Source organism: Eubalaena glacialis, chromosome 2 (genome assembly GCF_028564815.1).
Source record: "Eubalaena glacialis isolate mEubGla1 chromosome 2, mEubGla1.1.hap2.+ XY, whole genome shotgun sequence".
NCBI classification, from domain to species: domain Eukaryota; kingdom Metazoa; phylum Chordata; class Mammalia; order Artiodactyla; family Balaenidae; genus Eubalaena; species Eubalaena glacialis.
In genome coordinates, this window is record NC_083717.1 from 17,239,333 (window position 1) to 17,527,690 (window position 288,358).

The following is a 288,358-nucleotide window of genomic DNA, read 5'->3' on the forward strand; positions in this document are numbered from 1 at the left end:
ACAAGAGTCACAAAGGAGCTGTTTTCTCCTCTGCTCTCTGCCAGGTGAGGACTTAACGAGAAGTCAGCATTCTCACCAGAACCTGATCATCCAGGCACCCTGATCTCAGATGTCCAGCCTCCAGAACCATGAGAAATTTCTGTTGTTTATAAGCCACTCGGTCTATGCTATCCTGTTTTAGCAGCCTGAGCAGACTGAGAAAGGTGCTAAAATAGGAAAGCAGGTAGAACATCTATGTAAAGAAAGGTTACATCCCCAGGCACATTCCCTTCTCTCATGCCCCGCTCCCACTGAGAACTAGATGTTCATTCTTCTTTGGGGAAATTGAAGCTGAGAGGCTCTGAACTCCAAGACATCAGACAAAGAGGTAGAGGGTGGGCAATGGAGAAGGACACACCTGAAAACAAGGAGATTAAGTAAATGCATTTATAATGTATGATGGCCTCAAATATCCCCTTCCCCCACCCTACTTCTATAGGACTGCTAGCCAGATGTCCCCAAAGCAGGAGGTCAGATGATAAAAAATTCCTCCATGGAGGAATTTGAGGGCCCCAGAGAAATGCCTGCATGTATTGACATTTGGGAATTCTTCCTGTAAAAAGGCTGGATTGCTGTTTCATCATCTTAGAGTAAATCCCACTATTTTGTTCTGGCCATCGTCACTCATGCCAAGTGAGGCCCCATCAAGCTTTTAGTACCTCACCTTTAAATCTGAAAAACTGCTAAAGCTTAGCGAGCATTTAAGGAAAATCTCCATCATGAAGGACAAAATAAACAAAAACAAAAAAGCCCAGAAATAGTGACACTGATGAAAACAGAGATAATGTAGAGAACAGAAGAAAATGTAAAAATCAAACAAACAAACTTGCCATCAATATACTTGCAAGATAAGAGATGCTTTTGCATCCATGAAACTAGAATACATTACTATAAAAAAGAGAATGAGACTCACACACTCACAAAGCACAGGCAGCAAAAGGGAGAAATATAGATAAATTGGACTTAATCGAAAGTTTTGTGTATCAAAGGACACTATCAGTGAAAAGACAACCCACAGAACAGGGGAAATATTTGCAAATCACATACCTGATAAGGATTAATATCCAGAATATGTAAAGAACTCTTAAAACTCAACAAGAAAAAAACCAAACAACCCAGTTTAAAAATGGGCAAAGTTCTTCAACAGGCATTTCTCCAAAGAAGATATACAAATGGCCAATGAACACATGAAAAGTTATCTAACATTGCAAATCAAAACCACAATGTGGGGACTTCCCTGGTGGTCCAGTGGGTAAGACTCTGCTCCCCCAATGCAGGGGGCCCAGGTTTGATCCCTGGTCGGGGAACTAGATCCCACATGCATGCCATAACTATGAGTTCACATGCCACAACTAAGTCCACATGCTGCAACTAAAGATCCCGAGTGCTGCAACTAAAGATCCCGAGTGCTGCAACTAAGACCTGGCACAGCCAAAATAAAGAAATAAATAAATATTTTTAAAAAAAACCACAACGTGATACTATTTCACACCTGTTAGGAGGGCTCTTATTTTTTTAAAAATCAGAAAATAACGAGTGTTGGTGAGGATGTGGAGAAACTGGACATCTTGTGCATTTAGAAAGATAAAATGGTGCTGCCACTATGGAGAATATTATGGCAGTTCCCCAAATTAAACAGAATTATCATATGATCCAGCATTCACTTTGGGATATAGACTCCTGATAACTGAAAGCAGAGACCTGAACATGTTTGTACAACAATGTGTACAAAGATATTTGTACACCAATGTTCATAGCAGCATTACTCACAATAGCCAAAGGCGGAAACAACCCAAATGTTCATTGACAGACGAATGGATAAACAAAATGTGGATATACGTACAATGGAACATTACTCAGCCTTAAAAAGGAATGACATTCTGATACATGCTACAACATGGAAACTATTATGCTAGGTGATGTAAGCCAGGCACAAAGGAATAAATATTGTATGATTCCACTTATATGAGGCACCAGAAAGTAGAATGGTGGTTGCCCAGGGCTGTTGGGTGGCGGGGTGGGGGTATGAATGTGGAGTTATTGTTTAATGGGGACAGAGCTTTAGTGTGGGATGATATAAAAGTTCCGGAAATGGAGAGTGGTGGTGGTTGTACAATATTGTGAATGTACTTGATGCCACTGAATTGCACATTTTAAAATGGCTAAAATGGAAAATGTTTGTTACATGTATTTTACCATAATTTTAAAAAAAACAAAAAGGGAAAAAATAAGGACAAGAAAGAGATCATGGAAATTAAAACTAACTAATGTTCTTCTAACATTTTATTAGAAAAATTAGAAGACAGGAAATATCCCAGAAAAAAAAATAAAAGGACAAATGGAGAAAAGGAAATGAAGAACTAGAAAATTATAGATTGAATCAGGAAGTTCTGCATCTACTTCACAGGAGTTCCAGAAACAGAAAATGGAGTGAATGGAATGCATAGGATTACGAAAGGATTACTACAAGAAAATTTCCCAGAACTAAAGGGCATGATGTTGTCTAGATCAATAGGGCCCATGATGTGCTCAGAGCAACATACTGAAGGCTGAAGAAAGACCCACACAGAGCACAGCATCATGAAACCTGGGTAATAAAATGACCCTAAAAGATTCCAGAAAACACGTCACACACAAAGGACTGGAATGGGGGATGGGGACAGCACTGGTGTCTCCACAGTGACACGGAGAGCCTGGAGACATGGATCAGTGCCTTCCATGCGCCGGGGAAAATGATTTCCAGCCTAAAATTCTAGGCTCAGCCAAGTTCGACAAGAATGTGCGGATAACATTTTTGCAGGCTGAACTGAATTCTTGTGAGATTATTTGTTCCCTAAGGCCCTGCTCTGTAGGCCTGTCAGACTAAGAAATGGTCTTTGCCATCAAACACTTTATAAAAAACGTTTTCAGTTCCTCTGTTCCCTTTTCTTAAATTTCAGCTTTATGGAGGTATAACTGGCATATAGAATTGTAAGATATTTAAGTGTACATCATGGGGATTTGACGTGTGGGTACCTGGTGTCATCTGCTCCTAGGACAGCATGAGAGTCTGTCACAGCAGGGGAGGAGTCCAGAGAAGTGACAAGTGACTCAGCTTCCTTTCTTTATTCTCCTGGTTTTGAGACCCTGTGTCCTTGGCCTCTGACTTCCTGTTTCTTGGTTTACTCTCTCCTTTGGCAGGAGTACATCCTCCAATAGCTTCCTAGGGAAATGGAAAATTTGAGGCCCTACGTACTAGCAAAGTCTTTGTTCTACACTGAAACTTACTGGACAGTAAATAATCTAAGAAACAGAGGACCCCAAAGTGGAGCAGTCCCAGGAGGACAGGTGCTCAGTTAGGCATCTCCCAGGAAGCCCAGGCCATGTCCTAACAGAACTGTGGTTGGGGGGAGAGATGGATAAGTGTATGACAAGAGCACATATACACATGTGACAGAATTACTGGAATATCTGGAGAGAAACTGGGATCCATACAAAGAAAACCGGGCAAATGAACTGAATGGAATAATGATTAACAACAGGAAAAGAATTGTGTAGGAAAGGAGTATTGACCTGTGTGCTAATGGGCTCAGTAGTGAATGGTAATTGTATACCGATACCCAATTGACTACTGATATAATTCAATACTGTGATAAACCTGCACTGCGAGGGTGGGGGAAGGCAGCAGGGATATGGGGCATGAGAGGTAAGTTCTTATATAGCATGGTGGGATTTAAAGTTAATGTCCAAACTGACAAATCAAGAATTAGAAATAGCAATATATTATTTAGAAATATAACTGTAAATACTTGAGGGAAATCAAAAGAGTTGATTATAGTTAACTGTGGGGACCATGCCTAGATCATTTGACTGGATTTTTGCAAATATCTGTTTGATATAAATTAACCAGAGTATTCTCAATTTATGAAAATTTACGAAATAGAAAAGTCCTTTGAAAGATAAGGTTGTGATGATTTGCATATTAAAATCCGAGATACGCTTGTGTGGGTTGAGCCTCCTAAAGACTTCAACTGACTGCTCTTGTATGGAGGTGATTCACGGGGGCCCGTGGTGCACAGGTGACTGTCACAGCCTGGGAAAATCACAGTGCCCTCAGCAGTTCATTTTGGAAATTTGAAATTTATAATTGATAAGCTCTGTTATTCTCTTCTCACCCACTTTTTACCTCTAATGTTGCATGATGACATAGGGTAGCTCAGGTACCTGACGGTTAAGGGGATCAAGCCCATTTCAAAGATAGCACAAGGTACCTGGTAATTCTGACTGCAAGCCTCCTAATTATTCAATTAAATGCATGCTTACTGAATTCCTATTCTATTGAAGGCATGATCAATACAAGCAAAGTACCATCCCTGATGTCAAGGGAGAGATGGACATGGTTACTCATAAAACCAAAGCTAGACATTTAAAATATTTTAATAGGGCTTCCCTGGTGGCGCAGTGGTTGAGAATCTGCCTGCCAATGCAGGGGACACGGGTTCGAGCCCTGGTCTGGGAAGATCCCACATGCCACGGAGCAGCTGGGCCCGTGAGCCACAATTACTGAGCCTGCGCGTCTGGAGCCTGTGCTCCGCAACAAGAGAGGCCGCGATAGTGAGAGGCCCGCGCAACGCGATGAAGAGTGGTCCCCGCTTGCCACAACTAGAGAAAGCCCTCGCACAGAAACGAAGACCCAACACAGCAATCAATCAATCAATAAATCAATCAATAAATAAGAACATGAATTTCTAAAAAAAAAAAAAAAAAAAATATTTTAATAGACAATTTGGGGAGAAAGTTAATTTTTAGAAAGTGCTATAGGGACAATGTCTTAGCCTGGGTTCTTTGCAAAACAGACCCTGAGGCAAAGCTTATGTGCCAGTACCTAGGGGTGCTCTCCCAGGGAGGCCCTTGCCTGGAACAGTCCATGGGTGTGTGTGTTTGGAGTGGGTTGGCAAGATATTTCTCTGATGGCTCTTGCTTGTCTTGCTTCTCATTAGTCAAAGTTTGCTCTAGGTGGGACACCACCTGCCCTGCCAGCCTTTGAGCAGGTGAGATCCAACCCTGTACAGGGAGCAGCCTCAGAGTCTGGAAGGGATGGGAGAAGCAGGCCCTCCATGGGGGGCTGCTCAGGTGGGGCCAACGACTGGGTGCCAGACTCTGCATTGAGCTATCAGCTGAGGGTCGGGTCATGGAGGGTGGACTGGGGTGCAGGAGGAAAGAAAACCTGGGTCAGTGCAATAAAGTATATTTCTTTTCCCAATCCCAAACAATCCCATCCTCTGAGAAGTAACTACATTAAACAGCTTAGCTTGTAAATATTAGCAATTCTGATTGTTGGTCAGGAAGCATGATGTCTTTTTTTTCTTTCTGGTCTAAATAAAGGAAAACAAAATCTCTCTCAGATCAGGGCAAATAGTCTTGGCCCTGAGTTTACTGGAAGACTGTAAGATCCCTGAGTGTCTTTTTCCTGTAGTCATGGCACTCAGGAAATGTTGGTTGAATGGACAAGTGAATCCATACATTCCTGTTGACTTATTAGATGAACAGAACTTACGGGAAAAAAAAAAATCATACCACCTGGATCACCTGTTCTCAAACCTTAGTGCCCCCAAGATGGAAATTTGCATTTTTTAAAGCAAGTTCTCAAGGTGATCCAGCTGCAGGTGGTTTGTGGACCAAAATAAGAGCAACACTGCTGAAACCTTCTGGGGATTTGTGGCTGTGTGGATGAGAAAAAGATCACACTTCATGTTTACTTGCAGCAAGGGCCACACCTAGAGGGCACACCTGCAGACACCACATTTTCCTTCCTATCCGTGAGAGGTTGGAGTGGCATTTTCTACAGAAAAAGGAACTTGATTGTGATGGTAACAAACAACTTGTAAACCTGCAGAGTGTAGAACTGTCTAAACAGTGTGGCTCAAGCAGTGCCGACTTAGAGAAATAGGACTTAGAGAGTCCTATTTCTCTCCCTAATAACCGCATTCCCTAGGATTGAATTTCATAAGCATTCATTAGGCACTGACGTTGTATCAGGCCCTGTGCTCGGTTCTGGAGACAAAAGGTGTTTAAGACATAAAACTGTTCAAGTCTTAAAAGCTTCCCCTGCGTCTGCACTTCCTTTGGGTAAAAGTGCAACCATGTTCCTTGAGAATTTAGTGGCCAGACCGGTGAAAAAAGCAACGGTGAGCAGGTAAAGGCTGCTAACGTGTGAACCTTGGCAAAACACTTTTGTTCACTGATGACAGTTTTTCACATCCTAGACGGTGAGAAGCTTTGCTGTTCGATTCACTTCAGTGGGAATGCACGGCCGCTCTTGCCTGGAGGCTCCGAGTCTGTGGGTCACTTTGACACAGGGAAGCAGCCTTGGTGCTGCTTCCATTTGAAGACAACATTCCACAGTTATCTCAACTTGGCAGTTTCCAAGGAAACAGGACCCTGAGTCTACTTCTTAGCACTGCTGGTAATCAGACTGTGATGTTCCAACACAACCTAAATAAAACAAGTTTCTGATGGCATCTGGCTGAGGCTACACAGGGTGCCTCCCAGGGCAAAACCACAGCTGGGAAATGATGGGGACCTCCCTCCTTGGAGCCATCACTGCTTTTCTTACCTAATGACAATGTTCCCAATGACTCCCTCAGCCTCACTTCATCCTTCCTCCCCCTGAGTAATGACTACTGCTCTCCCGGTTTCTAAACTGCCTGCAGCATGGCAGCCTCCAGTGCAAAGAGGCTCCCTCTTTCCCACGCCCTCTTAAAAATCATCCTACATCAGCCCCAACTCCTTCTTGATGAGCTGCCCCACTTCTCCTGTGGTGTTCAATCACCCTTGGTGTAGCAAGTTATAAACCTAAATTTGTTTGGTTGCAGGTGTGTCCCTGGTGGTCTTTATCTGATGGGCTTTATCAAAGGGCAAGGATTGGCAAAAATGAGATTCTTTCCCTCTCCATGGTGCACTGGTAAATGTTTTACAGGATCTCAGTAAAAGAAAGGAAAAGGAAAAAGCACTGATTTGTAGTGTTTGCTCATTTTTGTGATGTAAATATTCCCACTCTGGTCAATTTCAAGCTACTAGTATGACTTCACTGAACACTTAGTTGGGAAGAGGCGTATATAATCAGCTTTCCGGGGTCTGTACCAGTGGGCTCCAGCACGTCTCTGCCACCTTCTCAGCCGTCTTCCTCAGGCAACAACCTTTTTTTCGCTCATTGAGTTTTGCAGAACTTGTTTCTCCGTGGAGTAGCTTACGATTTTTTCTTTCCCTGCATTTGTGTGAGGAATCTGGCACCTGGCTGATTTGTAAGCAAGTCCTGAGGAATGTCATGACTGAAATAGAAAATCATTGACAGAGAACTTGCATATAAAAGTGGGCAAATAGCAAAGAACCCAGAGTTTCAGAGACCAGTAAATATACAATCGTTTGTCATGGTCAGTTGCTTCACTGAAGGTGATTTCCTGGTGAAGGCAGAGGGCAAATGATTTCATCCTGGAGGAGAGAAACACCCCCTCTTAGACAGCAACACTAGTTCATCTTTCTTTGGTCTGGGCTTAATCGACCAGACCTATAGTGAGACCTGCCTTTTTTTTTTTTTAAATCCTACAAAGAAAACGATCTCTGTGGAATACCCGTGAAGTAATTATAGATAATGGTCCACGATCTGGCAGTTTACAAGTTCAGCCACTTGCCTGAGAAATGAATTCCCTATCTGCTACTATAAGACCTCATTATGTGCTGTACTGGTGAATTGATAATGAAAAGACTTAAAAAGTGTCTGATCCAAAAGAAGCTCCTTTCTTAGCCTGACTGGCCTCCAGAGAAGGGCCCTAGGGAACTCAATGCAAATTTCAAACAAGAGTACCAGCAGCTTCTTATCATCCCCTTGTAATGCTGGGAATGTGGGAACTGTGAAAAGCCTGCAAAAGATGGAAATACCATAGTTAAAGGGAAAAAAAAGAGAACTTTTCAATTTGATGAAGAGAAAGAAAATGGTTTAAGGCAGGTTGAGAAGATTGATATTATTTTTCTAAAAAGGCATTAGTCCTTTTGACAAGACTACAAAGAAAATAGGTCTCACTTTAAGTCAGTACTTTGCTCAGTAGATCTATGTAGTATCTTGTGCTGAGGATACCAAAATGAAGTTCACTGTCAACTGAAGGAGAAAAGTATTTGAGCTAGCCACTTGCTTCTTTGCTCTCAGATCCAATCTTAGACCTTTCCCTGAAAGCTTCAGGTCACATTCAAGGTAGTAGGAGCACCAGCAGGAGAGTGGAGGATGGGTGTTAAGGAGATGCCAGGATAGCCATCTCCCTCTCTCTCTGCTTTGGGTGGTGACCCAGGGGTGCCAGCTCCCATGAACCAGATCTGGCCAGGTAGCCTTGGCTTCTGGGCTCTGATAGCAGCTCTTTTTCCCTTTGTTCTTCCAGCCCCAGGAGGTAGCTAGCAGCTGTCCAGTGTAATTAAAATCTGCATTGCCTCACTGTCCCCTCTAGGGCTTGTCAACTTTCTCAGCACCTTTGTCACTAGTTTATTGCATTGAATTCCTCCTGTTGAACTTCCTGGAATGACCTTGATTTTCTTGTCTGCAGGTTGACCAATAAAGAAAGTAAACAAATAGTTATAAAGTTCATGTGATGTTCCTAGAAACGGTCTGTGCACAGTGCTATGGGGACCTAGATGGTGGCTCTCTCTCACTTGTGGGGACCAGGAAGGCTTATACTAAGTGAGAAATTTGAGTTACAGCTCCAAAAATGAGTTGGAAGTTCCAAGGCAATCAATGGAAGAGGAGGAAGCAGGAGGAAAGAGAGTATTCCAATTGTTTGCAGAAAGCATGGCAGGGTGACAGAAGATGGAGTTTTAGAGGGATGTCAAATAATCAAAAACCACCGATGAATGGGTCAAGCACAAAACGAGTAGCCTACTTGAAGGGTGGCTATTTGGATTCTAGTTTCTATGACTGGAGGTGTCACTCCAGCCACAGAAGCCTTCAATTCCCCAGGACTCGGGATGGGAGAAACCGCCTGGAAAATAGCTGGAAACATCAATACTCTATTCATTCTACCAACACAAAGCACCATTTGCCTAGTCAGCACCCACTGGGGGAACTTTAAACTGTGTGCTTAATGTGATACCTATGTTACCTAAAGTCTCTAAGCTGCAAAGCACTCTCACTGAAAATCAGACAGTGACCTTCTGGAAGATTCACTTGCTTGCCTCCGTTCTATTGGGGGGTGGAGAGGCAGAAAGAAAATTCCCAAGTCACTGCTTGCAAACAGCCCAGAGCACATCTGTTAAGCCTTTTTCTTTTGATAACAACACAAATATGTCTAAAATTTAGTTTTTACTCCCTCCCCAAATATGCACATGCCAAAGGCAACCGTGGCCTTTCTGCTGGGGGCAGTCACAGCTTCCAGTTTGGGAAACAAATGTTGAAGTCTGCCACTGACACCATCTGGATTAAAGCAGAAGGATCCGCTTGCCTTCAAGGATGATATTTACACTTCTATGCCATAATGAATCTTTCGTTCCCAGCACAGCAAATTTTCAAAGATGTTTCCCGTTCACTTATGACTAAATCCTTCCATACGACTCGGTGAGGCAAATGGAGAGAGTGCAGTTACTTGCTCAAGAGCTTTTAATAGACTCCTGTCAAGAGCAGAGATGGCATCCAGGTCTCTGTTTTTGGCAGGAACACTTTCCCCAGTCCTTGTGCGGATGGGGTGCCTGCTGTCATAGCAAGTTTCCATGCTGTAGGAGGTCCAGGGCCAACATTCCATAAAAAACACAGAAGCTACCTGCTTGGCCCTGGTTTTCCCTTAGGCTACATTTAGGAGGCAACGTTCAAAGAGAGATGTTCAAGCCCTCAAGGAAAGGGCTTTCCTTTCTCACTACCAACCACCTGACCCCAAGAGAAATGCCCTTCTGACCCCTACTGGCTGTGGTGGCACACACATCGAGCAAGCATAGAGAATCATTTCAGAGCTGATGTCAGAATACTCTCCTAAACACTCTCCTGCTATGACGGGACGAGAAGGTTAAACATAGGGAAGGTTGACTCAGTCCTGATTATACAGGCTGGGAAGACAGAAACAAATAATCACCCTGTACGTAGCAATAATGGAGCAACAAAGTAAATATTAAGGCAGAGCCTTGCTATCAATATTTAACTAGCAAATTAAGGTACAGAGGATGCACTTTGGAGAATACAAGGGTGACCAGGGATGCAGAAATGGCTCAATTATAATACACTGTCATAGTCAGGGAAGAGGAAGGGGCTGTCTGCATTGTTTAACCCAAGGTTATGGACGCACACCAGAGGTAATCAAAGGTGATTAAGCAGGGGGATGATGATGTGAGATAATTCTAGGCTCATCAGCATAAAGAATTTGTTGAGAGAAAGGAATAGAGAACATGCTGTAAATTCTGGTCTAGAGTTCTTCCCTACGATTCCTATATGTTTGTGTCTCCCTCATCAATAATTCTCTTAGGTTTTCTTGGTCCTTTATTTACTCAACTAGGATAAAGGATCTTAAGGAACACTTCACATCTTGGGGCAATGCTTCCAACCATAACTTAGCCTAATGTGCCTGTCTTGTGTTCATGCAACCAAATCTATTTCTTAGTTTATTACTCTCTAACCACTTCTCAGAATAAGGATATTGTCAAAGTATTGTACACAAAATATTTTTCATGGGTAAATAAGTGTGGGGTCTTCTGAATTAAAGATTAAAGTGTGCATTAGCATATCAAAGCAGCCGTGATTCTTAAAGAGGGATGTAGTTGTATATAGAATTTCCAGGAAACATTAGTCCTGCAGAATCCTTTTTTGGAAGTATCTTAAACACCCAAGATTCCGTGGAAGACTTTCGGTGAAGGACTTTTCTCTCCTGTTTGTCTTCCTCAATCAGCCCACCAATTTCAGTTACCCTGTTCCCTCTACAACCTTCGTTCCTCCTTCCTTCGTGTTTGGGGTGAGATGGCCACCAGCCGATTTTCTGAGGATCTTTGTACCAGGAGTGAAAATGCCTGAGGCATCATCTGGAGACCCCACTCTCCAGTGTGCAAGGTGACTGCACACTCCAGAGCCTTCCCCAGAGCAGTGAGCCCGTGAATGTACTTTATCCTTAGAAGTTAGAATAACATGCAGACACTTCGGCACCTAATAAATAAAAAAACATTTTTCCTCAATAGGAAATGACAAATTTCAATCCCACTGGGACAGCATCATATTCTGATATCATTTCTCTAAGAACTAATGAAATGTGAACCTCTAGGATGCCAGGAACTCAGATGATCACATCTCCATGATTTAATATTACAAGATCCCTGAATTTTCTCTTAGCTCCCTCTGAGATTTTGTTCTCTTCTCCATTCTGAGTCTCACTAACAACTTCTCCAGGAGCTGCACAGAAACAGGGAAGCATGGTCCTTGAGACAGGGATTCATGCACCAAGAGATTAAAACAAATGGGAGAGAATTTCTGGGGTCGGTTTTCTCTAGAAGGAGCTGTGTTCCATTCCTACCTTGGCCACTACGGATCTGGATGAATTCTGCCAGTAATTCTATTTTCAAAAGTATTTTCCTCTTTATTAAGTTATTTATTAAACCTGTAATGATGCTAGTTTGTTCAGCAATTTGGCTTAAGTTTGAAAGCCCTATTTCTGTCATATCCTGTTATTTTATTTTCTAATTATATGTTTTTGTTTATTCACATTCTATATATAACATCAAGTAATTGTGAGTACATCTCTTTTGTTTCTTGATTTATGTTTTTTTCTAGATTGTGTTACTTTTTTTTTTTTTTTTTTTTCTGTGCTGTTTTTGTGTTTTCTGTTATTTGTTTGCCTGGTGCCAAGATGCTTCTTTTTATCTTGTTTATGCTTAGATCACTCAGCCTGGACCTGCTCTTTGCTCTGATACAGAATGGCTAATTCTTGACTTTCTTCCCACTATATCGGACCTATAGTGTGAGAAAATGAGAAAGGAAAGAGGCAAGATCATCTTGGTTGGTGTGCAGTCTTTGTTAGCATATCTGGGCTCAGTTTTAAGATTTTGTTAAACATCCTAAGTTAGATATCTAATCAGGTACTAGATGTGATACTGGTTCAGCTACAAAGGCCAAAACAGCAGTGATTTAAATAACATAACATTTGTATTTCTCTTACGTAACTAATTGAATGTAAGCCATCTGGTTTGGGGGCACAGACACATCAAGGATCCTGAATTCTTCTATTTTGTTGTCAAGCTTTCTATGCATTACAGTGGCACTCGGCTCTTACTGGCACATCCACATGCAGTCAGTTGAAGGGAAAAAGAGCAAGGAAAGGGCATAATTACTTTTTAAAAGACAGGAACCTGAGGTTTCAAGCATCACTTTCTCTCCCATATGATTGGCAAGAACATAGTCACATGGCCACAGAGTAGTAAGAGGGGCTGGGAAATGCAGTCTTTCTCCTGGGAAGTCAGATGGGCAGGTGAAATTTGGGGATTCTATCACTAAAGGAAGAAACTGGTGAATGAGTTGGCTTTGCCACACCAGATATCCCATCACCTAATGGGGGGATGTAGCTCCTTCCCAGGATGGGGGTGCCCTTAGGCTTCAGATGGCCCCCCAATTCAAAGAGCTTCATGGAAACCTCCTCTCCCCATCCCACCAATTTCCCCTTTATTTTGGGAAACAAAATAGTTTTCAATAGTTTCCACTTCTCACTCAAAAAAAGAAAAAGATGGGAACATCCTCTCAGTTTGAATAACTCAAGGTTTGGTGTTGTTAGTGAGCATCCTTGGGATTCCTTTGAGCCACCCATGTGTGTCCTCCTGGGTGGGGGTGAGGGGCAGAATCAGGTGAGAAGCCAGGCTGTGCTGTACCTCCTTGTTGCTTCTGGCTGCTCTAGAGTTTTCTGTTAGTTTGGTTTTAGGTTTTGAAGTTTAGTGAAGTAGGTTGTAGTCATTACCATGTTTAGTTGATTTTTTTGCTGTTTTTTTGCTATATTAATCTCATTTTCACAGTTATCAGAAGAGGGAAAGTTAGTGACATAAGGGGCTTTTTTTTAATTACTGTTTTCTCTATTTCCTCTTTTACTATTTATAAATCTCCTCCCAGCATTCCCTATCTCTGTCTTTGCTTAATTTTCTTCATTGCACTTATGTAATGCAGATAAAGCACTATTCACTATTTTAGCTAAAGCCCCATAGTCTATCTCATTCATTTTCTATGTTCCTGTATTTCCTCAGCTTTTGCATTTTGCTATTGTACTTGTTTTTCTAGCCATACTCCAATTTTATTACTTTAAAAGTATCATGTTTTTATATAAAATGAAATTTTAGGAGAAGAGAAAACATTTATACTTTATCTTTTTGAACAGAAGAAAAGTCAAAGCTAGGTTTTTGGCGAACCTTCAGTCATCCTCAAGCAATACCACTCAGGAAGAGGTCTGCTTTGCTAACTAATCCTGTGGTAGCCCAGCTGTGTTGCAAAAATTTATCACTGTTGTTGGCATCCCACAGGCTAAACATATATGCCATTTTCAACCAGGTATCTAGAAAGTTTGTCTTCCCACAATTGCTGGGAGATAGGCTTCTATGAGACCACAGATGATTTATCACTTAATAAATCCTATAAGGTGAGGATAAGTTCTAAGCTTAGCATCGATATTTCATATTATGAAAACATTACCTCTCTCTTTGATTGCTTTGTCATACCACCTGGACAAACATTTGAAAATTAGTAGACATATTACAATGAGGATAATAATCAAAATGCATCTTTGTATTATTCTCTGAATTTTTTTTTTTTCCTTAGTGGTTAAAGCAGACATACAATGTATGTCTAATAGGCCACAAACAGACTGTTTTGGCTAGCCTAAAGTTCAAATTAAGTCATGTATAAGCCAGAATGACTTCCCCATACCTCAATATGTGAAAATTTCTTCCATCATTTTCCCCTTTTAATTGCAAATCTTTCCATAGAAAGCATTGATAATCAATATTTTTTCCAGCATTGCCAGAGTGGCTCAGTGGCCTGCTCTGGGTCCATTCATGTCCCCTTGTTGCTAGGCCTACTTTTTGTTTATATATTGGCCTAGTTGTCCATTTTGGGGGGAAACTAATCAGACATAACAAACAAGTACAGAGGTTTGCTAAAGGGGAAACATTTTATAGGCTATACATTTTAGCACTTATACCCAATTGTCACACAAGCATTGTACATGTGCTTTTAGCAGTAAACTTAAAGCCAGCAGTGATACACATCATAAGTAATTATGCTCTGTGATGACTTCATAAGACAATTTTTTTCAATCCTGAACACCGGGGTCGAAAATATGGTTTGAAGCAAAACAATAACTTTCCATTAGAATTCTTTAAATTTCTTACCCAGTTCAGCAGTATGATCTGAAAGTTACCAAATGTTTTCCATATACTATAGTAACAAATAATCCTAGTTACTTTAATATTCTTTTCTTTCTTTTTTGGCCACGTGGCATGGCTTGCAGGATCCTAGCTCCCTGACCAGGGACCGAACATGTGCCCTTGGCAGTGAAAGTGATAAGTCCCAACCCTGGACCACCAGGGAATTCTCAAGTTTAATATTTCTTCTGAGATGCCTAGGGGCCCTTTGGAACACTCAAAGTTAGCTAGAGAAAGAAACTTACAATCTGTTATCAAAAGCAGTCCAATATTCCAGGAAAACTTTGTTCTCTCAACAGAGAGAGAAAACCAAATTCCTGTCTTATGCTAGCTTACTATATACAACAAAATTCGTTTATCTAATTAAATTCAATCTAAATCAAACTTGACAATGTACAAAATTCTTTTCTCAAAGTTCCTTTTTCACAAACCTTTTATCACTTTCTGGACCCATATTAATTTTTCACTTATTTTCCCCATATATAAGCAAACAGCTCTAGGACAAAATACTTCTTCTTTTTTTCTTCAAAAAAATATCTCCATTCTTTATACCTTCTCCTGCTGACAACATATATCTTACTTGCTTCACACACTGAAATGCTTCCCTTACCATTTTAGTAGCTTTAATTACATATTACAATTTTTAACCCTTAAAATCTTAACAAAACCAAGAAACAAGTAATTGAACTGTTTGTTATACCAGCATCTGTAAAAACTATTTTTAAGTAAACATCCCTGAAACATAATTACTCTGAAAGTGTTTATCCAAAAGCTTTTATCCAATTTCTCTATTTTATTATTTATGACAATATCACACATAGACATATGTGCCTCCAGACAGGCAGAGACCTCATAGCTTTATCTTAAAACTTATTCATGAATCAAATATTTTAATACAGAGCTCATTAGTCTATTAATAACAGTTGGAGTAAGTTAAGTTTACAAACTTCAGTTTAAAATATCTTTCCTCCTTTTTTTTTCCTGGCTTGAAGTTCTACTAATTAACCCAAGGCTTAAGTCTCAGGCAAAGTGGGCTGTTTTTGTATTTCAAGGACATGACATAAGTTAACTTCAAGTTTTATACTAGGAACTTTTGTTCTCTTGGATTCAGAATTCTGAAATTTAAAAAAAAAATTTTTTTTTTAATCAAGCCAGCTTTCTCTAACTGCATACATGAGAAGAACCAGTTCTGAAATTTCAAAAGAGTTTCATCTTAACCAATTTTCTCCAGAGTCTAAAGAACACTGTTGCCATACATTGTTAAAAAATTTATCTTTCTTTTTCTTTAGTCATAATCTCATAGCTAAAATTTTTCTAATAAATTGAACCTGAATTTCTCATTTTACAAAAGACAACAAAGATACCAATCACACAAATGGAATATACATTCACACACCAGAAGGCAGAACTGTCACAATCCTCCAAGACGACCGATACGGTGTCCCAAACAAACACTTCCCCAACACAAGTGGTCCTCAACGTCAGACACACGTCAGAACCAATGGGCAAAACGCCCAACAGCGCTTCGTGCTCACAAATGGTCCTCGACGTCAGACACACGTCAGAACCGACTGGCAAAACGCCCAACAGCGCTTCGTGCTCACAAATGGTCCTCGACGTCAGACACACGTCAGAACCAACTGGCAAAACGCCCAACAGCGCTTCGTGCTCACAAATGGTCCTCGACGTCAGACACACGTCAGAACCAACTGGCAAAATGCCCAACAGCGCTTCGGGCTCACAAATGGTCCTCGACGTCAGACATACGTCAGAACCAACTGGCAAAATGCCCAACAGCTTCGTGCTCACAAATGGTCCTCGACGTCAGACACACGTCAGAACCAACTGGCAAAATGCCCAATAGAGCTTCGTGCTCAAAAGACAAGTTTGCCCGGGAAACACCGGTGGACTTACTCGGTCTTGGAGCTCCTCAGCTTGTCCAGATGCATGTTTCCGTTCCACCAAGGAAAAGCGTACGTTGACAGGCAGTGCCGGGCAGGGGAGAAACAGGGAGGATCCCCCAAACACATGGTTTCGGCAGCTGCTAGGAGCGTCCCCCCAAACCCCCCTCTCGGGGGCCAGCGAGCCTCGAGCAGCAACTCCTCACAGCCATCCCGGCGCGTCGTCATGACGGCTCTGCTCGGGAAAACCCCGGGAGCCAGATGTCGCGAGAGTACAGCAGCCCCAGGTTGAGAGCCGGAAACTAACCGAAAGTGGGATCGCGCTGCTCGCCGCTCTAAAGCCAATAAAGAGGCCAGGTTGGTGGGAAGGAAAGTTTGCTTTATTTCAGAGGCAGGCAGCCTGGCGGGGGAGGGGGCAGAGGCCTGTGCAAAGGCCGACTCCCCCCACTGACAATCAGTGGGCAAGAGCTTTTATAGATGCGGGGAGGGGGCTACATGCAGAAGCAGCACAGTCAGCTCTGACAATCATCCTGACGTTGGTCATCGGTGGTCTGATCAGCGTCATCTTGATTGTTTTAAGTACAGTTCATCTTCAGTTCCATGGTCAATTTGTTCCCATTTCTTTGAGTCCAGTTCTTAGAACTGTGGAAGCTTATGTCATGGCTACAGTCTGGACATCATGCAGTTAACTTCTCCCACCCGGTGGAGCTTTCAGCATCTATAAGACAGCTCACGGGATATGGCTCAGAATATTATCTATAGCCTTTGAGGAGAAACCAAAGGTTCCTAACTTTGCTTAATGACTACACTACTATTATTTGGTATCTTTTGGCTGTTTTCTCTTGTTTCTGTAATTTCTCACTTCTCTGATTAAACTTATTGTTTGGCTAAAATTTTTCCACAGACATAAGGCAGTCTGAGGACATGGTGGGCAAGGACCATAGGGTCCTGGTCCGTTTCAGTAGGGTGTGAAAGAAATGTCTTTTAAGAAAAAAATCTTGATATGTGAACCCTCCAAGTTCTTGCTCCATAACGAACTCCTGGTAGGTTAAACCTGCCCCTAAATTTTCCCCTCATTTCCCATTTCCATGAAAGTTCTCTTATTCCAGCCAATCACCATGGCTCCTTTATTCAGCAAATATTTATTTAGCACTTACCTTGTGCCAGACACATTCTATATGCTGTGGAAACTGCAGTGAACTAAACAGACGAAAGTCACTGCCCTCGTGGAATTTGCATTCTATTAGTGTAGATGGATAATAAAATAAATGAGTAAAGTATATAGTAAACAAAAAGGTGATAATTTCTATGGAAAGAAATAAAATAGGGAACGGAAATGGGATAGGACTCTGGATATAATTTGACCTCCTTTCTTATGTTTTGGACACAAACTTTTCCCCGTCTCCCATCTGGATAGCTGAGATGCACAAGGACTTTACAAATGACTAAATAGTACTAAAATGACTAAATACTAAGTGGCTAGTTATTAAGGGAGATTCAAGTAGAAATACACAGAACATACATGAAGTATAAAAAAGTGTGCTCCCAGGACTCACGGAGCCTGTCTCCTTTTACACACTGCCTCCTGACCTCCCTAGTCTCTGGACAGAAGGGCTGCAATAATTCCACAGGCCCTTAGCCCAGGTTCTGCACATCTTCTCTGCTGACCTGTCCCTACATGTAGGAGGCCCCTCGCAAGCCAACATTCAGGAGTCTCATCTTTGACACGAGACGTCTCGTTTTATTTGCCCGCTCCCCCTAAGTTACTCCTCTCCCTGAGCTGTGATTGGTTTCCAGCCTGAGAGGCACCTCACTGCCCCAGGTGGTGGGGGTCATGGATGATCTCGTCCGCCTTCTACAGCAGGACTGCCCTTGTGGGTTGTGGCAACGACACCCACTCCTTACGGGATATACAGGAGCTCCCCACTTTGCTCAGAGCCTTCACAGTTTGGTGGGGCCATGGGTCGGTCTCAGGCAGCATTGAAGAAACAGTGAACAAACTTTCTCGTCTTCTCTGGCACAGAGGCTAGAAGCCCATGCTCTGACTGGCATTACAGCAAGAGGTGGAAACAGCCCAGATCCTTGAACAGAGCTGCATGCAGAGCTACCAGACCCATAGTAGACTCTGTGTGGGTAAAACATACACCTTGATGTGTTGAGCCACTAAAACTGGAAGTTTCTTTCCTACCACAGCATAGTTAAACTGACTAATACCCAGCCTAATAGTCAAGTGAGATCACAGAGCTGGGCATTCCAAAGCATTCCGATAACACTTGACATTTGGCAACAAGGAGACCATTCCTTCACACGGAGGAGGCCGTGTGGGGCAGCATCTCAGATTACAAACTTTGGGTTAGACCAAACTGGGTTTGAATCTTGCAGATGCTACTTACTAACTGGTTGTGAGACATGAGTCATATTGCTCAGCCTTTCTGAACCTCAGTTTTTGTAACCTCAATTCATCAGGTTGTTTTAAGGGTTGATGGAAACATCTAGTAAGGTTTGGTACACAGTAAACACACAGAAAATTGTAGCAGTCATGATGATAAGGAGTTCAGAAGTTTACGTAGAGTAGATTCAATAATGTGCTCACCGATTAGCCGAAGCACACACATCTAATGTCCGAGCTGTGGGTGCTTAGGGAACAGGGAACAAAACCAAGCTGGTGTCACTGCCTGGACCTCTCCAACCACCCAAACTTTCTAATAAATACATGAAAATAAATCAAAGGGATGATTTGTTATTTGGATGACCGAAAGAGTATTTCTTCTTACAACTCATAGGAACTTAGGTAACTTAAATATATATAAAATTAGAAGTTGACCCAAGAAAAATTATGTTTAAGACTCCAGATATAAGGTCTTTTTAGACAGAGGACATGAATCACAGCAGAAATTTTGAAAATGATCTGAGGGTAATGATTGAATCTGCTTTAAATACATCGCGAGGAGGAGCTTCAAGATGGTGGAAGAGTAAGACGCGGAGATCACCTTCCTCCCCACAAATACATCAGAAATACATCTACATGTGGAACAGCTCCTACAGAACACCTACTGAACGCTGGCATAAGACCTCAGACCGCCCAAAAGGCAAGAAACTCCCCATGTACCTGGGTAGGACAAAAGAAAAAAGGAAAAACAGAGACAAAAGAATAGGGATGGGACCTGCACCAGTGGGAGGGAGCTGTGAAGGAGGAAAGGTTTCCACACACTAGGAAGCCCCTTCGCAGGCCGAGACTGTGGGTGGTGGAGGGGGGAAGCTTCGGAGCCGCGGAGGAGAGCGCAGCCACAGGGGTGCGGAGGGCAAAGCGGAAAGATTCCCGCACAGAGGATCGGCGCCGAGCAGCACTCACCAGCCCGAGAGGCTTGTCTGCTCACCCGTCGGGGCGGGCGGGGGCTGGGAGCTGAGGCTCGGGCTTCGGAGGTAGGATCGCAGGGAGAGAACTGGGGTTGGCGGCGTGAACACAGCCTGAAGGGGCTAGTGCACCACGGCTAGCCGGGAGGGAGTCCGGGAAAAGGTCTGGACCTGACGAAGGGGCAAGAGACTTTTTCTTGCCTCTTTGTTTCCTGGTGCGCGAGGAGAGGGGATTCAGAGCGCCGCTTAAAGGAGCTCCAGAGACGGGCGCGAGCCGCGGCTATCAGCGCGGACCCCAGAGACGGGCATGAGACGCTAAGGCTGCTGCTGCCGCCACCAAGAAGCCTGTGTGCGAGCACAGGTCACTCTCCACACCGCCCCTCCCGGGAGCCTGTGCAGCCCGCCACTGCCAGGGTCTCGTGATCCAGGGACAACTTCCCCGGGAGAACGCACAGCGCGCCTCGGGCTGGTGCAACGTCACGCCGGCCTCTGCCGCCGCAGGCTCGCCCCGCATCCGTGCCCCTCCCTTCCCCCGGCCTGAGTGAGCCAGAGCCCCCAAAGCAGCTGCTCCTTTAACCCCGTCCTGTCTGAGCGAATAAGAGATGCCCTCAGGCGACCTACACGCAGAGGCGGGTCCAAATCCAAAGCTGAACCCCGGGAGCTGTACGAACAAAGAAGAGAAAGGGAAATCTCTCCCAGCAGCCTCAGAAGCAGCGGATTAAAGCTCCACAGTAAACTTGATGTACCCTGCATCTGTGGAATACCTGAAGAGACAACGAATCATCCCAAATTGAGGAAGTGGATTTTGGGAGCAAATATATATATATATTTTTTCCCTTTTCCTCTTTTTGTGAGTGTGTACGTGTATGCTTCTGTGTGTGATTTTGTCTGTATAGCTTTGCTTTTACCATTTGTCCTAGGGTTCTGTCTGTCCGTTTTTGTTTTTTTTTTTTACTTTTTAAAAATTTTTTCTTAATAATTATTTTTTATTTTAATAACTTTATTTTATTTTATTTTACTTTATTTTATTTTATCTTCTTCTTTCTTTCTTTCTTTCTTTTCTCCCTTTTATTCTGAGCCGTGTGGATGAAAGGCTCTTGGTGCTCCAGCCAGGCGTCAGGGCTGTGCCTCTGAGGGGGGAGAGCCAAGTTCAGGACACTGGTCCACAAGAGACCTCCCAGCTCCATGTAATATCAAATGGCAAAAATCTCCCAGAGATCTCCATCTCAACGCCAAGACCCAGCTCCACTCAACGACCAGCAAGCTACAGTGTTGGACACCCTATGCCAAACAACTAGCAAGACAGGAACACAACCCATCCATTAGCAGAGAGGCTGCCTAAAATCATAATAAGGCCACAGACACCCCAAAACACACCACCAGACGTGGACCTGCCCACCAGAAAGACAAGATCCAGCCTCATCCACCAGAACACAGGCACTAGTCCCCTCCACCAGGAAGCCTACACAGCCCACTGAACCTTAGCCACTGGGGACAGACACCAAAACAATGGGAACGACGAACCTGCAGCCTGTGAAAAGGAGACCCCAAACACAGTAAGTTAAGCAAAATGAGAAGACAGAAAAACACACAGCAGATGAAGGAGCAAGGCAAAAACCCACGAGACCTAACAAATGAAGACGAAATAGGCAGTCGACCTGAAAATGAATTCAGAATAATGGTAGTAAAGATGATCCAAAATCTTGGAAATAGAATGGAGAAAATACAAGAAACGTTTAACAAGGACCTAGAAGAAGTAAAGAGCAAACAAACAATGATGAACAACACAATAAATGAAATTAAAAATTCTCTAGAAGGGAGCAATAGCAGAATAACTGAGGCAGAAGAACAGATAAGTGACCTGGAAGATAAAATAGTGGAAATAACTACTGCAGAGCAGAATAAAGAAAAAAGAATGGAAAGAATTGAAGACAGTGTCAGAGACTTCTGGGACAATATTAAACGCACCAACATTCGAATTATAGGGGTCCCAGAAGAAGAAGAGAAAAAGAAAGGGACTGAGAAAATATTTGAAGGGATTATAGTTGAAAACTTCCTTAATCTGGGAAAGGAAATAGTTAATCAAGTCCAGGAAGCACGGAGAGTCCCATACAGGAAAAATCCAAGGAGGAACACGTCAAGGCACATATTAATCAAACTATCAAAAATTAAATACAAACAGAAAATATTAAAAGCAGCAAGGGAAAAACAACAAATAACACACAAGGGAATCCCCATAAGGTTAACAGCTGATCCTTCAGCAGAAACTCTGCAAGCCAGAAGGGAGTGGCAGGACATATTTAAAGTGATGAAGGAGAAAAACCTACAACCAATATTGGTCTACCCAGCAAGGATCTCATTCAGATTTGATGGAGAAATTAAAACCTTTACAGACAAACAAAAGCTAAGAGAATTCAGCACCACCAAACCAGCTTTACAACAAATGCTAAAGGAACTTCTCTAGGCAGGAAACACAAAAGAAGGAAAAGACCTACAATAACAAACACAAAACAATTAAGAAAATGGTCATAGGAACATACATATTGATAATTACCTTAAATGTAAATGGATTAAATGCTCCAACCAAAAGACACAGCCTGGCTGAATGGATACAAAAACAAGACCCGTACATATGCTGTCTACAAGAGACCCACTTCAGACCTAGGGACACATACAGACTGAAAGTGAGGGGATGGAAAAAGATATTCCATGCAAATGGAAATCAAAAGAAAGCTGGAGTAGCAATTCTCATATCAGACAAAATAGACTTTAAAATAAAGACTATTACAAGAGACAAAGAAGGACACTAAATAATGATCAAGGGATCGATCCAAGAAGAAGATATAACAATTGTAAATATTTATGCACCCAACATAGGAGCACCTCAATACATAAGGCAAATGCTAACAGCCATAAAAGGGGAAATCAACAGTAACACAATCATAGTAGGGGACTCTAACACCCCACTTTCACCAATGGACAGATCATCCAAAATGAAAATAAATAAGGAAACACAAGCTTTAAATGATACATTAAACAAGATGGACTTAATTGATATTTATAGGACATTCCATCGAAAAACAACAGAATACACATTCTTCTCAAGTGCTCATGGAACATTCTCCAGGATAGATCATATCCTGGGTCACAAATCAAGCCTTGGTAAATTTAAGAAAATTGAAATCGTATCAAGTATCTTTTCCAACCACAGTGCTATGAGACTAGATATCAATTACAGGAAAAAATCTGTAAAAAGTACAAACACATGGAGGCTAAACCATACACTACTTAATAACCAAGAGATCCCTGAAGAAATCAAAAAATACCTAGAAACAAATGACAATGAAAACACGACCACCCGAAACCTATGGGATGCAGCAAAAGCAGTTCTAAGAGGGAAGTTTATAGCAATACAATCCTACCTCAAGAAACAAGAAACATCTCAAATAAACAACCTAACCTTACACCTAAAGCAATTAGAGAAAGAAGAACAAAAAAAACCCAAAGTTAGCAGAAGGAAAGAAATCATAAAGATCAGATCAGAAATAAATGAAAAGGAAATGAAGGAAACGGTAGCAATGATCAATAAAACTAAAAGCTGGTTCTTCGAGAAGATAAACAAAATTGATAAACCATTAGCCAAACTGATCAAGAAAAAAATGGAGAAGACTTAAATCAATAGAATTAGAAATGAAAAAGAAGTAACGACTGACACTGCAGAAATACAAAGGATCATGAGAGATTACTACAAGAAGCTCTATGCCAATAAAATGGACAACCTGGAAGAAATGGAAAAATTCTTAGAAATGCACAACCTTCCAAGACTGAACCAGGAAGAAATAGAAAATATGAAGAGATCAATCACAAGCACTGAAATTGGAACTGTGATTAAAAATCTTCCAACAAACAATAGCCCAGGACCAGATGGCTTCACAGGCGAATTCTATCGAACATTTAGAGAAGAGCTAACACCTATCCTTCTCAAACTCTTCCAAAATACAGCAGAGGGAAGAACACTCCCAAACTCATTCTATGAGGCCACCATCACTGTGATACCAAAACCAGACAAAGATGTCACAAAGAAAGAAAACTACAGGCCAATATCACTGATGAACATAGATGCAAAAATCCTCAACAAAATACTAGCAAACAGAATCCAACAGCACATTAAAAGGATCATACACCATGATCAAGTGGGATTTATCCCAGGAATGCAAGGATTCTTCAATATATGCAAATCAATCAATGTGATACACCATATTAACAGATTGAAGGAGAAAAACCATATGATCATCTCAATAGGTGCAGAGAAAGCGTCTGACAAAATTCAACACACATTTATGATTAAAACCCTCCAGAAAGTAGGCATAGAGGGTACTTTCCTCAACATAATAAAGGCCATATGTGACAAACCCACAGCCAACATCATCCTCAATGGTGAAAAACTGAAACCATTTCCACTAAGATCAGGAACAAGACAAGGTTGCCTACTCTCACCACTATTATTCAACATTGTTTTGGAAGTTTTAGCCACAGCAATCAGAGAAGAAAAAGAAATAAAAGGAATCCAAATTCGAAAAGAAGAAGTAAAGCTGTCACTGTTTGCAGATGACATGATACTATACATAGAGGATCCTAAAGATGGTACCAGAAAACTACTAGAGCTAATCAGTGAATTTGGTAAAGGAGCAGGATACAAAATTAATGCACAGAAATCTCTTGCATTCCTATACACTAATGATGAAAAATCTGAAAGTGAAATTAAGAAAACACTCCCTTTTACCACTGCAACAAAAAGAATAAAATACCTAGGAATAAACCTACCTAAGGAGACAAAAGACCTGTATGCAGAAAATTATAAGACACTGATGAAAGAAATTAAAGATGATACAAATAGATGGAGAGATATACCATGTTCTTGGATTGGAAGCATCAACATTGTGAAAATAACTCTACTACCCAAAGCAATCTACAGATTCAGTGCAATCCCTATCAAACTACCAATGGCATTTTTCACAGAACTAGAACAAAAAGTTTCACAATTTGTATGGAAACACAAAAGACCCCGAATAGCCAAAGCAATCTTGAGAAAGAAAAACGGAGCTGGAGGAATCAGGCTGCCTGACTTCAGACTATACTACAAAGCTGCAGTAATCAAGACAGTGTGGTACTGGCACAAAAACAGAAATATAGATCAATGGAACAGGATAGAAAGCCCAGAGATAAACCGACGCACGTATGGTCACCCTATCTTTGATAAAGGAGGCAAGAATATACAATGGAGAAAAGACAGCCTCTTCAATAAGTAGTGCTGGGAAAACTGGACAGGTAATGTAGAAGTATGAAATTAGAACACTCCCTAACACCATACACAAAAATAAACTCAAAATGGATTAAAGACCTAAGTGTAAGGTCAGACACTCTCAAACTCTTAGAGGAAAATATAGGCAGAACACTCTATGACATACATCACAGCAAGATCCTTTTTGACACACCTCCTAGAGAAATGCAAATAAAAACAAAAATAAACAAATGGGACCTAATGAAACTTAAAAGCTTTTGCACAGCAAAGGAAACCATAAACAAGACCAAAAGACAACCCTCAGAATGGGAGAAAATATTTGCAAACGGAGCAACTGACAAAGGATTAATCTCCAAAATTTACAAGCAGCTCATGCAACTCAATATCAAAAAAACAAACAACCCAATCCAAAAATGGGCAGAAGACCTAAATAGACATTTCTCCGAAGAAGATATACAGATTGCCAACAAACACATGAAAGAATGCTCAACATCATTAATCATTAGAGAAATGCAAATCGAAACTACAATGAGATATCATCTCACACCGGTCAGAATGGCCATCATCAAAAAATCTACAAACAATAAATGCTGGAGAGGGTATGGAGAAAAGGGAACCCTCTTGCACTGTTGGTGGGAATGTAAATTGATACAGCCGCTATGGAGAACAGTATGGAGGTTCCTTAAAAAACTAAAAGTAGAACTACCATACGACCCAGCAATCCCACTACTGGGCAAATACCCTGAGAAAGCCATAATTCAAAAAGAGTCATGTACCACAGCGTTCACTGCAGCTCTATTTACAATAGCCAGGACATGGAAGCAACCTAAGTGTCCATTGACAGATGAATGGATAAAGAAGATGTGGCACATACATACAATGGAATATTACTCAGCCATAAAAAGAAATGAAATTGAGTTATTTGTAGTGAGGTGGGTGGACCTAGAGTCTGTCCTACAGAGTGAAGTAAGTCAGAAAGAGAAAAACAAATACTGTATGCTAACACATATATATGGAATCTAAAAAAACAAAAGCAAAAAGGTCATGAAACACCTAGGGGCAAGACGGGAATAAAGACACAGACCTACTAAAGAATGTAGTTGAGGATATGGGGAGGGGGAAGGGTAAACTGTGACAAAGTGAGAGAGTGGCATGGACATATACACACTACCAAACGTAAAATAGATAGCTAGTGGGAAGCAGCTGCATAGCACAGGGAGATCAACTCGGTGCTTTGTGACCACCTAGAGGGGTGGGATAGGGAGGGTGGGAGGGAGGGAGATGCAAGAAGGAAGACATATGGGAACATATGTATATGTATAACTGATTCACTTTGTTATAAAGCAGAAACTAACACACCATTGTAAAGCAATTATACACCAATAAAGATGATAAAAAAAAATACATCGCATATTCAAAGTCAAGAAGCATTTTATAGCCAGTCCCTCTGTGGGCACCTGTCGAGATCATGCAGGGCTATGGCGTGGTAGGAGGAATGGAGGGGGAGATGAGACCAGATACGTGCTGGACTCATTCCTCAACCTGCCTAAACTTCGGAGTCCTCATTTATCAAGTGGAATAATGACAAAGCTTAGCTCCCAGAGCTGCTGTGAAAATAGAATGCGCTCAATATAAAGAAGTATAGTGTTATCACCATACAAGATTCCCATAGAGTTTACTTCTTCTCTCCTAAAATGATAGAATTGGTTCATGGGAACTTTACTGCTACTAAGAAGTGACATACGTATGATAATATGATGCTCTTATCTGTATCGTCTTGCAATGTTTCTTTGGAATATTAAAAAAAAATGCCAGCGATCATCCTGGTCTCACTTGCTTCTTGGTGCGAAGTTGTACTCAGTTTGAAGATCCCTTCCCTCTGGCTTCTCAATCCCTGAGCTGAAAAGCTGCTTAAGACCCCTTCGTGGATAGAGTTTAGGGAAATAGAGCTAATTCTTGGCAGAACTGCTTTTTAATGCAACACAACAGCTCTATCACTGGGAAGCAGAAACATTATGGAATGTTACAAAATCCATCTGATTTGCAAAAAGGTAAAGTGCAATCCAGCCCAAGCGGTGATTATTATGTTAGCAGGGAAGACAGGAGATGGAACAATAAATAATTTTCATGTTTGAAGTTAAATGTTTCAATCCTCGTGACCTATTTAATTCTTGACTTTGGGAAGAATTCTACAGTGATTTAGCTCATTAAACCCAGGAAGAAAATCCTAGCTTAGCAGCTAACTAGGGACAAGAAATGGGTGAAAAGCATCTATGTTTAAGGTTTCTCAAACAATGAAACAGAAAACATTCATCTATGGCCCTTAGCGTTCTTCAGAAAGTATCTCTGGATTAATTCTGATAGACTCCTTGTAAGTCATCATGTTTTCTGGAAACACCCATGAAGCATAAATAGAATTTAAGTTCAGTAAAGTGATTACCCAACTCTGGCTCTTTTCTCTAAGCAGAGAGACCTAAAACTCCACTGAATAGGGAAAATGTTCCTCTTCTTAGTTAAATCCTGGAAGATGCCAAAGGTGTCAGTGTCCAGAGAGAAGTAGGAATATTGATTCACTGGGAAGAGCTGGGCAGAGCAATCCACCCTCATGGAGTTCCTGTGTTTCAGAATTTAGTTTTCCTATAATCAGAGGAAGGTGAAGAAAGAACCATTGGCACATGGATGGTGGGGAGGAGGGGAGGCCAGTTGTGTTGCAACAAGCTTTCTTAAGGGTTTACTCTACTCTACCCTCCCCTCTTGTCTTTGTTTATTATTATTATTATTACCACTACTATTATTTTAGTCCCAGATGGAAAAGAAATTTTCCCAAGAATTACCAAGTAGCTCAACTTTGCCCTTTCTCAAAATTTAGCATAGCTGCATGCCTAAACACTGTCAGATTTATTATCTATTTACTACAAGAACAAAACTTACCAACAGATATTTGGGAATTTCATTAAAAAAAAGAAAAAACTTTACAAAATGGAATATAGAAACATTTGACACAAGATTTTGAGTTGAAAATTTTCCATTTATAATGCCAAATTCTTTATGCCTTATCTTGACAAGTATCCAGTTTGGGTTGATATTCTTTCAGGAAATGTCTTCTTAATCTTCTCTCCTTATTAGGATATTATTTTTAAAAGAGAACTTTAAAAAATCTTGAAAGATTTAAAAAATCTTATTTGATGCTGGAATAATACCAATTTCTTTAACAATAACAAAGCTAATATAATAAAAGCCATCAGGTTTGGGATATTTTAGGAAAATGTTTAATTCAACTGTTTCTTTGGAATGTAGTAGTCATAGTTTGGAATTTAAGTTACAGTTCAGTTCTATGTGGTTTTTTATGCAACTCAGTGTCTGAGAATACAAATGTCATTTCAAGTTAAGGCTTCGCTGTTCATTTCGAATCAACAATTTACAAGTGTCATATTGTCATAGAAAATAAAAATTTCTGTAAAAAAAATTTGCACAAAATTTTATGATGGTACAAAACATGAAGCAATAATATACCAGTAAAATGAAAACATTTTACTACAGAAAGTTTTATAGATCTCAATAAAGAAAAAAATATGTTATTTTACACCTTTTAAAATTACGAAACAATCTAAAACAATATAAACTGAACATTTTGTAACACTGCCTTTACAAATTAATAACTTTATAAACATATAATTTTTAAATATATTTATCAGTGCAAGATACTTTCAAATTTAAAGTTGCAGTATCATTTTTCCTTGGCTGAAGACAACTGTAAGTCTGTTGCCTTAAAGATAAATCAAGTCTTAATGCTTTCATCCTGGTACGATTATAACGGCTGAATGGATGCCTCTGGGGATAAGAATCTATTCTTCTTTCATAGTGATCAATACTTTCCTGGAAACAAAAGGCATTCTCAATTCAATTATACCAGGATGAATGGACTTTCCCCTCCATGATGCAAATGTTACTCCCACAAATATATTCGAGTGAGACCTACAGCAGTGCCGGAAGGGAGGAAGTTCTTACGGTACAACATGGCATGGCACAAATACACGGAAAACAACCAAAGCTTCTTTGGGTTAATTCAATGCTGCCTGATAAGATATTTACCTCTCCGTGCCATTGGAGGCTTAGGTCTTGCCAGCCCCAAGGCAGGCTTTTTGTTTGTGAGGCACTGGAAGTTTCTAGAAGCATTCATTCAATTTTCTGTTTTTTCAGGGTTGCTGCTGACTGAATTTTTAAAAACATTTGTTTTGACTTTATTCATTTTCTTCCCCTCTGTCATCTTAAAATACTTCATCCCCAGGCACCAGGATTTATTGTCACTTTCTTAAATTAACTGTTCTTTCTTCCACTTCCCTTGTCTGACTCAATACCAAAACAAGAAGGCTCTCATGGGTCATTTTTGTGTATTTGGGTGTAAAAATCTCCTGTTTTTGGATACGGGGAGAACTCTATTCCTTTGGGTCTCACTTGAAAGCCAATTAGTATTATGTCTTCTCTCAACTTATCACTATTTCTATTAAATGCAAACATTTCTATCGAAGATCATTTCGATTGGAATAGACAGACAAACGGCTTTAGGAAAAAAGATACTGTCACTTTAACCAGTTAACAAGGAAACCAAAGTTAGACTTTGGAGGGCAAAGTTAGGAATTTCCCTTATTTATTTATTTTCCAACATAAAGTCTAGTAAAAGTGTTTGCCATTACCAGCAGGTTAAAGCTGCAAGTTTCTTTTCTGGATAATGGCAAATGCTTAAATCCTAAGAGAGAAAAAAGACAGAGAGATAGGAGAGAAAGAGTTTACATTTGAAAATACATTCCATATGAAAGAACAGTAAGAGAGAATATTGCAGCTTTTTACAAAAGGGTCAAGAGACATGAAATTGAACTACGGAAAAAGCAGAACAATTAAGCCACGTTGCCAAATCTTCGGAGCCCTTGCCTACCCGGAGGCTGACATCTCACACTAAAATATACTTTCTTCTTAGTCAGTGGGCCACCAGGGTTTGATTCAAGAGGAGGGCTTTCACCAGCGAGAAACAGGGCGGGTTAATGTAACACAATGAGAACCAGTACAAACAAAAAGGCACTTGAGAGGACGTAGACCAGCCAGTGCCAAGGATTCTTCGTTGTGGTTGTCGGCATCACACCCAGTTGCCAGCAGTGTTTGGTGATGGCACAGTTTTCTGTATGGAGTTCACAGCACAAGGTTGAGTACAACACTGGAAAACATCGAGGAAATCTGACGGTATTGCTTCGTAAACAGAGCTGACACACTAGACTGGTACTGAGGCTACGGTACTTTAACAGAAAACATCCTACTCCTTCTTTGCCTATGCACGACGCGGGCGATGATACACAAGGCCAGCTTCAGGAGTCCACTGAAATGTGGTTACTCGAATATATTCTGGGCACTGGGCTGCAGGTAGCATGTCCGTCAAAAGGGCCCCACTGAATACACTTGGTGCCAGCATCTTGGATTTTGCAGTTTCCGAAAAGAATCCAGAAGAGGAAGAGAGAGAAGGGAAAGGGGAGTCCAAATGAATTATTAAGTCAATCATACTTGGTCTCAACACCAGCATTTGATTATTCAAAAGAAACCAACAGAAAGAAACTGACTGTACAGGATTCCGATTGTTAACACAGCTAAGTCGTTCATGTCTGTCGGCCGAACTCATCGAAGCTCCTGAGAAAACCTGGCTTGGCATCATTAACGCACTTCCCAGCCTGAACAGTGAAAGATCAGCCGGTCCCCAGCTCAAGCTCTGTCCTCCGCTCCACTCTCCTGCTCGCCTGGTCACCTCTGTCTGCCTTCATGCCTCTGAGTAAGTACTCTGTGGATTCAGTTTGTCTTTTTTCAACTTCACGCCATCCACAAGTTCGAAGTTATAGTTCTCCAGGGCAGATAAGTTTCTTTCCGACATCCCGTTGTGCCAGCAGGCACAGTACAGCACGACCCCGCAGACGGCGCCCAGGAGGACGCCCAGGGCGCTCATGGCGATGATGGTGATGAGGATAGGGTCCAGGGTCTTCAACACGTTGCCCGGCTTCCTGGAGATGTTCTCATCACCTTCTCCCGTGCCTTGGTATCCTGGGGTGCTCCCTGGGAAGAAAAAGGAAATTGGCTCCGTGAGCTGCCAACGTACCAGATGACAGTAGACAGAGAAATGGAGAAGAAGGAAAGAGAAAGGAGTGAAGCACACGTCCGGACTGGGCTGTCCTCCCCAAGAGCCTGTGGGGGGTTTCTGCAGCGGGGGTTTGGCTCCCCCATCGCCAAGAAACACCAAGGTTTAGGTTTGACTCATTGCTGGGAATTGAAGGTGGGAGGGAAGGGTATTGGGTGTTGGTGCTGTGATTCTGACCGGAAGCTTAGCGCATGGAAACCACTGACTCTGGGTAAACAATGAGGGTTCGGTTCTAATCTAATTCCGATTTCATGCAGCCCGCCACCTGTGAGATTGTAATCTGTATTTATCGTCCTTGGCCAGATATGAGGTCTGTAAACTTTGCAAAATGCTTCGTCACACATTTGTCTAGAGGGGAATTTAACCATTCCTGGTGCATTTGCCTGATCCCAAAACCGGGCACGAGGAAGCCGCCCAAGCTGTCCTTCTGTGTGTTAGTGCTACCACATATCAAATCTTCAAGTTTCCCCCTTGAGTCAATGGTGGTTTCACTCAACAAGGAGAGGGCTTTCAGAAAGAAGGAGGGCATGCCTGCTGCTGACATTTAAAGTGGCTTATGGCTCCAATCTAGAAGCTGGGTCAGTGCTGTGCTGAATAGAACACATTTAATAATCAACATCTTTGCTGCCCTGGTGGTTTCGCTGGAGATGGTCACACAGTTCTGCACTCAGGCACTGGGGAAATGTTTTCTTTAGAGTGGAACATGAGAAATTACTAACATGGGAGCTCTGAGTCTCATTACCTGGGACTAGAAATGAGACTAAAATGTCAATGTGCAACAGGCCTGGTGTTTACTTAATGGTGTTCTCATCAACAAGGATTCCAATCAAAGAAAACTAAAAATATGAGATGCAAGTCCCTAAATAGGGGGAAACAAGCCACGGGGACATATTAATATTCTCTCCCTTGATGCAACATTGTTTTGAAACAACCTCTAATAAAGTTTACAACCCAGCGTGGACTACATAACTAAGCTAAACGAGTCACGTGTTAATATGACCAACCACAGACATGGTGCCATCTTTATTTGTCTCCATCAAGTCCAAGTCTGGCTATAGTAGGTCCACATTTCTAATGACAACAGGTGCTGCTGTTGATGGATAGGGCACAGAACTGCTGGCAGCAGCTGTGAGTGACGCTGGGGCAAGTGTCCAACACCACCATTGCTGGCAGGAGGCGCAGAGACTTCTGGGAATAAAATAATATCAGGCAAGGCCTAACTCCGACCAAATGTCTTGCATTGGATCACAAAGCAGTGTTCAACGAAAACACACATTTTTGAGTTAATCAGTCTGAAGTACGAGGCTACCATCTAATTTGCTGTGTTACTTAAGGCCAAGTCACTGCTCTGAGTTTCAATCTCCTCATCTGTAAAATGGGGATAAATACACTCAGAGAGCAGCTGTGAGGATTAAATAAGACAACTTATGTAAAGCGATTGGAACATACTAGCTACTCAGTAAACCCCCATCATCATCAGCATCATTATCATCAATACTGTGATCATTATCGCAAAACGAGGGTTTCAGTAGAGGAGGCTGGGAACAGATGGCCCAAACAAAACAGATTATCACAGAAATTGGGCTCCCGTTCTCTAAAGATTATATCTGGATATCAACCAGGAACAAGAATTTGGGTTGGTTTCAAATTATTATATGAAAATTATTGCAGATCTTTGGGTAAGAAACCATCTTCACTAGTTTCCTGTGTCCATAGTTATAAAATGAGAGTGTTTCACGTCATTGTCCTCTGAGCCCCCTCTTCCAGCTCAGGCAGGGAAGGGCCAGGGTAGCACACGTTCCCCAGGGCTCACCCCCTTACACAGGCTGAGGCTCTTACTGTGTGCGGCTCCCAAGTCTGCAGAGCAGGCAGGAGAGGGCACTCTGATGACAGCCCAGGCACAGTACCACGGATGCGGGTGTTTATTTCATGTGAGCTGCTTTGATACACCAGGGCACCAAAGTTCCAGAAAGCTTCTTCATAAATATACTGAAAGCCACAGTAAAATATTTTAAAAATCGGTCAGCAAGACAAATTTACCTGTTTCGTCGATTTTACTTTCTGGGTTCTTTTTATCCAGGTCTGCTGGTTCTGACAAGTCAAACAAAATTGAAAGGGATATTTGAACTGCCAACCAAATACAATACACACAAACTACATAAACCTTTACACATACACACACACACACACACACACACACCACTAATGGCTCTGTTGGGTTTCCTTTGGAGTTTTTAGTACAATCTGACCCCACCAAGTAACTGGAGAGCTATAGAGAGGCAGTGATCAATGACTAGGGAATTGGTGTCAGATCTAAATCCAGGAAGCACTGCTGGAGCAGAGTGTGTTGTCTTAGGAGAAGAGCAGGGTGGAGGGAAATGGTTTTGGCATTTGGAGTGTGGGGAAATCTGGTGAAAATAGAAAACAGAAGTGGAGTTGCACATATGGCTACCATCCTGTGCTTTTGTAGATAACTGCTTCGTAAGTGTTAGTCAGTTTCTCATATGGTATGTCGGCTCATTAAGGCCAGAGATTGTGTCCTGTGTCTTACCAAAAAAAAGAAAGAATCTGGAGGGAGTGGAGTCCTGGTATCCCTTATCGTTCTGAGTAGAGCACAGGGACCTGGTTCACTGCTATGTCCCCAGCATTTAGAACAGTGTTCAGAACATACTCGGTGCCTCAATAAATATTTGTTATATTAATGCATGAATAATTAACAAAGAGCTGATAATCTCCCAGCATCCATGGCTAAATATTCGAGGAAACATATTTGTCGAATAATTGTAGAATTATCTTAGACGCCTTTTCATTGTTACAGCAACACAAAGTTTTAATGGTGCTTTAGCTGTGACTTTCTGAGTATAATGCCCAGCAGTAAGCACAGCTAAGTAGATGAGGCACACGAAAACAGAAAGGCTCACGGACTTGTCTTAGCTTCTATACATTCACTGTAGCACTCGGATGCTGCTTTGCACATAGAAGGTGGTCAGTGAAAACCTGTTGGGCCAGATTGAATGTACTTCTTGGTTTCAGCTGGTAGAGCTTTCTCTCCCATTCCAAAAAACATCACCATCAACCTTCTCATCTTGGAAAAGGAAAGCAAGTAGTACGTGCCCTGTGTAACTGTATGAAACATACATTTTAACAACTGTGTAGACCTGGATGTGGGGAATTTGTAAAGTAGTTGCAACGTAAATATTAAGCCTTATTTTCTGTGAAGGTCTGCAAAGTACTGTGGCAGGAAGCAGACCTTTATTCACTGCCCTCTTTTTCCCCCAGTTTCTTCAATCGACCCTATCAAATTATTGCCACTTTAGGGATTACGTATATCCAATACATTGTATAATAAAAGCTTTGTAAACTGCTGAAATGACCAAAAACCCATTATAGCCAACAGGCCTCCTTTGTCTTAAATTTGCCCAATAGGGTTATTCCATTTTGTTATAATTAACATCCTATTATATAATGATATATAACAAAAGTTTAAGTGTAGCAAATGGAGCTTAAGACTAATTACTGTGCTATTACATTGCCATTAGTGGTTCTATGTATAATTATATATCAAGAACTGGGAGAATGAATTGGTTTTCTACGTCAGACTCTTACTCATATACACCAGATCGATGAAATCCATGAACTCTGAAACACTAGGCAAAGTTTCTAAATTTCCTTTATTCTTTTGAGTCAATTCAACTGTTTTTAGAGTCAGAAACATCTACTTATTTGTAATAAAGCAAAGAATAATGGTGTCTATGATTCATTCACAATGTAATCTTTATTAAATCCACTGTGATAAAAAATTTCAAAGGCCTGCTGCTTGTTGACACACTCAGATATTTGGAATTATCCAGATGTCTGAGTTTTCCACTTCTCATCACAATGTTTAGGCATGGCATACACAGCCTGGAAACTGTAAGTCTCTTCTTTGCTATGATCTTTGGATTGCATATTATTTGCGTAGTTTTGTGGGTACCAGCCAGACATTGTAAGTGAACCAGGTTAGATAATGGGGCAGCTAAAGGTAGACTGACATGGCCTTATGCCCTGTTGCACCAGACCACGCGTTCTATAGGATGCGCTTATAGCCCACATTAAAATTCGAGCTCCAAATGAGCACGACAAAGACCATTCAGTGGAAAGACACGTGCCCTGAGCAAGCGCTGCTTTGGTTTCTACAGCAACCCGTACTTACTTGTGCAGTCCTCTTGAGGGATGTGGTTATTGATGCTAATGTCATCCACTGCAATCCCGCCAAGGTTGCCTTTTCCGATTTCACCCTCAAAAATCACCTAACAAAATGAGAGCATTTTCACAGTATTTAAATGTTGGGTCCCAAATAACAGTGCTTACAAATGCCTGTTCAGCTCAAGTCACAGCATGTAAATGAAATTCGTGAGATTTCGAAAGAGCACACGATTCGCTCTTCAATCCATATTAACTGCTTGGGGATGGCATAAAACTTCTCCTCACTGTATCTTTGTATGATACAGAATTTAAAACTGGAAAAAAGCAGCAAATTAAAGGAACGTTCATTGTGACAGCCCCAAATAATTATTGAGTAGCATTTTCCCTTCTTTCTCAGCAGTCGGTCCTACGTCTGTAATCTAGGAGACTGCGAAATATGCTACTGAGATTATCATCATTGCAGCAGTATCTCAGGTTCATGAAACACCTGAAATAAAATTTGGAATGATTTCCACATCTCATTTGCATAACTTTCAAATATTACCCCAGAGACCCCAAAACAGCTACCCGCCCCATCCTAGAGAAGGGGGCCCACCTGGTAAAGTTTCAGAGATTTGTGCAGCAGGACACGCCCCTCTTTCCAGTGGTCCCCTTGGTGTCCGATGGCCATCCAGACCAACTGGTCATATTCCTCTGGCTTCTGGTAGCGCAGTTTGACCCTCAGCGTGCCCACGTGTGAACCAGACATGTGATACCAGAAGGTCATGCAGTGGGCAGAGTTCTGGGAATAAACCACAGGGCTCACCAGGCGAGCCACTTTGCCTTTCTGGTTTTCGTCAGCTTGGGAGTAGATGAAGTTGCCATCTCCTGCTGTGACAAAAAGCTGTGTTAAAGAGAGTGGCCAAATGGATGAAACTTTGTCTCTTTTCTATCAAGTTCTGCTACTCAAACCTCCTCTCCTGGGCTGAGTACCAGAACCCAATCGTGAAGGGGAAGGGAAAGTGGGCAATGGATGGAAACCTCATTGACACTGGAGGCTCTGCTCTCAGCTTCTGTGAAAGCACGTTTGTGACAGAGGCTGTAAACAGCGTTCGTCTGATACCACGTATCTGGAACGCACTGTCACACGGACACGGGCTATGACTTGTGTTGGTCTCTGCACCATTGCAAGCAGATCGGATGTACAGGAAGACCTATTTTCATGCAACTTTAAGATTGCTTCAGCAGCACGCATGTGAACACAGACACTAAATGGAAACATTTAGATGTATTCTTATTTATTTACCATTGGAGCAGGTAGACTTCTGGTTGATGATGCTTTGGTCACTGTAACTGCTTGATAATAAAGCTGCAGTTTGTCCAAATAATCTGGCAATCTTTTTTTTTCCGCCAAACTTTGATTCTTTTCTCCTAGTTTGTTTTAATGGCTTATAAATTCCTTAAATACACCTGAGAGCTTGAAACTCAGCTGTGAGCCCCACTCCTGTTTGATGTGGGCTTCTGGTTCCAGGAGAGGTGAGGCTGTATTTCTGACGCTTATTAGAACCTGCCATTTTGGCAACGGAGATGCTTGCCGAGCTTGGAGGACTAACTCCTGGCCCTGTTGTTAATGAACCCCTGTGGGAGCATTGCCTTCTGCCACCACCTGGTCTAAACACACAACTCGTGTTTCACTGTTTGCTCTGCAAATAGCAATGCTACTATAACACCGTACCTGCTGAAAATATGGATCTGATGCTGAGCCTCAGTGGGCAGCAGGATGTTTGGTGTGCTGCCCCAGAGGCTGGTGTGCTTGGGAGATACTCTTTCACTGCGCGTATGGGCACATCCTGAGTCAGCAGCGTCCAGGTGAAGTGGATGTGTCCTCAGCCGCTTTCCTCCCTCACCTGGCTGCTTGTCTGAGATGGGTCCCAAGCCCTCTTAATAAAACCGGTGGGCGGGGAAAATGAAAGGAGGGTGGAAATAAAAACCATGGCCCCGGCAGTATGTGTGATGCTCTGGACCACACAGACTCAAGTCACCCCTGGGGTCTGTTTCCTCCCAGTGATTTACCAAATGATGCTCACCTGTCTGTGTATGGTGCCACTTCACTCAGCCCACCAAGACGGGCAGGTAAGACATGCCCCCATCTTGCTGCTGCCCCCCGTCCCCGATCTTACGGAGAAGAATGAAGTTGAGGATGCTTAGCTTAGATGGTCCCTGAGTCAGGCCGCTTCTCTGCCCCCTCCTGTGTTGTCTTCTGCCACTACTGCTCCCCCGGCCATTGGACACCCTCATCCCACTGCGCTGGAGCCGTTTCCCACCCGGAACCAGACTGTGAGCACCTCCAGGGTTGGGTTCCCTCCTTTACAACTGAATCTCCAGCGCCCCTCACTGCATCTGCCATGTATGTGGGCGGCTTGATAGCAATGTGCAATGAAGCAGAGGAAGATGCGGGTTTCGGGAATCCTCTGAAAGGAGGGACATAGCTTCATTGTTAGAGGTCAAATGCAGAAAAGCATGTGGGATTCCTTTGATAAATCCAAAATTGGGCCGCAGGCTATAGTACCTAGATAGTGTTCATTTTCAGAAATCTCCACGTTTGATTTGCAAAGTGCCGCACATGATCTGTGGCAGGCTGTGTGCGTGTGTCCTGTGTGGGGGGCTCTTTTCATCCAGACCTTTTCATGTTAACAAGTCCCTGCCTTTCAGATGTCGGGCTCACCCATCTCTCTTGGCAAATGATTGTGTGTACGCTGCAGGGGTTCCTCCTGGTTTGGGCAGACCTGGCACCACTGCCAAGTAAATCAGGGCGTCTGGGAGGACAAAAGAGACCAATCCTTCTGAAGGAATCGCACTTCTCAGCTGCTAATCTAAGACAAGCCTGCCTTTTCTGACACTTCAACACATAAAGTGCTGATGTTTTTCCTTTCAGGGATTTTATCACAGTTCTGGGTCGGGAACGCTCTCTCCGTTTTCTCAATTAGCACTGTACTTCTGCAAGCCTTTTAGCTTTTGTCTCTGGCTAACATAGCTTTTAACCTCCTTTGAATGTCAGATCCTACTGAGACATTTTGCTTCACTTTGCATCAATTTTTCCACCATTACTGCCTTCATTTCAGCTAATTGCATTTGGTTAATTTGATGCCATTTCTATGTACAGTGCCATTTACAGTCAAAGTATTTTAAGTTTTCTAAAACTGCTTGTCTTAAGATTCAATTGAAAGTGTCTCAGAATTGAAGGAGTCCAATTTTATCCAATTTCCTTGTCATTCTTATTAGGAAAGGAAGTAGCTGTGATGGAAAGAGGCCTATTCAACCTACTTAATGGTTGTATTCACAGGGGAAAAAGTGAACAACAAAGTGGGAAAGGCATGAAGTACCCTTTGCCTGTCCATCGGCCCACTGGCCCACTCATCCCAAGCACAGGCATGGGGAAACTTGGCTTAATGAGATTTCTCAGCATCAGCAAATGCCCCTCTGGGGTCTCTTTTGGGAAACATGACTTGAGGAAGCAGTCCTGTCGGTATCACTGATTAGGGCAGAAGTTTGTGGGTTGGGTGTTTGTGTGTATGTGTGTGTGTGTGTGAGGGTATGCGTGTGCGTTTTTTTGCAGGACACTGATGGTTCTTTATTCCATATTTCAAGTTGGGTGATAAAATGACTAGGAGGAAAACAGGATGGCGGCGGGTAATGAGTTCCCCAAAGTGGCTGACGGCTCCCTATGTACCCCAACCCTAATTAATCTTAGAAGGAAAGTAAGACAGGAGGTGAGGTGGGTTGTGAGCTGCGGTGTGGTGAGGTTTCTATCTGCTCAGAGGGAATGGGCTAGATTTACAATCTTCCTCAAAAGAACAAGATTTCTACCCCTACCCCAATCCATTTCCACTTCATGGGTCAAGAGAGTAAGCGTTAAGCTCACTTATTGTTTCTTTAGCTGTAAAATAAATGAGATGACACCATCTATGGTGGTGTTTGGACTTGCTTCCAAACAATCCAGAGTCAGGGTGCTAGAGATAAAATAAGACTCCTAGGATTTGATGGTTGTTGAAGTTGGGTTATGTACAGAGAGGGTTCATTTTACTTTTTCTTTTCTACTTTTGAATACATTTGAAATTTCCCATGAAAAATGTTCAGAAAAAGTAGAAAACAGGTATTAATTCACACACACTGATTTGCCAAGTTTGCTATTTTTCAGAGGGGCCAATCAGTTGCCACATTTAATCAGCATTCTCTACAAAGTGGCCTCAGGGACTCTCTACTAGGGAAGGACATGATGTTAATTCCAGAAAAGAAAAGCAAAAGTGAATGCTCTGTAGTATTTTCTAAACTCCCTAAACTCAGAGACCCATCAACCCTCCGCAGTAACACTTTCTCTAATTCAAAGAAATGAGGCCACAGTGAACCCTCCGTTACCTGTGTGATCCTGAATCGGTCCCGTCTTGCTGGTCAACACACTCCATTTGAGCTGCACGTGACTGTCATGCTCCCAGTGACAGAACGTCTTATGAGAACCCCAGCCAAACTCACAGTTAAAACCATATGTTGGAAACTCTTCAGTGGGTGGAAAGGAAAAAAACAGAGACAAGCAGAGAAAGACACATTTAATCATTTAGGTCAGAGAGGTCCTTAATTCGTTCATGGAAAGCATGATTTACATAACTTCATGTCTGTTTGAAAATTCCAGGAAAGCCACAAAATCCAGGATTACCAGGAAACTCAAAAGATGCATGGAGAAGTCCAAATGCTTACAACATCATATTTAGTAACATTTAAAACAAATTTTTTTTTTTTTTTTATCCAGCTCAAAAAGATTGTCAAATTGCTACATAAAATTTCCAGGAAGGTTACTTTCCAAAGCATGTATATTACATGTATATTCTATTAGCATTCTCCCTATTTCCGCAATACTTAATATGAAAGATACTCTGCTCTTGAGGATGAGTCATATAAATTGATATCCACCAATGAAAAGAATCTTAATTAGAGATTGACCCATGAACCTCAAAAGTCTAGAAACGTGACTTGGCTGAATATCTCACCCTGGAGGTTATTTGTATTCTCACCACACCAGCTTATGCTTCAGGTTTTTACTGGCAGATCTCTGAAGCATTTCATAAGATTATTTTTTACTTCTGTGCTTTATATCAGGTCAGTTAATTTTAACTGGAAGCCTCTGCTTTTTTAGTGAATTTTCAGATTTGTCTATAAATTGTTTGCCCCACTTAAAACCTCAATGTAAGGTCAAGTAAAGCCAAAGCATACTTGAATAGGTACCCACTTGTATATTTTTTAACATTCAAAATGCTGCCTTTGGAATCTAAAAGGAAAGTATGAAGGGATTCTCAGGAATGATTTGTGTGTTCTACAAGGTGCTATTTGGCTATGGGGTTTTTTAAACCTCTATAGCCTTATTTTTTTACTCAACCCTTTTTTTGGGGAAATTGGTTAACTTGTTAAGGATGGGGAAAATGAAGTCTTTGATGCTTGGAATTTTGGGGGGATGAACTTGAGCTAACAATAAAAAATAATCCTAAAGATAAAATTCTCTTGTTTCTGCCAGTCCCACTCCTCCCCCGAATATACAATAAAATTAAACACACAATAGGGGCTGGTTTCTCTAATGAGGGTCACTGCTTCTCACTGAGTTCAGGTGTCCACAAGATGGCAGCATTGAGACGACGAGGAAGGTGCGTAGGGCAGCTAGCCAACTGATCTAAAAAATAAAGCCTCAAAACAACATCTCTGTACAATAAGGGAAGTATGGTATTATATGCTGTGTTAGGGTCAGGCTGAGAGCCTATCTCATTTGGATCTTTTCTTTAACTTTGTCTAAGCATTTAACACAAATATCTTGCTTTCTTCTCCTGAGTCTGGGCTCCCTTACCCCTCCCCCACTTCAACAATGGCAGGAGGGATTGTAATAGAAAGGTTTATTGAATAGATAAGAATGAGTTACTTTGCATTTTGAGTTTCCAAGGAACTCTTTTCAAATGCTAATGTGAAATTTGGAAGGAAGGCACCACACGCATTGTCAAAACTGAGCAGGATGGATATTCCCATCCGATGACAGTGTGACCTGCCAAAGGATTCACAGGGACAGCTGGGAAAGTAAACCTAGTAAGTCACGTGATGTGTATAACGTGAGCACTTTCAGTTAGGGCAAAGGGCTATATTTCACAGCGGTAGTGTCATTGGAGAGAGAGATTTCATGCCTAGTCCATCATAACCATGAAATAGGGCTTCTTAAAGCATGCGAAACCCTCTCCAAAATCTGCCCTGCTTCTGTGCAGCAAGATTGAATTTTGCAGAAGTAGTGGTCAGCTGAACAGTGACAGAATGGTTGAACAACCTTGGATGTCAACGCCCACAGCCCCGGAAGGTACTGTTGTGTAATCTCGTGTTAGAAAATGTTAATATGGGAAAATGTTAATATGTGTGTGGTTCTGGGGTCTCTACTTAAATGTTATTTATAAGACATGCACAAAGAGGAGGGCAGTAAGCCATTACAGCATACACATTTCTGGTTATATTTGCCTTGTTAATACATTAAATTTATTGTATAATTTACGGAAAACCATACTATCCGTAATTTGGCTATTACTATTCTGGCGATGTCATAAAATATAGGAAGAACTCGGGTATTTTTGTCATGGCCAGGACAAGAGGATGGCTTTGCCTGAAAGAGTAACTCAGGCACTTCTCCCGCTCCAGTGAATGGAAGTCAGCCTTTATCTTCCACTGTTCTTCCCAATCTACGAATTTAACATGGTGATCTGCTCTAACTACTCTTTTATCTCCTTGTCCCGATCATATAATTTATGGCAATCTTGTTAAATTAAAATAAATTTTTTTTTTTTTTTAAATCAGTACCTTTTGTGGGGGATGGGTATGGAGTCAGAATAGTTCAATGTTGAAGATTCAAGCCTGGCTAGAAACGCTATTAAACACACAAAATACACAAAAACATTTCCAGAAAGGGGGGAAAAAAAAAAGAGGAAGAGAGAAGGACAGAAGCAGAGGAGAAAAGGGCAGAGAAAGAAAGAGAAAAAAAGCAAATGGACGAATGAAATGTGTATATAGGACTAAGTACATGTGACCTTTTAATCTTCAAAATATTACCCAGGCCCTGTGGCTGCACAATTCTCATTAAATTCATTGGGAATAATCTGGCTAAATCCCTTCTTGACTCTTCAAAATAGCAGGAAACAATATTCTGAACTTAAAACAAATTTATAGCCTCTGTGAGCCAGCACCAGCTGCGCCTGGTGAACCTAGTTTGCCCGGAGTTAGATCATTAGCACCATATATGTACAAGGATTTAATTTTTAAATCTGGTCTTCAAAACTTCTATTGGGTATGCAAGCTTGCTTACTCATAGGCTGGTCCTGCAGTGGAAATAAGTGGAGGTGCCTGGGTCAACGCAACCATGGGTCATGAACATACTCTGAACTGCTCTAGTGGATGTTTGGGGATCCCTGGAGGGTAAGAGGCTTCACCAGGGGGAGCTGGATTTAAAATGCAGGGTTTCTCATCAGTTCCTGGCAGAGCATTAATAGGCTTTTATGCATCTGATTACAACCCAGACAGTATATGAATATTATATGCCCACTGAATGTATTATATTGAGAAGAATCCTCAACATGAAGGCTTCAGACTCTGCTTGAATCTCTAGTGGCTTCAGCAAAATCAGATGATGATGCAAGTTTAGGGTCTGACTTGCTGCTGCTTGTCAAGGTGCCTGCAGGACAGTGGGGATCCAGGTATCAGTCGGTTCATCTGACCAGGGGGTGAACACCACAGAGTTAGACCTGATCTCTGAGCATTGGCTTAGCCAGGAGGTGACAATGAACGGAACTCCTCAGAGAAGCTCAGACAGTTCACTATCCATAAACGAAGATCTAGAGAGCCAGATTCATGACTCAGACAATGGAAAAACAGGAAACCAAGGCAAGTTGTAAAGGACTCTGGGCTGACTGTAGAACAGACCACCCCATCAATAAGCCCTGTGGTCCTGTAATAGAAAAGAACAAACCTTGGGGACTTCCCTGGTGGCGCAGTGGTTAAGAATCCACCTGCCAATGCAGGGGACATGGGTTCGAGCCCTGGTCTGGGAAGATCCCACATGCCGTGGAGCAACTAAGCCCGTGCGCCACAACTACTGAGCCCGCGTGGCACAACTACTGAAAGCCCGAGTGCCTAGATCCTGTGCTCTGCAACAGAAGCCACCGCAATGAGAAGCCTGCACACCGCAATGAAGTGTAGCCCCTGCTCACCGCAACTAGAGAAAGCCCGCGCACAATAACGAAGACCCAATATAGCCAAAAATAAACAAACAAATAAATACATTAAAAAAAAAAACACAACCATATTATAAAAAAAAAAAAAGAAGAACAAACCTGACTGCATATTGGATCTATTCCTTTAGCTCTAACCCTGTGCTCTCTTGCCGATGCTTAGTCTTGTTGGCTCTGCACTTTTGTAAAAGAATGTTGCCTATAGCCTGAAATATACAGGAAAGCCCATTCTCAAGGCTGACCTTTAAAGGTATAACACTTTTCCATTCATAAAGAAATAAAAAGTTGCAGAATATAAAATAACAATTGTCTTGTTGGAGGTTTATAGGAACATTGTGACCACACATCCATGCACAGCTGCAAGAACAAAGGATTCCAGCACTAAGAAGTTTACAACAACTAGCCACACCCCCTCCCCTTGTAGTCTAAAAGAAGCTTGAATCCTAACTCGGGTGAGATGGTTCTTTGGGACACTAGTCCACCATCTTCTCGGTCTGCAGGCTTTCTGAATAAAGTTGCTATTCCTTGTCCCAATGCTTCGTCTCTCGATTTATTGACCTGCCGTGGGGTAAGCAGTAGGAACGTGAACTCGGTAACAGTTTGACGTGAACTTGTTCAGGTGGTGGTAGCAAGGGGTCTTACTGGTTCACGATTTGTACATCTGCCCTCTGACCACAGTAGACCCTATGAGATGACTGTCTGCTCTGGATCTCCTCTGCGAAGCTATCAAGACAAAGGCCTTGAGCTCATGCACAAATCAAAAGTTCACAGAGCCATTCCTGGTCTGATAACAAAGACTTCCAGCACTGAGGGAGAGTCATCCCATTTTGGGATCTGATGTACCTTTCCATTTTCTCCAAGGTTGCTGTTCATGTTTGCTTTTTTGATGACCCCTAGTTCTTTGGACAGACAGGAAAAGAGATGCGATCTAACAAGCTAGCTGGCAACTTCCTAGTGATTGTAATTAACTCTCTGGCAAGAGGAAAAACTAGAGCGACAGTTAAAATGTTTGTTACATTATTAGAACATCACTTATTCACCTTACCCCTCTTCCCTGTGACAGAGGGTCATAAAGAACCTGCAAGGAAGTTACCCCATAAAAACCACTCTGATGGGGCTGAGTGGGAAACCAGGAATTTCCTATCAGGGAAGATGGGAAGAGAGCAAGAGCCCCATCCAGGAGGCAGGGGCAGCCAGCCAATCCCCCAAGGCTATGTTTTATAACCTGAAAAGGTGTGGATGGGACTCCCGGCTGGCTGTTGGAATTTAGCTGAACACTATTCTTCAGTTTCATCTTCGGTATTTGGGGGTGTCTGAGCTGAGTGGTAGCAGGGAGTCTGTCACCCTGAGCCCACCATGGGGAAACCTGGGGTTAAGTTCAGCTAAAGGGAAGTTTGTTTTGCTGGTTAATCAGGTCAAGAGTGACAGCACCCTTTAAGGAAGCATGCTAATCAGAGCAGTCCTTTCTGCTTTCTGCTGGCTGCGGAGGGTCTGCTGTTGAGGAAACAGTGATGTACACCACATGCCCCATTAAGAAGTGACCGTGGAGGCCAAGGCTGCGGGCTTCAGTAGAGGAAATGGGAGAAGCTGGTGAGCTGACCTGTTCACCCCACTCTGATGATTAACTTTAAAGTATGTAAAACTTCTGATTGCTTATACGGACTGTTTCCCCTGGTGTGTGTCTGTGGGGAAGATTTTCAAAAAATACTAACAGAATACAAAAGAGAGTGAGGGGGAGGCCACCTTATCCCTGTGGCTGGGCCCTGATCAACAGCAAGCCAGAGGCTCTAAAAGTCATCACAGGGCTTCTATTAATAAAAGGATGCAGAGGTGCCCTTCCCGAGGGCGCTCCTCTCCGGGTGCACTGCTAGCCCTGGTTTCCTGCACCGCATCTCGTGGCGCACCCACTGGAAATGCGGCTATAAAACTGCCAACTCTGTGGCAGACAAAACTGACAAACTTCGCCTGTCTCCGATTTGCTGAGTGGTGATGAAAATAAATAGTCAGGCTGCTGCCTGGGAGACTTCCTTCTCCTGAGTTTGCAAACACAGTCCGTGTCCTAGATGTGCTGCGTTTAAACAAAGTATGTTCCTCGGTTCCTTCCGCTGAGAGCGGGGATTGTCACCATTTGGCAATGACTGATGGGGAAGGAAATGTTGCTCCCTGCTGCATATACATGTGGATGAAAGGAAAGCAGTGTTTATGGCTCATGCTTGGGGACCAGATGCTGGTGGCATCTCTGCTAGGACTTTGAGGGAAACGGAAATTGAGAACCGTAGCGATGTGCTATTTTGTGGGAAAGGACAGGCATATGTGAAATCTACCACATTTTCTCTTTGCTATTTGATACCTGATTGTATAGTGCTGTCTATCACGGTTGGCTTTTCTGTGGTCAGCACAGTGGTACCACCTGAAACACAGAAACAGTAACATATGAGATGAGAAAAAGGCAGCATTGTAGGTAATATTTAGTAGAGAATGCTGTAGGCTTACATACATCTGTTAGAGGCTAGCAGTTCCCTCAGATAATTCTTCCTTTAATTCCAGCTATAGCAAATGTCTTAAATTTTGTTCACCACAATATCAAATTCAAATAAACCACTATTTTTTACCTGATACATTTATTCATAAAGCATCTAGGCAGTATGGAGAGTTCCAGACTTCCTTCCAAGGGCATTCCTTGACTCCCAGACTAATCGACGACGCTCACAATTGCAAGAGTGAAAAGCAAAGGCCTCCCAAGGTCCTTAGTGACTTAAGTATTAAACTTGACCTAGACCTCTAAGCTTCAAATAGTTTCCCAAGGTTTCAGATGTGTGTCTTGGGGGGAGTTGCAAGGCTGGTCCCCACAATCTATTTTAAAAACTGAAGTTTTAAAGCGGATGGCAGTAATTCCTCCTTTCTTTTGCTGCTGTGGTTGTTTGTTTTTCCCAAGGACAAATAATTCCGCCCAGTATGCAGTTCGGAGAAGCTGCAGGAAAAGGGGAACGGGCGGAGGGACACATTTCTTCACAGTCCCGAGGAGCTGGAAGACTGCACAAACAACACCCTGAATGCTGTCAACTTCAATCAGCCTGGGTCAACTTGGAATTCGTGGTCTGGGGACCAGTGGAAACTTAGATTTACCCTCTTAGCTTAGGTATCTTAGCTCAGCCATTTTCTGCCCTTCGTCATGAGACTTCTGTTTTAAAGTCCTGTTCTTCAAGTTGCCCAACCCACAAGCATCACCTGAACGCTTCTTGAAAAACTGGTTTGCTGTTTATTACTTTGGTGCTTGAGAAAGCCATTTCTCCATATGTGTGTCTGCCTTGCAGATCATGGTCGAGAGCATCTATTTGCTTTCCCAAGAGACAAAGTCCTGGGCAGACTCAGGGTAAGGGCATGGAGGGCTCATGCCCATCATGGAAAGTTTGGAGGTGGCTACGAGGTGCCATCGTACACCTTCCAGTAGTGTCATTCAATAAAGACTGTAGGGCTTCCCTGGTGGTGCAGTGGTTGAGAATCTGCCTGCCAATGCAGGGGACTTGGGTTTGAGCCCTGGTCTGGGAAGATCCAACGTGACGCGGAGTAGCTGGGCCCGTGAGCCACAATTGCTGAGCCTGCGCGTCTGGAGCCTGTGCTCCGCAACAAGAGAGGCCGCGACAGTGAGAGGCCCGCGCACCGCGATGAAGAGTGGCCCCCGCTTGCCACAACTAGAGAAAGCCCTCGCACAGAAACAAAGACCCAACACAGCCATAAATAAATAAATAAAGACTGTAATCATCTCTATTCTGGCCGAGCCCTAGTCCTATCCTGCAGCTCCCACGGGTGAGAAATCACCCGGATCATGAATCAGAGAGCCGTAAAACTGAGCTCTTGAAATGGCCTGAAGATTTCTGAGCTAGTCCACTGTAGCACCAAGTCGTGTTACCCCTGCTCGCCCAGTAAATATGCTGGATAAGTGGTCTCACGTGTGCCTGGCTTCAATGAGGCAGGCGCTAGGAGAAGCCATTACATATATTATGGGTTAAGAAGGTGAATCTATAATGGCAGAATTGGAGGGAGTCCAGACGCATTAGCATTCTGTTCCCAGTGGTCTTACAGGAGAAAGACTCAAGGTGAAAATTCACTTTTAAAAACAGATATGCACTGTCAGTTTTGTTAGAGGTTGGGAGCCAAATTCCGCTGTTGGGTACACACAGAGCCAATGTGAAATTTGGCCTCCTGGTGCCTTTGAAGCCAATTGTATTATCTAATGACATCAAAGGCATTTGCGAATGAGTAACTTCAAGGGTGAATTTTCACCTTGACAAGCAAGCAAAGGAGAGCAAAACCTCTCCTCATTTCCATCCATCTGGTACAGTTCACCTGGAAATCAGTGTTGTTTATAGATAACGAGCATTTTGCTAAATACTTATTTCCCCCTATATTCAAATAGGTCACCCCCAGGAGAAGACATTAAAGTGACATCATCTCTGTTAAGGAACTGAACCTTCAGAGAGCATTGATCCCAATTTCCATGCTGCCAACCATCAGGGTGAAAGGGAGAATACTTTTCGTTTGGTTTTAAGACACTGAACGTTCAAAGTTTGCAGCTGTGACAGAAAGAGCAAGGAGAGTACAGACTTGTGTGTGAGCCCAGGAGGTGAGATGCTCACCTGTGAAAAGACAGTGGGTTAGGGGCAGGCTGGGCTGCTTGCAAACACGGGCAAATGTCAGCCCGCCCTTCTTCAGAAAAGACTAACACAGAGCTTCATAGAGCAAAATAAGCTTTTAAAAAAGGACAAATGGGCTGTCATGCAGTAAATGAATACAAAGCATGAGAATGTCTTCTTAGATCACCTCTTCTTGTTGGGGGAATAGAGTGAGCCTTATCAACACCCCCAGAAGTTCTTAATATATACACGTATAGATCAAATTATTGAAACAAACCTGCTGGCCTGAGAAAATGACTTTTTTTGCCAGGGTAATATGTAAAAAAAAAAAAAAAAAAAAAATTGAATGCATTGTTTTCTATCTACCCAATAAATGATTTTAAATGCTGTAGATAAACTATCGCCTTGTACTTTTAAAGGATTGTCAGTGTTTCCAGGCAAAATGACCCATTTTCTGTGGTTTGCAACTCGTGGCCATACACAATTTGCTCCAGGCTAACAGACTCACCCTGTTTCATTCAAAGGCTTGGGTTTCAATTGATTCAGTCATGAGCCGATGCACAAATGAGAAGGTTGGTTGTTCTGACACGAGGAATAAATCTGAGGCTTTGTCTCTAATCAATATTAACTGACCACTTTAGGGTTTATAAAGGAAAGAACCTCTCCTCAAGAGGGTAATTGAACAGGGGGGTCTCTGATGACTGCAGACATTCCTTTTTATGAGGATTTTCACTACGGATGGGACGTGTGACAGGGTTTGCAAAAAGCCTGAGGTTTGCAGAGAGTGTTCACAGGCAACCTTGGGAAGGTTCTGTAGGACCTGCTTCACCAGACTGGTACTCTGTTTTAACATCAGCTGTATAAGCTTTTTAGCTGGAGCTTGACATCTTACAAAGAAAAGCCCTCTGCATTAATTAGAGTAATTTTTGTGGCTTGCAACTACTTATATACAAGATTTGTTTTCAAAAGCCCATAACCACGTGACATTTATTGGCCATTCGACTGTAAGCAATTATCCTGGAAATTTGGAGGTAGAGAACCTTAGGAGGTAGGATTTAAATGTAAACTCAGTTCATGGTACTAAACTTCTGAGCTAGATTTTACCCCTTATTCCATCTCAGGGTGCAGAGCAGTCTTGCTCCTTCAGAAGAGAGCTTTTGAAGTAATTGGAAATGTGGGACATTTCCTTCCACATTTTACATTAATGCGTTAGGTACTAACATGGCACTATTGTGAAGTTACATGGTAACGCCTTCAGTTTTGCCCATGAAAATGAATTACGTGGGTTCTCCTGAATCCCTTTTGGGTAAAAATACAGACCTGCATCCACGGGCTCGTGTTTAATGTAAAATGAGAGTCAGATGCTGTAAGAAACTGTTTTGATCTGGGTAGCAGTAAAGGCCCCACGGTACCTTTGGCAGCAATAGGGTGATAATTCTAGTGCTTTGGCCAGTTTCCAAATGGTGGCATTCCATTTCCCCACTTGCTTAATGTTTCCTCTGTCAGTCCAAGTAGAAGAAAAGGTCACTTTCTAGCTTTTAGGGTTTTAGAATATCATGGAGTAATCCTCTAAATAAGTCGATGAGGCACGTGGCACACACCATCCCTGATATATTTGCTAGTGGTGATGTCAAATAACAACAAATTCTGCCTTTGTAAATTTTAATGTAAAATGATTCACAAAATCCTAGCTTAAAAGCTGCATTTCAAATATAAGCTTGATTTCATTAATTAGTTGTATAAAGGATCCACTCAAAAAATTTGATCCCTGTTAGAAAATGAAAATAAACGTTCTCCAGCGTGTGGTTATGTACGGGTGGTGCATATGTTATCTCGGAAGGGGGTGGAGGTCGAAGATGAGAATCAGTTTATGTTACATTTAGCCATGGAGGAATTCTTATCCAATGAAGACAATCCTAGCCTTTGGCTCTGAAAATGGCTAAAATTATCGTTCGAATGGCTGTGGCTGTGAAGGACAATTTGTTTACATGACGACATGAGGAAATGAAGATGCACGTGTTTTGGCAAGGCTTCCTCCCGCCTGCCGCCGTGAGGATTTCCGCAAACACAAACAGACGTTAATTAGCGGGTCTCGACTACAACATGAACTGAGATGGCACAGCAATGGGATGAAGATGGTTTCTGCACCTGTGAGCTGGAAGTCATCACCTGTTCCGCTGTGGCAGTTGGCCTGGTCGTCATCACATTCATCCACCAGGTTCCCATTGGGAGTGGTCGGTCCAGCTGTAGGTGCTGAAACAAGATCCAAAGATTATTTTCTCACACCTCTGAAATGTATTCTCCAGCCCCCGGCTGTTGATTCTGCTAATGCTTTTGCAGAAAACTGTAATCTGTGGTTAGAAGACCGGGAGCGTGGTTTGCCTCTCTCTCAGGAGCGAAATATACTCGGATTTTGCAGAATGCATTGGGGACTGCTTTGTTTTGGTATTTGATCCGTATCTCCTTCATACAATTGGCTGCCTTAGCATTTTATACATTGTTATCTACATACACATCCTTTTTCTGAAAAGTTCTTGTATTCTCACTGGTTATTTATTCATGACCCTGAAGTTGGGAACTTTGATGATAGAGATTTGGCTTGAATTGTTTTTCCTTTCATTTTCAAGGTGCTAGAGGACTCACTTGTCATGAATTCTTTTATATTCTTGGTATTTACTAAGTTTGCTAAGTTTATCTTGTAATATTTTCCCCAAAAGGGAGTCTCAGCATTCACTTTTAGTACAATATTGTTCTTTACTTCTTTATTTTTTTAAAGAGCGACTCCATTTCCCTCTAAGTAAGCCTCTCAGCTTGTGAGCCACGGCAGGTGTCTGGGAGTTCCCTGGGGTCATTTTACCTTAACTCCCAGAGGACTACATTCCACTGCTGGCAGGTATTCCCATAGCTTTGAGTTTGTAGTTGAAAAGTAGCCAACATTAATCAAAGACTGCTTTTGAAGTTCTTTAAATTTAGTTCCGTCTATTTTTTTTTCCCAGCCTGTTACTCATTTTTGCAATCTGTTTAATATCTTACAGTTTTCGGCATTACATTTCACTTTACATGACTTGAGATAATGGACAGTTCTCTTGATGTTTGAAAACCAGACAAGATGCTGGGAGTGGGGGCCTGTTCTCTAATAGCTTCTGGCCAATTGGAATGTGCTGGTAACTGTTGCTTTCTCAATAAAAATTTGACCCTGTTTGTTATTGTGCTAAAGAACTGAGCAGAGTTATAATAAATGTAGAAACATAGCTAGTTTCAACTTCCTCAACTGCCCCAAACACACACCAATAATAATTAGGAAATCACCACGTACAGGTAATGTTCACACCGTTTAGGCGTACAAACTAGACTTTGTAAAATGCATACACACATATTCTGGGTTCTGCTTATTGCTAACACTGAATCAATAGAATCCTCTTTGGCAATCCAGATGCTTGCCTTTGCTAAGCTGCCTTCACTCTTGGTAACGTGCCACTTTCAAACTCTCTATTCATCTTGCTGGTTTTTCCACATTCCTTATGGTATTTAAAAAGGAGGAGTTTTGCACTGGAAGTGGCCCAGAGTAGTACGGGGATTAAATTGAAAAAAGTAAAAAGTGATGTCCCAATTTTACTACTTGAAAATATTTTATCTTCTGTGGTTCTCTAACTGTTTCTTAAACATAAGTGCTAGTCCCAAATAAGATGGAGACTCAGAGATGGCTGGGTTGTACCTCACCCTCTTTCTCGATCTTTGGGTATCTCCTGTAGCACAAGGTACAAAGTCAGTATTTAATAAGGGCCTGTTAATCGTTTTAAGGGAGAAGAAAAACACTGCCTTTCACCAACTGTGTTGAACAGCTTTGACAATACTTTCCCTGGATGCTGGCTCCTCGTGTGGCTCGGGGCAACTTCCCCACCTCGGTGAGTGCCTGCAAACATCTGCAGCAAATCCCTTCACCACCATTGTTACCTCACCACTGAGTTGACACTGGCAAACTGCCACCAGGCTCAGTCTTTTCAACCATCCGTTCATTCCACCTTCTAAATCAATGTCGCTTCCCAGAATCGAGGCTAAAGTCCTGCATCGGAGCAGCAGACGCCCTTTTCCAGGCAACCACACTGCTCAGCACACTGAACGAATGTGTCTACAGGTGGTTCAGTCTGCCCATCCCTTCTTTTTCTTGGCATCTTTGTCAAATTCCTGGCACATGGTCATTCTTGGTCTGTGTTGACAGTGACTAGATGATTCAGAGGTCCTGCGACATAACTACAGATATGGAAACAACTACCTAATAAAGAATCCGAGATAATGGCCTGCTTTTAAATAAACACATGGGAAAGCAGCTATGAATTATTCACTAGGATGGTGATTTATAGCTTAAGATTCTTTAGTGTGTAAGAAATGTTTTATGATATTTAATGTGCTCAGGAATGTAATTATATTTGGGTAGCTCAAAACACAAATAATTTTGAAATCCCAAGAAGGTGATATTTAAGAGGCATCCTTCCAAACAACTCTGAGCATATGCTCAATGGATTAACATCTGGGTACCAACAATAGCCATTCTTTGCACTAACCTAGAGAAAGACCTTTATAGGGATGAAAAAGTTGGTATAAGGTTACTCATTCATGCCCAAATTGAAGGCAGATGGGAATTCCAATGCACAAAAGCATTAAAATAGTACCCTAAGCAACCATCATATCATTTTTTCAAACATTCATCTCATTTATTATGTGAAAAAATGAAGAGGAGAGTGCAGTTCTGAGGTCAGTGTGAGAAGTGAATTTGTCCTTGATATGACCTTCCTATGATAACCTAAGTCTATCTTTAAACAGACCTCACTGTACATTACATGTATTATCTCATGTAAAGTTTTGTTTCTCTGCAGCAGCCTAAGAAATTCATGCAAGGGACTTCCCTGGTGGTTTAATGGTTAGGGCTCTGTGCTTCCACTGCAGGGGGTGCGGGTTCAATCCCTGGTCGGGGAACTAAGATCCCTCAAGCCTCACAGCGCAGGCAAAAAAACCCCAAAACGAAGCCAAACCAAACCAAAACAAAAAACAAACAAAAAAACCAACAAAAATTCATCCCAGATAATGTCTTGATGTTTCAGCCTGTCAAATGCTGCTTCCTGCTAGTATGTGATGGTAGTCAACACTGCAGATGCCAACTTGGACCAGACACGGACCTCTGAACAACACTAAGAAGGTCATGGAATCTGTGGTCGCCAGGAGTTGGGGGGGGGGGAACTGCTTAATGGGTAGGGGGTTTCACTTTGGAGCGATGGAAACGTTTTGGAACTAGATAGAGGTGTTGGTTGCATAAATAATTGTCAATGTACTAAATGCCACTGAATTGTTTACTTTAAAATGGTGGATTTTAGGGAATTCCCTGATGGCCTAGTGGTTAGGATTCGGAGCTTTCACTGCGGGGGCCCGGGTTTGATCCCTGGTCAGGGACCATCCTACATGCCACGAGGTACGGCCAAAATGCAACAACAGCAACAAAATAAAATAAAATAATAAAAAAAAACAAAATGAAGGATTTTATGTTATGTGAATTTCACAATACATCATTTTAAAAAAAAGTCAAAGAAGACAACCCCACAGAATCTGAGGAGCGTTATGGAAACAACCCATAAAAAATTAGGATGTGAAGGCACTGTTATGGAAGAGAGGGCATGGGGCCAAGTCCTGAAGGATGGGCACGGTTTCTAGGGGCAAAGCCCAGGGGCAGCAAGTGCTGGTGTGTTGGTCTACCACCTCCATCCATGCTGAACTACTTGAGTGTAAGGTCCACGTCCTATAGACCTTTGTGTTCCTGGTGCCTCTTTTGTGTCTGGGAAAGAACTTGTGCTCAGTAAACATTGTCAAATGAGAAGATAAACGAATCCCAAGGGGGTAGACAAAGGACTAGGGGAAAGATCTGGGAATGATGCAGTGTGCACTTAGGGACAGGAGGAGGCTGCTTGTCTACAAGTCTTCCTGTTGAAACGGGGAGAAATGAGGCTCGGTAGCGTATTTGCTGAATAAGTCGTGCAGGGCACTGGGTGATGAGCCTTACGGACCCGCAGGCACAAGAGACACAGGATCACCCAGGAGAAATGGGGCGATTTGCAGCAGCACCGTCAGGGGCATAAGTGCATGATGAAGGAAATAAAACATCTGGGGAACCAGGGGGGGCTCTGGAAATCGTGCTTACCTTCCACCTCACAGCCCAGCAGCTCCAGCCGTAGCCCTAGTCCGCCGTGAGTGGCTCTCTCGGGGTAGATCCTGACGAACCGCGTGGAAAGGGGTGGAAATGTCCGTAGCTCAGGTGTATCATAGTTGTTGTTGCCTTCAAAAGACTGTGAAGTATGAAGAACACCAGGTATTAACAAAACCTCCCTTTCAGCAGAAAAGTCCTTCCTTTAGGACTCTTAGCAGGCCAGAGAAATGGGCCTCATTCTACTACTTCGTAAACGGCTGACATTCCTTTCCTAAATGAGAAGGGAAAAAACAATTAAACCTTCTCTAAGAAGTGACAGATGTCGTTTCTTAGAAACTCTGGAGGATACACTGAGGCTAGACCAGAAGCCGAGGATTTAATGAGACACATTTTTAAATGACAGTCTGATGTGCCTGGGAGAAGTGACACTTTTACCACTTCCTTGAAGTGGAGGAAGAAAACTCAGGGAGGGAGCCTGCCATTTTTCAAAGCTTGTAACAGTCACCACATTTCCAATAACGACTCCTGTCACATTCTCCTCAATGAATGGGTCCTGGTTTTGCTAAAACTCCGTCCTCTAGAAGAGCAAGGAATTCCATTCCTGGAGGAGGAGATAGTAAATTTCACATACTTCAAGTGCTCTGTAAACAAGAACTTGGGTCATTCCAATCCATTGGAACTGCTGTTGACTTAAGCAGTACCACCAGCTGGAGGCATTTGTGGATAAAAGACTTTCTCATCTCAGGAAAGTGACAGGGTCCCGACCGCTAAGTGATGTTCTGATGCCTGGTTGCACTGCAGTGAGTTGGCACCTCTTGGTGAAGAGCATTCCTATCTTGACATCACTGTGACATGTTCAGGATCCCGGCTGTTATTGCCCTGCTGCCACTGGATTATTCTGTTTTCCTTTTTACAGTGACAGGAAAGTCAAAATCCTTGAGTGGAGTCATAAGAAAATAGAGCAATGACTAGGCTTGTTTTCTTTTTTAAGAAATGGATAAGCCTCTCTGTATCCTCTTCTCCCAACATCATTCCTAACTCTGTCCAGAATGGGAAGAGGGGAGGGGATTAGAAAAATCAAACTGCCTTATCACTGGGAGTGTGCTTTTATATATCAAGCATCATGTGATGTTTACTCGTGCAAGGCATTGTTCCATGTGCTTAAAATGTATTCACTCAATTAATCCTCAAGACAACTCCAAGAGGTAGGTTCTATTATTGCCCTCCTTTTACAGGCAAGGCACAGAGAGGTCAAGTAATTTGCCCATGACCTTGGGATTCAGACCTACCAGTCTTATCTGGCGCCCTTCACCACGCTGCCCTTAGAAAGAATCCAGTCTGATTTCCTCATTTTAATAGATGACAACACTGAAGTCTAGGACACTGAGGTCTATTCCCATGGCCACACATTCAGTTTCATTGCTTTTTGTTTAAATGGATTGTGATTTGGGCTTCCAAATCTGGTAGATCATATTGGGTGGGTGGCCATATCCGTCAGGAGTGGGAACCCTGCCCAATACCTGGGTCAAGACATCACAAACCAGCCAAAGATGCCATCATTCGGTGGTGGAAATATCTTGGCCAAATGGGTGACACAAGTAAGAGAAGATAGATTGGGAAGGTTGTGACATAACTAGAGGTTTTTTCTGAGTTCTGGAAGTAAATTAATTGACCTCTTCCAACTCAGAAAATCCTCCAGGAATCTAGAAGTACAGGGCTAATACAGACCCACCTCTCTCAATTAAAGTTTCCTTTTATCATTTTCAAGAGTAAATTCACTACCGGGGGCCTCTGCATTCTTGATAGAACTGCAGTTGCTGCCATTAATTGAGAATCTGACGTATAACGTCAGGCCCAATTAAGTGTTCTCAGTAAGATACTAATTATAGTAAAAATAGTATTACTACACATGCAAGTTCTGTGTACGTTAACATAGCTCCAACATTCTTAGGAGAAAAGCTCTTATATCTACGGAGTCCCAGGCTTTTCTCCTACTTTTACCTTGAGCAAAGAATTAGCACAATGTAAATACATTATAAACATTGTCAGTGATGAACTGGGCAGAATATTAGCAAGGAAGGGCCATATGGAATTGGGCTAAGTTTGCTAACATAGGATTGTTTACAAAATGTCTTTGTGTCCTTTCACTAATCATGCTTTAGAAGAAGAGGGCTTGGAGTATTTAGATCTATTTGCCCCTGAAAAGTCTAGTCGATTCAAAGACTCTGAGGTACCTTGTCTGTCATGCACTATCAAAGGGTAGGAAGTAAGGCGAGGGCATAGAGGATTTTAAATCCATCAAAGTGCTGTTTTAGATCACAAAACTGTGTGCTCCCTTTACCGTATATAAAAGGTCCTTGGCATCCAAAGCAGGTAATCTTCATTTGCAAGTTTAAATATAGTATGTTTTAACTATCTTTGTGCAATTTAGAAATAAATACTGCTCCTAAATGGAAGGTTTAACCAGTTTCCTTTTTCATCTTGAAGATTTTATTCCAGGGGAAGGACATGTTAGGAATCAGAGATTAGATGCCATGTAAACAATTTAGAAACTTTTATGGTTTAAATACATAAGAACATGATAATGATGGATGAAATATTTTAGGAAAAAATCTAACACATTCAACCAATCTTGAATGGAGTTTTTTGTTAAAATTGAAAGCTGTGTGCTGGCTTCTTGTGAATGCTATATGTGATGTCCTACAAAGGGAGTGATAGCTTTAGACTTGATTGCAGACGACTGGATTAGATACTAACGGCCAGGAAGCATAAGACGCATCCCATCCAAAGCCTATGGCAATTTGTTTTCTTTCCCTCTTAGAACCCGAATGTTGAAGAACGTGTCACAACAGCTCACACTGCCATGCGACAGCGGCTCTGGGAAGTTGTTGATTTGCAGCATATTCACACTTGGTGCTAAAGCCACAGGGCTCACAACTCCTCAGAAAAGATCGGCTCTTATGGGAACTCCAGTTTCTGATGTTTATTTTACTTTTTCTTCTACCAAAACAAGAGGGGTAGACATAAAAGGGGAAAATGAAACGGACACAAGCAAGAAAGTAGCTGCACATAGATTAAAAAAAAAAAAACACTGGAAATGTTTTAGAAACCACAAGTTAACTGGGGATGAAATGGGAGAGGAATTCTTACATTTCCGACAGCATCATCCCTCTTGGTGGTCTGCCCACTGGTGCGGAGCGCAGCCGTAGGGACAGTCTCTGCAGAGCCTCCACATCTGGGCCGAGTGGGAGCTGGCTGCGTGGCCCGGCTTTGTTTACTGCCTGCAAAGCCTTTGGCCCCAGTGACTGTATGAAGCCGTATTCCCACACTCCCATTCCCTCCAATGAGCTAAAATCTTTTCATAAAAGGAGTAGGTCCTTGGCAAAGCAGGGACGGAAAGACTGAGACCGAAAGGCCAATTGTGCTAGGGGTGAGAAGTATCCTCAGTTGAATACAGAACCCACATATAGTTCTGCATGCAGAACTGAACTTCTGGGGGCTCTTCCTTATTTTAATCTGAAATCAGTTTCCAGGCCATGCAGCATACTCGGGGCGTCCTTTCCTAGTTGGTGTTCTGTGCTCAGGAAATGCACATATATTTAACCAAGAGCCTTAGAAAAACATAATCACTAAAGAATACCTGTTTCGTTAAAAAAAAAAAAATTATGCCACGTGTTCTGGTGAAGGTTGGAATATTTCATTTTCACTAGATCCTCAAGGGCCAACTGCTTTTTGAAAGGTTCCAATGTATAAGAAATAGACATATGCATTATTCATGATAGCCAAGAGTTAGAAGCAATGAAAGTGTCCGTCAGTGGATGGATAGATACCCAACATGTGGTCTGTACATACTGAATATTATTCAGCTTTAAAAAGGAATGAAATTCGGGCCCAGGTTACGACATGGATGAACCTTGAGGACATCATCCCAAGTAAAATAAGGCTAAATATTGTCTGATTCCACTTACATGAGGCTCCCGGAGTAGACAAATGCATAGAAACAGAAAGTGGAATGGTGGTTGTCAGGGGCTGGGGGAGAGGGGGTGAAAATTATTATTTAATGGGGGCGGAGTTTGTTTTGCAAGATGAGGAAGTCCTGGAGATGGGCTTGCACACCAGCGTGAATGTACTTAACCCTACTGAACTGTATACACTTAAAAAGGTTAAGATGGCAAATCTTCTGTTATGTGTATTTCAGCACAATTATGAAACTTTTGAAAATTGTAAAGCACTATAGAATTTAAAGACTCTTTCATTCAATAAAAAAAATAAAAATTTAAAAAAGTTTAAAAATACACTTAAGGGATGCGTGAGAGAAGGGGGCTGGGGGCGGGTGCTCACGGAGAGATTAGAGTCTGCAGAGAGATTCTGAATGCGTACCGCAGTGGTCCCCTGGACCCACCCTCACGACCTCCCGGTCCCCTGAGCCACCTGCTATTCCCTACGGGAGAGAAAGGTGACCGGCGACGCGATTCTCAGCCGTGGAATTCCTGTCTCCCCTGGAATCTGAACTGTCTCCATCACTCGCCCCCGCAGATCCCACGGCTTTCAGGAAATGAGAAGCAGCGCTTCCGCAGGAAGAGGCCGGGGTCCTTGATTCCAGTCAAGGCCGTGAGGGAGGGCCCCCTCCCGGCGCCGCCCCCACCTCCCGGCGCCGCCCCCGCCCGGGCCTCACCTTGGCCTTGCGCTTGCTGTCATCCATGACCATCTTCCAGTCCGAGCCGTTGTTGCTGTACCCGATCTTGAATTTCCTCATGAACACCTTGTTCTCCCGGTGCTTGCCCCCCTGAATGATGACGCCCCGCACGATCTTCTCCTCCGCCAGGTCCACCTGCAGCCACTCGTTCACGTACGGGTGCGGGGCGGGCGGCAGTGCCCAGCCCGAGCGGCTGGTCACCAGGCGGATATTTTCAGGCATCCAGTTCCTGTCCCCTTGGTTGGATGCTGTGATCTGGGAGTCGGAAATAAGTCCAGACACCATACCCAACATTCCAGAGCAAGGATAATCTAGAGAGGGGAAAGGAATAGGCGATGTAAAATGATTTTCTAGAAGTCTCCATGCTTAGAAAGAGAATCCAACATATTGAATAAAAACATGGTCTGTATGCATTCATGTACATTTGCAAATGTCTGGATCATCTGACATTAAACCAGAGCTTCCCCGCTCCTCTTTCTGCACTCCCTGCCCTGCACTCACAGTCCGGTAAAGAAAATCTTCGATAAGAACATTCATTTCTTCCCTTTTTGAGTTCTTCCAAGTTTAAGGTCAAAGTATTGACATTCGGTCCCTTTGGTATCCGGAAGTTATCCCTAGATCAAGTACAGGTCCTGCCCAATAGAGGTTCAGTTTATGCGGGGCTGGAGATGTGTAAACCAATAATTCCAACAGCAGGAAAGTTGCCAAAACAAAAGCAAAAAGAAGATGATGAGGAGGTGAAGAGAAAGAAAGTGCTGGGCTCAGCTTGAAGAGGTAGGAGGGCCCCCTGCTGGGGGTGGGGGAACCTTTGGACTGAGCGTTGAAGGAGGGGCCCATCCTCCCCCCAGTTGTCCTCCCCACCCCCGTTTCTAACTGCACGAGAACTCTGCACGATCCCACTGTCAACTCAGATGTCCCAAGTCCAAACAGAAACAGTCCTTTCCCCTCGACACCAAATCCCTTTATCCAACTCTGCACTTTAATGGGTGGAATCACCACCAATCAGCTAGCTCCTGCCTAGTCATCTTGTCTTTCCGTTTTCCATTTTCCATTCCTGTTCTGCTACCAAATCCTGTCATATTTTTGTTAAAAAAAAAAAGTCTTGCGATCTTCATTTCTTCTGGCATCGTCTTGATGCCATGGCTACATGCCAAGTGGTCTCCTGACTACCCTCTCAAACCCCAGTTTTGAATCAACAATACCCACGTCGCTTTTCATAATTTTTTTTTTTTTGCGATGTCACTCTTATGTTCAAAAATCTTCCATTGCTAAGGAAAATAAGCCAGACACAAAAGGACAAATACTGCATGATTCCACTGATATGAGGTACCTAGAAGAGTCAAATTCATAAGGACATAAAGTAGAATGGTGGGTTCCAGAAGCTTGGGGGAGGGGAGTGCAGAGTTAGTGTTTCATGGGTATAGAGTTTCAGTTTGGGATAATGAAAAGTTCTGAAGATGGATTGTGGTGATGGTTACACAATAATGTGATTACTGAAGCAACTAAATTGTATCCTTAAAAATGGTTAGAATGGTAAACTATGTTATGTACATTTGACCACAATAAAAAAAAGAGAGATCTTTGAAAAATTTCCATGGCTCTCCATTATTTATGGGACACTATAAAAAGTCTTGATCTGGTTTTTCAACACCCTCATTTTGGCTTCATCCTAGATATCTAATTTTATTTCCTATTACTGACAGTAATCCAGTTTCTTCCCACATACCATAGAGAGAATTCTCATCATTGCCTTTGTTCAAAATGTTCCTGCTGCCCCCTCGTCCTCCTGTTGACAGAGGTGAGTTCTGCCCAGACTTTCAAACCCATCTTAAGGCTCTTCCTGAAAACTTCTCAAATGACTCTATCCTTTATCCTGAACCCTCCCTTCTCAGAAATATGACTACCATACAGGAAGCAGCACAGAGTTTAGCATTAAGCCGTTCTCTCCATGTTTTAAGATTGGGAGTCCTGTGTCTAGAACCAGACTAGAAATTCCTCAAAGGCAATGAATGGCATCATAGATCTTTCTATATCTTCTACAGCAGCCCAAGGAGCTTCTGAGCAGGAGAGTACCCATCACTGATTAATTGATTGGTGGGTTAATAACAAAATGTTCAACATTTCAATTATTCTCTTTTCAAAATTGTACATCTCCATTGAGGACATGCCAGGAAGGAGAATCTGTTTTTCTCTGAAACAACTCCATTCTGCATAAATCAAAATTCAGCCTAAAATGTAACCATCGTGAGAGGCATGTTTCTAATGCAGTTAGGCTGTGTCCGTGTTACCAGCTGACCCTTAAGAATGAATTACTCAGATACTTTCCACCTGAGTTGTGCAGTTCAGCTCATGCCATTTCTTTACTCAAAAATTCGGTGCCTGCTCACCTACAAATTATGCACGTACTTTCAACCCAGTGCGCCAGGTCTTCCATACCATGGCCTTGCAAGGCCCCTCCTCAATGAAGGCTCCCTCACCTCGGTGGTGGTAGTAGTTGGGGGCTTTCTCTCATTCTGTTCCCTCCACTAAAGAATTCCCCATCATTTTGTCCTTCCCACTATCTTAAAATCTTGACCTGTTTTCAAATTTTACCTTATATATTCAATTTTTCTGACCTCTCCAACTAGACATGGTTTTCCTTTTCTGGGACTCTTCCTAGCTCTCCACCTGCATGTCTCATATTTACTGGCCATATTCAGTTCTTTGGGTTGCTACTTGCCTCCCCAGGTTTTAAGTTCTTTGAGGGAGTGAACCAAGTCATATTAAAAACTTTTCTATGACTCCTTGTGCCCTTTATTCTTGGTATTTACTCTGCAAATATTTGTTGAATGAATCAGCTTATTAACACAATAAAAGGCAGTTGTCATTTTCCCCAAGCACCCTTTCCTGTAATTCAGCCGCAGTATTTGCTCCAGGCTGGGATCTAGAAACCAAGAATAAATTCAATGGGGATTATAAAAAGATTGACAAAAACGATTTTACTGAGGGTCTCGGAAATTATAGTGTTAAAAATAGAAGTCACATTTTTGGTCACTGTGGTCACACCTGTCTGATTCAAAACCAGCTTTGCAAAGAAAATGTTTAGCTGGTAATATGTACCAGATGTTACCATTTGGAGAAAAACACAATTAACTTGAATATTGTAAGGAGGGCGGAACCTTTACCGGAAGAAGGTCCCTTCTCTAGTGCAGAGCTGGCTAGGGCACAGTCCTCGCATCCACAAGCCTCGTGATGCCAGCCCGCATCCTGCCAATACAGCCCTCGTGCAGTCAGAAGGGCATTCCTTCTGCAAGTCGGCCTCATCCAAGATCAAGGAAGAGGCACCTTGATTTGCCTTTGACTGAAAACCAGTGACTCACTTTTAGCCACGATTAGGAGAAAGTTTCCACTAACAATTCAAGGTTTGCATAAGCTGCTAGGATCTAGCTCTGTTCGTCCACGGTAGGCTGGCTCAGGTGTGCCCTGATTAGCCTGGCTCCATCTCAAATCCTTTGGAAATAGTGTTGCCAGATTTAACGAACAAATAATCTAACAAAAAAAACAACACAAGAAACAGGCTGCCAAACTAAATCAGAATTTCAATCAAATAAACAGCAAATAATTTTTTAGTATAAATTTGTCCCCAATATTGCATGGGACCTAACTTATACTAAAAAGTTATGCATTTACCTGCATCGAATTGAACTAGACATTCTGTATTTCACTTGGCAACCCTGTTTAGAAACCTTAAAACCAATCCTAGATGGGAGGGAGAAATGAGTTCTGTGATGGGGGATTAGGTGGTTCTTTCCTTTTTTTATTGAAATATAGTTGATGTACAACATTACATTAATTTCAGGTATACTACATAGTGATTTGACATCTGCATATATTATGAAACGATCACCATGATAAGTCTAGTAACCATCTGTCCCTGTACAAATTTTTTACCATATTATTAGCCATATTCCTTATACTGTACATTACATCACTGTGGCTTATTCATTTTACACCTGGAGGTTTGTACCTCTTAATTTCCTTCACCCTTTTCAACCCCCTACCCCCCCAACTCCTTTCCCCTCTGGCAGTGGTTATTTTCATTGATGTTATTTTCCAGTAAAATCTCTGAACTGAGCTTTAACGTGAAAACAGATATACTGGTAAATCAAATACTCAGTTAACCAGTTTTCAAGGAATGAGGAGGTAATAACTGCATTTGATGGGTGAAGCTGAATGAGCATAATTTAATCTTCCCTCGATGACTCAGAAGGTACCTCTGGATGTTGTAGGGCCTGAGATCATCCTTGCAAACTCTGATCAACACAGGAACACGCTGACCTGTGCAGAAGCCGCAGTTAATTAACTTCTGGTTAACGAAAAAGCCAACAGCGTTTGCGGCGTGTTCTCAGACAGCGAGGGCATTTTCACCAATTTCCAGCTTTGCCAAAATGATGAAGCCTGCCTTGTCAAAATAATGAAAATGCTCCTTTGTCAATTACCTACAAAGTAGAATGGTTTGCTCCAATTTTGTTTTCCTTATCTCTCTATATGGTGACCCACCATTGTATACTCTGGTTATTCCAGGATTGCTGTATTTCTAAAAAATAATTTCTGAATGGAAAAATTGGGTTAAAACTTGGGGGCTCTGGAGACTTTGGATTCAAGTGATGTATTCTCATGGTAACTTTTAATTCCACAGTTTCTTTAAAAAAAATCCAGATTGAGTTGGGGCTTGCCCACTCAAGCGGAAAGGGTAAAATTTTGCAGTCCAGTCACTTGTTTATCATAAGAAATGGATAAAACTGCAGTTCACTCATTCATTAAAAAAATAAGTGTATTGGGCACGTATTTTGTTCCAGGCACACAGGACGCAATGGAAAAGAAGATAAACATGGCTCCTACTTTCATGCATCTTCCAGACCCCCAGTGAACCTGCAGTCTTATATTTCTTTCATTGGTCTCCACCGAGGGGACCATGGCCTCTAAAAGATGAAAATTATCTACTCTGGTAATTAAGAAGAAAACACTGATATTGTTGTCTCATTAGGGGCTCTGTTTGCTGGGGCCTATTCTAGGTTCAATTTATTGAGTACCATGAACTGTTTAATTTATTGGGTACCGTTTAGTGAGCACTTACTCTAAGCCAAGCGTTATAAAATCCTTTCACTTAAATCTTCATTACAGCTGAATCAAGGAGATGGAGATCTACTGACTGACAAGGAGATGCAGATAAGAGGGACTGAGGGTCTTGTCCATGGTCACTCATTCACTAAATGGATAGCCCAGAGCAAAGCCTGGATATGTCTGCACACCTTCTTTTTGTGTGACCATCGTTATGACACACTGGCCTCTCCAAAAACCTGCTTTGATCAGTTATTTGGCGGTTGTAGCGATCTTACTAGAAATATCTTACTAGAAAGTGTCTAAAATATATTAGGGGTCATGATTAAGATAGTAGCAGTATGCAATTTGAAAAAAATAGCTACTTAAAGTAACTGTAAAATAGAATATGTGTGAAAATATCAAAACATGGTATTTTAGACATCTGTTTAAATAACTAGGTCATTTAACTATTTTTAAAAATCCAGTAAATTATTTGCCTTGTTTACCTGTGAAGACTCATACTCCTAGAATTACCTTTCAGGAAAATCCCGGTGAAAATGAGAAAGAGCAGTTCAGGCTTAAACAAGGATTTTGTTTAATTAAAAGGAGAGCCAGAAATTCACAATTCACACTAATGCATTTGGAGTCTTTAAGAAGTTTACTTCTTTTTTTCTGGTACAGTGACGTGAAATTAGGTGGGAGGAATGGACCAGAAATTTCCACCCTGCCCTCAGATGGCCTTGTTTCTATGAATTTATGGATAGTCTCTCACATTTGTAATGCTCTGAAAATGACCTAGAACTTTCATGCAACTGCTGATCAAGAATAAAGCCAAGGTGGGACTCCCCTGGTGGCGCAGTGGTTAAGAATCCGCCTGCCAACGCAGGGGACACCTGGTCCACGAAGATCCCACATGCCACGGAGCAACTAAGCCCGTGTGCTACAACTACTGAGCCTGCGTGCCGCAACTACTGAAGCCCGTGCACCTAGAGCCTGTGCTCCGCAACAAGAGAAGCCACAGCAATGAGAATCCTGCGCACCGCAACGAAGAGTAGCCCCCGCTCGCCGCAGCTAGAGAAAGCCGGCGCACAGCAACGAAGACCCAACGCAGCCAAAAATAAATAAATAAATAATAAATTTTAAAAAAAGAATAAAGCCAAGATTATAGCTAACCTTCACTGCCCCTTTTCTCTCTCCAAGCCCCTCTCCACCCAATTCCTGCCTCCAAGGACTTGAACTTTCTAAATGCTTAGATCCTAAAACAATAAACAAGTCTGTCTCTAGGATGGAAATAAATAAAATTTGGGGAAGAAATCAAAAGTCAGTTTTCACTTTCCAAAACGAACTGTACTGTAAACAAATGTTTTTTTTTTTTTCTCCTTCATTAGCTCTTCTTCAAATTGCTTGTAATTTCATGGAAAACTGCCCAGGTGATTTTTTTTTCCTTCAAAAGTCAATAGTTTCCTTCTCTAAAAATAATTATACTTAAGAGGATAAAAATAAAAACAGTAGTGTTGGCATTCATGCAATGAGAAGTTAAATGCCCTTAATATGTATACTAACATTATATGAAAGATAGTTAGCAGATTTTTTTAAAAATAAATTTATTTATTTATTTATTTTTGGCTGCGTTGGGTCTTCGTTGCTGTGCGCGGGCTTTCTCTAGCTGCGGGATGTGGGATATTCCCGGACCAGGGCTCGAACCCCTGTCCCCTGCATTGGCAGGCGGATTCTTAACCACTGCGCCACCAGGGAAGTCCCAGTTCCCAAATTTTTAAACGTTGTTCACTTTTAATTACTTTTTGGTGAATCAGTTACCAATTCTGTCTTTGAAGTTTTAAGCTTACTATGGAGGTTACATTGTACTTTTTTTTTTAATGAAAAATTTGCAGTGTATTTACTTAAATGGAAAGGAATTCTAACGTGACTGCTACTTACTTCAGAATACAGAGTGGTTGTACAGGAAGATCAATGGACAAGTAAGAGCAGTACTGGTCGCCATAGAAACACAGTGAGAATAACAGGACCTTCTTTTACTCCCCGCTCGGTACCTGCCTATCTTTTTAGCCACTTAATCGCCCAGTACCTCATCTTCACCTCTCAAGTGGATGTAATCCACCTACTTGTTCCAAATTTAACAGAGACTTTTAAAGTCCTTTTAATGTCAGAAGAAACAAACTCAAAAACGAGAAATACTGACAAATTGATTTCTAATATTAGCATATTCATTCAAAAAAAGATAGACATATATTGAGCCAAAACCTAGGAGAAAGTTGTCAGGGCAGTTAAGTGAGTAAAAGGAGAAATTCTGGTAAATTAAACTCCTCCTGAACAGCTACAGCTGATAAGGCCACCTCTAGACTTCAAAATTAAAAAGACAGGTAAGTCAGACAGAGAAAGAGAAATATTGTATGATATCGCTTATATGCAGGATCTAAAAAGAAATGATACAAATGAACGTATTTACAAAACAGAAATGGACTCACAGACTTAGAGAATGAACTTATGGTTACGGGGGGGAAGGGTGGAGGGAAGGGAAAGTTAGGGAGTTTGGAATTGACATGTACACGCTGCTATATTTAAAAAGGATAACCAACAAGGACCTACTGTATAGCACAGGGAACTCTCCTCACTGTTAAGTGGCAGGCTGGATGGGAGGGGAGTCTGGGGGAGAATGGATACATGTATATGTATGGCTGAGTTGCTTTGGCTGAAACTATCACAACATTGTTAATTGGATATACTCCAATATAAAATAAAAAGTTAAAAAACAAAACAAAAACAAAAACAAATAAGATACAGGGATATAATATACAGCACAGGAATATAACCAATCTTTTGTAATAACTTTAAATGGAGTATAATCTACAAAAATATCAAATCACTATGCTGTACACCTCAAACTAATATAACATTGTAAATCAACTATGTTTCAATTAAAAAATATATATGTAAATTAGAAGAAAAAGTAAAAAGACAAAGCAGGTGAAGAACATTTCACGCAACAGTTATTTACTGTAAATCTACCATGTAGCAGTCAGTGTGCCGAGTACCGAGGAGACAAAGGATGACGGAGAAGGTACCTGCCTTCTTGGAGCTTTACCTGCCTTCCTGGAGCTTGCCGTCTAGTGGAAAAGCACCACTTAGTAAATACCCACCACACGCCAGGCTGTGTAAATGCTTTGTATCCACTGGCTGATCCATTATCACAACAACCCTGTTTTCCAGGTGAGATAACTAAGGCTTTGAAAGGTCATAAACTGCCCAAAGAAATAAGCCAGTGAGTAGTACAAGTAGGATTTGAACTCACTTTTGTCTAAATCCTAAGTGTATGCTCTTAACTATCAAATGAAAATGACCGACCCCATTTATACCAAATGACTCTCCCTATATTTAAAAGTTTACATAAATCAAACCCAGGTGATCTTCAATCTTACCTGTTATCTTGCAGCCATAGACTTCAAATCTCATAGATATGCCAGTTTCCCAAGTCACAGGTTTGATTCGGACAAATCGAGTTATCAGGGGTTTGGGGAAAACTCCAATCACAACATCTGTGGGGTTGGTGTTTCCCTGAAAGATCTAGATGGAAAAAGGAAGGGCCCTTTAATAGCAGACATTTTGGATTGTCTGAAAACAAATCCAGAAATATGTTTTCACCAGTGCTTGTCAAATTATTTACAATTTCCTCACTGTTTACCGTGGTTGAGGTAGTGTTAATAATTTGTCATGTTATTTTTCCAAATAATGGCAATCAGAAAGAATTGCGTCTAATATAGAATGTTGTCCTAATCATCTATTCAATTTTCTGAGAGGATAGAGCCTCCAAAGGTACTATTATAAGGATAGCATTTGTTATAGAATACTATGCTATTATCTAAAAAAGTGGGAAAATTATTAACATTATCAGAAGGACTTACAGAATACTGTAGACAATTCTTGGGAACTCTCACTACTATACTTTCCCAGGAACCCCCCCAAAGGAGTGCTTTTTGAGTTCAATGTAGGGTCTGGCTTTTTGAAAATTCTAGGTTATATTCAGCACTAGGTCAAGGAGCTTCCTCCCTTTTAACTTCATTTCTTGATGGAAGGTCTTATCCCTGACGTTAATGAAAGACTTTAAACTTTTCCAGTTATTGGTAAAATTATGTGTTAGTGGTCAAAATCAAAACTGAGTTATAAATGATATGTAACAGAGAATCAGTTTTCCCAGGGCTTCTGTTTCTAGTTTTAAAAATGAGTCATTTTATTCTAAGAAAGATGAGGCATGTAACTGCAGATGTAATGAGTGCCAGTCACGAACCGGTTTCCCACAAGTGTCTGTCGGAGACACTCAGCCTGGGCATGGCGCCACGGCAGTGTCCTCCAGTGAGATCTCTGAGGAATGGGGACTGTCTGCCACATGGAACCCTCTGGCACTCGACCAGTCTCAGGTGGGACTGAAAGCCTCCACTCCCCTGGATTTTACTCCAGCTCTGGGTGGGGACAGCCGTGTAAAAGCACCATGTCTCAGTCACAGGTCTTGTATAGCTAGAGCATCCCTGGGCCATCAGAGGTGCAGAGACTCCCACCCACCTTCCCAGATGAGTCCTAGGAGGAGGACCACCGTTCCCCTGGGAGAAGGGGCTTAGGAGAGTCAGCCTGGAGTTCTTACTCCATTTAACCCATGAGGACTGCTCCATGGGAGGTGGTCAAATGCTTTAATAAGTCGGCTGTTAGCCGGATCCCTCTCCTGAGACGATTTAATATCGGAATTTATCCCAGCCTGTGACGGCCTTTAGATTTCTGTCTTACTTCAGCAAATCTCTCTCGGAAACAATCTGTGTGGAAGCATTTTTGTGTGACGATGAATAATGGGGACCTGCGTGAAGGAGCAGAGCTTCCCAAACCAGTGTTTCAAGGGCCAGCAGATCCACCTCAGGGAGGGACCACAGTCTGGTTCACCCTGAAGGCATTTTATGTTTGCTGAAAACCAGGTAAGGACACGCATGCCACCAACAGAAAGAGGGCTGCTGGAATGCTGGTGGTCGAAGGCCGCTGTTGCTGAGGTACATAGGCCAACTCTCTCTGAGGAAAGCAGGGCAGGGGGTGGTGCCTGAAAGGTCCCAAAGTAGTGAAAGGCAGGTGGGCAACGAGAGCTGGACTCTGGGTGGATGTGGGGATTTCATTCGGGTTCAGTGAAAGGGTGCAGACACATGCCAGGTCTTTGCTGACCCTTTATTCTTTCTGCCTCCTACTCTGGAAGGCCCTCTGTGTGCCACGGTGACCCAGATCATGGACCGGGAGTGAGCTGTGTGCACATCAGATGCCCCTACTGCCCTCGTGTGCTTCCCACACCCACATCCGGGCCACGCGGACAACCGCGGACCATGGCTGAGAAGCGTGTCTTGGAGAGACAGCGCTCATTGATTAAAGAGATGGCCTGAAAGCTGGGGTCAGCCCTCCCTGCTCTCTCCGGGTTCTTCTGTATGTTGGTGTGTCCTTGGCATTAGTGTTTTTTCGTTTGTTTGAAACTAAAGCATGGCTTCAAAAAACGACTCCAAAACAAGAATAAGTCATGACACTCAGGGTCAAAATTTACTCACTAGATCTCCACCAATGATGACTATGAGGGTTTTTCTTCCCCAGATGGAGGATCTGTTTCACATCCTCTAGGGCTAGACAGCGGCCTTGAGCTGGTCTGTTCACAGAGCAGCTGCATCCCTATGTCTTCGGCCTTCCTGCCTGCCCTAAGGGACAGTGAGGGCTTTGCAGCTAATCAGAGGGTATTTATAGGCCTCTCACTTCACACCCAGGAGGCTTTTCTCAGTTTCAGACCCAGAAGGAGAAAATCAAGGCCAGGGATGCCCCAAATGGAGACAAGGACATGTTAATTGGTCTCTTCCCGAACCCAGGATTCCAGGTTACCTGGATCTTTGCTACTATCCTCACCAATTCTGTGCATTTCACTTGGCCTCCAGGGCAAGTTTTTAATTTTGGGGAAACAGCAAGCACGAGTTCTCCAAAATCTTTTGATTAGTAAATCAGAGCAAGCATAACTTCAAATAAACAGCAGGCTGAGAAAAACATCTCAGTTCCAAATAATTCAGAGCAGAGTGCCCGGGGGGCAGGGCATGGTGTGGCCTCCTCGACAAAAAAGTAGTGAGGAGGTGGCGTGTGGTTCATGGGATCTGAGGGAACACCTTTAGTTCTGCTCATTTGCACAGAAGCAGCCAAACACACTTGTAAATTAGTTTGTGAGCCACAGAGGGTAGATGAAAAGGAGTCTTCTAAAACCAGCCTATTACAGAGAGGAAGAAAGGATCAATCTAGGAAAGAGAATGAGGAAACACAGGCAGAAAGACAAAACAAAACAACTGCAGAGGTTCTAAGAGGACGGTGTTTATCCTGCATAGTCCGTGTCCCCGTGGGAGGTTTAAAGTGATTCTTGAGTTTGACTTAATTTGGCCGGTATTGACTTTTCTTGGAAACATCCATATAATTTCCTTTTGGCTTCTGGATCTGGGAACATGAGACCCCTTGGTCAGATTTAAACCTCTAATTGCACTTTTCATTTTAAATCAATTCGAAAATAAACCAGGCCAGACAGCAAGCTCCCAAACAAGTGAAAATTGATCATCCACTTCAAAGACCAGATTGCTGGAGGAGGTGGAAGGGAAACTTACAACAGGTTTATTTCCTTCTTTTATGGTGATCCAGTCTTCCCCGTTGGAGCTAATGTCTATTCTGTAAGTCTTGACGTAGTATTTCTTCTTGGTTTCTTTTGAAATAGCTCCCTGTGTCCCGACAGCAGTGACAAAGCGCAGAAGGCCCAGGTCTACCTACAAGACAATACCAGCCTTGTCAGTTGCCCATCCTTGTACCTCCGGAATGTGGAGCATCTTTTCCTGTGGGTACCATGGTGTAGTTTTCATCTACCTGGGATCAACAAACCCTAATTCCATCGGCATCAACAACCCCAAGAAAGCCTCCAATATGATAAGACAGCAGCTGCCCTAGGTTGGCAATGGCCAAAAAAGAGACCTTTCTCGTCGTTGCCACCAAGATTGCTTGATCCTTGGTACAAAAGAGAAAACTGGGTTCAATATCATGTTACTATATTTTCTAAGAGATTCACAATACTTTCTAAACAGCACGTTAATAGATGTCATTTTACAAATAGAAAATCAAGACAAACAAGATAAGCTCACATACTGGACTAGAACTTGGGTCCAACGTGATCCCACCTCCCATCACTCTGCAGCATCCTACCTCCTTCCGAACAGAATGTGGATCAGAGCGATCCTGACTCTGAAAGCACTTGTGTGTACTGCGGGTTGAGAAATGGGCCACAGATTTATAATCTGGAATGGAGTCGAGAGAAGGAGGGCAAAGTTAGGATTTTTGATCCATCTAAATTTCTTCTTTTTCCATATCTCTCCTTGTAGTTCAGCTTGAGAGGCAGGAGGATTCCCAGGCATCAATCTGGGAAGGAACGATGCCTCTGTGGGACAACAGCTAGGACTTAACAAGCTTCCACTAGTGAGTTTCCAGGGGGAGATGTTCCTCAGCACAATGGCCTTACCTTCATCCCTCACTGGACTTTCTCACACCCCTGACGGCTGGGCCACCTGGAGGGCACCACAGTAGTGATGCCCAGAGGGTGACCAAAGCCCGAGGTCCCTGATTGCATCCCAGAGGTCTGCAGTGGCTTGAGTTGTTCCCATGGCCCTGTGATGTGAATGGGAAGGGCAGAGATCAGGCCCTCAAGGTTCCAGTACCGGCTCTGCCTTGAGCTTGCTCTATAGGGCCTCAGACAAGTCACTTCAGTTTTAGGCTTCTAGTTCTTCATTTGTAAAATGAACGAGTTGCACCAGATAACCCGGAAGACCCCCTTCCCTCTCTGACTTCCTAGGACTCCATGCTTTCAGAAAAGTAAAATAGGTATTTTTTCTTTAACTTTCCTTATTTCCATTGTTAATAACCAAGAATCATCTTAAACCAAAAATCATGACCAGTTTCTCTATATTAGAAATATTTTCCTTTTATGAATACATTTGATTATTCCTATAAAATTGTTTTCCTCTACTATGCCCTCTATTTATTGGATTTCTGTATAATACAGAGATTTTAAAGAAATGAAGCACAAATATTTGGCAAATATTTTGTAAAGGACACAAAAAGAAATTGCACGTTACAACTGATTAACAGTAACAAGATATTTCAACCGTATATTATATTCACTAGTGAGAGGCTGTTTTCCCTGAAAACGGTGACAAAAGCCAAAAAACAAAACCCCCCAAAACCCCTAAGCACACCACCGCCCCCCCCAACCACAACTGAATCCTGCTTTCCAGTTGCTACATGACAACCCAATTTTCTGAAAACTATATTTCAATTAACCCTCTAGTGCCCATGGGTCATGAACAGCTAAAGAATTTCCATTTTATGTACAGCCTGCCTTGTGAAGAACGGCTATTGTCTTCCACGAATTGCTTTTTCCTGAAGGCCCTTGGGGTAGTTAAATCAACACGTTGCCAGTTCCTTCAAAACTGAACCAAGACTTACATCCAGGAAAAACAGCAATGTCCCTGCCACAGAGAAGCCGACTTGAACTTAACACAATTCAACAATAGGAGATTTCATCTAGAAAGGAAGGGGATACCATTCAATGTAAAACAATCTTTATTTCATTTTCCTGATTTTTAAGATGTAAAGTCCAGGCTCTAAATGCTTTCACCAGATTTAAAAGAAAAAGGAGCAAGCCTTTAATAGCAATAAATATTTTAACATAATAACGGTGGATGTTCTAAATCTTAATTTAACAACTAAGTATTTATCCAACATATTTTATCAAGTGCCTATACTTGTTAACTGGAATTTGCATTTTTTCCAAAAGTGAATACTAGTACTTTGTATGAATTTGTGTACAAATTTCAAAAAACGGAGGCAGTCCACGTTTACCAGATTTAGCCAACAAAAATGCAAGATATTCAGTTAAATATGAATTTCAGATAAACAACAAACGTTTTTAGTATAAATATGCCCCACGCAATATTTGGGACATACTAACAACAGGTTCATTGCTTACTTGAAATTCAAATTTAACTGGGTGTTCTTTTCTGGATGTTATCTGGCAAGCCCAAACCTAACTCTATTCTGGACAAATAACCAGATGATTTCAGGTTGCTGCAAAAACTCTCTGATTTCCTAATGCTGCAACTTGAAAGTTAATGGGTACTCTAGACATGGCTGCATGGAACTTTTTCAACTGTTTTCAGATGCTCTCAGACACTTAGTGCTTTGCTGACTGTCCACTGAGTCATGCCCTCATGCCTAATACTGAATCCACTTTCAACCTGAAGGGCCCTTAAAACCTTGACATCCAAGGGAGCATGAAGTAGAGCTGTGCAAATAAACTCTTCCTGTCAAACCTACAAATGGCTCTTCAGTTTGGAAATGCTTAAATTCCCATGAGTGTATATGCAGCTTAGGCTGATTGGAAATAACTCTAGAACTTCATTCCCTGGCTGTCCTTTTCCTATTTTTAAAATTTTGTTCTCAGGGTAAGATTTAGTTACTAGGTAAGAAAGATGTTAACTGGTGGTCAACTAGAAGAATCTTAGGCACTAGAAACAACTGACTTGAAAGGAAGGAGCCATTGACTGAAATTAACCGGGTGCCCAACACATGAAACGACCAAAGTCCCAGACTGAAAGTGCCCAAAGCATACGTATGAATCACTCGTAAAGAAGAAAAGATATTTTCTTTTCTCAACAGCAATGAAATGCATTCACAACCTCCCCTTGTAATTGCATCAGGTTTCCTGTTGTGCTTGAAAACTCTGCAGATTCTCTTGCTCACTGTGCTGGGATACTTGAAATTTCATTTCATTTTTCCTCCTAACATTACTACCACTGTGTTTAGAAAGGACGAATGACAACCTCACCAAATGATTAGGACTGGGACTTGAACGATTGCAATTAAAACTGAATGGTACCCAGAACTCTACCAAGACACAGACCAGCACTGTGGAGACGCTCAATGGCAATACCACGGAGGTTCTTTTAAGTCCTTTCTCCCTGGGGACTTTTGTGGAATGCCCTAACAGAGACCCTCAGTGCCTGAGAGAGTTTGGGAGGAGATAGACAACTCTCAGCCTCAGAAGAACAACTGCTCACACCACAGGTATCTGTCAGGAGACCCAGAGGGACTTAACACCTGGGTGTTTATACCTTTCTCAGGGCTGAAGCCATCTCTGCTAATCATGACACTGGCCTCGATCTACCTGCTGTTTTAGTCTCACCTGCTGCATCTACCTCCCTCCAACCATATCTTCCAGCCACATAAAGTATTTATTCTTCCTAACACAAGATATGCCTTTTCTGTCTTTGTGCCTTCACATGTAAAGTTTTGTCAACTTAAAAGAACATTTTCCTCTTTTTTTTGCCTGCAAATGACTTTTCCTCTTTTTGGTCTGATGGGCAGAATAAGGCACTTCTAACTCCAAGATGTTTAGTGCAAAGCTCAGGTCTCCATCTGTCAATTCATCATATTGTGTTTTTCCTCTACTTCCATCCAGACTTTTATGATTTCTTTTAAGGAATATCTGCTTTTCTATATAGAAAAGTGATAGATGTCTATTGAAAATTCATAAGATGCAGAAGAGATTAAAGGAGAAATTAAAATCTTCATAAGACCACCAATAGGAAATAACAGCTGATAATAGCCTTCCAGAGTTTTATTTCCTTATGCAAAATATATGTAACCATCGTGTGTATATTTTGTTATTGTAAAAATGAGGTCGTATTACCTCTATGTTTGATAACCTGCTTTTTGTTTAGTTTTATGGATGTATTTCCATGCCAAAAGTATTTTTCTACATCAATTTCAATGGCTGCATGGTATTCTATGGCCTGACTGTAGCATCATCTATTTAATCAGTCGGCCGCCTGTGAACACTTCTACTCACCTTGATTGACATTCATCCAGTGGACACTTAGTACTGCGTTTCCACTAAGTTCTGTATTAAGTGGTGAGGATACAAAGGGCAGCAAGAATGGGAGACACAAACACAAGATTACAGGATGGGGCAATGCACAGAGGAAGGAGAAGTAGGGGGATTGGACACATCTCACAGCTGATGTTGATGTCTAAGACACCTACTGAAAGATGCACAGTAGGAGCTCACAAGTGGATAAAAAGGGAAAGGATGTTTTAGGGAGAAGGAGGAACAGGAAGGGCAGAGGCAATGGGGAGGAAATGAATGGATGAAATAACATCACTAGACAACCTACCATGTTTCCCTCACCGCTATAGACACTATTTGTCAAGAAATGGATTGATCTCTAAAGAGTACTGTGTTCTGCTCATTCGGAAGCAAAATAATCAGTTGTCATGAACACCATTCAAAATCTGGCCATCCTCTTGGTGGGTTAGCTCTTTGAATTCTGATGAGCTCTCACCAACCTCACATCCAGTAGACAAGATTGGCGACCCAAGACAGGCAGCTGGAGAGACAAAGACGCAACCCCGAGCAGTTCTACATAATGGCAGCCCTCTGTGTTTTGGAGGGTTCATCATCCTAAACAATATTTCCCTTCTTCTCTTAAAAATTCAGACACACAGTAACCGTAATTAAGTAACCTGCTTTCCCTAAATCCAATCAGCTCTGCTCCCATCGCTATTTTCTTATTTTGAAAGAATGTCATTCATTACTTCACAGCTGCTTTATTTTTAATTGGAAGATGGGTGTGATTTCACATCTGAGTTTGATGTACTTTCTGTTTAACATTAAGGGTGATGGTGAGGGGGTGGGAGGATGGGAGGGGGAAGCACAGAGCTGAACGTCAATTGCATTCACTGAAACTGTGGAACGTTTCACTCCATGTGTGTGACAAACATAAACATCTGGTACTTATCCGATGGTCTGTAGGCAATTTGACGGAAGTTTACCAAACTCCTTTTGAGTTCAAGTGGCCACTCTGAGTTAGCTTATCACTGTTAGCAGAAGTGACCCCATACGACATCCTGTTTCCAATATAAATATAAAAGCCTAACACTGCTGGTAGAATGTCTACCTACATCTTATCTTCACTGTGCTCCCCACACAAAGAGAAGACATAGCTAGACATCAGGCACAGAGGAGGAAAGTGCAACTTTCATCCCGGGTGGGGAGAGGCACACCAGTAGAAGAAAACAGCTGTCCTCATCCCCTTCTGGGGGGCAGGGGATGGTGTCGTACAGCTCCTGTGGGGTGAACCGTCCACCTCCAACTCCCTCTTCATTGTAAGATGTCTACAGGTATTAACCCACATGCACTTTATGGCCATGGCATTGTCTTAGTAATGACAGGAAACACAATCCCCAGATAAACAGAAGCCAGGAGAGATACACATTTTACTGGCAATCACTTGAGGACAAAGGGCACGTTTTAGCATCGTGCAGTAAATCATGAAGCAAACCTCTGCAAACTGCTGGTTAAATACCAGCATGCAGCCTCCCAGCCATGAAATAGATATCATCGCTTCCTATAATAATACATAACCAGCTATTGGTAACGTCGTAATGTGGAAAGCCTCATTTCTAAAATGAAAAATCTGTCTTGCTCAATAAAATACTGTCCATTGAGCGAGCATTGGCAAGGGAGTGTTTCCCGGCTTTTAACATTCCCAAGACAGGTCAGTACAAGAGCCTGAAAAAATAAAGGACAAAGAACTGGAGTCTGATTAAAAACAGGAAAAATACTTTCTTGGGGGGGAGGTGGAGTGTGTCGGATTCTTTTTAGAGCATCTCTGATGACTCAAAGAGCTGTTTAATTCATCACTAGACACTACAAGCTAAAGAAAATATTTTTAAGCAATTGTCTCATTTCCTTAGATAACACACGTGCTTTCTGATAATGCCTAAGCATCTGAACATCAGTGCTGTTCCAGGATCTGGGGGCTTAATTCACAGCACCTGATCATCATGTTCCTTGACTTAGGATCTTGGACTTTTTATAGTTGCCAGTAGGAATACAACCATTTTATAGTTGGTGACATAATTATCTCTTTATGTATTTTTCATGATTACTGTATTACATAGAAAAAACACTGATGGCTAAAATTACTATTATATATAGAAAATTCATAAGGCAACCCCTATGTGTCAGGCATTTTATTAAGGGCTAAATGTATATACATTATCTCTTCAACTCTTAACAATCATACAAGGAAGGTTTTGTGGACAAAGCAACTGAGGAACAAAGTGATGTGTGAACCTTGCTCAGAGTCACGTAACTTGTCAGTGATTAAGCCAGGACTTACCCCAGATCAGACTGGTGGCCCAAGTACACGCCACTACACTATTCCTATCTTAAAAAGCACAATTATCAAAAGGTAATTTAGAATTTCTTAGTGAACAAAAATTAAATATTATAGTTATTCTTTCTGGAAATTACATATTTGTATAATTATCGAGAATATGAGACCATTTATGATTACTTTGACTCCGTTTAACGTTTACATTGACTACTGGAAAGCCAAATTTTGCAAATGACTCATTCATGCTGTTGAAAAACAAGACAGTGGTGACAGATCATTTTTAGCAAAAGATGATGAGAAAACATTTTAAAATTCTGGTAAAAAATACAAATATCCAAGAGCAAGAAAAGTGCAGTGCAGGAAGAACCTCACCAATTTTCTTTTCTCATCTTAATTGCTTGAATTAATTTTTTTTTTTTCCATAAAGGAAAGCATTTTCTTGGGTGGAAGCAAACTACTGGTTGCACCAAAGCCTGTGCTGATAGTAAAACAATCCCAAGTGAATGAACAGATGAATTTTCCTTTCCGAAGACTTGAGTCAACCAGCTAGAATAACACTAGATAAGGCTGTGCAGCCCAGATGCAGCGCAAAACCTGGCTTCCCTGATGCCACTGTACTTCGCGCAAAAGAACAACAAGGAAAGCACAAGACAAATGAAGTCCTCAAACAAGGGCTGACCTCTGTCTCCTTTGGCTGATAAAGGAGATTATGCTGTGGGGCTCCACTGCCTTTGGATGTTGGCATATCCTTTCATTCTCACATTAATTTTTTTGGCATAAACCAGAAGCAACAAATTAAAGAAGAAATATTTAATTCTGATATGTTCTTGGAACTGGAGTGCCATGTGGTTCTTTCTGAAGTGTAAGATCTCTTGTAGTTGTCAGAACGGGCAAGTGGCATCGGCAGGAGGAAAGGAAAGGGACTCCGTACTGCAGGTTAACACCAGCATCTCAACTAGAGACATTTCCAGAAGCCAGCTACCCAAATCACTCCCACGTGGAAACCACGAAGATGGAGCGTGAAGAGGAGGACGCCGCTCTGGGAGGAGAGCGTGGCGGGTCCACATCTCCTGAGGGTGTCTGATGCAGCATTTCAAAGACCTTTGAGAGCAGGGCAACAGGACTGTGACACCCACCGGAAAATGCTCAGCTTCACTGATGACATTAATTTAAGACAAATATGGGAGGAGTCTTCACATAGTCCATGCAAAATCTGAGGGTTTCTTTTTCCCTTCTGTATTTTCTAGAACAGATATAATTGTGTTCAGAGAAAACAAGTATTCCATTTGAATTCCTCTCTTACTCAATAAGCCTGTAAAATCTGGACATCAGGACACAATGTATTCTGATAATAAAGGAGGAGAAAATGAGATCGTATGGGGGTTCCTATAGACTCTGGGATACAAGTAATCAGCATCAAAGACAACTGGAAACTTCTATGTAGAGTTAAAGAGAAAGGCTGACCGAATGCCTAGGCTTTGGCAAAGATTGTTGTACATTTTTAAGGCATACGCCAACCTGAAAACTCTGTTTTTCTTTAAAATGAAGAAGCTTCATTACTTCAACACCATGTTCACTTGCAGATGGGGACCTCAGAAATTTTAATAGCTCAGTCAGGAGGATGACACTTAGATGGTCCCCTCTTCCAACTTAGATACTTAGGAGTCCTTACTGGGCGGTAAAAGATTCAGGGACTTAATAGTTTTATTAACATTTTTGGAATACTTATTTGTAAGTTACATTAAATTGAAAACCTGAGCCTAATACTTTGATCTGGAAAGAGGATAAGTACTCAGAACAGAACAAATGTAATCCCTAGAAACTTGGTTAAGAATTTAACCTACAAGCTCTGTAGTAAAAATCGCATAATGGAAATGTCTTAAGAAAGAAATATAAATATGCTACAGTTTAAAAAAAATTGTAACCAGCCTCAGATATGCATAAACATGATGTAGATCTAGTCAAATGCCTATAGGACCATTGTACCATGGGCTCTTGCTAGAAGATTCAGTCAGCAAAGATTTAGCAAGCATCCGTGCATGGAGGACACAGGCTGGCTTAGGCTCTCCTGCTATAACTCTTGGTTCCATCCATTAATTGTTTATTGTAATACTCATGAAAACTAGGGAAGCATTCTCCTAGTTAGAAGCCTTAATGGGTAGGAATTGCTTGGGGTCGGTATGCACGAGCAGGTCAAGTGGAATGGATCCGGTTGACCGCATTGATCAACATCCTGTGAGATCAAGCAGACTGTGTGAACGGATCTCTGCTTCTGATGTCTGTCTCTGCTAAAACAAAGGGGGTGCAGTAATGGAAGAATGACTAAAGGGTGGTCTGGATGACAACCATCTTAAAACGTAATAGAAGAATTTATGACCTCTGCACATAATTTTAGTAGGACTGTATTATGCAGATAAAGCATTTATTATTCTTGTTTTTATGATTAAAAACATTTCGGGCAAACTATAAACTGATGCATGGAGGCAGGGTGCATGCCCACACGGATGTGTCTTAAAGCCCAATAATGGTGCTTCACGCAATGTAGACGCTTAAACTGAAAGTGTGAAATTAAAGTAAACCAAAGGACGCCAAGGGTCCAGATAAAACCATTTAATCCATTAAATTCAATAGATATATACGGTATGCCAGGCTTGGGAAGGAAGTAGGCCTATGCAGAAAAAAATGATAATACAAGACTGAAAATAAGAAGTGCCACCATGCCCACAGATGAGGCATTGTGAGGTTCAGAAGACGATTACGTGCACAAGGGGAAAGTTCAGGCTTTATGGAAAAGAGGTCATTTGAATCATTTAAACTGGACCTCATAGGATAGGATAAGATTTTGGCTGTGGAAGCGGTCAGGGTTGATGAGTTAAAGGCAGAAGGAACAGGAAAAGAAATCCCAGCCAATTTCCTGCATTTCAAAATATCTGATATGATGAACATTCTCCTTCTGTCTAGTATCTCTTGGCAAAAGTCCTTTAGAGAGCAGGGAAAAGTGTCCTCCCCACCCCTAGCCCCCAACACACACCCTCCTTTGCAGAGGCCTTCATGGGGTCCACGGGTCCAGGCCAGGAAGTGCTGGGCTGGTGACAGAGAGACCATGCAATCTTATTTGTAATTAAACTTTCAGCTCATGACCATGCACTTCACTGCTGAGTTAATTCTGCTAAAATGTGTGCTTTCACTGCCTCTGGGAATCCAAGCATTCCTGGGAATAAGACCTAACTCTCAGTCTGCATGAGCCAGATACCTCTCTCCTGAGTCTCATGGCACACTGTCCAGCCCTACCCTCCGTTTATATCTACGTTTGAAAGAGAACATCTCAATGAAATGGCATCAAAACTGCATGTTTTCTTGAAGAGTCCACACTGCTGTCGAAATCACACCGTTTGCTCCTCAAACAATTAAAGAGAGGGCCAAGTGTTGAGATCATGAGCTTCCGGTGGTGGCTATTTCCGTGTCTAACATCCCTTGCACTGTGGAGGGAAGCTGGTGGCTGGAGATTCTTCTTTTATCACACAAATAAGTGCTAGATACTTGGGTGCAAGAGAGGGAAGGTTACCAGCTTCCTGCCCTCTCGTCAGTGAGGGAAAAAGTCGAGTAAACAATAAATCTCAATACAGAGGGAACTGGCTGCATTAAATATCCTCAATGAACTCTAGGACTACAGGGAAAAATATTTGGGTGATGCAGGCAGCACATAGTGGCAAAAAAGCACAGGCCCCAGGAGCACCTCTGTGGCTTTGATATTAAAGAACGACCTGGAATATGTTAAGCAAGTTAATTAGCCATTCCAAGCCGTGGTCTCCTCTTCTCTCCAACACAAATACCAATGCATAGCCCATTTAGTTATTTTTCCTGGTTTTATGAGAGTCATAATGATGCATTGGTACACACATTAACCATAAGAATGTGACCCTAATATTTTTTCCCTTAGTCATTTGGGTAATTGGAGTGTGTGTGTGTGTGTGTGTGTGTGGTTTTGCCTGTAGTAGCTAGACTGTTGTAACTTGTTTGAAAGAGGGACAGAGCCTTCTTTAACTTTAAATTCACCTAGCCTGACCTGCAGCGTCTCATCCTTAGCAAACGCTCAACACACATTTGCCGAGTTTAAATTCAACGCTCTGTCAGTTCAGCGTTGCTGGCAAGATCTGAAACTCCTTTTTTCCAGATAAACCCAGCTACCCATCGTTAAGCCAATGTTAGCATCTGAGCAACAAACTTGTACTCTTAATTGAGGAATATGACTATTCTTACCTTGGTGTTTAAACCGCAAATATTAAAACTACTAAAAATTTCCAGTCCTTTGAAAAGTTCACCACTTACAGGGAAGGTCTGCTGGATGATGAGTTTTGTTGGCCAGGTCCATGCCACGTGAAGGATTCTTTTTTATTTATTTCTCAAAAGACCTCTCACTAACTTACGAAGCGTCCCTCCTCCCAGAAGTTACCCCAAAGGGCAGCAAGGCTTAAATCATTTTTTCGCCATATCTATCATGCTCTCCAACCTCTTCTCAATCTTTTTGTTTTACAGCCAACTTATTTGGGATCATGACGTCCACAGGATATTTATGGATTGGCTGTATCTGGTATCTTAGACTTTTCTCAGACCACTTCTGTATTTTTGAAAAATTAGCGACATCAATATTTCACTGTCTAACTATAGGTCTCCAAGTTTTCACCTAATTAACATATGATCCTCATACGATGTTGGAATTGTAGCTTTGTGTGGCTGGGAAATGAGTGCAGGTTTCAGGCCTTTTGTGATCTTTGTGTTTGTCTCATGGTCTCTGAGAAGCAGCCCAGTAGAAGAAGCAGTGATACTAATTCTGCATTGAAGCCAGGGAACAGAACACCTTTCCAAGGTGCAATAATCTCAGTTATGGACACATACATCGTTCCATTTATCAGCAGTTCAAAGAGATTTTTAAACCTGAAAGACCAAGAAAATATTAAACAGGTACAGGTAAGGTCTATTTCTGTTTCAAAAGCTGTTGTTCTATGCTCCCCATAAAGTTTTATTATCTGCAGTATTGGGGAGATTTCTAAATGACTCAAGATCAACGCACATCTGTACTCAGACAGCGTCTGTCTATTTCAGCACCAACAAAATGGCTTGTTTATTATTAGTTGTGCAGTAAGTCATGCCTTTAATTTTTCTCCCTCCTTCTAAAAGCTTGATTTCAAAGACAAACACAAGGATGAGTTTCTGGAAACTAAAGACTTGCAGATGGGGGCAATGGTCTAAATCAGGCTCTTGGCCTATAAACTTTGACAGCATCCTTTTACACTGACTTTCCATGTATTTCTCAGGGATCTACGTGGGCGTCTCAGGTTAATGAGAGTTTCATGTGTTGATGGGGAATCTGGACGTGCAGGTGTCCAAGAAAACCCCTCTACTTGGTGTTAAAAATCCTGCAAAGAGCTGACGGGATTACTGAGATTAAAGTCGGTCACCCGCCAAAAGTTATAACAAACGCTGCCCCGGAGACAAGGGAGAAGACGAAGAACAGGCGGCCTAGGTACAGTTGGTTGTCAGAAATTGTGTGTAAACAGTGGGTCTCTGAAGGGATGCCAATCATTCCTGAGAACAGATGAGATGAACTTCACAATTTAATATATTTGGTCAACTGCATTTTCCCTGTTTGGAAGCTTACCATTCAGTCAGGAAGTGTATACTGATTTTTTTTTTGAAGATGACTTATAAAGGAGGTGGAAAAGCGCTTGAAATAATACATTTTCAAAGACTTACTCTCTAAAAGAATCATCTGTAATTACCATTCACAATGGATGTTCTATAGTTTCGGACTGAGCAGAGGTCAGCCCGTGGCAGGAAAAGAGCTGGAAAGTTGGAAACTGCATGGATGGAGGTGGGTAACCAAGGTGAGGAAGGGGAAACATTTTGTGCTCTGAAGACATACTGTTTTGCCATCCAAATGCAGTCAGGGAACAGAACTGCAAATTCTTTTAATGTTCTGAAAGAAAAAATCTGTCTATAGTAATTTCATGCATTTCAGTCCAGGTCACACAATGGGAAAAATGCATCTGCACATCTAATTTCAAAGCACAGGAGAACAAGCACAGATGTTCCACGAAACATGTCATGCTCTTCCTCCCCTATCCCTGCCCGGAGTCCTTAACATAATGGAAGAAGCTGTGATTCGCATTTATCCACCGGAACCATTCTTAACACATGGACAGACACGTCTATTTCACCACATCCTTGGCGGTGACACAAGGTGAAATGTTTTCTTGGTGAACATGGCCATGCTGTGGTGTGTGTGGTGTTGGGGGTAGCGGGGTGGGCTTCTTGGCAGAAAAAATAGAGCTAAGGCCCGTATTTGGAAATGTGGAAAAAGGCATTTCTTTACGCTACCTTGCAGGTTTCCAGGACAGTAAGAATCCTATCATTTTGTCACTACACTTTAAGATGCAAAGTCAGGCCTGAGAACACATTACTCTGCGTGGTTTTAATAAAGCTGCTGGTATATAAGAAGAAATGGAATAAATAAATTTTAAATGGAATTAAAATCTTTTGATAAAAAGATTTTAATTGAGATGAAATTTATATGAGACACATGAATATTCTAAATCTAGACACTTTAAAAAAAGATAGGTAGATAAACAGATGTTCCCATAAACTCTTCTGGAAAACAGCAAAGTTCTTAGACTAAGGGAACTAAATTATTATATTACTGAAGTTGATAAGAGTTCAGTTTCACCATATTACAGATTGAACCCCAAATTACCTATTCCTGTCTGCTTTTCCTTTTTGTCCTACTCTCCAGAAGAGACAGGAATGTCCAGATGTAGATCATGTAAGAGGCCTTCTACATTTGTCTTAGTAAATGAGATTCTTTTATTTACGAGTGGTTGATTTAGAGGAAATATGTTAAATGAACAAATGTATTGACTGATTTTTCTTCACATGGTACATGATTGTTAAATAAATGAATTCTTACCATCTTGGTATTAGAGCTTTGTAAATAAAAGTATCCTTATAAACGAATGCAGTATTTGGAAACATAAGTTAAAACTACAGAAATAGGATAATATGTGTGCTACAAAATGTTGCTGGTTGACAACAGCAGTGACTAGTCTGGATTTTCAGAATAATGTTTAAAAAACTAGGCCAGGAAAATTCTGCATACTCTGTCTTCATTTTTTAAGACTAGGAACTTTAAAAAAAAAAGTTCTTTTCTCTTTTCCCCATGAACTCTGTGTGCCTCCTGAAATATCAAAAACAATTTGTTCAGTGTTTCATATTTCATTTAATTTGCTAACTTCTTTTATTATCATGAGTATTTCCCACTGGAAATTTTATCTTTAATTTCCGGATCTTCAAACTTAAGGCTCTGTCAAATTTCTTGCACCTGTAGCCATCAGCCTGTGCATCTACCTGGGTCTCGGTCTTTCTCTTCGGAGATGGGGTCTGTCTTTGTCAGCTTTAGCCCTAAGTAAACACATTGAGTCTTAGACGCATGCAGATCACCATGATGACTTTCTTCTTAAGCTGTATCCCTGGTGCTGCATTTTTTCCCTCCACTTTTCTGCATTAGTATGATGGCCTATAACATGCTCCAAATTGCATGTGGTATTTGTCTTCTTAAGGAGAGAAAAAAGACTGAGTATTGGCCAGACATTAAGGTGTGAACAGCCTGGAATGGTGGGTAAGCCTTTGCCTTTCAGATACTTCCGTCAAAGATTAGAGAGACATGAAAGATGAACTGCCCAGACTTCATCTTATCTCCCCTAGTGAGCTGCACTTCCCCCTGAACTAGCACAAAAGAATCAAGCAAAACAGCCCCACTAGTGAGGTTTCTATGTGGAATCCTCAGATAAGCTTCAGGGTGAAGCCAACCTAAACAATTACTTGATCTAAGGAAAGAAAATCTTTTTAATTAAAAAAAAAATTTTTTTTTTGCTATGTGTTGCCTGATATGATTATCAGTACTATTTGAAACGAATTCGAGCTATGCTTCATATATTTATATTTTCTTTTAAGCAAGCCCATGGTACCAGCTGATAGAGTAAATTTATTTTTAATAGAATCACAGAATCTTAAATGCTTGAAAGGATTTCAGAAGCTGTCAGGTCCAATCACCCATCCCCTGAAGAATTCTATCTATTGCTGTCTCAGGCTTGCTAGAAGAATAAAGAAGCTTATTTATTTTTCTGTTAAATCCAGAAAATGTAGTTAGATGTTTAAAGCACTGGGATTGTAAGAAAAATAAAACTTTGGTAAAATTAAGACTTCATTCTTCTGAAGGAAGGCAATTAAAGGAAGGCCATGAATGTGTTTTTAACCCGTGGAGGCAAAAAGAGCTGGAAAAAAAATGTACAAGTCACTTGTACAAGTTCATATGTGATTATTCTAATTGCACATTAGTCATAACATGTGCAATTAGTCTCAACCGCTTACTCTGTTCGATAGTTGGAAATATAAAAGCGTAATGCATTTTATTACTATTGGGATTTATAGAGCATTTTTAATTTAATCTACTTTCCTCTCTTTATTTGAACGTAGAATTGAATGAAATGTGAAGGCTGGGGGCTTGCAGTGCAGAAAGGAAATACGTATGCGTGTTTGTGTGTGTCTCTGTTTCAGGTCAGCATCCAAAATTGCTATTTTGATGTGGATCAGAATTGCCATTTGGATGTGGAGCTTTCAAATGGTGCATTAAATGAGAAATATATGAGGGCACAGAATACCCATTCGCATCCTGGCTTTGGAATTTCCAGGGTGGGCCTTTTGCACCTTTGGAGAAGTTTGCTGTGGAGGTGCTTGAAAAGTTTCCAACTGTGGGTTCTGCCACTTTTGAAGAACATACATTGTTTTGCTCTTGGGCTTTCAAATTCTGATATGAAAGTTATCTAAAGCTTAGGAGTTTGTGTGCTACATTACATGCTGCATAAACGTAGCCATCGCTCTTAGACGTGAACATTAACGCGCTCTGTAAAATGTAGTTATTACCACCAGGGCAGAAATCAACAAACCCCACCAAAGGCATTTCTTAAAACTGCTATCATAAAGTCTGTGCATGTTATGGATTTCATTAACATTTTACTCCCCAAGGATTCCCAATTGTATAATAACAGAAGTTCTTTAAATTTTAAATACCACAGACAGGAACAGCCTTTCACCTAAAACAGATGTGAAACCATCAACCTTGCCTTCCTATTGGTCCACAGATATGAAACTGGATGGTAATTGATGGCTTCTAATGTGTTGTTGTTTAGGTTACAGAATTGGAAACTTAATAGTATGTTTCCCATGAAAAGATAAGTTAATAAAGCAATAGACAGGTTTTCAAACACAGTTCCTTACTCTTGATTACATTTGAAGTTCAAAAAAAAAAAAAAGAACTGTTTATTTACATACTGCAGAAAAACTAAAACAGGTAAGTCAAGGTCAGGGACACACAACATCCAGTCGTGGAAGGGCTCATTTCAGTCTTATTTTTCCTAAATCTTGTCAGTGATGACTGGTGATTTTATCCTTGTATTTCCTTTTCTTAATCCCATTCTTATCAGTGCATTTTGAGACCCAATCGTGCAGTACTCTAAAATAACATCTGTATTTATTTAGCTAAAAACAGCCCACTTTTAAAAGCTAAAAATAGTGATGCGTAAGATAAATAAGCAGGCAGGTTTATGATGCTATTTTCCTGCATAAGGTAAACAGATGCATCTGTATTTTTGGAAAACAAAAGAACTACGATTCTGTTCAAATATCTACAATAAGCGGTTGAAAAGTGACAAAAACCAGCCAAGCAACCAGCTACTTTTTCTTTCAAAATTCTGATCAGTCTGATTATTTTAAAAATGACTTGATTAGGATTTTGCGCATCTTCTATACCAGTGGTTTACAACTGGGGATGATTTTGCCCCCAAACAGGACATTTGGCAACTCCTGGAGACGTTGTTTTTGGTTGTCATGATTGAGGGTGTGTGTGTGTGTGTGTGTGTGTGTGTGTGTGTGTGTATGTTACTGGCTTCTAGTAGCTGGAGGTCAAGAATGCTGCTAAACATCCTACAACACACAAGACAGCCCCACAACAAAGAATTATCCAATCTAAAATGTCAGGAGTGTCCAGACGCAGAACCCCTGCTCCAGACAAAGTCCAATCATTTGTTTAAATGAAAGCTTCTGCAGTGACTGTTCAATTTACTAGACATCATTTACCAATCAGCAGCTAAGCAGGATATACTGGGATTTAAACGTGCCTGCTTGGTCTTCAGACACAATCTTCAGAGAGGATCCAAACTCATGTCCTCATACTGTTACAACTGAGTGAGAGCAAAGAAGTGGTGGCCAGGATACTGAGATTCCAGCCCAGGTCTGTCAGTAACGTGCCCTGTGGTCTTGCAAATAACTTAATCCCTCTGAACACATGAACAATAAGGAATTTAGACAAAAGGATGTTTGTACCTATGTTTAATCTTACTCCTAAAGTCAAGATATTCTGGAAAGAAATATAAAAACCTCTCCTCTAGAATTTAACTATGAATGTTGGTTCCAAATAGACACTGCCATAAAACAATAAGAAACCAAAACAGCAAGCAAAAAGAAATGTTCATGCTCTACAAACTAACTTATTTTAAGTGTAATTCTACCCAAACAGTTGTCGTTCTTTCAACACTCTCTTCCCAGTGATGCTTCATCATAAAAATCAAAGAGGCTTCTTTAAATGTCATACATTTTCTTTAAAGTGTGTTGACATGAAATACTAACTAGTAAAATCCTTTGACTGATTTTTAAAATTGAATTAAGTGGTCAACTTGACCAAAATGGTTAAAATCGTCTTGCTATGTTCTATCTGACAAAACAACAGCTAAAAATGTCTAAATAATTATGTCACATGTGCATTCTGTTTCCCCCAATCATATCTTCCTTCAAAAACAACAAAAAGCTCTGAATTTCATCTGTCCCTATAAACACATATTTCCTTCAAATGACTTCCTATAATGTGAAACACCAAGGTACCAGAGAAAGCATTAGGAAAAGTTCCTCAGGAGACAGTGACTTTTGGAATATGGGCTTCCTGGGTGGAAACCTAGTTAGAGATAACAGGCCTGTGATACATGAAGAGTCAGAGGTAAAGCATTTATTTTGTGCATGAAGTATAAGTCAATGCAGAACTAGGGTAAGATAACCAAAGTCTCACCTGGGCTACTTTTTTAAAAAGCAAATTGTCGGGACTTCCCTGGTGGCGCAGTGGTTGGGAATCTGCCTGCCATTGCAGGGGACACGGGTTCGAGCCCTGGTCCAGGAAGATCCCACATGTCACGGAGCAACTAAGCCCGTATGCCACAACTACAGAGCCTGCGCTCTAGAGCCCGTGTGCCACAACTACTGAGCCCGTGTGCCACAACTACTGAAGCCGGCGCACCTAAAGCCCGTGCTCCACAAGAAGAGAAGCCACTGCAATGAGAAGCCCGCGCACCGCAATGAAGAGTAGCCCCCACTCGCCGCAACTAGAGAAAGCCCGCGTGCAGCAACGAAGACCCAACGCGGCCAAAAATAAATAAATAATAAAATTTTTTTAAAAAGCAAATTGTCTCCCTTCCAGATCAATGTTTCAGCTAAAATAGCAAGTCAATATTAATTGCAAAACATACACAGAGCACACCTGGGAAATAAACATTCAGTTGAACAGCTATATTTTCCCTAAATTTGCCAACATTATATTTTACATGCATCATTCCACATTTGGGTAACCCAGTGAGCTATTTTCGTCAGTTCTCTAGTCACACATTTATAAAGCATTTTATTGCAATTTCAGCAATTTACTAATGATCTGAATGAGAAAATGCCCCCCCGATCCTCGAAGTGTCTGGTCTGTAAGCACAGAGTGTTTACAGTCAGGATAACTTGCCTCCATACATGTTCTGGATTAGTTCAATTCAGCAGATAGAACCGATTTTGAACACAGATTATAAACCTACTAGAAACTAGCAACTGTATGAAAAATCACAAACTATTTCATAGGAGATCCCTGTTCCACACTCAACACGTTCACAGAAGAGAATGAAAGATGTGTCCAAGAGAGCTGAGAAGGAAAGAAAATGAAATATGAAATTTGTGAAAATAAATGACATTTAAGAGTTTTAAGATAAATTACTTCAGCTGCTACTTTCAATTTGGGGAAACCCTCACTTTGAAGAAAAAAAGAAGGGTTTCAGATAACAAATTCTTCTAATCGAGTAAGAAACACTCACTTCTCCCCCCTAAAATGCGATAAAAATGTGTAACAATACTGTGTGTCAGAGGGAACATTTCCAAGAATTCATGAGTTATTTCATCCCATTTGGCACGCAAAGGATGTCCAGCTAGCCCCTTCTTAGCTCTTGAAATCAGGTCCATGCCTTTACATGATCTTTTGTCTCCATTCTCAGCAAGCTGCAAGTGAGATTCGGAGGTTGCTGGTAGCAACAACTCACACCCCTGGGTGGATGTGGAGGCACCTGTGGGTAGTAAACCTTGAAGGACCCCCTGGACTACAGCGAAGACCTTGGGGCCGGGGGCTGGGAACCTGGCGAGAGGAAGGACAGTTTCCTCTGTGACTCATGAGGTCTTAAGACCTCACCAGGATTTTCGCTTTGCCCAGTTTAGCTGGAGTGAGAGTATCTGCACGGCTTACTGCATTTGACAGAGCAGGAGGTGAAAAACTCACAATTCCAACGGCCAAAGAGCTCTGCAAAGGCCAGCTGCACCCAGGCCTGGTTCAGATCTGACCCCGAGCTGTGACTCGCCTCCCGCCCTCCGGCTCTCCCAGTGCCCAGTGACTCAGGTCCCAAGTCTGAGGAAAGAAGTCCCCTTTGGCCCTGTGAGGCTGACTGTCCCCACAAGTTGCCGCTTTTCCCCAAATCAGGACTTGATGAACTATTTAACCTCTCTGGGCTTCAGCCTTCTCATAGGAAGATGCAGATAAAGAACCTCTGGTCCACTTAACCTACACTCTAAGACTAAAGTGGGATGCGTATGAAAAGGGGCTTTTATAAAGGGAAAATGCTATAGAAACACAAGGTTTTGTTGTTAGAACATGTCTTAAAATGAATTTTAAAATCCTTAAAGCAACCCAGGGCCGCTTGGATTTGAACAGTTTGAATGAGGGCACCTACTTTCTTCGACCCTGCAGCTGTGGCTGTGAGTAAGTGAACCCTGAGAGAGAGAGAGAGAAAGTGTGTGTGTGGGGGGGGGTGTGGGGTGTGTGTGTGTGTGTGGGCGTGTTTTGACTCAGTTCAGCCCAACTCCTTACACCAAGGCCTTTGGTTACTGGTGTCTGCTTTCAAAGTTCCTTCAGTTAGGAAATGTGGAATATTATCAAAGGGAAATGCATGTAAAGCAAAAGGAAAACACTGAAACAAGCCTAGGCAGAAGGTTAGTGTGAGCTCCTCTCTTCTGGAACTTTCCTTCTCCTCATCCCTCAGAATGAACATTTCTACCAGAAAATGCAGTGAACAGAGAAGGGGCTTGCTGATGTATTCTTACAGCTACAGAGGGTCTTCTTGGAGATTACTCTCTTCTGTGGGATTAATCCATCACAGGGCTGATGGACCAAACCAAACAGGATGTGGTTTAGAAGCCAACTGCTTCCTGCTCCTCTGGAATAAGAGAAGGCATGAATAATCTAGCACCAATCTTTAATTTTTCCCACAAAAGACAATGCTACCAAATTTGGAGATGAGCAGAGTTTCAGCCTGAGTTGGTTTGTCAAGTAATTCTGTTTCTAAAGTCACTGGAGGGTGTAGTAATCAATTAGTCCCTAGTGCCATTTTTATTTCTTTGGATCAACAAAGTTCATATCCCATCCAGGCATTATGTCTCTTGACTTTTTTTTTTCTCTTGTCTCCTGGCATTTTAATCAGGGCAAAGTCACAGTTGTTTTGAGGAAAGCACTCCCAAGAGCTTTAATTAAAGCTAGAAGGATAAATCTGTTTATAGTGCAGTGAACACTATCATTAATAAAACATTGAAATAATTAACGAATTAAATTCTGCTTTGTGTGTGAATGGCTACACCAGGATTTAGGAGAACATGTTTTCTCATCAGACACATTCTACACCCTTAGTTTGCAGATCTGAAAAGAAAAATCCGAGCCTGCTTTTTTCTGAGATCCATAGTCTTGTAGACTGCCAGAGCTTGAATGGAGAAGGCTACGTTACCTTTATTTTATAGGAAAAGAAATTCAGTGTCAATGAGGTTAATGGCTTGGGCTCTAATAATGTGCTTGAAAATTAAGAATTTTTATAGCGCCACCGATACACTGAGTCTTTCCTTAGAATCCTTGATTATTTAACCAGAAACAAAAATAAGGTAAAGATGAAATGAGTAATAAGATCAGCAGTTCTAGGACACGGACCAGAATGGAATACTCTGAAAAACACGGGCAAATCTCACAGGGTGATTAACTCTGCAACTGACAAGTAGGAGGTTTTCGCTTCTCAGGATATGAAGTGGCCTTTGGAGCAGGATGTGACCACGTGGAAATGTCCAAGCCGGGACTTCCCTTCATGCTCCTCCTCACTAAAGGGCTTCTTGCCCTGGTTCTTAAGCTTTTTGCCAGACAACAGATCCCACAGGAAGCACCAAGGAGGACATCCACACCAGCGGTTAACGATGCATTGTTTTTTTATGTCACTCGGTAATTTCCTAGAGAAAACAATTGAACCAAAGACTGTTCCTGTCTTGAGGGAGAGTCAGTTTCCAGGGCTGCCTTATTAATTTAACACATGCAAGTGTTTGTCCTTGTTGCTACAGCACCATGTTTTGTGGGGTATATTTCACACAGAATGTGACAAAGCCGAAAAAGAAAACAAATTTCATTCTCATTCTGATGTGCATACAAATAGGACTGTCAAGTACAAATGGTCCTGTGATGGGAGGTATGTGCCTCCTGCCCTCAGCCTCCCTTATGCTGTGCTTGTGGGTTAATTTATAAAACATTTATCCAATGAAAACAAGCCCGCCCCTTCCAAGGAGTTTCAGAAAAGCTGGAAACACATGAAATTATTCGTAATTAGGTGATGGGTGGATGTTAAGACCTCCCACCAAGTACGCAGACGCAACTAGCGTGGGAATGAGCCCGCTGAGCTCCCGCAGAAGAAAAAGATCATTTTCCCTCAAGGTGAACTGACGCTGAGCTCCTCTGACATTCACCTCCCGGAGGGGCTGAGGAGCCAGGGCTCCCCATTCTTGGTTTAGAAACGGGAAGCCCCCGCTCATCCTGGTGTGAGGCTTCTCAGCACGAGGAAAAGTATAAAGGGTTGGGGAACGGATGCTTCACAAGATACACCTGAATATATAGGAATTAGTGATAAAGATAAAGCACATGGAAGAGTAAAGAAGCAGGTGTTGGAGTCCAGCAGACCTTGCTTCTAAGCCCGTGACCTTGGGCATTTACTCATCTCTCCGAACCTCAGGGTCCTCATTTTAAAAATAAGGATAAGTGAACCTCTGGCACAGGACCGCTCTGAGGATTGAATAAACATGAGGCAAGTACTCAGCAGAAGTTGGGGCACATAGGAAATACTCGATACATGGCGACTATCCCATGAATGGCACACGTGTCATTTGTGCTGTCACCAAATATATCTAGCTGTCTTCCCTCCAGCACGTGTGGAATTGCTGCCCCTTGGAAGTTAAGCGTGGCCGGCCGTGGGATGTGCTTTGGCAATGAACTTGGTGTCGTGCTCCTCAACGGAGCCTCATGAGTCAGCGTGCTTGGCCACACGCCCTTCCTCCCTCTGCCTTGGTGACAGGTTTCGGATGACGGCCGCTCCCTCCAACTAGGTCCTGGTGTGAGAAGATGTGGGGCAGACCCCCTGCCGGCCAGAGATGGGGGGTGGCATGAGCAAAAAGGAAACCTTCTTGTCTGGGGGGTTTGGGTTACTTAGCTTATCCCGACCATACTTTGATAGAAAGAGTTGGACCATTTGAGATTTTTCTTCTGGGGCCACCTCAAACGGTGCCCAACTCCTGAGAGTGGTGTAAACACTGTCCCGCTGACAAATGCTTTGTGAGAGCCCGTTCTGTCTCCACACATCTACTGACACAGATTCCCTTGCCCAGAAGAATTGCTACCGTTGCATTTTCAGAACTCTTGCAAGACTGACATCCCTAAATTATTGAGTGTTCTCCACCCTGCCGAGAATACAACTACATTACCATGCAAACATGCTTAGCACTGCAAAACGTAAGCTTCTCTCCAGAGGCACATCTGTCAATCACACGGAACTGCTGGTTGGTGTGGGGATGTGGAAACACAAGTCTCCAAGAGCTATTCTGACGTAGGCAAGTTCATTTCATTTCTGACTTAACCTAGAGCTGGATTCAGCAATCCCACCCAAGGTAAAAGCCTCTTCTTTTCTCACCCTCTACACATTTCTCAGTGTTATCATTTCGAGGTTAGTGTGAGTTCAGCCTTCTGAAATAGGCCATTTCACTTTAAGTGTATGTTAAACTAATATTGACCTTTCCAAAGTAAAACAAAATCTGGTATTTGTGCTCAACAGACTGAAACAGCCATAGATGTAGAAAGTAGGGGATTAATCATCCTGGTATATTTTCTTGCTTAGAAACTCTCCCTGGGAATTAGTCATTTTTATATATCTCGCAATTAGTGCAGGACAGGCTCTGCCTACTCTCTTGAAAAGGAAATCTGGATCCTTCAGCAAATAACATTGGATAATTTGCCCACCGTTCAACCCACACAGCCAGATATGATGTTTCATTTGACAGTGGGTGAAAAAGTCAAGAACATGAACATCAGGCCTTGGGCGGGAGTATCCAGACATCAAGGTTGGGCAAGTTTAGGCTTTGGGAGTGGTGCCAGGGACGAGCTGGAGATGAGTCCGGGTGGAGGTGCAGAGGAGGGGAGCCTGTGGGGAGTGGAAGGGTGAAGGCAGGGAGGGGAATATTAGAGCAAAGTGGGGAAAGCAGAACCGACATCACTATTAGGGACAGAGACATGTACATTTCATACGTCTGTGCCTGTACGTAATCCACAGAGACCAATGCCTTCAACTAAACCACTTCTTGGGCATGTGCTGCTTGGACCAGTGTGGGAAAGTAAACCTCAACCCCGTTCTGTTCTTCTCCTACTCTGAGCAAACAAACAAACAAAACACCTTACAAAACAATGACTTCAGGCACACCTCCAAGTACAGGTAATATATTTCATTAAGGAAATAAAAATCTGTTGAAGTAGGAAGCACATCCATAGAAAATGTATGGCTGCTGTGGAAAAAAACCCTCAGATCTTTTAGTTGTTACCCAAGTGAGACACCTGTGCTCAGATTCTGTAAGAGTCATATGTAAGTATCTGAGAAGATAAGGGGTTTTCAGGGATGTCATCTAGGCCTGCTTTTCTCTGATCCTGTGAATTCTGCAAAGTGATTACACTCGGCGGTGGTCCCTGTCCTTCTCGTTGGAAGGCATTAGTCACGGCGTTGCTTTTTTTCAACAACCGTTTTAGATGACCCAGATCTTCCACCCTGAGTGTGCCAAGTATAAGCCACATACCTGGATCCACTCTTTGTAGGAATCCTCTCCAGGGGTCCACCCATTCTCAGGATAGTGGAGGCGGGAGCGTTCGGCAGACCAGTTGGTGCTGTACTGGGAAGAAGCTGTGATCTGGTCAGAGTGAATCTCTCCGGATTCCATGCCCAGAGCTTCCATACACTTGAAGTCTGAAGGGAAAAAAAAATGGCCCTAAGTCATCAAAGCGAAGGGGACCTAGGATGCATATTTCCTTTTTAGATCTGGAAAACTAAAACGGTCTTTTCGATGTTCACACAGTCTTACAAAAGATGACAATGAGGGACTTATTGGATTGTAGCACCGATCCGTGCATTTTCATGGCAAGAATTCTGAAAAGCGAGGCTATGAAGATCTCACAGTTGATTATTTTTCCAACAGGGCTTAGGTTGATATAAATACTATAAATACTATTAGAAAGTTTTTAGGAAATGATGGAAATTCGGATTTATTTTCAAAGTTGAATGTATGCAGATATGTCATATGCATACACATCAAGAGTTACATTTAAATAAAATTTTACTATTTCCTCTAAGATCTAATAAAAGTGAAAAAGACTCTGTCCATTTATAGCCCATATTTGGTAGGCTAAGTAGACTTTAACTCTCCATCTTTCAGAGTCCTTGCAATTGGCACCCAGGCCTCCCCTTTGTTATGCCCCTGCCCTGGACTGGCCACGGTTATTAACACCATCGGTTTATTTTATTAAAACACAACAGTATCCATCAGGGTAAAGTGCAGTATCATAGGGTCCCAAAGAGCACCACAGTTTTACAGCATAAATAGTAATATTCACAACGATGACCATGAATCATGAAAATATACATTCCATTAGGCCTCATATACTCAGCAAACAATGAAGTATGAACTATGATACTGGGAAGTGAATAATCAATTTTAGGAAAATGTAAAGTACCAAAGTGCAAAAAAAACTTTAGAGATTAAAAAGAAGATTCTCAACCATCCAGAAAAACATCAACTAACCAAATTTCCACATTTTCTGAATTTTCTATCATAATTAATAAGGTTTTATGGCATAAAAGGTTTTCTTTCACTGGTTTTCTACTTTTAAGCTTAGGTTTGTTATTTGGAATATAAAATGGCACAAAAATACATGAGTGGATTAACCAAATAAACTAAGTAAAAATAAGATTTTGAAGTTTAATCGGCCTTTTTGTTTTCCAATAAGATCTGGTAGAAAACATACAAGCATATCTGTAGAACAGGTCTCCTAACTCCCCTGCCTTTTCCCTGTGCTACGTTACAACCTGGCAGCTAAAACTCATGAAACACAAATTATTCATTGTTTTTTCAGGTTTTTTTTCCTCGGGCTCTTAAAAGAGCTGGAGACCACATCAACTTAGTCGTGTATTTTAAGAAGATACAAAAAACATATTACTTATTTTTCTTTTATGGAAAGTTATAGCAGAAGTTAAAAGATGCTTCTTTTACATGAATCCACTTTCATTCACATAAGAAAAACAAAAACAGCTTCCACCAGGGTCTCCCCAAATCAAACCACCACGCACCATCCATTCTACCTGCCTGCCTGTCGATGAACTCCGCTGATGCTGATTGGTTCTTCTCATCCAGGATCGACGCCTGTCCTTTCCTGGCTCTCAGCCCAATACACACTGGAGGGTACCAGGTAGGTGGTCTGGCCATATTTCATTGTTTCAAGGCACAGTTTTGCCGTTTCCCACTTTTTCTCCCATAATTTCAGAGGCTTACATGCAGCCTGCTCACACATAGTTTTAAGAAAGCACCCCAAAGAGTTCTTCCTATTGATATTCATATAAACCATTTAAAAGAGAAAAAGAAACACTTGGCACTCCAACTCACAAAACACATCTGTAGTGTTCACAGGGCCGCAGGTGTGTGAGGAATAACAGTGACTATTTACCGCAGGGCTTTGCAAAAGGCATAAATACTGACCTTCTGAAACACTGCTTTGCAAGACACTATAGTTTGCAGAGAAGCCTTCTTTGGCTATGGCGCTGTCCGTGTAGAAAACCATGGACAGAATGCCGGATGAGGAGCGGATTCGACCTGGCGTTTTCTGCCCACAGTAACGCCCAATGTGGGGACCAACTGCAGAGGGAGAAATGCAGAGATCGTGAAAATACCTTTCCTTCTGCAGCAGATGCCAGCAGAACCATTTGTGAACATGGCTCCCAGTGGAACCCGGAAGTGTTTTCTTACCCCAAGCAAGTCTTCACTAGCTAATTGTTTTGCAGTGAACATATTGGATCGGGTTTGCGGAGGGGATTTTCAAGTGTGCTCTGAAGGGCAATAACAGGCATAACCACACTCCCCAGTGAGCAGGACTGTTTTCAGGAACAAAATCGAAATGCTTGCTTCGATTGCAAAGGAGATTTGGGCTGTCAAGTGCACCCTGGCATTCATCTCCAGGACCGCACGGTGCACACGGTCCAGCGCCCAGGAACTCTAGCCAGCTTGTGATCACCCACCGGGGGCTCTTGGAGTCACCTGTCCTCAATGCCCCCGCCCTAGGAGGGGATCCTGGGGAATGTTCTGGAAACCAGTCCTGGCACCAGAGCAGTACCAAGGTCTGATCCAGCCCTGGGTGACCCCCACTTCCTTCCTCTTTCCATCTTTTAGTCCTGGAGCCTTGTTATGATGAACGTCACAGACTTGGACAAAGGACAGTAGATTATGTCCTAATCAGGGCTGTATCTGAAGACTAACTCATAATTGTAACAATTAAAAAATTTAGAAATTATAGATACCAATAATTTACACATAATAGCAAATTGTAATCAAAACAAAAGAAAATGTGTCTTTCTGACTTTTGTCTCAGTTTTTTATCTCCCAAACCTTAGAGAGGTGACTGCATTGCCCTTGTGTCCAGTGACGAAGAGATGATGCAAAGCAGCCATCTGACTGCACACCAGGAACCAGGTAGTAACTGAGGCAGAAAAAGATTGGGGACACTGACTGATTGGCGATCAAGTTGTTATTTGGCTTATACTGGCCATCCCTTTGTTGAAGTGCTTTTAGACCAACCGTGGCAATTAGCAACTGTAAGTTGCCTTATAGACAGTGTGGAAGCCCCTGGGCTTGGAAAATCTTTCCATTTCCCTGTCCAGATCAGCAGCAAGACAAAAAAAAAAAAAAAAATCCCCTTTTCTCTAGATTTTTTTTTATTACACATATGGTAAAAACATACCAGATGGTTTGGGCTTTGAAGGACAATCTGGTGTGGACCATTTTCCCCTCCAAGAAATCCGTGGTTCTGTGCATTTCAACTAAGAGTTATTGCTTTGTTCAAGGAGGCACAGTAGGTGGACCTTTCTCTGGAGGGATGGGCCATCGGCAGGGAGGTGGGGTTCCCAGGCCGGTGTGTGCTGCTTGGATGCAGAAGGCGGCTGGTGAGAGCTGGGTGTAGCTTCACGTGTGATCGAGAAAGTGAACCCCACGCGAACTGGCCTCCCTGGAGCCCCACATGCTAGCTGAGTTCCTGGCAGGTGGCTATCTGAGAGCCCTGCTTTTTAGAGTGTTTGGATCCTGGGCTAACAGGTTTTCAGTTCTTGGCCAACCCTCTTTAAAAAATAAAAGGAAAGAAAAGAAAGAAACTAAGCTAAAGTGGTTTACTATCTGAGTTAGCGCAAAATGATAAGTTTGAATAGCTGGTAACTTCTCCATCGCTCAAAGTAATGGATGTGACCGATTTCTCTCTCTACTGTCACCCCTCACTCTCTAGCACCCAAATGTTTGTGTGTGTCAACTGCTTTATTATGCAGAGCACAAGCAGTCTGCCCATTTAGAGGATGGATACAGACGATCCATCGGGCACCACGTGGTCGTGGACAGCGGTTCTGCAGAATGAGGGGAAAGGTCATGATATCAGGTTTCCCAGTTGGCAGAAGACAGCATCTCAGATGAAACTCTCACGGCTTTTTGTTTCTCTCTGGCTTTAATCCTGGCCTCCCACAACAAGTACTAGCTCTTCGCCAAGTTTTCTTCATTCTGAATGTGGCCCTATCACCAATTCAACACTTTCCCCTTCCCCTAAGAGCGCAAAGTTGCCAGCAACATATGCATGAAAATATCTTGCTGGAGTCATAAACTCAGGTCTCTCCTTTCCTCAAAAAGAATCCCATTTCTGGTCTGTAATCTTAATGGGAGGCTTAGAGTCTATTCATCCTCCCTCAGTCTTTTCCCTCATTTAAATTCCATTATTGTGGTTTCATAACTTTCTTTTTCTTGAGTTTGTGGGCAAACTTTTACAGCCTTACTCCTGGGGGTCTTTCTCAGATCGCCACATCCACTGACCTTACCAAGAATACAAGCACACGAGGAAAGCTGCAGTCACGCCCTCACCACCCCTGAGCTCCGGCTGCCTCCCCTCCCCTCCCCTCTGCTGTCACCCAGTTCCTCTGGGGAGGGCGGGAGGTGGAGTCTCTTTGAAAGAGCAAACAGAAGAGAACTTGTCTAGTGCAGACTCATAATTCAGAGAGTCTCCATGACTCACTGGTTTATAATGTTGAAGACATGCCGGGTAAATCTGCCTTCTGTCCTTTTGAATATTGCCCCGGGACAGCATGCAGCATGCAAGTCTCTTTAGGAGCCCTCAAGATAGGAGAGTGAAAGGCTTTTTCGACTATAATACAAAGAAGTATTGAATTTTCCTGAACAACAGGGAGACCTTAGCCTAGCAAGCTAATGCAATATTGATCTGAGCCAGAGCGGCTGCAAGACCCTCATCTGTCTTGTGTATGCGCTCATTTGTGGATTTACATGACCACAGCTCTTGGGTTCCCTACTTCCGGTTATTGTGGAGCCAAAGGCCTAGGAGATGAATTCAAACTGTCACAAAAACAGAAGTATAATTCAAAAATAGAATGATTGGAGAATTTAAGCAACAGGTACTAAGCTCTCCCTTGGGGGAGAGCAGGCCTGCGATGATCATAGCTTCTCAGGTGTGAAGGCAGCACAGGATTTGTGCTGTTTGAAAGATACACCTGCAACAGGAAATGGCAAAACCCCATTCTTTGTATTTTCCCACTAATCCCTCCATTAATTATAACCCTACCTCAGAATCAGACAATTTGGCTTTCTGCCACCTTTTTATGAGAAAAAAAGGCAACAATCTACTATAAGGAGGTACTTTTAAAATGAGGTATTTTGAATAAATAAACAAGAAAGGGGATCATTTTGAAAAGGCACAAGATAGGCTACATCTACTTTTCTTAGCATAAACCTTTCGGTGGAGAATATCTGAATTTTGCAACTTTTCCCCAGAGAAAAGAATTTGCAACATTTATGTCATTTATATTTTGGAAGGTTTATATCATTGATATTTTATATTTATATCATTGATATTTTATATTATATTTTAGAAGGTTAATTTTAATATGAAAGTAAATAAAAACCAAACAGAACTCAATCCAGCTTTCATGATGCTTAGTCCTAAAATCATTGATAATTTGGGGAGCGTAGGTCACAGCCTCAGTTCCAACTCTTTCCCCAGCCTGGATGGACAGCTGGCTTCATCTGCGCCCAGGTGGTGTGAGCTAGGCATTGATGTATGGTTCCATAATTCAGCACAAGCATTTGCAGGCATGCTTAGCTCATGGCTCTCAAACCATATGTAAACTTCCACCAATGACTCCAGAGCCGCTACTTGGGAATCTATGGAGCTTCAAAGAGAGTGCTAGCTGGAGGAGTGGGGTTTGCCACGTGCATGCCTTGGATCTCAAGTTTTGGAGTAAACTGCTTCTCTTCAAAGTCAATCTGAATCAATGGGTCACTTTCAATTACTCAGTCGTCTAATTCAATGCTTATGATAAAATGCAACATAAAATCACTTGATGGTTACAAGCCTTCAGCACCTTCCAGTTGTTGTTTTTGGAAAGGATATCAAAGACTAAAAGCGATTTTGCTGGCAAGGAACTCTACGTGTTGAACTACATGACAAAAACGTTCCTAGTGCCACTGATAAAAAACCCAGGAGGACACAGTCTTTCATGCTGCCTAAAAAAGAGTGAGCTGTGACGCTGGTATACGCTGGACGAGACCAGATAAATACTAACAAATACACGATCACATTTTTCATATTCCAAAGCCAGTTTTCTCTGGGAATAAGTCAAACACAGCATAGTTTAAAACATGGGTGAACTGCAAGGCTGACAACCTGTATTGTTAATTGTTCTTCGCTTCAACTCAGTGATTTTCTAGAGCCAGAAAATTACTACTTTGGAAAACCCTTGACACTAATAACAATGTGCTCCTTTCTACAGAAGTTGGTTGATTGGACCTTCTTTTCAGATGTCAATTTAAATATAAGTTCTAGAAAGGAAGGCTGCAAATTTGGACTGTGAACAAATAAACCCATTATTAAATGTTCCAACTCTTACTACAATACTATTATAATGCTGTTTTCCTAATTATCGGATTGAATACTTGGAAATCAATCAGTGCTCTGTTTGGGCAAATCTCATTACTTAATGAAGGAGTTCCGATAAGATCATCATAACCCTATTTATATGGTAAAAAAGCGAAGAAGAGGCTAAAGAAATGATAACTCAGCCACGTGCTCCAATGACAACATAACCTTTCTCTAAACCCAGATTTTCTCCAGTGTTTTTTTACTATTGAGGAACATACCTAAACTGAATTACACTGATCATTTTCGTCTCATTTCAAAGACAAAGGCAGTGTCTTTCACGTTATACTAGCGCTTCGTTTACAGTTTACTTAAATATTCTTTCCTCCATCTTGATAATAATATCTGACTATTTCATAGATGGCTCCAAAGCTCTAATTGCATGATTCGTAAGAACTTCCAAGCCACCCTTTCTGATCTGTGCAGTGTGTGTTCTCCAGAGAAATCTTACTATTAAACCAGACTAAACACAAGACAAGCAATGCAGCTGCAACAGATTATTTGATATTATCTCCCTCTGTTCGGAACTTGGGTGTGTATTTTTGCCATTCACCTTCTAGTTCACAAGGGTTGAAATGGAGAACTTTCACTTAGCTGGCCACATGGCTACCTCCCCCGCCTCCTTCAAATCTTTCTCACTTTCTTAATAAGGTCTGACCTGACTGCCCTATTTAAAAATTCCCCCCCATCCCTCTCCCCTAACCTTAGTTCTTCTCATGCCTTTACTCTACTTTTTCTTCTTTTCTTTTTCTTTTTGTTTGTTTATAGCACTTCTCATCTTCTAACATTCCATACACATACTTCATTTGTCTGTAATGTGCCCTGTTTATTACCTCATTCCCCCTGGTAGAATCTAAACAGGGCAGCCAGCTTTGCTTTGTTTGCCAAGAGGCTAGAACAGTGCCTGGTCCATGGCAGGTGCTCAATAAATATATTTTTTGAATGGACGATGAATTCAGATGATAGGAACAAGGTGTACCAAAGATGTACTGAGGCGATTTGAATCCCCAAAGATAAAAATTCCCTAGAGAGCAGACAAGGAATCCATCTAAATGAGGAATGTCCAAATGTTCTCCTCCTTCCTTTCCTAAATTTCTAAATGTTTTGGTAGCATAATAGATGTGTATTTCACTGTTACAATTTTAGCAGGTACTTAACCTCTCTGGCCCTTAGTCTCTGCATTTACAAAATGAATGGTTTGATTTAACTGATGTCTTAAGAGCTCACCCGCTGATGAGTTTATGAATTAATGACCTATAGGCAAGTCATTGAAATGAGCAAAATACTTAAGTCAGGAAAACCATGGATTGGTCCCAGTTTTGTCACCAAAATAGTTATGAGGCCTTGCATAGACTTTTATGGCCTCCGTTTCCTCACCTATAAAATGAAGGCATTAGATTAGAAAGTTATCAAGTCTTTTTGGGCTCAAATATTTCGCCACGGCTCTGCATAAAGAAAGTTACTGTTTTGCTTTGTTTTGCTTCCTCCTTTTGAGCTACTTTTTAAAGTGATGCATGTGTCATGATGCTTGTAAAAGGATCCCAGGACTCTTCCCCCAGATCCTTCCCTTTTGGGGGTGCTTCCTGCCATTCTTACCATCAGGGAATCCATCCCAGATTTCTAGCCGGTCATAGCGGCAAAACATCCCCCCAGGAGGATTTGAGTCAGCCTCCAGGTCAAAGCTTTCAAATTCCAGGATAATCTCCGACATCTTTGGTGCAAAGATAATATAGGTGCATTCTAGGCTGTTGGGATATTTTTCAGGGAATCCTGGGGACTTTATCACCCCACTAGGTGTTGTGTAGTTCTGGGAACATTCAGGACCTATAAGTAAAAGAAAAAAGGAGCAAAGTGAAAATTCCACTTAAACGACCTTACCAAGAAATAACATGGGCAAAGACGGTTTATCTTTCTAATAAAAGCCCACCATTATAATCACGGTCCTAATCACTCCTTACTCAGCCTTTTCTCAGTGGTGATAGGTATGGAAAGTCAAGTTCAGATTTATTGTGTTCACCTTAGTTTTCCATTTGTGTGGAGCAATTTAAAAACTTCTGCTGTTGCAGAGAAAAAAAAATGACAAATACAAAATCATGTGGGAACATTGAAAGAGTAAGCTACAGAAATCTCGACAGAGCCCTAGAGAAATAATTACAGCCCCTTCAAGCTTAAATCTTTAAATCTTGAGGCTGACAGCCCTTTACTGGTGAAATAGAACATTTACAAAGGCGAGGGAAGAGAATTCAGTGGAGGGAGTTTGGGTTTCAGATTCCTACACCAGTGACTCAGTAACTCTACCAGATGTGACCTCTGCCTCTTTGACAAACCAAATGTGAAAGGTAATTCGTACATGTACGCAGGGTGAGTGACTCATTTGGAACGGTGTTGACACAGGTGTGCCAGTAAACTGTGGGTGTTAGTGGGGGCATGGTAAACTGGGATGCAGGTCCTGTGGCTACAAGTCACCTGATACCAATGTTGACATCCTAACCTTCTCCAAAGTATCAGATACAGTACAGGAGGCCATTCTAAAATGTTAATATGTATGTGTATGTGTTAATGTATATATTTATAACATGTAATTTAAATGACGGTTCAGTGTTATCATGACAACAAATTACAGTGATCTGTAATTTAAATTACATATATTTAAATTATGTCATCCTTATGACTACATGAATAACCACAATTTCAGTTCATGGAATGAGCACTGAATAGGGTGTTATTCACCACACAGTTGAAAACTGCCCATCTCCATGGACAGGGACATCAGCCTATCAGCTTCTGCCCCTTATCACCACCACTGCTGCCCTGATTGTCAAAGAGCTCTTAGGGCTCCCTGGGAAACAGAGATGACCTGACCCTTTTGAATCCCAGGATCCAATCTGGGGATGTTCAGTTCAACAATTCTTTTCCTGGACCGTTGCCTCACTGATGGGGACCCTGCGAGGAAGTGTAAGGATTCAACTCTAAATAAGGAGGCTTGTTGAGCTTTTTCTTAAGTAAATATTCTTCCAAAGTGCCAAGTACTAAAGGCAACATATTAGGCATTAATACACATTAAATTTAACTAGCAGATCTCTATTTTTAGTGGCGAGGGCTAGTAAGCTGAATCTCCTCCTCAGCGCATCTGGCAGCCTGTTGAAAAAACAAATCAAATCGCTTTCTCCCCATGCACGTATTAGATACCCATGGCCCTGGAGATGAAGAAGAAGACTACTTCGTAGATGGCACAATAAACCTGGTTGGTAGAGTTCTGACTTGAATACCTTCCCAAGCCTTCTATGATGGGGCTCACCCTTTAGCAGGATGGCCTCGAATGCTTATCTATTTGATTCTGGTTAAAAAGTTATTACCATGTGGCATTTTGCCATGTCAATTTCAGGTAAAGAGATTGTGAAATGTGCGTCTAATTTATAATATGCTTCTAAGCTCTTTGGTGGCTTCTGAGATGCCTATGCCAATTTGTCATTAATTGACAAAGTCATTTATTTGTAGGTAATTGGGAGCCCTTTAGAATTTGATTTCCAAGATGTAGGAACAGTGACTCTGGAGACCTCCAACCTCTTCCCTGGGGATTTGGCTGGCAAAGTGAACAAGAGAGTTTAATGCAGGTTCCAATATTTTCTCCTTCTTAAAAAAATAAAATTACCCAGGTTAGGTTAAGATTTAATGAGAGAAAAACAATGACAGGAATTAAGGGCATAATTTCAAAATCAAATAAATTCCCATGCTTTCACTGTATATCCTTGTCGTGTCAGATCCCTTTAGAAGCTAGCCCAGGTTTTCTAACGTATTTTGACAAAGGCTGGGGACCTTCCATGGGGAAGTGGAAGAGAGCTGGATGGGGCACCAGGAGCTCTGAGCTCTAGTCCTGCCTTTATCACTGACCTGCTGTGTAGCCTCCGTGGCCTCTGAACCTTCCTGGTCCTCAGATTCTGTGCATCACAAATGGGAGGTGGGCTTTAGGATTTGAAAAAAATTCCTTTCAAACTCAAAGCTTCTGTAATTTCCTACTTCCTCCATTATACATCAAAATTTGTTTTACTCGGTTCCTTAATCCCTGTTGTATAAGTTTGCCACAGTTGAGTGAGCACTTCCCCAAAAACGATGAGGGCGGGAGTGGGTTGAGGGATCCCATGGTGAATACACAAGCCGTAAACAGGACTAAGGGCGAGCAGCTGGTGTGCCCAGGAGTGAGTGAGCTACTGCGGTGAGGGGTGCACACACAGCATTGGCAGCCAGTGACACCATGCTTTCCCCGCTATTTGTAAGACTGAGAGCATCCTGTGTAGCCATAGGCATCCCACATTTCGCTGTTAAGGACCATAAGGATGGATAATGATAAGAGCTAAAATATTCTCTTTGGAATTATTATTAAATGTACAGACTTTTAGTCAAATAATGTATGAAGTGACCAATCCCGCTCTCAATAAATGCTGCCCTCTCCCTCACTGAGACCCACGGGAAATGGATACGGCTTCTTCCAGCATCTGGGCCTGGATGGCCCAAACCCAGGGAAGGACAGGGGCAGAGTGGGAGGTGTGCAGGCTGGGGTTTCCTAGAGAAATTTCTTTCAGTGAATGGAAATCATTTTAGGGCTGGTAGCCCAAGGTTTTAGCATCTGGGAAGAGACCTGCAGAAGGGGAATGCGGTACCCGAGGAGAGAACTAGGGTGTCCAGGGGGCTCCAGGAGGCATGGGGAAGAGGTGAGGACTGGCCACCACTGTCAGGCAAAGGTGGTCCTCTAGAAATGCAGCCCTAGGGATGCAGAAATGGCCCTGTAATCTACTGTCAGAAAACCTCAAGGTCAACAAGTGAAAAATTAATGTATTGGTTCAACTATGATTAGTCTAATTTATGTGTTTTGAGGAAACCTGAAATTGCTGCAGCCTGGAAGAAGTGCTATGTTTTCAAAAGAATGGAGATTCTATAACATCATTAAATGGCTTTAGAGGAAAGAACGCTCGTGAACCTGTCTATGTGTTCGTGAATGTATTCTCCTAGTTCATGATTTTATGGAGTATCTATAAGGACTACAATATGTGCAATGAGTGAGAAAGAAAGATGTTTTCTTTGCATTTTTTAGGTGGTACCAATTTAGTTGGGAAATGATACATGCACACATGAAGAAATTTGGAAATAATCAGGAAAAACATTTGGTTAGTGAAACATAGTTGTGTGTGTGTGTATATATATACATACAGTTTGTATATGTGTATATTTGTGTGTGTATCTATAAGGGACAAGCTGGGTACAAGTGTAGGAAAATAAAAAGTACATTAATTAAGAGGAATAAGCTTAGAGCCTGGTTTCCATGGAGGTTCAAAGGCTTAAACCAGAAGAGAGGGAGGGCTGTGAAATCTGGATAAAGCACCCCCTTTATCTATAATCATTGTAACAGCTAGTGTGCACTGGATGCATCTTCTGGAACAGACACTGGTTACATGTTTTCATTTCAACTGATCTTCACAAAGAGCCTGTGCTATATACCGTCATCCACTTTTCAGATGAGGAATCCAAAGCTCTGAACACTCACACAGATGGTCAGTAGCCGAATCAAAATTCACATGCAGGTCTGTGGGACCTCACTCAGCACACCAACCTGGGGCAGGAAGCCAGGCTGTGGGTTTGTGAGAGTGAAGTCGGGAAGCTTGGGAGCAACTGATGTCAAGGCTTGAGCTTGACCTTGGAGGACTTGACCCGACAGGTGACAGACACCTGCCATAGGTGTTTTGGGGACAGTATTTTGATGACTATTTGAGAAGCTGTGTTAGGATACGATAACATGGGGATAACCACAAGGCAGGCTTGTCTGGTCAATGGCAGTGGACGTGGAAAGGAAGCTGTGACTCTATCTCTTTTTAATTGAGGTATAGTTGATTTACAAGATTATAACAGGTTCAGGTGTACAGCACAGTGATTCAAGATTTCTGAAGTCATGACTCTTTGAGACTTTTGGACGAAAATCCAAAAGAACTGGCAGCCATATTGGATGTAGGAAGGCAAGAAGAGAAAGAAGAAAATAAGGCTTTGAGTCTCAAGGACGGCATTGAGGGGAAAAAAGGTGGGAAATCACGGTGCATCTGAGACGAACAGAAGTGTGGGGATGAGTTCATCTGGAAGGAAGCTGAAGAATTGTTAATGACTTAGGAAGGATCTCGCTCTTTCTCCTTCCACCATCTTCAGATCTTTGAGAAACACTGACAATGAAAAGTTATTCTTGCCTCCTTTTCTGACACTTTCTTTCCTTGATGCTGTCACATGCAGGTCAGCAAGCAAATGCGTGTGTTTGTGCATGTGTGTACATACACATACATGGATTTATATAGGTCCAACAGCTTTCAACACAAGGAAATATGTCCATATGTAATCATGCGAACACACTGAGGTCCTATGTCTGCTGTTATTTATACTAAAGGTTTTCTAAGCATGTGCCCAGATGAATTTCTGAAGAAAGTTCTCTCCATCTATCCATATTTATATGGGACAGTACCAGATTTCTTTGAAATTTAAAGAAGTTGTGCCAATGCTCCCAGAAACACTTAAAACTCTCTTTTTTGTTATTCTCGGTGGCCACCGACCCAGAGGATCTTAGGCTTTTGCATTTGGTGTGGCTGGATTTTTTTCTTTTAAATAAAGCTCTTTTTCCTATATTCCAGGACAATACATTTAAATCTTGAGCCTCTGTCCCTGGAAGGTCTCCCACACATTAATGTCCACTTAAAAGGGAAGGCTGAATTGAGCACACAGCAGGAACCTACAGGCTGTTGTGAAAAACAGTGACATCCAGATAAAGCTACAATTTTTATCAATTGATATGTGTGTTTAATTCCTCAAAGCTGGGAGACTATACATTCTCAGATTCTATCCCATCCCAATACATACCATTGTGACAGAAGATTAGTAAGTGATTATTCCGGAGAGGGCAACTGATAATTAATTTGGAAGGGGAATGCCATTTAAAGCATTACTATTTTGCTTCCTCCAGGAAGTTCTTTCCCCAACCATGCCTCCATCAATAGAAAGCCTCTTCTTCTTCCAATAGCTTTAGAAACTCTAAGGCTAGCGGACTACTGCTTTGTTTTTCCTGGGAAATACCAGTTTTGAATTTTGCAATAAAATAAAGTGAAGAGGCAAGAGGGAGGGGATATGGGGATATATGTATACATATAACTGATTCACTTTGTTTTACAGCAGAAACTAACACAACATTGTAAAGCAATTATACCCCAATAAAGATGTTAAAAAAAAGAATAAACTTAAATGAGATGTTAAAAAAAAAAAAGGGAAGAAGATGTGCATGACTTTAAGGTAAGACGGACTCATGCATTTTTAACTAAAGAAATGAAACTTCAAGAGTAGATCAAACTTATTTTTGAATAGGAAAGATAAGAATAAATGTTCTTAAAGGAGTTTTACAGAGTATATACCTTATAAACACTGGTCAGCATATTAGAATGATGAAATTGTGATGCTTAAAATACATTTTAAAAGTTTTTTTAAACATGCTTCCTCCATACCCTGGATAATTTTCTTTTGTTTAAAGTATTTTCCAACATTTTTGTAATGGGAATATATGACTTTTTACCAAAAGTTTAAAAACGTTACTCCTTGTCTCTCTTTTCACTTTGTCTCTCACGAGCTCAAGCAATGTTAATGACCACTTCGTCACACTTGTTCTCCTGTAAGTTACTCACCTCTCTTGAAAATTTCATAACGTATGGAAAATCCTGCCCCGTGTGTCTCATAATCAGAGACAAATTTGATAAAGAGAAATGGCCCCGAAGACACGACAGGAGAAGGGGCAATCTTTCCACAGAACTTTCCCCATAAACGCCCATTTTCATTTTCTCCATCGATGACCTCCACGTAATCATACCTAAGACATAAAGATGGAAGAAAACATCAGGTTAATGAGAAAAGTCCTTTTAATTTCAGTAATTTAGAAACCAGCATTCTCCACCACCATCTGTCAGGAGCAAAACTGCTATCTGCATTCACTGCTGGATTTCATGGAGGGGGAAAAAAGTCTAGCAAAATGAAATAATTAAAATGGACTACATCATGTCCATATACATCATCTGGCAACACAGAACTATTAAGAATAATGGTGTCCATTATACTTGCAGACAATGTCAGTTAAAGTAACCAATTAACAAGAAAAAGGAAAATCTCATGAGCACAATTCTCTTTTATTAAATTGTGTTCCTTTGTCTGGGGTTGGGGGGTTGTCAATACATAATGCTATGCATTCTTTTCAAACTGTGAAGTTCTTTTAGGAATTCAAAATGTCTCCTTGGCTGGAGCTCTCCATAAATAATACTTTGATTTCTGTGAGCGACCCTCTAAACATATGGCCACAGAATAATAAACAGATTCTTTACTATTTAACTCAATTCCACTAAGCTCCAGGCTTCTTAGAAAAAAAAAAACTCTCTCAGTATCCACTGTGGTCAAAACACAGATCATTTTCTCCCCAAACTACAACTTGAATTGCAGAACATAATCTCTGCAAAGAAGAAAGTTTATTTAAAAATGGAAAGTAACTTTATTTACTACCAGCCTTATTACCTTTAAAGGAATATTGTCATTTGAAATGGAAATATGACACACTTGAAATCATCAAAGTGATATGATTTTTAAAAATTCAGGCTTAATAATACACTAAGCAGACAAATGATGAAGGAAGTAGCAATAAAATATTACCCTAAAGATTGCACTGAGATAATGCATGTGTTTGGACCATTTTTTTCTCTAAAAGGTGGAAATCCATCTCCAGTAAACTAGCATTCCCCCAGGAAAACAGGAAGATTTTTTTTTGCTCGGCATCATGTATTTCTTAGTGTCTTGCTCTTTCTTTTCGTTTTATTTGCCAAGTCACCTAGGAGCCAGATAATCTGATTTGTCTTCCATACTTCTTCTAGAACTGACATGAAGACATTACAATCCATTCATTGCAAAACATTATTTCTGTGTTTAACTTGGTTCAAAAGTCCTGGGATATATTAATTTCAGGAATGGCTAAAATATGGCAGTAACATAAACTGTATCTGGCAATTTAAAAGAGATCAAAGTGTGGGAAATCTTCATGATGACCAATGTCATCCTTAGCAATCCTTTTCAAACTGTCCAGGACACATGACTTATGTTTACGTAAAGTCTCACGAGACAACTGCAAAGATGCTATCATGAGTTAAAGTGGACAGCTTAAGGCTCTCTAAATTAAAAATGACATTACCTCATCAGTTAAAATTGTGCCAGCTTTGTGTATATCAAGAAGAAAATAGAGCTGACACTGAATGAATGAAGCACTAGTGTATGTGAATTATTGTAGTAACTGAATTTCCTCTGCTGCATCTGCTGATTCCAGGAGTAAAATCACTGGCCGGCTAGCATCGCTGTCCCTTTGCAAAACTATGGAGCTACACAGAGGAATTGTTTGTTTCTCTAGACACCGGGAGATGCTTTGCATGTTAAGACAAGACAAAGGAGGAGGAGAAGGAGGATGAAGACAGCATTACCTTCAAAATCCTCAGTGACTTTTTATAGTCAACTGAGGGCAGCTGGAAAGAACCCCATCTCTGTACTCATGAAAGCCTCACCAGTTGGCATTTATGCAGTAATTCCTTTTATCTCTGCTGCTTCATTGACTAGACAGGTCTGCGTGGTTTGCCCCAAGCTTGCTTATAATTTAACTGTGATTTGAGCTGTTGACTGCGTTTGGCCTGGCGACTATGCGTCCGGCTCTGCTCTATAGGCTTTTTACTTGCATCTCGACATGGTCTGAATACTAAGTGGCCACATCCTAGTGCATTTTGCCTTCCAGACACAAATAAGAGAGGTGGGTCAGGCATTCTGAAGAACTAAGGGCATTTCTGTGAGGAGACCTTTCTCCCAGGTATGACAGAACTCAGCTATTAGACTGCTGGGGAATTACAACAGTGGATGAAGCCAGTCTTTTAATTCACATTATCTTCTAGCAGTAAATACTAGGCTCTCCTCTTGGCAACAGTAAAAGCTATTTTGAAAAGGGGCAGCGGGACTGGATGCTCTACCCAGCAAGAGATAAATCATCGCATCTTAAGTGCCAATTTTAGGCAATGGGATTCTTCAGGGATACAATAGTTACATTTATAAACTGGGATGCTGCTATCATTTTAGCACTTTCTACCATCCAACAGGGCCCCCAAATGTATCACAGATAGCAGTTCATGTAAATATTCAAGAGGGTGTATGCGTAAAAATTGCAAAGGGTGATGCTGCCAAGGAAGTTAAGAAAGCAGCTTGCTTCTCCCTCTGGAGTTGAGACCAGTTCCACCCCGTAAGTTTCTCGTTGGCAAACGTGGTGCCAGGAATGCAGCTGGTGTGCCAGCATCCCTCCCCAGAGACTAAATGTGTCGCCACAGCGACGCACCCAGCCTGCATTGGCCTGAGGCCCAGGATTCTGAGTTTGCAAATTTCGATCCCCCAGACGGCTGCACTGCTCTGTTACTGCTGCCGGCGCGGCAAGCACCACGTTCCTTGGGATGTTAAGATCCTCAGTCCTGGAACCAAAGACCTGTGCAGGTGAGCCTGGAGGTACCTATCCGACTCGCATCCCGAACCGACAAGCTCAGGCTGCGGGAGGAGATCTGGGGAATCTTGGGAATCGAATTCATAAAAGCTAGAGGAGGGATCACAAAGTTAACCCATCTGTCCCTTTGGAGCCCGGCTCTGGAAAAAGAATGTTCCAGGTGACCAAAAGGCTGCGTCTGGGTCCAAAGAGCACCGCCCACCTGTACAGGAAAGCCTCCCTCAGACCTCACCTCCCCACGTTTCATCACAGGAACACCAACATCAAGTGGATTTAGCCATCTTCTCATCCCTCTCTTTTTTTAAATTAAAAAAAAATTTTGTTTTTGGCCGTGCCGCGCAGCCTGTGAGATCTTAGTTCCCCGACCAGGGATCGAACCCGGGCCCACTGCATTGGAAGCACGGAGTCCTACCCACTGGACCGCCAGGGAATTCGCTCCCCCCCACCCCCAATCTCTCTTCATCAATCTTCTACCTTAAACCTTTCCCTTCCTGCACTAATAATGGTAAAGCAGCCGACGTTTACTGGGAATAAGGCCTAGATCTCTCTACCTAACCTTCTTACAATTAAAGACACTTTCCCAAGGTTTCAGTTTTCGGGTGGGAGGCCCTGGGTGGCTCTTCCATGAGTATCCCTGGCTTTAAGCTCATGCTTCTCAAGCCCCACGCCCTCTTGCTTACATAACCCCCGCTCTCACACTACCCAGGTATATGCGGGTGGTGAAAACATTTTGAATCCTAATAGTAATCACGAGTTTGGTTTCCCATAAGAGTGATAAAAGAATAAAGATTTCTTTCTAAGAATTCTTGAAAGGATTACTCAGAGATTTTTTTTTTTTTTCTTCTGGAAAGTTTGAATTATGGTTTTAGGAAAATGGCCAAGGAAAGGGAAAAGTGATGGGAAAATGAGAAATGTCTTCAGTCACTAAAGAGTGGTTTGGGAGGCTTTCTAGGTATGCGGTGCTGAATAGACGAATAGCACACTTTACTTAAGTCGGGTTTTCTCCTGTGAGTACAAATGACCCCTGACTCTATGGTGGGGCCTGTTAATGGGAAAAAAACCCAAATCCTCTGCAGGGTGTTGTCTGTACGGGGAGCTACTGTACCAACCCCCTCACAGCTTCTGGACATTCTCGAGGTGTTAGGAAGGGGGATTTTAGGTAATGGTGTCTTTTTAATCTCCTTCCAAGAGGCTCTCCCCTCACACGCATACGTACGTTAATAATGGAGAAATTCGATACCTGACATCATAAACCAGAGTGAGAAATGATGTTGGCTAACATAATTTTCACTTACAAAAATGTGTTTCTTTGGATCTTTGGTTTATTTTCCACAAGGCATTAATAGCTATCCCAACTGAACAAGCTGTAAACGATTACTGTATTGTTGTCCAAGAATTACCTTCCCTCTTCCCCAGAAGAGAAGAAATTTTTTTTCCCCTCAGAGTATTAGAAAGAGGAGTTGGATATAAAAGTATACGATGATGGAGTTTGGAGGGGCCAATTAGTTTGCATTTGTGTTTCTGAGCAGTTTTACGTGATCCACCCCCTAACCGTTCTGGCTTCCTTGCAAGGTTCTAATCAAGATAAATACATGAGAAGTCTTTTATAAGGTTCATAGACTCATGTAGTAAAAGCATTTTTAGAAATCTATTCAAAAGAAATAATCTGGAATAATGTCAAATATGTATGCAAAGAGTATTGCCTGAAGCTTTATAATAATGGGAAAAAATGGAAATAAGGCAGACAGGAAGAAGATAAGAAGGAATTTACGTACATTCATATTGAGAAATATTATTCAGCCATTAAAAAGCATGTTCAACAAAAGATTTTTTATAACAAAGGAAAAATGCTTATGATAAGTAAGTGAAAAAAACTTTACATAGTATATCCTCAATTTTCATTCATATGAAGTAAAAGAACAGGAGGGAAATATGCAAGCTATTAACAAGTGCTTATCTCTGGGTAGTGAGATTATTTCTGTATTATTATTATTATTTCTATGTTTTTCAAGATTTTTACAATGGACAAGTATACTTTTTTAATCAAATTTATTTTGAAAAGCATTAACTACTTATATATGAAGTAGCAAATCAATACCTTATTGACCAGCTAAGAATTTTATATTTCTTGGTCAGAAAACACTATCTTTTTTTGATGTTTTATTTGGAAATAAATCAAAGGCTTTGCCTTTTGTTTTTAAAACAATGGGATCAATGAGGCTCCTTGTGTGATACATTTTTGGGGGGTACTAGAAAGTTAAAGTGAATCTGACTTGATCTCATACTTTCTGAAATGCTGGCAGTAATACTTGCCATTTGTACAGTAACTTCCCTGTTACAATATACTCGCAGATTATTGTCTAACATGGCCTTTACAGTAATCCCAGGAGGGAGATTATTAGGTAGCACCATCCCAGAAGGAGCCCAGAGCAGTAGAAGCACCGGGTAGGAGACACATGAATGAAAGAACTAGTATCTTTCCCACACTGCCCAGCGTGGGACAAGTTTGATTCCAGTATCTGCTCTTGTTACTCCCTTTCATACATACTTTTTGAGGGTGGGAGATGGGTATGGCTTATTATTTTAGAATTAGTCATGAACAACTGGTCAACTGGTCACTGTGGCTAGAAAATGCCACATCAATGAACACTTCATCGGTTGTTTTCTTAACAGTGTGCTTAGAGCTGTACAAACAAGCATCCTGGTGTGTGCAAAGGTATATGTGCAGGTGTGCATGTGCGAGATAGAGACAGAGACAGAGACAGCGAGAGCCCTTGCCTTTCAGGAGTCACATGAGTTGAAAGTTTCAGTGGAGTTGATGGTGGCCACTGAATGGGATTCCTCCTGGAGCTATCCTGGTCCTCCCGCTCAGGCTAACGTTCAGGGACCACGTGGCTAGAACCCAAGCCCAGTCTGGACAATAGAAATAGGAGTGGGGCTGAAAGGTAGCTGTAATTTCGTTCTCTCCCTAGTGCCAGCGCCCTGGGCCTGAACACAGATGGCTCCACTGAAGACGGGGCGGAGGTAGAGCCTGCATCCCCAGGATGGGTAGGTGGGAAGGGCAGGACCTTCTGACGACCCCCAAGGCTGGAGCCAGCCTGGTGCAGCACCCCCAGGATGGAGCTGGCAAAGCCTAGATTCACAGCGGGGAGAGGGCCTGAGCTGGCGGCACGGCGGAGAATCCCGCAGCACCTTCAGAGGGACAGAGAGGCTGGGCTGTGACCTGCTCCTGTCCCTCCAGCCCCCGGGCCTGGGGTCAAATACCAATTTCTATGAAAGTCATTCTCAATCCCGCAGGTTAGCATCTGAGTGGCATTTCCACTGCCCCACCGTCAAGTTCCTTCACTGATCTTATCGCCCAAACTCAGGCTCCAGCTATGAGGAGACCGAGGGTCTAGTGTCTACTGAACTTCAAGAGTACAAGTGCCAGGGTGCTGTGCGGCCGCGGGCTGGCCTGGTCCACGCCACAGGGCCCAGGAGAGCCTGGTGCTAAACGATCAGGCAGCTTTGCTCCGTGGCTGCTGGATGTACTTCAGCCAAACCATCTCTCCAGCAACCTACTCCACCAATGGTAAATGGGACGTCAAACATCTCACCTTTCTTGGAACAAAAAGTTGCTGCAAACACTGTCTTTTGTTTAATGCCATTGGCCTCCTCAAAGGCCCACATGGTGTTACTCTTGTTACTCGTGCACAGGCTTCCAGATCGTTCTCCTCCAGGAAGTTCCAACGCCATAGACTCCACCTGACACCTCTGCTGTGTGGCTTCTCTGATTAAAGCTCAGTAAAGATTTCTATATGAATGATAGTCAGATAACCCCTTCTCAAATAATCAGAGTACAGTAAAACTCATAAAGCTGATCTCACACATTAAAATTTTCATTTTTAAGCTTCTGTAATGCCTCAGGGCCATAATAATGAATATCAATAATTTTATTGCAGCCATAGAAAAATGGATCATTAATAGGTTAGATAATAACATAGTATGTATAAGAGCGAACAGTCTCGGGAAATGAGGTATTACAAAAGTAAAGAAAGAAATAAGGAAAAACTTTCACTGGAGTAAAAAGAAATATTAAATGGTTTTCACTGTAGTAATACAAAGGGATAATCAAAGGCAGTGGGTCACAGCTGGTCAAGACCAACTGGAAAGAAAGAAACTGAGATAATAAACATTCAGCAGGTAGCATACAGCTTCCAGCTGCTGCATAACAAGTCACCCCAAACGTAGGGGCTTAAAACAGCACACACTTATTAGCTCAGAGTCTGTAGGTCAGAAGTCTGGTCTGGCCTGGCTGGGGTCTCTGCTCAACGTATCACAAGATGGAAATCAAGTGTCTGCAGGGCCGCGTTCTTATCTGAGTTCCGTGTCCTTGTCACAGCTCACACTGCTGTGCCGGAATTCAGTTTCCTGCAGCTGTGGGACTGCAGCCCCCGTTTCCTTGCTGGCTGCCAACTGGGGGCTGCTCTCAGATCCCAGGGGCCACCCACCTTCCTTGCCACACAAGGGAGCTGGCCCTCTCCAGCTTCAAAGCCAGCAACAGAGACTTTCCCTCACATTGGATTCTTCCTATGCTTCAAAACTCCTCAGGAAAAGCTGAGTCCCTAGTGAGGGTTCACCTGATTAGGCCAGGCTCGCCCAGGATAACCTCCCTTTCTTGAGGCCAACTGATTTGGCAACTTAATTAAATCTGCAAAATCCCTGTACAGCAGCACCTAGATTAATAGGTGATTGAGTAACTGGGAGAAGATGTGTGTAACCAGAGGCCGAGGATCTTGGGATTCTGCCTATCACTCAGACCCAGCTCTGGATGGACGCATGGAGCTTGGAAGCGGCAGTACAAACCCAAGCAGCAGGGATTGTCCACTTACATCCCCTGGCAGGGCAAAGGCTAGAAGGATCCAGGGTAAGATGAAGGGCAGGGGTGGGAAACTGCACAAGGCTGGAAGCTATTTCAATGTTCTCAGGTCCCATCGGCTGTTGGTTTGAAAGCCCTCAGCCGACCACGGTCCTCGCTTGCAGAAAGGAAAGCAGGGTTCTGGAGAGAGTCACGCTCTCCTGATTGAAGCAAAACAGACACTCTGAGATTGTCCAACACATATGTCTAGAGATAGAAGAGTGATAATAGCTTAATTCAAAAATAAATATATAAAAGAACTCAAGATATGTGGTGTAAAATAATGGTCAAAAAATATATAATTTTCACGGAAAGTGCTTCGAGTTTGAATTTCTCATTTCTGAGGAATCTCACTTTATATTTAAGATTTACTGGCATGGAAGATAAAAAATCCTTCACATGGGGAAATATCTTTATGGTTTAACTCCGATTATGAAATCCAAAGATGCATTTCAAACAGAAGACCAGGGACGCCTCCTTTAAAACAACTACGCTCCGAGGTAATGGAGTCTTCCAATGTCAAACTTGCAAAGTTCAGTATTTATAGAAAAATTCACATGCCTTTAATTACAATAAATTTGGTTCCCAAGTAAAACGGTGCCATCTGGAAGATATTAACATCATTTACAACTTGTTCGCCTCCCTATTTCATAGAAAATTTTTACTTCTTGCCAATTTTCCACTGTTCTCAGGGGAAAAAAAAAGAATTACTTTCATGGATTGTCTCAAGATGAGTTTATATAGCTAGTCAAACCATCAAAAAGTGACAGAGGGGGCGTCTTGGACACGTTTACTTCCTTCTTATTTACTTTAAATACTTATATCTTTAAGTTTTGGCTTTTGTTTTAAATAAAGGCTGTTCTCTCCTCTCTGTTCCTCTTCTCTCAGGCTTCTCAGGGGGATAAAGTGGAGAGAGAGCTCAGGTGTTAAAAACTGGGCTCTGATGTGGGCTCTGAGCTTCAGGACTCACTCCTGCACCTTTAATCTGTCAAGAAGCCCCACCATTTTTGACCTCCCACAAAGTCTCAAAGGGAATAGTGGGGCAGGAGGTGCCACCTGCCTGGCCAGCCGTCAAATTCGCCAAACTGGGACAGCTGCGATTAAGTCCTCACACTCAGTCACTGACTAGCTGAGTGTCACTAACGGACGTCTGTGAGCCTCAGTTGCTCACCTGCAAGATGGACAAAATGATAATTAAACTTACAAGATGATAGGGAGGACTCAGTGAAATACTACATGGTGATGTCCCCTTCCAAGTAAGGCTGGAATGCAGGAGAAGCAAAGAGACAAATGCACAGAGAACCCAATGGAGCACAGCTTTATTTTCCAAAAGGTATATATTACACAGCTCAAGACAGACTGTAGTTTAGGTAGTACAGGAAGTTTGGCTATTGTTATCTCCCCGGGGGATCTATCAGTCAGAAGATGACTAACTCTCAGAAGATGACATAACCTGATATTCTGAAAAATACTATTTGGAATGACAGTAGGTCTTGTCCTAGTACTACCACCAAAAATCAGTCAATTAAAGCCATAGTAATGACAGTAGGTCTTGTCCTAGTACTACCACCAAAAATCAGTCAATTAAAGCCATAGTAATGACAGTAGGTCTTGTCCTAGTACTACCACCAAAAATTAGTCAATTAAAGCCATAGTCAGAAATGGAGTTAAAGAAATCAATTTATATATACTACAATACTTTTTTTTTTTAAAAAGAAATCACTAAATCCGTTAAGTGTTTCCACCGATGTACCCAACTGATTTAATGATCTGCAATTGGATTAGTGCTATCAGCATGCAGTGCTGAATTTGCTTAAAAAGCCCCCTCAGTTGGTACAGTGGACGCACCAGGGGACAACTTCCAGTTCTGGAAAAGCAGTGACTCTGCCTTAAGGCATAGCAAGATCATAATCTGCAAGTTCCCTTTTCAATTCTTTGGAAAAAGAAATAAAGGCATAATTCTGTTTTAGACTATAGGACCTAACGTGCTAATTTTAAGAGTTAAAAAAAATCCTCCTGATTAATTAGTAATTATTCAGTGGGGCTCTAGGTAGTTTGCTAACCAGAGCTGCAGGAACTGAAGTTGGCAAATACTCATTTTTTTTAAAGGCTTTTTTTCCCCTTTCTTTGCAGTAATTACAGTAGAACCTTTTCAGCATCAGGTAGGTGAGATTATTCATTCTGCAGTGGGGAAGTCCCTTAGTCTGTAATGACAACCCATTTTTTTCTGAAAAAGTGGAAAGCAAAAAATGCTGAAGAAAAGTGGGTCTAGTGACAGACAGATGTCTCTTCCTTTTAGTGACACCGATGGCGAAAGAAAGGTTGAGCTGACTTTTAGGATGGCCAGTTGGCACCAATCCAAGTCAAAATGGTGCTATTCTGTTCAGTAGACCCTTAAGGTTTACGTAGAGTACAAACCCCTGAGCTAACCACAGCCAAGAAATACGAAGCTTTTAGATACGGGCCTGATTCATGTATGATGCTAGAAAGAAATTCACAGGAGAAAAACAGATCATGTCATAGAGAGAGTTTCGTAATCCCTCATGTTTATTGAAAGCAGCGTTCTGTAAGTCATGTTTAGAGTCCGAAGCATTCATGCTTAGGGTATTTGTTCTTTTCTAAATTTTTCACTATTTAAAATTCTATTAAGTCAAAAAGCAGGTGTTTCAACTGCAGATGACTGGGTTACTAGTAGTCTTACTAACTAACCTAGGATATATTCTGTAAACCCAAGTCAATTTGTGATACAGGGAATAATTTAAATAATGAGAACTATATCATGGACATAAAATACTTCAAGTGTCAACCGGGGCTTTTCTCTATGTTACAACATGCAAATTAGTTAAAAAACAAAATATGCAGAGAATCATTGGTTATTGGCCTAACCATTAGTTTGCATGATTTTTTTCTTATCGCTGACTTGCTTTACAGACTGAGTAATTAATTGGTATAAAGCAAGCCTTCAATTATCTCTGTGTTAGGAACAAGCTCATGGAGACAAGAAAGGATTTTAATGACCTAGGTGGCCTCATGATTTATATGGACCTTGAAGAGTAATTGTGTGTTTAGAAGAAAGGAAAGCAGTGACCATAAACTTTACCGGTAGCCTAAGACCGGAAGCACCCTCTTGCTAATAAGTTTAACCATCTGACCACGTAAAGGGTCAGCTTGCAGAAATGGCTTTGTGCTTGGAGCATGGATTTAACCCAACCAGGAGATCATATAGCCCTCATCCTACCATCTAAAGCACTCCCCAGCCCTAAAACATCTTTATGGTAAGCTTAACAGAAAGGAAAAGGGAATAGGGTCAAGTTAGCTAAAATAAAACGTTGCATAAAGGGAGTATTTTCAAACACACGCTTCTCCTAAGCACAGCACAAGCTAGAGAAAGGTATAAAAAGTTCCCCTTGATAATACTAAAGACTCAGCTGTAAAAACAAGACAGGTAGGCATAGGACAGAGAAAGCTGTACTCCACCTTCCTTACTTTGATTAATTATTTCATAAGGAAAGGAGATTTTTTTTTTCACCGAAAACCAGAATACATAAAACAATTTAACATTTCACTCTTTAAACAGCCTAAGTTCTTTGAACGGTCTTAATGTAGAGGGCTAAAGTTCACTGCACTTTATCTATAAAGTTTATTAAAAGAATTGACAGTGTACAGTCACAGGGAGAGATAAGAATAAGGCAGTTTTCCAGCATTTTGGTTCTTGATTTGGGGGCAGATAAGTGCTCATTTACAAATATATGATAAAACAGATCCTTTGAGAATCTTTTTAGGGGAAACATTTAAAACATTGCAGCTCTTGAGGTTGTATTACTTTAAAAATACCCCATATTTCAGATATTTCATTAATTCTGATTGCATTTCCCTCTTATAATGGCAAATTACCTAGATCATATTATTATTGTTTTCATCACTTTCCGATCTCTTGTTTGCTGGGTTTTTGGTTTTTTTTTTAAAGTAGGAAGCAGAAGTCGTAGGAAATTGGTCCTAAAATGTGTCCCTCAGAATACCAGTCTTATGAAATGCTTCTGAAAAGAATGTTTTTTCCCCAAAATCATTTGGGAACGCTGCATGTCATAATGTTCCTTTTGTGAATATCCATAATTTGTGTCAGTATAAGGCTCTGAGAAGGCCCATGGGTATGAAACCTTGATTTAACTTGGTTTAACCCAACATATACCAATTTCATTGATCATAAGACCCTTTTATTACGCAATAGAGGTGGAACTCGTGTTGGTCAGGAAGTATTTTCTACGTGCTATTTTGAAAAGTCACTTACTTTGCACTAGCCACAGGTCAGAAATAATAAAAAATCCAGGGAGGAAGGGAATCAACTTTGTAAATGATGATGTAAATTTGGGAAGATGGAGATAAATTTGGCAACCTAATTCCTTCTCCTATTCTGCCTTACATGTTAGAAATTTAATTTGAATCAGTGCTTTGAAAAACTGTTTTAGCGACTGTTTCTGACTAAACAAATAACGGTGCCGATATATAAGACTGTGCCTATACTCAGTAAAAGGGACTCAACTGACGCTGACAAATGCACTGGGCATGGCTGAATCCAGAGTCTCTCTGAGCACAGGAATCAGGAACACACTGGTTTTACTACCTAGTTAATGTTAAGGTGAACACGATGAATAGAACTAGCAAAAGTTTACCTTGGGAAGAGATCTAAGGGATACATTTTATAGATGAGAAAACTGAAGCCCAGAACACTGAAGGACCTGCATATTCCAAATCCAGTTAACAGAATAATCAGAACTTTCTACAGTATTATGATGAAAGATGAACCATTGCATCTCACTTTTTAGGAGATGATGAAAAGGGTCTCTGTGATCATCAGGGTCTACTTCTAATTTGAGATTTCCACCAAGGGATTTCTGAGCCTTCTTCAAAAACCTCCAGGAAGAGGAAACACACTGAATCCAGGCAGGGAGTTCAGCCCATCTTCATTGCCTGGCAACGATCCCAAGTCTTCCTGACTTTGCCTCAGATCTGTTCCCTCAATAAATGTTTCTTCAATATTTAATGCAGTTTCCACCCATTGATCCTAAGACCACATTTAGTTCCTCTTGCACACGAGAGCCTTGCAGCTCTTTGAGCATAGCCATCACGCCCCTCATCTCTCCCTTTGTTAGTACTGTAAGAAGAGAAAAATTCAAAGAATTCATTTATTAGATTGACACACAAAAAAACAGGCAAAACACAGGTAAGTATAGAAACTTCTCTAATTGCTCGAAGGCTGATGTGACATCATTATTTTAGCAACCCAGGGATGCTGAGCGCTTTGAAAGCATGTGTCGATTTCAAAGGCTCTATAACTGAGCTTTGGGGACTTGGGGTGGTATCTGTGCCACGAAGGGCAGGGTGGAGGACCAGACTTCTATTCTCCTCTCTTTCCAGAACCTTCTCTGCCTTCCTTCTTCTCCATTCCACATGCTCCAGACTCTGCCCTTCTTACTGATTTGGGGCTAGGTGATCTAGAGTTAGGGTCTTGTCCTGGGAATGAAAAACCAGCTCTGGGGAGCCAGGATCCAAGAAGGTGTGGAGCAGAGGGAAGGGCTGATCCAGGAGCCCCCGTGGATGGAGCCAGAGGTCAAAGGGGTGCCTGGGTGACAATTTAACACAAACAATTTCCACATCGACTTTGAGTGTTGGCTTTCTGATCCTAAAGAAAAAATTTAATTTATCCTGATGATTTTTCTTTTACAAACTAAGTATGCCAGCCAAAATCTCCAAATTCTGGACAGAGAACATTCCTCTTTTTGTAACTGTTAACTTTCGATGTTGAATTTTCTCTTACTGCTTCCCTCTTCACACTACTATGTAATTTCATACCAACCGATAGTCCCTTTAACATCTTTTTGTGTGTGTAATATAGTAAGATTATTGCTGCAGTGTAAAAATGTCACTGATCTAGGACACTTCCCTGAATGACTCAGATTGTAATTATTCTCTTTCCCAGACAGAGACAAAATACCCATTTTCACTAGTTAAACACACACATAGCCTCCATAATTTTTTAAACCTTTAAATAGGCTTTTGTAAATTTGGAAGTCAAATGGCCTTTCTATCAATGACTTACTACTGAATTCCTCCCTAATTATTCACTGATGAATGTACACTCAGAAACACAGGTTAACAACAGTTCAAATACTACTGAAGCAGAAGTAATGTTGGGTTTGGCAGTCTTTAAATATAATAACTTCAACTGGAAGTTTCTCTAATTTTTCTTCGTTAAAATCCAATGTCTTCAAACATACTTTCCCCTTAATGTGTGACAGACATGTCAAACACTAGCTGGGTAAATGTTTGAACAGTAATAATATTGATCTCTTCAATGGAAATCTTCCATACAAATGGTAGAAGACCATTAGCAAAAGCTTTTATTTTTACTCCCATTATGCTTTGCAATTAATGAAGAGAGTATTCTTAGCATGTGTGAAATACATACACACACACACACACACACACACATATATATATATATATATATATAAAATTTGTGGTAAAAAAGTAGTAATAGCTTATATTTATATACAAGCTTATAATTGCTTATAATTATATATACAGAATTTTTGGTGAAAAAATAGCAATAGCTTATAATTATATATATAAAATTTTTGGTGAAAAAAGTAGTAATAGCTTATATATATGTAGCACTCTTTTCTGAATAGCTGAGAAGGCTTTTGTGCTTGTCCTTGTGGTACAGGCTTGAAAAGAGAGAGTGAACCGGTAGCATCCTGTGACATGTGAAGATGTCTTTTCTGCAGTTGCGTCCACATCACTCCTAGACCAGCTGGTCAATTTTGTCAAACCACTGGCTTCACAGGCAACTCATTACTGAATTCACTAGTGAATCAACTGAATTAACTCCTGAATGGTTTGCCCAGAGTCATCCAGAGCACCTGGAATGGAGTCCAGGGTCTGAGTGGTGGTCCAGACAGAGAGCTGACTCCTCGCCCCTGGGTCTGGACCTCGCTGTCAGGGACTAGAGATGAACCAATAGCATTGGTGCTGGGGGCTGGGGGGAGGTAAAAGAAACAGAAGCGTGCCAGGGGAGGATAATCCAAGGACATTTCTATAGCAGCGCATCTTCCGTGCCCTCCAGGCCGTGCTCTCCTATTTCACAGCTGCAGGGCTGTCTCAGGGAGGCTGTAAGCCCAGGCTTTGCGAGGGCTGCAAACAAAACGCTGCATTTTCTTCTTGCTCTGAACTGAACTTTCAAAAACAGTGTTTAAACCTGGTTAATATGACTTTTGATAATGGTCTTAAAAAAAGTCAAAAGATAAAATATGAATCCTAGAAGATAAATGGCAGAGTAAAAAGGAAATTAGAAAGGGTGATTTGGAGGTCAAATGCATGTCCAGGTACTAGCTGCAGGGTTTTCATTTTAAAGCACAAACTGAAGGAGCCATGCCCTGGCTAGTCCTGGGGACTCTGTGACGTCTCTGACCAGTTACCACCCTGGGACAGTGTTAGCTCTTCTGAAGGTCAGGGACAACTGCCCTGATGTCCCCCATCTAAGGATAACTGCACAGAATTATTCTGGCATCTCTCCCCTAGGAGTTTCTCTTTTCCTTTTTCTGCCGATCCAAATTCCATACTTTCAAAGCCCAACTCGAGGTTCACTTGTTCTATGAAGATTTTCTTAGACTCAATCGCCTGTAAATGTTTCCTCCACTTGAATTTATGGATCCCTGAGCCAGTATGGACTGAGTAATTATACATTTGCCCAATGTTGACCTGGAATTATTTTCTTAGGTGTTACCATGACTTATTCATTTCCCTGATAAGATTATACTTCTTGTGGATAGAAAATACGTCTCTCTATTTATCTTGGATTTTTCTGAAAGTCAGAAACAAAAACAGTTTCCTGGGAAACAAGTTCATGCTTGTTGAGAAAATAAATAAACAAGAAAAATGAGAACAAACATGGCATAACTATGTATTCATATTTTAACATCATTTAATCGGGATCTTGTAAACTGTTTAGTAAATAGTTCTGAAAGAAAACATCTTACACTTTCAAAAATTTTTTCTATGAATCACGTAAATTGCTTTTGGGAAAAACAGTGTTCTGCTTTTGTTCCAATTACATTAAACCTTATGAAAATAGCCATCATGACAACAACGTCTCTTTGGAAGAGAACACCAAATACTTAGGGGCATAGCCTCATCTAGATGTTCTGGGATTCAAGAGCCCAATTCCTATTAGTGATAATAAGCTCTATGTCTATAAATCCCTAGACACTTATGTCAAGCCTACCTGTTTCAGTTTCCACAGGTGGAATGATGGTTCTAATGAGGTCCCTGTCCTCAAGATTTCTATTTAGAAAAATACAATGTTTAGACTTCAACTTTTCAGCCATCCCTGGTTGTGTTACAGGTAAGGGTGACATTTACGCATTTTGAATCGTATGTTAAGAAGCTGTAATTCATGACCTTTTAAAGTAATTTGCTCCACATAAAGTCTCAATCCAATGGACATTAGTGTGTGTTCGAAACACATACAAATGGTGAGTTTTGCCTAATGAAGCTGTTCATTATTTTCTCCCCGTTATGTGCCCGCCTGCATTATCACTGTCCTCTGCTTCCTTCAGTCAGGTGACAAGCATCATAAGGTTTCACAGGCTTTATTTTTATGCTGATCTTTCTTTAGTGCCTGAACACATAAATTCACCACCGTTTGTATTTAAGGTCAGTATCTGTAGAAGCCAACATTTTCGACTATTTTTTTCATCATTTGAATTTCAAATTCTTATCCTCAAATGCTTTTCACCCCTCTTGAAATCCAGAGTCTAAGGAGAATTGCACGCCCTGCTCTAATAATTTGTCTGTTGTATGGCTTAGAGATGTAAATGACAGGTTTTGTTCTTTTATTTCTCCTTTTTAGTATTGAACTTACATTGAAACGAATATAAGTCCAGCAGGCACTTTGTAAGTGAGGATATATGTAATGCCTATATGGGATATGCCTGTATGCACATATATTGCTGTATGCATGAGCATAAATACAGAAGATTACAATCTTATCTAAGGAAGATTAATTTATAAATAAAAAGATTCCAAATCTATGCTAGTCTACACAAAACATTGCCATTTGAAGTTAATTTTGTGGGCCTCCCTTACCAAGAGATTTTCTTATCCATGGGAGCCACTGAGGCAGGTGGAGATGACAGATGACGGACAGGTTAACCCAAACTCCAGGACTGAGAAACGATTAACTCTAGTCGTCAGGTGATTAGCCCAAGTCCTAGGGTCACAACCTTGCCTGTCAGTAAGTTGCACCCAAACTCCTTCAGGAAAGGTAAGGAAATTTGAACATGCCATTTTTAAAGCCAAACTTGGTGGATTTGCAACAGACTCTGTATTCTGTGCATACCTTCTCGGTGGAGTCCGATTTCCAGTTTTTGTTAAATTAGTTTCATATCAGTCAATACTTGTTTAAAAACATGTCATAAGTCTGTGGCTTGTGCATGCTTCAATTACCTCTGATTATTACATCAAGATTCACAAACGAGATACCACAGGCACTCTTATTTACTGCAAAATGCTATCGAAACAAACTGAAATTCAATTTCGGAACAGATTGCAATAACCCATCAAAACAGAGCACGTGGGGAGGTCAGGCCCCGAGGTGTGCCCGGCCATTGTTAAACCAAGACGGCGTCTCACCTAATCATTTAAACATGGTCTTGTGGCCTGACATTTTTAATGCTTTCTTGATCTCTTTCTTCTGGCTCTGTGTGTGCTTTGCCACTGTGGGGTGCAGTGCATAGCAGGTTATGGATTAAACACCAAGTCCTTTTCTGCCAATAGCACTTTTAGGAGGGGACAAACGATTGGGTACCTTTTATAAATAGTCACACCATAGGTGTCCGCAGAAAGCAACCTTTATTCAGGGTTCTTAAAAGCTGCCTGCTTTTTAGATACAAACCAATCCATAAAACTGCCAAGTTCAAATTTTCAGCTATTATCTGGGCAATAACTCTCAGGTACCTTGGTAGGCTGATGGGACATTTTTGTCGGCACACATTAAGATCCCAGGCTTAACTAATGCAATCTGGTTTTAAAAATTAATTTCACTTACATAATCCCCCTGGGATATGCAGCCCATGGTTTGCATTTACTTTGTGATTCATTGCATTTGGATTAAACTGGAGGGTTAAGAATTTTACTTTCCAGCCAGCTCTGACCCTGAAGAACAGAAACATACACATATCTCTCCCATCATCTGTTGCTTCAGGGCAAGAGAAAAGAAAGCCACTGTAATTTGGAGACAAGACTTTTCCAGACAACTGCGAACGACAGCAACCATAGCAAGTCACTGAACAGAAGGGTGTTGTGGAGGCCTGGGGCGCGGTGAGAAATTAATGGGAGCACAGAAAGTGGACCAAATATGCAGTTTTCCAAAGAGAAAATGTTGGCAAGAATTCTAGAAAAAACTCAAAAAAGAGGCTGCAGATTTGTTGACCATAACCATTCAAAACATGGGTTACAAAGTTTTTCCTGGAAGCAGAGAATTAATGAAATGGGGATACAATTTAGAAGAGGTGAATATTATAATTATATACACCGTATAGAGAGGGTTATCTACATCAATCCTCAAGCTGAAATGAAGTGAACTGGTTCCATCTCTTTATGTTAAATACGGAAACAGAGACGCAGGGAGGCTGAATCGCCCAAGATCACAGAGTTAGTTTTAGTGTCAAAAGACTCAGGACTTCTGACTGCCTAGCTAGTACTTTTCCACAGACGTTTCAAATATGTTTTTCCACTTCTGTTGGTTAAGAATGCAAATCTTGGGCTTCCCTGGTGGCGCAGTGGTTGAGAATCTGCCTGCCAATGCAGGGGACACGGGTTCGAGCCCTGGTCTGGGAAGATCCCACATGCCGCGGAGCAACTAGGCCCGTGAGCCACAACTACTGAGCCTGCGCGTCTGGAGCCTGTGCTCCGCAATAAGAGAGGCCGTGGTAGTGAGAGGCCCGCGCACCGCGATGAAGAGTGGCCCCCGCTCGCCGCAACTAGAGAAAGCCCTCGCACAGAAACGAAGACCCAACACAGCCATAAATAAATAAATAAATAAATAAAATTTAAAAATAATAATAATAATAATTAAAAAAAAAAAGAATGCAAATCTTCTCTACGGATTTACTTCTTTCCTAATTTTTCATGAAGAACAGAATTCTACCAACGCTTGATTATGGATTCTTTTGTCTCTCTAGCATATTTTTGAACAATAAGCAAAGTGATTTTAAATATCTTCACTCAAAAAATATACATTTTCAAGGGTTCTGATAGACTTAGTTAATGCTTAACTACAAATAAGGTCAAGAGGAAAGTAAGCTTTTTATGTCTGTGCCACTATGCTGACATTCACACTGAACCTCCAGAGGCCAAGTGTCTGAACATTTTGGTGGGAATCATAACATCAAAGGGCTTGAAAAGGCTTTGGGTTCATTTGGATAACCTAATCCCACTCAGGCAAGTGAGCAGATTTGTGCCTGTCCAAAGGAAGAAAGTCCACAGCTTCCCTGGTAACTTTTTCCTATATTCCATAACCCTGACTTTAAAACAAATTTTACCAGACTGTTCCAATCTGTCTTGTTTTATTTTCATACCGTTTCTTCTTTTTCCCAATTTATTTAAATGCACATAGGCACATATACTTAAATAACAAGCTATTTTTATCCCACTATACTCAAATTCTCTATTTCTTTTCAGACGAGATAAGAAATGTTTATAAAATATTAACTTCAACACACTAATCTGGACAGGGACTTTTTCCAGGCTTTTCCTTCCCTGGAATGTTTTTAGCCCAGTAAACTTTAATTGTAACATCTTTAGTAGATATCTTGGCATCCAGTGCAGAGGAAAACAGAAACACAGTGCTTCCTTAGAATTTTACAACCTGTTTGCACTATTATGTCTTTACAATGGTGATGGCGTATTTAACCACATACAATTCATTTCATTGTGCTAGAAACAAAGAAAACTATCATGAACCAGAATTACAGAAGGGAATTTGGAGGGCATCTTCTCTGACCCCTAAATGTAACAAATAAGGAAGCAGAGACCCTAGTAAGTGATGTGGACCACAGGTCATACGACCAACAGTCTGCAGCAGAGTTAGTGTTGAATTCTGGATTCTCTCTTGAAAATCCAGTGCTTCTCCTATTAAAACACACTCACGTCAGCATTCAGCAAAGGGGAGAAAACAGAAAACATATTCATTATCTTTGAAAGAAGAATGCTTGACATCTATTAATAGCGCGCGCACACACACACACACTCAAAATCCACAAAAATCCCTTAAAACACAGCTGATTTGCATAATAGGGAGGTGGCACTATTGCTATACCGTGGACTTATCAATTTTTGCATGCCCATGTGAATGAATGAATTTCACTCATCCACATCCAATGTGTATTCTTTCATCCGTCACAGGTGTAATGTGGATAATGTTCTTTAATCAGGCAACCTGAAGAAATCCCTAATACCAATTAAATATATTCTTTATTTCATGTTACCATTGAACAATGCCAGGTAGGTGTGAGCAAATTCAACTAAGCAGGACTTGTTTATATAAAATCAGAGTAGGGGTTACAGCCTCAAGTTAAAATCAGTGCATTTCTATCAATATAAGGCATTGATCACATACTGATTTTTATGTATACGTGACGTTTTATGTAGTGGCAAGATTCCTGCATCTCTCAGATGCAGGAGTTGAATTTGGGAGTAAGCTCTCAGAATGTGACAATGTAGCAGAAGTCTAATTCCACATCTGACTTCTTCCTCATGGGCATCACTCCTCTTTGGGGGGCTTAGTCTCTTTGCAGAATAATGCTTCAGCAAAACCCATTTCTAGTAACTATGCTGAGAGATGCAACGGGCCAGAAGAGTAAGTGTTTGAAAGTTAATGAGGAAGAAAAGAATATGCCCTTCTTGTAAAATCCTGAAGGGTTCACCCTATATACGTGAACCTGGGAGAGAACCAACATCTGTATTACACCTGAGCAATAATAATAACATTAAACAAGGACTATTTCCTCAGCGTCATAGCTACCCATCCACTAAGCTGCCTGAGTTACAGCAGGCAGCTGTGATGGGGATGGCCTTGGCCAAGAAACCAGGAGGGCAGAATTGGAAGTCAAACTCTGCTGCTGAACAGTTGGGTGATGCTGGGTGACTCACCTTACCTCTCTGGGCCTTTGTTTCCTCATCTGCACCCTAAGGGGTTTGCTCTAGAAGATCTCCAAGGCCCTTTGCATAAAACACACTGGGATTCAAAATAGTCACGTTGTGCTCTGGTTCCATCATAGCCTCTGGTCACAGCCCAGAGCCTCTGACTTGCCCTGATACCATCTCTAATATGTCAGATGTGGGCGGTGGATCTCAAGCTGGTCATTCTTCAAGTGTCAGACAGTTATAAAAGAATTTAGAAACTGTAGGTTTTCATTTTGAAGATTATCTTTTAAAAAGCTCAACCCAAACACAACCTCGGTCACCACCATATAAGGAATACTGCCGTGTGTTTTTGCAGGCACATGAGTATTTGTGTTTATGATTAAATGCATGTCACGTGCAGGCCACAAGAAAGCTCCCCGTGTGGACAAACACACAGTGGAGGGAGAATGACTCATCTCTTGGGAACCCAGAAGTCACAGAGAACTGAACTCTAAGAAAACCAGCATCCTGGCTGCTGGCACCATGGTCTACTCACTGGGAAATCAATAAGCCGTAGCTCACCCATAGCAACTCTAGACATAAGTGGGCAGTGTAGAACTTCTCATTAAAAGGGTTTCATCCAGCATGATATTTTGGGGTACACCATTAAATTAATCCACCATTAACAGACTATTAATTTAAGCCATCAGTGGCTAAAACAAATTAAACCAAAAAAAAAAATTGAAAACAAGCAAAGACCATGAAAATGGCTAAAAGGGTTGTCCATCATGCTGAAACTCAAGGAAAATAAGTTGATAACAAGTAAAGCATAAAATTGCAAACACATCCTACCATTATTACGTTACCCAATAAAAAGGATTTTGTTTCTACCAAATGCCATCATTCATTACATCAAATTGAGGTTGTTATCTGAGTGTTTGGGTTTTGCAGGTTTGTTGGGATGAATGTGTAAACTTGCATTGCTTTATTTATTCCAGGGGGAATTTAAGCATAAATAAAAGATGAATAAATTTTTGGGATATGTATAATAAGTAAGATTATAATAAAAAATAGTTTTCAATGTGAAAGGTCTATGGACAAGGGGGTCAGTATATTCTTAAGTTTGAGAAACACTTTTCTTTCAGCCATATCCTCAGGCAGGAGCCCGCAGCCAGACAGGAAGGTCTGTTTGAAGCCAGGCTGCCTCCTGGTCCACTGACCTCTCGAAGTTTGATTGTTCTGGAAGTCTCAGTCTCCTTTTCCTTTTAGTGACTCTAAGTAGACTCATGAAAAAAGGTTCTTTTCATCTTAATCCTACTCCTTATACACAAGCCAGCCGGAAATCTCCAAACCAGCTTGAAGGAGGAGGACAAGATATCTCTGGACCCTCAGGGAAGGCCTGGATGTAGACAGGAGAGCTGGGGAGGGTTGATCTCGGGCAGTAACTGCCCCCTGACCCAGGGGAGGCACAAGGGGCCGTCCTTACTCTAGAGCTTGGGGGTGGGATGGGAGCAGGCCCAAGGCTGCACACCAAGGCTGGTTCAGGCCAGGCAGTGGGTTCCCTGGAAGAGACAGGGCCACCAGAGCCCAGGTGGGATTAGCATCTCAGTTCTAATAATCCAATTTAAACAAAGAAAAGTCATTCAGCACAACTTCAAATACTCTACGTATTGATTACAAATCACAAACTGGAGGTCAACACAAACTGTAATACAAAACAAACACTAAACACTGTTGTCTATAGTGATGCCATATAATTTATGGCAAATTTAGTTAAAGCCACGGGGCTGTGTCTTACTATAAGCAGCAGCGTACTTTTAAGGGGAGACTAGTTCATCTGTAATCTGAGTTAACAGTTTTTTCCAAGGATGTTTTTAGAAGCTGTTTGTTATGAATTTCTGTTTCTTTAGATTTAGATTGAATATAAATAAGGATTCTGGAATACTGTTGGGGCCTCTGCATATTTTATTTCCTACCTTACATCTCATGTAGTCAAAGTACATCTTGTTCTAAGGAAACTACTTTTCCTTCAAACACTTTGGGGCTTAAAAGCAGGATTAACTGTCCTAAATGAGACAGTCCCCAAGGGTACAGGGAGGGGAAGGGAAAACAGAGATTGACTCTCTTGGTGACTGACTGCAATCCTACAGTCAGATGAGGTATGGCTCGGCCTCATGGTCCTAGAAAATGAGACTCTGGGAGAAAATCAGCTGCTCTAAGAAAAAATTCCTAAGCGTTACATTATCCTTGAAAACAAGTACCAGATTTTCCTGTTAATAATATACTTATCAACTTCAGTTCACAGTTGAAATTCATTTTCCTGTTAATCTCACTCATTTTGGCAGGCATAAAATATACATATTTTTATGGAGACAAGCGAGGTTTTCAAGATCTTGGGATCCCCGGAAACATTTTTTCATTTGGTGAAAGGGATCTTGCCAGAGAGCCTGTTTTCAGCACAGGTGCCAGGAGTAGCATGTAAAAGTCACGGTCAGTTTATGTCTAACCTGGGTGACCAGGACTCACCTGCTGGGCACTTAGAGATGCAGGTGGGCCCTGCCCGCCCAGGCTGAGAGACTCACGGATCTGAAAGAGCTGCTTCTGTGTGTACACAGCCATTCTTAACCCCAAGAAATGCCTCGTGAATTTTCAACCTTGAAGTAGAAGGGCCCACTTCATGTTCTAACCCTAGCTCCCAAGATCCCAAGTGCTTTTCACTTACTGCTCAGGAAATAACCACACTTGTAACTAGTCAGGCTGACGGGGACTCTATAATCTCTGTTTCGTTGGTTGGGGAACACAAGGTCCCCTAGCCAAGCATCTGGCTGGGCATCATACAGGCCGTGGTTTCGGCATCAGAAGGATCTGGCTTCAAACCCTCATTTGCCACCTCAAGTTCTGTACTCTTAGGCAGATCTTTTTTTTTTTCAGCTACTTATTTATTTATTTTAAAATCTTTATTTTATTTTTTATAAGCAGGTTCTTAGTAGTTATCTATTTTATACATATTAGTGTATATATGTCAATCCCAATCTCCCCCCCGCTTTCCCCCTTTGGTGTCCATACGTTTGTTCTCTACATCTGTGTCTCTATTTCTGCCTTACAAACCAGTTCATCTGTACCATTTTTCTAGATTCCACATATATATGTTAATATACGATATTTGTTTTTCTCTTTCTGGCTTACTTCACTCTGTATGACAGTCTCTAGGTCCACCCACGTCTCTACAAATGACCCAGTTTCGTTCCTTTTTATAGCTGAGTAATATTCCATTGTATATATGTACCACATCTTCTTTATCCATTCGTCTGTTAATGGGCATTTAGGTTGCTTCCATGACCTAGCTATTGTAAAGAGTGCTGCAATGAACATTGGGGTGCATGTGTCTTTTTGAATTATGGTTTTCTCTGGATATATGCCCAGTAGTGGGATGGCTGGGTCATACGGTAATTCTATTTTTAGTTTGTTAAGGAACTTCCATACTGCTCTCCACAGTGGCTGTATCAGTTTACATTCCCACCAACAGTGCAAGAGAGTTCCCTTTTCTCCACACCCTCTCCAGCATTTGTTGTTTGTAGATTTTCTGATGATGGCCATTCTAACTGGTGTGAGGTGATACCTCATTGTAGTTTTGATTTGCATTTCTCTAATAATTAGGGATGTTGAGCAGCTTTTCATGTGCCTCTTGGCCATCTGTGTGTCTTCTTTGGAGAAATTTCAATTTAGGTCCTCTTCTTAGGCAGATCTTATAACCTTTTTATACTTGGCTTCCTCTTTAGTAAAATGAGAATGAGAATGTCTTGCAGGGTGCTTGTGAGGATTAAACATCGTCCCCACCCACCACCAGGCACACAGAGACGCAATATGAATTGCAGCTGTCACCATGATGGGTCTAGGCTGGCACGTTGCTAGAATGTAAACTCCATATTCTTCCCACTAATCAATATATTCCTCCACCACCACCACGACTATAACTTTTACTACCTACTCTTCATGAACACTGACTTGTGACAGGGCCTTAACTAGGTACTTTCCCTGCATAATCTCATTTTATACCCAATAACCCCACAAGGTACTGTTTTTAAGTCCACTTTGTAGTTGAGAGCAAGGAGGTTTAATAAGGTTCCATTGAGTAAGCCCAAGGTCACAGAGTAAGCGGCTGACCCTGGGTTAGGGCTGAGGAAGCCACGCCTTTTTCCTTCTACAGGATAAGCCAACTCTGCCCCCCTCACCACCACAGAAACCCGCCTTTCCCCCCTCGGACTGCTCTTCCTTCTGTCCACTAGCTCTCCAAGCAGGGGTCCACCAGGCCCACAGGCTTGCCCAGCACAGCAGCCTTTGGGTCAGAGGCCTGAGTGCTGAGATGGGGCCTCATTCTGTTCTTTTATTTATTTATTTATTTATTTTAAAATAAATTTATTTATTTTATTTATTTATTTTTGGCTGTGTTGGGTCTTTGTTGCTGCGCGTGGGCTTTCTCTAGTTGCAGTGAGCGGGGGCTACTCTTCGTTGCGGTGCGTGGGCTTCTCATTGCGGTGGCTTCTCTTGTTGCAGAGCAGGGGCTCTAGGCACATGGGCTTCAGTAGTTGTGGCACGCGGGCTCAGTAGTTGTGGCTCGTGGGATCTAGAGTGCAGGCTCAGTAGATGCGGCACACAGGCTTAGTTGCTCCGCGGCATGTGGGATCTTCCCGGACCAGGGCTCAAACCCGTGTCCCCTGCATTGGCAGGTGGATTCTTAACCACTGTGCCACCGGGGAATCCCCCTCATTCTGTTCTGCTCACAGAACTGTCTCTGGTCCTTGCTGAGCGCCATCCCTAGAACTGTAGTTCCAGACGGCTGAGGCCGGAACCAGTTCCGGGTATTTTTTTTAAATTGCTGCAGGCGGTTGATTCTGTGCTTGGTTGAGATGTGCTTGGTTGAGAATCACGAATAGGTCCTGGTGGCCTTGAGAGCAGATGTTGCACTTTGGGGGGATCCCTGGGCCTCCTCCCGGTTTCCCTACCTGAACTCCGGGTTGCTAAATGCTCTCTACTTACATAAAGAGCATCCGTGAAAAGGGAAAAGACGACCTTTGTGATCTGGAAAAGTCACTTGACAAAGTTCATGCTCTGAGCTTGCTGTTCTCTCCTACTTCCTACCAAATCAGGATGAACAACGTTGTTGACCTTCCAGACACCTGCCTTTTCACAGTCCCCAGGTGCCTGCCCACCTGTGTCCTCTTCACGGCCATGGGAATCCGCCTGGACTTCTCTTCAAACCAGTGCTAGTGAAATGTTTCCAATGACCCATTAGCTTAGCTTTCAAAAGGACAAGAAGACACCTTCCTCCTGTTTCATTGGCAGCGATAAAAATCTCTACACATTTCGCGTGTCCACCTGGCAGGGGGATTGTAAAGTCTGGACTGTTCTCGGGGACAGCTCTGTCACTGCCTCTGCTGTGCCGGAGGCCTGAAGCCCCACTCTGGACGGTAGCGGGGAGAGGACTTCGGAAGCGCTGCTACCTGCTGTCCCGGACCCACGGAAGCAGGGGCAGAAATGCTGCGGGCAGCTTCTGGGAGGTGCCCCGGCTTGACCGCCCGTGCTGACCACACTCCTTCCCACAGGGTTGTTGCCCTGTCTCTCCTCCATGTGAGCTGAGCCAAGTCCAAAGCAGGCAGACGTTTCCACGCAAAGGAACACGACTGTAGCATCACTGGCATCAAAAGAGCCGCTACCGGGTTCCCGCTTGGGTTCCGCCTGCAGCGTCAAGTCAGGGACGCATGCGCGGGAGCCCTACACGCGGAGAGCAGGAAAGCCTATTTAGCTCTTCTGCCTTGAGATACATTCAGGATCTTTCCTTCAGCCTGATGTTAGGGAGGTAGGCAAAGAGGGCTGACCTTTGGAGGGAGGTTTTCATAAAATAAATAAACTGGATGACAGCATATGAAAGTTACTAACCTCCTTAGAATGCCATATGCGAGCAACTTGTAAACAGCCCATAAATATCACCTGTTGGGTGCGAAGCAAGGAGGCTGATACTGAATTCTGCACGAGCACATTTTCTGCAACACAGAGCGTCTGGTAAGGACAATTTATTCTCTGGTTGTCACAGGACGACAATGATAAAACCTGTTACTACTGACTTATGTGTGGAACCGTGGACCGTGGGCGGCTCAACCTGGGTGTGGAGATAGACCCAGTGGGTGGGGCTCAGGGGTCTCTTGGGGGCTGGGTGGTGCCAGGAGCCGGATTGGAAAATGAGCGGGGCGTTTGGTGGGGATCTTGATTCCACAAGCGGGATTTCACCAGTCACCACCACACACACAGTTTTCGAAGCATTGCATAGTAATGCCCGATTTTTGAGCCATTTTCTTAAAGGTTCACAAACATCTGTCACTCTTAGAGAACGGCGTGTGGAAAAAGCATTGTGAATAGCACCTTTAACCTTTACACACGATTTTCAATCTCCTAATAATTAGTTCTAGAATAATTAATTCTACGAAGGATAATAAGGTCTTTCCCAGGTTCTATTTCACATATAAAATAATATTAAAAAGAATGAAGTTTGTTTGTCTTTTCTCCCAAACGCACTTAGCACAACGTCTTGAGGTAGAAAAAATATTTCAGATTTCTCCGGAGAATAACATGCGTGACAAGGGAAACAGAACCAAAGAAAAGGTGGGCTAATGGCTTTCTTTTATAGTTATAAACACGTACACAATCCAGACATATTTTAATACCATTATCTCCTACCCTCCCAGCACAAACCTTTCCAATTATACTTTTAATCAAGAATTCCCTCTTATGTTGTTACTTCCTGCCCTTCTGGGTTCCTATGATATTCAGTTTCCATCCTGGTCTCATCCTGTTTGGCCCCTTTGCGTAAAAGCTAAGGAGCCTGGCCCACAGCCTGCCGGGGCTTTCAAAGCCCCGGCAGTCTGTAAACAGGAAAGATTTCCTCTGAGGCGGAGGGCCCCTCCTTGATCAAAAGATGGCCCTTGGATAAGGACTTCTCCCCAATTTTCAGCCATTAGCACTTTGAGATCAGATGTTCTCTTGGAGGGCACATTACTAGCCATCCATGGCAGAGGTGCTGGGCATCCTGCCAGGGGTCCAAGGGCCACACAGAAATTGCAGGAAGAATCAGTTGCAGCTGCTCTGTCTGTTAATGAGGAGGTAGGGGCTGGAGAGACATAAAGATTTCCTCTGAGCCACAGTCCCGGCTGGTGAACAGCCGTGGAGGGAGGGCAAGCTAATCAGACTTCAGTTCAGAGCACGAAAGCGGGACGGAGAAGCTGCATGGGGCGCTCTGGCAACCCTAGGGACCCCAGAGTTTGGAAGTAATGACTCTACACAGAAAGGCTGCTTTTATCCCCACGGTTAGCCAGAGGCCACTTCAAAACTGTTTTTGAACAATGGGAGCATAGCTGATGACATTAGTTGGAGACATCCTTCCATGTAAAAGCTCTGGTTATGTTTGTTTTAGAGTCGACTTTATTACTTTATAGCCACAGTTCCCGTTTTCAAAGTTGAGGACATCTTTACCCAAGGCATCTCATCTCCCCCTCCTCCCCATCATCTCATCAGAATCTGTCAAATTCAGGCAAAATCTGTCCCTCACCAGTCACCATATTTTGCATTCCTTTCTAGTTAATCACACCCGGCTGTGACCCTAAGAGTAAGAGTAGAGGGAGAGGGGGAGCAATCAAGCCATCCATTATCTTCTTTCTAAGTTGGGCAAACAGATCGAAGTCTGTACCAAAACAGACAAACAAACAAACATTTTTAAAAGACCTGCTTTCCTGTATCGGTCTTATCTATAGAACCCATTCTTCTTTTTAATTACCTGACAAGGAAAAGGGGTGCTTTGAATTCTTATCACACACTTCTCTGTGACTCTCAGCTGGCCCTTACAGACTGCTTGGTTTCATTTGCTATCTCCTTATTCAGATAATCTCCACCTTCTGAAATAGATTACACGCTTTTAAATCCCGGGGGGGGGGGGGTGGGTAGTAAAATTGTTCCTCTCTCCCTGCCATATTCCATAGGTACTAACAGATCAGTAACAACTTCACGTTTAAACTCTACCTAATTCCTTTCCAACTCACAATGAGCAGGACCTTATTTCATTATAATATGGAAACAGTGATGAGGACAAACTGTCAGTGTGAAAGGGTTTCACAATCTCTAAATCAGATTTTAGTTTTAATCTCTAAATCAGAGGTTGATGGTTAATAAGAAGAAAGTAAATGTTAAATGTGATGAAGGTGACGAGAGGAAAGTGAAACTGTCCACACAACCAGACTGGGCGGCGACTTAGAAAACATCTTACTTACCCTTCAGCCATAGCATTTACCATCCTAAGCTGTAAAATATCTATTTACAAGCCTGCTTTCCCCATTCACTGTAACCCCTTCAAGAACAACAAACAAAGCGTTATTGATCTTTCTGTATCCGGTACCCACTAGTGATACCGGCATATGATATACACACACACCCACACACACAATTTTTTTTTTTTACTGAATAAGATCAAATAATATTGGCATGGGATTGAGAAAGAAGAAATGAAGTTTCTGATTTTTTCAAACTTTGAGAATCTATTTTCCGGTCAAGACATAAACGGGGGATTTAACCAAATCACATGAGGAAACAAGCATTTCCTGTGTAATACTTAGCTGTTCTTGGGAAATAACTAGATGAAATTTGGTTAACACATAAACAAAGGTCAAACAGAAAAGAACTGAAACACATTATAATAGTTAGTTTAGGAGGTGACCCAAGATGTTTTCAGTAAAATACTTTCCATTTTTGGCCTCCATTCCCTCTTCTTTCACTGATTTGCTCTTCCTTATTTGAATGGAACCCCTACCCCCAGAAGAACTGTATCATCACTGAAAAAAATTGAGAAAGCTAGGAGAATGGGGAAGAAAACAAACACCGCATAAGAGACCTTGGCAACATTTTTTCCTTCTCTGAGGTTCTCCGTCAGCCATCTCTGTCCTGATCCACAAGCCCCCAATTATTTTTATTTTATTTTATTTTTTACTGAAGTATAGTCAATTTACAATGTTGTGTTAGTTTCAAGTGTACAGCAAGATGATTCATTTATACATATATACATGTATTCTTTTTCAGATTCTTTTCCATTATAGGTTATTACAAGATATTGAGTATAGTTCCCTGTGCTATACCATAGGTCTGTTTACCTATTTTATATAAAGTAGTGTGTATATGTTAATCCCAAACTCCTAATTTATCTCCCCCCACCCCCAAAGGCCCCAAATTATTGCCTCACTGGTCCCTTTGCTCTTTAGCACCCAGGGCACCAGAAGGCTAGTACACAATGACTGTCCCCTAGCGGCCATCCCAGTGCCATTATCCAATTGAAACTTAGCTTCGAGATAAGCTGTGTCTTTCATTACGTGCTCTGGGGAACGAAATGAAATGACTCCATAAACCAATGGCCATGTGATTAGCATTCAATCTACTCATCTCCTTTTATTTGTGGACACATTCAGTCGAGGTCTGAATTTTTACAGAAATGCACGGCACCCCTCAAAGATGGCATCAGGCCACTGCTTGAAAGCTTCTGCGGGGAGAGAAGCTCACCACGTTATGAAATGGTCCCTCATCAGGGTAGAGAGAGAGTAGAAAACCATGTCTTGAGTCTAAGCAATGAAACCCCCAAAAGCAAAAGCATCCATACCACCAGACGACTTAAGGCAATGTAAACAATTGAATCAGTTCTTTGTAACTGAAGAGTGGTCTGCTATAGAGCCATGCACACCATGATGGTGTGTCCTGCCAGGTCACAAATGAGCGCCTGTGACGTTACAAAGGCCCAATCCACAGCACACAGGGACAGTAGCGGAAATCAATGGTTTGGGTGACCTCGCTGGTAATTCCCTTCTAAGATTTGCTGTCACATATTTAGGTGGATAACAACTTTTCTAATGTGCTGAATTGCATTTGTACAAACATATGTAATGTACTAAGAGCATTTAAAAAATGTGTGAAACTCTTAAGTTAAAATAACTCAAGATTAAACCTGGACATCCCTGGGAAATCATATTTTATGAGTTAGGAGGTTTGTTATGGTGTATTAGGATGATAATTTCTACCTATTGGTCCCTGTTCTACCCTTCGAGATGACATAGAATAAGTTCTAAACCCCTTGGAGGACTCACTGCAGAAGGGCGTGCATGCATCCCAAAGTACCACATCACAAATGTGCACAACCTGCAACAAACCACAGAGCGGAAACACACCAGAGCTGAACAGGAAGGCTGGACAGGCAAGGGAACCACTGTTCTGGGGATGAGGAGAACCAAGTTTGCACCAGGGACCCACTCACTGGGCAAGTCACTCACTGTTGAAACGCCTGTTTCTTCATCCATCAAATAGAAGGATCAGAATGTAAATCTGGGGTTATCTTCCTGGCTAGTTGCCGAGCAGTAGATGTGTGTTTATAACTTTCTACACATTTTTTAAAATGTGTATTATGACTAGAAGCTTATGGTGGGAACACAATTTGGGGTCTTTTAGTAAAAAAGAGTTATTTCTAAACAAAATTTTAACTTACAGCTGTTATACATATATGGGGTTTGTGTGTGTATGTGTGTGTGTGCAGGAAAGTTATTGTTTACACTAATCTGCTAGGGTCAAATCCATTTTTTCCCCCAGCTCTTTGTTACTTGCTTGGGCTGACTGGGCACACACTTCTATTATTGGCAGAGGGCTGTCTACATCAAGCTCACATTGTTTCTCTAGCATAAATAAGAGAGACAGAAACAATGAGCATATAACCACTGCTGGACTCAGATGTGGTGTTTATGAAGGCAGCTGCTTTTGCATTCTTGGGGTCAGAAGGATGTGTGCGTGCGTGCGTGCATCTACGTAAGAGCCAACAGCCCTTGAAAGCAACATCCCTTCATCCTCATTGTGCCAGAAGGATTCTTCATTCAAAGCACCTTCACAAGAGAGGTAGACAACCAGGGAAATAACAAGATAAAACATATTTTATCCCCCTGGTCGATTTACAAGTTTCTGTGACAGATAATTGCTAATTATCTCTGTCATAGTAGCATTACTTAGGCCGTTACACTTGGTGTATTTCCTTAGTGTCTTACACCTTTTTAAAGGTAGTCAATGATGTATGTTAGCTGCTCTACAAAGGGTCACCTAAGGAAAAGCAATTGTATGCTTAACATCTGGGAAAAATATTGCCTGTTGGGTAGGTTCCATGAGAACAAAGTTATTTCTCAGATTTTTCCCTTCCGGCTTCAGCTTTGTTTTCCTAGGAATAGTGCAGTAACACTGGAATTAATGAGTGACGGAGCCCTTGATTGAATCAATATTGAGTGAAAGTCATTTGTATACATAGATGTGACTCTTTCTGTGGGAGTCAGAGTGAATTTCTCAAGAGAGTGCCAAGAGAAGATGCAGGGCAGACACAGCTGCCTGACAGAGGCAGACAGAAGCCTAACTTTATAGACCGTTCCATACTCCACATATGTTGAAACAACAGGCTGATTCATAGTTTCCTTGCTTAGTTTCCAAATTGCCTTGCAACAGAAGCAGATTGACTCCCTTCCCTGGTCTGTAACTGGGATTCACAATCCTACAAACCCCAGTCTTCAGAAAGGAAACACTGCAAAGCATGGCTCCCAATTTTTGATAGCCACAAATTCAGATGTTTTCACAGAACAGCCGAATTTTCAATTAAGACAGGGGTTGGCAAACTATGGCCTGCAGACCAAATCTGACCAACCCCTGTTGGTCTGTTTTTATAAATAAAGTTTTACTGGAACACAGCCATGCCCATTCACTTACCTATTGTCTATGGCTGCTTTCTCATTATAATGGAGGAGTTAAGTCACTGAAATTGAGATTGTTTTGCCAGAGAAGCCTAAAATATTTACTCCCTGGTCCTTTGCAGAAAGTGTGCCAATTCCTAATTTAAAGTATCAATTTATGTCGTAAAAATATCAATTTCTTTAAAAATGTAGGTGTAATTTTAAAGTCAACATCACCAACCTCCTTTATCCCTGAGAATAACCCTCTCAAGCAAGCCGGTAAGTTGTATCAGGAGTTTTATTACTATCATTGTTCAGTTCAGGAACCATACATCTAGGAATCTCTTCTAAAGAAATTCTCAAAGATACATAAAGACATGCATACAGATGTACAACTGAGCATCGTTCACATTTGCCTGTAATTCTGAGTAACTGAAAACAATCTAAATATCCTAAGCAGTTTGGGTTAAAATTCTCATTTTGCAAAGTCATGTGACTTATAAAAGATATGTTTTAAAAACTATTTAAGGACCTAACATAAAATGCTTAAAATGTAATTTTTAGAGAAAATGGTAGGATAAAAGGTGTCTATAAAGAACCATCTCAATTTTTTAAACATATGTATATTTCTAAATGCAAAGAAAAAAGGCTGAAAAAAGACATATGAAAAATACAGACAGTGTTGTCTTTGAGTGCCAGGATTATGGGTGACTTATTTTCTTGTGTTTTTCAAATATTTATTTAAGGGAAAAATATGCAGCATGGCTCCCTCATACATATGCAAACTCAGTGTGTGTACATGTCTCCATAAAAGGCCTATTGTGCAAAACAGAATATGAGGTTTGCCAAGCCACACAGAACATTTTTATTTAGAACTATAAAAAATTGTATTTTTTTAAAAAAAGAGAATCTGCAAACCTTGAGTTTTAAAAAGTGATTCTATGGAACACATACATTATACTTCATTTAAAACAGAGAAATTAATCCAAAAATTGTCAATGGACTTACAAAACAATTAGGTTTTGAAATTTATTTCTGATAACTCTGTGCTCAAGAAAAATAAATATGCATGCCTTTTAATTTAATTAACAAAAATGTTTGTCCCAAATAAAACTCTTCTCTGCCATTCTGTGGTTAGCCCATTTCCCAAAGAGGCATGGATTAAAGATGGCAGATTGGTAAGCCTTGTGATGGTAAGCCTTCCTATGGATTAAAGATGGCAGATTGGTAAGCCGTGTGATACCACTTTTTCCTCAAGTCCACGGCAGGCACTGCAGTCCATTCTGCTACTTTTTTCTCGAATGCACTCCAAGTGGCAACTACTAATCAATCAGCAGTATCACGCGATAGCAAACATATCTGCCACCGTCCACATGGCGACATAACGGGTTTGGCAAGTTAATTCTTAGCGCCCTCCTTCTCTTAAGACTAAATGGGGGACTTCCCTGGTGGCACAGTGGTTAAGAATCCGCCTGCCAATCAATGCAGGGGACACGGGTTGGATCCCTGGTCCGGGAAGATCCCACATGCCACGGTGCAACAAAGCCTGTGCGCTGTAACTACTAAGCCTGCGCTCTAGAGCCTGTGAGCCACAACTACTGAGCCCGCGTGCCACCAATTACTGAAGCCTGCATGCCTAGAGCCCATGCTCTGCAACAAGAGAAGCCACCGCAATGAGAAGCCCGCGCACCGCAAAGAAGAGTAGCCCCCGCTCGCAGCAGCTAAAGAAAGCCCACGTCCAGCAACAAAGACCCAACGCAGCCAAAAATAAATAAATAAGCAAATTAACTAATTAAAAAAAAAAAGACTAAATGGTCAAACCCTTTTTTTATCAGCATTGAACTTGATCATCTTACTTTGAAAGCAATAGAATTTTGTGTGTATATTTCAACAGCATCTCAAAATGTCTGAAATGGGACCCACTGTCTCGTTTCTTTGACTATTGACATTACCGGTACTACTGTTTTTTCAGACCCGAGGATGGAGACATTTAATCATTAAAGTCCCAGTCTTCAACTCCACTCAAATCCTATCACTGGTCAAGTTCTGACCACGTCTCCTTGAGGATACCTCTTTCTTTCTATTTCCATTGCCACTACTTAAACGTTCAGGGAGTGATGGGGACATTTCGGGGCAAGAGATGAAGATGGAATGGTAAGATGAAACATCTACCCATTTACTTAGTCACTAATATTTTTATCAAAGAATTATTATTTTTATGCCCTGGCTAGGGATATGAGGCAGAAAAGATCTCATACAGCTTCTTTCTTCCCTTCCTGTTGAATTTGTTCCACTTGAAGAGCCAGTAAAATGGCTGGTGGGGCTATAAAGCAACTCCAAAAAGTCATAGCTGACTGTGTTCAGTCCCCACTGAGATTCCTGTATATGAATCACCCAGAGGCCGTATCCCCAGCAGCCCTGCTGAGCTGGCTTTTGGCAACGTATACTTTGAAGCAACCCCAAACCACCCTGGGAAGCTTTGGAAGCCGCACGCTTACTCTGCCACATCCGGTGCTTCCTGAGGCCCGGCACTCAGGGCCTGCTGGAGGGTGAAACGGGGATGGACCGGGACCAATAATTTCAGGCAAAGAAGACGTGACCTGAAGTCAGAATAGCCAGTCAGTGCCAGGCGTGGAGATGAGGCATCACCGGTCAAGTATTCGGGGCTGGAGATGAAGTGAATTTGGGAAACAAGAGCAGCCCAGCTGAGGGCTGAATCAAAGCAGGTCTGGAGCCCCAGCAGAGGGTTACAAGTCGAGAGCATCAGAGCCAGGAAGAAACTTGACGCTCAGCCAACAGTTGCCTCAGCCAGACATTTTCTACATGCATCTTGTTTGGTGCAAGAGCCAGGTCCCCAGGGGGCCTGTCTTGGAACTGCAGGGGAAGATAATGAGGCTCCACAAGCTGGAAGGGCACAGAGGGCACAAAGGACACCCCTGCTGCTGCTCTCCTTTGTCTATCATTGTCTTCCTGGAATGTAAGCACCATGAGGGCAGGGCATGATGCTCTAAACCTAAACGGTAATCGGCACATACTAGGTAGTCAGTACATGCGTAGTGAATGAATGAATGAATGAGGCAGCAGGCAACAGTGAGCTATTAGAGGAGGAATTCTGGTGTCCAAATAAACAATGCTTTACAAAGTGCCTGAATTTATCCCAACTTTCAAGTTTGTGAGTTCTGAATTTATTACCATGTGTATTTTTTTCTAAGTCTATGTCATGATGAATGTTTAACAGTGAACTCGTGTTCACCATCCATCTCAGGGCCTGTGCAATCAATACATAAACCAAACCCTCAGACAACACTGATAAGAAACATGAATAGTTTAAAATCTCAAGGTCAGGCCCAGGAAAACTGTAATGACAAAAATAATGGGGGTTGACAGTTCGAGTTCTTTTTTTAGGACGGTGTTTAGAAATACTAGACATTTTTCAATTAATGCTGGGAATTAGCTAAATAACTTTAGACGTTAGCCCACGATTGATCATTTGTTTTAACAAAAATATGGTTCAGGAGGACCAAACAGAGGAGAAAAGTACAATTAGTATATTCATTCATTTCAGGTCCTGTTTACATTTGCATCTTGAACGACTTGGGCTTATTTTTTTAAACTAAGTTTCCTGCCTGTAATAGAATCATTAACATTCATCTTTATTGGTAGCGCATCTGTGTTTAAATTCTTCAGAAGCACCTAGTGAAATGTGCTAAGGAAAGGACAAACATAGAAGGACAGCAAATTTTATCCACATCTCTGCCCCTGTTCAGCCTTTGGCAAGCTGCTTAGTCTTTAAACATTTGGGTGATTTCATTCTAAAATGGGTCTGGTACAAATAAATAATTTCCCAAGGATGTGTGAATTAACCTGCGGTTATAAAGAGTTTTGAAATGATGAAGTGCTATCAATGCTAAGTCAAATTATGAAATTACACCTTTGCAAAAATGCTATTGTGGGAATAAATGAATCTGAACATTGTATTTACAGTGTGATTTGCTTCTGAAATAGAATATTCATAATGGGCCTCAGCAGGCGACAACAAAGTGCCATCTTATCTCCTGTTGATAGACCACAATTTCAGAAAATTATTTTTACAATGGCGTCTGAATAAGCACCTTAATTCAAGGCTGTTTTACAAATAGATACATAGCTTACACTGCCATGGAGACATAAAGAGTGAGGTGGGATTCATGAACAAAATCGCTGTTGTCATTCCTTTGTACTTTTGCCAATGTAATCTCTGCTCTTAACAATCTAATTTTAACAAGCTATGCTGAACAAAAAGATAAGGTAAAAGCTACTTCTGTGTTAGCGATCAAACCCGAGTTTAGGTTAATACTCAGGTTATCAACTGCAGTTAAAGTACCCTTCGAACTTGGCCTGTGGTTCATCTAGTTTCAAGAACAAACAACTCATTCCTACAGAGAATTTCCGTAGCCTGCACATGTTATATTCAGCAACAGCAGAACAATAAATGAGGCCACATTCCTAGTTCTTTTAAATAAATGATTCGCTAAAACAGGCCTGTTCATGGGCAAGATTAAGGTCTAGGTGAAAAAGTGAATGATTCCTTGGAATAAATGCGGCCAAAATAGAGTTTAAAATGCCTGACACAATTGGGGGGTAGAAAACGGACATGAAATCTGTGTCTTGGAGAAAAAAAAGCAGTAGGCAGAGGCTGTGTTGCAAAAGGCAGGGACGGTCTGGGCTGAGCTGGGGTAGCTTGGAGAGGGAAGTGGGAGGGATGAGGGGGTCTTGTTAAAAACCAAAGAAAGGATTGGGAATCAGGGCCAGGCTGAATGGTCAGAAAAGGCATGTTTGGAATTTGCTCTCCTGGCACCAGGGTTCCCCTGCATAAGCTGAGCCCTGCTATGTTAGAGGCAAAAGGGGCTCCTTGAGCAGGACCCATCCCTCCCACCCTACAGACGAGGAAATGCAGGTGCAGAAAGATGAAACACACGAGCCCACAACTATTTGGAGGCTGTCACTTCTAGAACTCAGGATCACGATGGGTTCCTAGAGGCATCACGTGTGAAGGCCACACCGACCACTAAGCCAGTCTCCGGAGGGAACTGTGAACGTGAAAACACAGGACACACCCAAAGGAGAACAAGTTGAGGGCATGATCAGCTGGCCCTCTGCCTCGGCCCCAGCTCATCTTTCCCCCGCAGGGAAATGGAAGAGCTTATCATACGAGTCGTTCTATTCTCTGGATGCAGACAAACCTGAGATGTGAGAGTGAAGGGGTGCTATGGGTTTCCTGACCAAAGATGTCACACAAACATCCAGAAATACCCCAGAGAACTCGTGTAAGGTCATGGCATCGGGGAGGCAGCAGGAATGTGGAAACTAGCCATGGTGGCTGAGGTGCTTGCTGTTGTGGACATGGCCATGCACCGGTCCCTCCCTCTTGGGTCGACACTTGCCTATTGTGACACACAGCTTTAAGAAATGCTTAGGAAACACTTATGGTGAGAAAGGTGAGAGCCAGGGGAGCAACTGAAACCCCTCTCTGTCCACTTCAGCAAACACCTTGGGCTGACTCGGTCTGTCTGCTCTCCAGGACAGCATCTTGACGTGGCTGCTCTAGGACACAGGGCTTGGTTTTTACCTGGTGACGTGGACAAACATATTTACAACACTCAGCACAGGATGCAGCCCGTGTTGCTCTTTCTAAGGGAGAAGTTCACGTTCTACGTCTTTCCCAGCAAGCCTGCTGTGAAGTTAACATGTGCATTTATTGGGGTTGCCAGCAGGAACGGAAGAAGGCTCTAAATTATTTGTGTGAAATTTACATAAAGGTGGTTTGGATGTGAGCCCAGATAGTAATATACAATAGACAAAGTTTACAGAGTTGTGATACAAAGTCCCAAGAGTTTGGGGATCAGATTGTGGAGATGACTGTGAAACAGAAAGAAGAGATTTCTGTCAAGCAGTACCTCTGCATCTTTTTTGAGATTTAGCTAAAGCTACTCACATGTAGAAATTCTAGGCTTTTCAAAGTAGAGGTTTTTAGAGGAAACATGTAAGTTTGACTCCACTACCCAGGAAAATGAAGGGTTTACCCTGTAAATGAGAAGTGTAAGTGTGCATGTTCGTAGTCTAATTAAGTTAGAGCTTTTCCTGGGCAGCTGACTCGGTCCTTTGGCGTTTGGTGAACACGCTGAGAAGGATGTCAGTCAGCCAATTCAATTCAGCAAATATTAATTGAGCAGCTGCTACAGGCAAAGCACTGTGGGCGGCTCTGCCAGGGCTGGGAGACACTCTCAGCCTCTGCTCTGGAGCATCTTCCAAACTAGCTGGGTGAACATTTGCAGAATATTAATGATTATGACCAAACACAGAATACTGGAAGGAACGTGAGTGATGCCTAAACATAGGTCTTGGGGGTGTGTCCGAGGACAGAGAAAGAGACCACGTTTCATCAGAAATGGCTTTCAGAAGGAAGCATCACTGCGGGTAGGGCCAGATGATGGGCCACACGTTGACAGGGAGACGCAGGTCTGTGTAAGGCACTGACCCCTCGTCCGTCTGGGAAGGAAACAGCCCGTGAAGAGGCATGGGATAGGAAAGCAGGAGTGACTATGAAGAACTCCAAGGCGGCCACTTTGGTTGAACATAAAAGGGAACCACAGGAGAAAGGCCAGAGAGGCAGGTGGGAGAGACATGGTTTCATTTCTAGTTGAATTGAACTCGTAATTCAAGGCTGAGAAACACAGATGAAGCAAGGGGGGAATGGGGAACTCTCCATGTTTCTAAGCAGGGTGGGAGAAGGAGGAAAACCCCATTCCTGAGGCTAATGTGTCAGCACCAGGGATTGGTTAACAAGTGTTGGAATTTGAGTGCTAACAGGAGAAACATAACAGAAAAGATAGATGCGATAGATATTGTAGTTACATGATTTAGAGGCTTTAAACTGATGTGCGGGATAAATAGGAATCAAGAGACGCCCCAGAGTCTCAAGGGTTCTGGGCCGTGTTGTGCAAAGGTCGAAGAAATTCAGGCCGAGAAAAGGCCAGTGGTTTGGGGCATGAGAATAGTCATTGGAATCTAACATCTGCGCAAACAATTCAGTCAACTGGAGGGGAGAGGACTTAGGCTGAGAAGGGTTAAGGGAGAAAGTGGAGTTCTGGGGTGTAGACACCACGTTCAAAGCCCTTGGCAGTCATAGGAAAGGGAGAGAGAGGTGAGAGATTAGTCTGAAGAGTAACAGGTCCAAGGAGGGCTTCTTTTACTCACGAGTGGAAAGTCCTACAGAATCTATTGGACCGGGGAGGCCCACAAGGTCCCACAAGAAAGAAAGAAAAGCCCTTCTGCTGGACCCCCAGCCATACACAGCTGTGGTCATTTCAAAGGAAAACAGTGCTGGGGGGAACTCTGAGAGGCTGCAGACATCATTTTTATCACATACGACCATTCTTGAGGGTGAGGTGGCGAGAAGAGTCTAAAATAGTAATCTCTTCTCAGCCACTATCCTAAGGGCCTTCCTGCGGACGTGCTTTTCTTCGAGGCCACCGAGAATCACCCCTCCGCCCGGCCCCACTATTGGGAAATCTGTCCTAACCAGAAATGGGGGGAAGGAGACGGCAAGGTGAAAGGGGCTGAGGCTCCTAGAAACTGAGGGAAAGCGGGGAGGATGGAAGGGACCATCAGTTTTAAAACATTGATTTTCCCAGCTGCTTTTCACTATGAATTTATAATACAAAATCCATGTAGTTTCCTCTCTCTTGGACACAACTGTAATGGCACTATTCGGTTTCACTGATTGGGAAGAACGGACATCCCTGTTGTAATAACCACCATGACACTGGCTCCTGCCTTAAAGGATGGGCTGGTTTCCCATTGGATTGTACTGAATATATTTATAAGTCCGAAGGCACACCTTGGCAAATAATGGCTCTTTAAAGGCCATTAATGCTATTATCAAGTTTGTGACACTGAGATAGCATCTTCCTTGAATTTTCCAGAAACTCCACCCATCCAGATTTTTATTTTTTATTTAAAAAAACTTTTTTTGGAGTATAGTTGATTTTAAATGTTGTGTTAGTTTCTGCTGTACAGCAAAGTGAATCAGTTATACATGTACATATACCTACTCTTTTAAAAATTCTTTTCCAATATAGGTCATTACAGAGTATTGAGAAGAGTTCCCTGTGCTATACATTAGGTCCTTATTAGTTATCTATTTTATATACAGTAGTGTAGATTTTTAGAAGACTGCAATTATGACACACTTAACCAGCCAATTTATTATAAGAACATTCAGAAATTCTTGTTGGCTGAATACACATTGAGCATGAGATACCATCTCTATTGTGGATGTGTGCCGTGCTCTTGAAATATTTATGTGTCTCCTCCCAAGGATGCAGACTTTATTGTTTACAGTCTGAACTTATTTTAAGGAAGAAAACCTGCGGATGCAGTTCCTGTTAGAGTAATACCTAGGCTTTATTTAACATATTTATCTTGTATTCCTAAGATATTTCCACCTACATTATCTCATCCACGTTGTGTTATTAAGATTGGGAGAGAAAGGAAAGCATTTTGTTTTCTTCAGAAAGAGAAGGAAAAAGATTAATTGAAGCTGTGTCTAGGTAGACACAGACCTTGATGTCATTCCGTCTTCCTGAGCCATGCTGGTTAACACTGTCAAACCACAGTATTAATGGTGACATAACCAAGCCATTCATAGATTGCAACCCAGCCCGTATGACCTGTGTCCTGTCTCACAGATGGGAATGCACGTCAGAGGGGCAATTATAACCCACGTCCCTAATTCTCACCAGAACACTTTTTCACAGAGAGCTGCTAACATGGTCCCCTGACAATCAGAAATCCCCAGTTCGTGTTAATGAGCTAACACACACATCAGGCATGATGCTAGCACAGCTACAGAGGGAAATGAGGATGTGCTTTGAAGGACTGAACCAGTGTAGCCTAACAGTTACTCAGTAATGGCCTCAGCCAGGGACAAAGAAATTGGCACTGGAATAAAAGGTAAGGAAAATGCAAATTATTTTCCTTGGAAAAAAAAAAAAAGGAAACTTCCAATCAGTGCTAACTCCCCCTACCCCCCGCCCCTTCCCTCAGCTTAATGTCAACAACCTTCGATGAAAAATCAACTTATGGGCTACCCCTTGTAGGTGCTACTACACCTAAAAAACAACATAATCCTGAATCAGACCAAGTCAACCCAGTGCCACCAAGTTTGTGGGGCTCCGTGTCCTTCATTGTCTTTGAGTCAAGAGTGTTCTTTTTTCTTTAGCTTTGGAAATTTAGTGCTTTCTAATTTTGTAAAGCTATCTAGCCAGGACTAAGATTTTGACCACATCTTAACTTTTTCCGTGCCATTTCACTGACCAAGGGTATCTTACACAACAGCTGGCCTGCTCACAGCATCTGGTGGTTACAGAGTCAGATGAGGACTTGAAATCGTGACTACACTGACTGGCCTTTGCCTCCTCTGGCTGTTCTAAAGAAATGTAAGAACTCGAATGGGGAGACATTCAGCATCCTCTTTCAGACGGGACTTGGCTGTGCTCTCCGTGACATGCCAATCTATCACAGAAGCAACAAGCCATCACCTCCAACCTGTCCGGCTGCTTGTACAAGTGTCTGAACAGATAGAAACAAAATACTCTGGAGCATTGGTTTCTTCTCAAAAAACACTCTTCTGTTTCTCACAGGGACTCAGTGCCTTGAGCAAACATTCTCTCTTTAGCCCTTACAGAGTCACTGTGGCCAACACAAGTATCGAAATCTTACAAATAGGGGAGCTGTGGGAAAGCAAAACTTTCCTGCTATTTCCCTGAAATTAAGTGAATGAGGGGTGTTTGCAAGAGAACCCAGTCTTCTTACTCCTGGGCTTGTGAGGAGCTGGTATACAGCTGGTATCTCATATGCCCCTTGAACTAACTGTATAAATGGAAACTTTGTGCTGCCTGGTTACCAGGCCTTCAAATAAATATTGTATTTATGTGTGTGTTTTGTGTTTTCAAACTCCATGAACCGAAGAAGCCAGAATTCAGATACTCCCCCTGTCACATCCCACCGCAAATTTCATTGCTAAGACAAGTTTTGACTCAGTGGAAAATCATCAATTTGTTGGAAGTTTCTGTGCACAAGGCCTCACTTAATCCAAACTAAGAGTTTAAAAATTAAGTCCTTCCTCAGAATCAGCTGGTTTGTATTTAAATTTTTGTGTGTTTCATAGAAGAATATGGCTGCTGAATAAAAAGTAGTCTAGTGATATTTCATTCGCATTTTCGCATTCAAAAAGTATATCCCAAGCCCTTTCGATCACAAAGATGGAAAGATATTTGGTGCAGCAGCTGAGCATTTGGGGTCAGTTAATTTCACTTTTCTAAGCCTCAGGGCTATCATCTGCAAAATAGGGATGATAAAAAGATTAAGTGAAATGAAGTCAGATGGAGCACAGAGTGTTTAGTGGGCACATGGCAGCCATAGAGGACTAAGCAGCAAGAACCAGCCACGAAGACTCCTTTCTATCAATGTCATGTGGCAGCCTGGATGGGAGGGGAGTCTGGGGGAGAATGGATACATGTATATTTATGGCTGAGTCGCTTTGCTGTGCACCTGAAACTATCACAACATTGTTAATCGGCTATACTCCAATATAAAATAAAAAGTTAAAAACATTAAAATAAAAAAAAGTTTAAAAGTTAATAAATAAATAAATATTCTTTTGATGATTTAAATTAAAGGAGAAAAAACACGTTGACCATAAATAAGATATAAGATATGTGCAATACAGACCTGGGCTTGATGAGGAGAAAAACTATGTTACAAGCAATTGAATGGACAGAAGCCAAAAGATTTTTTTTTTTTTCCTCTCCGTGCTTCTGCAGAATTTAGTAGAATTCTGAATGAAAGCAGTTCACCTTCTGTGCTATCTGTAAAGACTAAATGACTTCAGCCATAAGCCATCATAATGTGTTTGGTGTGCTTCACAGCCAATCCGAGGGTTGTCCTGACCTTGTGTCATCCTAACTGCCCTGGATACTGGACACAGTTCAATCAACCAGAGAAGAGCAGGAAAAGTCTTCTTTGGAGGTGCTATGTTCTGCCAGGTCACTGACTCCTACAGTCAGGATTGATTACAAACACCCAATTAAGAGGCATTTGGAACCTGATCTGAACACTAATCTTGTCTCTTGTTTTTCTTCAGGCTTAATGATCAGCCTTGATGAATACTACAACGACCATTAGTTAAGTCTATTTTATAGTCTCCCTCACAAGCACACACACGCACATATGTGTTTGTGTATGTGCTTCTCCGAAGGATGTCAGCACGCATACAAGTATCACGTTTTATGCTGGAAGGAAAGGAGCTGATAATACGCATGCCGGCTGCAGGCATATGTCTCCCTTGGATCAATTTTGAAGTGCCGCCTCCCCAAAGTGAAATCTGGTTGGAAATGCCATGCACATGTTGATTCAATTGGATAAGATTTCAACTAATCTTCTCATAAAGGTTGCTTCTTTCAAATTACAGAAATGCCCAACACACAACAACCTTGTAATACTCAAAATTCATTATGATCCAATGTGATTGCTTATAGGAAGAAATAATAAAGGAAATTAATTTTATTAAACACATGGCGTTCTGTTCAAATTAAATCAGTGCTAATGCGGAAAGAAATCAAAAGGAAGAAAGTAGATAATTATCTGCTTGAGGAGCAACCAAGGATTCTGCAGGTGGTAGCAACCACACTGACCTCCGCTGTTCTGAGAAGAGTTCATTTTTACCCATTCAATAGTTTTTTAATTGAATTTAGCTTGGTGGTGGTGCCTCTCACGTTGCCCATGTTGGGAAGTTACTTGAGATCAAAATCAGCAATGAAAAGATGAGGAAAAATAAAGCAAAGGAAGATCGTTCTGAATTTGCCTGGCATAAAAAGCAGGCTCTTGGACCAAAAACTTTGTGTTTATTTTAACATAACTGTAGTATAAGCAAGAACTATATTTCTATAGTAGTCACCAAAAAACAATTAGAAAAAATGCTTCAGTAAGACTGTTTTGGGATTAGAACAGTACACATTTTTTTCTATCCCCATTCCAAAGAGTTTGGCGATCTTCAAAGGATAGTACATCCAGACTTCAAGACTACAGAGGAGTTTCGTCTGATTTTGAAATTTATAAAAATGGAATCACACAAGTCAGGATGGCAGCTGTCCTTGAGGCCAAAGGTCAGAGACTTAAAGTGGACAGGGGGTGGCCTCTTCCTAGGAAGCTGGACATGTTTGCTCTGGTTCGGTTACATGGGTGTGCTCACTTTGTAAAATTGTATCAAATGTTACACTTACTTAGTATATTTTTCTAGATATAGATTATAATTTAATATACTTTTATATTTAGTATAGAAAAAAGAGAATTACTTTGGCAAAAAATACCCACTGTTTTCCATAAAACAAAGTCTTTGTTTGCTTTGGTCTAAGTGATGCTCTAAAACCCAAGGCTAGGACTAGGGGTACGCCCATGCCTCAGATACAAAAAAACTCACTAATCAGGATAAGTAATACTTTAATGCAATTTAAAAAAATTAAAATTAATGCAAAAATCCATGCTGAACAAAGTAAAGATCAAAACAAAAAATATAACTGAGGGAAACCAAAAATGGAACTTATAGTCCCCAAATTCCCTATAAACAACAAAGTTACCATTGTATAATTACATTTTCAGGAATAATCAGATTTGAGGAACTAAGGGAGGATTAATTTTCATTCAGTGAGTTTATAGTCTATGAAAATAAATGGTGTTTCAAAGTTTATGACAGCTTAGGAAATTTTAAAAGTAGCATTAAAGACAATGTGTGATTTATTCCAACAAAATCCCCAAACTTGAGTATCCTCTCTATTTAATTACAGTTTTATTGTGTTTAAACTTCATATGAAGTTACAAGAGTGAAATCTTCCTTTGACTGCACTGAATGAAGAAAAAGACACCAATTTATTGGTTACACAAAGAAAAGGCTACAAATCTAAATGATAGAAAAGCATTTATGGGATGTTAGCCTTGTGTCTTGGTGAAATCCTACAAAACAGCCCTGACAAATCAGGCAGTGAAGTCAGGAAGTTGTCACTCAGAAGACCTCCCTTCTCCCCCATCACCACCACCTTTTTGGACTCTCTTTCTGGAGCTTCACATTCATTTTCCTAATGTTTTTAACCCAATGTCTGTGAAATTTTTATTGCTCCCCAGATGACATCTGATCTGAATGTAACCACACACCTCTTTGCTCAGCAGTATTTGTCACAAACCATTATAAATTATCATGCTGATAGTTTGCATTGCTGGGAAACCGGAAAAGCTCCATAAATTCTAACTACTGTATCAATGACATTCTTGTTTATTATGCAGATATAAAGTTTTATGAGAGTCAAGATGGCCGCTTTACCACCGAAGGAAACTCCAGTGGAGTAAGACCCAACCAGCTCAGTGTAAGTACTGAAAACCATTTTCAATGCACAATGAACACTGCCTTCTGACCAACACTCTGCAGGTGGGTTTTTCTTTCTTTTCTGCTTTTAACTCTGCTTTGACACTTCACAAGCATGGAGGAGTTTGCTGGTGCAAAAGAGAGAAATCAGATTCCTCCTTTTCTTCTCCACTCAGAACATTCTATAGCCACCTCTGGTATCAACATCACAATAAAACCAGGCTAGTTAGCTAGTCTGCTTTCTCCCCCCCCCCCCCCCCCACATCCACCGTAAAAACCTTTTTGTAAGGTTAGCACAGGTTAATTATGTACTGGGCCAGTCCTGGTGTTCTTCACATGAAAATTTGTGATTGTGTGCCTTTCACTGTATGGTTAAAATTATGAGAGAATATTTTAATTTCATGATAAAGAAAACAATAAATAGAAATAAAAATATTTTTCCTACCAGAGCTTAGCTATTTAATTACTTATTTATTCCTACACTCTAAGAAACAATTGTTTACTTGGGTCTCCAGGATGTTTTGCAATAAGCAAATTGTGAAGGAATCAATTTCTTGAGCTTTCCCATTATGAAAGCTGACTATTAAAATACCAACAGTTTCAAGAGAAATGCGGGATGTATTATATGCGGATCATCCCCATTATTAGATTAACATATTTAGTTTGCTTAGTTTCCTATGTCCAAATATTCTAACAATCATCAAGTTGTTAAAGATATCCTGAGAATGACAATAACTGCTTCTGAGAGGAGCTTCTAGCTTTTCAAAGGGCTTTCATATCCACTACCCTATTTTATCTTACTATAAAACGGGAACAGCAAGTACTTTTTACTGCTATTAGACATATAATATAGCAGAGACAGGGAAAGACATTAAATATCTCAAATAAGACAAACGGCTTGTTCTTAACAGAAATGATAAGTAAAAGCTTACCAGTTCTCTGAACGTGATGTGTCATCTCAAATACATTTTTGGAAGTAGCTTAATATAAACTTAAAAACCCCACAATCCACCAAAACCCCAAAATCTGTACTTTTGCACATCCAACATAAACTTTGGAAGTCTATGAATTTATTCCTACAGGAGTTTCTGGTGCTTTCCATTTTGCTAGGGAATTCTAACCCCCTGTAGATTTTAAAGCTGTGGATTCTTCTCACAACCAAAAGGAGATAATTGCGCCACATGTGTAGAATTTTCAGCTGCAACCTTCAACAATAACCAGGAGTCAAGTGGACCAGTCAGGAAAGATAGTGATGGCAAATGTCTTAAGTTGGTCTTCCTATATCATTTCTGGAATTTTCTTTGATAAAACAATCAGGGAGCACCACTTGGAAACATGGCACAAAGATATTTTCCAGGGCCATAATCTCCATTGACCACATCAAGCTAAATGTATCAGCCTTCAAGACTGGGCAGGAGAGGGCTCCTTTACAGAGAACAAATACTCACTTGCTACAATGAAAAAACCACCTTATTCTGAAGCATTAAAAAACAAAAACAAAACTCACCATCATAATTACAGAAACAATCTTCTTGGCCTTGTCAGTTTCTTGCTGATATCACTTAAATGGCCCCTTACTCTGAGTTATAATTATCCCTTTTCTTATCATCTTTAAATAACAAAACTAACAAAAAAGTTTGCTCCCCGCATCCTACCATACTCTACCTCACATCATGATATGGCAGAGAATTATTTAAGGCTTGCTGTGTGCCAGACACTTGTAAACACTTTACACACATTATCTCATTCAACTGGCTTCCCCTTCTTACACTCCTATGCAGTTGGGTGCTGGAGCCAGCTCACACCAGCTCACGAGAAGCAGATGTACACACTTCTTTGCAGGTCTGTGCACAGTGACATCACTGTAGTTTGAAACTGGCCATGGTGGGAATATTTACACTACAGAAATCGGCAAATATCACAGATCAGGACTTGACCTATCCCCTCCCTAGATCCAGTTGTTAACATTGACCAGCACACCACTGCTAATAACTATTCTGAATTCTTTAACTATTATATTACATATATACATGGTCAAAACTCTCAGATCAGGAATTAGTAAGCATGAGTTTACTGAAATCGAATAGCACCTTATTTTGAGGAATAATGTTATTACTTGAGTATGTTTTACCAGAGTTTCTTAAAAATATCTCCTATAGCAGTTTAAGTATTGGCAAAATGCAAAACATAAAACAAAACAAAATAAAATGAAATGGAAAACAAGTCTCCAGTTTGTCTAGGTGATTGACATTGTAAAAACCACCATACAGAATACTGGCCAAAAAAAAAAAAAAAAAATTATTCCCTGTTTCCAAGAAGTTACTGGAACACTCTATTAATGGCAACTTTCACACAAGATTAAAAAGTCAATATAATGCCCTGAAGCACTTCTGAATCACAGAACAAAGATTCAACTGAAATTGGCATAATTTTACCTGCTGTAGTGTTCCACTGATTATTTGGAAATTGACCACCAGGACATGAATGTATGCTAATTCTCCAGGCATCAGATGTTGAATTAATCAGATGACCTCATCTCCCTGACCATGAAAAACTAGTTTACCCCACCAAACCAACAGGTTCTTGAGGACTTCTTGCAGGTGGGAATATTTTCATACTATTCTTTTCTTCTCTAAAAGGGTTATGTGTTGGCAAAGAAAATACTTTAAATAATGAAACTGACTCATTTTAAAACTTGGGAAAACATATCAGTCTTTGAGAAACACTTTAGAAGTGAGATTTAAATAGATTACTTTCCTTTGCTAAAACTATTTATATATCTAAACATCACTGAAGGTTGATATTCAGGTTCAAGTCTCTGGAGAGTACACCATGTGCAGTGTGCCAGAACAGGAGGACATGGATAAGACAGAGGTGGTCTGCTGCGTGGATGTCCAGTGAGAAAAGCAAATTTGGATCCGAGTGGACTGCCGCTTGCAATGTTAAAACATACTTTCCAACTGTGGAAAGCAAAACCTACACACAGTTCTTTCATACGAAGTGAGGAAATATAATTTAGACTGTCCCTCTAGTGAGGATGTTTTCATAATAATGAAACCTGGTATAAGTTGATGCTTAGTAACTTAACCATAGAAGGAGATAGGAATGCTAAAGCACATGAACAAACATTATATTCATCGTGAATTAACAGTTCTTTTAGCATTTTCCATAAGAGACTTGCAATCATTAATCTACTATAAAAATCCCTCATTAGACTTACCCTATATTCCTCTTTTTTTTTTCAATGACAATTTGCTTTGGTCATGTCAAACTCAGTAAGATAAACACAGTTCTTAGATCACAAAACATGCCCCAGATTGGTTTAAAAAAAATACCCGACCTCAATACCCGTCTGCCAATGCACTATATGAGAGTGACCTACGATATTTAATAAGAACTCAAGTGAGAGTTTGGGTTTCTAATTCTTCACCTTTCCAGGAAAAAAAGACACATATATACACACTTCTCAACAAAAGAGTTCCAAAACCAAAAGTGTTAACAGGAAAAAGAATATGAGAAATTACACATTTAAATATAATCTCCCTGGTTTAGGGCACTCAGAAATCACTTAACATAATTTAATTTCCATACCATTGACACATGATCTGGCCTAGATCAGAATCCCTCCTGGATCCATTTACATTCTAGGTGGTTCACAGACCTTCCCCCCATAGACACCTGTGCCCACTAGATGGTGCTGTGGCGCCCTGTTCAAACATTCTCACTTACTTGCAGTCTCTGTCTTCCAAATCGAAGTGAGGGTTGAAGTTAATCATAATTCTCTGATATGGGTCAGGAGCCTGAATCAGCCATTCACATTTTTCACTTGGGTGATAAGAATGAGGATAACCAGGAGATGTAAGGTACCCGGGGCTTTCAATTTTTATAGTATCTCCACATTTATCTGCAATAAAAATAATATTTTAGTAGACCTTTTCCTGACAACCAGTTAGGCATTCTAAATTTACATATAAATGACCGGTTATTAAACATTCCATATCTTTTTAAGGGGAGCTCCAAGAGGCGCTTGCAGGTCCTTCAGGTGGCGCCGATACCAACACGCCACCAAAGGACACTCTTTGATCTCAGGAAGTCGGTTCAGGAGGAAAGTGGACTGAGATCTGATAGGACCCCACCCCCACCCCACGCAAAGTTCCCTCCCAAGAAAAAGGTCTTCCAGCATTAAAAACATTAAGTCCCCTCAATGGATGTTAACATGGTCCCCAGGGAGCTTCTGCTAGACTTAATTATCCCCCCAGAAGTGTAATCGCATTAAGGAGCGAGTTCTAAGTGAAGGCGACTAAAAGATGCTATTTGACCCTTTGTGTTGCTTTTTGATGATAAGCCTGGTCTGTGTCATTGATCAGTGGGGATTGTCATCCAGGATTTCAATTGGCTTAAAGCCAAACCTTTTGTTGTTGTTGTTTTATCTGCCCATAAATCTAAGTGATTTTGAGTTATCTCTGCTTTTGAGATCCAGATCATCAGAGAACAAAGTATATGTGGTGAAGCAGAAATAATTCTGCTCTACTGCTCCAAGTTGCTCAGTCTTGGAGACCAGATCAAAGTAACTGGGCAGAAAGAAAAATAAATAGCTACACAGCATTAATTCTAATTACCTACATGTGGGGAAAAAGCTCCACCACACGGAGGTCTGGGTATCACATAGGATGAGCTATACTGTCACAGTTTAGGAAAGGTGAGCTAACAAGTTTTGAGCCCTCCTTTCAAAAAACCCAAAAGCCAAAGTGATTCACTGAGAGCCAAAGAAACCAGTCTCTGGGCTGCTTTATTGTTCAGTGTGGACCCTCATTGTCACTTTTAATGATGGATTTCATATTGGAGAGCCTCAGCCTGCAATGCTGCCACATTTATTGATGCTTATTTCGAGCAATAAAAATTTGGTGCATAAACTATGTAAGAGGAACAGGTATGAAAGCAGTGAAATATATAAGCCTATCAATCACAAATTTTCAGTAATGGTATATATAGATTTTAATATTGCATCTAATAGATTCCCTGTGGAAAGAGAATGGCATTCTTTGCTCTCAGCATGAATTTATAAATCTACAGAATTTTATTACAGGAAAACCAGGTCAAATGGAAATGAAAGATGAAGTGCCCATCAAAAATGCATAAAGCTACATGCATTACAGAAATCATTTCCCATAAATTAAAAAGAAGACAATATAAATTACATTGTTTTTCTCAATTGCTAGATGTTTTTGACTTTGTTTCTTAGACTGGGGGTAGCCTTATATGGGTTTCCTTTGCCTTGGCTTTTAGAAGCTTAAGGTTTGCCAAGAAGAAATGATGTTGTAACCGGAGTTCAGAATCTCAGCTAATGATTATATTGGACTCTGTTATGTGATTCTGCCGAGGCTCTTGCATTATTTTAAATGTGTAGAAAACTTGGAAAGCGACCCCATCTCATTAAGTCTCCTCCAGCTCTGTACAAACATCATGGCAGTGTCTGGCATCTGTTAGACGAGTGAAATAAAACAGCACTGCTTGTAGCCACTCCACAGAGTCACTTCAGAAGACATTTAGGTGGATTCGGTACCACACCAGAGCTCTTTAATCTGTGACTTCTGAGAAAGTGACAGTGTAATAAGATAATGCGGACTCCTAGACTCCCTGGCTCTGTTAAATCTCTCTAACAGTTGATTAAGAAAGAGCAGTTTCTAATGATTCTGGACCATTAGTCCTAAATAAGGTTAATGAATTAATTTAGCAGACACTGGTACTCGGAGGAGGTGGACATGGCTGGAAGAGGTCTGTTAAGCTACAGAGGCATTAACTGGCTCTGGTCACTGCAAACACAGCAACATGGGTTTAACTAGTCAAGTCACCGATTGAAGCTCAGGGTCTCAGCATTTCCCAGATTTCTGCTAAGAAAATTAAGAAGTATATATATTTCTTATGTATGTACATACACATACACCCACACACACAGACATATGGAGCTCACAACCTAAAGTCTGAAAGCTATTTGCATTGGATTTCAAATCCATCCTATGAACGCCACCACCGATTTAATCTCCGGAGTTGTGGAGGCAGAGTTTGGGTTACTGTAATTTCTAAAGTCTAACCACTTGAGCTCTTTCAATTGGAGGTGAATGTTATTTCGTTCCCTGCCAGACTATAGAAAGATGCCATCATCCGAGGTTCATTAATAAATTGAACTCCACATTCACAATTGTGTGTGTGCGTGTTTTGCTTCCAGGTGTATCTTTTAGAACACTGCTTGGTAGCTGCTGGGGAAATCTATTGCTTCAATCACGAAACCTCCAAAAAGCATGTTAGAAAGATTAACTTCCATCGTAAAGATGTGATTTACATTCCTCTCGGTATGAACTCCTCCACTTGTGGTCTCTTATTAAAACAATATACCACCGTAAGTAGCGGATGGTCTTTCTTTCTAATTACTCTGATTGAAATCTAAGCCAGACAAAAGTAAATATTTGATAATTAGTTAATAATAATTGCTGAAGACTTACTGTAAAGACAATGCCATCCCCTTGCTTCCACCTACTTTACAGTGTTAAGTCAAACATGCCTACAACCAGATCCCATTTTAAAACACATTATTTAGGTTACAGGATACTGTTTATAACCCAGCACGGTCTTCCATTTACTTAACAGTGAGTGGTTTTAAAAGCTAAGTGGAAGCTGCAACTAGGTTGCGGATTTTCAGATATCCTGGTGCCTTACACTGTATATATCAGATTCCTTTATTGACACGATGTAACTTTCATTCATACTCCAGACGGATCAGGGCCATTTACAAAAGCGGAGGAGGGAGTTACATCCACCAGCAAACCGCTATCTCCTGCAGGCACCCACCAGAGGAAACAGTTCGGGGGAGCTGCTCGAGAACCAGGAAGTTCTCCAGGTAAAGTGTTCATTAACTTTCAACAGCCATCAGATTTTTGAAAGGGAGTCTCATCTAATTGCCTTTGGGAGGAAACATTATTAAGATAATTGGTGTGCTGCTCTGGGAAGGTAAGCAGTTCTGCCTTGTAGCAGAGGTAGGAAAACCTCCACGGCCAAACAACCAACTTCAGGAGGGAGTCAGAGCACTTGAAATCTCCCTGCCCTACACCGACTGATCTTATTGCTTGATTTCTCCGCCTGGATAAAAGTTTCCTTCGCCCAGGAGGCGGCTCTCCCCGGTGGATCCCGGCAACTGGGCGCGAGTCCGGGGTCCGGACGCGGGCAGCCTGGAGCCGGGTTCACCCCCGTGGCCGCGCGTCTCCGCCTGTCACTTACCGTTGCGAAAAGCGCCGGCCGCCGAGAGGACCAGGGCGAGCGCGGCGCACAGGAGCGGCAGCCCCCTCTCCATCCTCCCTTCGCTGGGTTCCCGGGCAGACGCGGGAGAACCGAACGTGCAGGGAAAACAGAGCACCGGGGCGATCTCAACAATCCGGAGCGCTTGCACTCCTCCCAGAGCTGTAAAATCCTCAGTCCGTCTTGGAGAAAGGAAAGCGGCGAGGCAATGCCGTGATCCGAGAGAAACCCTCCTCTTTTTGTGTCTCAAGTCGCCTGCATCCTGTCATTTAGCTCCGGTTTCCTCTCTCTTTTCCCACACTTGTTCCTCTTCCAGGAGCCACTGCCCGGGCCATGTCTCAAAAAAAAGGGGGGGGGGCGGTGGTGGTGGGAGGAGGAGGGACGTAGAGAAACGCACACCAACGCCAATTTCCAGAAAGAAAAAAAGAAAAAATTCCGGCTTGTTTCTGGACCCGCTGGAGCCGAGGAGCTGGCGCCCAGGGGAGGTCCGAGGTGTCTGCGCGAAGGAGAGGAGCAAGCAATGAAAAGATGAGCGGGAGACGGCGGAGTTCCACCAACTGCACCCCTGCTTCCCCCACCTCCTCCTCCCCTCCCCTTCTGGAGCCCTTCCCTCGCTTCCTCCCGCCCCTCTCCCCGCACGGGCTCGCCAGCAATGGCCTGACAGGAGACGGGGAGGAACAAGTTTCCCTCCGTGTGCGTTCCCCGTGCGTCTGTCCGTCTCTCCCGCAGGCCCTATTGGGACCTTCCCGGGAAGGGAGGCGCCGGGGGTCCGCGCCCGGGGCGGGCTGGCGGGTGTGTTTGGGGGACTGGGCGTCGAGGTCGGTGGCAGCGCCAGGGTCGAGCTAGCCCACCTCGGCGTGCTCGCTCGGACCCCCGGGGGAGAGCGAGGCAGCTCGCCCAGGATCTTGGGGATCCGCCGCCGAGGCGTGCGGGGCGCGCGGGAGGTAGCGGCTGCTGCTCCCAACTCCGAACGCCCGGGAGGCGCCCGGGGCGGCCGGGTAGTGACCTGGGGCAGGAGCAGCAGGGCGCCCCTGGACGCTGCGGGTCAGGCCCGGAGGGGCTGAGGAAAGCTCGGCAGGGGTGGGGGACGCACCCCGGAGCCGGGCGAGGGTCGGCAGTGTCGCTGCCACGTAGAGCCGAGTCAGTAGATTCGCGCGGGCGAGGCTGTGCTGCAGCCCCACCCGGCCTCCCTGCCCGGTAAAGGGGCGCGCTGCTGGGCGCCTGGCGTGCTCGGGTGCCCGCCGCGCGCCGCGGGCTCCATTGTTACCCGAGATCTGGAGTCCTCTCCTCCGGGTCAGAGGGGACCCTGGAGGGTGGGAGCTGGTGTGCCTTCCAGCTAGGGGGCAGTCGTCGCCCGACCCCGCCCAGCATCCTGGCTCGGAGCCCAGGTGCTCGGGGTTTGGAAATTAGGGGTCCAGTGCCCCGGGTTCCTGTGCAATCCGGGGGAGGGGAACAGTGGCGGGGGCGGGGTTTGCTCTTGGCAGGGCTCTCACGGTACCAGCTCAGACCACAGGCCAAAGTCACGCCGGCCCTCCAGCTCCTCCCCACCTCCGCCCCCCACGGCGGCGCGTCCTCAATGTGGGCTGGATGCCCCCAAGTTCCACCCCCGAGGGCTTTTCGGGAACTGCTGTAGAAAGCCTCTGCGGATAGGAACAGCAAGGACATTTCAGGGAACAGACAGGTTTTGGCAGCGGATCAGGTCCTTGAGAGGGGTAAATGCCCGCGGACCCCCTCCGAAGGAGTTCGCGGGGAAGGTGAAAAGGTCAGACGCCTTCTGGGAACGGCGTTTCTGCACACACCCGAAAGCAGAGCCTTATTCCTACCTGGCGCAAAGAGCTGGCAAAAGAGATTTAGGAATGTTGGCAGGAAGACTCTGGTCAAAGGTTTTGGCGGAAGAACTAGGGGCGGGACGGGAGAGAGGAGGCCCAGGGCGCGCGGCCCCTGGGCGAAGGCTCAGCGCTCGCGGGTGGCGGCTGGGCGCGGTGGCGCGCGCCGGTTGGGGTGTAGGCGAGCCCCGCGCGGTGCAAAGCTGCACCCCGGGCTCGCCCGCCCGCGCCCGGGGAGTCCCCGCCTCCAAGCTGGAGACCAGCACCCAGGGCGCCGCGAGTCGCCCTGCCCGCGAGCGCCTGTTCGCCCTCACTGGTTTCCTCCTTCTCGGCTATCCCACCCCTGACGCGGGGTTGGAAGGGGGCACTACGAGGCCGGGAGTCAAACGCCTGGGTGGAGCGGAAGGGGCAGTGGCGGGGCGAGACAGGGCGCCAGCCGCGCCCTGCGCAGACCCCGGGGAGCCAGCGCCGCGGAGGGAAGCCCGGGCGCTTGGCTACCGCGAGCGCGCGACGCCTCCTCCCCGCCTTCCTCTCGGTCCCCGGCGCACCCCCGCCAGTCCCAGTCCCCGGCTGCGCGGGGCGAGCGGCATCCTCAGATTTGGGGTGACCCCGGGCGACCTTAGCCCGAGGCTCGGAGGGAGAGGCGCCTCTCTGAACCTGGCCGGTTGACAGAGAAGGGGAACCGGGCGGCGCAACGCCCGGGCGTCCTGGAGTCCTGGAGTCACGGCTGCCCTCCTCCTTCCTAGTGGGAACTGCGCGGCCGCGCTCGGTCCGGGGAGCGGTTTTGACCCGTCTGTGCCTCCGCGGGGTGAGCGAGGGGGCACACGCGGAGACTTGATCTGTGTTGTTTTTAGAAAACTGCCGCCAATCTCTCTTCCCCTTTCCCTGCTGAGTGTGCATTTCCCAGGCTGGAGCCACCAGCTAACAAATAAAGCCACCAGATCCTGCACTCGGAGAGGCACTGCCCTCACTCCGCAACCTCGCCCCCGGGCTCCCTCCCGCCTTTCCCGGGGAAGGGCACCTCCCGCGGGTCGAGGCGCGGAAAACGTCCGTCTCCTTTCTTGCTCCCCAGCTGAGCATTTTGCCAGTCTTTCTCCAACCAACTAATAAGACAGGCAGTAGGTACTCTGGGGGAAATATCATATTTAAGTTCTGCCTCTGATTTGTCTGGTCTCAGCTGATCTGAGGCTTTTCTGGACTCCTGAGTTTCCACACGCAGTACTGGGTAATGGGAGCCCTACCGCACTGATTGATAATTGCCCGCTAGTGGGTTGGTGCAGAGCAAATTGTCCTTGCTAACAACCTCTTTCCTCTGCTGTTGGATTCTACTAAGTGCAGAAAAGGGTCAGTTTTAGACTTCTGCAATTCCCCTGCAAAGGGAGATAGACCGGCCTTTACTTGACGTGATAGACAGAGGAAGAGTTTGGCAGTATTCCTAGGTTGATTTTATTTTGGTCTTGTGAACACATTCTTCCGGACATCACAAATCCCCAGACTAGGTAGGACCCAATTCCACTGAAGGGAAGATTCATCATCACACCCGAGTGCCAGGCAGAGGCCCTGGATGGGCAGTGCCCAGCGCAATGGACTCCCATGGAGGGGTTGCTGTGGGAAGAAGGCCCTTCACATCCGCCTCCTGAGCGGGGCTGGAACCGAGGCCCATCATTAAGAACAGACTGGGTGCATACAGAGTGAAGTGAGTCAGAAAGAGAAAAACAAATACCTTATGCTAACACATATATATGGAATTTTTAAAAAATGGTTTTGATGAACCTAGGGGCAGGACAGGAATAAAGACGCAGGCATAGAGAATGGACTTGAGGACACGGGGAGGGGGAAGAGTAAGCTGGGGCGAAATGAGAGAGTAGCATCGACATATATACACTACCAAATGTAAAATAGATAGCTAGTGGGAAGCAGCTGCACAGCACAGGGAGATCAGCTCGGTTCTTTGAGACCACCTAGAGTGGTGGGATAGGGAGGGTGGGAGGAAGATGTAAGAGGGAGGTGATATGGGGATGTATGTATATGTATAGCTGATTCACTTTGTTATACAGCAGAAACTAACACACCATTGTAAAGCAATTATACTCCAATAAGATGTTAAAAAAAAAAAAAAAGAATAGACTGGGTGGTAAATGTATGGTTTCTTTCATCAAGTGCTCATCAATTTGTCAAAAATAAGGTGAGAGCCATTGCTCCCAGAAGGCCATTTGAGCCGCTCACGTCCTCAAAGTATTTCAGGTTGGTGCATATGGAGACTGGTATTTCAGATCTGTATCAAGTCTAGTCAAGTTTTTTAAAGCATCAAATCCACATATTTCAGAAAAGCAAGGACACAACGTATTTTTAGTAGGAGCTAACCTACATTTGAAATGTAAGAATGGAAGAAGTGAAACAGAAAAGATTAAAAATTGGAATTTAAATTAATTTCCTATTATTTAAAATAATTCTATTAAAAATAGCACTGCTGTTAAATGACTATCATTCAAGGGGTGTCTTTTAGACCGCATGTAGAGCTGTCTCCTTCATTTGGATTGGCAGAGGAAAGAAGAAAATAAACAAATGAACTTTTACTTTCTGATTCTTCACTTTGGGTCTTTTAAAAGTTACATTGAAAATTCTTTCAATATTGGAGAAAAGCCTGCCATCAAAGTTTTAAAACAAAGTTACAGTGTAAAGTTTCTATAATACAGTACATGCAGATGCAGGAAGACAATGCTAAATTTTGAATCACGTGAGTAGATGCACAGTATTTGTTGGTGTTAGACATTAGGGCTAGAATTTGAAGGGTTCAGTTTGTGCCAATCAGCAGGACGTCTTCTGTGTTTCATCTGAGCTGGCTTCCTACTCAAGTGAGAGCTCTCCAGGTAGAGAGAGTTACCAGGTGGTCATGGCTGTTCCGGGCTAAGTGAGCCTTCCTTCCAGGTTGTGATCACAGAGGAAGGATTCAGGGGCAGGATGCCTTCTCCCCCAGAAGAATGCGATTATCTTAATAAAATTCTGATTGGCTCCACTTGGATGATGTGCCCAAGGGAGATGGGTTACTCTTTTTAGCCAACCTGGGTCACTTGCCCACCCTACCTGTGGCCATGAGGGCAAAATGCAGAGAGGAATTCTCCCAGAGAAAAAGAGGGTCTCTGGACTCTGAAGAAAGGGGAAGGAATGCCAGACCACCGAAGCCACAGTTGTCTGCTCTTCAGAAGGCCCCTCTCTTTGTTACTTAGCTGTTTTCAAGTGAGAGTGTTTGAAACTTTTAGTTCTTCATTTTGATTAGGGTTGATGTTATTGTGTTCTGTTGCGTTTTGCTTTGTTTTTAGTTTTTCACCTAAATATCCACTCATAGCAGATAGCATGAATCCATAGCTTTTATTTCACGATCTGAGGGTAGTACTTCATTCAGGGTTGACTGTCAGTCAAAATTATAAAGCAGGTGAAGGAGTTCAGTTTTAACTTCATCTTCTTTTTGGTGAATGTCCTGTATTTTATTCTGTCTTCCCGGTTCCCTCACAAAGACCTTGAAAGAAATAGATCACTTTAAGAGCACAATACTTAACCCACAGAATGGTGAGATTCAGGGAAGGTTTTAGAGGTGAGGAATCTTCCAGGATACCCTCATAAGGATACTGAATAAGGCACCTGTGTGCACTGGTGTCAGGGTATACCACTGGGGTTCATAAATTCTAAGCTGCCTTTGAGGGGAAAACGAAGACATATTTACTCTGGAGAGATTGCCATGAAGACATGGCCTAAGACTTACCAATAAAATAATACGTTTTCTTTAACAAACGAAAAGTTTTTAGGTTAACATGATTTGTGGACTCTAGGAATGAAGTTTGTAATAAACAGCTATCACATCATAAAAGGAAAGGCTTGGAACACTATGTTCTTCTTCAAATCTTGTGTAGTATGTTTTCTTGAGGTATGTTAAGCTCCACAGAACATGAAGAAATAGAGAATATGAACAGACCAATTACCAGTAATGAAATTGAATCAGTACTAAAAAAAACTCCCAGCAAACAAAAGTCCAGGACCAGAGAGAGGCCTTCCCAGGTGAATTCTACCAAACATTTAGAGAAGAGTTAACATCTGTCCTTCTCAAACTATTACAAAAAATTGCATTCATTCTACGAGGCCAGCATCACCCTGTTACTAAAACCAGACAAAGATACCACAAAATAAGAAAATGACAGACCAATATGACTGATGACCATAGATGCAAAAATCCTCAACAAAATATTAGCAAACTGAATCCAACAATACATCGAAAGAATCATACACCATGATCAAGTGGGATTTATCCCAGGGATGCAAGGATTTTTCAATATCTGCAAATTGATCACTGTGATACACCACATTAACAAAATGAAGAATCAAAACCAGGTGACTATATTGAGATATATTGGAAACAAGCCTCTGCAGTGCCAGTTTATTTTCTTTTACAAAATGTTACCCATTCAAACTTTTTAAAAGATACATGCTTAAAAGGGGATGGGAACAATGGCGGGGGAAAACCTCACCCATGAAAGCACATGACAGAAAGCACAACTTAGTTTCAGAGGCTGGGAGTCCGGACCCAGCTCCACCGTGATTGTATGCAATTCTGAACACATTGTTTAATCCTGCTGGACTGCCAAGGTTTACATCTGTAAAAGACAGATATTGAATTAAGTCATCCTTTAATACCTTATCAGTTGCAAAACTGAGTGATTCTACAATCTTGTGGGCAGTTTTTTAAAAGTTGTTAAGAGTGGGTGGATCATCACCCAAGGTCACATGAAACCTTGAATGGGGGTAGGGCTGTACCAGGACATCACGTGGAGTAACTCATACCAACAGGGCTCCTTTGTGCTTCTGATATTTGAAACCTTCTCAGTATATTTTCTTTCTGAATTGTTTGTGTTCCTAATATGGATGGTGACATGGAGTGCGTGTCCTGTGTCTATCTGTGAGCTTGCATGAGAAATCTGATAATAAAATAACGTACTATCAGAGGAATGGCAGGGGATGATCAAAATCATGAGAAAGTCAAACAAAGAAACCACAAAACACACAGACACAGACACCCCTCATCAAAACTCTTCTCTGCCTGATTTCTCTGAAGTATAGGGCAAATCAATATTCCCATTCAGCAGGGATCAGGAGTGCTTCTTTCATGAAGGATATGTGTGAGTTAACTAAATTTAAAAATTAAGGAAATGATTTTTTGAGAAAATACGGGTTAAAGCGTGGCTGTTCTTCGTTAAGTTTCTCTGATCATGTGCTGTTGTGCTACTGGAAAATGTCTGCCCTTCTAGACACCCTTGTCAATGGAAACAGATCGACACCAAACTGGGGTTCTGCTCTCCATTTCCAGTTCCAATCAGGAGCAGTAATGGAGCATCCCTAGTGTCAGGTCAAGTTGAAGACAAATGATAACACATTTTGGTTGTAGGTCTCCTTTTACATTGCGTCTAGCTTCTTCTATACCAAGAGTATTATTTTCAGAGTATTTTTCAGACCAGTCTTGAGCTTAATTGCAGATTTGCATATAAGGTTGCAAGCTCTACCTACCACATACTGTGCTTTTGACCGAGAAGTTTTCTGGCCAATATGAGGGTCTTCACAGAGATCTTGGGTGGGCTCATACTGCTGAAGCTGTGGCTAGCTGCAGCAAATATTCTCAGTATCATGAAATCCAGGTTGTAGGGTCTGTTGCTAACATAAAAATGTTCCTCAGTGATGTGCTGGCCCAAAGCGTGAGGGGGTCAGAGAGAAACTTCTCCATCCGCCTAACAAAGCCTACATTGGCTGTGGTTTTAACAACCACATCCCTTAATAAAAGCTGTCCTTGGAAAACAATATAAATAAAATAAAGTTTTATAAAGGCCCCCGAAGATTCCACCTGTTCCCCTGAGGCTGTAATGACGATCCTGACTTTAAAATCCCCTGTCTCATTCCTTCTGAGTTTTCCTATTTCGTGCTCCCTGGGAGTTTCTCTGTAAAATAAACCTGTGGGTAATGAGGAAATCAATGCCTTAATTGAAGGTCAGGTCTACAAAGATCTAGGTAGGTGTGCTCTGGATGATGGAAAAATCCCCCAGGGTGGTATCCTGCCTCCCTGAAAGAGAAGCCGGGTTGCGATTTGTCTGAACTGTGGTGGCCCTTGCTTGGACTCCAGCACTTTGTCTTCTTAATCTCACAATCGGGTAATTTCCGTTCCTGATGACTCCCCTCATTTGAAGGGGAAAAGGAAGAGCCCCAAGGGCTTCATAATTAAACACAACACTCTCACAGTCCTATGTCAAAGCTGAATGACTCCGTGTCCTGTCGGTGTTGTGTTCGTGCCTTCTACACAACTGTGACCTTTCAATTCTGCCTAGATTAGTGCCATGGCATTGTTATTTTTCTGTTTCTTCTAGTGTCTTTCTTTTAAAAGAAGAACCAAGAGAGTGGTATTTTGGTGTGTGTTTGCTTTCTTTTATCTTTGGTTATTGTTAGCACCTAGGGTTGACACACTTCTTAGCCTAAAGCAGGGAGGCCATTCTAAACACAAAAGCTACTGTACTTTCAACAACTCGGTTTCCTAAACCATTGGAGGATTCTGGGATCTGTTAGACTGCAGCGTAAGCATTTTATAGGGGTTCCCATGACAGCATCATCAGCTAGCAGTTTTACCTAAATAGCCTTCGTAATGTCCTTCTTCTTCTTCTCTCTCTCTCATTTTTTTTTTTTTTTGGCCAATTTACTTTCCCTTTCTATAGCTACAACTATTAAATATACATTCCCAATATCTTAGTTCCTCTTCTTTCCCTGGTGGAATATTTTCAATTCTGTAATTTCAGCTCCTGCTGCTTATTTTGGGTCATAATTATTGTGTGTGGTCCCTAGCTTAGGTATGGGTTATGCTCTAGATATCTGTTTCAAAATTAGTTTGCTAGAGGGACTTCCCTGGTGGCGCAGTGAAGAATCCGCCCGCCAATGCAGGGGACACAGGTTAGAGCCCTGGTCCCGGAAGATGCCACATGCTGCAGAGCAACTAAGCCCGTGCGCCACAACTACTAAAGCCCACGCGCTTAGAGCCCACGAGCGACAACTGCTGAAGCCTGTGAGCCTAGAGCCCGTGCGCCACAACGAGAGAAGCCACTGCAATGAGAAGCCCGCGCACCACAACGAAAAGTAGCCCCTGTTAGCTGCAACTAGAGAAAAGCCCGCATGCAGCAACGAAGACCCAACGCAGCCATAAATAAATAAATAAATAAATATATATAAAAGAAACTCAGAAGATATTTCAAGTATGTTTTAAAAAAAAAAATTAGTTTGTTAGAGTTCTACATGGTTCCCCACAGAAACAATGTCATAAAAGATAAACCACAAGCCAGTCCACCAAGACATTCTAAACTCACACATAGCTGGACTTCTATTCTTGGTAGCTCTGAGCTGTGGGACCCTTGATGACCTGAGCCCTGGTTATTTTTAAGAGGGATCAGGGCACTAAGTCAATATAAGGACAGGCTAGCAAGAGCTGGCAGGGCTCCTCTCGTGGGATGGCAAGGGGAGTTTCTTGGTAGTAGGCCCCTAATGCTGTGGTAACTTGGGGTCCTAACAGGATTCACAGCTCCAGGAAGGAGGGCCCTCACAACCGAGGACACCAGTTTGAAGAAGATGGTCAGAGGGAATGGGTGTTATCAGTGAGGCCAGGGATGGCTTTGTCACCTAGGGTGGAACAGCAGGTAAGCAGATTGCTCCTACTGGTAAATGGCTTATTTGGAAGTTAGGGGCTGTCTTAGTCAATGTGGTTATAACTTTAAAAATCAACCATATTTCTCTATTATAGGATCACTTGATGCTTTCAAAGATTTGAGGAACACTCATCGTTTTTCTCTTAAAGCAAGGCCATCTAGTTCTCTTTCCTTGAGTCATGCCTTTATGTTTTTGCTATTGGATGAAAATGGTTATATACAATGCACTATTTTTAAATTTTCCAGAGTAGATTTGAAGGGTTATTATCATTATCCTTTACTCTTCCTTTCATGACTCAATAATAATTTTTGCACTTTCAACTAGCCTTTAAAAAAATAGATTAATGGATCCAAGGATGAAGTCAATTGCAGAGTGACCCCAGTAGCTTTTGCTTCAAAACTGCTATTTTTAATATCAAATTGCCATTGTTTGTAGGCAAAAAGATCATTTCAAAATGATTTCAACAATCTAGAGCGGCATTTAAGAACTATTATCCCCAATCCTGCTATAAGTTTTCAGATGTATTCTTTATAGCTGAAGATTGTTTTGTAAAATCTTTTGACTGCTCTTCTTCTGTTTAATGTTGTAGTCTAGAAATATTTAGATGGCTTGCTGTTATGTCGGACGTATCCTTGAGGCCATCAGAAAGGCTAGCTCCTTTTCCCAACACCAATTTGATATTTTTTATATATCCAGGGTGGAGTTTAGAAAACCTGGGTGACATGATCAATAAGCCATTTTGAGAATTGCTCAGAACTCCATTTTATCTTTTTTTTTTTTAAACAACTTTAAAAAATCAGAGCCCCTGGCATAGCACTCTCCAACTGTGCCACAGAAGGCCACAAGGATGCTGGTGCTTTTTCCTGTCTATTTTTGTCCCCTACCATAGCATAGCCCTGGAAGGGAGCTTTAGAAGTCATCAGTCTGTGCCGTTGCCTTCATGCTAAACATCACAGAGAAAAGATAACCAAGCCTGTTCTAAAAGGCTAGGCAGTGGAAAGTATTTCAAAATTAACTGACAAATATTTGTGCTTAATATGTAGATAGAACAATATGGAGAGAGGAATATGGTGTTATCCATACCCCCAAGACCTTGTATTTCATTTGGAGAGGGTAGATACATTTATGTTCATAAAACTGCCATCAGAGACTCCTGAATTTGGTGTAAATCTTGAAGATCTAACTTATTGATTGCTGCAAATATCTCCTCTTGACTTCCCTGCTTTTGATCCTATCAGTTCATCACTGGGAAGTTCCAATTGCTAATAAATTTTACCCACTTCTCAATTCTAAAGCCTTTAATGTATGATAATTAGGTTTATAGAGGTTAAATGACTATTTTAGGAATCGTCAGCTGGGAGACAAATTTTGGCTTTATCAATTATTAACCTTGTGGCCTTGGCAATACTACTTAATGTCTTTGCCTTTCGATTTCACATATGTAAAATGGGGGAAAATATACCTACTCATAGGCTTGGGAGAGTTCCATGTTTGATTTTCAGAATAGTGTCTGATATGGGGTAAGTGCCCATCATATCAAATGGTATTTGTTCAACAGTCATTCAAATATTTCATTGTACCGTTAATGTCTCATTTCCTCTTCCTCCTCTGCCTGCTCTTTTCCAGGTGAAACCCCTCCGTTTGTGTGATTAATGGTATAAGGATTCAACTGTTGATCACAGAATAGGCTGTGATCATAACTGACTCAGCCTTCCTTGTTGATTATTAATGCCACCCTTACTCCAAATAACTATGAATAGAAAAGAGAGGGTCAATTACTATGTTCTAAATACTATCCTTGTAATATTGCATCCCAAGTTTGCAAAGGTACTGTAGCAAAAAAGGTGAATAAAACATAAGGCTTTCCCTCAAAGATTTTACTGTCCAGTAAGAAAGTCAGACACATAAATAACTTTCTTATTCTCTCATTCTTAAGTCTGAAGGGCCAACCATGGGTCACCAAGCATTTGAGAAAAGCCTGCAGCACAATAGTAAACAACAGAAAAGAAAACTGACCCCAAAGGAAAGAGAAATAATTCAGGGAGGAAAAAAGAACTTAAAACATACTCAGAAACTATGACTAGGATACTCAGAGGAACTTGAAAAGATGGGGTGACATTCGTGAGAGGGGAACATGAGGTGAGTCATCCAAGCCAGGTAACAGGGGCCTTAACTGCACTTTGGTGATAGTGTTTTTCAGCAACATGGATGGACCTAGAGATTGTCATACTGAGTGAAGTAAGTCAGACAGAGAAAGAGAAATATTGTGTGATATTGCTTATATGCAGAATCTTAAAAAAATGACACAAATGAACTTATTTACAAAACAGAAACAGACTCACAGACACAGAGAACGAACTAATGGTTACCAGGGGGGGAAGGGTGGGGGGGTGGGAGGGATAGTTAGAGAGTGTGGGATTGGCATGTACACGCTGCTCTCCTTAAAATGGATAACCAACAAGGACCAACTCTATAGCACAATATTCCGTAACAACCTAATTGGGAAAAGAATTTGAAAAAGAATAGATACATGTATATGTACAACTGAATCACTTTGTTGTACACCTGAAACGAACACAACATTGTTAATCAACTATACTCCAATATAAAATAAAAAATTTTTAAAAAATCAAAAGCTTAAGTTTGTTCTGGACTTAGTTTCCAATTTTGTGATGTCCTTAATATAGTCCATGACTGTGTCACCGTCATTCCATTCTCTATGTATGCTTTTTCCCAAACCCTAGTTCATCGGTGAAGTCCTAGTGTTAGCACATTCATTTCTTGGAAGATATTCATTCCTTGCTGGAATAGTGTGTGTGTGTGTGTGTGTGTGTGTGTGTGTGTGCGTGTGGTATGTGCACGCACATGCCCAGTATCACGGTTTGGTTTTGTTCTGTTTTGTTTTAGAGACTCCTATCTCTTTAGCTGCATACACACTGTAGCACATAGGATCAAATGACTTTGGAGCTTTGGAGCTTGGAGCTTAAGAACCTTAAAAATGATCTCATTTTACAGGTGAGAAAACCGAGGCCCAGAGATGTTTCCAAAGGTCACACAGCCGTTTAGGGGCCCGGCTCAGGTCTGCTGGTCTCTGGCCTGATAAATACCAAGTAAAAACCATAGAAGTTTAGAAAGGCAGAGTGGACTTCAGTAGGAAAGGAACTTGAGCTGAGCCTTCAAGGATGTGTAAGGATGACATGGCATCTCTGTTCCCCTCTAAGTGGAGGGTAAAGGGAATTATGTCAAATATTTAAACACTGTTAGAGGCATAAGTGTGTAAGATTTGTTTGAGGGCAGTGAGTAGACAAGAGAGAGAAGATAGACGTAATACAGCAACAGAACATGAGGTTGTTGATTGCATGTGAAGGGTCGCTAATGCCAAAGACAAGGATTTCATACTTGATTCTGTAAGCAGTTAGAAGTAACTAAAGCTGTTTGGATAGGAAAGTAGCATGTTTGGATAGGAAAGTAGCATGTTTGGTAGAGTCTCGGGAAAATGTATCTTGTGTCATTAAATGGGATTGATCATATTGTAAAGAGAGTGGACACAGGAAAACCAAACAGTGCCATCTAAGAATGAAAATCATCTGACAGAGATCATCTGAGAATGAAGAGAACTAATAATCTCTTCTTGGAGAAATTCTGTAATAAAATATGGAGAAGGAAAAATTCAGACAAACATTTCACCTGGTTTTTGAATGGCTAGTCCGTATATATATATATATATCCCTAAATACGTTTTGACTTCTTTCTGCTTTAAGCACAATTAGCCTTTTCTGGCTTTCTCCATTGACTTCCTAGACGTTCTTTTCCCTGGTTCTTTTTCCATCTGTATAATTGATATTGCTTCTTTCTTTTTTCCATACTATGTCCCACACCATGATTCCTATCATTCCACCTTTAGCCCTCTTTCCCTCACACTCCAAATTTTCCTGGTTGAACCTGGTCCCATCCTTGGCTTCAGCTCTCACCTATAATCTGTGATTCCTCGAATCCGCTGTGGTCTCTCTACTGCACTTCAAACCCAGATTTCCATGTGGATGAGCCACAGCCAATGTAAATCCAAAGGGTCCCAAATAATTTCATCTCCCTCCTCAATCCATTCCCCCAACTTTTCTTCTTAGACTCTTCATCTTGGTTACATCATCCATCAAGATACCAAAGCTAAGAGCTTGGAGGTCTCTGTGGCTCTTGGGGGTCTCCCAGCTCTGGTGTTCCAATCCACCCTATTATATCACTCTCAAAAATATCAAATCTGCTTGAACACCTTTTATGGTTTCTCGTGTGTATAGGATAAAATTCACACTCATAGTAGGATAAATACATTCCTTAATAACCTGGTCTCATATTCCTTCTGGAATCATGTTCTGCTGGTCTGCCCTGTTCACCCTCTTGGTTTAGGAGCTCCCAGTCTGTTGTCTCTGATTTGCTCATCTATCTATCTCCTCATTCTTCAAAGCTGACCTAAGGTATCAGCTCTCTTGTGATGTCTTCCCAGAACCACTGGCTACAAGACTCCCTACCCTCTATGCTCCCTGGTATTTTGTTAATTCTCCTGCTTACATGGTGTGTTCTGGTTACTGATGTGGTCTTCGCTTCCTTTACTGGACTACAGAGTCCTTGAGAAGAGAGATTCTATTTTATTCATCTTTTTCCCAGGGCCTCGCAATGTGTCATATAAAAGTCTGTTAAATTGAATACAGAAATAATAAAAAGGTTGACATAGGGGATATTTTCTTTCTGATGTTAGCATCCTAATTATTAGAAGACATGGGAGGCCTGGGAGGAGAACTAACTTGTAATGAGCATCTGCTTTGTGCCGTGCGCTACACAATGTGGTTTCCATCTTCGCTCATTTGATCCTCTTAGGGAAATGATAAAATTAGTATTATTATCCCCACTTACATATAAGTAAAATGAAGTTCAGAGAGTTTGAGTCACTGGCAGACTCTAATTTATAGATTCCAGGTCTTGGAAGTCAGTAAAAACTACGACAAGGACTCAAATTAACTTGAGTTCCCCTAAAGCCATAGGCACAATAAATGACTCAGAAGAAACGAGAAGTGGTCTGAGTTCTAGGGAAAAAAGCTATATAAATATGATAATGACATTTTCTTATTCCAAACCCTTTCAATTGCATTGTTTTTGCAGACAAACTAACTAAATTCCAATTCTTCAGCCTAGTGTTTAGGAGCAAAAAGCTGGATGGCGACATTCATTTCCACTCCTCACGGCCATGAATTCTACCTACACGCTCTGTCCTGGTGGAATGAACTCCGAGGACTTATGCATCCTTCTACCTTCTGACTTTTGCTCACTCTTCCTCCCCCCTGGAATGCACTTTGCCAGAAAGATACTTGCAGTGCTAATTAGCTTACTTAGCCTTATCCTACTTAAATATATGGTTTTCTTAAGCTTTTGGAAAAATGAAATTCTTAATGGGCCACCATTGCAAACTCTATGGCAATTCAGGAATGTCCCGCTACAAAAATACCCTAAAGAAAAACCGATTCACTTTAGTACATTGCAAAAGAGGAAAAGAAATTGGTACTTCCATCAACATGATGAAACATTGCCAGAAACATTGCTTGAAACATGGAAAGATGATTGAAACCGAAGGATATAGAACGTTGTTGTTGTTGTTTTTTTAACAACCATTCTGAATGAACTTACCACATCTGTTAACCTCCTAATCTAAACTTTCCCTCAACCAGCTCTTTCACCTACCCCATGCCCAGTTCCCAGCCTTGGTGAAAGATCCGGATGGCCCCATTCATCTGCCTGTTGGATTTGGTTCAGGATTAGCCAAACTTTGTTCAGTTCTCCAGTTTTCAGTCAATCTCTGGTCCGGTATGTATAGTACAGTAATTACACAGTTACACAATGGAGCATAATGTATATTTTCCAGCACATTCAATGCTGTGTTTCCTAATTACAATTCACTAACTTAGGGTAGGGGGTGGGAGGCAGTGTCTCTAAAGATGATCGAAGCACAGCTGTTGGGCGGATCCTCCCCACAAATGTAAACCAGAGGAGGGGGCTGACCTCAGAGCTGGCACACTCCAGGATAATTTCCCTCCACCCCTCCTCGACCCTACAGAAGTGAGTCTACTTTTGTTCCCATATTTTTATAGGAGGCTAAGTTTTTCATGGGTCGTGTGTAAAACTTTATTCCTCTAGATGAGCAGCGGTAGACGTATGTGATATTCAGAGAAATAGCACATCAATTATTACCCTATTGTTTGAGCATTATGGTCCTCTTCCTCAAGGAGTGTGTAAAGTCTCTTGGAGAAAAAGAGAAAATAAAAAGTCAAACGACTTGGGGCACAGAGGATTGTTATATTTACAATCTCTTATCTGAAATCCCAATCCAAACCAAATAGCTCTGATGCCTTTGTTTGTTTACTTATTTATTTATTTGTTGACTATTCATCTGGAGGCCAAAACTGACCAGCTTGGACAACTCACTTGGCAAGACGACCTGATCTGACTTGTTGCTAGACTCTTAATGGTCTTTATTTATCCCACTTAGTGTGACAATTCATGGTTTTGCTACAGAAATATTAATGTGCTTGATTCGAGGGTACCACCTGTATGGATCCCATTAGGATATGACATTTGTACCATATTTGCTTTGTGAAATTTGAAAAACTCTGAACTCTAGCCAAAGGGGCTTTGAATTACTGATTAAGGCCTGAAATGCAGGAGAAACTATCTTGATTTTAAACACCTCTCTCTTGAGACACCATAACCTATCCCTCTAACTCACACCAGCGATTCTTCAGTGTTATCCGCATCTGAAATCCACTGACCTCCCTTCCTTGTGTGGCTCATCTCCATCCTTGTTTCAACCAACCATCCATGCCTTCACCAAAGCAGCTGGACATTGTTACAAAAAGTCACATAATTGTGCTGACCGTTCTCACTGAAATTCATCACCACAGTCTCTACCATACACAGTCCTGCAGCTCTGCTTTCTTTCCCTGGTAGTTTCTCTTTTCCTCTTGCTTATATGACATTGTCACACCTCTTTACCCCCTTTTAAAATATCTGTATTCAATGACCCATCCTGCTCTGCTGATGACCTCCACTCATTGAAAAAATACAAGCAGACAATGAAAACAAATTAATTCATCTTCCCTCCACCAAATCTACCAACCTAACTGCTATCTGTACCTGTCTACCCTGTGTCGATCTAACAGCCATCCTCATAGAGTATTCCTTCCCTCCTATTTTAATAGATGAACTATCCCTGTTGCTATTTAAAGCCATCTCTTCCGCTTTTGCCACCTCTTCTGACCTTTTTCTCAGGGACTTGTGTTCTGCAGTTATAGTCTCTCTCTATCTCTTTCTCTCTCTCTCTCTCCCCCCTGCCAGCCCTGTACCATCAATTTATTTGCTGATTCTTTTACACTTGCACCAGAATATGCCATAATAGTTCCCATCTCCCCTCCAGCTATCGTGGTTCTCCTCCAGTTTTCATCACAATACAATTTAGGACAGAAGTCCTCAGCATCACTTGCTCGATTTTCTCTTCTCACCCAAACTGCTGCCACCACATCCCTCTTGGGACATCCCTCTTGGCAAAGTCCCATGACTTGCAAGTGGCCACGCGCAGTGGTCACTCTCTAGCCTCACCCTAACCTTTCAATTGCCCCACATTTGATCTTCCTCTCCTAGAGCCACTTTCTTTTCTCTGCTTCTGTGACAACACGGTCTCTTGGTTTTTTTCCCTGACAGTCATAGTTGTTTCTTCTCGCACCCTTTGCTGCCTGCCCAGCCTCTACAAGTTGGGGTGTCCCCAAGCTCAGTACTGTGCCCTTTTCTCTGCCCTCTTTCACTTGATGATCTTATCCAATCTAATGGCTTTAAATAAGACTCCAAACCTACACTCCTAGTAGCCCTGGTCTTGAACCCTGGATCCACATAGATAATTGTCAGTGTAACTCTCCCCTGGAAAGTCTAGTGGGCACGTAAAACAGCACATCAGACACAGAGTTCTTGGTATCTCCCCCTCTGCGAGGCTCTTCCCCAGGACTCCCCATTTTAGTAAACAACAGACACCACTATCTAGCAGTTGCTCAAATGAAAACCTAACTCCTCATTCTCTTAAGCAATCCATCTGCAAGTCCCCCCATGTTCACATCTAAAATACATCCTGATTCTGTTTCCTTCCCTCCATTTCTCTAGTTTAAACCACCAGTACCTCTCATCTGAGCTATTATAGTAGCTTCTTACAAGTCTTCCCTATATGCTCTTGCTTTTCTATAATCACTTCTCTACAGAGCAGCTAGAACAATTTTTCCAAATGTTCATGCGTGTCTCTGTCCTTCCTAGAACTCCTCTGTGGCTCCTATTTCACTTAGAATAATTCTGAACTCCGCCTCTGGCTCACAAGGCTGTGATGATCCGGGGGAGCCCTGGGTCCTAGTGTCCTTTGCTGCCCCCTCTACACTCCCCTTCTCTCCCAGCCACGCTGCCTTCCTTCTCTGCTCCACACTTCAAGCTCTTTCTTACATCAGGGCTGTGGAACTCGTTCCTACCTCTGCCTGCAATTTCCCCTCCTAGATCTTTACAGCGCTGGTTCTTCTTTATCATTCAGGCTTCAATTTAAAAGTCACCCTCAAGTCACTCTCTGTCACATCCCTCTGTGACAGAACTCAGAGTCCTTGTTGGCACTTTCCCCTCAGCCCTCACATCCAGTTAATCAATGAGTTTTATTTTCTCTCTGCCGTCTGGCTAAAGTCCATTCATATCTCTCCTTTTCCATTGCCATCGTCCTCATATAAGCCACCTTCCTCTCTTGCCTGGACTATAGCAGTAACCTATCAGCCTTTACCCACGTTTGTACTTGTTCCTTTCCAGTCTGTGCACATCCAATCACACAACTGCCTTACGTAGACAACTTTGGTGGCTTCCCATTGCTCTTAGGGTGACTTTCAGAAACCTTAACAAGATCTCTAAGTCTCTGAATGATCTGGCTCCAACGTTTCTCTTCAGCTGTACCTTTCCATACCTAAGAATTCTTTTCATTTCTTAACCATTTCACACCCTTTCCAACTAAGCACAAGCCTTTGCCTGATGTGTGGCACCACTTCACCATCTCCCTTTTGCCTTCTTAACCCCTGCCCATCCTTCAAGTCTTAGCTTAGAAATCATTTTCTCAGGATCACTTTTCCTGACCATCCCTCAAGACCGGATTTTACTCCTCCCATCATATAGCATGTAACATCCTGTAATTCCCATTTGCAGTACATATTAGGATTGTATTTAATTCATTCATTTTTATTGCCACCTCCCTTGCTAGAATATGTTTCATCAGCCAAAGTGTCATGAGCTCTGGGGCCAGATGGCTTGGGTTTTAAATCCTGGTTCCTTTTCTTCCTAGCTGTGTGACCTTGAGCAGATTACTAAGACTTTCTCAATGTTAAAGTAATTACAGTACCTACATATAGACTTGTTTTGAGGTTTAAATGAGTTAATAAATATAAAGCACTAAGTGTAGTGTCTGGCAGATAATAAGCACTCAATAAATCATTATGATTGTCATCACTATTATGAGGGCTGGGACTAGGTCTGCCTCATTCATCATGGCACATTCAATAAGTATTTGTTGAATAAGTAAATAATATCTTTCATGAGTCAGTTAACATTAGAAGTAACCTTATTAAATGCCTAAATGTGCACTAGGCTCGTTAGGGGATGTAGAGATAAATGAGACATAGTTTTCACAATCAAGGAGTCAGCGCTTGAGAGTGAGATACACGAATGGGGTGTCCTCAGAGGGAAGATCTGCAGATTACACATCTTGGTATCCTGGGCATTTTCCCCAAGCCTAGTGCATAGCTTGTGCTCCGTGTGTGTGCTGAGCCTGAAGCCACCTAGCTGTCTCACAGAGGAGAGCATGGGAACTCGGAGAGAGCTGGAGAAGGCTGGCCAGAGGAAATGGCAGCGAATTCTGCCTTGAAGGACAGGTAGGGTTTTAACAGGGAGAGCTCAGAGGATGGGCTGGGGAGTGCCAGGAGGTGGGGCAGGCATTCCAGGAAGGAAAATCAAAGGCATGGAACTGGGAAGGCAAATGGACACAAGTAGTCCAGAACTGTGGAGCAGTGGTTCTCCCGTGTGGTCCTGGGACCAGCAGTGTCAGTATCACAAGAGAACGTGTTAGAGATGCAAGTTATTGGGCCTCCTAGGTTGACTGAATCGGAAAAATCTGGGGGTGGGGCGGCCCGAAATCTTCATTTTCACACTTCCTCCAGCTGATTCTGATGCTTACTAATGTTTGAGAACTTTAAAGTTTGAAACCAATGGGTCTAGAGCAATGCGTTCTACCTGGTGATCTGTGAACACCAGAGGTTCACAAAGGTGTTCAGGAGGTTCATGTGGTAGCAATGACAGCACAGTTCAGGAGTCCCATACACACCCAACAGGCAAGCATGGCAGTTAGGAGGGATTAGAATAAACACAGTTGTGCCTTGGCCAAACACCACTGGTACCACTGAACACCATCATAGAGCTTTTAATTGATTTTTTTCAACCACATATTGGGGCTGAAAAAGGGGACTTTTTGGTTTAAGGCATAAAGTAAAAAATATTGATGTTAGAATATAAGTTATTGAGAAGCATGTGATAATAACATTTCTACAAATTTGCCCCAAGATGACCACCAGATCCACAAGTCAAGTATCAAAATTCTTATAAGGCTCATCAAGATGTCTCTAATGTTTAAAAAATAAAGAGAGAAACAGAAAAAATATAGCAGTTATCATATCTAGTTTGGCTTTTTATCTAATAAAAATGTGTTATTTGGCAAGTACTTGCAAATAACAGCCTGAAAACTTCTTTCATACCATTATTAGAACTTAACAATTATAAAAATGAGTCAATTGATTTTTAAACTGCAAAATTCAGGAATTCTAAACATCAGCTGCTAAAGTAGTCAAATCTTGATGATATAACATATAATTAAATTTTAATCTACATTTTAATATACATCAGTCCCCAAATCGCATACAGTATCATTTTGCAGCTTGTTACTAAACCATCCTTTTTTCTTATATAACTAAAGTAAATCAAATACTATGTGTAAATCAGAAAAAGCTAAATTATTTTATGCATAGGATTAATATTATACAAGACTATATTAAATGAATTTTGTAATATGATTTCTAATAATACTCTGATCTAAAATTAAAAGAAAATTTTTAACATAAAATTACTTCATTTTATACCATGCAAAACTTTTAAGGGAGATGATTTGCAAGATTATTATGTAAAGAGTTCAGAGTCACAAGAGGTTGGAAAATTCAGGACTAGGCACAGGGTTGGTGGGTCCAGGTGCTGGTGGAGAGAGAGACGCATGGCCAGGAAGGTAATAAAGAGAATGTCAAGGAGATCTTCAGTGTGGTAAGTGTGGAAATTCTAAGCACAAATGGAAGCCTTGGTTTTGGAAAAGAGGCCGTTTCTTTTTCTGAGATAAAGGGGAAAGTGTATGACTTCGAAACATTAAAAAAATTTCTGTACATACCCAAAGTCAGAACACTCATTAAGTTCTCTAAGTTCCATCTAAAAGATTCTGGAACGGTTGGTCTACTAAAGGAAAGTCACCTATGGTCTGTGATCTGTGATCAGTGTTCTGTGTTCTGGATTCCACCACCTCTAGTCTCCTCTGGGACCTGTTCAATCAGGTGTTACTCCTCTCCAATGTCCTCCATCTTTTCCTTTCCATTAGCTTAGGAATGGAAGCACATTTTAAACCTGTATTAGTGTGTCTGGGTTGCCAAAACAATACCACAGGCTGAGTGGCTTAAACAACAAGAGGTTTATTTTCTCATGGTTCTCGAGGCTGGAAGTTCAAGATCAGTGTGCTATCAGTGTTGGTTTCTGGTGAGACTTCTTCTCTTCTGGGCTTGCAGGTGGCCACCTTCTCACTGTGTCTTCACATGGCCTTTCCTCTGTGTACTAGCAGAGAGAGAGATCTCTGGTGCCTCTTCCTTTTCCTAAAAGGACATCATCACTATTAGAGTAGGGCCCCAGCCTCATGACCTCATTTAACCCTAACTACTTCCCTAGAGGTCCTGTCTCCAAATATAGTCACACTGGAAGTTAGGGCTTCGACACATGAATTTACGAGGTGGGGTGGGACACAATTTATTCCATAACAAAATCCCTTCATCTGCATACATTTTCATCTTCTGTTTTTCCTCTACATTCCTGGCCACATATATATTTTTTAAATTTATTTATTTTATTTATTTATTTTTGGCTGCATTGGGTCTTCACTGCTGTGCGTGCAGGCTTTCTCTAGTTGCGGCGAGCGGGGGCTACTCTTCGTTGCGGTGCACGGGCTTCTCATTGCGGTGGCTTCTCTTGTTGCGGAGCACGGGCTCTAGGCACGCAGGCTTCAGTAGTTGTGGCACGCGGGCTCAGTAGTTGTGGCGCATGGGCTTAGTTGCTCCGCGATATGTGGGATCTTCCGGGATCGAAAGACCAGGCTCGAACCCGTGTCCCCTGAATTGGCAGGGGGATTCTTGACCACTGTGCCACCAGGGAAGCCCCTCGCCACATATTTTTAAAGAGCAGTTAATGCATGCTACACCTGCTGATGTTTTTATTTCTATTTCTTTGGTAGAAGATTTCTTTTGTACGTATGTGACACTGGCCACCACCCTCTTCTTATACCATGTGAAGACCAGAGATCAAGACAAGACTTGATTTAAAAGAGAATCTCAAGAAATCTGTTTTTCTTGTTTAATATTATGTAGAAGAAAGTCTCAAACTATCACTGAGCGTAAATTTTATTTTAAATACACCCAGCTTTTAACCACTAAAGAATGTTGAGTTTGATCATTTGTAGATGAATGCCATTGTTTCCCGCCTTTATTAATTTTCTTAGCTTCTTCATAAGGTTGGAAGATCAGATGGTCCACATTGTCTTCTTCACTCTATGCTTCCTTTCCTTGAAGTGTAGATAGAAAAAGAGGGGGCTACAAGCTTGGCTCTCAGTCTCCGATCCTCATCTCTGTCTTGGGGGCTCAGACACCAAGTAATACAACTTTTGACGCTAGGCAAATGCAAATATACTGAGCAGAATTTCTTTTTCTGTATATATTTTGATGATTGAAACACCTGGGTACCACCAGTCAGTGCACAGCAAGGAAATGTTACTAAATTGTACTCTGTGGAAAGGAACATCTTTCAGGGCTTTCAAAGATTTCCCGTAAGGGAGACTTGAAATCAAAATGCTATACTTCATTGCAAATTAAGATCTGTGCAGAAGAAACATACATATATTCTTATTATACTTATATATTACATATTATATTTTATATGTTAATATTCTATAATATATATTTAAATCTTTTCATGTAATTTTTCATATTAAATGCTCAGTATGCTATTTTAAAATATTGTTTTTGTTTTTCTAAACTAGCCTGATGGAATTAAAGTGGAACTTTCGTTTTTAACTTCATAGGTTTCTACCTTACTTGAATTATTTTAATAATAAGATGCATGACTTTCATAAAGAAAGGAAGAGACAGAGATAAGAAAAGAAAGCTAGTAGTGCCAATATATCTGAATATTCCCTATCTTGGCTTGATTATAGAACTTCTTAAAAGGTCATTTGGTAAAGTAAAAGAAATGACTTGGAAAAAAAATACTCCCAAGGGAAAATTGTTTTGAACAATTAAATCATGATAATAAGAATTTAAACCACTTTGCAATTAGTCTTTTCATGAACGCCTACAACTCCGAAATGATTTTTACAAAAATGAATCTTGGCCACCAATTAATGGTTGGTCTAGTCTAATTTATTTGATCTTCTTGAGGACAGAGAAAGCCGAAGAAGATTCCTAGAAATGATAGCCATTTAAGGTATTCAAACATGATAATATTTTTGAAAAGCCTATTACATGGATTACAAATTAAAATATTGTACCTTCTTTCTTCTTATCAAATACACTGCAATAACTTTGAAGCAGTTTGCATTCCTATGCTTTAAGTAAGCCTGCATGATGCAGACACATCCTACAGACACTGAGCCTTATTATATTCTTCTGTTAAAAAAAGAACCTAATAAACCATTTTCAGTAATTATCGCTAACTTTATTTAGAAACAAAGTGTCACCATCTGCATGCTAATGATTATAACAAACTCATTGTTACATTAAATGCAAAACAGCATCCTCTTACTTACTTAAATATAATTTAAATTTATTTTTACAAGTAAAGCAACAGGGACGAAGTTGCAACATTACTGGTTATTTGCTAAGCCAAATCTCTCTCTCTCTCTCTCTCTGTAGTGACTATAAATCTAAGAAACAACTTTCAGGTGTAGCTCATGGAATGTCTTATTACATGCAAAATAACACACTTCTGTGAGCTTATACAAATATATGTGATATTTTATGTTTCAGTTTCACTCTGTATGAAATATCTTAACACATAAAATACCTTTTATATTCTTTAATATGAATCCTTTTATGATTCATCAAAAACAAGACCAAAAATTTACAACAAAACACACACCCTTGTTATTTATTTCACTCAACACATTTGAAAAAGGTGATTGGGTTGATAAGAAAGGAGAGAAAAACATAAATTAATTGGTAGCACTGATATGTGATTTAAAAAGTCAACAATTGCCATTTATTTCTCCAATGGTCCCTGTGATCAAGAGCTTAATAATACAGTTTTATGGGCATGACTGTCTCCCGATGGGACGCAGGGTACCAAATACTCAAAACTGCATTGCCCATGTCTCTCAAGGGCTTGTGATTAGAAACAAAAACCAAAACCAAACCAAGTCAAACCAAACCAAAAAAATCCCGTGGCAACATTTGCAAATTATAGAAAATGACAGAAGGGTTTGATTTTTACATCTCTTTGTCATCTGATGCTTAGTCTTATTTCTTTTGTTGGGAAGCAGAGGAAGAAAAAAAAGTGGGAGAATCGAAAAGAGAAGGAAGGAGCAAGAAGGACTGAAAGGGAAATAAGAGGAACTGGGCAAAGTGAAAACAGACAAAGGGGTTGTTTTAGCTGCCACTACACATGCTCTTTGGAAAAGACAGGGCCCTCCTTATTTTGCGCACGGCCTTTCTTGCCCTGCCCACTCTGCCCCGTCCTGTCCTGTCCCACCATGACCCCAGCATCTGCCTGTGGGCACCTGTGCCCAGAGGAAGGGTGGCAGCGGGCCTCCCCACGGTTTCCATGACACTCAAGTAAAGATCCTTCAGATATTTGTGATCTTGGGGAAGCACATTAGCTTCTCTGAGCCTGTTTTCTTGTTTCTAAGATGGGAAAACTGCTGATGTTAGAAAGCATTTTGGAGGAACAACAAAAATAACACACATGTCCACACATGCACACACTCACATCCTGCCCTTCCCCTAAAACTAAACAGGCATGGCCTTATAGAGTCTAAAAAATAAACACATAAATAAATGATAAAGCTCCCCAAATCATATATTTTTTGATTACCCAAGTGAAGACAAGACACTCTGTAGAGAGAAATTTAAATAATATATAACACTCAAAATAGTCACTTACTGCCTTATTCTGGTATATTCTTTTGGAGTTTTTCTTCAATGAATATGCATACATGTATTTTTATTCCCAAACACAGATGTATATATCATTCTGCAACTTGCTTCTTGAAGGTGACAGTACAATTCAGACTCCTTTTCATGTCAATACATATACTAGATCAATCTTGCAAATTTTAACGGTTGTCACTTACATGGTTACGTTATAATTTATTAGAGTGAATCTTCTTGATGTTTTTGCATATATATATATATATATATATATATATATATATATAAAATATCAATTTTTCTGCAGGATAGGTCCTAGAGTAGAATGTTTGTGTGACAAGTATGGTGCATTTGAGATTTTGATAACACCAGCTTCCCTCTAAAAAGATTGCAAATTTTTTCCCTTTATACTTAGCCTTATCAAGGTATAATTGATATACAAAAGATGCACACGTCTAATGTATACATCTTGGTGGGTTTGGACATATGCATACACCCGTGATATAATCACTAACAAGGTACTAAACATATCCATCACCTTCAAGTTTCCCTTGCGTTCTTTTTTGTATATGTGTGTGTGTATTTGGTAAGAACACTTAACATGAGATCTATCCTCTTACCATTTAAAAATATGCAATTCCAGGGGGTTCCCTGGTGGTCTAGTGGTTAGGATTCCTTGCTTTCACTGCAGTGGCCCAGGTTCAATCCCTGGTCAGGGAACTGAGATCCCACAAGCCATGTGGTGCGACCAAAATAAAAATATTTTAAAAAATGCAATTCCACATCACTAACTATAGGCACTGTGTTACCTCTACACAAGTGTACATCAGATGGTACAGCAGATCTCAAGAACTTCATCTGGCATAACAGAAACCTTATACTCATTGAAGAATGATACCTTCCCCCTCCACCCAGACCCAGGCGACTACCATTCTATTCTCCAAGATTGCCAACTTGTAAAATTGCCAATATTTTTATTGCCAGTATTTTAAATTTCAGTTTTCCAAGATAGAACATCAGGGTCATCATCCAACTTCTTCCCTTCATTTCTTAGCCTCCTTCCAAACCGACACCACATTCTGTGATGATTCTTCTGAAATGTCCTAATTCTATGCCCCCATCTTTATCATCATTGTTACTTTCACAGCCCTCTTAGCAGAAACTTCCAACTGTTCTCCAAAATACTTTCTTTTTGTCTCCTTGGGCACTTTAAGGCGCACACAGTTTTCCCACGCTCCATGCGTGGCCACGACAACGGACAGAGAACAGAAATGGCGCATGTCCCTTCCAGGCTTGGTCACCAAGGACCTCTGTGCTCGTCATCGTCTGCTGGCTGAGTCCTGCTGACAGCGAGGCCCGTGGGGGTGGAGGAGCCGTAGATGCCGAGCCTGGGTCTCTGAATGACCGTGTGGAGCTGACCCACTGCCCAGAGCAATGTTTCTCGTGTTGGGCTGCGGTCCTCGTGGTTGCTTTGTTACAGCCGTCAGCCTGCATCACAGAGGAAGATGGGTCTCCTCATCCTTTACTCACACTATTGTAGGCGCCCCCTTGCTGGCCTCCTGCCACCTGCTTCTTCCCCTTCCCCTAGCCCTGACCCCAGAATAGTCCTCTGAACCACCCTGATGGTAACTCCCTACTTTGAAGCCGTCAGGAACTCAACATCCTTTACTACAGGGCCACTCCTTCCACGAGGCTGGTCTTCATCCCTCCCCCACCCCCAACCCCGGCTCTGGTGTACAGACTGACATGCATAGTGTTCAGTGCATACGTGTGGGGTGAACCAATGCGTGATGTTACTTTAGAAGCAGCATAACACAACCTCTAGGAAGCAGCTTCATAAAAATGATTTTGCTACATAGGACTATTAATTTGTGCTTAACAATTGGTGAAAATAGTGATTTCATGGTTCAGCTCTTCAGGTGGGGTAAAACAGCCTGCTTCTGGTACTGCTGATTTATGCTCACAACGGTCTAAGCTTAAAAAGGCCTGAGAGCTCACCTAGAGCAATTTCCTCATCTTGCAGGTAAGAAAACTGCCACCCAGACAGCTGGATGAGCTTGCTCCAGACCATGCAGCCTGTGTGACAGACTCAAAGGAGCTCCCAAGCAAGCCCAGTCCCAGTGCCCAGATCTGGCTTCCCTGACACCAGGCTATCCCTACCGAGAGCAGCTGCAGAAAACAAGTGACATCCGCCTTCTCCTGTCTGCTCCGATTCAGCTCACTTGCAGTCTCAATTTAACGCTCTATTTAAAGCTTCTGTGCCTGTTGGTTCCCCGAGTCTTGGTCCCCCAGCCCACTCTGCAGGGGACAGGGTGTTAGGTCTGGCCTCTTAATCTGCATCCACATCCTCAGTAGGCAGACTGAGCTCTTATGTGGACGTGGCCTTTTTCACTCCTCAGGGCCCGAGGCTACGAGGGGGGAGGGAAGTCATCTTTCGAATGCATTGGGAGGAATGGCGGGTGTGTAACTGTAATTATACCCCACAGATGATAACTGTTACTTAAAAGGTGTATTGTTCTTTGTACTTGGGTCTAGAAGCTCAGCGATGGCCCTGCTTAGAAATCAATAATGCAGTGAGCCAAGCTTTTGGCTCAAAGGAATTCTGATCTAGTGGGAAGACAGGATGGGAAGACACTGGTGCTTTGGGTCACGGTCGCAGACTGTGAATGAACTATGAACTGAAATGTTGTTAAGGCGTTTCTGACTGCCCTGAGCTCCTTCTGGCCGGGTCACCTTCTCAGATGCTGTTCCTGTCCTCACTGGTACTTCTCCATCACGCTTGGTCTGTCTCCAAGCCCCTCCCTGTACACGGAATGTACATCCCAATGGGAAGTTCACAATGGGAGAAATAATATACCACCTGAGCTGTACTGGTTATATTTTGGTGTATAAAAAATGGAATCTAAAAAAAAAAATGATACAAATGAACTTATTTACAAAACAGACTCACAGACTTAGAGAATGAACTAATGGTTACCAGGGGGGAAGGGTGGGGGAGAGGGACAGATTGGGAGTTTGGGATTGACATGTACACACTGCTATATTGAAAATAGATAACCAACAAGGACCTACTGTATAGCACAGGGAACTCTGCCCAATATTCTGTAATAACCTAAATGGGAAAAGAATTTGAAAAAGAATAGATACATGTATATGTATAACTGAATCACTTTGCTGTACACCTGAAACTAACACAACATTGTTAATCAACTATGCTCCAATTAAAAAAAAAAACAAAAAACCCACCCCAAACTGAGTGGCTTAAAAGCACAATGGCTTATTATCCCCACGATTCTGTGGAGGAGCTGCGGGTTCTCCTGCTGGCCTCCCCTGGGCTCACTTGTGGGGCTGCCTTGGACTGGAGGGTCCGCTGAGGCTGGGCTCCTTTGGCAGAGCTGGGCTCCTTTGGCAGAGCTGGGCTGGCCAGGCCCCTCTGTCCAAGTGGACTTAGGGTTCCATGGGAACAAGCACCAAAGAGGAAGCATTTACCCTGTGCATCATATATGCTCATGTTTTATGGGCTCAGAGCCAAGGTCAGAGGGACAGATACATATGGGATGGCTACCAGGAGCCATGATGCATTGTGGACCATTATGGATACAATCTAACACGTTGGGGATAAGAGGTACTAAGAAAAATAAGGCAGGTGGTAGGGGATCCATAGAGAGTGACAGCGTGGTTATTTCAGGTGTGAAGGTCAGCATGATTCTCTGCGAAGGGCTGACAGTAGATCCTGTGCAGGAGGGTAGAGGCCAGGTGGATGAGAGGCGAGAGGGTTCCAGCCACACGGGCAGCATGTGCAAAGGCCCTGAATGGGAGCCACGAGGGGGTCAGTATGGCTGGAGGGATTGAGCAAAGGGAGAGTGTGGGCATAGTTGGTGAGACAGCCAGGACCAAACCATGGAGGTCTTTGTAGACTGTGGTAAGGAAAACATATACTCTGCGATTTTAAAAAGGAAATCAAGGTTTTTTAAGATGGTAGATGCCCATGATCCTACAGGTGAATTAGTTTAACAGATGTCAAATATAGAAATTCTCAGTACGTTATCTGAATACCCTGCCTGTAATTCCCTTTTCTTATTAGTGTTTGGAGAATCACATTTGATGGACGCTCAAGAGAATACGAATAGGCCAATGCTTACTAGTTTTGTGTAAAGTGTAAAGCTTGAACACATTCTTTTTTACATTTGACACAAAGTCAAGCTAATTCTTATGCAGTCTGCTGAAGAAACTTTTCGTATCCATGGCATTTATGTCCCCCTTTACTGAGTGCAAAGCTGCTATTTGTGATGTTGATGGGAGTTCAAAGTTTAGTGATCAGAGAAGTAGAGGAAACCAAAGATATAAGGCCACAGACTGTCTTAAAGCAAAGAGCCAGGACTTCCCTGGCGAGCCAGTGGTTAAGACTCTGTGCTTCCACTGCAGGGGGCATGGGTTCAATCCCTAGTTGGGGAACTAAGATCCCACACACCACGTGACTCGGGCAAAAAAAAAAAAAAAAAAAATAGAAAGCGAAGAGCCAGGATGAAAAAGGGGCTGCATCGAGGGGCAGGAGGCAGGCATACCTGCCTTGATCAAGACCCCCCCCTCTATGAAATGAGCAGCCCTCCTTGGCTCAGCACTCTCCTCATCCATCTTATTTTATTTTCTCCGCAGCACTTATCACCCTGAGATCTTTGAGGATGGAAATGTGACGATGAGTTTTATTAGGTATTTACTACATAAGCATTATCTCATTATTATTCTGCCCCCAGAGTCAAGGTCTATCTGACCATAATCTTCCTAGAAGTTGGGTCCCTGGTTTTTTTGATTTGTTGGCTATATGACTTCAAGCAAGTCCTAAATTTCTTATGCCTCAGATGTATAATTTATAATATGTAGGGGGTTTTTTTTGTTTTTTGCATACCCTCCATATTTTATTTCTCTTTAAAAAACATGACTTTTGGGGTAATTCCACATTTGGCTTTAAATGAGGAGACTAGGACATTAAGGAAAAATGTAGAAGCTGGGAACAGAGAATGTGGGGTTTGAGAATTGCAAGAATGAACAAGATATGCCAGGAGTTCAAGTTATTGAGAAAAGTGAGGGAGAAGAGAAGCTTCCTTTTCCATCATTCTTTTTTCTGCTTTGAATGGCTAGATTCCCTCATGTGTTTCCTTGTTGAAATTCAATTTTTTTTTCTTGGTTAATATTACCTTATCCTGTCTCTTGGAGGCAAGCATAGAATCCCATTTGCAAATTAGTTTAAGCCTCTCACACAGGCAGATATTGTCAAGGATGATGTTGGGGGGGAATATTGAAGCACAGGTAACCCTTAGCCCCAGGGCAGAATCACCAATACCGTGGGTATTCCCAAATAGAGAATTCCCAGGAGAATTCATAATTAATTATGGCTATTACATCCTCAGGTATTACACATACCTTGAGTTTCTATGGTTCTATGAGATTCTTGTCTACGTGATTCATGGGTTTTCAGGAGAGCTCTTTGTCATAGATTCTATTTCAAATCTGCTAATTCATGAAAAACTTTCTGATCCAGATTTTTAAAAGGTTTACTGGTGTCCTATTCTTTACACTATGACTAGATATACAATCTCTAATGTTAAAGCTTAAATGTTATACAAGGTACAGTCTTAAAGTCCAAGTTACGACTTCAATTACTCACCTCATCTCTGATGTGCTTGTTATTTCATCTCTATTCTGCAGAGGGAAAAAGTGCAGGAGGACGGTCATTAAGGGTCTAAATTTGTTGTTGCAGTTACTGCCAATGATGACACCGTGCTTTCAGTGACCTCGCTTTGCCTCTCCATGATGAGAGGGGGGACTAGGGCTGCTGGGCTCTGCTCGAAGTGGGGGGTGGGGGGCAGCAGGGGTGCGGAGGCAGGATGCATGTGTATCCTCCAGCTTCTGACATTCAGTCTCCCATCTCTGAACCACTTTTGTGGGGATGGGGGCAGGAGTCACCGCTTATTCTAGCCAGATAGGAGTACCAGTTTCTTATTGATAAGAACACGTAGGCATAGAGTATATATAAGTATCTAGCTTTGTCCAGATAAGGAGACCATTCTTACAGATTCCCCTGGGCTTGGATCATCTGTCCAAGGCACAGTCAATTCTTGACCCAGCTGGCTCCCTAAAGCCTACTTTTCTTCTATGTTGAGCTTGTCTCTCAGAAGTCAATGGTCAATTTTTTTTTTTAACATTATCCTCTTTCTGCAAAATCCAACCCAGAAGTTGCCTGGTTCTTTTGTCTGCTAATTCCTCTATTCAGAGCTATCTATTCTTGCTTTGGGAAGACAGAGAGATCTCCCTCTCTTCCTTAAAACCACCTAGTTATCAAAATGACTACAAGACTGTCAACTCCTTGAGGGCAGGGATTACAGATTATTCATCATTGTATCTTCACTAGTTCTTAAATACTGGATAAATAAATATATGTTTTGTAAATAAGGTATATGAAACCAAAGTGGAGCAGAGGAAATTCAACACATATCATGTTTATAACAACTGGATTTCCAGACATTTCCAGTATAATAGGTGTACTTTCTGTCCTTCTCCTCTTTTTCAAATAACTCCAACCAAACTTCTAGATTGTGTACCAATTAATGTTCGAGATTATTTTATACACACACACACACTGTATACATATATATGTATTTCTCTGTCTCCTGTGGTGCTAAGCACAATGCTTGGCAAATCCTAGGCACCCAGTATAAATTCCTTAAGGGATTGAATGTGATTTTTTAAGCCAAGTTAGTTTATTTTTCAGAAGAATTGAGATTTAGTGAATTAAACTTTTATGATCTTAGCAAATCCTTCATACAAACCAGTTGGGAAAACACCTATAATTTATGCTTCACAGACCTTCTGTCTACATTCTAAAATTTTATTTGCAGTGCCTACACTAATTTGAATGAGATGAAAACCAAGTAAAAAAACCCAAAAACTAGTGTTGAATGTTTTTAGAAATTTAGGACTGTAATAATCTTATTTCTTCATTCCCTGTTTCTCTTACCTCATTGAAATACGAGATTTAAGATTTGGTGAATTGTAAGTATATTTTGTACTAATTTTAGACTAAATCAGAGCATGTAATAGAAATTCTAAATGGAAATTGCCTCAATGATATTAGTTTCAAATTTTGTTGAACTATTTTGGTTTAGGTATTTGGTTTTTACTAATAATGTACCAAATGTAACTGGCTTTTGTGAATTATATTAAAAACACATCTATTTTTGAAGTATTGAGGCCAACAATGAACCCTTGGGTGGAAGACTCAGACACTGACAATAGTAGAGCCGAGGTTGAAAGCAGAGGCTTTGGACTCTCTGTCCTGGGTTTGAATTCTTGTGTCAGTGCTTTCTGGAAGTAAAGCTACTGAACTATGTGGAACCCTAAGAGGTGGCCTGTATTGAGGGCCTTCCCCAAAGCATGGCCCCCTCCAAGGTTCTCTTCTCTGAATAGAAGTCTTTGGGATCTAGAGGGGGTTATGGAAGGAGAAGAGATTAGGAAAGAGAAAAGAAAGCCTCATTCATTGGGACTGATTAATTATTTAAACAAGAACTTGCAAAAGAAAAGAAACTGAAAGGTCAAAGAAATGAGTAAACGCCAATACCTGCTCCCTTTCACCCTTGAGTAGAGATTTCTTAGAATGAAACATGTTGACATGCTGCATTCCTATCACCATCCATAGAGATCGTGAAACACTACATTTGCAGTGTCTGATTATACAAGAATCAACTGGCTTCCTGAGGAGGAAAACACGGTATTTCACACAGTCTGTATGTCACTAATGGGATCAGAAGCCAATAGAGTAATATGCAGGCCAATTTTTAATGTTTTGTCCAAAAGCTATGCCGTGGAGGGACAGCCGGATTTAGGGTTTGGAAACTGAATTTGTTACTGTCTGCGTGATCTTGGGCAAGTCGCTTCATCTCGTAATCTAGGCAACATCAATGTCTTTCCTGTCGTGATTGATGGGCCCTGAGCCGACGGAAGCATAAACAAGAACACAAGTCTGACACCAGAAAGCAAAGAGTAAGCGTGTGAAAGTGTGCAGGTCTTATCCGGGCTATGAGAGGCATTAGTCTGAGGTCTTCTGGAAGCAAAGATTGAATTAACTAGCATGTACTTGGCGCCTAGAAACTAAACATAGAAATGGGTCAACCCATTACCAAGAGTGGGAGCTAACAAAGAGGAACCAGAGAAATAGCCCAGAAATCCAGTGTACTCATGTTAGAAGCTGTAGTCCTTGGCTTGGTGTAAATTCCACCTGTCGGTCTTTGCTCCCTCTGACATCTTTTATTGCAGCCCAAGCTCATGCAAGGCTCTTATCCCATCACCCCCAGCACTGCCCATGTTCCAGGGCATATCAAGGATCCAACGAGATGGACCCCAAGCTCTTCAGAGGTGTTAGTCAGGGTTGTCATTAAGATGGACACTATAAGTTGTGTTATTTTTAAACACTTTCTTCTAAAGTCATCTCTCCTTTAAGGAAGCCTTTCTTAATTCAGCTTGAGGCAGCATGGCATTGTGAAAATATCATGGATTTTGGTGTAAGAAAAACCTGCAATTGGAATTACTGTTCTGTTATGTATGATTAGCCTGATGTGAGATACTTATTTAACTTCTTTAAGCTGCCATTTCCTCTTCTTTAAGTAAAACTAATATATGTCTAAGTAGCGTTACAAAGTAGTAATAAAAACAGTAAAAATGATTGCCACCTAAACATAAATAATGTCACTATACCTTTATGCTAAGGCTTAGTATTGGCAAACACTTTGACCTGTGCTATTCCATCCGATCTTCATAGGACCTTGGGAAGGCAGTGAGGGTCCTACCATTTAGAACAGTTTGCTGAGTGATTTGTATCACCTGAAAGCCAGCTTAATGGTAAATGGCGGGAAAGAAGCAAGAGGGTGTTTGGTTTCCGCATTCACAGAGTCAGCAACTGGTAGGTGTCTGAGAGCCTTTGGGATGGTGTCATCCTGGGGTTTTCAAGCTCATCTTCAAAGAGACTGGGAAGTGGAACAAGGACAAGAAGGTGGGCATCCAAGCCTCTGCCCAACTTCAATCTTGGCAGTTATGTATTTTCAATGTATTATTGATTGTGTTTCCATGTAAGATTTCAACTGAAGAAAGTTCGAATCAAACACTTTCATTTTACAAGTGGCCAAACTAAGGCCCGCTGTAGTTGTGACTTATCCCAAGATCATCATAAACCTCTATGGATTAGAAAAAAGAGAGGGAAACTCAAAATTTAAATGGCCAGATTTGCCCATTGACGCACAGATTTGATAGTTATTTTCTCTGCCAACCCTCTCCTGAGTGATTGAATAAGTTGCGATTTTAATCCTTAATTAACTCACCTAAACATGACATCAATTTAAACTATTGAAGCGGCTTCTTCATTAAACAGTATTCTTTGATGGTTTACTATATACAAGGCACAATCAAAGATACCATAAAAATAAATGTCTATACACTCAATACAGCTATAATTCAGATTGAGTAGATGACTTAAACTTGTGAGAAAGCAGGAGATAGTGCCAAATAAGTGTGAACATCTCGAGAGAAGAAATTACTCAAACATTGAGGTGATATAGGGAAGTATTTTTTTACAGAAGTTGGGGCTTTTTGCTTGCCCCTAAAGAATGGATAATATTGAAATAAGGGACAGAAGACAAGACATTCCAGGTGTGGAATATCTTCAGTAAAGTCATAGATCTTGGAAATCTCATGGCTCCTGCACTGAAGATGGTAACAAAATCAGTTTACCAAGAGATGAAGGTTTATGAAAGGAAGTTGATAGGACAGCTTTGAGTGACTAAGCATTGAGTTGTGGGTCAGTGGGTGACATCTGAGGCCACTCCTCATCTTACAGAAGAGGGATGGGTGTCCAGGGGCGACTCCATGGATATGGGGCAATCCTTCTCTGTCCTCTCATGCCATCTCTGCCAGTCACCTCAATCCCCCACTGTATCAAACTCACGGATAACAAGATCTAAGTCATTTCTAATACCTTGACTTTACCACCACTGTTCAATCAAACTGGTGGCTGATACCTTTTCTTATTCTTTATTTTGAAGTCAAAGCAGGCGGTTGAGTTAACCTTTCTCCTCGGTTCAAGGCACGTCCTCCTCCTCGATCTGAGCAAGGCCTCATTCTTAGTTTATTTTTCTCCCTTTTAAAAGCCCTATACCCTGTTTCCGTTACTCTATTTCCATAATCAAAAATTTCAGTGTGTTTGATATGTATTTTTTTATGTGTTCTTGAAAAATGAGCAGTATTATTTTGTGTGCATATATTTTTAATTTATAGAAATGATATTAATTATATAGCTTCCTTTCCTTTTTTCCACTGAGGACTATATATATATTTTTAAGATTCATCCATATTTCGATGGATGCTTCTAATTCATTGCTTCTAACTGCAACTTCTGCCCTTTCAATTACATACAATTAATTCGCTAAAGCAAGGGGCAGACTTGGGAGACAACATTCATAAATATTAATTAATTAACATATTAAAAGCAATTCAGTCAACAGAACATTTGTTGAACACTTACTACCAGACACCGTGCTCCACACTGGGAATACTGAGACGAATAAAATTCTAAAGCTATCCTTGAGAGATGCCCGGTCCAGTAGGGGACCCAATCATTCAAATAGATAATTACAGTTTAGTGAATTATGTGCAGAAATAGATATGAGCTCAAGAAAGAGCAGGGTGTGATTGTTTCTGCTCAGAGCTCGGCACAAAATGAGTGAAATGTGGAACAAAACAGTGACCCTTCCTAGGTTTCAAAGAATGAGGAGGAGGAGCGATCTGAGTGGATGGGTGGGGAAAAGGTATTCTACGAAACAGCACTTTTGAAAAGAGTTGTTTCATTGCCTGCCCTCCCCATGGCCCCTTCCAAAGACCATCCTCTACCCACAGGCTCTCCGAACAGCAGTGGTGTTTACCCCTCCCACTTCCTGAGCCAGGACTGCTTGTGTAAGGGGTGGGTACCTGGTACTGGACACACAGGAAACCTACCCATGGTCCAACAACCAAACATGTGTGGTCTTGGTTAAATGGCTAATTTGGTCCAATCTATTCTTTCCCTTGACATTTGACTTAAGAAACCCAGGCATGTTGCCCGGCGGTGACAGAAAAGGGAGCTGGTAGGTCTTGTTGCCTGGTGGTCACTTGCGTGTTGATGAATAAACAAAGAGAGTGGGCTTCAGCAAATTAGGGAATGGCGCCCCTCTTGGGTGGACAGAAATGCCACCTTGCTTCCCAGCAGTCTTCCATCCTCAGCTCCAGGTCTGCAAGTTTGACTTTGCTTCCTACCTCTAGTGGTGTGAGGTCTCTTCTGAATCTTCACAGTCAAGATTCCCTTATGATGAACAACTTTGAGTTTCTATTATAACTGCCTAATGATGTTTGCTTAAAGCACGTGCTCCAAGGCATGCAGACCTAAGAGAACATAATCTGCTTACAGAGCTTTAACTCGCTTGCTATTCTGAGTGTAAAATATGCGGGTTGAAGGAAAATCTAAAGGAAGCACCTGCAGGACTTGGTGACTGAGTACACATGGGACACACAGATCACCAGTTCTGAAGTTCCAGAAGAATGATGGCAACATTGATATAAAGCAAAGGAAATAAAGGAAAAAGGGAGAAGAATTCAACTTTAGATATGTGAGGAGACTTGGGGAAACTAGATATAAATATCAAATGGTAAATTTGAGAAAGGAGAAATCAGGTCCTTCATTAACATGAGAGAGGCTCCGGGTGAGACCAAGAGCGGCCAAAGATGGGGGTCAAGCAAACCAAAGGAGAAAGTTTTAAAAAGCAAACATAATAGTAATAGTAATTGCTACCAAAAGTAGTAACAGTAATTAATAGTTTAATGGTAATAGTCTATGAAACACAGCCAAGACAGCAAGGAAATGAGGATTATAGAAAGGCAAAACAGTCCTATAAATCGTTCCATTTTAGAAAAGTTTTCAGTGCCCTTTAATATCCCTCCACAGATCTCTCTATGATAACACAGATGTAATTTTGCGTAGTAAAATTCGAGTTCTGCTCTGTTGAAAGTTGCTTTATCTAATGCTCAATACAATGCCATATGTACTTACCAAATATATTTTGATTAATAAGATGAAGAAGGTTCCTGTGCTAAAGTTATCTTAATAGACTTAAAATTAGAAAGTGGTAATCTTGGCAACTGTGGCCATGGGAAGGGGCCGTTGAAGACTCCATGTTTAGAAATGACATATAATGAAGCCTGTTCTCTGAGCAGCCTTCAAGCAGTCACAGTTAATTTGGATCTGGAGGTTTGAGGGAATTTAAATTTGGGGATTTCCCATGTGAAGCATCGTTCTGCCATCATGTGCTTAGCTAAAACTGCTCCTTTGCCAGGAACGTACATACTAGTGATGCATTGTTAGTTTGGAAAGAAAATAAAGGACAAATGTTGCCATTCTTTCTGTGCTGCAGATTTAACCAACTAATTAAATCCATTTTGCTTTCTGGGCTTATGGTGACTTTGTGTAATTCAGACTGGAATCTTGTCACATCCAGAAGATCTGTCGTTGTCCAGGTTACCATGGCAGCTAAATTTTTTCCTTTTTGTAAAATTATCCCCAGCCCTTGGCTTCAGTTAACCACATAAGCTGGTGTATTATTAGCTTAACGAAGGGACCCTTTCTGCAGACTCCTTCCAGCGCTGTCAGGTAGCTGTCCAACTAGCATGGTGTTGCTGTGTTTGGTATCTCACGCTCAGCATCCATCTGGAGCTCTTTTCCAAAGCTGGTAGGTTGCGTGCCAGAGGACATCCTGCTGCATCCGAAGAAAATTCATCTCCTTCTTCCTTAAGGGTGACCCAGTGACATCATGTAGTCTCCCCCACCCCATCCTGAGCTCCACACTCTATGGGGTGGCTTGGTTGCCATCTAAGCCTTCATGGCTATTGTCTGTGCAGAGATTCATTTTTTTCATGCCTGTAGCTATAATGCAACATACTCTGGGATCAGTTTCAAACTCTAATGATTAACACATGTTTATTCATTCCAAATGGAGCTACGGCTACAGTCCCTGCTGCACACATGTTATTGGGTTTGTTTTGCTGTTGTTATTATTTCTCCTCCCTAGGTTGATTCCGCCCAAGGATTAGAAGAAGCAACCAGCAATTAACTCCAGAAATCTTTGTCCTTTGTCTTTCAGGCACCTTTCTGCACTTGCCACTTACCTGTAAGGTGCATCCCCAGATCACCTTCCAGGTGCCATGCAATAGTCACCGAAGTTCAACTTCATGCATTAAGCTTCACTCTGGACATGTGCTCCCACAACGTAATGACAGCCAACTAGTGGCAAATTTACCCTCACAGTCTCTAGGCAATAACGCACAGCAGAGAAGTAGAGATGGGAAAAAAAGCAGTCTTTGATAGAGTCTAAAATATGGTAGGTGAACATTTAATGACACAAAGGCAGCCATTCTCAAAGAGGTTAGGAAAACTAGGGACATTGTTTATGCCAGCTAAAACAGGTCAAACACAGGATTGCATTATCAGCTACTCATGCTGGTACTCACCTACGCAGGAGACATCCCAGAGCCCCATGGTCAGGTTTGGGGGTAGAGATGGGAAGCTCCTTACCCAACACCCTCAGAATGGCCGCACTGTCAGCTCTACTCAGAGCCCCAGGGAGAGAGCTGAATTACCCAATATGCAAAAACACAGATAATTTGGAGCAAATTGTGATTTACTGAGGGCTTACTTTTGGTTACGTGATTTTCCCTCCTCTCTAAACCCTATCCCAAGCCGAATCTCTGAGCTAAATGGAAGTTTCTGTAAATGCATCTGAGCAGTGGAGGTTAAAGAGCCACTGCGAAATTTATTTCATCCCTGAATTTACAGCTTTGTTAAGCAAAACTATATAAAAACCATAAAATGAAAGAGACGAAAAATAAAAAGGGAAAAACCAATAACAAACAAGCAATTCCAGCCAGCTCTTTTCCCTTGCCCAAGATGAAATGAAGAAAGTAAGCATGGCACAAATAACTATTTGTAATTTTTTCCACCTTTAATAGTCTATAAATGAGCATAGATAAAGAACATGTGGGTATCCTGATTTTTTTGTTGTTGTTTGTTTGTTTGCATTGATCTCTTGTCATTTGCCTCTTCTGAACCTGAGGTCTCTCTGATAGAGCAATCAGTTTTAAGTCCTGAAAGAGAGTTAAGCAATGATTGTAATTTTAAAAACAGTACCTAAGGCACTAGGAATGCAGAGTAAGTGCCAAGCTATAATCATTTAAAATCCTCTTTTATTTATCCCATTTCTCATGGTCTGCGTTTGAATAGAACCTCCTGTTTTCACAGGACACCTCGAGTCACCTGGTGCCAGGTAGTCCCAGCCTGAGGCTCAAGCACAGCCATTACCAGCTCTCCTACCAGGATGGATTCATCCTGTATAAACTCTTCTGATTGTCTATAAATAGCATCACTTGTGAGGATTGTTGAAATAATTTGTTACTATAATTATAGTGACATTTCTACCATGCTATGATCATATAAAACTGCAGATATAGAAGGATGCTATTTTGGAGTTATTTTTTTCCAACTCAGTTTGTGTTTTATGGAATGGAAGAAAAGATTAGGAATGTCGCTTTTTTAGAGAACGGGATCAGCTGCATTATAATAGGACAGAACAATGATACACGAAAATCAAGAGTACTTCCTTAAGAAGAAAGGCAGCTAGCTACTTTAAAATTGACTTGGTTTTAGTTAAAAAGAAAAAAAAAGAAAAGAAAAGAAAAATAAATCCCTCCAAGTACAATTTCATAAATATGAGCGAAGTGAAGACATGTGATTGTATTATTCTAGCTGAGGGCCTTAGCCAAGACAAAGTCATTTTAATTTTTCATAGGCCTTTACATTTTTGATGACAACATCTAAGTGGAGGAGTCACAAATGTCTGAAAAGGAAATATTTAGGATGGTTGTACTGTAAGAATCTTTGAAAAAGACAGTATATTTTGAATTGACAAAATAGCTCCATTGGTTCCAAATGTTCAGCCAATACCAATTAAACAAAATAAAGATCTTTTGAGAAAATGCTGTTTGCTGGTGAACAATCACACAGTGTGAGGACTGGGCCACAGTTACAGGTTCTTTTAAACTGCTTCTCAAGATTCTAAAATGGCATATGGTATCTATATAAGCGATATTGATTGACAAAATTATAAAGTGTCAACGTTTATCATATTTATTTCTTTAGCTTTATTGGAGTATGACTGACAAGTAAAACTGTAAGAAACTTAGTGCATAAAATGTGATGATTTGATATATGTATACATTGGAAAAGAATTCCAACAATTGAGTTAATTAACCCACCCATCACCTCACATATTTACCTTTTTATTTTTATTTTTTGGTGAGAACCCTTAAGTTCTACTCTCTTAGCAAATTTCAGTTATACAATACCATATTATCAACCATGGTCACCATGTTCTACATTAGATCCTCAGATCGCATTTACCTGATAACCAAAGATTTGTACAATTTAACCAACCTCTCCTCATTTCCCTACCCCCAGCCCTTAGCAACCACTGTTCTATTCTCTGTTTATATAAGTGATACCATGCAGTATTTGTCTTTGTCTGACTTATTTCACTTAGCAGAATGTTCTCCAGGTTCATCTATATTCTCAGGATTTCCTTCTTAGGGCTGAATAATATTCCATTGTATACATATATATATATACCACATTTTCTTTACCTATTCATTCACTGACAGACACTTAGGTTGTCTCTATACATTGGCTACTGTGAATAATGCTACAATGAACATAGGAGTACAGATAATCATCTCGAGATAATGGTTTTGTTTCCTTTGGGTATACATCCAGAAGTGGGATGGCTAGATCACATAGGAGTTCTATTTTTAACTTCTTGAGGAACCTCCATACTGTTTTCCACAGTGGCTGCACCATTTGACATTCCCACCAACAAGGCATGAAGATTCCTTTTCTCTGTGTCCTCACCAGCATTTGATAGCTCTTGTCTTTTTGATGACAGACATCCTAACAGGAGTGAGGTGATATCTCACTGTGGTTTTGATTTGTATTTTCCTGATGATTAGTGATGTTGACTACCTTTTCATGTGCTTGTTGGCCACTTGTATGTCTTCTTTGGAAAAATGCCCTTTCTATTTCTTTGCCCATTTTTTAATTGTTGTTTAATTGTTGTTTGTTTTTTGCTATTGAGTTGTATGAGTTTGTTGTATATTTTGGATATTAACCCTTATTGGATATGTAGTTTGCAAATATTTTCTCCCATTCAGTAGCTTGCCTTTTCATTTTGTTAATGATTTCCCTTTCTGTGTAGAAGTTTTCTAGTCCCATTTGATTTGGTCCCATTTAAAATTTTTGCTTTTGGTGTCAATTCCAAAAAATCATTGCCAAGACCAAAGTCAAGGAACTTATCACCTATGTTTTCTTCTAAGAGTTTTACATTTTCAGGTCTTATGTTCAAGTGTTTAATCCATTTTGAGTTGATTTTTTGTGTATGATGTAAAAGAGGGGTTCAATTTCATATTTTTGCATGTGGATATCCAATTTTCCCAACACTGTTTATTGAAGAGACTATCTTTTCTGTACAGTATATTCTTGGCACCCTTATGAAAATTAAGTGACCATATATGTATGGGTTTATTTCTGAGCTCTTTATTCTTTTCCATCGATTATGTGTCTGTTTTTATGTCAGTATCATACTGTTTTGATTACTATGGCTTTGTAATATAGTTTGAAATCAGGAAGCATGATGCCTTCAACTTTGTTCTTTTTTCTCAAAATTTCTTTGACTATTCAGGGTCTTTTGTGATTTCATACAAATTTTAAGGTTATTTTTTCTATTTCTATGAAAAATGCCACTGGAATTTTGATAGGGATTGCATTGAATCTGTAGATCATTTGGGTAGTATGGACATTTTAAAAATATGAATTCCTCTGATCCATGAATGCGGAATATCTTTCTATTTATGTCCTCTTCAGTTTCTTTCAACAACGTTTTAGAGTTTTCCATGTACAGATCTTTCATCTCCTTGGTTAAATTTATTCTTAATTTTTATTCTTTTGATGCTATTGTAAATGAGATTGTTTTCTTTATTTCTGTTTGGGACTTGCACTGAGCCCAGGGGGCATAGCTGTGGGAAGTGTTTGCATACTCATTTGAAAATGGCTTTTTTTGTTTGTTTGTTTGTTTGTTTGTTTTGTTTAGTATGGTTCTGTAAATGCCCACCCGGATTGGCTATCATCGCTAAGTGATTTGAGGGCCCATTCCTTGGGTGGAGGCCACAAAAGATGGAGTGCTAGATGTGAGGGCAAGCTCCTTCCAGGGAGAAGCTGAAGAGTTGCTTTTACTGCTGGAGTGAGCTGCAGGGAGAAGGTAGGGCAGGTCTTTTGGGCTGCTGGGAGGATCACACTCAGCACCTCAATGCAGGGTGATTAGAAGCTGGACCCTCAGGCAACAGCTAGAAAAGTATGCAGTCAATCCTCTTCAAGGGAGAAACTGGGAGATGGGCATTTTGCCTTCTCCCTCTGCGCTGTGAATAGTCCTGTGGGGCCTGTGAATGCAAGCCCTGTAGGCTCTCAGAGTAGGTGATTTGGGGGTCTGCCCCTTGGTTGGATGCTTTAAAGTTGGAGTGCTGTACGTGTGGTCCTAGCCCTTTGCTCATCAGGGAGAAGCTGGGATTTGGGGGTTTCTTTGGATTGTATGTCACTGAGACTAGGGAGTGGTTTATGGCAAGGGCATGTCTCAGCGTTTCCTGCTCAGTTTGATGTGGATAATTTCTCTGTCATCCAATGTGTAGGAGTCACTCAACCTCTTCTGGATCTCTTCCAGAAGGAATGGTCCATGTGCAGCTGTATATTCAGTGTATCTGTGGCAGGAGGAAAAGTCAGGAGCCTCCTATGTCACCATCTTGGTGATGTCACTCATGTCAAAGTTTATTTTAGATGTAACTCCTCTTCTGAGTTCCCATGCTGAGACCTACCCTTTTGACCTGGCTGATGACCCCACACAGCAAAATGGGAGTTGGCACTGTCTAGCTTTCTTAGCACTGATCAGGGTTATACTTTTATTTATCTGTGTGATCTTTTCTCCACATGTCTGTACTCTCCAGGAAGCTGGACATCCTGTTTGGTTTGTACCCAGTCTTATTAACAGTCCCTGGTCAAGAAGAGCCAGACATATAGTAAGTTGACAAGAGTTGATGAACGAATGAATGATGGAATCAGATTAATGCTGGCTCTGCAATTTATAAGTTGTAAATTTGGGCAAGCATTTCAACTCTAAGAGCCTCAGATTCTTTATTTATAAAGTGGCTCGTTCGGCCAGGAAGTTCTCCAAGGTCCCCAGCCTTAAATTCCTTAAATGAATCCATGGTGGATGCCTCAGGGCCCTGCCATCACCTCTTTCTCTGGGAACCATCTGCTCAGCCCCCAGCTACTTCTCACCCTGCTGCACCACCTTCCCTGGATGTAGCCATCAGTCCAGGGATGGATCTGGAACCTAGCTGGGATGATCCCATTCTCTTCTCTAGGTATGTGGCTTTAGGCCTGGACACCTGCCAACCGGAGTCTGCTTTTGGCTATGCTGTGACCTGTGGATTTGGGGACTTTGGGGTGGCCACCTCCTGCCCAGCGTGGACAGACAGGCAGAGTCAGAAGGTAGAGAGAAGAAAGAAGCAGTCTACAGGGCAGAGCAGGCTTGCCAAGCGGAGAGTTCTGGCAATTCCCAGTTTCTCCCTGAAGCCTGCAGCCTTCTAACCGCGGGTGCCTTAGGGTGGCTTGTGCACTGATAGTAAATTTCCCCTTTCCCCCTTTTTAGGATGAAAAGTAGCTCTAATTAGTTTGTTACTTGTATTCAGAGGCCCAGCTAAATATACACATACATTCTTCTCAATAATGAAAGTTCGTTTAATTGGATGTTGACTGGATTAGTTGAATCCTCACTCAGAGAAGCTCGTGCCCAGTATCTGCTGTGAGCAGCACTTATCAGGACCTGTGAATCTCCGACTGTCTCTGGGACAATCTTTCGTGTTTCTACACAGCAGGGACCCCATAAACCTGGGAGATGAAGAGCCTTTGACCTGGGATGAGTAAGTAATCCATCCTCAGCCCCACCTCTGAACAGGTTGCTCTTGCCGGCTGCTGTTGACCTTTGTGGTCATCCCCGCACACCTGCCTGTAATTTTCAGCCCTTTCTGCCCACCACTGCGGACATCCCAGACCCTGGACAGGAGTCACCTCCCTGATAATATCAGCGCAAGCCCCTGTCTGCCTGTAGTCTCCTCTGAGCTGCCCTATCTTGTTGTCACACACATCCTGACTTTGTATTTCCCTTCCTGATCTCACTGAGAAATGAGAAATTGGGTTATGAGTTATCTAATTCCATTAGCCTCATTATTCCTCAGAAATCTGAGTCCTGGATAGGTAGTGCTACAAAATGGATGAAGTCAGAAGACTCAGGTCCTACTGGTGACCATGATCTTGAGCAAATCTCAATCCTTCCTTATTCATAAGATTAGAGCCAATTGCGTGATTTCTGGGATGCTCCCACCTCTCCGCCTGTACTAGTATCTCTTTCCACGTTCCTCTCACTCCCTCCCCAGGCATCCTCCAGGACCTGAAGGTGTGGGGTCTTGTTTGTAGGTGGCTTTTCTCACTATGGGTCTGTCAGTTCTTTGTAGATGTTTTAACATTTCAACTAAATGAGCTTTTTAAAGAAAAGAGGCTCCCAACAGACAGAGGGAAGATGGGGTGTGGGGAGCACGGCTTTTTGACCTGGAAGGTCTAAAGCACTCAGCTCCCCCTCTACGTGCTGTTAGCATTTGCCCACATTTTTCTCCCTGTGTCCTTCCTTGACTGGCAACATCACTGGCCCTGTTGTTTTTGCCTTACCATGATGTTAAGCGTTCCATGTTTCTTCTAGATCAGGATGCCTTTGACAGACATGAAGCTTTCTCCTTTTGCTCGCTTCACATTCCAATGTTGAAATGTTTTTATAAGTTTTTTTTTTTAATTTTATTTATTTATTTATTTATTTATTTATGGCTGTGTTGGGTCTTCGTTTCTGCGCGAGGGCTTTCTCCAGTTGTGGCAAGCGGGGGCTACTCTTCATCACGGTGCGCGCGCCTCTCACTATCGCGGCCCCTCTTGCTGCGGAGCACAGGCTCCAGACGCGCAGGCTCAGCAATTGTGGCTCACGGGCCTAGTTGCTCCGCGGCATGTGGGATCCTCCCAGACCAGGGCTCGAACCCGTGTCCCCTGCATTGGCAGGCAGATTCGCAACCACTGCGCCACCAGGGAAGCCCTGAAATGTTTTTAATAATCATTTTTTTCTTTTAGTTGCCATCACAATCCCCACCTTGTTCTGTGAATGACATCCCTGAGCAGTAAATCAAGACTCTGGAGGGGCCGGCCCTGGGACTCCAAGGTAAAAATTTGGACACTGGAGGGTTTGTCTCATAATCTATGTTTCTGTTACCGCGCTGGCATGCGTTCTGGTTGGAGAGTTTCAACCAAGGAGGTCAACGGACAAATCCGGACCAGCAATCTCGGTCCTTGTGACAGTAAGGAAAGAACTGCAGACTAACACTTCAGGTATAAGCTCAAAGCAAAGTTTATTTAAAGCATACATACAGTCTCGGAGGGAGAGTGGACTGGCTTCTGTGAAATGAAACCAGCCCCGCTGCACAGGTTGTGTGAAGTTTATAAGGAGGGGAGGGGTTGGGTTGAGGTCTGGTGGTCAGGCTTTGTCATTTGAGTGACGGGTGACATTGCACATGCCCCAGTTGTAACTTCCTTCTTATCACCCCTAATCCATTCGAAAAGCCCACTGGGCGGCGGTGGGGCGGCTAAGCCGCAATGTAAATTTATTACAATGATGACATAATGAGGGTCAGGTTATTTCAAGTTATTGCCAGGTTTCTGCTGCGCCTGCACACCTCGGGGAGTTCCTCTTTGGTTGGGTTCTTCCTGTCTTCTCAGGATGTGCTGACCACAGCTCCTGTCAAGACTGGCTGAGGCAGGCCCCTGGCCTTGAGTTTTTCACCCTTCAGTTCCCAAGCTGCTCATTTCTAGCTAACTACCTAACATTTCCATCTTAATGAGGACGAATTTCACCACTTGCCCAAACCTTTCTCTCCATACGACAGACCTGCCCTCACGCATCAGTCAGATACAATAGCTCAGCTTCCAAAGCATGGCTGCCCTGCAGCGCTGGGTGACCAGAGAAAGGAGAATATCCACTAAAGTGTCTGACATTTTGGAATCATTTCCTTACTAGCATTATATTGGGGCCAATTTTGCATGACAGTGGTGCTTAAGATACTTAACCAAAAATATTTATCGATTCACCAGGGCTCTATCACACCTCTATCTGCCGACTTGAGATCTTCTCTGAGTTTCTCCACTTCTTCTCCCTCTGAGTTGAGATCATACCAAAGGAGAGACTGAAGATAAAGTAACTTACCAAGTGGGAAAGAGGATATTTTCTTGTGACTGTTAGCTTGCAAAAACAAAATTGAAGATAACATAGGTTCATGCTATGTCCTGGGTAATGACAACAATCTAGTAACAGCCAAGAGAAGGCAACTTTATTGCTTTCTTGCAAACGAGCCAAAAACAATAGTTCATCAAGTTTCCACTACAGTCATAATGGAGCATTTTATGATCTTCTGAGGAGAAGTTTGAAGAAATACAAGACGTGTGTTTTGGATAAAAATGCCAATTTCTCTTAAAATCCTTAAATTTATTTGTCACACTTTCTTTCTCAATTCCAAACTAATTTCTTTGAGGCTAAGATCTTGACTAATTTGTTTGTTTCTTCTGTAACATAAAGGCCATGAAATTTACACTTAAAATGACCATTGTTTTGCACTGGGTGTTCTTGGCCTGTTATTTCCTACATAATCTTCACTATGGCTTTTGGGGACTGATTCATTTAGTCTTGGCACTTACTGAATTTTTCTTGTCCTTTGCAGCTATAGAGATGCCTCAAGTTGGCAGGAAGGGAAGGGAAGTCTTTGTGCTGTTGAATACCAAAGTTGGCCTCTATTACAGAGCTGGAGGAATACTTTTTGGAATGACATTGGAGACAGCCAAAAGAACATCCTGAAGACATTCTGATGTTGACGGAGAGAACTTCCCACGGTGTCATTGGTGGTTAGGCAGGCAGGCAGGGTAGCTACTTTTGAATAAGTAGACATTGCAGTTGTCGTGTTTGGCTTAGACAGTATGTTTTGGAAGACAACCTAAGTGAAAAGGAAAGCCTCGATATGATAAAGGCCTGAATGTTTGCCTGCTACTCAGGCAGCCTTTGATGGAAGAATCAGTATTGAGAAGATTACCTTTTTGAATTACTTCCAATGTTGGGCTAGAGTCAGAGAGCAGGGGACATCCAGGAGGCCAGATAGGTGGGGTATAAAGCATCACAGCTAGATGAACCCCACAAAAGCCCATCCATAGACCAACTAGCCTTCACTGCTATTGTCTACAACTGAGGGTTGATGATCCACTTGACAAGGAGATTCTTTCCAGAGTCATAGGTATAGTTACCACCCTGCAGACCAACAGTTCAGGAGAGGATGCTGAAATAGGGTGAATCTGCAGGGTAGACTTCAATAGCATATTCCGGGCTTTCTTCTGGGAAGGAAGTGAGAGAGATTCTTGGAGCAGTAGGTGGGGAGAGATGGCAGGTAAAGGAAGGCTTGAGTAAGAGAGGTTAAAGAAAATCAGAAGTTTGGCCCTAGAAGGCTGTATGTGGCTGGAAACAGGAGAGAAAAGGGGAGAGCAGTGTCAAGGCATGGAGTCCTTCTGGAATCGAGACTTGGGTTCTTTACACCTGCCACTTCCCCACTGGTCTAAGCCTGTCCCCCAGTGTCTGTGGTCCTACTCTGTCCCCATGGCTTGGTTTGGCAATGACCTGGATGAGGCAGGGAAAGTGGGAGGGAATAGTGGGGACGGTACAGAGCCTGGTGACAGCGCTGGCATTTGCCTTCTTTTGTGGAGGAGCTCAAAGCCAAACACGAAGCTCTAACTTCTAGGCTCTCATTGTCTGAACGAGCTGACTTGCTGCAGAGTAAACCCACAGATATGCCGAGTTTCCCAGCTCAGACAGCTGGAGCAGTTTCCCAAGGGCTTGAGATCAGGGAGCGGTAAGAGTGCCTCTGTGTGTGTGTGCGCGCGTGTGCGTGTGTGTGTGTGAAGAGGGCATGGAGAGCACCCATGGTGTCACAAACTCTCCTCTCAGAAAACGGCCATCATGTTTATTATCTTGCCAATTAGACGTGTGTAAGTGTGTGGTCGAGATATGGAAAAAACAGAAAAGATACAGTTCACTTGATCCTCTGTTGCTGTTCACTCTCTACCTATAGAAGGAGAAAGTGTTACGGAGAACAAACCTGACTCCATATTGGATCTATTCCTTCAGCTCTAACCCTGTGCTCTGTTGCCAGAGCTTAGTCATGCTGGCTCTGCACCTTTTGTAAAAGAATGTTGTCTATAGCCTGAAATATACAGCAGGGGTCCCCAATCCCCGGGCCATAGACCGGTAGTGGTCCACGGCCTGTTAGGAACCAGGCCGGACAGCATGAGGTGAGTGGTGGGCGAGCGAGCGGAGCTTCATCTGCTGCCCCCCCATCGCTCACAGTACTGCCTGAACCATCCCTCCCCCGACCCCGCCCCCGTCCATGGAAAAATTGTCTTCTACAAAACCTGTCCCTGGTGCCAGAAAGGTTGGGAACCGCTGGTATACAGGATAGCCCATTCTCAAGGCTCTGATCTTTAAAGGTGTAACACTTTTCCATTCATATAGAGATAAAAAGTTGCAGAGTAGAGAATACCCTTTGTCTTGCTGGAGGTTTACAGAAACATTGTGACCAGACCTGTGTGAACAGCTGCAAGAACAAAGGATTTCAAAACCAAGGAGTTGGCAACTTCCAACTCCCCTTTTAGTCTAAAAGAAGCCTGAATCCTAACTCGGGTGAGATGGCTCTTTAGGACACTAGTCTGCCATCTTCTCGGTCTGCTGGGTTTCTGAACAAAGTCACTATTCCTTGTCCCAATACCTCATCTCTCGATTTATCAGCCTGTCGTGTGGCTAGCAGTATGAGCTTGGACTCGGTAACAAAAGGAGGTAAAAAGGCATGGAAAAGGATGACAGCTGCCCTGTGATACCCACAGGTCAACCAAAAGGGTTTGGCCTTATTTTAATCCCAGAGATTTTTGAAATTTAGCAAGGGAAAGAAACACTAAACTCCTTTTCTGGCATGTTAAATAATGATAATATATGCTTGAAAAACTCATTATAACCATTAAGATGAATAACTAGTGATTTAGAATTTGAGTTAAAGAGTTAGGTTGCTACACTTGTGCTCTCTGGGTGTTTGAATATAATTATTTGAGGATTAAACTGAAAGACATCGATCAGTCCCAGAAATAAATAGCAGGCTTGCTTGCAAAGCTAAAATTGGAATGGAGAAATGAGAATTCTTGGGGAAAATGTCTGTTGTATGAATGAATGAATCAAAAGTAAGATATTCCACACCTTAATTACAGGAAGATTTTAGGAAAGAAATTGACTGAAGTTTTTAAGAAGGTAAGAGAGCAATTTATGACTTTAAGAAACAGTTTTGCTTTTGTTTTGGTCTATAGGATTGAAGATGGGATTAAAGAGGTAAAAACTGTATTTTTATTATTTAGTAACCTTCTTCATTTAGACAAAAACTGATGCTAGGCTACCTTTCTTGGTATAAAAGGAGTATCTAGGACCTATTTAAACATTATCTCAAATAGCAATTACATATTAAATTGAGACAAACCCACTGCATCATCCTTAGTTCCTAAAAAACAAATCCTTGGTAGTTTATACTGTACCTAGAAAAAAATGGAATTTATCATCAAAGCTAAACAAATCAGTAGCTATTTGCTACATTATAAAGATAACCTTGGATTTGGTGGTGTTGCATATACTCAGGATCAGATGACTACACATATTTTTGGAAAACAGAAAATCCTTTCAATTAAATGTTTTTCTACAGTGTAAATGGGTTTCTAGTGATTTAAGTCAGACCCTGAAGGCTGATTTTAATGTACTTTCATTAAGGATTTCATTGATGTTTGAGCTTAGTGTCCTTTTGGCTGAACTCCTGTCTGTTGAGATGTTAGTGAAATATCAAGCAAGGTGAACAAAATAGGCAGCGCACAAACAGTATTCTACAGGTCTCACAAAAATAAAATCATCTCAAAGAAACTTTGAAATGCAATGCCAAACAGAATGCGGGAGCCGTTTTCAAAAGCTTTTCTGCCTTTGGACTCACAGACCACCCAAAGGTCAGCAAGATTCTGATGTGCAGGGGGAAACATTAGGAAGTTCTGGGCCCACTCATCCCTGGGAGACTAAAAACCCAACAAAAATTCAAACCGTCAAACCATTTTCTAATATAAAAAAGAATCCAATTCATGCATGTTTGTAATTTCCATAAATTAGCCTTGCAGGCTAGCATGGTGTTTCATAACATTGTCGAGCTATGCATCATACAAATTAGACCAGAGCTCTGGCCAAGAACCGTTTTAAGGAAAATTACAGATCCTCTACCCTTTCTTGCACATTGAGCTCAGATCTTCTCTGTCTGCCTGGAATCACAAAGAGGAAACTGAACATTTTACCCAAAACATTATTGTAAAACAGTGGCACAAAGGCTCTGTCCAAGAGACAAGTCCTGCGGCAAACTTGGGCAAGGTCGGGGCAGAACGTCTGAATCGGGTGACAGGCAGCGGCCAGGGCTTGGGCTCCGAAACAGGGAGCTGGATTTGCAAATCACATTTCAAACGAGCAGTGAGATACAATTAGGGAGATCAGTGTATGAAAACAGTACCTGGGGCTACTGCGGTGGGAATGCAAAATTGCGCTGAGGATTCAGCAACTCTTCTGACACAGTTGTTAGATACGGTGAAAGGTGACTTTTTTGTGATGCTGCCACTCCTCCACCAGAAGCCCCAGCTCTTGTCAGGAAGTCACCTCCTGAAGCTTCCACACCTTTCCCAGGCCCCTCCTGCCCTTTACTCTCCTTCCCACCTCCCTGCCTTTGCTCTACCCAGATTGCCTGCTCCACAGGCTTTTGTGTGTCTCCTAACAACCAACCCGGATTCACTGCAGCCTGGCTGTGTGGGAGTCTTTGCTCTGCTTGAAGTGTATGGAATTCAGATTTTTAAGACCCAGGCACTTCCCTCAAGGGGTTTAAAATCTCCTCAGAATGAAAAGAAACAAATGTATAACAGATAACTAGAAACATAAGGCAATAAAATAGCCCAATGCTGGGAGTGATATAGAAATTCAGAGAGCGCTCCTCCCCTGGGAAGTCATGAGACATCACGGAGGGCACTTTAACCACTTAACCGAGCCCTGGAGGGCAAGCAGAATTCAGACACGTAGACTTGGATGGGCTGGGGCGTGGACTGGCAATTCCCACCAGGACTCAGCAGGAGTAAAGGCCAGCAAGCAGGATGAAGGAGAGAGACAGGGAGGGGTGGTGATGGAGGGGGTCAGGTGTCCAGAGCAGGGAGCCACTTAACGTGTGAGGCCAAAGCTTGCACAGGTTTGCATTTTGCTAGGTTACCCAGTAAGTGAGATGAAGACACTAGAGTGACGGGAAGTTTCAGGGATAATATGCAGGACCCAGTGAACAATGAAAACGAGAGGTCCTTTGTTAAAAACATGGGTGGGGGGAGAGTTCCTTTAAACTCCTAAAATAGAAAGCTAATTTTTTCCCCCCCGTGGTCTTTACCTTTTATGGGTGTTTGGTTTGCTGTTTAATATCATGCTTCCCTAGGCACAGGATATTCTCAGGGAAAGTGCTGTGCTCCCTGGGGGCCTGAGGACCCCATCCCACAACGCGGGGTGGGGTGAGGGGTGGTATCCTCTAGCGACCAAGTACTCCCGCCTGCCAGCCGCCGGATCAAAGTGCCTTAGTGAGGAGGTGGAGCCAGGGATTGTCCCTTCCCGTAGTGCACGGCCCACGGCTCCAGCCCAGAGCAGGTGGGTGACCGCACGGCCTCACCCCTGGATGTGCTGGGATCCTGGATGCAGCTGGGTGAGAGGTTTGCCTCTGCAGAGGTGCCCATCGAGAGCCCTGTGGCGCTGCCAGCCCAGGGCAGAGAGGGCCACGGCCATGGTCCACTCTAGGATCCTGCCCTGTGCCTAAGCCCCGGGTGGGCCCCAGGGAGCCAGCGTGCAGGGCTCTGGGAACTCATGAGGGAGACAGAAAGCTGCAGGGAGATAGGCTCCACGTCCCAGGGCACGCTGCTTGCACACGGTGAGGCCTGGGAGAGGCCAGTGCCCTGACGTGGGAGGCTGGGGTCTGACACAGGGCTAACAATAGAAGGAGAAAGGGGTGAGGGGATTGCGGACCAAGGAGAATAAAAGTCAGGGCAGCTATTGGGTTTAGAGCTTGGGTAATACAGAAGATAATGACACTCTGCTATAAAAAGGAAAATAAGCCAGAGTCAGTTTATTTAAGTTTTCTTTTTAGTTTTGGGTGAGGGGCGGCAAAGGTAAGAGGTATCATTTCGGACACCACAGCCTGAGGCTGAGAGCAAGCTCCTGGGAGGAAGTGTCCACAGGCAGGCGGCCACCCACCCGGCGAGCTGGGGACAAGGTGCGGCTGGGAGGAAGGCTCAGGAGGAACTTGCCCAGAGCGGGGCTTCCTGGAAGGCTCTCGATGGAGTCTCGGTGCGGGGACGGTCCAGGAGGCGCCAGCGCACGTCAGCGAGTGTGCTCGTGGGATTCCTGCCTTTAAAGGGGAGAGAGAGGGTGGGCACAGAGGGGACTCCAACGTGATGCCGAGAGAGGAGGGGATTTTCAGAAGAAAGCCACAGGAATCAACCCAGAAAATCTCGGAGGACAGGACAAAAAAGAATTCTTCTTTATAATTCCCAAAGATATCATTTCAGTGGCACAATTAAATGGTTTATGGAGTGAATAGGAATTACCTATGCGAATCAGGACTTTCTGGGGCTGAGTCCAGTCTGGGACGGACAGTGTGAAAGAGGTTTTGGAGGCAGACAGTTGAGGTTCGGAGCTGCATTTGGACACTTCTAGTTGCCGACATAGGTGGCAGAGAAGATTGTGCCAGGCAGGGGGAGGTGCGGGAGAGCACAAGTGACCCTCTGTCCCGCTGCTGGTAGGTTGTTGTAGCGGGCTGTGTGGAAGGGGACGGGGAGGGGCAGAGGTAGGCAAGAGCCAAGGAAAGACAGTTATTGAAGGGTTTGTTGTAGGCCAATGACCCGAGGAGAACAGCAGAACTAGGGGAAAGTTTTGCTGCATGCTGAGAGCATCTGCTTGCTGCCCTGATCCATGGATCCAAAGTGGATCCATGAAGTTCAAACCCGTGTTGTTCAAGGGTCAGTTTATATACATATACAGTGATAAACACATATATATAAATGGTTATATATATGATGGATATAAAAGAACTTTATTGATCAGTTGATCAATCACGTATCTTTGATTTTGCTGCAGGTGACAGTTTTTTCAATAATAGCTTTATTAGGAAATAATTCACATACTCTAAACTTCACTCTTTTGAATGCTACAACTGTACAGTATCTAGTTTTAGAACATTTTTGTCATTCCAAAAAGAAACCCTGTATCCACCAGGAGTCACCCCCCATTACTCCCCTACCTCAGCCCCTGCACGTTATTCTCATTCTACTTCTAATATTTCAATTTTCTAATTTCAAACATTAATCTAATTTCTACTTCTATTGATTAGCTTATTCAGGCCACTCCACACTAATGGAGTTATACAATAGGGGGCTTTTTGAGACCGGCTTCTTTCTCTGAGTATAATAATCATGGGCACTACTTTGACAAGTAATAGTTTTGCTCCTTACTACCTAACACAGGTCACCATTTTTCCTAGCTTTGAAAACTATTTCCTCGCCACTTCTCCAGCCTTTGCTAACAGTGCGCTTACTGCTTTTCCATCTTCCACTCACCCGTTGCTTCCAAAATCAATGCTGCACATTTTAGATTTTGGTTACATCAACATCCTAGTTCTGGTACCAATTTCCACATCATTATTTATTACCAAAATAATGTTGTATCAAAAACATCAAACACCAGTGGCATACAATAATAATCATTTAGTTTTGTTCATGAATCTGCAGGTCAGTGGGATGGTCCTTCTGGTCTCAGCTGGCTCACTTATGTATCTGCTGTCAGCTGTAGGTCAGAGAGCTCTGTTGGTCTCTCTTGGGGGCTGGCTCACTATAGGCTTGTTTGGCATGGCCTCTGGGCTCTCTTTCATGTGGGCTCTTGTCCTCCAGCAGGCCGGCCTGGCTCCTTCACATAGTGACTGGGCAAGGTTCCAGGAAAAAGAGAAGAATCACATGAGGTCTCTCAAAGTCTGGGCTCAGAACTGGCACACAGACACTTCTGTTGTGTTCTATTTGAAAAAGCAAATCACAAGGCCAGCTCAGAATCAAGGGGTCGGGAAATAGACTCCCCCTCTTGATGGGAGGGGCTGAAATGTTACATCATAAAGGGAGACCATTAATTGAGGCCATCATTGCCATCAATCTCAGCTGTTATTTCATCACGGACACCAAATAGCCACAGCCAGTTCAATCGGACAGCTGGAGTTCCATAGTTTTTCCCCAACTCAATTCAGCAAATATTTATCAAGTGCCTGTTGTTTGATAAACACTATGTGTGATCTTGAGGAGATAAAGGTGAAAGGACTTGGAATCTGTCCTCAAGGAGTTCATAGTCTAAAAAGGGAACTAGACATGTGAACCAGCATGTACAAGGCAGTGTTATAAATTCAGCAGTACGTTCAAGAAAGGAAATGAAGTGATACATTCCACTGGGGGTTAAGGGAGTATCCTAGAGAAGATCATAACTAACTTGGGTCTTTGCAGGAGAACAGGAGGTTTCCTGGGAGACAAGGCGGTGACATGGATCAGTCAAAGGAGAGGGAAGAGTATGGACAAAGGTTTAGAGGCATAAGTGCTTGTGGTGAGAATAGGGATTCCAAGTAGTTCAGAATCCTTGAAGTATCAGGTTCTGGGAAGGAGGAAGCAGGAGATAAGTGATGGAGGTAGATGATGAGGTAATGGTGCGAGCTGCTGGGGCTTCTCTCCAATGCTTAAGAATTATTTATTATCCTGGATGTAACTGGGAGCTGGTGAAGCAGATGAGTGGCAACATTTCTTTTAAGAAAGGCACCTAGCTTTTGGTACTTTTGATAACGAATGGACTGCAGAGAAGAGTAGAGGCTAGTCAAGAGACTATTGGAATAGTCCAGTCCATTGAGGGAACGAAGATGTACCAAGACAATGGCGGTGGAAACAAAGGAGGAGATAAGATTTAAGGGAGGCATAGGAAGCAGGACTTGATGATTTAGTGTGGAGGAGGATGAAGAAAAGGAAAAAGTGGGAATGATATCCAGGTCTATTATCCATTGCCTTGGTACCCGGAATTAAGGCTCCAACTTCTTACTCACTGGCCACATGGCCCTACGGTGATCATCTTTCAGAGGAGCAACTCATCAACCTAAAACCTCAATCCTATCAATCAATAGCCTATAAATATTCTTCTAACATTAACAATTTTAATGCTTTTTGTTTTGAGATAACTATAGATTCACAGGCAGTTGTAAGAAATAACACAAGAGCTCCTGTATACTTTTTATCCAGTGTCCCCCTCATGGTAACTAGACCATACTGATGCTCTCTGCCAACCGTATTCGGATTTCACCGGTTACATGCATTTATTTATCTGTGCATGTATTTAGTTTTATACAGTTTTATCCCATGTGTAGATTTGTGTGACCACCACCACAGTCAAGATACAGAACAGTTCATCCGAGGTTTACCCCCGTTACCCTTTATAGCCCAGCTACTTCCCACTCTTTCCTGCTCCTTGGTCTCTGGCAACTCCTAATACGGTCCTCATTTCTGTAATTTTTTTATTTCAAGAATGTTATGTAAATGAATCCTATAGTATCTAACCTTTCAATATTGACTTTAAAATTTGCATAACTTCCTTGAGATCTGTGTATCAATTGTTCCAAGTTCCTTTTTATTGCTGAGTGGTATTTCATGGCACAGATGGACCACAGTTTATTTATCCATTCACCCACAGAAAGACTGTGGGTTGTTTTCAGGTTTTGGCTATTAGGAATAAAGCTGCCACAGATATTCGTGTACAGATTTTTATGTGAACATAAGTTTTGATTTCTCTGTAATGAACTTCTAGTAGTACAATTTTTTGGTCTTACGGTAAAGCATGGGTTTAGTTTTATAAGAAACAGCCATATTCTTTTCCAGAGTGACTATACCATTTTATCTTCCCACCAGTAATGCCCGAGGAATCCAGTTTCTCAGCGTCCTTGCAAGCATTTGGTGTTTTTAATTTTAGTCATTTTAATAGTTGTGTGGTGATGTCTTACTGTGGTTTTAATTTGCATTTCCCTAATGGCTACTGATGTGGAATATTCTTTCATGTGCTTATTTGCCATCTGTATATCCTCTTCGGTGAAGTGTCTGTTTATGTCTTTTGCCCATTTGCTAATTTGATCATTATATTCTAGCTTTTTTTTTTTTTTTTTTTTACTCCTAGCCTCTTGTGCATTTGTCTAACCAGAAAATAGTCTGAACTTTACCTTTATGTTTTCACTAAAGAGATTTTCCATGGGAAAGAATAAAAAGTCCAATTAAATCTCCAAACATTCTATCTAGATGGCTTACTTAGTATAAGTTATTTTATTGTTGAAGCAAATGGGACTGGTCCAGAAGACTAGTTTTCCCTTGAAGCCACTGGATGTTTCCTAGTATCCTGTGTTGCATACAGCTGCTGAAGGGTGACTCATTACTTAGACTGGTACTATGGGACTTGTGTTGAAGCAAAAAAGTCTGGCTTGAGGCCCAGCTAAAGCTTGTTATTTGTGCATCTCTAAAGGATACTGTTGGCCAGGCACTCAGGTGGCATGGCAGGTAAGGAGCAGAAGATCATCGTACAGTGGTCTGTGTTTGATTGGAAACTGGCAAAATTTTCTCACTTATTGATAGAAAGGACCACCTTTCAGCATCTGATGCTCTTCCCCTCCTCTGGTGTATCCTGTGAAATGTGTCCTAGATTTACTATTTGTGTTTTTTACCCAATGAGTTCAAGAAGATGGACATACCTTTTATCTCTCTTAAATAAGTCATAACTGCTAGATCAGTATTTATACAAATTTTCTAAACAAAATTAAGATCAAGCATAAGTAAGTAGTTAATTTAGAGGAATAGGGAGAATTATCGAAGACCCTTGCTGGAAGGTGTAAGTGAAAATTTTGTCCACCTTCTCCAACAAACTTACAAAGATATCCATTTGTACAGATTTTCTCTCTAGCATAGAATATAACCAAAAGAATTCTGTAAGACCTTACAACTTAATGAAATAAAAATAATCAAAAAATATACATGGAAGAATAAACACAGAGTTCTTAATGCTATCAGGAAGAAAAAAAACCCACAGAACAAAACATTCAGTAGGCTGCAATAAATATCAAATTCAGAAATCAGCTTGTGTCAACAAGAAATGATTGAAGAGAGGTGATATGCACTGAAATATGGACTAGTCTAGAAAGTGTTTGAAGAAGGGATTCAAAGCAATAAATAAATAATCATTTGTATTATTTTGCCTTTTTTTGTAAATGATTCATTGATTAAATGGGTTAAGTAATTCAAGCATCTGACATCAATCAGAGACCAGATTCTCTTGTGAGGTGCCAACTGGTTCAGCGAGCCCAAGGGATTATTCCACGTTGTTTTCCCAGGTAAATCACTTCCATTTTGGAAGTTCTGGGATTGCCGGGTCTATTGAGCATTTGTTCCTTGGAGAATCCTTCCTGGAACAGATCCAGGCATCTGCAGCAGGATGGTACTCTAACACGCCATCTCTCCACGTGGGTGGATGTGTGGCAGGCCCTACTGATGGCATAATGACAATACCAGAGTGAGAGAGGTTAGGTAGAGGTGCACACATAGGACCAGAGAACTCAGGAGCATCTATCTTTGCATCCAGTATGTATTCCATCAAGCTCCTTCCATAGCCTAGGTCTGTGCTAAGTACCTGCAATCCACAAATTAAAAAATCCCAGCTCTCAAAAAGTTCAGAAACTCACATGGGAGAGAGACAAATGATCATCTAATAGAAAGGGATATAATAAGTATTAGGATGGCAGCAAGCACATGGTATTAGTGACAGACAGAGGAGCTCTGATTCATCCCTGTGGTGGTGATGGGGTAGGATGGGTAAGGGAGGATGTCCTGGAGGAGTTGAGCACTGAGATGGGTCTTGAGGGTGAAATAAGCATGTGCTCAGCAGACATAGGGGGGGAGAGAAGATTGTGCCAGGCAGATGGAAGTGTGGGGGGAGAACAAGTGACCCTCTGCCCAACCGCTGGTAGTTTGCTATGGCAGGGTGTGTGGAAGGGGGCAGGGGTGAGGGCTGCAAAGGTGGGCAAGAGCGAAGGAAAGACAGTTATTGAAGGGTTTGATGTAGGCCAATGACACGAGGAGAATGCATAACTAAGGGAAAGTTTTGCTGCATGCTCAGAGCATTTGCTTGCTGCCCAGAGAAAGTGAAATCAGGAAGCTAATACCTTGTGGTTCAGAGTGTTAATATATATATTTTACCATCGAATTGCTCCTCCTGAGCCCAGCCTATTCTCTGGGCACTGGGCTACAAAGAGACTATCCTTTATATGTCAGTGGACAGAGGTTATCATCTGGCAGGGTCTGTACATAGGTCTGTACACTGAGTCATCACGGCTGGGTGGGGAAGCTGATGGAGATTATGGGTGCTGATATCTTGTCCTCCCTGTTCACAGGTGCTGGGAACCCCTCAGATGAATCCTGTCCTCATCAATGTGTGTTATTTCTCCACTAGGGGTGGGGTAGAGTTTGAGATTGGAAAATTATGAAGGAGATTTAAATCATGACATAGGAGCCACAGCTGAAGTATACGGGAAGGTTTTATTGGGATAGATGAAGTCTCACAGGAGACATTGCTATGTTTAAATACTAAAAGTGTTTTCCATGTAGGAGGAGGGATTTGACTTCTGCTGTACAGCTGTAGATTGTACAATTGGGTGAAGCTATAGGAAAACTTGATTTAGTGCACAATAAAAATTATGATGCTTATCATTTGGTGAGTGACTAATACACACCAGATATTATGCTAGGATCTCCAGTCCTTTCAACGACCTTGTAAGATAAATGTTTTCTTCCTCCTTGTGCAGCTGAGGGGCCTCAGGTGAATTCGAGATGCAAACCTATCTGTCTGACTCTCTTTTCCTGATACTTCAAGATTCTGTTGGGAAGAACTATTCTGTAATGTTTTATTCCCCCCTGGGTGCAGCTATCTGAGGTGAAATGGACCACGTGCCAGGTAGATAGTTTCCAATCCACCCAGTGATCACTGCCATGGATATTGTAATGAGGATTCAAACATCCCTTGGGCTGTTGGACTACGTGGCCTTTAAAGCCCTGTTTAAATGAGAGCTTCTAGGATTCTGTGCCATTTTGTAAGCAAGTTGGATACTTATACTATATGACATGGGTATTAGTTTCCTATTGCTGCTGTAACAAATTGCCATAGAATCAGTGGCTTAAAACAACAAAATTTTTTCCTCTTACAGTTCTGGAACTCAGAGCCCACCTTCACTGGGCTAAAGTCAAGGTGTTGGTGGGGCTGGCTCCTTCTGGCAACTCTGAGCTCTGTCTCCTTGCCTTTGTCCACTTCTAGTGGCCGCCAGTATTCCTTGGCTTGTGGTTTCTTCTTCCATCTGCAAAGTGTATCACTCTAATCTCTCCTTGCATCATCACAACACCTCTTCCTCTTCTGTAGTCACATTTCCCTTTGCTTTCCTCTTATAAGGACTCTTGTGATTTCATTGGGCCCACCCGGTTAATTTAGAGTAATCTTGATCACATCTGAAAATGCCCCTTTGTCACATAAGGTAACTAACATTCACAGGTTGTGGGAATTAGGACATAAACATCTCTGGGAGGCTATTATTCAGCCTATTGCAGCCTGCACAGGCTAACACATGGACACAGTGAAGATGGTGAAATCTTCTCTGAAGGAATGAATTCCAATTCGTATATGTCCTACAGACACTCAGGACAGATCCCTTTAAAGTTGTTCTCTAGCACATGCATTGCTGATAAAACAAAGAACAGCTCCACAGGGGGACCCAAAAAAAAAATCACTCTTACTTATCTTTTCTCAAAAAGGATGGCAGCATTTTAAAATTCAGATAAATAAGATATGTGCCCAGCATCAAAGTCTCTGGAGGCAGATGAAATACTAAAGTACAAAAATAGCCAAGAAAAACGAATCACAAATCAGGCAACAACCGAGCACTACCATTGTTTTGCATTATCTGAAACTGTCAAGGCATCAGACCTAGGGGACCAGGGGAGGGAGGCACATAGAGATAGAGAATTTAATATTAACACTGGAAAGGGGTTTGACACACAGCTGATCCAACTGGCAAAAGTAGCACATCTCAGAGTCCAACACCTGATAATAAATTATCACCTTACGCGGATGCCAGAGTTTCCCCAATCCCATTTTACACTGACTTCTCTGGGGAGCTATTTGAGCACTCAAATACACCATATAGGAGTCTGGGAATGAGGCATTCATGCAACCAGAATTTGTTGACCATCTAGGTAGGTAGGTGTTACCACATCAGACACTAAGGGAGATATAAAAATAAGTGGAAGGGACTTCCCTGGTGGTGTAGTGGTTAAGAATCCGCCTGCCAATGCAGGGGACACGGGTTTGAGCCCTGATCCAGGAAGATCTCACATGCCATGGAGCTACTAAGCCAGTGTGCCACAACTACAGAGCCTGCGAGCCGCAACTACTGAGCCCGTGTGCCACAACTACTGAAGCCTGCACGCCTAGAGCCCGTGCTCCCAACAAGAGAAGCCACCTCAGTGAGAAGCCCGTGCACCACAACGAAGAGGAGCCCCCGCTCGCTGCAACTAGAGAAAGCCCACGTGCAGCAACAAAGACCAATGCAGCCAAAAAAAAAAAAAGTGGAAGACAGAACCCCGTCCCTAAAGGGCTTTCAGATACACCCAAAACTTCCTGAAATAGTCCAAACCAGAGTGGCTCATAATATCATCTTGGTCTCTGTGTCCTCAGAGGCTACTCCTGCTTTTAGTTTATGCAATGAATTGAACAAAGCCATTCACTTATAACAGGTAGTTTATTTCCCAATTGTTGAACATTATCTACTATAGATAAGATTGAAGAAAATAAAAATGAACTGGTTGAGCACTGGAGCAAAACAAACAAACAAACCATTTATTACTGAGCTTTTTCTGTAAACCAAGCCCTGTGATAACCCTGGTTTGCATGGATAAACAGAGCCGGGTCTCTATCTTCAAGGCCCTGCAGGACATTCTCTGCCACCAAGGAGGTTTAATCCAGCCAGAAGGACTGAAAATATGAGTGAGACTATTAAGTAAAATGAGAAGCTAAGCCACAGTACTGAATGAAACATTTTATGGGTAGACTCTTAACATTGATGAAAGATGTCTTCTAGATCTTTGTAAATCTTCCAGATTTGGAAATACTTTTTATAGGATCTATTTCCTCTCCTTTCTAAAATTCAATAAAATTTAATTGAAGAATACTGTGGTCTCACTCAAAAGTGCAGAACTAAAAACTATACGACATTATTAAAATTAATCCTACAACTAAAATGAACTCTTTACTATATTATGTATATAAGTGCACAGTAGCAACACTTATGAACTCATCTAAATCTGAAAGAGGAAGTTTTGGATCACTTTTTGGTAGTAAATGACTAAACGATAAACAAAGCCCAAGAAAATCAGCATTATTAGGGGTCATCTAGTTTTACTAACTAGTTTAGTTATGCTTCTACCAGGTCACAAGTTACTGTAAAGCATGGATCTTCTAAATAGTTCATAAAATGACTAAACTATGAATATTGAATTTCCATTTGCCTGGGATCTAGGATGCTTGGTAAATTCAGAGAAGAATTGAAGGTGTGAGGGTTAGAGCATTTGGCAAAGCCTTCGCCCTGGAAGAGGGAGTTGGGCTAAGGCTTAAAGGACTTACAAAGGCAAAGAGAGGGCATTCCAATATCGGATGCAGCACAGGCAAATTCACTGAGCTTCTTAACTCCATCAAAGGTCTTATTTTGGTGAGTAGTTGGAAGTAAAGTTGGATTGTGGTTGAGCTACTATGGGGAGGTGGGGCTTTGACATACCTCCCATCTGTTTCAAACACCAAGAAATGAAAGATTAAATATTAAAAGGAAAAATGACAGGAGCTAAGCTGAAGTGCTATTAAACACTTCCATGGACCAAAAGTGAAACAAAAATACAAAGGTGTAAACAAGGTCGAAGTCATGGGTGGGATGCAGCCAGGTCAGGAGGCAAGCAATGGCAGCTGGGAGGTTAAGGGTGATGGGGACCAGACCAGGGCCTGGGATGGGGCTCTCCCTCCTCCCAAAAGGATATTGGAGAAATTGTTATCAACTGCTGCCTGGGGGCGACAGCTTATGGCAATTGGAAATCCAGGGAGACAGGAGAAGAGCAGCACAGTCTTGGAGTAGCAACTGAATCATCTGCTTCCCAGTTTTGTCACCCCCATCTGTGATCTCACTCCTTTCCCCACAGTATCAGGGCCCCCAGTGACCATTATAAGGTGTGGTTCTGCACTTGGAACCCAGGGACCAATTGGAAACAGTGGCAAAATTGTTGGACCAGGAAGGGTGAGAATGTGAGGGAAAGCAAGAGAGAAAAAGAGAAAGAAATCAACTGAACAAGATGAAGCAGCAAAACAAAATTCCAAAATGGAGGAAACTAATGCTAAGAAAGACAGTAGACCAAAAAACAAACAAACAAAAACAAAATGCAGTCAGGACAAGAAATCAGTATAGATAAAGTTAGGGCAAAGACCTACACTTAGGGTGATTAAAGAGACAAATGAAGGCATACGGCCATAAAATATAATTAGGAAACAAACATAAGAAGGCAGTGATAAAACCAGAATGGATAGATACAGGAAAGAAGCAATTCTAAAATTTTGGAATTGAGAAATATAGTAATTGAAATAAAGGTGAAAGACTCAAAATATGGGATAAACTCAATACTGAGAAGACATTGCTAAGAAAATGTACTCAGCATGCAGCAAACAGTGGGGGTGGGGGGAGGACATTTAAAAATATGCATGAAAGACCAGTTAAGAGACATAGAGGATAGTTTAAGAGTTCCGACATATATCTAATGAGAGTTCAAGGAGAAGAGGATGGAGGAGATGAGTGGGAGAAAGGAAAAACATGAGTTCTTATTTTGAAAGTGCATTCTGTGTCTAGAAAGAGAAGTAAAAACAGATCTATACCTATTCACTTCATAGTAAACTTGCAGATATCAATGATAAAGAGTAGATTGTAAAGCCCAAAAGACAGAAGAGATAGATTATCCAGAACAGATGGCGGATAAACAAATAGCCAAAGGAAGCTAATTATCAACATGATTTTTAAAACCAGCTAAACTATCTTTCAAGACTGAAAGCAAAATGAAAACATTCAAAAACACATTAAAAACTAAGAACTGTAATGAAAGAATAACATACGACAGGGAGGAAGAAAGGCAGTGGGTAAGTTAAAAGCAATTACAACACAGAATTTGATTAAAAGACATTACATTTATTTTTTTTTTTTACTATAAAATAACTAAAAAGCATAAAGCAGAATGTAACCAATAACCATAAGATAAGGAGAGGAGGTCACTTTTAGTGGGTTATTACATCATACTGATATGGTTGTTGTGGTCAAGAGAAGGATATAAACAATGAAAGATTAAATATATATGTTAAAATAATTCGGGGTCATTCCTAAAAGAATGGAAACACAAACTATAATTATCAAAGCAGCAGAGGAAAACAAACATACAAACAAAAATGTAGAAACATTTTATCATAGGAAAAGGCAAAGGTGTAAAAACCGTCAAGGAAAAGAATGGTAACGAAGACAGTGAAAATCAATCCAAATATATAGTTAACCTCAGTAAATGTAAATGAATTAAACTCATCTATTGAAAGACAGTGACCATTAGATTGGATAATATGATAAAAATCCACGTCTGTATTCCTTAAAAGAGACAATTTAAAACCACATAGAAAGGTTAAAGATGAAGAGAAGTAAAAAGAAACACCATACAAATATTTACAGAAAGAGATTTAGTTCGGTAATATTAATCAGACAAATTAGAATTTAAGGGAGAAACATTAATAGCGGCAAGAAAAGGATTATATGATACTTGAAAGAACAAAGAAGTCAAAGCAATCATGCAACTGTATTCACTTAACAAAAGAGCCTTGAAAGATAAAAAGCAAAGAGTGATGGAAATCAGGTGGGACGGGGAGGCGGGGCAGGGACAAAATTGTGGTACAGCTGGGAATTCAGAAAGTGTTTGCTTTTGGTGTAATAGATACAATAAAGCCATGTTGCATCTTTGAGCAAGAGAACAGAGTTTGGAGTGGTTAATGTGTTGACCCAAGAAATACAGGCAGGAGTCGGGAAACACAAGGGGCAGTGGTCTCCATCCTCCAGCTAGGTGTAGTGATCTGGGAGTGAGTTGATGAGACCCTGATCTAAGAAGTGAAGAGCAAGAGGTGAAATGATCTTTAAAAAAAAAAAAAAAGGAAGATAGGGTCTAAGAGGCAATGACGGACTTGACATCAGGATAAGGAAGGGAGACTAAAGTTCTTAGCCAAGTGAAGAGTGGCGGCACAGGATGGGGGGGGGAAAGGATAGTGAGAGGGTGAGCCAGCTTTAGGAGAAAGGTGATATGATTTTTGATTTATTGAGTTTTGGGTAATGTTCATCCACCAAATCTGGCCCGCTGTGTTGGTGAAGGGACTCAGAAAGCCAAGCTGGTTGTTCCTTTGTTGCCGTCTCCTCATGTCTGTAGGGTGTCCCCCGATGCTCTGGAGAGGCAGAAATTCTCATCCACCTTCACTTTAAGACTTAGTGCAACAAAGATGGGTTAGGAAAGAAGCGGGGTTAGGACAGGAATTCCAACAGCCTGTGGCTTTTTACTGCAGAAATTCTAGCATCTGGGAGGGTGAAGTGAGGAAGCTGACCATAGCACCTGTTGGTCCATTGACCTGAAGAAAGAGGGTTGCTTGCTTCAGTTCACTGCTACTCTACCTCTCATTGTCATTTAAAACATACAAGATTTGGGGGTTTTGTTCTGAATATTTTTGTTACCCAGATTTACTATTTATTTAGTTTCTCTCTCCATTCTGGAAGTGATAGTTTTGGATGGATGAGAAATACTCCCCCCAAAGTACAGTCATGAAATTGAGGTTTTATACTTCTGTGCAAGTTCCTGAAAGTCTGAGAGATGCATGAGCTCAGCCTGGATGGGCAAAGGGGGGGTGAGGGGAGGACGGCTTCTGCAGCAACCACAGAGGGTGATGGTGTGGGGAGGGAGGAGACAATGTGAGAGCTTCGGAGAAGATCAGGGCTTGAAAGAAATGTCCTGGAAGATGGCAGACGCCAACAGAATGGGTGGCTAGTAAAAGCCAGGAAAGAGATGTACAAACGACCTCATGAGGGAAATTGCTGTTTGAAGGAAAAAGAAGGAAGGAGAAATAACAAGGATGGGAAAATGCTTGGTTTAAAAAGTTGATGTTTCTGGCATGGGTAGAATTACTCAGTTAATTCCTCTAAAGTTTCAGAAGGCAAAAACTGGCTGACAGTGAAGAGAGCAGATCTGTGAAGGGTCAACCAGGAGGAAGAGGGCAAATCACGAGACGGACAAAAGCTGATTCATCATCAAGACGAGGTTGGAAAGAGAAGTCAGTGACTGTCCACACTGGGGCATCCATCCTGGGAACTTTCATTATTCAAACACTGGCCTTGACTCACTCACATTTCAGTCATGATTCAGATTCCAGAGTTGAGAGAGTATAGAGTATAAAGTAACCTTTAGCCATGGGGCAGTTTCTGACTTATTCTGGAGCTGAGATGAGCATTGACTTGGCAGCCATACTGATAAGTAAACCAAGGACAAAGCATGTTATTTGATCACGTTTACTAGAGGGGACACAGCTGGATGGACAGAAGCAAGGGTCTGTCGTAGACGCCTGACCTGACCTGGGGTGGAATCATGGGAGTGCACGCCAAAGGGAAGAGGGAGTGATGCTTTGTTCTGAAACCCTCCTCTGGGAAGGAGTGAGAAATATCTATAGGTAGGCTGTGTAGCTGCACACCCACACTGTGGGTCTTCAGAGACCATTTTCTCATTAATAATTTTCTCAGACTCACATATGAGCCCGGGCCCAGTGGAAGTGGTGCTTTGTGACCTCACGTGGCAGGGAAAGCTGCATTTACTTCTGTGGCTCATAGCCAGTAAAGGATAGGCCTGTGAGGAAGGAACCAGAGACAGGAGAAACAATGAAAAGTATCTTTCTGAGATTTAACCTTGCTTCCTCAGGATTGCCAAATTCTAAACAGTGCACATCATGGCAAAGATTATGAAAATGTATGACCATACACTAATTTGAAAAGATACATGCGCCCCAGTGTTCATAGCATCACCATTTACAATAGCCAAGATATGGAAGCAACCTAAATGTTCATCAACAGATGAATGGATAAAGAAGATGTGGTGTATATATACAATGGAATACTACTCAGTCATAAAAAGAATGAAATTCTGCCCTTTGCAACAACATGGATGGACCTGGAGGGTATTATACTTAGTGAAATAAGACAGAGGAAGACAAATACTGTATGCTGTAACTTGTATGTGGAATCTAAAAAATAAAACAAATGAATGAATATGACATAACAGAAACAAACTAGTGGTTACCACTGGGGAGAGGAAAGAAGGGAGAGGTAAGAGAGGAGTAAAGGATTAAGAGGTACAAACTACTGTGTATAAAGTAAATAAAGTACAAGGGTATATTTTTTTAAATCCTCTCTTTGTTGAATGTATGATTCAATATCATAAGAATGTAATGTTTTCCTAAGTCAATTTATAAATTCAATTCAATCTCAAAAAAGGTATGACCAAGTATGCATAATTTCTAGATATCAAAACTATAACTGAAGATCAGTTATAGTTAAATCATGTCCTGATAGATCACAAAAATGCATTTTTAGTTACTCAGAAAATGAGAGTACACCAGCAGTCTTATTTCCCAGGAGATGAGACAATCTACCCCTGCTTTGACAATCCACCCGTACTTTCAGAAAAACTGTGCAAATCCAAGAGCTATGTTTATCTCAGGAGCTAAGTCTGATTCCCATAGCAGAAGTGGCTTGGATCTGAGTGGTCCAGGAGGATGAGGGGGAACTGAGTAACAAACCCAGGAATACCCTTCCCATCACTCAGCAGAGAAAAGTGGGGAGAGAACAGACATGACACTTACGGATCCTTCTTGAAGCCTGAAGGAACAATCAGACAGAAGCTGAGGATAGGGCTGGAGATATGTATAGAAAATGTAGCATTGGCGAACTATGCAGCAACAAGGAACTTGGCTGGGGATAAAATCAAAAAGGATGAATAATACGTAATACAGAAGGATGATGTGAAATTTTTTGTACAGTTGGGGAACCTCCTTGTTGAGATTCCAATAGTCCAACGCCTAAGAGTCTTTGAAGAGAGAAAGAATTACACTTCTAATTTGTGGCAAGTGAACCCAGATTCTATTGGAACCTTCTTCATATTAGAGAAAGTTTTGAGGATCAGGGAATGCTGGAGGCATCCCTGGGTCAGGAATGACTCAAAATCTAGTCCCAGCTTTTTTGTTCAAAAATCATTAATATACTTGTGCTCATTAATTGACACAAGGTGGGCACAAAACTTTGATTGTCTAAAATGAAGATATATGAGAGGGGATAAAAAAGCATATTATAATGCCCTGGAATGAAAAGAAAAGGTTGATTTTAGGGACAGATGAGGTTCTATATATTATTTGGCACCTGATAGAAGAAGAAACATGTGACTGATTTCTACTTATAACAAATTGATATGAGGGAGATGCCCATAAGAGGAAGCAAATCTCATGGAAAAACTAGAAGAAAATACCACTGTAAATGTCAGCCAAGCAGCCAGTGCCCTGAAGGCAATATTGGGGGCATAAGGAAGTGCTCTTTCTGTGGATGCCTGTTTATTTTGTACTTTATGGATAATGGGACTTCTTGAACATTTTTGTTTAGAATCTCAAACCTTGAAAATCTGTCCCTACTACCACCACCGCCCCCCATCCCCCCCCAAAAAACATTGATATTACAGGAGGAAATAAGTAAATGTCTTTATTAGACTTTTCTGTGCTAAAGCTTTCATTTCATTTTGAATAACCATAAAGAGTGACCCATACAACTAGACCAATTTCATTTAAGCTCAAAGGCAGGTGAAGGATGAGAATAATGTAAGATTCTAAAATAAGACAAAGGCAATAAAAATATGAGCAGTGGAAAGCAATTTAGGGAGCAGCAATGGCAGCTTTCAGAACGACACACGGGAGGCCCCAAAGTGTACAAGAAAAGAAAGCAGGCTGGCAGATGGCTTAGTCAGCTCAGCAGTGACAGTGGGACAGAACCGAGGTCCTGAGCAAGTACTTCTGAGAACTAGCAAATATCTTTTTCTGCATGGAGGTTCCTGAGCTTATGACATCCATTTCTAAATGGACACAGTGTTGGTTAGTAAGAAAAATTTAGTCTAAAGAGGGGAGAGGTGACACCTAACCTAAATGCTGAGTGGAGGGCCAGAAATGGCTTACTTACTGAGTCTGAATCAAAAGAAGCATATGATAGGAAAAATCATCCCCCTTCCAACCTCCCAAGCCATATAAGTATATAGGTTGCTATTAAAGTTTGTACATATGAGAAAAAGATAGATAGCTAATAGGTAGGTAGATAGATAGAGATATAGATGCATGAATGGATAGATGGATGGATGGATGGATGGATATATACATACATACATATGATATACCTGAATTTTATAGTTAATAAATAGTCATTAACATTCTAATATCAACTGAGTGAATGGGAAATTTGTGGAAGAATATGGCTCTGAATCCTTTGGATTCATCAGCTGGATAATTGGTGAAGATCCCTTAGAGAAAAATCAGGAGCACATGTAGGTCAGTCCAGGATAGAGTGGTTAAAGGGAGCGGCGGAGACACACCAAACCTTGATTGTGCAGCTTTGGGTAACTGAAAAAGAGGGTTGTCAGAGAGGAAGATGGAAGGTTCTCAAAAATAGATGACATATGTTTAACTGTCAGTGTCTAAAGTCAGTTAAACAAAATCCAGGATGTGCAAGGTTGAGCATGAGGAAAATGAGAATGAAAAGGAAATGCTATAGAAGAGGGGCCTGTTGGAATGCTAGGATGTTAGACCAGAACTGGGGAAGTATATTCATTACCCAAAGCATATGGATCCTAGCAGTAGACCCAGCATTTGCATAGCACTGGATCCACACAGCATCTGAGAAAGAGACTCTCATGCTCCCAGATCTATGGGGTGAAAACCCCCCACTCTGTGTGCAGTGCTCTCCAGACCCCACGTCTGCATCTCGGCATTAGTGCTGTAGAGGGTATCTCAGCCCACAATCCACCTTGGTATATTCCATTTACACCACACGGAGAAATAAAATGTATTTCTAATTGGCTTTCTAATAAGTACTAATTAGTTCAGGCCTTTGTGATCCATAAAGAGATAAAGAATGAGCTTGCATTCTTCCATCAAAGCTCTAAAGCTGCAGCTGGCAGAGTGTCATGTTGCTTTCTCTGCTGATCTTTGGGAAGGAATTGAAATTACCTCCATGAAAAATCTCATTTAGTTTTTGCTAATATGTATTCAAATCGTAGAGGTGAAACAGCGCAAGCAACTGTGACAGAGTTCCCAGGAGTGGTCTGAGGGGACCAGTTTGGGGCAACATTAGGACAAAAACTAACTCTTCCCGGAAGTAATATTTAAACCAGGTTGTAAGTTGTGACCATTGTACAGCCTCGGCCATTTCAGTACATCTTCGTATTGAAGGACTCTGAAGGTGATACCTAAGAGTTCAAAGTCAAAGGAAGAAAGTGAATGCATCATATTGGTTATTATGGATGAATGGGTTTAAGCTGGACTGGAGGAAATATGGGTCTTCATAGCCATAGGCTTCAAAAGGATCTTCCAGCTGAAGAGGTGGTGCGAACACCACAGAGAAGGAGTCCAGGACCAACGGAAAGACTTCAGAAAGCAGGCTGCTGGGGCCACTGTCCTTGTGCTTATATTGAGCACTGGTCCAACTCCACCAAAGTTAGGAAAATTGGTCCCAAGTACCTTCTCCACTAAGTGAGCCATGGAGATACTCTCACAGTTTTCAGTGCATGAAAACTCCCTGGGAAGCAGCTGAGACAGTCTTTCTCTTGCTTCTGCTTTTACCTGGGTCTTAGGAAATGTCCCATGTTATCCCCACAGCAGTTTCCATAACACAACATTTCCTCAAGGCTATTCTAGGGCTGTTCACTTCCCATTTCCTGTGCAAGGTCATGTTCTTAAAGAAATAGTAACAATGATGCCTTGTGCCACTGTTTGTTGTGATTCAAAAGAAGAAGTATTTAGAAATCATTTGTGATGTAGTAACAAAATCTAATGCATCCTTGCTATCTGTAATCAGACCTTTCTGGAAGGGGACATAGTACATAGGCTATGTATAACAGAGTGCTTAAGCTTTAAGTTCAATGTGTTAAAATAAAATAAATCTGTAAGTTAAAGGATGCTGTGGTGAGGGGCAGAAGAAAAGATAAGAAAGGTCATGCAAATATCATGGGACTTTTGTACTGAAAAATGAAAAGTCAATCTAAAAGAAAAATCTAAGAGAAAAAAACCCCCACATAAATGAAGTACATCTGAGGGAGGGGACTGAGAAAATAAAATATTTTCACAGTAAAATTTTAGATTCCTAGGAACGAGAAGAGATAAGCAGAGAAGGAGGGTAGGAAGTCGGGGTTGTGTACAGGTGGAGCAGGAAATTATTTCAGCCTAAACTAAAGTCAGAGTGGAAGTGAAAAAGAAAGCACTCAATTTGTAAGATTTCTGTTCAGGAAGTGGGGCCAGGGTCCCATGGGAATGAGTGTGGCCGAGGAGGAAATGGAGAAATAATAGATGATTCCAGGTCCTGGAGTTGGGGAAGCAAGGAGGTGTTATTGACAGTCAAGAAGGAGACCAAGGCGTCTTAAAAAGGAAACAAACAGGGTTCATTTTTAGATTGGTTATTTGATGTATGAGGAGAAACATTGAAAAGTCAAGACCTGAGGGAGGATGTGTCTAGGAAATAGAGGGCAGAGGGGATCGAGACACCCAGGGGACGACTCCACTTACTCCACTCAAGGAGAAGAAACGTCTTAAGGGCCGAATTTAGCAGGAGGTGAAAACATGAAGAACCTGAGCACGATTGCCTGAGAGTTTATGAGATGGATTCATTGTCCTGACTTTATTGTTTCCTGTGCATCTACACCTGTATATCTCTCCGTGCATTTGTCTGAATCGCGAAGCATTGTAGAATCTGCTTTTTATAGATTGAAAGAATGAAATTTTGGTGATTATGGTAAAGAGAGGATTTGGGAGGGGGGATGGGGAAAGCTCTTGAATAAAGCAAAGGATAAAAGTCAGAATTCTTATGTATCAAAGTGAATGAAACTTTATAAATAACTAGAAGGAAGGGAGAAGAGAGGGCAGATAAGATTTTGACAAGATGAACACAAGACTGATTTTGAAAATACAGAGGAAGTAGCAAAACACTGTGATGGGGCCAGGATGTGAGGCAATGGAAGGAGAGCGGGTGGATTGAGGGGTGGTAAAGGACAGAGGAAAAGACAAGTGTTCCAGAAGAAATTGGGAGAAATGTCTAGGGAAGCAGAGGCAAACGCTTGGGATAAATGACACCCAGATGGCCCGGGCCACCTGTCCTTTTCCTAGAGAAACAAAGGCAGCCCCAACCCTATTCTTTTCAGCAGTTAAAGGCAAAATCAGTGCGTGAAGAGCCCACAAGAAGGGAAGTTTCTGATGCTAATTTGTGCACTAGGGTTAGAGGTTAAGATGGGCAGGGAACTGACAAATGAAGTAATCAATAACCTAGAAGTGAACACAATATACGGCTTGAAGAGCCAAAGATGCACCAAGCTACTGGTGAAGCTGCATCCAAAGTTTTTAAGATTGAAGAAAAGAACCATATGGGACTCATGGTGTGAGCTTGGGAAACCTGGAATCCAAGTAGATGCCATGGCTACTGATCCAGAGACAGAGAAGCAAATTTTAAAGAACACCAGTGCACGCGCGCACACACACACACACACACACACGTGCGGGTGCGCACACGGAAAAAATTAGAAGGTGGGTACCTGTAGGTAGTGATTTCTTGAATAGTATTCACTTTCTACTTTTGTGCTTTTGCATTATTTTAAATTTGAATTACTTTGTAATCAGAAAAAAATATATTTCTTACTATCATTAAGAAAGCCAGCTAATTTTGAAAATCAAGCCAAATGAAGGATTAAGCCATCTTACTGCCCTAGTATGTAAGCAGTTAATCCTTGAAAAAATCTCTTTTAATGTCGTTCCATAAGCAGTAGGGGTGTTTTTGCCAGTAGGTGAGAACTTTAAGGCAAGGTGATTTCAAAATGCGAAGAACAATTGCCATTTATTTTTTAAGCACTCGAGAGATACTTGCTGGATAGAGTGGAATTGTGAATAGAGTTGAATTTTGCAGGTACATACTCTACAGAGAGGTAAGATCTGATCTCTGCTGCTGGAAAATCTCATGGAAGCTCTTCTGTGTGGGGGAAGTTAATGGTTCTTTGAGGCAGGCCTCCATGACAAACTCCTCTTCCGGAAGCTCTCTTTGTGTGACCTCTAAGCAAACATACCTTCTGGTTTTCTAGGCCAGACTCAATTTCAAACCTATCATCAAATCATCCCCCAAACCATAGGAATGTCCCAGCAATTTCAGCATTTCTGACTTCTGAACTGTATCTGACTCAGACATCTCTGAGAATTGGGAAGCAACACCAAGGCCTCTGTGGGGTCCCGTGTTTGACGCTCTGGTTGGAGAACACGGAGCCAGACATCGAATGTCAACCTCCCACCTTGGTCTCCCGGCTCCCTCACCTGCTTCCTGAGATTCCGAACAGGGTTAGACAGAGCCCTCACCATTGACACATGTGCTTTATGCAGAGGTACTACAACTCCCTCTTTTGGCAGTGGGAGGAGGCCTGCTACAACTGGCTGACAACACTTATGACTGAGCCAACGGCCTTTGAGTGGGTGAAGGACTCCATGAAGTTGGATCAAAAAGGCAGAAATAAGGAGTATCCTCTTTTTATTCATGTGAAGGGACCCAGGTCCTCTTATTTGTGCTCCCATTTCTTTGAGCCCATGTGGGACTGAATGGGGCTCCTTCCTGCTCCAGGTGGTAGGGGTGCTGTCATCACCAGGAAGATGCTCCTGAGGATGCTTGGTCTACACATGTCGAGTGGTCCATGTGAGCCAGACGGAGATAGGGCGGCTCTGGTCTCCCCGCCATAGTGACTTCCCTACACCTGTATGTCTTCTTTCCTTTGTGCCTGTGTGTGTTTTCCTGCTCATCTGCATAAATAAAATGTTCTTTCTCAGCTGTATAGCTGCTTCCCCTGATTAATTCCTTCCCTGGTCTCTCTGTAATGGTGTTTCTTCTTTAACTTAAAACAGCAGGCTTCTGCTTTTTGAGTTGAGTTAATGGGGAATGGAAGGGAGTTCGCCCAGTCTCTACGGGCTCTCCGAGAATCCCCCAAACCCCCTTACAAACGGCTTCCATTTTCAGGTGATTTCTTTTGATTTTGTTTATGCCTCACCAAGGTGGAATCTTTTATATGCCAGTCAGAATTTCATGAAACAGCCCACACTGGGTTGGATTTTAAGTAATACCTTGCAAGGAATCCAGGAGCTTCTGGTTATCATTCCTGCCTTCAGAGCCCGGTTGGTCCTTTGCCATCCTTGGAAGAACAAAGCGTTACATCTGCTTTCCTTGCCTTGCAAGGCGGCTTTCCCCATCTCACTGCGAGCTTTATTACCCACTGGTCTTCCTCTAACCCTTACACACAATAGATTGCATCTATTTAAGTATCCAGATCCCTTCGGAAACAAAGCCTTCTTCTGACACACACGAAAAGGATTTTCAGGCAGCAGATCTGCAGGTAGTAATTTTAATAGCCACTAATGTGAATTAATAATTCTAACAACCTCATTTCAGATGTGTTATCGGGACACTGGAGAGGGTTGCTATGGCTGCTGTATTTTATTGCTCACAGCTGTGCAAACTCATTTTGGCCAGCAAAATCCTCCTGTCTAACCTCTCCTTTCCTTGGTTTTGGTTTGTACAATCTCAGGCAGTGTGGGTTAAAAAAAAAAAAAAAAGAAAACCCTTAAGGGAAAGTTGTGTTTTGTTCTCAAGACTCCAAGTAAATAAGTAAACGCTATTGATAGGTGACAATAGGGATCCTGGTGCTTTTGAAAAGAATTATGCACTTTATATTCATGAAATTAAATCATTGCTCTGGCACATTTATCAATATCAATGTTCAAATTATAATTTGTCGATAATTCCAAAGCACCTTCTTTAAGTGCTCTGGGGAATAAACAATATTCCTTAACGAACTGTCTTAAGTATCATTGCCGCCTACAGGATTCCCAAAAGTGCATTAATTAATTCATCATCTCAGGCCTGTAACCAAGAGCAGACCCGTGAATGTTTAGCTAACTGTGCATAGAATGTTCCAGGGAGCTGCATGAGCACAGGGTAACTCCATGGAAATCCCACCTGTCTTGTCTTGAGGGAGCTCACAGCTGGGCAGGTAAGATTCATACCTTAATAACCATAATAGGATACTAAACAGAACTCCATTTATTAATCACCGGCTAATTTCCTGGCCTATGACAGCATTTTAGATACACCTTCTTGCTGAATCCTCACAGCATTCCTATAAGGCTGTCATGCTGGTGGTTAAAACATGGCCACAATTTCGTTGACACTCCCTTTGAGAGGCAGGGTCTATACCCTCTCCCTTAGAGTCTGGGCATGCTTGTAACTGCATTGACCAGTAGAACACAGCATAAATGACACTGAGTTCCGAGGTGTCTTAAAAGGCCAGGCACCTTCTGCCTTGGTCTCTAGAACAATTGCCCTTCGAGCCTATAGCCATCATGTTAGAGGTTGGACACCCTGGGGCCGCCATGCTGTGAGGAAGCCCAAGGCATGTCTAGGTGCTCCTAGTGACAGCGCCAGCAAGTCGGGTGCCAGATACTTGAGACGTCAAGCTTCCAGGTGATTCCTGCAGTAGATTCCATCTTCCCAGCTGAGGTCCCAGACCCTGTGAAACAGAGACAAGCCATCTTCTCCATGGCTTGACTAAATTCCTGATCTACAGACTCCATGAGCATAATAAAATTGTTGTTGTCTTATCCCTAACTTTTGAGGTGGTTTGTTTTGCTGTGATAGGTAACCAGAACACTAGGGACACTTAGAAGTTAAATATCTTGGCTAATGTCACGTAGTAAGTAAGCAGGCCAGGTCTGTTTGTTGCCACCGCTCAAGATCTTTTTACCATCAATTTATAAGTGCCACGGGAGAAGTCTATAAATGGTGCTATGAAAACATGAGAAGCAAGTATTTTTCTTTCTGTCCAGGGTCATTACTATGGACTCATGGGGGGCTTGCCAATCCTAAATTCAGAAAAGCTATATAGAATGTGTGATCTTTAATTAGAGTCTGTTTTTTAAATCCACCTCTGGGTTCCTACCAAATTTTCATGTATCTGATTTGAAAAGAAGCCAACTCATTGACTTTCACTTTCATGTGAACCGGTATGGCCTGGAACTCATAGGAACCCCTCAAGTTCTGTTGTCCTGCCATTGCTCCATTGGAAGCCAAGCACAGGAAAGGCTTAACAGCTTTCCTTCTTCCTTGCCATTTAAATGTTGTCTTCTCGGTTCATTAAAAAAAGTTCTAAGGCTTTACCAACCTTGTTTAGGTCTCAGGACTGCAGGAGAGATGAAAATCTGAAGAAGTGAGACACTCCGACCATTCTGCCAGGGATGCAAAGTCTCTCTCCATGGTGAGGCCCACTCAGAAGGTCCAGTAAACCCAAACTCCCTCTCCTGCTCCACACAGGCCTGGACAAAAAGGTAAGGCCAACATCACACCCACTTAGAGGTTTGCAGGACTGAGGGAAATGCTCGATGAAACTGGGGTAATTTAATAAAAACCTCAAACCTCCTTGGAGCTGAACTCTAGGCAATATATATATATATATATATATATATATATATATATATATATATACACATATGCACTTTGAAAACTCTTACAGGAAGGATTGACATTTTACATCAACTCCATTTTCCTGGAACAAATGGACTAACTTTGTGGAGCATTCTTCATAATGAGAGGTCTTAATGCAAGGTCACAGGTAAGAGAATTGCTTATGCAATTAGTCACCAAATGCATCTAGAAGCCTTGGGGAATAGGGACTTTCTTGCTGAGGAGCCTTATTTATTAACTGTATAATTGTAATTTCTCTTATCAGCTTCTCTGTGGATTTGGTGTCCACAAAGACAGACTGTGGGAAAAAAATTATAAGGGAACGAACGTCCCACCAGGTAACAGTGCCCTGTTGGCAGTAGCATTCGGGAGACTCAGGTGGAGAAACAGAGCAGGTGTGTTTTGTCCACCGTGTTTGCTCAGCACCTCCTGGGTGGGACCCCCTGGTGTATCACATGGGGCTTTGAAGCTGCCGCCCAGACGTGGTGCTGTGGAGATGGTGAAGGAGGATTCTAGAATACCTGAAAGCTTCTCTGGAGCCCCAGGGTCTGCATTCTGCCTCGCAGGCTATTACATTTCATCTGAAAGTCCTGTCTCTGTTTGTTTTCTGTCTTTTTTTTTTTTAATTGAAATATATCTGATGTACAATATTATATAACTTACAGGTATACAATATTATATAACTTACAGGTTCATGATATAGTGATTCATACAATATACTCCATTTATAGTTAGTATAAAACATTGGTTATATTCCCTGTGTTGTACAATATATCCTATAGCTTATTTTATACCTTATAGTTTGTACTTCTTAATCCCCTACCCTTATCTTGCCCCTCCCTCCTCCCCACTGGTAACTACTAGTTTGTTTTCTGTATCTGTGAGCCTGCTTCATTTTTGTTATATTCACTAGTTTGTTGTATTTTTTAGATTCCACATATAAGTGATATCATACAGTGTTTGTCTTTCTCTGTCTGACTTACTTCACTTAACATACTGTCCTCCAAGTCCATCCATGTTGCTGCAAATGGCAGAATTCCATTCTTTTTTATGGCTGACTAGTATATATATATATACACCACATCTTCTTTATCCATTCGACTGGTGATGGGAAAGTCCTGTCTCCTGAACTGCCCTGGGCAGGCTGATGGATCCTGCTGGTCTCTTTCCAACATGGTAGGTTCTATGACACCAGCAAGTAACATGACATTGAAATGTAACCTGCTGGGAGGGACCCCGAGACCATGCAATGTCATCCTCGTGAGTGTGACAAGCTGGCAAGAGACTGGGCATAAACACTTCTTAACTGACCCTTGACTGTTGTTATGATGCAGAGTTTTCATATAGAAAGGAAAAAAATGCCACTGTACTTTAATAAAAATCGAGTGTGACATTAAATATTGCCAGTTAAATTGTTTTTCTATGGGGCTGTCTTCTGCATGGGGTTTGTGGTATAATTCTTCACAGGTTATAAAAGTACATAATCACTTTTGACAAATATAGATACACGTATTTCCCCACTAGCAATAAGTGGATTAGATGATATTTCAGATCTAGACAACCCTAATTAAATTACTCCTAACTTTACTGGCCTCTGTGGATTGATCCCTCTTGACCTTCACAGCCCATCAGAATAAATGAAAAGAAAGCATTCTAATATTTTTTCACATTAAAACTTCTACATGAGCCTTCAGATCTGTAGACTGCATATATATATCAAACTGCAACCAGCAAGTGTTTGCTTGTTCTTTATGTGTTTTTTTTTTAAACCTGTGGTAGTATATATTAGCATTATGTCAGGAAATATATTAGATTACTGCAAAGAAAGGTCATTTAAATTACATTTTTAATGTTTCCACGTTCATTTAAGAAAGAAAAAATATTATTTTAAAAACAAGTATCCTTTCTTAAGACAGGATTCTAAATGTATGCTGATACCTTTTTCTTTTTAACAGTACAGGATAAAAGTACCATGGGACATAACGAACAAAAGACATTTTCTTTAAATGGGCAAAGTAGTGGAAATTTTCACTATGACACCATGCACTAGAAATTGTCTTTCATGTGAAAGGAACCTTTTTTGCTCCTTATGAGGCGTCTTTGTAGTAAACACTGTAAGAAAACACTTTTTGCCATTTGTGAAAAGACAATGTTTATGTTACATTTTTTTTGAAAAAGGTTTGTATACTTCATTCTGTTTGTTTAAAAAACAGAATTTCACAGCAGTATAACTGATGTGCCCTTTAAAAAATAAGTATCAAATTCAAAAATTATGAGTAACATAGACTATTGGAACTAACAAGTTTTTCTTCTTTTTCCTTCTTTCTCTGCTTTTCCTCTTCTCTGCCTTATATAAGACAATTTATGATTTTCCAAAATTAGCCAACTTTCCTCGAGCATTTCAAATATAATCTTGTTTGTGAATATTTACATACAAAGTCTTCAGGGTTACCCCTATTATGTAATTCAAAGTGCTACGCCCACAGTGGGAATAATACTGTAAACTTCTCATCTGATAGGAATATCCATGTATATTAAGCAACTAGAAGCAAGATTTAGTCTCACTCAAGTTTTTTTTTTTTTGCATTCTCCACAGTGGTTAGTACAAAGCTTTATACATAGGAGGTACTCAACAAATATTTGAATTAACTTGGACTATGGGAGTGACCAATATGATGGGTGATTGGTACTTCTTAATTATAACAATATATAAACACAATGCAAAACAATTTTATGATGGCCTGGTGACTTTGTTGATTTTGTTGTTTTGCTGAGTAAATAGTCATCTATCTGATTAATCACATGGCCTTTTCTTTCTTCATCATCCACCTGATGGTACCTGACATCCACGGGCATTTTGATGGGGTTTTGGCATCACCATTAGGTACTGGGTTTCTTTATCTCTAGTCTTCTAAGGGTACATTTCCTAATCCCATTTTTTCTGTCAGCTAGAAAAGATATTTTGGCTAAACAAACACACACACACACACACACACACACACAACACACACAAATTTTCTCAAGCCTGCCCATTTTCAATTTTAACTCGTAATTCAAGGGATTCTACACAGGATAAAGGTTGATTGTAGAAGGAAAGACATATTTTGCTCTCTGATTTTTTGATTTGGCATTCTTACATCATGCTAATCTTGAAGAAGTACCAAATCCTCCAAAATAAATTGCAGTAAAGAAACATCTCCCCTCTCTTCGGCACCTTCCCAAGGCTCATAGCCTCAGAATGCCTGCTATTCCTTACATTATCAGGGTGGCCTCTTGAAAAGGACTGTATATTTTACATTGAATCAAAGAAACTGACATCCAGAGAGATTATATAACAATGGTCATAATGTGGGCAAAATCAGAGTCAACAGACTTACCATTGTTTTTTTGATAGTTTCTGCTCATCCGTGGATAAAGGCCAGTATTGTAAAAGAACTAACCATTCTTTCTCATCCTAATGAAAATCTTGACATAATAGTAATTTTCCAACCCCTCCCTCCCTCCTTCCCAAAATGTTGTTTTCAGTTAGTCTGTACTTGTGACTAGAAGAACCAAAACCAAAATAAAACCTAAATTACTTAACTTTTGTATTATATACACTTTCCCCCCAATTACTCCCACAGGTCATTTAAATACTCGTAACATCACCTCTGAAAAAATTAAATTCCATAACTTCTTAACTTCCTTTTTCCTATTCTTTCTGTCTTATTATACTCTTCATAGTTGATTCAATCTTCCTTTTTCCCCCTCCTTCTATCCAGGGAAACTGGGCTGCCCCTTACAGCTCCTGTTTTTCCCCTTCTGAAAAGCAATTGAAAACATCTTTGCTTGCTACTCAGAGGGAATTCATCCATTTAACATAAAATTACTCAGGAATTCCCCAGATGGAGAACATAAACATCTCCTATGATGTCAAGGGAGTAGTTTCTACAGATGGTAAGTTCAAGAAATAGCAGCCAGTTGACCAGTGCCCAAACTCAGGTGGGCGGTCACCGAGGGATCTGAATGCTGTGTAAGCCCTTCATCCAGTACATGTTTTCTTGCTAAGATATTCCCACTGTTCACTCTTGTCTATCCCTTTATTCACTTGAATAATCACTAGCAGCAGCAGAAGCCTCATTATCCACATCATCCCCTCTGTGCTCATATCACGGGTAAGAGGGATGCTGTTCCTTCCTTATGAATTCATCGCCTTCTTGATAAATGATGCAAACAGCGTATCATGCATAGAATTTCTGAGCAAAGGCTGGGAGCTTTTCAGTGAGTCCTGGACTCACCTTAGTGGCAAGTGTTACCTGCCTCACTTCCCTTCAAGCTGCCAACCAAGACAGGGCTGGCTTCCTTAAAATGGACCTCAGGGATGCTCATGCCATATGGCAGCACTGCGACTGTCACGCTATGCCCCAGGGTATTTCCCCCATAGCTTACGCAAATTGTAAATTATTATCCATAAAATAATGGGAAAGAGAGACAAGGGCAGGAAAAGGATCTGCTGTAAAGCCTCCATTAGCAAATGAGATTGGCTCTCTTATTCATGTGAGAAGTTCAAGGAGGCAATCTTGTTAAACAGCCATTTTGCATAAAGAAATAATATGCCATAATGGACCTTTTCAAATAACTTTGATGTTTTCCAGAACAGTTTATTAATACCATGCTTTGGAGGAATAAATGGTGAAGTCTCACTAGAGGATAAAATCATCAGTGGTTGAGCAGTTGGTCATGGCTCAGCAGATTCCCCACTGTCTGGAACACGCTTCCATCCTCGGCCAGAAGTGCCTCTCGGCACAATTCCCTGCCACTGCACCCCCATTTTATCTGGGCATTGTTTCCATCAGGGAAACACAGTCCTGGTTTTCAATTGTCTGTAAATGACAGCCCAAGCAATAGCAATGAACTACCATGTGACCTCTCCCTCTTTTCCATCCCTTCCCTCAATACCCCTGACCTTAGGACTGGAAACAAGGAGGAGCGTGGGTAGGAGGGGCAGGAGGGGCAGGAGGGTGATGGGGCCGTGCCCCAGGTTTGCAAGGGGCAAGTTAATAATTTACCTATTTAGAAGTAAGTTTCACAAGCAAGACCCATCATTTGGCTTCTTGGCTGGATGTGTACCTGCCTGTACACACCTGTGTGCTAAACTCACCCAACCACTGCTTATCAAACTCCTTCATGGAATTCGCCCAATACTGCCTGCTTCTAACTGTACCACTCAGCCTTCTGTCCCACTCTCCTGGGTAGGTTACATGAAATAAAATGTCCCTCAAGTGCTTTCAGTTTCTCCATGTTTTGGTTACATTCTCAAAAGTGATTACTTTTCATTATATTAATTAATGATACCATATTTTTACAAGTGCATTCTGCAGAGCGCTAGTTCTGTAGGTTGTTAAATGGGTCCCTTGCCAAACAAATTTGGGAAACCCTGGAAAAATAAAGTTAAACAGTTTTCTTTACCATGGAAATTTAACGTACTATAGAGCTTTTAGTACATTTATTTGTTTTGTGAAACTTCCGGAGAGTTATATTGTTTGTTGCATTTCTCAAACTTACTCAACTTTTGCAAGGAAACCCTTTTGTCAGACATGCTTTGTGCACTGCAATGCACCAGTAGGAGTCACAGAGGGAGAAGGACTGATTTTTTTTCAGCCTCGAATAGCTTGTGTGGTCTAAGGTGGCTTGAGAACCAATAAATACACAGCATGGGAGTGGGATGGCAAAAGCTCTACCTTCTAGAGATTCTCTCTCTTACTGGCTTTGATGATGCCAGCAGTTATATTGGAGAGGCTGGTGTAGCAAGACACTGAGAGCAACTTCCCCCCAACAGCCAACAAGGAACCTCAAGCTCACAGCCCTTTAGAGACTGAATCCTGCCAACAGCCACGTGGGGGATCCTTCCCCAGTTGATGCTTCAGATGAAGCTGCAGACCCTGGACCCTCAATTGCAACCTGGGAGAGACAGGAAGCAGAAGACCAGCTGGGTCATGCCTCCATTCCTGACCTACATAAACTGTGAGATAATAAGAATTTTAAGCCACTAAAAGTTGGGGGTAATTTATTATGCAGCAATAGGTAACTAATACAGATTACGGTCTCGAGTCTAGACTAATATGAACCAATGTCTTAGTTTTAAAACTTATAATTGAGAATGTAAGTCCTAGGCAGAATTTTGAAGGAGAAAACAAGATTACTTTTCTTAGGATAAGAAAGTATAGCCCAGTCATGAAGAAAAGAATGTACAAGGACTCATAGGCCCATCATTGCAGAGAATACTTCCTGAGAAATATTATTGTTTATTCTATACATGGCACTATGCAGAGTAGAAGAATGAATAATTTCTCTTGTCCTCAAGATACTTTGTCTCTAGGAGAGAAACGAATAAATAATTGAGCATCTATTTTCAAAAGCAGAAGTAAAATAAAGATACAAAATGCTATAGAAGCTATACTTCCATATGTGCATATGGGAGAGATTAGTTCCAACAGAATGGAAGGAGAGAACTAAGGAAGTTTACTTGGAGAAAATACCAATTGAATTGGCCTTGAGGAATAGGAAATAAAATAGTAGTATTTTAACAGATGGAAGGGATGAACAAAAGCATTCCTGGAGGAAAGGAAAGTGTAAGAAAACGTTCAGATATAAGGAAATATGGGATGAATTCAGGGTGTCTTCAGTAAGTATGTGTGGGACATTAAACAGGGTGCCTCTCAGAAAGAACTAAAACTGAAACTGAATATTCAAGTGATTTTTTATGAACTGGGTGGATTTTTACTTCAACAAATTACATCAAGGGCATGACAATTTGGCTACCAGAATGAAAACGCAGTCTCAGTTTCTATCCTTTTGATTTCATCTCTAAGTCTGACACACAGAACAAACATCTCCCTTCAGATAAGCCTCACCACCCCTTTCTAAATGACCTCAGGAGGTCCACGAGTTGAAACCTATGACTTGAGATAAGAGGAGATTGAAGCCATCCAAGCCAAAGACCATGAAACCCATAATCACCTCCAGACAAGATTCCACACTGTCTCTAGGAAACTTCTCCTCCTAACGTTTGACAACTTTCACAGCCAGACTACTCTTCTTGATTTTGTGTTCCCTGATGGTTAATTACCCACTTTCGAATTGTGAAGATACTTAACTCCTCTCTGAAAAGTTCTGAGTTTCTTTGACCTTTCTTCATAGGTCCTTCTTCTAAGTCATTAATAATTGTCATGTTCTCCTCTGGACCTAGTCCAAATTCTCTATGTCTCTTTAATAGTAAAGACCCCATCTTGGCAGAACCCATTAATAAAGGGCCTTAGGTATGACAGATGGGGTTAAAGAATGACTTGGCTTTCACATTTCATATTCCATGCACATGACATCACGTGATGTTTACTTCCTAATGTCAGGACCATGTCACGGGCCCACATTTGTTCTGCCCATCATGACTTCCAGAGCTAAGAGAAGTTTTGACTGTATGAACAGATCACTACACTTTTCTGCGGGGTCATAGGATTTAGGAGTTATTACCCTTCACACGAGCTATATTGTAATGAATATCCAATGTGATTAGAATTTTAATATTAGAACACTGAAACTAAAGCAGCCTTCTATTGGTAAAGTAGCACAAACTCACCTAAGAACCTTCACAGGCATCTTTGAGGGTCTCACAAACATCCTACTGTGGATGTTGAATGGTTCCTAATTCTATCATTGTTTTGCTATCGAGCAAACTAAGGTTTAGAATATGGTAATTTATTTACATAAGTAGATCCTAAGTGATGAACTAAAAATCGAATTGAAATCAAACAAACCCTCATGAGACCTGCCTCTTCAAGCAAACACTCTGCCTCGAGTCTCCCCTAACTTGTCAAAGCATATACGCCCTAAATCACTGGTAAGAACATGCAACTTCCTTAAGTTGTATTGTAGTAGCTAAAATTCAGATGCGATAATTGAATGATTAGGGTGTGGCTGAGAGGATTGGTCAGTTGTTTTGAGGCCCATGCAGCCCAGCTGGTGGGTCCCTGACCACTGTCAGTAAGACCACGATGCTGCTCAGCTAAGACCCTAAAAGCAGGTGCCGGGCAGAACTGGTATTTTTCCCCTGACAAGACAAAGCCACCACCTTCCTCTTAGGTGGTGGAATCCTGTCCCTTTAATACCTGATGACGCCCATCACACTTGGAATTGAGTGAACAGATCTATAAGCCGACTCTCCCTTGAAGTAGGGGACCTTCCTTTCTCCCCAGATGGGCAAGTGTCTGGCAATAAAAGGCAGTACATCTGTCTATCCATCTGTCTGCCTACCTACTCCTGGGTCTGTAGTCTTGGTTGAAAGGTCCTACTTCACCAGAAGAACCTGTTTTTATCTCCATCTTTAAAAATGAAAAATTGTTTTTAACCAAGCTAAAAAACCAAGATTGTACAACTGCTTAATAGCTGAGGAAGGCCTAGAGTATGTGGGTCTTAATGCCAGTGTTCTTTCTATTAAACCACACAGTTGATAGTGAAAATTAACTGGGAACTTCAGTGCTTAGGAATCCCATTCCTATATGATTATACTGTTTGTCATCATAAAATTATGGATGTCATTGAGTGGTAGAAATCAGGAATTGCACAGAACCAGTCAGCAAATTATATTCTAAGTATTCCCCTTGGAATCAATTAAAGAACATCTTTAACAGATTAGTTCTTTTGTTTCATCATTAGAAAGGAATACATAAACAGAATATTTAAGCAGAGAAATATTTTTCATTCACATTAATTACAGCAAATTGGCTAGAGAATCTGTAATAAATTGCAAAGTTTGACACCTTATGAACTTATTAAAGTGAAAGCTTTCCTCATACCCTTTAAATTATTCATTTTCATGGCTTAAAATTATAATTTAATAGTTTTATTGGCATGCAATAATTTTTAAATTACAAGAATGTAGTCATGTTACTAGTACTTCATATACAACTGAAAATTACCTTTGGCATTTTAGTAGCAATATAAAATAATGAACAAATGCGCAAATCTGATTGGTTACATAGTTTTCCAGCTCTTTTGCAAAACAGATAAAAATTCTTCAATAAATCACTAATTTATACCTGAAAAGTTTAATCTAAGAAAACCAACTATTTTATTACTTCCATTTGATTTTGTGAAAATTTCACTTGGTACTGATTTTTTTTTCTTTTCCTCATTTTTTTTTTTTTTCACTTGAGTCAAACTCTTGATTTCCTCTGTGACAAAAGGAGAAAACAAAGATGCATTCTGCTTTTCTGTCTAAATCCCCCGCTCACCTTCTCCCCTGGAGAGAATTTTCTGTAGTGGGTCTCTGCTTCTTACCTCATTTCAGCACTCACCCCTCTCCAATCAGGCTTCTATGCCCATCTTCCTCTGAAATTGCTCTTTTAAAAGTCACCAGTGGTCATTTCCTCTTCCTTTTTTTACTTGACTTCTTAGGACCTTTCAAAAACACTTGAACATTTCCTTCTTGGTAAAACACCGCCCTTGGTTTCCTTAACATCATGCTCTTCCCCTCCTTTGATATTTGCTAGTCTCCTCCACTAGCTCTTCTTCCTCTGTTCAATATCCAAGTTATAATCCCAGCCTCCTTCGCTTCTGTATCTTTGCTTCTTCCCCAGGTAATCTTATCAAGTCCCATTGCTATAGCTGTCATCTATATGATAATGAATCCCAAATCTATTACTTCCGTCCTGACCTCCTCTGGTTATTTGACGTCTACATGTAAATGACTCACAGGCTTTCAACTTCCTGTTCAAAACAGAATTCTTGATTTCTTACCACAAACATCTTCCCAGTCTGCCTCTTGCCAGCAAAATATTCCAGCATCTACCAGTCACCCAAGCCAAGAACCTAGGTGTCATCCTTGACTTCTTTTATTCCCCTACTCCCTATTTTCAATCCATCACAAGATCTATTAACTCTGCTTCCAGAACATGTGCCAGACCCAACTATTTCTGTTTACCTCCCACTCCCACACTGCCTCTAAACTACTATCACCTCTTGCCTGAAATGCTGCTGGCACCTCTTTAGTGGTGTTCCAGATGCTGGTCTTGCCCCCTTCAATGTATTTCCTACACAGCAGCCAGAGTAACCTGGTAAATCATACTGTCTCACTCCCTTTTGAAAATTCTTCACTGTATTCCCTCACCGTAAAAATAAAACCCCAAATCCATACCTTGGCTCTAAAGGCCACCTGATTTGGCCCCTGTCTACCTTTCTGAACCCATCTTGAACCCCCTTCCTTGACTCTGTGCAACCACAATCCATCACTCCATCAGCCTGAGTACATGAAGAAAAATGGAGTGGAGGAAAGCCTTCAGGCATTTTAAGCTACTAAGATTTGAGATTGTTTATTTCTATAGCATAACCTAGCCTGTTTTAGCTAGTACAGGGAATCATTTATACATTTGTTTGTAAAATACATATATCTTGGGTGTAGTATATATCAGACATTATTAGTGGAACAATTAATGTAACTGGGATAGACAGTTATATTCATTGCTCTCAAGAGGTTTACATTCTAATGAGGAGGCATAAAATAACAAACAGATAAATGTATAAAATAAACCCATGATACCTTGGGAAGATGTCATAAACAGAGGCAGATGACAGCCCCAAGGTGAGGAAGATGGCCACAAAATGTATCCAAGACAACTATGAAGTTCAAGTTTTTTGAAATAAAGATGATAAATGGAATTAGTGAACAAAGTTTAGCAATTAAAAAGACTGAGAACTCTCAGATTTAAAGGGAAATATCAGAACTCATACTAAAAGATATACAGAATGCAGTGTAGGGCAAATGATAGAAAAAGTATCACACACTTAAAACACAATGTAGAATATTTTAATAGTCAAATTAGAGAGAACATTTACGTTTTTTAGTGCCAAGAAATGATCAGACAACTAGAGCAATGAATCATAAACAGATACACTACACTATGTGTACATATACACAGATACATACACTATGGAAACCTAGTGTATGATAGTAGAGAAACTACAAATCATTGGGAAATATCAATATTTACATATATTGTGCTGAGGAAATTAGTTTGCCATATGTACAGAAATCAGATTATATTCTTAGCTCACACCATACACCACAATAAATTTCAGATGGTCTCAAGTTTCAAACATGAAAGGCAAAACACACTTCTATTAGAAAACAATGTAAGGGGTATTTTGTGACATTGTTTTGAAGAATGATTTATTTAATAACATGCAAAGCTATAAATCATAAAGGGAAATTGATGGAATTTATTGCATAAATATGAAAGATTTCTATTCAACAAAGGTGATAGATAAGGCATAGTCTGAGAGAAGATGTTTCCATTTTACATTACTTCTAAAGGACTAGCATATAGGTTGTACATGCAACTCTGCAAGTCTAAACAAAAAGAACTGAACCAAATAAAAGTGGAAAGTCAAATGGCTTATGAGATCGGCTTACGCCAGCATGGTCAGGTTTTGGTGAGGGCCCTCTTTTCGGCCTGCACACGGCCGCCCTCTGTCCTCCTGCTCACGTGTCTTTCATTGGTGTGGACAAGAAGTGGGTGAGACCTCTGGCTTCTCTTCCTCTTCTTAGAAGGACACTAATCTTATCAGATTGAGGTTCAACATTTATGTCCTCATTTAACCTTAATTAATTCTGGAAAGGCCGTCTACAATCATTTTAGAGATTAGGGCTTCAACACATGAATTTTGGGGAAACGCAATTCAGTTTATATCGACTCCCAATTTTTTTAAAGTTTTGTTTGTTTTAGTTTTAAAGTAACATTCACAGATCATAGCTTAATATTTTATTTTATTTTATTTTAGGCTGTGCCTTGGAGCTTGCGAGATGTTTGTTCCCTGTCCAGGGATCGAACCTGGGCCCCCGGCAGTGGAAGCATGGAGTCCTAACCACTGGACTGCCAGGGAATTCCTTAGCTTAATTTTTTAAATCCTCTATTTTCTGTTGAAAATAAGAGTTAGACTCTTGAATCTATACTATTGACAAAAACCCTAAAATATTTCTTATCCAGTTTCCTTCTCAATCGATACCATCCTATAGAGATGAAACTCTATGTTAAAGACCACTGGAATGGTGATTCCAACCACATGCTTCCTGGGTGGCCATTGTCAGCATTCAATCTACTAACATATCCAATCAAACTTGCCTGATTTGAATTACGGATATAAATTGTGAAATCATCAATCCATTCTTTTAGTATCTCACCATATTCCAAGCACTTGCATCATATGCGTCTTTTGTTTGATCATTTCAACAATCTTGAGAAGTAGACAGAAAGAGCTAGTTCTAATTTTATACAAGAGTAAGAGGTTAAGTGACTTGGCAACAAAAAGCAATAAACAAAGGACAGATCCAACAATAAAACCCATTTTTTAAAACAATGGGTTAGTGGTTTCTCTTTTCTGTTTTTCCTGTGCAATGTTTCAACAGTTAAATAATTGTTTAAAGATCATTCATTCTATAAGAAGGTATTGAGGAGGGTACTATGAGAGAATAAAAAGATGAATAAGACATGTTTTCTCTCCTCTAGGAACTCATGTTAGCTTGCACCATATTTCCTGCAATCCAAACCAAAGCTTTGCTGCATGAAGGCAGCCATGTCTTTCCATTCCACTTTAAATCAACTTTCTCTGTGAGCATCCCATAAATTTGAATTATGGTTTAATGTTCATTTATCATTAGGATTCTGATTAAAGTGCAATTAATTTCTGATGTCTACACTGATTCACTAAATCAAAAATTTTGAGGGTGCATTTTACTTTTATTACTTCTCTAATAACCAACTTCTGGTTAATCAAACAAATAACTGCAGTAAATCCATGTGAATCACTGTTGATATCACTGGATTGGCTTTTTCTTTACAATATTTTGAGTCAAGGCATGATTTTGATATTTATACCTTTACCAACATTCTAATGTTTATAATACCACCTTAATTAATAAAATATATTGAAAAATACTTAAGATAGAACTCATAACAAATCAGAAATCAACCTTTCTGTAGCTAAACAATGCTTTATCTTTCTGATTTCTAATGACCAGCATTTTCTTTTCTCTTCTTTAAATTATTTTCAAAACATTTACTGAAACATGCCTTAAAGATTTTTTTCTTTCAGGGAAACATAAAAATCCATTCATGTCCACTAATACAAGCTTATTTTCAGTATAAGACTTTACCTTTTCGGGGGCAGACTGTTGAATCATTGGTACTTCTCTTCATGAAATCTCCTAAATTGCAGATGATTTAGCATCATTATATCTTTAATGATAGAAATCACATATAAATTGGGTTTAAAATTTCCGAGAATAGTTTTGAGGATTGCAGTACATTTGGTCTTTAGGGAGTCTGAAAATACCAAATTGACCAGGTCAGATTTGATGGCCTTGGATCACTGTGTTTCATTACAGCCTATACACAGAAACTTATGCATCTTCAAACAGCCTTGTTCCAATGTGAGGAACTGCTTTAAGCCATTCATAATCAATAAGGCAGCTGGTTATGCTTGAATCAAGTAAAATAATCAACAAGGATTGCAATAAACCCTGTCCAAGTAGAGTTTGGAAACCTTCAACATAGAGTTCTTAAAAGCAGACCATAGCTTCTAATGAATTACTTGCTGCATGACTGCTGCTGCTTGAATCAATTCCATCATCAACTTCACCAACATGTCTCTCCACTGCATTGATAAATAGAAAGTTCTGAATGGCTTCCATGATTTTCCCAACTTGGGCAAAACCCATCTGGTCATGCCCAGCCAGTCCTACTATCTACAAATGTTCTGACTTCCACATATGGACCACACAGCACAGGCAAGGCAATCAAAATCTGTTAGTCGTGGGATGATCCGTCTGGTATTTTCAGCCATCTTAATAATTAATTGGGTAGCATCTGAATCAATAATTCCATGATCCGAGTTGGTCAGCAACGTGGCCAGGCTTTCCTGATAATTGATCTAGTTGTTTTGATTTCCAGTACCTAGTCAACAGAAATTGTGAAGTCTTGACTAGGTTCTCAAAAACATTCATGCAATGCAGTTTTATGGAAATAATTCATACGAGCATTACTGTGCCAGTGATAAGGGTGAGAAGCATTAACTCAACAATTAAGTGATTTGCTATTCATATGTATTACTAATGTATTAACTATGTCATTCCCATTATATAGTTGTTCTATCTATCTGTCTATCTGGAGAGGTATATAAAGATTTTGAACACAAGGATAAACATTTTGATAGAGTTTGGGGAAATTTTTCTATATCCATGTTTCATAAATAAGAAAAAGTTTTCATGAGAAAGATGCTATATTTATTCAGATATAAGTATATATATATAATATATATTATGCAGATATAAATAAATATTCTCCAGTCCCACGCCTTCTCTCCACTGCCTTTTGCAGCTAAAAGACCAAGACCTAGGAGAATTAAATATTAAAATTTATATTAACATATATACATATAGATAACTAGATACAATTATTTCAAAATTCCTCAACAATTAAGAGTTAAAAAGGAATTTAGGATGTAAAAACCTCTAAAATAGAAGGATCAGCAAGAAAATAGAGTGCAAAATTATTATTACTTAATTACAAAATACTTTGTTAATGCTCTTTTACTCCATGAGAGTTTTTCATCTGACAAAAGGCTTAGCCACCTCTTCAAGCAGAAGATCACTTCAATACCTGAAGATAAATATCTACCAGTAGCCTTTAAATAATGCTTGCCATGTTTGTCATATATGAAGCAGACTTATACATAAATTAAGTCTTCCTAAACTGTAGCTATGAATCAGAGTCCCATGAAATGTGCTATTGCTAACACATTCTGGTGGGATGTTGCGATGTGTTCAATTGTTTTAATGATAAATTTCCTTTAGAAAATGGAATGATCTGTTGACAGACAAAAACAGGAACTAACAATGGACTATTTAGACTTGCAAATGATGGAACATTTAATTATTCCAAAATAGCATTCCCCGGTTAGGGGATGGTCATTAAATCCATCATCCTTCAGTGTACGTGCATGAAACATTTATCATGTCTTCCTCAAACAGGAGTCAGTCATCTAAATATAGATTTTTGGACCATCCATTTCAGCATGACATTTCATCGAAAGCCTGGAATTCCATTTATTTTGTGTAACAGAGATAAAGTGTTTGTAAACGATGTGATAAGACCATAAAGAGAAAGTAAAGTGAAATCCAGCTTCATACAGAGATAAATACAAACTCCACTAAAGACACTACACCATAGAAAGTGAAAAATGAGAGACACTATGTCAACAACACAATTCCAGGTAAGAGTCAGTGTTCTCCAGATATAGTTTTTTAAAATGTGCGGTCAGTTTTAGTACTGTAAATTGGTGTGCAAATTAATTTGCATTTAGACTCCAGACAGAGACAGCAAGATCAAGACGAAAAAAACGAAATATACTTGAATTCTTTATGTCAATGGTCAAATACTGAAAAAATATTTATCTACCATGTGAAAGATAAATGTCTTGGAAAACAAAATTTTATGAAATTCAGAAATTAATTTTTTTCCTGCAGGGTCTCATTGTTCAGCAGATATATATTGTAGGTAGATATGCGTTATTTTAAGTCTGATTGGAGACAAGTTATGTTTGGGACCTGGACAAACATTTCATGGGAAGATAAGTACAAATAAAATCAAACAATTCTCCTAGAGGTGGCCCCCTCCTCTCATGGAATGGTAGGGAGTGAGAGGAATTTGGAAGAATTTATAAGCAAGTTTCCCATAAGGGACCTTGAAGGGAAGGGTCTCATCTGGTCCAACATTACTAACTGCCCCTCCTGGGCTGGGCTTCTCTCTATCACCATTGTACAGCCTAGGAGACCAAGGCCCAGAGAAATTCAGTGATGGCACAAGGCTACATGCTGATGTCAAAGTCAGGCCTTGTGTTCATGCTTCCCAACACTTACTAAAATGTTATTTTAATTCACTATTCTGCCAATGGAAAATGTGTATGTCTGTGCATGAGTGCATACGTACCACCAAAAGGCTATCTATGAAATTTTAATCACGCTATGAAATTGGGAACTAAGGGTCTAATAACCTACCCTATTTAATTGGACTGACTTTAGAAAAAATTTCAACTAGTTTTCTTAAAGAGCTTTGGACATGCTATGAAAGGTACGGAAAGTCTTCATCTCTGCTTTAAATACTTGTGAAAGGCATATGTACAGAGGAGAGAGTGTTTGAGGGACCCTTATTTAAAATATGCTCAAAAACTGTGATCACTTAGTACAGCTAACAGTGTGTACACTCCCTTGTCCTCAGACCTGGACTTTTAAAACCAGAAAGACTTAGCTGTTTTACCTGATTCCCCTCCCACCCAGCCCTCCTGTCTCCAAAACTTGTTGTCTCTTACACATTTGAGGTCAGCTGAATCAATGATGGTGGACAAGAAAAGAGGGAATTATCACTGACTATATTTACCTTTTTCCCTATTGTATCTACAACATAGAAATAGGCAGTCCCAGGCCTATGAAACTTTCTTTAGGATTTAACTACCTGAACTGTGACCTTGCTAATGGCCAGTAAACTCTCCCATTTCTCATTGACCCTCTTCCTCCTGGCAGAAGAGGCCTAGTTCATTGTTTCTGAGGAAAAAAAAATTGGTAAGTAGCTCTATTACTGTCCTGGTAGAGACAGAGAAATAAAAAATGCATCTTTCCTTACAAAGGAACTTGAAATTAATATAGATAGATGGTATGAACTCTTAAAATCTTGGCAGTTTAGCTGACTGATTCCTAAATAAAGGCAGGGTTCTCTGAAGTGACATAAGCAGAGCTCACCCATTTTCTCATAAATGGGTTGGCAAAGTAGAGGAGACAGTAGAAGATTTAAACGTAGGAAGTCCGAGAGAATGTTTTAGGAAGCCATAACTGACCTTATAATGTGTCGTATTTATGAAGCAGCTACAGAGGTAAATAAACATCAGTTGTGTACGATATTGCCAAGTCTACACAAGCAAACTCCCATCATTTTGACTGGTGTTTTGCATACATATGCACTGTAAGATCAAGCTTGATATGTGTGATTTCTTACGATCATCAGTATAAGAATCTGCCTTTTGCTGGCATGCGACACTGTGAAAGATGTTACATTTAGACTCTGCCTGACATCAAATGTGGGCAACATCTATGCCTAACTTCCGGCACCTGTCTCAGCTTCTTCTCTCTGCTAAGTTAAAATATCTTATAACAATGTCCTCATATGTACCATCTTCTCATACGTAGAGTTTTGAAATGTGGTACCTTGGAAGGTTTTATAGGAAAAATCCCTTGCATGGTGAAAGCAGTTTATAGCAAACCTACACATCTACAGAAACATTTGTAAGAAAAAAGAAAAAGTACCTCCAGGCGTTTCACAGAACTAAGTGTGGAAATATCCCTAACATGGACAAAATCTGGTCCCAGCAAAACATGATTCTTTCTGTGAAAAAAATCCTGTCACATCCAGCTCCTTGTATGATGTTTCTTCTTTCCTTCCCCACCAATACCCCAATCTCTTCCCCTTCAACTGACTCAACTTTCAATATTCTACCATTTCTCTGCTAAATGTTCAGAATCTATATTTTTGCTTCTCCTAATTCCTACTCCAATCCAAATTCCACACCCACTTCCCTCTCCTCACATCCCTCTCTCATCTAATTTAATGGCAGAAAGTCACAGTAGAGGCCAAACAGGTGAGGGAGCAGCTTCTACCTGGACGTGCTTCAGGTTTTCTCATCTCTAAGCCTCCCCACCACCTCGGCCATTTGCTTACATTCATTTAGCAGTGTGTCTCCCAGGAGGGGTGGTGATGCACAGAGGAAAAAAAGGCACACTTGGTGTGCCACTGCCTCACAGTACCAACAGGAAATGGCAACTTGAAAATAAATTAGGCGAAGGAATTCGGGAAACTGAGGGACAAATTGTCGTGACAGTGATTTGCCCCTCCCAGCATCAACACACACAGGAAGGTCAGAGTAAAAACAAGTCCTCAGAAGCTGAAGTGGACAGATTGATCACAGCCAGTCACAGGGGAGGGACATGAAGGATGCAAAGCGCTGTGGAAGCCAGTTGAGAGACTGGGGCGGCTAACCCTGAGAATGTTCCAGAATCAGAGAGGCATTGTAAGAGTCCTGAGGTCAGTTAGGGTTTTGTGAATTGAAACTTACAGGACTAAACTGGAGGACTATATTCTATTCAGGTCTGCAGAAAGAAGAGGATGGAGAGGGTCAGTGGCTCAGGAAGGCTCCCATCCTCATTACCTGCTTTGGCTTCACAGGGATGGAAGGCAGAAAGAATTCAAGCTGACAAAGCTGTGTGTTTCCCTTCTTCCCGGGACAGTTCTTTGTTCCTCCAAACTTAAGGATATTACTATTTTTCCTCTTCTTAAAATCAAGGAAATTAACTCTAGGTAAAAATGAAACTATATATACAATACATATATATGTGAACATATACTCTTAAAATCGAATATATATATGTGCAATATATAATATATAAATATACTATATCTATATCTACATAAATATAGATATATATATTAGACTTGAAGAATTTGGGGAATTCATAAAAGAAAATGAGATGATTCAAAAGTGAGGACTGTCCAGAAAAAAACAAGATAGATGGTCAAGCAATCTGATCCAGAGAAAGTTCAGGCATTGCCATTAACACAGAAATCTAGGGCACTGGCATTGTTCATATCAGGTGCTCTTGAAAACTGAAGGGTCTGAGAAAGAATAAGGGAAAATAGCTGATACATCATAAAGATATCATAGAATCAGAGAGAAATACAACCAAGAAAAAAAAGCTGCCCTTTAAAAAAAATTGACATATGGAAAATGTACAAGTATTTACATGATTCTATTCATTTTTTTCTTAAAAACCATTTTTTTTCAGAGCCCTAAGGAAATATTTTTAGACTACACTACATGGAAGACATATATTTTTCAGATAATCACACATGGTAAATTAGCTTTGTGTATGTATCTTCCAGGCACTGGGGTAAACATTTAGCCACCAATGTCAATAATAAGTTTGTTTCATTCAGCATGATAGTCTTCAAAACATAGGCCTGTGTTTACAGATTAAGATGAAATCTAGGAGGGAACTGTGTAATTGTTAAGCCATAATGACCTCTCTCTTTTCTGAAAACGAAATAAATCTAACAGGCATTCCTTTTTTTTTTTTAAACAGAACTTATTTATTTATTTATTTATTTTTGGCTGTGTTGGGTCTTCGTTTCCGTGTGAGGGCTTTCTCTAGTTGCGGCAAGCGGGGGCCACTCTTCATCGCGGTGCGCGGGCCTCTCACTATCGCCGCCTCTCCTGTTGCGGAGCACAAGCTCCAGACGCGCAGGCTCAGTAATTGTGGCTCACGGGCCCAGCTGCTCCGTGGCATGTGGGATCTTCGCAGACCAGGGCTCGAACCCGTGTCCCCTGCATTGGCAGGCAGATTCTCAACCACTGGGCCACCAGGAAAGCCCCCAGGCATTCCTTTTAACTAAGCCCTTGAGAGAGCCGTTACATTAGTGTTTTCAGAGATTGTTACACTGGAGCAAGAATTAGCTATTTGTTTCTGGGTTACTTTGCTTTAATATTTTAATGACACTATAAATTTTGGAGTAATTAACATAATAAAAAATTCCAACCGGTTTTCTTAAATATTCTAGGACATTCAACGAATGGTTTCAGAAAATCTTCAGACTCATGTTTCAAAACATGTCCAATTTGCATCAGAATAACTCGTGATTGTCAACAGTATCACCTTCCATCCAGAATCACTTCAGGCTAAGACAGAGTAAAAGGAACTAGATTTACCCTTTTGCCTGAAACAACTAAAAAAAAACAAAAACAAAACCCCAAAATAAACAAAACATGTGAAGCAACAGTTTTCAAGACGTTGGACATTAGACAACAAAGGACCATGATCCCTGAGGGATGGTAGACTAATGAGGTAAGCTCTACAATTGCCCCAGCTATTGCCTCAGCTACTTACAAGCCACTGTGTAGGGAAGGGGAACCCAGGTAGAGTCTGGTGGTCTCACTCACTTGTGGAGAAGGAGTTGAGAGTTAAGGGAACCAATGCAGGTAGAATTCACAGGATACCATACTGTTAGGAGATATCTGCAGACAGACAGAGACAGAGAGAGAGAGAGAGAGAGAGAGAGGAGAGTGAACTCTGAGGGTGTGCAGAGGGTCTCCTCTGGTTTTTACCTGAGTATGGACCAGATTGTGCATGTGAGGAGACTACCTGAAGCCAGGGAGAAAAAGTATTTGAAATGATTAGAAGATATGCAATGGAATTATAAAAAAATATGCAGTTGATTAAAAACATAACCTAAAAAGAGGGAAAGAAGGAACAAAGAATAGGTAGGACAAATAGAAAACAAATAGAAAAATAGTAGATTTATATTTATCCACATATATAACTATATTAAATAGAAATGGTTTAAATATCCTGCTTAAAAGGCAGAGGCCCTTAAATTACAAAAAAGCAAGACCCAACTAAATGTTATCTACAAGAAACACATTTTAAATATAAAGGCACAGATAGTTTAAAAGTAAAAGAATCGCAAAAATATACTATGCAAAAACTAATTTTTTAAAAGTTAGAGTGGCTATACTAATATTAGACAAAGTAGATCTCAAGGCAAAGAATATTAATAGGGATAGAAAAAGGTCATAATGATAAAGTGGTCAGTTAATCAAGAGGACATAATAATTTTAAACATTTATGCATGTAATGAAAGAGCTTTATAATTCATGAAGCAAAAACTGACAGAGATACAGGGAGAAATAGATAAATCTACATTTATAATCAGAGATTTTTATACTCTTCTGTTAATAATTGGTAGAACAAGCAGACAGGAAATCAGTTAGGATATAGAAGATCTGAACAACACTACAACCAACTGATCTAACTGACATCTATAGGAAACTTCAGCCAACGACTCAGAATAAACCATCTTTTCAAGTACCCACGGTATTTTACCAAGATATACCATATTCTGTCATTAGAAAGTCTCAGTACACAATTTAAAAGGATCCAAGTAATATAACGTATGCTCTCTGACCACCATTCAAAGAAATTAGAAAACAGTAACAGAAAGATGCTTGGAAAATAGATAAATGGAAACTAAATATAGCCATTAAATTGGATCTGTTGTTAAAAACCTTCCCATAAAGAAAACGCTAGGCTCAGATGGTTTCATTTGTGAATTCTACCAAATATTTAAGGAAGAAATAATACCAAGCCTACACAAAGTCTTTCAGGAAAGGAGAGGATACTTCCTAACCTGTTGTATGAGGCCAGCATTACACTAACATCAAAAGCAAACAAAGACATTACAAAAAAAAAGGTCAGTATAGCACAATATCCTTAAAAACATACATGCAAAATTCTAAGTAGAATTTAACCAAATCAAACTCCAAAATATATAAAAGTCATGATATATTATGACCAAATGGGGCTTATCTCAGGAATGCTGATTTAACATTTTAAAAAATCAGTATGATTCATCATATTAATCTAAGAAAGATAAAACAAATAATCATCTCAATGGACAAAGAAAAAGCACTTGACAAAAATCCAGCATCCATCCTTGATTAGAAAATAATAAAAAAAAAAAAAACTCTCAGCAAACTAGGAGCAAACTAAAAGGGGACTTCCTCAACCCAATTAAGGGCATTTTACCTGTAGTTGACATTTTCTTCCAAAAATATTTTAAAAATTAATGAGAGATTACTGTGAGCAATGGTGCCCAGGAAAGGGTCTTCAAGAAAGAAGGGCTAAGGATAGTTGCCTGATGTGGATTTGTCCCTACTAAATTTTTTAGTTTCTAGCATTGTGACTTATGAAATACTTTATCTGGTGCATTTGGCACTTTCTGCCTTCAGCCTGCACCGCCCTTCACTTGGCTGGCTGATTGCTGTCTCTTCAGTCTAACTGTGCACGGATCTGGCCTTGGAGAGAACACAGACACAAGACTCCTTGGGATTCCTTCAATAACTTGTTTCCTAAATTATGAGTCGGAATGCAGTCTAATTTTTATTGTCATGCATGATTTGGGATACAGTCATGCTGAACCCCATAAATCCTTAGCATCTGAATCATTGCAGGAATTGGTTTGACTATTTTCAGACATAATCTCACTAGAATCTGGAATGTGGGTTCCTGAATCATCATTCCTAAATATCTGAGCTAATCTGAGCTTTGTGATGATAATAGTTGTAATTCTGGATTTAATGTAGTCCCTTTCATCTTCAAAGTGCTTGGCAAATGTTAACTAACTAGCTCTCCAGTCCTCAAGAAAATACCACTGCACCATGTTTTAAATGAGATGTAAATAAGGAAAAAAATTGAAGTTTATAGTTCGTTAGCTTGAAGCAAAAGTGTGGGAGTTAAACCTAGAACCTGCTCCAGTTATGTGGGTTTGGGGACATACCTCCACCAGAGGACTTCAGCAAAATCACGAATTCTAGTTCTTTTCTTTTGCAAGGATGTGTATTATAAATGCTGTTACTTTAAAGGGCTAGGATTTCTTTTTATGCACTGATATTCCCTCTACCTAAAGAATTAACCTACAGATCTTGAGTCACACATAGGTAGTATTAACTTCATATTTTAAAGAAGCTTCTCCTGGTGCTTATGCCAAAGCAAGAGTACAGACGCATAGCCATAATTATGTCAGTACAGGAAGCACATAAAAATAATGGTGTCTCCAAATGTCTAGCTGCAGGCGTTTCTTGTCCCTTTGGACTCAGACCATTTTCACAGTAAGAAATGGAGGCTCTCTGGATGCCTGATCAAACTCTGCCAAAAGTCCCTTTATTTGTTAAGCCTAAATTTCATATTCCCCTGCCTTCAAATTAACTCACCCTAATCATCTGGAATGTCTTTCACTTTTGCTGCTTCCTTTATGAATTAACCTGGCAATCACAGGTGAAAAGCTAATATTGCTGCAGCCCCTGTGCAAAATTTCACAAATAATACTGCTTAATTATCAACAAAGTATATTTGCTAACTGGTTCAGTCATGACTGTAAGTTATAACTGGGAAGGAAATCAGACAACCTCTTTGCTTACTTTCCTAAATGTGGCAACAACCGTGCCCCACGTTACTGAGAATAAAGCATGTGGAACAGAGGCTTTCACCGATTGCTGCGAACAGCAGCAAGCATTTGTCTGAATCTGGCTCTGGATGTACTCGGTGGCTTCCTTCCCCACCAGCAGTAAATTTTGATGCTTGCAACAAATAACCTTGAATGGCATCATTGCAGTAAAGGCAGCCCATTTTGTGCTGTGTAGTCAGACCCAGGTCTTACTTAAAATAGGCCACCTTCAGTAGGAGCATTTATCTCACTATTTCAAAGTGCTTGGTAAATATTAGTGCACTTTCTCAATGGTTTTGGAAAGCATTATAACAATGGTTAAGAACAAAGTTGTTAGATGGGAAATCTAACTCAGGAAGTCTCCTACTGAAGTCAGAACAATTAGCAGCCAATCAGATGTGTGGCGCTGCTTGTTCATTTACATGTTTGACAAATATTTATCAAGAATTTGTTATACTATTAGACAGTATAGACATAAACCCTGGCCTCCCAGAGTTTACAGCCTAGTGAGAATATGAGATAGCCAAGTAGCCAAGCAATGATAAACAATACAAAAGCCCCATTAGAAAAAAGAATACTTTGGTGACACTTAAGAGAGTTATCCATTTCTTGTTTGGTGCATCAGGGAAAGCATAGGGCAGTAACTGACTTCTACACTGAAATCTGGAAAGCAGGTAGGGGTCAGTTAGATGGGGGAACATGGGTAAGAGTGTTACCAGCCATGGCAATGGTGTGCATGAGAGCCTGGAAGCAAGCAAGGATGTGGAGTGATTGGGGAGGACAAGATTTTCACTCTCACAGGATAGGGTAGGAAGAGGGGAAGCAGATGTGGCTGTGGACATATTGGAACCAGGTTTTGCTAGTTTTGTAAACCATGTTAAGGACTTTGGACTTTTTTCCTGAGAGTACTGGGGAAAATGTTGAAGGATTTAAGCCATGACATATCATAATTGGTTTCATATTTTAAAAAATATCACTTGTGGAGCAGAGTGGGAAAATGATTGATGGCAGAGGCTGCTGTAGTAATTCAGACACAGAATGATGGCGGCCTAGATTAGGAAAGAAGCATTGGGGATGGAGAAGAGGGGATGGATTTATAGAAGATACAAGAGTTAAGACTTCTAGATTGTTGAATATGGCAGGCAGGGGAGGCTGAGGAGTCAAAGCTGGCTCCCAGTTTCTGGCTACGTTTGATGTTGGTACCATTTGCTGATATCATGAGCATAAGGAAGAAGAGATGGGAGTGGGGCATGAGGATGAGGAATAGAAATTTCGTTTAGTACCATGGTCTAAACTCTATTGGAGATGACCGGTAGACAGCTGGCTATCATATTGGTCTGAACTCTAGGAGAGAGAGAGATAGACTGGGGCTATAGGTTTGAGAATCATTGCCACATAGGTGGTAGATGTATCAGGGGACTTGCCCAGGGAGAGTATGTAGAGGGAGAAGAGAGAAAGCCTTGGGTAAAATCCCCAAACACCATCATCCAAGGGATAAAGAGGAATCTTGAAGGAAGATCAAGAAGCAACCAGAGAAGTAAGAAGAATACCAAGAGAGAAAAATATCACAGAAGCCAAGGCAACTGTGTTTCAAGAAAAAGAAAGATAAAGTGAGTAAATAAGGAACTGAAATCTATGAATTGGATTGAGGAACGAGGTCGTTGGTGTCTTTGGTGAGGACATCCCATTTCGGTGGAATGGCTATGATAGAAATAATATTTCTGTGAGCTAAAGAGTGAATATGAAGTGAGAAAATATAGACCATCTCTGCAGACCACATTTAAGAAATTGGGAAGAGGAGTAGAGGAATAGGGCAACTGCTGAAAGGTGAGGACGGTACATAGATGGTAATGTTACAATGTGAGAGCATATGTAACTGCTTAGAGAAAGGAGCTAGGACAAAGTGAGAAGAAAGGTACAGGATGATGAGCACATAGCTTATGGAGCCGCAAGGCTAGTAGCCCCGGCACTCTTAATACTGAGGTCCGTCCCGACCTCAGATTAAACATATTAAATGCACCAGTCGCTCACATTCAGTACATTTTTCACAAAGAAAAAAAGTAAAAGGATGTTTATAATTTTGCTTTCAAAATGAGTTGGCTCTAGATAACTCAATTTATAATTCAGTCTCTTGATCAACACTTAATGTGCATAGTCCGGATTTTGGAAAATGGAGAACATCCAACTCACAAATTGTTTTCAAATGGAGTGAAATGTTCATGAATATTAAGTTCACAATGCTGACATAATGTTACATTTTATATACATTCTGTTATTTATTACATTTGATTTTCATTATTTATATTTTGAATTCAAACTTTTTTTCTGGACACAAACATGTCTGTAGGTACTAGAATCGTTCACAAGTCCCAGTCAGTTTATCTCTATTGCTTAAGGGCCGAAATGGTCTAAAGAACAAGGTTCTTGAGGAGATGGGAGGTGTCAGGGTAAAGAGCAGAGGGGAAGGGACTATTCTTCGAAAGGAAACTCATTCTTCTGTACAAGAGAAAAGGACAAAAGAACAGGTGAAGAAGTAAGTGGATAAAATTCCCGACTAATGGTATCTACTTACTCTAGGAAGTAGAAATTGAAATGCTGTCACTTCTTTGTGTGCCTCTGTGTATGTGTGTGTGTGTGTGTGTGTGTGCGCGTACATGTGTTCTTGAAAAGGCATGATATTCCTTCTGGAAACTTTCTTAGAAGCCAACACCTTGAAAATGTTCTCCACTGATGGTGTTTGGAAACTGTTGCCTCTTTCCCATCCCCTGACATCTAGGGACATCACACCCTGTGGGGTTGGATATGAACAGATGCACAGAAGTACTGCCCCTCTCTGTTCAAACTAAGAAATTGCTTACTTGCCCCATTCTTCCTCCTCAAAGCAACCCCTCTTCCCCTCTCCCCTCATGTTAGGGTGCCAGAGGCTGATCAGGGCATTCTTATCCGCCTTTGTGACAACTGCACTCCACTCCCCTTTAAAGTCTTCTTTAAAAGAAAGAGGAGAACATATTTTAATATGAATTGTAATACATCCTATTTTCTCCTTTCCTTTTTTTTGATAAATACTACATATTTCCTGTAGAATAATCAGAAAATGCAGACAAAATGTTAAAAAATACCATCTTTAATACATCAACCACGTTAATATGTCACTGTTTCTTTAAAAAAATTCACGATAGGAACTATTTTATAATCTGCTTTTTTATTTCAAGTAAAGTATTGTGAAGGTCAATAAACATATTTTACAACAAAATGTTTTATAGCTATAGTGTGTTCCATTGTTTAACCATTTTCCTATTGCTGGATATTTGCTTCCAAAATGTCAATATTATAAAGAACACTGTGATGATTATCCTTGTATTTAAATGTGTGTATGCATTATTCTTTTTTTAGGTTTTTTTATTTTTTATTCTTTTTACTTTATTATTTTTGGCTGCATTGGGTCTTTGTCGCTGTACATGGGCTTTCTCTAGTTGTGGCGAGCAGGGGCTACTCAGGGGCTACTCTTTGTTGTGGTGCATGGGCTTCTCATTGTGGTGGCTTCTCTTGTTGAGGAGCACAGGCTCTAGGCATGCGGGCTTCAGTAGTTGCAGCACGTGGGCTCAGTAGTTGCTGCACGTGGGCCCTAGAGCAGGCAGGCTTCAGTAGTTGCGGCACGTGGGCTCAGTAATTGTGGCTTGTGGGCTCTAGAGCGCAGGCTCAGTAGTTGTGGTGCATGGGCTTAGTTGCTCCACGCATGTGGCATCTTCCCGGTCCAGGGCTCGAACCTGTGTCCCCAGCATTGGCAGGCGGATTCTTAACCACTGTGCCACCAGGGAAGTCCCGTGTATGTATTATTGATTCTACTTACTGAGGATGAACTTTTAGTAGTGGAGTTGCTAGTTATGAGTTTGTACTTTTCAAGGCTGTGGATTCATTTTGAGGTCACTTTAACATAATCCCTTTACTCCTCTGAAATACCTAAGGTCTTGCCATCTATTTTCATCACCTTCTATATAGAGAAGTTGGAGGTGACTCAATGATTTTGGGGACCAGCCTGGAAAAAAAAAATGTCAAAAATCCAACCTTCTCAAAAGTCTCTGCCTCTTTAAAAATTTGAATCACTTCTTTTCTCAAAGATATCTTCACAAAATGGTGTTAGACTCCAAAACTGCAAAGTTGATGCCAGACAATCCATTTCAGTAATGGGATGCCCGGTGCTGTTTTCAGCATTTGTATGAATTGAAGGTCATGGGTAGTGAGAGCGAGGTCTTTTCTCCTGAAGCATCGGTGCAATCTTATTCACTTCGGAAATGCTGCAGTGCCTGTGGGAAACCTGAGAGCATCAGCGGGACACTATTATTAAAATCTCCTAATTATTTGAAAAGCCATTTGGGATAACAGAGTAGGTTTACTTTTCTTTCATTAATGTCCCTGGGCAGGCTATAGAGAAGTAAGAAAGTCGCAACTTCATTGCTTTTGGCCAAAGGCCATTGCAGTACTTCCAGACGGAGGGATAAAACGGGTAGAGTGTTCTTCAGAAGAGGTTATACGCTTGTAGACAGAACAGAATTAACGTACAATTCTTGGTGTACTAACACACAGTACTTTGGTATTGGTTTTCTGAAGAGAATGTCAGATCAATATACTACCATGTCAAATGGAGTGTGGTGTCTAAAATAACTGTAGATCTGGCTTTAGAAGGAACTAGTGGGCAAAATAGAGACGAGAAGGTACATGAAGGTCTGTGATGGACAACCAGTAACTTACATCTTATGGAACAGGTCTAGATGATGCACCGGATAAATTACACTGATAAACTTCTGAAATTACCCAAAATACATGTGACAGAAGTCTAGAGTAATAAGAAACAAGTGTCTGTCATAATTCAGTGTAAGAAATACCATTTGAGTTAAGCTCCTTATATTGTGTAAATTTGCCTAAGCCACATAAATTAGTACACCTTTATTTCTTATTGGTTTTTTTATATAGCAAAATTAAAATAGAGCAGTATTCAGGGGAGAGTATCTTGAAGGTCACAACAATGTGAAGAAGATGGCTGTGGAGAGTGTCAGCTGAATAACCCAAGGAAACTGGAGGAATAGGACTGGATTTCTTCCACGGAGCTGGCCTGGCAAATTCCCATGAAATTAGGTCACTAGGCAAACGTTCCAGGGCTGGCAGCATACTTATGATTCTCAATCTCCCTTCTATGTTGTTAAAAAAAAAAAAAAAGAGTCTTCGACATTTAGAAATTCTGCTAAGGCAGTATCTGAAATAACAGAATGGCTTGAGGGGACACCAGATGAATGCTAAATGCGAGGAAAATATAGAGTTTAGAGAGAGTCCTGAGACTTGAGAGAGAAACTTAGCTACTGAGGCTAAAGGGTGAAGTCAGAAGCTAATCAATCAACCAATTAACAAGTATTTACTGAGAATGTACAAGACACCTGATACCATAGCAACTAGAGATGCTGAGAAGTGCAGGACCTGCACTGGATGCTGCCTCTAGTTCATTTGGAGATTCAGGAACAGCCCAACCAGGGCTACTACATAGAAAACATCCACCTGGCGCACTCGGCTGCACATTCAGAGGATGACATAAAGATAGATGAAGTAATGCGTTGGTCAGTGGCCAGTGTGTTAACTCGCAAAGCTCATAACCTTCTCATACCTCAGATCTCAAGTTCTGTTCTTAGACCCACATTTTCTGGCACATTCATTTCAAGAAGTCTCTAAACAAATACCAATTCTAAACACTCTCAGAAACCCAAGAATGTCTAAGTAATTTTTCCCAGCCAACAGCACAGATATAACAACGTCCCTCTCACTCTTAAAAAATACTTGTTTTAAAATTTAAGAGATATTCTTTAGCTTAGGTAGCTGGGCATCCCTCATTTACAAGTAATGGTACAACTTTCCAGGGAAAAACAAAAGCTTCCCAGGGTAACTGAGTGTCCGTATTCCCTGCACCGTGTCTGAGGGCAGCCCCTGGCCCCTCCATGCTGTGGTCTTTAGCATCATTGCTTGGAAAGGTGACCTATGCGCTTCCAACTATATGGATGAAGATTGTCTCCCATAATCAAAAGAGGAAAAGGTACTGAAAGTCTACTTCCTGTTGCAGTAACAAAGGCCCAAGTAACCTTTATCAATTGAAACTTGCTGGTTCAGTTGATGGTTTTCTAGTCACTGGTTTTTACGTGTGGAAAAGCCAGTACGTGTAAAGATACTTATCACCTGCTCCAGTGGCCTGTGGTCAGTGTACTTAGAACATCACCAGTAACAACACACAATGATTTTCTTTAAAGATTACCTTAGACTCAGGTCCTAAACTGTCTTTTTTTTTTAATCCAGTGAGAAACTAGTGGACATTAGCTGTTCTTGGTCAAAAGTTTGAAAACCATGCAGCTAGAGAAACAGTCTTGCAGTGAGTGAAATCCTATAACTTGACTTTCACACTCTTTTAGTTTCATCACGTCGACAGCAGATTTTTACATTTCTTATGAATTTTTGATTATTTTTATCAGACAGTTTGAGAAATTCTAAATATCACATTGCAAACCTAATTATTTTTAAGAAGAGTGTTATGTCACAAATGACTGACTGCTTATCTATAATATGCAGGAAGACTAATCTTATTTGGAAATAACCAAAAGGATCTGTTAAATTATGGATAAAGCATGAATCATTTTATGCCTAATTATAAAAATAATGAGTAAAATATCAAAGAAATTTGTTTGGGGAATTCTAGTTAAAAAAAAAACAGTTACCAATTTTCCTAATAGAACTTTGGAAGTAATTTATTCCCAATTTCACAGGAAAATAATTTCATTATTATTAATGTGTTTAATTCTCAAAAGTTAGTTGTGATAGTTTTAGTGTAAGCTTGTAAGACATTCATATGTGAATTTTATTATTTCTCCAAGAAAGCAAAAATAAACAGTAAGACTAATTTCAGATAAGGATAAAGACGTCTAGATTCTTTGTGCTCTACTGCTGAGCAATCTTTGGCAAATTAATTTTCTGGAACTTGATTTCCACATCTATTAAATAAAGAGGCTAGAAGCAGATCACTCCTGACAATAATCCTGAGATATACTCTGAAAAACAATGTTCCTTGGGCAAATGAATTTGGAAATCATTATACATTGTATCCCCAGTAGGATATTCACAATCCTGTAGTAAAGGAACTTGCTTATCTTTGTTTTTGCCAAAATTACCCAAAGTGATTTGGCCACAGACTTCTTCCTCTGTTTTCTTTGCATAACAATTAGCATACTTGGAAGCACTTTGAGAAACTCTGGCCGTATGATCTGCAGGGTGTGCTCCAGATCCCACATGGTGCTGTCTTATGTAATTCAAGGCAAGACAATGAAAAGCTGAGTCTCACTCTTCTTTCAAGAACAAAAATTGGAGTCTGTGTGTGCATTGAAATCCTGTTATTCTTCCTAATGATATCTTACTAGTCCCACTTTTTTAGTTTCCATGAACACCAAAAGTCGTACATTTTATGCATGCCCTGGACCACAACTTTTTATGCCACTGAGACTTCTGAGCCACTAGCAAATGACCACAAATAGCTTAAGCCTTACTCAATTATGAAACAAATGTCAAAAAGCTCAAAAAGACAAATGGCTAAAGCCTTGGACATCCAAACCAAACTTTCACACTTCTCAAATCATTGTAGCAAATTGTTGGCCGCATTTACTCAATAAACACTTAGTGAAGATATATCACAACATTATGACAGATACTCTCAAGTAATGAAGAAGAAATGCTCCCATATATTAAAGGAGATTTTTGTCTAGCAGCAGATGAGATATAACAATATATTAGTGATAATAATATACTATTATATTACTTATATAATAATAACAGCAAAAAAACCAATTACTACTGTTTATTAAGTCTATATTATATGGCAGGTACTACATATACATTGTCATTTATCTTGTTAAAAAACCCTGAAAACATAGATTCTATTATTATTCTCATTTTACAATGAGGAAACTAAGAGAGGAATGATTTGTTCAAGGGCACACAGCTGTCAAATGACAGAGGATTCAGACTCGGGTTTACATGACTCTAGCTTCACACGACCTTTCAAATCAGGCTGAAACGAGAATGTAGGCAGAAAAGAAGGGATTAATGAGATAGGGAAACAGTGAGAATTAATTGATATAACTAGGTAGGATCAAATCAAGTTTGCCAGGAGAGTGAGTGAGTTGACCTTGGCAAAAAAATAAGTAAATAAATAAAAATTGGATATCTCTTTCTCTGAGACAGGAATGAAAAAGATATGCATGAAAGAGGAGACAGATCAGAAGTGTCAGGAGAAAAAAGCCTTCTAGACTCATTCTTTCCTCACATGAAGACCTGGGGAGGCTTCCTAATATTCACTCTCACCCAGGCCTACATGTTTGAACTTGACCTGCCTTTGTTAGTGTGAGCCTGGGCCCAGATGGACACAAGGCCTCGCAGTGAAGTATCAAGTCTTCCTTATCAGATCAAGTATCAGTATCCATCTCAGAAACTGAGACCCCAGACATGCCCCCCAACCATTTTATTTTTTAAACTGAAAAAGCAGGCATAAGATATATTCCAGAATCCCAAATAACTGAAAAAGATTCTCCCTGGCTTCCTGGGTATGGAGACACAGTTCCCTCATCTTATTGTCAGGGAACCTTTCAAATGCAAAAAAAACCACATTTGCTCTTAGAGAACCTCAACTGATGTTGGAAGCCTAGAGAAAGAGCACCTTGTATCTCAATGTACTCCAAATGTAAAGATTTACCTCAGCTTGAAAGGGCGTCTTCATTCTTGGTTCCCAACACTGTTTTTTGGCTTGTCCTGGGCACACAGATTCCTAACAAAGTGTCAGAGCTGGTGACTGGCAGCTTGTTACCATTGACCATCACTGTGTGTCTTCCCTAGGTAAACTTTACCTGCTTAAAAGGATTGAGAAAAGAACCCCCTATAACCTTTCACCCCTTTCCACTTGTAATCTTTGAACTTCATGGGCCTTAAACAAATTAAAGTATTAGATTCCACCATGACTCAAAGTAATGAAAACCTTTCTTCAGGGTCTCAGATGAGCTGCAGAAAATAAAGACCGTATGTGAATTTTTTATGTCCATGACGTTGGGCTGTTCAAGAGGTGTTTAGAGGGGCTCCAAGAGCATCTTCACCAGGCCTCATCCTAAGGTAAGCAATGGTTTGGGACCCAAACGCTCTGAGTTCTAGCCTTAGCCCCTCTGCTAATTCACTGAGTGGCCTTGGGGCATTTAGAGGAGTTGGGTTAAATTGTCTCTTTTAAAGACCCTTCCAGTTCAAATAGTCTAGATTTAAGTGGGCAAAATGAAACACCTGCATTGAGGGAAAACTCAGCTTTGGGTGTGTGTATTTCAGAATGCAATGCACACAGATCTCTGTAAGCCAAAGACAGTATTTCCTCTGGACACTCTGTGTTTAGAGTGTGTATGCAAAAATAGACTCATTCATGGGAATCACATTAATAAATTATATGACTGTATAAAAAGTTCAAGCAGTGTGCTTGGCAACAGTTTCTCAACTCTGTCCAATAAAGGGACAAAAATCCATACACTCTGGTCACCTTTGAGAGAGTCAGCAATTATCCTCAGGAATTTGCAAGTCAGAAATTCTATACCTCTGATGCCTGCAATCCCACATCCTGTCCACTCCTGACCATAGGACTCTGTGCCCTCTTACTTTGCAATAGGAAGAAGCAAATATAGCTTCCCAACTTGGGGAAGGTCAAGAAGTCTAACAAATGTATCCAACATTTACACTATTATGGAGTTAACAATTTACCAAATTAAAGAGAAGGGCTTCCGGTGCCCATGTTGTGTGTCATTTTTAATAATAATGCAATATTTGGGTAAAACTTTTCCTCTTTGCACGTCACCTATGTCCTGAGTACACAAACATTTGGGAAACTGCTGGCTTGAATTCAGAGGTGAAGTATGTAGCTTTGGAAGAAAAGAAAACTAACTGATGAACTTAAATCTTGGGTCCATAGTTTAGTCTTGTTCAATCCGTACTACACTGAGACCAAAATTAAATCTAAGAAATCTCATTCTGTGTCTTAGCTGTCATTTTCCATTTGATTTCCACCAAGAGTTCTAAATGTATTGTTTTCTCTCCATGAGGAAAATTCCTATTTTTTTCCCAGACAAATTTTCTGCCACATGATAGGAAAGTTCAAAATAAACTAGATTCTAAACTATACGAGAAAAAGAATATACGTTGGCATCCCCTGACCTGGTGTGGTCCCTGGTGCCAGTAGGTGTTTACTAAATGTTTGTTGAATAAAGTTACTAAATTAATGAAGTAATGGGAGAATCAAGAATTTAGGGTCCTAACAACATGCGAGTATATGGAGCTTGCAAATATCTTTGTGGTGCGTTACGATCCTTTGTAAAATGCTGTAAGTTTGGATTGGTTGATTCCATTCAGAGACTGGCTCCCTAGCATAATTCTACTGGATAATTATAAATTCCATCGAAAATCAAGAACATTCTCTTTACCAATTCAGATTGGTCCTGGCAGACCTGAATCTGTGAATTCTTGGTATGGTAAATTCTCATCAAATGCCAGCAAAACAATGTCTGGAGAAAAATGTTCTCTGTTAGGTTCACTGAAAATGAGAACAGCAATTTTTTTTTTCCTTTGATTCTTCCCTAGAATAATTTGTTATAATGAAAGAACACCCCACTCTCCCAGGGTCATTTCTAAGAAAGTTTAAGTTTAGACTTTTCTCTCAGTGTCTTTCAATAAGGTCTTCTGAAGTGACAAATATTACTGTAGCCGCATCAACTTTGCAATACGTAAACATGGAATCAAAGGAAAGCTACCTGTTTTTCCCCTCAACTATGTCCAGTCACAGCTTTGGCAGTCTTGGGTTCAATTACTAGGAGTTCTGCCAGCATCTTGATATTTCTTCTAGGGCCAGACAGAAGAGGGACAAAGGTGATCTATTTATATGCTACCACTGCCTTTGCTCTTTCCCCCTCTTGTTCCTATGTACCCAAACAGTCATCATCTCTATCTTAGTTCCTCTTTGTTGTGTCAAAAGTTAGTGAAGGATTGCCAGGTGGATGATGAACTCTTTCATTTTCAGGCTTGAGGATCCTCTGCTTTATTGGGGAGAAAATAATGTAGAAACTTCCTGTGAAGTGAATGAACAGGTTTCATATAAATCGATAACAAAATGATTTTATCTTCCATAAACAGTTCAATCATAAAAAATGAGACTAACATTTATCTTCCCCTCTGAAGAAGAATAACACTGGCTATAAGAAGCTTGTATAATGTGTATATAAGAATTTATTCATTTATCTGACAAATGTTTATTAAGCACTGAATATGTGCCTGGTGTGGTTCTAGTTTCTGGGAAGACAATAGTGAATAATTCCAGAAAAATCCCTGTTCTCAAAAGAGAGACATTTAAAAAACAAACTAATAGTTTAACATAATTTCAGGTGATTCTACGAAGAAAAGAAAAGCAGGGTAAAGCAGAGGGGACAGATGTGCATTTGTCTGAGAGGTAACATCCACATGTAGACCTGAATGACATCAAGAGAAACGTCAGACATAAAAGCCCAGTGGAGGTGTGAGATCAGAAGGTGCTGAAAAGCAAGGAAGGAGGTGGGTGTGGAGCTAGGAGCCGAGGAGGACAGGGCCCCAGTGAAGTGGGTCTTTAAGCCAAGTTGAAGTTAGAACTTCATCCTCAGTGTAATGGTGATGAATTGAAGACTTGGATGGCGAGTGATGAAATCTGATTTGTACTTTAAAAGATCACTTTGGCTATTTCATGGGGAAAAAGAGGAAGGTGGGAGCTGGTAGGAGGCTTTTTCAGCAGCCCAGGCAAGCGAGAAATGATGGTGCAAATATCAAAGTGCCATCAAGTAACGTCATTAGAAATCTTCCTCTGGGTTTGTTTGGCGTGGGTATTCTTTCATAATCTCTGTCTCAGCGTCTCGCCCTCTTAATCTCAGAAATAAGAATCCTGAACAAAAGCATTCTGCAACCATGTCTCCTACAGTTGGTGTCAAACACATTTTCCCTTCTTGCTAAGCCTAGTTAGACTGGAAGGATATTTATGGAAGCTCCCAAAATGAAGAAAATGAGGCAAATTATGTGAGACAAATGGAGACACATGATAACAAGGGGGATTGTTGTTCAAGCGAAGAAAGATAATCTTGGGCTAGGAGGAAAGGTGGTGATGTTGGGATTTCGACACACCAACCAATCCTCAACACTCCCTATAGAGATGTAGATGGTTGAGCACAAGAAACACACACAAAATAAAATATTCCATTGAACTGGATACTGATTTATTACATTTTCAACACCAAAAATCTAAGAAGTATGGCCAGAGAAAAGGATTTTTGTAGCATTTCTGTGCATCTTTGGCAATGTAGGAAATGTATCTTGAATATCCAAATGTTCGAATTGCCAGGAAATGTTCATGGCTTTATGTAGACAAAGCAGCCTTATTGTTTAATTTGAGACCATTGAAGAAAGTTGGGGATAGATAGACATATGATCTATAGAGCGCTCTTCTTTAAAAGTAGGTTTCCGTCCACCAGATATAAAGAAGTGAGAAAAGGGAATTTCGTCTCCATTCTCTAAGCAGGAGAATGGAACACAGAGAGGTGAGAAGAATTGCTTTCAATTCCATGAAGATCAGATTCAACCTAGAAACTCCACATCCATCTCCTCATCCACTACTCTGGTTACTCTAGTCTGGTCACTTAACAAGGGTCTGTAAGTCACTGCATCCTTTCTTTTCTTTCATGTTGTTTCACTTAGTAGAGGAATGAGTTTCCCTGGCAGGGAAAGTGGAACAAAAGGAAAAAATGCTTATTTGCCAAAAGAAAAAGAAGCTGTAAAACAGCATATATGTCACACACACACACACACAAATCATTCATCCTTTAGAAGCAATATATTTTTATCATACTTTTTCTACTTCTAGCCATGAGAAGATCTGCTGTTCGTGTAGTTCAGTAAAGAATAAAATAAGTTAAGAAGTAGAAAGTGAAACCCAGGGAAAAAAGATCAAAATGGATCGAAAAGCTTAATTCTGAAGGACAGAGGCTGAAAGATAATTCCATAGCAATTTACAAACAAAACAACTTATGCAGAGGTTGGTGACCAATTGCTACCAGTGTCACATAATTGAACGTCTCCTCGTCTTTGGTGCAAGGATGCTGACCTAGCTTCACAATGAACACAACAAGAATGGCTTGAAACCTCATTATGAGAATTTCTGGTTAGTTATAACTCAAACTTCTGGGAAATAAAGCAACTGTTGAATACTAGCATGATTTACACCAAATGAGGGCTTTAAAAATAAACTCTATTCCTCTGAGGTCCATTTCAGCCTATTCTCTCTCCCAGTCACTTCCTTCTTTCTATAATTGAATATATCATCCCATGCACTCTTTCCTTTTTCTTCTGTTTTCAAGCCATAACTTATTTCAAGGCATAGTTCAAATACCACAATGGTGATTTTCACCTTCTATAAACCTCTGCAACAAAGCAGACTTTTGGAATTTATAGATATACCATTTGTACTTTCAACTATTGCAAAGGATTCCAATTCTTATTACTTTCACTGAGCATTAGGATCACGGCGTACAGTAAGAAATCACTGACCAGTGTGGGAATCTAGTCTACCATTGAGCATCTTCAACTTAATGAAATCCTGTAGTTCTCTACCTATCTTTGTCACACAGTAACTCTTGAACATGAAATTTGGAATCTTTAGCTTTTATCTCTGGCAAATCCCAGATTTAGGTATGAGCTACTGTACCTAAAGTCTGCATCATAGAATATAACTAGGGGTCCAGAAAGGGTCTAATCTGAGTACACCTCCCCTAGGAATTCTGCAATATGATGGCATGCCTCTTGTTCTTTGATTTACATATAAAATCTTTTTAGCTGGTGAGAAATGAGTTTAAACTTCCTTTTCACAGTTCCTGGTAAGTTATACAAAACATCTGGGAAAAAAAGTGTTTTGGAGAATTTAGGTTCAGTATGCAATGGCCATACTGAACCTAGCACCGTCCAATGATTCTATGAAAACGACATTGAACTTGCCCTCGTACTACAGTATGAAGAAGGGTCCCAGCTCTGATCCCAGAGACAGCCAGTAGGAATGGGTTCTACTTTAAGTCATGGAGAAATGGCAGGGAAGAAGTGGCGTTAGTGCAGGAAAAGTGGGATCATGCCATAGGAATTTCCATGGTCCAGCTCTATGAACGTTAAGCCTAAATCCTTCAAAAATTATCTCTAATGTATTAAAAAGTAAGAGCATTGTTCAGACGTCAAGCAAGCTGTTACAATTGTTGGTAAGAGATATGATGAGTAGTGGGAGATGGAAATCTCAGAGCTGGGAGAAAACTGACCAATTCTGCATAAGTACTGAATTGGCTAAAAGACAGAGTAACAATAATTAAAGGTAATAATGATAATACTCATCCTTGATTGAGTGAGTTCTCTTTATGGGTCAACACTACGTACATTATCTCATCTAATCCTTACAACTACTGTTTGAGGTAGTATCATTAAGTCATCTTGCAGAGCAGGAAACTGAGGCATAGAGAATTAAAGCAATTTACCAAGAATCACATAGGGCATAAGTGGCAGGGTCAGAATTCAAACTTACACTTAACGTGATTTCATAGCTCCTATTCTTAATCCCTATGTTCTATGTCTTCTACACGATGGTACAAAGCAGAGGAATGTTCTTGTATCAAAGAACAAAGCCCATGTAAATCTGCCTCATAAAAGGAGTCCTAAAACTGGCCACCTGACGGCTGCAGTGAGGTGGGGTGGGATGGGAGACTGATGGGGTATGGCTGCGGTGAGGTAGGGTGGGATGGGAGACTGATGGGGTTAAGACATAAGAATCCGGAGGGGTGACCTCAGTTAGAATGGTGCAGCCTTGGATTTCCCAGTAACAGAGGTGGCCTGTAAAACAAAGGTTCCCCTTATATTTTTCTCTAATCATTTAACATGTGGCATGTATCACTTTCAAGGTGAGAACTGTCTCTTATAATATTATTTAAGAATGCTTAACATTTAATTGATAGATGAGAAGTTTCATTATGGCCCCATGGAAATGAAAGTCAGAGGACTGACCATAATTACTTTCAAAGGGCTTTTCAGTTCCCAAAGAACTTGAGTTTTAGTTACGTGCTCATTTGTAAAAGACATATTCAGATATTCAGGAAGAGATTCCTAAAAGAAATTTCCTGGGCAACAAATGTTTTTCTCTTGGATAGTTATACCCTTCACCTTTGCTTTCAATTCTGAACTTTAGAGCAAACAAGACGTAATCAACTCATGGTCCAAACCTGCAAACCAAGCATATGTAGATTTATGTAAATATCCATGCAAATCAGGCACAGCCACTGGGCTTCTGGGAGGTTGCAAATGGAGCCCTTGGTACAGCAGAGGTCAAATATCCTTGGATTAGAGCTCAATTCTACATGCAGATTTTTATAGGACAATGGCAGCCCCTAAACACAGCAGTCTTTAAATGCCGTGATAATTCTATGCTTGAGTAGTTTTCAGTCATAATTAGGAAGAGGTGACCTGGTTCAGAGAAAAATGAAGAGCAGAATGAAACTGAGCTCTAATATTCCTGTTTACTTAAGTTGGATACTTATTATCTTCCTGTCCCTGCTTTCCTAATTTTTTCATGTGCCCATGAAAAGACCTCAGGTGACATTTAAAAATGACTTTTTAAATTTTTCAGCTGGCTTTGATTTGAGTACTGAATTTCTCCAACTTACCTAAAAGGCAGGATAGAGAATAGTCCAAGGACACTGTCCTTGGAATGGCTTCAATGCCAGCGGGCCACCTTCCCTGAGATGCTGCACCACTACCATCACCAGTTAAATTATCCAAGGTTATAGCAACAGAGAATCTGCAATGACTGTTATCACTACTGTTACTAAGAGCTATGGAATTTTAATTCCAGGGTGATCAGTGAAAAAGGCCATTAGACTTTGGAATGCCCTTGTGGGAGCTTGCTGGATTCTCTTGGGTACAGTAGACTAGGCTATTTCCAGTCCCTCAGTCCCAGGGCGGAGGAGAAGGTCTGCGGAGCAAATGGCGGTGATCATACCAAGTCAGTGTTAGACTTGGAGAAATGAGCACAAATGGTCCTCTGCCATCCATGTGTGTGCGTTAGCTATTGAGTTCCCAACCAGAGGTTTTGTCCACTTTTGCTGCAGGGTTCAATTAATTAAGCTTTACCGACACTTCTTGCCCGGAAACAACACTCATGCAGGAAAACCTTAACAGTTTCCAACCCTGGCCACTCCCCATCCACTGCCACCCAGCACTGCCTCCTGGTCTCCCCAAACACCTCATTTCATAGCCTGACACTGAGAATATTCCTGTTCTCTGAACGTGTTTCCAGGACTGTGGCCAACGGCAGACACCAGGTCTTTAAACACATTTGCAGCTGAATGACTAAAGAAACGACATGATAGTTTTAATTAATTCTTTGCAATTGAGCCCTATGTTCCTTGGATGAGATTATTACTTCCATGTTCCTCTGGTTCCACTTCTATAAAACAGATCAAAATGCCAATTTTCTTCAATGAAATGGTCTGGAAAATAAGAAAGACAAAAATCTGAAAGCATTTACAAATATCTCTTGTTAAGTTGAGAAAAGGAAATGAGTGACTTTAAAATTAGCCAAATTCCATGAGGACTCTCTGCAAAAACTTTATCAGGATAAGAGCTGTGGTTCTAGTGCTGACAAAAATGTGAAAACAAGATTAAAAGAGGTGGAGTGGGGCATCTAAAAAGTCAGAGGTGGAGTTCGCTGTGTCGAGTACAGAGAGCCAAGAACTTGGGGCGTAGGGAGTGGGTGCAGGAGCTTTTCTTTAAATAGACAAGAAAAAGCAGGCAAATTATGCCATGGGGAATGGATCACAGCCCAGCTTTCAGTTTGCCAGATAAGTACTTTCATTTAGATTGTAAATAATCTCACTCATGGTTAGGTAAAAACCATGTAAGCAGTACCAATATTTGAAAGAGAAAATTGTTCTCACTTCTAATTAAAAGATATTATAGTCTCAGTTGGCTGTGTTGTCCAAGAATCCATTAATCAAAGAAGCCATTATATCTCTACTTACATTAATTCCATTATTATATCACGTGAGTTATGTTCAAACATTTATTGCCCAATAATTTTCAGAGAAAAATGTAATAACTTGGGTGGAGATATCATTAATGTGAAGAGACTTTTTGGCACAGGAGTTAATGAAGTACATGAAGTAACCCTCCAACCCCAATTATAATGAACTTTTCCAAATTCCAAGGCTAATGGGAAAGCTCCAAATGCCTTAAATGAGATTGTAGGATTTGAGCAGCTCTCTGTGAATGTCAGTTTAGTCCTAGACTTTTGCAAGGATAAGAGCAGGTAAACAAAATCAGGAATCTTTCTCATCTTCCAGAACACTGGAGGCTATTTCTTACTTGCCCATTAATTTTTTTAGCAACAATTTCCATTATGGAAATCTTTATACACATAAAAAATTACTTTCTAAAACAGGCAATAGATTGTTCCTTTTTAAAATCTCAAGTGTTAGAACAAAATATCCTTACAAAAATCATTCTAACAAGACTTTATATGTTATTATAAGAGGATTTATCATATGTATTGCCTTTTATCACTGGGCTTGTCAAACTACAGAATTGTGAGATAAATGGTGATAGTAGTCACATAATCTTTTCTGTAGGGAGTCTGAGCGATTGTAAGAAGAGATGGTCCTTCCTAGACCTAACGCTTGGTTCCAGACCCTTGAATTGTCAGAGGTCTATGCAGATCTGAGGCAGAAAAGAGAGACTAAAAATGAGAAAATGTGGATTTGGGCTCAATCACAGCATCTCAATGTTTGCAGTGACCTCAGGAATGGTCTAGAACAGACCATTCTCCCAGTCAGAGATGAGGTGAGGCCTGAAGCTGAGGAACCCCATTGCCCCAGTGTAGAAAAGGGTAGGAGAGTGGGGAGCCCCCCAGGTCCTCAGGGAGTGGTTTTCATTTTTTAGCAACAGAAAGTCAAAAGACCACGTTTGAAGTAAAATAATGTGTGACATCCCAATATATGAAACATGTAAGATAGAGGGGCTGGGTTGAAGGCAGAGGGGGTGGAGGATAGCCATCCCCCCCACCAGGCTCTGTGCCATAGTCCCACGAAGTCTTCCTGTGGGAAGTTATCAGACCCTTAGATCTCTGGGGAGCTGCATGAGTTAGGACTCTTCTAGTTGCAAAGGAAAGAACTCAACCTGAGTAAGGATGAGATCAAGTAAAGTCATAATGATGATGATAACAATTACCTCCTAGACCCAGAGGAGTCACTCACGCAGCTGGGTTTGAGGGAGGACCTAGAACTGGGACGGTAGGTCATCAGATCTCTCTGTCTCTCTCTGTCTCTGTCTCTCCCTTTAAACACACATACACACTTCTGAATCCCATGTGCAAAGATCAGGATGGATCCAGTCTGGGTAGGGCCACCACCTGCGATGGGGTGGGGGGCGGTATGCAGGGAGGAAGGGGGTCACAGGGTCATGGAGTAGAAACCTGGCTGCTGTGGGTCAGGGGTCAGGGCCCAGAGAAGAAGAGCTGGTCAGGTCACCCAGCAGTTAGAAAGTCACTGAAATAATACACTGGAGGTGGAGACACACGCAAACTGGAATGGGACTGGAGCTTGGAGACCAACTTAGTTACAGGAAATACAGGTAACCAGGCCGGGCATCTGAGCACAGACATGCGATCCAGGACTGCCAGGGGTCCAGGCAGCAAAGGCACTGCTGTTCACCACTTGAGTCCACAGGACTAGATGGTGTCTAAGACCCCAGACCTGCGTGGCAGTGGGAACCCGGGCACCATGAGGAAGCGGGCAGACAGCACGGGGAGCTTTGGGAGCATGTTCCTGGGTCCCCACTTCTGGCTGAGCTCCAGGTCCTATGGCACAAGCATAAGGAAGGGCCCTACCTCGGAAGAAGTGCGAACCAGGAAGTGGCCTTGAAATACACATGGATTGGACAAGACAGAAGCCTAGCTCTTAGTCTAGAGCTCGAGGTTAGGGGAAGGGACTATCCCTGGGATAGTTAGTCCCATGGGCTGCTGACCTGGGCCTCGAGACCCAGCTGAGCAGTTCGGGTGGCTTTCTGAGTAGGGGCCCAGGGGAACCTGCAGGAAACAGCAGGGCTGAGGACGTGACCTCTGCTGGGACAGAACGGGAAGGGTCCTCAGGACTTCCACTTGCTCTGAATGGCATTTGTGGGGACGTGCCATCCCCGTGCCCCCTGCTCAGTGGTGGTCTCTCTCTTAACCCTTCCTGATAGGGTGAGTGATTCCTGAGAGGAGAAAAGGGTAACAGCTCCAGTCACATATAATGTCTGAGCCAAAATAAAGAGAGATGTGTTGAAAATGTGTGTCCTCTGAAAATGAATGAACACAACCGGTATATACCTTCTAACCTAACACTTTGAATAGTTGTAGGCTTAGGGTGTTTATAAAGATTTTTAAAGAAAGATTTCATGAAATAACTTCCAGAGTTGCTCTTATATATATTACCTCATGGTATTTTTCATACACGGAAGGACTAATACGTTAAGCTTGCCTACATCTCAATGCGCTACATGTTTTACTCATTTGCTTAATTTGCTGGAGATTTCAATGTCACGTGGCTGCTAGAAGAAGGACATGGAAACGTTTAGAAGCAGGACTCAGGGTTTTAACTTCAAACGCCCACTCCCAATGCTCCTGCCAAGAAATAACAAAATATTTGTCTCTGAGATAGCTAACCTCCCTTCCATGCACAATCTACAACACATTGCCCTGGCAAGCTTTACGCATCACTCTCTCCTATAGACGATGGAAATCTTTTTGCTTAGGTTTTCAGCTTTTGTCACAAAGATGAGAAACACCAGGAACACACACTGTTCTCCAACAAATTAGCTTGTCTTGAGATGATTTTTCACTTAATTTAAGGGTAAGTGTCAGAGAAATGTTTCACTAAGAGCTGAAATTTCAAACGGAGACAAAATTGTGGTTTGTAACTCCAGTGAGCATTGATTTATCTGCAAAGAACTCTCTCCCAGTCCCCAGGATTCGGTGCCCAGAGGAAGAATAGACATCTGAGCTTGTCACCCCAGGGTGACAGAGTTGAGCATCTTCTTTTGTTTTTCCAATTCCTTTCTTTCCGCCACTGACTCTGGATGCATTACATATAAAACCAACCCATGGCTTTTCTGACATATTTTGCCCAAGCTGGCATTATACACACGTGCCAATCACCAATGAAAGGTGATTACTTATTCAGGAGAGAGGAGCTTTGAGGAACAGTGGGACATGGTTTCATATAAATGACACATTTTATCTGTTTTTCAAATAATTCATGGAAAATACTGACATAAAGTGCCAATTATTTTTTGCCCTTGAATAGGTCTGGCAGTCTTATTGTATGCTTTAAAAGTCACTTACAATTTGCTCACATTTTTTTTTTAATTCCCCATGGAAAAGGATGTACTTTCTTTGCTCTAAAGATTAAAGTTCAATTCGACTTCCTATTTTATGAAAGGGATTCTTAAAGACATTGCAGTCTCGTCCCCTCCTAGATATCACTACAGGTCATAAATTTGGTGATTGATGTCTATAGGATAGCCTCCAGAGGCTGCTTGCTAGTTAAAATAATAAAGTGCTGCTTATCTTCTGGATGCATTCAAGAGAATAGCGGGTGGTCATTGTTTACAGCGCTAACGCCAGCCACTCCGTTGGAGAAAGCTCATTTTGGACCCAAGCTTCATGCCATGCCTGAGTGATTAGACTTCTAACAAAGCCAACAACAGACTTATTCTCTTTGTTTAATCTGAATGAGAATTAAGTGCTGCTGCATGAGAGCTCAAGACCCTGTATTATGAAATGGTTTGCTAGATATGTTTATTGAAGTCTAGTGGCTGCAAGATTTTGGAGGGGGGCGGGAATGATATCCAGCGGAGGCACACTCTTCATTTTCCACCTTCCCAAGCTATGTTAGACTGAAGCCAACATGGCAGATAGGAGAAAGAGAGGTGGCAATGTCCTTTGGCTTGTGTCAGGGGCAGCTGTGTCACTTGGACTCCCAGGGAAGCACACGGGCTCAGGAAAACAGTGGTCCATATATTTTCATTAAGGAAAGAGTATGCAACTAGTGCATGAGCCATCAGGGTAACTGACACAGAGCCCTTCTCAAAGAGCATTGTAGCTACACAAGCATAGGGCCGGTCCATGCATTAGCTGCTGACGTTCCAGTTGAGAGGGTCAAACAAACAAACAAACAAAAAACACAAGAAACAAAAAACCTATGCAAGACACTGTTCCCTAAAGTAGCCTCCTGGATACAGTTGTACAGCACTCTTTGGGACGAGCAGTAATTGTATCCTGGACACTTGGCAGGTCTAGCCACATACAACATAGATCATTCTAGCCTTGTACCTTAGAACATGCATTTTAGAATGTGATCTAGAGAATCTGAGTTCAAATACACAAGCATCAGAGTGCTTTAGAAAGGACTCATTGGGGTCTGGTGTAAGGACCAAGGCCAAAGCATTAACCAAAATGCTGGCTTCTAAGCCATTGCTCCCGTTTTAAGGACCAGCTTGTTTTTATGTATTTATTTGCATTGCTTCTCTCTAGTTTCTGCTCAGGACACATTCAGTATCATATTTTTCTTTGAAAAAGATAGGTCATTCGCCTAAGACCAGAGGAGAGCCATAGAGCTCAGGGTGGTCACAAAAATTATTACTGAAGTACAACAGTCAAGGTATTAATGCCATGCGTATTGTTACTAGAAGAAAAAAACAGATGCCATGACCCAGGGTCATAATGGCAATCCTCATTGACTTATTAATTTATTGTTACTTCAAAGATGTTTTTCTTGACTCAGTCAACGCAGCCTTGTGAATATCGATACTTTGTTTCTCACGCATTTATCTGCTCATGCAATGGTTTCTACCAATGATGCTGGGCATTTTCAAGGTTCAGTGTAGAGATGTATATGGGCAGGCTGTTCCTCTATGACTTTCTGCTGGGATAATGGAGTTTCCAGGAGCGCAGGGCAGCGTAAGTGGGAAGCCCGCCCATTTCCTTACAAAACAATTTTCTACCTCTGTTCTCCAGTTTAAATAGCCTTAACTATACTTACCTTTTTTTCCTAAGACTTATCCAATCCCTATTCATTTTGACTAATCTCCTTGGGATTCCTGCACCAGGTATATAATCATTCTCTTAAGGCTTCAAGAATCTCCCAAGTTTCAATCCATTGGTGGCAGATCTGGGTAATCAATTAAGAAATCTTTTTATACTTTCTGGAAACACTGTATCTTGTTTTATGATCCCCATTTTCTCAGAGTCTGGCTAACTTAGAAAGTGGGTAAAAGAAAACATTTACTAAATCTCAGCTAAGAACAACATGAAGCTCATGCTCTTGGAGAAAGTAAAAAAATACCAAAAATAATAGAAAAGACAGTTGAATCGCTTTCATTTATTCCCTCCCAACGAAGTCTAGAGCAAGAATAGATTCTCTAGCTCCCAGGCAGTGAGGTGTAGTTCTCTTTGCCATTTTTGTCATGAACCTTTGATGCTTCACAGGCCAGGGAGAAAGTTAGAACCTGAAATCTGCAGAATCCAAACCTTTAGAAAGCAGTGGAATCCTCACAGGTGAGAAATCAGGAGTCAGAATGAAGGGTAGCAGTTACAATAAGACAGAGGCTCAGCAACTAGGAAAAATTTCCAGAGTCCCAGGTTTTAAGATCAGAAACCTGTCGACATCTAGAAACTCCATTCATGATGCACGGGTGACAAGGTTTGCAACTCTGCCTCTGGTGCAGACCCTTTGTATGGTTTTTCCTGGGGCAGGAGTCATTCTGGTTGTATATCCTGCCAAGGACAAGGGCTGAAAATAAGGGCTGCTGATGATGGGGGTACCAAGGAATATTTATATGGCTCTCCTGGGCAAGTATATTTGTGATGATATCCATTACCTAATATAGACCCTCTTCTTGTTATTTGTTCATTTATCCTCTGGCTTTATTGAGGTATAGTTGACAAAATGGTGTATATTTAGGTTGTACAATGTCATGATTATGTGTATATGTGTGTGTGTATATATATGTATGTGTGTATATATATATATATAAAATTATGAATGCTCAGAATACATTACTGCAGGATTTCCAACTTTCAGTGATCTTTAAAGCCATCTGGAAACTTTGGCTATAAGTCATATCTAATCTTAAAGCACGTCATCCATATCAACACGTTAAGTTCTGCTGTTGGGTTTCTTCAGCTCCTTCTGAGCTTCAAGGTACAGGATATTTCCAATACTGTATCTGTTAGGTGAGCCGACGCTGGTTGTGAAACAATTCACAGAAAAATTAACAAGGGAAGAAAGAAAAGTTTTTATTCACTTTCCGAGGGAGGAAAAGGGCCAGATGCATAGAGTGGCATCGGCACAAAAGGGGGTGGGGGTTTAAGTTTTTACTGGGCTTCAGAGGGCAAGGTGCTGGAAAAGGGAGTGGGTTTATGTCTATTCTGGTCCACAGCAGTACCCGGGCTGGCTGTGTCTCTATAGGATGTGGTTTTTCGGAGAATAGACTTGCAGTCTTCAGGAACTTTCCAGTTCTTGGGTATCTGAAAGAGACTTAATAGTGGCCCTTGACAGACACTACTGTATTGTGAACAATGTTAGATGGGTTTACAGTATCATTATCTTAAAAAAGGCTATTTCTTCTCTAGACCTTTGCCTGGTAACGACCAGGATCGTAATAACCATTCCTGTCTAGAAGAGAGAATCTAGAGAGGAAGAGGGTGAGACAGAGCTCAAAAACAAGAAGTGGCTGGTGTTGGAGATAGAGTTTTAACAATATGAAAGCAGAAAAAAATTAAAAGAGACAATAAAACATGCATGTACCTATGCAAACATGCTTTGGGTGTTTTCAGTGAAAATAAGAGCACCACAGAGAGATTCCTGGGCACCTCCATCCAGACTGATGGAGGATGAGAGCCTGAGGAGACAGCTTGGGCTGCTGTAACAAAGTACCATGGACTGAGTGGCTTAAAAACAACAAAAAGTTCTTTCTCACAGTCCTGGAGGCTGGAAGCCCAAGATCAGGGTGCCAGCATGGACGAGCTCTGATGAGAACCCTATCCAGGGTGGAAGCTGTCTCCTTCTCATTGCTTCTTCACATGGCAGAGAGAGAGAGAAAGCAAGCTCTCTCATGACACTTATAAGGGCACTAATCCCATTCAAGAGGGCTCCACCTTCCTGACATCATCTAATCCTAATTACCTCCCAAAGGCCCCAACATCATCACACTGTGGGTAGAGTTTCAAATTACAAATTTGGGGGAGTGCACAGACATTCAGTCCATAACAGTAACTATAAGCTCTACTATTTCATAATTATCTCCAATTTCAAGCAGGTTAAAAAATGGACATTAGGGAAAGCAAGATAATAAATGTATTACAATGTGCAGCCCTGTTGTCAAGAGGATAACTGTTTAGACTAAGCTTGTCAGAAATCAGAGCCTGATTTCTTCATTAGGAACTGCAATACCAAGTTGCAGAGGGAGGGAAAAGGGAAAAGGGAAGAGGGCGAGCCTACAGTTGTCTCTACTGACTGTGACTGATTGCTAGGTCCATCCTTCAAGAAGCTGCATAGACTGTATCTGGTCAGTAGGTCTTGGGGAGAAAATGAGAATATTTATCCTCCATCTCCATCTCTCACCACTCAATGCTCTGCCCAGGGTGCATAAACCCTTCCACTCTTCAGGTTGTACTTATGTGGACTCTGGGCAGGGTTTCCCTTGGATGGAAGGTGAGAGGCACATGGCATGGGAATGAGGGAAGGTGACATCAAGGTTGTGCAGAACAGTCCAAAACTGTGCAGAAAAGGATGATCCTCCATTTGATGGCTGGAAAAAGAGACAGATGAGGACGAGCTCTGAAGTGTTATTGAAGAGGTATCTGATTTAGTAACTAAACACAAAGAGCAGTGAGGCGTTTTTGAGGTCTTCTGTTTATTCATTCAGAAAGAGTTCTGGAGCACTTGATGTTCTTGACACTCTTCTAAGATCTTTGCACATATATTTCCATGGCAGTCTTGCAAGGCTGACACTATTACACTGTCATTTTACAGACTAGGAAACTGGTACTTAAAGAGTTTTAGTACCTTGGTCAAAGTCTTATGCTAGTAAGGAGTATATCTGGGATTTGAATCCAGCTCTGTCTAACTGCTAATCCCATTTTCATTATGTGGCATCAGCACCTCATACCAGACCAATGATATCAGAGTTTACTGGGAAGGGATCTATCTATTGGCACCTAAAAAAAATCCCCAACTAGTTCCAATGTGCATCTAGGCTTGGGAATAACTGCCCTATCTTAAAAAAAAAACCCCAAAAACAAAAAACCCTTAGAATAATTACCCACTGATTTCAAATATAAGTTGGCATTCACTTGCACTCTGCTTATTTTATTACTGTGAAGATTTGTTGTATTTCAGAGTTGATAGGATAAGGGCTTCTGTGTAGGTTAGAAACCTATACAATAGTCAATATGCAGGCAGAATATTTATTAACCCCCTAACATTCAACACTATGTTGCGATCACATCTTTAACCTTTGATAACAGTCTTTCGTTGTACTTTTCCTGCAGTGTAATCTCCCGAACTGTGTTGCTCCAACTTGGAATAAAAAAGAAATGCCTCTAGATTCTCCCTGGCAAAGATAAATCTTAGAAAATCGAATTCCAGCTAGAGAAATCTGGTTTGGATCAAAGTAACTAAATCATTAATCTGGATCTTTCCACCAAACTGGAGCCAACCCAAGTCCAAGCCATGATATATATGTAAGAGGCCAGATATTTAGAGGGAGATTAATTCTTCCTTATTGTTGATATGTTTGTGCTGACAGAGGGGACAGAGACCAATGATAGAAGACTGAAAGGCTATGTTTGGGTATTTTTAGCCTGATTAAAATA

The 288,358-nt window shown here is 41.4% G+C and overlaps 1 protein-coding gene across 8 annotated transcripts; it reads right to left on the minus strand.

Moving 5' to 3' along the window:
* Window positions 1–28,269: 28,269 nt before the first annotated feature.
* NRP1 (neuropilin 1) lies at window positions 28,270–163,967 on the minus strand. 8 transcript variants are annotated; one of them, XM_061178881.1, is made up of 18 exons: window positions 163,904–163,967; window positions 162,619–163,132; window positions 159,076–159,250; window positions 109,159–109,340; window positions 103,055–103,282; window positions 96,985–97,140; window positions 95,035–95,201; window positions 70,888–71,043; window positions 67,660–67,804; window positions 59,120–59,451; window positions 54,439–54,583; window positions 50,400–50,504; window positions 45,968–46,027; window positions 39,737–39,874; window positions 35,937–36,211; window positions 35,349–35,445; window positions 33,197–33,247; window positions 28,270–31,074 (listed from the first exon to the last, which is right to left on the minus strand). In XM_061178881.1, the coding sequence occupies exons 2-18, from the start codon at window positions 162,689–162,691 to the stop codon at window positions 30,785–30,787; spliced, it is 2,775 nt and encodes a 924-aa protein (XP_061034864.1). In that variant the 5' UTR covers window positions 162,692–163,132; window positions 163,904–163,967; the 3' UTR covers window positions 28,270–30,784. The 8 variants fall into 8 exon arrangements, with proteins under 8 accessions (XP_061034864.1, XP_061034857.1, XP_061034878.1 ...); XM_061178874.1 differs by having other exon boundaries at window positions 163,730–163,922; XM_061178895.1 differs by lacking the exon at window positions 163,904–163,967 and having other exon boundaries at window positions 50,421–50,504; window positions 162,619–163,201.
* Window positions 163,968–288,358: the final 124,391 nt, after the last annotated feature.

What these genes read in the sequence shown, in the direction of transcription:
- NRP1 (XM_061178881.1), bottom strand. Translation starts at nt 162,691, where the DNA reads ATGGAGAGGGGGCTGCCGCTCCTGTGCGCCGCGCTCGCCCTGGTCCTC. An exon ending in GCAAAGCAGTGTTTCAGAAG is followed by an intron (nt 95,202 to 96,984) that starts GTCAGTATTTAT and finishes TTTTCCCTTCAG; the next exon opens with ACTTCAAGTGTATGGAAGCT. An exon ending in AAGTAAAATCGACGAAACAG is followed by an intron (nt 31,075 to 33,196) that starts GTAAATTTGTCT and finishes TTTTCTTCCCAG; the next exon opens with GGAGCACCCCAGGATACCAA.